The sequence below is a fragment of the Cervus elaphus genome, chromosome 12 (genome assembly GCF_910594005.1).
Source record: "Cervus elaphus chromosome 12, mCerEla1.1, whole genome shotgun sequence".
NCBI classification, from domain to species: domain Eukaryota; kingdom Metazoa; phylum Chordata; class Mammalia; order Artiodactyla; family Cervidae; genus Cervus; species Cervus elaphus.
This window is the reverse complement of record NC_057826.1, coordinates 73,761,614-74,035,120: the sequence shown is the minus strand read 5'-3', so window position 1 is coordinate 74,035,120 and position 273,507 is coordinate 73,761,614. Positions and strand designations below refer to the sequence as shown.

General features: G+C 42.0%; 11 protein-coding genes, 17 non-coding genes and 1 pseudogene across 34 annotated transcripts; 16 read left to right on the top strand and 13 right to left on the bottom strand.

The window, feature by feature from the left end:
* Nucleotides 1-14,130: 14,130 nt before the first annotated feature.
* Nucleotides 14,131-15,776, top strand: RNASE1 (ribonuclease A family member 1, pancreatic). Its single transcript, XM_043920707.1, has 2 exons — nucleotides 14,131-14,246; nucleotides 14,974-15,776. The coding sequence occupies exon 2, from the start codon at nucleotides 14,999-15,001 to the stop codon at nucleotides 15,449-15,451; it is 453 nt and encodes a 150-aa protein (XP_043776642.1). The 5' UTR covers nucleotides 14,131-14,246; nucleotides 14,974-14,998; the 3' UTR covers nucleotides 15,452-15,776.
* Nucleotides 15,777-27,047: 11,271 nt separating this feature from the next.
* RNASE6 (ribonuclease A family member k6) lies at nucleotides 27,048-33,180 on the bottom strand. 2 transcript variants are annotated; one of them, XM_043920887.1, is made up of 3 exons: nucleotides 33,088-33,180; nucleotides 28,413-28,528; nucleotides 27,048-27,833 (listed from the first exon to the last, which is right to left on the bottom strand). In XM_043920887.1, exon 3 carries the CDS (start codon nucleotides 27,826-27,828, stop codon nucleotides 27,364-27,366), a length of 465 nt encoding a protein of 154 aa, XP_043776822.1. In that variant the 5' UTR covers nucleotides 27,829-27,833; nucleotides 28,413-28,528; nucleotides 33,088-33,180; the 3' UTR covers nucleotides 27,048-27,363. The 2 variants fall into 2 exon arrangements, with proteins under 2 accessions (XP_043776822.1, XP_043776823.1); XM_043920888.1 differs by lacking the exon at nucleotides 33,088-33,180 and adding an exon at nucleotides 29,279-29,297.
* An 8,411-nt stretch (nucleotides 33,181-41,591) lies between these two features.
* EDDM3B (epididymal protein 3B) lies at nucleotides 41,592-42,063 on the bottom strand. Its single transcript, XM_043919048.1, has one exon. The coding sequence runs from the start codon at nucleotides 42,061-42,063 to the stop codon at nucleotides 41,623-41,625; it is 441 nt and encodes a 146-aa protein (XP_043774983.1). The 3' UTR covers nucleotides 41,592-41,622.
* A 6,457-nt stretch (nucleotides 42,064-48,520) lies between these two features.
* On the bottom strand, nucleotides 48,521-78,499 carry RNASE4 (ribonuclease A family member 4). Of its 2 annotated transcripts, none has more exons than XM_043920234.1 (2): nucleotides 78,375-78,499; nucleotides 48,521-49,749 (listed from the first exon to the last, which is right to left on the bottom strand). In XM_043920234.1, the coding sequence occupies exon 2, from the start codon at nucleotides 49,730-49,732 to the stop codon at nucleotides 49,289-49,291; it is 444 nt and encodes a 147-aa protein (XP_043776169.1). In that variant the 5' UTR covers nucleotides 49,733-49,749; nucleotides 78,375-78,499; the 3' UTR covers nucleotides 48,521-49,288. The 2 variants fall into 2 exon arrangements, with proteins under 2 accessions (XP_043776169.1, XP_043776168.1); XM_043920233.1 differs by having other exon boundaries at nucleotides 78,315-78,442.
* On the bottom strand, nucleotides 57,096-78,498 carry LOC122705035 (angiogenin-1-like). 2 transcript variants are annotated; one of them, XM_043920236.1, is made up of 2 exons: nucleotides 78,375-78,498; nucleotides 57,096-57,706 (listed from the first exon to the last, which is right to left on the bottom strand). In XM_043920236.1, exon 2 carries the CDS (start codon nucleotides 57,686-57,688, stop codon nucleotides 57,245-57,247), a length of 444 nt encoding a protein of 147 aa, XP_043776171.1. In that variant the 5' UTR covers nucleotides 57,689-57,706; nucleotides 78,375-78,498; the 3' UTR covers nucleotides 57,096-57,244. The 2 variants fall into 2 exon arrangements, with proteins under 2 accessions (XP_043776171.1, XP_043776170.1); XM_043920235.1 differs by having other exon boundaries at nucleotides 78,315-78,443.
* Nucleotides 62,246-71,353, bottom strand: LOC122705036 (angiogenin-2). The gene is made up of 3 exons (XM_043920237.1): nucleotides 71,233-71,353; nucleotides 69,188-69,366; nucleotides 62,246-62,855 (listed from the first exon to the last, which is right to left on the bottom strand). Exon 3 carries the CDS (start codon nucleotides 62,835-62,837, stop codon nucleotides 62,394-62,396), a length of 444 nt encoding a protein of 147 aa, XP_043776172.1. The 5' UTR covers nucleotides 62,838-62,855; nucleotides 69,188-69,366; nucleotides 71,233-71,353; the 3' UTR covers nucleotides 62,246-62,393.
* Nucleotides 78,500-78,868: 369 nt separating the features above from the next.
* Nucleotides 78,869-78,940, bottom strand: TRNAP-UGG. Its single transcript has one exon. It is a non-coding gene; the product is annotated as a tRNA-Pro (tRNA).
* A 1,113-nt stretch (nucleotides 78,941-80,053) lies between these two features.
* Nucleotides 80,054-80,143, bottom strand: TRNAY-GUA. The gene is given in 2 exon segments: nucleotides 80,054-80,089; nucleotides 80,107-80,143. It is a non-coding gene; the product is annotated as a tRNA-Tyr (tRNA).
* Nucleotides 80,144-81,333: 1,190 nt separating this feature from the next.
* TRNAT-UGU lies at nucleotides 81,334-81,406 on the bottom strand. The gene has a single exon. It is a non-coding gene; the product is annotated as a tRNA-Thr (tRNA).
* Nucleotides 81,407-97,366: 15,960 nt separating this feature from the next.
* On the top strand, nucleotides 97,367-97,448 carry TRNAL-UAG. Its single transcript has one exon. It is a non-coding gene; the product is annotated as a tRNA-Leu (tRNA).
* A 4,202-nt stretch (nucleotides 97,449-101,650) lies between these two features.
* Nucleotides 101,651-101,732, top strand: TRNAL-AAG. Its single transcript has one exon. It is a non-coding gene; the product is annotated as a tRNA-Leu (tRNA).
* A 3,160-nt stretch (nucleotides 101,733-104,892) lies between these two features.
* On the top strand, nucleotides 104,893-104,982 carry TRNAY-GUA. Its single transcript is given in 2 exon segments — nucleotides 104,893-104,929; nucleotides 104,947-104,982. It is a non-coding gene; the product is annotated as a tRNA-Tyr (tRNA).
* Nucleotides 104,983-105,561: 579 nt separating this feature from the next.
* TRNAY-GUA lies at nucleotides 105,562-105,651 on the top strand. The gene is given in 2 exon segments: nucleotides 105,562-105,598; nucleotides 105,616-105,651. It is a non-coding gene; the product is annotated as a tRNA-Tyr (tRNA).
* Nucleotides 105,652-108,322: 2,671 nt separating this feature from the next.
* On the top strand, nucleotides 108,323-108,413 carry TRNAY-GUA. Its single transcript is given in 2 exon segments — nucleotides 108,323-108,359; nucleotides 108,378-108,413. It is a non-coding gene; the product is annotated as a tRNA-Tyr (tRNA).
* Nucleotides 108,414-110,210: 1,797 nt separating this feature from the next.
* On the top strand, nucleotides 110,211-110,300 carry TRNAY-GUA. Its single transcript is given in 2 exon segments — nucleotides 110,211-110,247; nucleotides 110,265-110,300. It is a non-coding gene; the product is annotated as a tRNA-Tyr (tRNA).
* Nucleotides 110,301-120,555: 10,255 nt separating this feature from the next.
* Nucleotides 120,556-121,551, top strand: LOC122705686 (olfactory receptor 6S1). The gene has a single exon (XM_043921100.1). The coding sequence runs from the start codon at nucleotides 120,556-120,558 to the stop codon at nucleotides 121,549-121,551; it is 996 nt and encodes a 331-aa protein (XP_043777035.1).
* A 6,668-nt stretch (nucleotides 121,552-128,219) lies between these two features.
* Nucleotides 128,220-128,291, bottom strand: TRNAP-UGG. Its single transcript has one exon. It is a non-coding gene; the product is annotated as a tRNA-Pro (tRNA).
* A 1,547-nt stretch (nucleotides 128,292-129,838) lies between these two features.
* Nucleotides 129,839-129,911, top strand: TRNAT-UGU. The gene has a single exon. It is a non-coding gene; the product is annotated as a tRNA-Thr (tRNA).
* Nucleotides 129,912-133,650: 3,739 nt separating this feature from the next.
* Nucleotides 133,651-133,732, bottom strand: TRNAL-UAG. The gene has a single exon. It is a non-coding gene; the product is annotated as a tRNA-Leu (tRNA).
* A 6,175-nt stretch (nucleotides 133,733-139,907) lies between these two features.
* RNASE12 (ribonuclease A family member 12 (inactive)) lies at nucleotides 139,908-164,686 on the top strand. Of its 3 annotated transcripts, XM_043920979.1 has the most exons (6): nucleotides 139,908-139,973; nucleotides 141,025-141,168; nucleotides 142,575-142,846; nucleotides 159,889-160,032; nucleotides 163,169-163,347; nucleotides 164,029-164,686. In XM_043920979.1, the coding sequence occupies exons 4-6, from the start codon at nucleotides 159,962-159,964 to the stop codon at nucleotides 164,502-164,504; spliced, it is 726 nt and encodes a 241-aa protein (XP_043776914.1). In that variant the 5' UTR covers nucleotides 139,908-139,973; nucleotides 141,025-141,168; nucleotides 142,575-142,846; nucleotides 159,889-159,961; the 3' UTR covers nucleotides 164,505-164,686. The 3 variants fall into 3 exon arrangements, with proteins under 3 accessions (XP_043776914.1, XP_043776912.1, XP_043776913.1); XM_043920977.1 differs by lacking the exon at nucleotides 139,908-139,973 and having other exon boundaries at nucleotides 140,526-141,168; XM_043920978.1 differs by lacking the exons at nucleotides 139,908-139,973; nucleotides 142,575-142,846 and having other exon boundaries at nucleotides 140,526-141,168.
* TRNAT-UGU lies at nucleotides 140,166-140,238 on the top strand. The gene has a single exon. It is a non-coding gene; the product is annotated as a tRNA-Thr (tRNA).
* On the top strand, nucleotides 140,574-140,645 carry TRNAP-AGG. Its single transcript has one exon. It is a non-coding gene; the product is annotated as a tRNA-Pro (tRNA).
* TRNAL-AAG lies at nucleotides 142,305-142,386 on the bottom strand. Its single transcript has one exon. It is a non-coding gene; the product is annotated as a tRNA-Leu (tRNA).
* TRNAP-AGG lies at nucleotides 143,327-143,398 on the top strand. Its single transcript has one exon. It is a non-coding gene; the product is annotated as a tRNA-Pro (tRNA).
* TRNAL-AAG lies at nucleotides 151,439-151,520 on the bottom strand. Its single transcript has one exon. It is a non-coding gene; the product is annotated as a tRNA-Leu (tRNA).
* A 5,647-nt stretch (nucleotides 164,687-170,333) lies between the features above and the next one.
* RNASE11 (ribonuclease A family member 11 (inactive)) lies at nucleotides 170,334-170,958 on the top strand. Its single transcript, XM_043919042.1, has one exon. The coding sequence runs from the start codon at nucleotides 170,362-170,364 to the stop codon at nucleotides 170,956-170,958; it is 597 nt and encodes a 198-aa protein (XP_043774977.1). The 5' UTR covers nucleotides 170,334-170,361.
* Nucleotides 170,959-182,685: 11,727 nt separating this feature from the next.
* On the top strand, nucleotides 182,686-187,068 carry LOC122705685 (annotated as a pseudogene).
* A 4,421-nt stretch (nucleotides 187,069-191,489) lies between these two features.
* On the top strand, nucleotides 191,490-199,291 carry LOC122705321 (inactive ribonuclease-like protein 9). The gene is made up of 2 exons (XM_043920608.1): nucleotides 191,490-191,570; nucleotides 197,838-199,291. Exon 2 carries the CDS (start codon nucleotides 197,844-197,846, stop codon nucleotides 198,390-198,392), a length of 549 nt encoding a protein of 182 aa, XP_043776543.1. The 5' UTR covers nucleotides 191,490-191,570; nucleotides 197,838-197,843; the 3' UTR covers nucleotides 198,393-199,291.
* A 42,891-nt stretch (nucleotides 199,292-242,182) lies between these two features.
* RNASE10 (ribonuclease A family member 10 (inactive)) lies at nucleotides 242,183-244,685 on the bottom strand. 2 transcript variants are annotated; one of them, XM_043920195.1, is made up of 2 exons: nucleotides 244,587-244,685; nucleotides 242,183-242,981 (listed from the first exon to the last, which is right to left on the bottom strand). In XM_043920195.1, the coding sequence occupies exon 2, from the start codon at nucleotides 242,974-242,976 to the stop codon at nucleotides 242,335-242,337; it is 642 nt and encodes a 213-aa protein (XP_043776130.1). In that variant the 5' UTR covers nucleotides 242,977-242,981; nucleotides 244,587-244,685; the 3' UTR covers nucleotides 242,183-242,334. The 2 variants fall into 2 exon arrangements, with proteins under 2 accessions (XP_043776130.1, XP_043776129.1); XM_043920194.1 differs by having other exon boundaries at nucleotides 244,579-244,672.
* Nucleotides 244,686-273,507: the final 28,822 nt, after the last annotated feature.

Below are 273,507 nucleotides of genomic sequence, written 5' to 3'. Positions count from 1 at the left end.
ATGAAAGTGAAAGAGGAGAGTGAAAAAGTTGGCTTAAAGCTCAACATTCAGAAAACTAAGATCATGGCATCTGGTCCCATCACCTCATGGGAAATAGATGGGGAGACAGTGGAAACAGTGTCAGACTTTATTTTTGGGGGCTCCAAAATCACTGCAGATGGTGACTGCAGCCATAAAATTGAAAGACACTCCTTGGAAGGAAAGTTATGACCAACCTAGACATCATATTAAAAAGCAGAGACATTATTTTGCCAATGAAAGTCTGTCTAGTCAAAGCTATGGTTTTTCCAGTAGTCATGCATGGATGTGAGAGTTGGACTATAAAGAAAGCAGAGCACCAAAGAATCGATGCTTTTGAACTGTAGTGTTGGAAAAAACTCCTGAGAGTCCCTTGGACTGCAAGGAGATCCAACCAGACCATCCTAAAGGAAATCAGTCCTGAGTATTCATTGGAAGGACTGATGCTGAAGCTGAAACTCCAATACTTTGGCCACCTGACACAAAGAACCAGCTCATTGGAAAAGACCCTGATGCTGGGAGGGATTGGGGGCAGGAGGAGAAGGGGACGACAGAGGATGAGATGGCTGGATGGCACCACCGACTCGATGGGCATGAGTTTGAGTAAACTCCGGGAGTTTGTGATGGACAGGGAGGCCTGGCGTGCTGCAATTCATGGGGTCACAAAGAGTCGGACACGACTGAACGACTGAACTGACTGACTGACTGAACCTATGTATTCCTAAGAGGGTGGTCTGTTGGGCCATAGAGATAGTGGCTGGGAGAAGCTGTGGGCAAGAAAGCTCAAGAATTTCTGAAAATATTGCTAGTTTTTTTTTGGCCACACCTTGTGGCTTACAGAATCTTAGCTCCCAAATCAGGACTGAACCTGGGCCACCACAGTGAAAGTGCTGGGTCCTGCATCGCCAGAGAATTCCCAATAGTACTAATTTTATCTTATTAAAAATTTTTTTATTGGAGTGTAGATGATTTACAGTGTTGTGTTAGTTTCATGTGTACAACAAAATGAATCAGTTACACATATATATATATCCACTCCCTTTTAGATTCTTTTCCCATATAAGCCATTACAGAGTATTAGTAGAGTTCCCTATGCTAAATAGTAGGTCCTTGTGAGTGTGAAAGTTACTCAGTCATGTCCTACTCTTTGTGACCCCATGGCCTTTACAGTCCATGGAATTCTCCAGGCTAGAATACTGGAGTGGGTAGCCTTTCCCTTCTCCAGGGGATCTTCCCAACCCAGGGATTGAACTCAGGTCTTCTGCATTGCAGGCAGATTCTTTACCAGCAGAGCCACAAGGGAAGAACATACAGTTGGTCCTTGTTACCTGTTTTATATATAGTAGTGTGTACAAGTCAATACCAATCTTCCAACTTATTTCCTCCCCAACTTACTCTGTGGTAACCATATTAAAAAAAAAAAAAAAGTCTGTAACTCTGCTGTTGTTCAGTTGCCAAGTCCTGTCCAACTCTTCGTGACCCCATGGACTGTAGCATGCCAGGCTTCCCTGTCCCACACCATCTCCCAGAATTTGCCCAAGTTTATGCCCATTGCATCTGTTACTGTTTTATAAATAAATTCTTTGTACCTTTTTTAAAGATTCCACATCTAAGAGATATATCATATGATATTTGTTTTTCTTTATCTGACTTATTTCACTCGGTATGACAATCTCCAGGTCCATCCACCAATATTGCTAACTATAATTTAAGGATGCTGTTAGTCATTTACAACATTTCCAGAAGATTGTGCATGAAAAAAGGACAGCTTTCTTTATTTCTCTTTTTGCTATTATTTATTTATTTGTTTTTTTGTTGCCTTCAGTTTTTGAGTAAGAGGTAGCACCATGGAGAGTTCTTTTATAATTGTTCCCATAAAGCTTGCACCTCAATCACTTGATATGAAAGTTGGGATGCCCCAAGGAGAAGACTCTAAATCAAACAGCTTTTTTAGCAACTGTAAAGCTGTAGCTCTTGGGCAAAGTAAAAGTGGCTCAGTCGTGTCCGACTCTTTGCAACCCCATGGACCATAGCCTGCCAGGCTCCTCTGTCCATGGAATTCTCCAGGCCAGAATATTGGAGTGGGTAGTCATTCCCTTCTCCAAGGGATCTCTCTGCCCCAGGAATCAAAACTGGGGTCCCTTGCATTGCAGGCGGATTCTTTACCAGCTGAGCTACTAGGGAAGCCCCTTTGGCAAAGATACAATGCTATTAGATACAACTCATCCTGAAAATCTACATGAAATAACTAAAACATTTAAATCCCATGGAGTGTAGACGTTAGGTGGGTGTCTAAAGGTACCCAAAGGGCACTTGAGGCTTTGGTTCATGACCATGTCCAACTTTTACAATTTTTCCAGAATTCTGTTGTTGACTGGTAACAGTGACCCTGTTGGGACTCAGGGCAGGCCGGCACAGAATAGATCAAGGTGACATATTCATTATTTTGAATTAAAATAACAAAGAAACAGCCAGTGCCAAAAGGACACTCTGATCCACTTCTTTGTCTCCCAGAAAGCAGTAAATAAATGTCCCATGTGAAAGGTCTCCTCCCTGTCTAGGAGGCAGAGAAACATCTTTATTCCCAGAGATAAGGAAACCAGGGCTGAGAAGGCTGTAAAACTACCCTTGTTGTTTCTTTACTAACCAACTGCCCCAAGCCTAAACTCTGTTTAGATTCTTTACCAAGACTAAGTTTCTTAGCCCTGTCCATTCCTCACCAATTTATTGTGTTTTTTTTTAATCTCTAAAGTATAAAAGCTATCTGCCTTGGACACTTCTTAGGTCCTACTTCTTTTACTATTAATTAATGTTTATTTTTGGCTGAGCTGGGTCTTAATTGCTATGTACAGGCTTTCTCTAGTTGCAGAGAGGGTGGGGCGGCTACTCTCTAGTAGCAGTGCTAGGGTGTCTCATCGTGGTGGTTTCTCTTATTGCAGAGCACGGGCTCTAGGTGCACAGGGCTTCAGTAGTTATAGGTTGCTGTTTTTGCTAAGTTGCATCTGACTCTGCAACCCTATGGACTGCGGCATACCAGGCTCCTCTGTCCTTCACTATCTCCCAGAGTCTGCTCAAATTCATGTTCACTGAGTTGGTGATGCTATGTAATCATCTCATCCTCTGCTGCCCCCTTCTCCTTCTGCCTTCAGTCTCTCTCAGCATCAGGTAGGGCACAGGCTCAACTGTCAGGAAGCATGTGGGATCTTCCAGATGAGGAATTGAACTGGTGTTCCCTGCATTGCAAGGTGGATACTTATCAGCTCCTACTTCTTTGAGACCTCTGTATATACAAAGTAAATCTGTCCCCCTATTCCTGTTAATCTGCATTTAACCTACTTTTTAGAGCAGCCAAAAGAATTCGAGAGAGGTAGGAGGGGCATGTTCCCATCCCCGGCAGTTGGCACAGTCAGCACGATACTGCCCAGACCCCTCTTCCCCGGAGGCTGCTGCAGCTGAGAGATCCTGGGACATCTGACAGAAACTGGCAGAAAGTGGGATTTCATATCACAGCAACCTCCTGGATATCTGCCTGCAGGATTAAGTGGAAGGGAAGTTGTGAGAGTCCCTTTGCTCTCTTTCTAAATTTAAATGACCTGGAAAACATACTTTCAGAATTAGTTCCATGGACATAGTGACTCTGGCATTGAGCCATTTCTTCTCAGAGATGGTCACTGTTTGTCTTTGCCTTTTGTCATTGTCATAAGGAGGAAAAACCATGGGGCAGAACACTGGCATATCCCTATAGCCTGGTGTTCAAGCTGGCCTCACAGACTGGGAAGTTAATGATTCTCATCAGACTGGCATCTGTTTGGACAAACTTTGCTGTGGGTCTCCTATGTAAAGACAAGCTGAGATTTTTCTTTTCGTCTTTTTCTATATCCTGAGAGCTTGGCTTTGTAACCAACGAGAATATTCTCTGTGGTCTCCACCATCCAGAGAGTATTCTTACCAGGGTGCAACTTCGTGGGTCAACCCAATAGCCAGCTCTCAGGGGAATTTTTCAGGAGTCCAAGTCTATAAGGGGTTTCTGTCATCTTTATTTTTGTTGCTTTTTCAGTGTTCAAAACATGCCATTCCAGCAGCACCATTACCTGGTGTCACAGATTAGTGGGTCTGTCACTGGAGGCATTTCACATCCTCCTGGGAAACTAGAGACACCGTTTTCACTACACCAGGTGCTACCGCCTGTAGCACCAAAGGCTTTTACTTTCTTAGACTAACTCTAGGAGTGAACTTTCTGGGTCTTGTGAAGGCTGCATACTCTATTTTGAGATGAGGCATATGCTTTTGGTAAGCCATGGAAATGCATTGATTTGAGTTGCTAAGATGAATATCCTGCTCATCGAGGACCAGATGATGGATCTTTTGAATTGGCTATACTTAAGAGAAAAAAAATTGTTTTAGCAAACTCTCTTTCTAAAACCAAATTTAAAAAGTGGATAAAGTACAAGCAAAAAATGTATACAGGCATACCTTGAAGATATTATGGCTTTGTTTCCAGATTATTGCAATAACATGAACATTGGAATAAACTGAGTCACAATTTTTTTTTGCTTCCCAGTGCATATAGAAGTTATGTTTATACTGTTCTGTTGTCTATTAGGTTTGTGAAGCATTATTTCTAATAAAAAAAAAACTGTATACCTTAATAAAAATATGTCATTGCTAAAAGATGCTAACCATCATCTGAACCTTCAGCAAGTCATAATATTTTTGCTGGTGGAGGATCTTGCCTTGATAGCTGACCAGGATGGTGGCTGCTGAAGTTTTACGTGTATTTGGCAATTTATTAAAATAAGACAACAATGAAGTTTGCAGCATCAAATGACTCTTCCCTTCAAGAACAATTTCTCTAGCATGCAATGTTGTTTGATAGCACTTTACCCACAGTTGAACTTCTTTAAAAATTGGAGTCAGTCCTCTCAAACCACTGCTTTATCAACTATGTTGGGGTGTGTGTGTGTGTATGTTAGTCGTTCAGTTATGTCCGATTCTTTGTGACCCCATGGATTGTAGCCCACCAGGGTCCTTTGTCCATGGGATTCTCCAGGCAAGAATACGGAGTGGGTTGCCATTTCCTTCTCCAGGGAATTTTCCCAACCCAGGGATTAAACCTGGGTCTACTGGATTGCAGGCAGTTTCTTTACCATCTGAGCCACCAGGGAAACTATATTTGTATTATAGTCTAAATCCTTTGTTGTCATTTCAATAATCTTCACAATATCTTCCCCAGGAGTAGATTCCATTTTAAGAAACCACTTCTTTTGCTTACCCATCAGAAAGCAACTCCTTATTCGTTAAAATTTTCTTATGAAACTGCAGCACTGCAGTCACATCTTCAAGTTCTACTTCTAATTCTCTTTCTGACCTTGCATGGCCTTGGCCAGCAGTGGCTTGAAGCAAGATCTCAGATCCTCAACCAAAGATTGAAACCAGGCCTCAGCAGTGAGAGCACTGAATCCTAATCATTAGACCGCAAGGTGCCAGCAGATAGTGAGAAGTCCCCGGCTCATCTGCTTTATAGAAATGAATTTCAACAAAGAGATGGAAGATAGTGAAGCAGTGAAGTGAAGTGAAGTGTTTATTAAGAGGAAAAAAGATACATGTGAATAGATATACACCAGTGGGGTGGGATAGGGATGGGGTGGCTCAGAGAGACAGTCTCGCTCTTGTGGTGGTTTAAATAACTTACATGGAGCATTTCTTCCTGGTTTCCTCTGGCCAATCATCTTGCTTTGCCTGGCTCTGAGTCGCTCTGTTATAAATTCAGAGTTCTCTCCTGTTTGTGCAAATCTCTTAGCCAAGACGGATTTTAGCACAGAGGCCTGTGGGAAGGTTGACACCACCTATTATGCAGTAGTACGCCCTCTTTTTGGTCCCTGAGGAGACTTTCTGCACGTGTGCAGTTGGAAAATTCTCCTTTACCTCAAGAATAAGAAATATGCAATCTCTTTATCTCTCTCTTTTTTTTTTTCCCGTTTTGAACTTTTCCTTTTGTGCCAACAAATGTACGAATAGTCAAAGTTATGGTTTTTTCAATAGTCAGGTATGGATGTGAGAGTTGGACCGTAAAGAACGCTGAGTGTGGAAGACCTGATGCTTTTAAATTGTGGTGTTGGGAAATACTCTTGAGAGCCCCTTGGACTGCAAGAAGATCAAACCAGTCAATCCTAAAGGAAATCAGTCCTGAATATTCACTGGAAGGACTGATGCTGATGCTCCAATACTTTGGCCTCCTGATGCAAAGAGCCGACTCATTGGAAAAGACCCTGATGCTGGGAAAGATTGAAGGCAGGAGGAGAAGGGAACGACAGAGGAAGAGATGGTTGGATGGCATCACCGACTCAATGGACATGAGTTTGAGCAAACTCCTGGAGATGGTGAAGGACAGGGAAGCCTGGCGTACTGCAGTCCACGGGGTTGCAAAGCATTGGACACGACTGAGTAACTGAACAACAACAAATGGAATATACCCGATTAACAATGTTGTGATAGTTTCAGATGAACAGGGAAGGGATTCAGCCATCTATATATACATACATGTATCCAAGCTTCCCTTGTAGCTCAGTTGGTAAAAAATCTGCCTGCAATGCAGGAGACCTGGGTTCAATTCCTGGGTCGGGTAGATCCCCTGGAGAAGGAAATGGCAACCCACTCCAGTATTCTTGCCTGGAGAGTCCCATGGACAAAGGAGCCTGGCAGACTACAGTCCATGTGGTTGCAAAGAGTTGGACGTGACTTAGGGACTAAACCACCAACCATACATGTATCCATTCTCCCCTAATTCCCCCTCCCATTCAGGCTGCCACATAATGTTGGGCAAATTTCCATGTGCTATACAGTAGGTCCTTGTTGGTTATCCATTTTAAATATAGCAGTGTATACGTGACCACCCCAAACTCCCTAATTATCCCTTCCCTCCAGCAACCGTAAGTTCCTGGTCTCTTTATCTCTTACCTGGGCAGGACTCAGCTCCTCCTTTCTCCTACCATGATCTTTACCTTGGAATATCTGTCCACATAGGATAGACTTCAGTTAGTCAGAATGGTGCCCATCTATCTCAGTTCTTTTCCTATTTTTAGCACATCTGTAGTGACTCCCTCCACTAGGAGAGAGTCTTCATCCCCGGAAATATGTAGGTTAATGAGAGCATATAATGAAAGCATATCCTGCTTGATAACCTCCAATTTCAGTTTTAAGATATGATCCGTCAACAAGTAAAATTAGGTCAGGGTTATCAATAGGAGTCTAGAAATCTGAGATACAAAACATTCTCTGTCTGAGATAAGATAATCGTGAGGCTCCCCTTCTTTTGGTCAGAGAAGAAGAATGGCAGGATTCAGGGTGCTTCAGTGGTGAACAGTATGTGAGATGTGAGAGTAATGGATTCTAATACCTTAGCTGGACTTGCTGGCTGGATATTTATACAAGGCCTCCACGTGGCACCATCTTCCTCACAACGTGATGATTGGGTCCAAGTGTGGGTGTCCCACAACAGAGAGGGAAAGCCAGGCAGAAGCTGTCTCACCTGTTATGACCTGGCTTTTTACTTATTTATTTTTGAACTTTTTATTTTGTATTGGGGTCTAGCCGATTAACAATGCTGTGATATTTTCACATGAACAGTGTAGGGACTCAGCAGTACATATACATGGATCCATTCTCCCCCAGCCCCTACCATCCAGGCTGCCATATAACACTGAGCAGAGTTCCATGTGCTATACAGTAGGTCCTTGGTGGTTATCCATTCTAAATATAGCCATGTGTTCATGACCTGCCCAAACTCCCTATCTCTTCCCCTCAGCAACCATAAGTTTGTTCTCTAAGTCTGTATCTTTCTGTTCGTAAATAAATTCATTTGTATCATTTCTTTTTAGATTCAATACAATATTTTTCATTTGACTTATATCACTCATATGACACTTTCTCGGTCTATCCATGTTGCTGCAAATGGCATTATTTCATTATTTCTATTGACTAAGAAATATTCCTTTGTGTATACGTACCACATCTTCTTTATCCATTCTTCTGTTGATGGACATTTAGGTTGCTTCCATGCCTTGGTTATTGTAAACAGTGCTTCAATGAATATTGTGGTGTACATATCTTTTTGGATCATGTTTTTCTCTGGATATATGCCCTGGGGTGGGATTGCAGGGTCATGTAGTAGCTCTGGACTTCTCTGGTAGCTCAGATAGTAAAGAATCCACCTGCAATGTGGGAGGCCTGGATTTGATTCCTGGTTTGGGCAGATCCCCTGGAGGAGGGCATGGCAACCCATTCCAGTATTCTTGCCTGGAGGATCTCCGTGGACAGAGGAGCCTGGTGAGCTGCAGTCCACGGGGTCACAAAGAGTCAGATCCAACTGAGTGACTAAGCACAAGCACAAGCATGGCAGCTCTATTAATGGTTTTTGATGGTTTCCATAATTAAAGCTGAAGGGTGGGAATTCCCTGGCAGTCCGGTGGTTAGGACCTGGTATTTGCAATGCAGGGGCCCAGGTTCAATCCCTAGCCAAGGAACTGGGATACCACAAGTCACTCCGTATAGCCAAAGACCAAAACAAAACAAAAACAAACAAATAAAAAAAAAAACCAACCCAAATCCAAGGATTTGTCCAGCATGCCATACACAAACAGGCAAAATGAAATCTTACTTTGGGATGCCTAGGGGATAGACTATTGAAGAACCTTATTTGGGTCACTGAAAGCCTGTTCATATATCTGTAATTCTGAAATCTTTCAGAAGACCAACTCCCTGAAATTCTTCTTGCACTGGCAAAACACCACAAGAATGACTGTTTCCATGCAGCCATGCCCAACACCTTGGTGGAACTCCCCTGGCGAATACAAACCATCTTGCTGGGCACCTTTAGGGCAGGCCCTGTAACTTATTTCTGTACTTGACTGAGGTTGAATGAATGAATGAGCAAATTCTAAATTGGTTACTGTGAGCAACCAATGGAGATCTGCAGAGTTGATATGAAGGTTATTTTAAACTGAAGATATTTGAGACCCAGCAGATGCAGAAAGAAGCTTTTTCTGAGCTTTCCTTTTCTGAATAAAGGCAGAATCTTCTGACAGTAAAGCTGCTATACATCCCTTTACGGAGGTTTACACCCAGGAAGAAAACAGATCACTCACACTTGCTTTAGACAAACATTAAAACAAATTATTTTCCGTCCCATTTATTCCCATAAAAACTCATTTATCTTTCCTTTAAAAAATCCATTTATTTCCTGTAGAGTCCCTATTTGTTCCCCTCTCCCCCATTAAGCTGATGTAAAGTATAAACCTTTTCCCTAGCAGTTCAGGGAACCACTCTTATGTTCTTCCATATGCTTATGCATAAACTTTGTCATTTCTCTTTCTGTTAACCTTAAGTCATTTTTTCAGTTAATTCACAGAGTTCTTGACTGTACGTAAATGAGTATACGAAAGGTTTTCCTCCCAATACCCCTGAAGATGGTACGAGTACAATCTTAAGACTAAGAGACAAACAGTTATGTGAGTGAATTACGGAACATGAAACTAAAAGCTCACACTTCACCACATCTTCTTCGGCCCCACTTCCCCTTCCAAATTTAAACACATTAGAAAAGAAGGTTTACTTTGCCAAAGATTTCTTGGATTTCATATGGCAAAACAATTTAAAATTTTTCCCTTAAAGAATTCTGGTGGCCCAGGGGTTAAAAATTCGACTGCCAATGCAGAGGACATGGGTTCAATCCCTGAGCCAGGAAGAGGACATGTTCCTGTGAGCAACTAAGCCCGTAAGCCACAACTGCTGAAGACCATGTGCCTAAGGCCTGTGCTCCGTAACAAGAGAAGCCACCAAAATGAGGAACCCATGCATTGCAATGAAGAGTAGCCCCACTCACTGCAACTAGAGAAAGCCCTCACACAGCAGTGAAGACCCAGTGCAGTCAAAAATTGTTTATTTATTTATTTGTTTTCTTTATTTTTTATTTTTCCATTTATTTTTGTTGGTTGGAGGCTAATTACTTTAAAATCTCTTAAAAAAAAAATTCTGTTCTTTCCATCAAGTTTCCTCTCCTCTCTCTTCCTCCTACCTTTCCCTCACCAGGGATTTGAAACTTCCTGCTGTTTTCAGCTCTGGATTTTAGCAAAGCAAAAGCCAGGCAGTTATTGACTCCACCCCCTGTAGAAAGCAATTCTTGGATCACCTAGTTTTATTTAAACAAATTCCTTGTGGGAGGTTTTAACCCCACACTCTGTGAATAATAACAGGCTTTCTAAGCACTGCCTGCATCTTACTTGGCCTGTGTACTAAGTATCACAGTCTTGTCTGACTCTTTGTGACTCTATGGACTGTAGCCTGCCAAGCTCCTCTGTCCATGGGATTTCCCAGGCAAGAATACTGAGGTGGCTTGCCATTTCCTCCCCCAGGGATCTTCTTGATCCAGGGACTGAGCATGTGTCTCCTATTTCTCTTGCATTGGCAGGCAGGTTCTTTACCACTGAGCTATCAGGGAACACTGCTTCTTACCTTATTTTGTCTTAAAAACAAGTCTAAGAGAAACATGTTATTATCACCCCATTTTAGAGATGAGAAAACGTTCCCAGTGCTTAAGGTGCTAAACCAGGATTTGGACTTGTCACTGAGTCCAAGCTTGCTCTGTTCACCATATGATAGGACAATAAATCTGAGAGGCTAGGTGTTGAGACACAGAATACAACTTTGTCAGGGGAGTGTGTAATTTTCTTGGTTATGTCTCACTGCAGCAAAGGTTTGAAATGGCAGACCAGTGTTACAGCTCGGTTATAGCTTAGTTTTATTCAGCAAGCAAAGGATAGTACACCCTCGAGGTGTGAGGGCAGGCAGGCCCCAAAGGTGAGGCCCCAATGTCTTGGCTTCCTCCTTTCATTCATTTGTCTCCTCCCCGCTGAGCCTGCCATATGTAAATCGGGCTGGCCAAGAAGGGGGTGTGTTTGTTTCACCTGAAGTTCTCACTCCAGTCTGCAGGTTTTCTTTTGTTTCATTTTTGCGGGCTTTTCCCTTTCTTTATCTTTTAACCACCACCATTTTGGACTCCTTTTTCCTATTCTAACTACCTAACAACTTTATTTGGACAGTCAGCTGACCATGAGGATGGCAGACTAACATCTCAAAATAACCATTTTGTTGGGGCCTGGATGCCAGGTTCTTTTATGGATCAGAGATGGGGGTGAGGTGAGGAAACAAAGTTGAAAGTGAAAGTGTTAGTTGCTCAGTCAGGTCTGACTCTTTGTGACCCCATAGACTGTAGCCCACAAGGCTCCTCTGTCTGTGGAATTTTCCAGGCAAGAGTACTGGAGTGGGTTGCTATTCCCTTCTCCAGGGGATCTTCCCTACACAGGGATGGAACTTGGGTCTCCCACATTGCTGGAACATTCTTTACTGTCTGAGCCACCGGGGAAGCTAAAGTAGAAAGACCATTTATTTCTCGCAAATACCTTCTAGAATGGCAAGTCACAGATGGGGATATGTGAGTTTCACTTCCTTACAGACACTAGGGTTAAAGAACCCACCTAACAATGCAAGAGACATAAGAGACACAGGTTCAATCCCTGGGTTGGGAAGATCCCCTGGACAAAGGCATGGCAACCCACTCCAGTATTCTTGCCTGAAGAATCCCATGGACAGAAGAGCCTGGTGAGCTACAGTCCGTAGGTCACAAAGAATTTGACATGACTGAAGTGACTTAACACAGACACAGCCTTTTCGCAGGTGGTGTGAAATGGAATATCTCCTGCCGTATCAATAAGCAAGGATGCCACAGGTATGTGCAATTCCAGCCGCCCCCTCTCCCCCAAATGTGACTTTCTGAGCCACTCCGGGCAAGCAGCAGGCAAGTGGCACCACTGTCTACACAAGGAACTTAAGAATGTCACAGTCCTTCACAGGTGGGCAGGGCCAGGTTATCTTCCTGTGAGCTGAACAAAGGCACTTTAGCTTAAGGGTATGACTTCCCTGGTGGCTCAGAGAGTAAAGCATCTGCTTACAATGCAGGAGACCTGGGTTCAATCCCTAGGTTGGGAAGATCTCCTGGAGGAGGAAATGGCAACCCACTCCAGTATTCTTGCCTGGAAAATCCCTTGGACGGAGGAGTCTGCTAGACTACAGTCCATGAGGTCACAAAGAGCTGGAAACGACTGTGCGACTTCACTTTAGTTTAAGGGTGTGGGGGTGGGCAGGATTCCCTGAGGCAGGCCTTTATGTATGCTATAATAACAAAAGCAGCAAAAAAAAAAAACCAAGGATTAAAGTCACAGAAACAGATCCAGTGTAGAGTCAAAATTAACCCTTCCCAGTTACAGACCGACTCAGTGTAAACCTAGAACATAGAGATATTTTGATAATTCACGCTCCAGAGGGAGTAAAATTTCCTCCATAAAAAAGTAATAACTGTGTTTGTCTATATATATCTGAGTCACTTTGCTGTACACCTAAAACTAACACAATATTGTAAATCAACTGTAATTTAAAGTGAGTAAAAAGTGAAGTCGCTCAGTGGTGTCCAACTCTTTGCAACCCCATGGACTGTAGTCTACCAGACTCCTCCGTCCATGGGATTTTCCAGGCAAGAATACTGGAGTGGGTTGCCATTTCCTTCTCCAGGAGATCTTCCTGACCCAGTGATTGAACCCAGGTTTCCCTCATTGTAGGCAGACGCTTTACCATCTGAGCCATCAGGGAAGCCTATACTTTAAAAAGTAAATAAATAAAAACAAAATTGTCTCTCAGCAAATACAGGTCTCTTTCTGGGAGGAAATTCTACTGCTAAGAAATATGATGTTCTCTGTTTCTTCTCTAAAGGGGATTTTGCATTTTGGCTTATCTCAAATTCGTCTCCTCCACTCTAGCCTACAGGAGGAGAGATCACTGTAGATAAGAACAGCCACACACTCTCTTTCAACAGCCCAGGAGTGTAGAAGAGGCCAGAACTGGGTGAGGTCACACAGAGGCTTCCCTTTCCTCCTCAGTGTTCAGGTACTCTCATCTTCTCCAGACCTAGGGAGCCTTCCAGCTAGGGCAGCTGGATACCTCTCACCTCCTCAACACCCCCTTCCTCTTGCCACCCCTTCCTCTCGCCACCCCCTTCCCCCTGAAGATGCTGATGGGAGTCATGAAAGTCTGGCCAAAGTGGCTTCAGGATTCCCGGGGAGAGAGAAGACAGCCCATGCCTTCCCCTTCCCATGACTACTTGTTATGTGACTTTTGCTAACCTCCTTGTGCTTCCCAGGTGATGCTAGTAATAAAAGAAACCAAGTGCCAATGCAGGAGATATGAGACATGGGTTCAATCCCTGGGTTGGGAATATCCCCTGGAGAAGGGTATGGCAACTCATTCAATCCCATGGACAGAGGAGCCTGGCAGGCTATAGTCCATAGGGTCACAAAGTGAAAAGTGAAAGTGAAAGTCATTCAGTCACGTTCAACTCTTTGTGACCCTGGAATTCTCCAGGCCAGAATACTGGAGTGGGTAGCCTTTCACTTCTCCAGGGATCTTCCCAACCCAGGTCTCCTACATTGCGGGCGGATTCTTTACCAGCTGAGCTGCAAGGGAAGCCCAAGAATACTGGAGTGGGTAGCCTATCACTTCTCCAGAGGATCTTCCTGACTCAGGAATTGAACCAGGGTCTCTTGCATTGCAGGCAGATTCTTTACCAACTGAGCTATGAGGGTCGCAAAGAGTCAGATACAACTGAAGCGACTTAGCACACATGCATGGGCTATTTAGTGTGGAACATGGACTTGGTTGGAGTTTGAGCATCAGTGCTACAGTGGCTTTCTCTGCTTCTTTATAGAGAGAAAAGTTTTTTTTGGCAAAGGCTCACTATCCCCAGCAGTCCCCCAAAGAGGGTGTGCGTGCGTGCTCAGTTGTGTCTGGACTGTAGCCTGCCAGGCTTCTCTGTCGATGGGATTTCCTAGGCAAGATCTGGAGTGGATTGGTATTTCCTTCTCCAAAGGATCTTCCCACCCCAGGGACAGAACCGGGAGTCTGCTGAATAGGCAGGTGGATGGTTCACTACTGGGCCAGGTGCCCTGGGCAATTCCCCAACCCTTCCTCACATGACCTTGTTTTCCTGTGGACTGAGACCAAGATGCTCCTCCCACCTTCCTTGGAAGCCAAGCCCCCTTTTACCGGTATAAGGTCCACACCTCTGGAAGAGAATGATTGCAGAAACTACCTTCTTTCTCTCAGACATCAAACCAGAGACCCAGGTAAGCAGCCCAAGAAGTGGTCTCGGGAGCTGCTTCTGCTTGAGGGTTTGAGAGGGAGGATCCAGGGTGAGTGAGACTAGCCTGAGAATTGAGCCAGGCAGACATGGGCAGGGAGCAGAGCTGGGGTCAGGAATGGAGCATGCAGGCTGCAGAGAGCCCACGGGGCTGGAGAAGGAGAAGCCTCCAGGTTGGGGGAGGCTTGAATCTCTCATAGGAATACAATGGTGTCCTTTATGGTGTGGTGTCAGACACAGGACAGGGGCTGAGTTTCCCTTGTGCTGGAGGACAACAGGGCTCTGTCAGCCGTGATCCGGATGAATACTGATGGTTATTTTGGGGGTACAACTCGGCTTATTCAAAATCTGACTTATTTATTTAGTGGTTTATTCAAAAGGATCCCCTAATGAGCTGCATGAGTGCTGGGTACAAAAGTATTTTATTTTCCAAATATGTTTCATATCAAAAGACTTTCTGTATTCAAAGACAAGACTGCTAGGATTTTAGGTCACTTCTGGGGTCACCACCCAGAGGGGAGGACGACCCTTCTGTAGGGAGTGGGAGTCATATGTTTGTGGGAAGAGTATATGTGAGTGTCTCCTTACCTAGAAAAGCTCTTAGGAACAGGGACATCTTTCTGGTTGACTGTAAGCCAGGGAGGCTACAGGTGGGAGCTGGGGTTCCCTTTCTAAGGCGATGCTTTCCCTCCTCTCCCCCTTTTCTCATTCAGGTTCCTCCAGGGGAGTGAGGTCATCATGGCTCTGAAGTCTCTAGCCGTGTTGCCACTGCTGGTCCTGGTGCTGCTGCTGGTGTGGGCCCAGCCTTCCCTGGGCAAGGAATCTGCGGCCGCCAAGTTTGAGCGGCAGCACATGGACCCCAGCACGTCCTCTGCCAGCAGCTCCGACTACTGCAACCAGATGATGCAGAGCCGGAAGATGACCCAAGATCGATGCAAGCCGGTGAACACCTTTGTGCACGAGTCCCTGGCCGATGTCCAGGCCGTGTGCTTCCAGAAAAATGTCGCCTGCAAGAATGGGCAGTCCAACTGCTACCAGAGCAACTCCGCCATGCATATCACAGACTGCCGCGAGAGTGGCAACTCCAAGTACCCCAACTGTGTCTACAAGGCCACCCAGGCGGAGAAACACATCATTGTGGCTTGCGAGGGAAACCCTTACGTGCCAGTCCACTTCGATGCTTCAGTGTAGGTCTCCGCCTGAGGCCAGAGCAGCAAGATGCATCACTTCATCACAAAGGCATCTGCCTCTCCCCTTGTTTCCTTGCCCTGGGGGCAATAGCTGAAGTTAGTTAGGGCTCTTATCTCTGCACAACTTACCGGAAACACACACACAGGGTTCCCTGACAAGAGGGCAATAACTCAAGCTGGTTAAGTCTTCTGTCCAACCCACACTTGCTCCCCTGACCTGAGTCTTGCCCCTGGTGGTTTGGGGGGTGAGGAGAGGGTTGTGAGATGGGACCTGTGTTAACCAAATCACTGCTTCTTTCAATAAAACATACTTGCAACCACCTGAATTCCTGATGCTGTCCCCACCTGGGTATTGTTCGTGTGATTACTCTCTTGCCAGGGGTGAGAAGCGTGAATCCGGTTATCTGTGGTGAGAGGGGAATGGAATCCTTAAATGCCACCTCTTCTGACTTTTGGTTTTCACTGCCCTAAGATAATTCCTCTCCTTGTAGGTTCCTTGACACCCAGTATAAACACGTGGGCGATTTTAGCTAAAAAGGGTCTATAGCCTGGGACACTGTCATGCTGGGTGAGCTGACAGAGGGTGAAGCTCACATACAAATATCTCTGGCACAGAAGGAAAGATCATGAGACCCAGGGGGAGACGCTGTTTGAACTCAGGGGCAGAGGAAGACTATGAAATTATGACCTAAGATTCCCATTTTCCTTTTTTTGAGGGAGCTATTACTAAATCAGAAAGATGGTCCTCTCTTAGAAGCTAGAAAGGACCTCAGGGATCACCAAATGCGGGGAGGATTTCAAATAAGTAGATTTCAGCTTGTGGACCAAATCTAATTAGAAGTGCCTGCTAGAATGTGTACAAAAATGCCTAAACAGTGATATGATGGAGCAGTGGTCTCTACCAAAGGCTCCATGGAGGTGAGTGTACATGTGCCACCCATTGGCCATCCCTACCTAAAGAAAGCCCTGCCTTTTACAGGGGGAAACCTGAGTCTTAGAAAGGTTAAGTGACCTGCTCCTGGCGGCTGCTAGCTAGTGTCAGATTGAGACCAAATCCTGGCTGTCCTGGCCTCCCTGTCGTTGTTCTTTCTGCTACTGGAATCTCCTCAAGGTGAAATCCCCCAGTCTCCCTCCTTCACTGCGAGCTGTGGAGTCACGGCTTTCCCTGCCTGAGCTGCTGGGGGCTCTCACAGGTTCTAAGTGCACTTGGCTGCGAGCCTGCTCACTTCTCGACAACCCTTTATTATATCCATTGAAAAGACTAGACTCGGCTTCTGTCACCACTTAACCATTTCATATGACTTCCTGTTTATACTTGCATCTGGCTCTAGACAAGGTCATAGAACTAGAGAAAGATCCTACTGCCAACCAGCTTGACCAGTTCTGTCATCGTGTGTACTGTATTTATAAATGGTGGAATCGATTGTGTGTTTTTTGGTAAAGTGAATGCTTAACCCTGGGGTCTGTGGGGGATAGGGGTGGGTAGCTGATTCAGTGGCAGTAGGGATCTCACTCCTTACAGTGAGGATGGAGGAGGGAATAAAAGGGGAACTTTGTTTCCAGATCTGTTTTCTTTAGATGGAATTTTTCTTAAGTTCTTCTCACTATTGTTTCCAAACCAGCAGTTCCTCTTTTTCCCTCCTTCTAGAGCTAAGAGAATGGTTAGTGGAGGTTCAAACACTCACTTGGAGTTTTGCTGCCTCTATTCTGCACAGTCACCAGCTCTGACTACTGGTTCCCTGCAGGTTCTGGGCCAGGGGACCATGTGAGCCTCCATCTGGGGAATAAAGTGATAGGTGGTAACAGATGGTCTGGGTGCAGCCCTGGACAGCCAGGGAACCAGAAGGTGTGGGTGTGGATGGGGCGGGTAGTGCTCTGAACAGGACACCGAAATGGGAAAGATCAAGTCTTGTCCTAGAGACATCAGGCAGAGTCAAGGAGAAACAGCAGTTGTTGGGAGACAAATCAGAGATCTCTTTGCGGGGGACCTCCCTGGCAGTCATCGGTTAAGACTCCAGGCTTCCACTGCAGGAGCCTGAATTCTGTCCCTGGTCTAGGAACTAAGATCCCGCATGCCACGTGGTGCGGCCAAAAAAAAGGTTTCCCTTCTGTGGGGGAGTCTTGCTACCCCATAAATAAAGGAGTACTAACCTCTTCCAGAAGACTAACCCAGGCAGATTAATCTGAAAACTGAGGTGCTAACATGTGAAGGTGGGTATCTGCATCATGACAGAAATGACCATATCTAGTGATTCTTCTGAGAAGGATAGTGTTAAGTGTCAGAAGATTCTTCAGACCAAACAAGCTCCAGGAATTCTGCATTCTTGGTGGACAGGTAAAATGCCTCCCAGCACACTCCTTGCTCTTGCAGTCTTACCTGTACCGACAAAACCACAGTGTCTTCTGCCTCTTTCGACAGGCTGATTATCTCCTGCCTCTCTCTGCGGTAAATTTCCCTTCAATTCCAGCAGCCAGTAGTCTTCCAGCCTCAAACAGATCAGTCATCCACACCTTAAATGAGTCCTTCAATGAACAGAGTACAGGACCATCACGTCAGGTTCTTTCTTTCCAAGTGCTGTCTCGTCAGTATTTGCACTTTGAGCTTTCTCTCTAACTGGAAAATGAAAGGCGGCTGCCAATCTCCACTCTTGCCTCCTTAGCCTGATTCAGCCCTCACAGAGCACGTGGGAGCACTAAGGGGTGCTCATCTTCCTGTCTGTGATGAAAGGCGCTTCAGTACTGGTTTGGGGAATGGATCACGAATGTGAGACAGCCCTCCGTGTGCATGATTCATGATGCATGATGGAGGTCCTGGTAGAAGGTTCAGAATGAGAGTGAATTTCCTGGAGACTAGGCCATGACACTCCTGGAAGCCCTTCAAAACTGTCTCCCAGGAGCTACTTTCTAGGGGACAAATCGCAAGCACGTCTGCAAAGCATTCAGTAAATTCCCCATGCACTTTGGGTTTCTTTGTGGCTTGTAACAAGTGTAGGTAGGATAGTTTCATCTCACTTCCTCAATGCCTTTGAAATTTATTCAAGTCGTTGTGTGAATCAATGGTTCATTTCTTTTTATTGCTGTGGATGTTCCATAGCTTATTTATCCACTCACCTGTTGGACATTTGCACTGGTTCCATTCTGGGTGATTATGAAGATAGCTGCTTTGAACATCCAAGTACATATTTCTGTGTGAATTGGTGGAAGAATAAACACATAAATCAATGGAACAGCATAGACAGGCCAGAGACATACCCACACAATTACAGTCAAATGATTTTTTAAAATTTATTTTTGGCTGTGCTGCGTCTTTATGGCTGCGTGCAGGGGAGTGGAGGCTACTCTCTCTCTAGTTGCAATGTGAGGGCTTCTAGCTGCGGGGCTTCTCTTGTTGCAGACCACTGGCTGTAAGGTGCCCAGCCTTCAGTAGTTGCAGCACTCGGGCTCAGTACTTGCAGCTCATAGGCTATAAAGCAGGGGCTCAGTAGTTGTGGCGCACAGGCAGTAGCTGGTAAAGAAACATATTGAGGAAAGAACTGATTTTTTTAAAAATATCCCTCATTATATTAATTTTTGAAGGAATTGCAAGACTACGTGGAGACTGTAAAAACAGTAAGTACTGGGCACCATACTACTGAGTTTAGGTAAAATACCAGGCTGCCCACCAATCCCTAGAGCCCAAGAAAAGAAGATGGAATTCTGGAAAAGCAGAGCTCTATTTCTTGTGAGAAAAACAAAACAGATGTTTCTCCTACTCCTGAGTGACCTGATTTAGCTATAACCCTCCAGGTAGTCAACAGAACCCACGCAAGTGTGCCATCATTTCTGATCTTGTTTTCTCATCCTTTTTTCTCTCTAAGTCTCATCCATACATCCTGACACCACATTATAATTCCCTCTGTCTTTCTTCTAACCTCCTGTGCCTTCTTTATCACCTGTACTGTCTCAGCTTCAAGGCTCCCAGAGAACAGATCCATGTGGTGGGTCTAGAACTTAGAAGCTGCTGTCTGTGAAATCCCCCAAACCACTGGTAGACACCACAAAACAGTTGTCCTAAGACTAGGGAACAGGTTAACTTTATGCATTGTATCCTCACTTCAGAAAAGTTGTCAAATTGCTTTTAAAGACCTAAATATAAGGATGCCTTAACAGAAACAACTTAGTGACTGAACACCACCTCCACCATCACTTAGTTCCTTGGGATACTTATGAAACTTCTTTTAATAATCTCTTTTACAGGTTGAATTGTGTTCTCCCAAAATTTATGTCTAAAGCCCTACCTTGTTGGAAATGTGAGATGCATTTGAAGTGAAGCTCTTTAAAGAAGTGAATAAATTAAAATGAGCCCTTAGATAGGCCCTAATCCAGTGTGACTGGTGACCTTATAATAAGAGGAAATTTGAACACAGAGAGATACCAGGGGTGCCAGACTGCTGTGGCAAGTCACAGTGGTGGGATGGGGAGAGCAAGACAGGAGGATGAAAGCTGGCTAGAAAGGGGGCTATTTGAGGATTTTTTTTTAAGAGGGCTAAAAAAACTTTCCCTGAAGCTTGTAATCATCCAAAAGGAAGATAGAACTACTTTTATGATATACCAGGAATTTCATTAAACCTCTTATACGTATGCTTGTGTCTACATTAGGTCATTCAGGTCTTGAAGCCACTCCGAGAACTAGTAATAATCACTTTTTGTTAAACATTCCAGTTTTCTCGGTTGTTTTTTCCACTTAGCTTAAAGCTACTATCGACTGGGTCTTTTTCACATTTCTATACCTGGTGATTTTCAGGGTGCCAGACAGAGTGGAGTTTGGTAGATTCTATAAAGGAAAGTAAGTAGACATAATATCTTATCTTAGTGTCGACTTAAAAATTAGCCACAACCTGAAACCAGAGAGTATTTTACTTGGTGTGAATGTTTAGGAACCCCAGCCGGGGAGACAGCATCTCAGTAGCCCCGAGAGACTGTTTTGAGGAGGCGGGAGAGGGAGTCAGGCTATATACAAGTTTGCAACAAAGCAGACAGGCAGTGGGAACATCAAAGATTATTGGTAAGTAAGGAAAACCAGATATCAGGTTAAGGGTTTTAGTGGGAGGGCTTTCCAGGTGGCACTAGTGGTAAAGAACCTGCCTGCCAATGAAGTTAAGATGTAAGAGACCTGGGTTTGATCTCTGGGTCTGGAAGATCCCTGGAGAAGGAAATGGCAACCCACTCCAGTATTCTTGCCTGCAGAATCCCAGGGACAGAGGAGCCTAGTGGGCTGCAGTCCATAGGGTTGCACAGAGTTGAACATAACTTAGCAGCAGCAGCAACCTATGTATGGGAAGGTGCGAGATTCTGAGATTATTGAAGTCATTCCTTGCATATGCATCTCAATTATCTGGGGCCAACATCCTGCATTTTTATAGAAAAGCTCTGCTCTTCTTGAATTCCCTTAGGTCACACTGGAGGGCTGTGATCACTGATGACTATGACATCCTTAAGTTCCTCATGTAGGGAGTGGTGCTGCTTGTTGGCATGACTCATAAATTCACATTTAGGGGCCAGAATCTCAGATAGCTGTGGCACTTCTTGCCCACCACATGGCAGGAAATATTTCATTTCGTGTTAGTAAATGAGGCACTGATTATCTGCAAAGGTAAGTAACTTGTACAAGTAGTAAATGTTTGTGCTGAAATTGTTTTTTAACTTTTTATTTTGAAATAATTTCAGATGTACAGAATGGCTGCAAAAATGATACAAAGAATTCCTATACACCATTTGTCTATCTTCTCTAAGCAATAACATCTTTCCTATTTGCTTTATTATTGTTGTTTAGTTGCTAAGTTGTGTCCAACACTTTTGAGACCCCATAGACTGTAGCCCACCAGCCTCCTCTGTCCCTGGGATTTCCCAGGCAGGAATACTGGAGTGAGTTGCCTTTTCCTTCTCCAGGGGCTCTTCCCAACTCAGGGATCAAACTTGCATCTCCTGCATTGGCAGGCACTTTACCACTGGGCCACCAGGGAGCCTCATTTGCTGTATTAGTCATATATTTATGTACAGATATACAATTTTTTTGAGAATAAGTTATGGACATATTGCCTTTTTCCCTAAGTACACTATACATTTCCTAAAAACAAGAACGGTCTTTTTACAAGGGTTTAATATAAGTATACTTATCAAAAACAGGAAATTTGCATTAAAACTATACTATTATCTAACCTGCAGACTATATTCAACTTTCGTCAACTGCTATCTTTAACAAAAGAAAAAAAATTTTTTTGTTGTTTCAGGATACCATCCAGGCTCATACCATGCATTTAGTCATGTCTCTATAGTCTCTTTTAATATGTGCTGTGAAGGTGCTGTGCTTAGTCATGTCTGACTCTTTGTGATCCCCATGGACTGTAATCCACCAGGCTCCACTGTCCTTGGGGATTCTCCAGGCAAGAATACTGGAGTGGGTTGCCATGCCCTCCTCCAGGGTATTTTCCCAAGCCAGGGATCGAACCCAGGTCTCTCGTATTGAAGGCAGATTCTTTACCATCTGAACCACCAGGGAAGCCCTTTTTAATTATGTGTCTCCATTTATTCAGTCTTTCTTTGTCTTTCAGCATTGTGATGTTTTGATGGTTATGGGTTGGTTCATTTGTAAAATGTTTTTAAATTTGTAGTTGTGTAACTTTTTTTTGTGGGGGGGTGCCACATCACAAGGCATGTGGAATCTTCCTTCTCTGACCAGGGATCAAACCCACGGCATCTGCATTGGAAGCACGGAGTCTTAACCTCTGGACTACCAGGGAAGTCCTATACTTGTCTAACTTTTTCCACTCCTGATTGGAATTTGTTTATGCATTTTAGCATCTTTTATATATTTATTAGAAGCCCACCAGTGGGAATTCCCTGGCATTTCAGTGGCTGGGACTCTATGCTTCCACAGGAGGGAAGAGAGGTTTGATCCCTGGTTGGGGAACTAAGATCCTATGTGTGGCATGGCCAAAAAGCTAAAAAAAAAAGAGAGAAACCCATTAGTGTCAGGCATTGTACTAGGAATTGTCAGGCAACGTACTAGGAGTAAAGGATCTACAATTACAAATAGCACTGCTTTTTTTTTTCCCCTACACAGCGATGCTGTGCTTTCATACCAATCAGATTGGCAAAAATGCTGGACCATTATACTCTTATGTTTTGCCAGAGACAAATAATTGAGCTACGAAGACTCATACACCATAGTTTCTGGTGAGAGAGTGAAATTAAACAATCAATGGTTCAGTTAATACATGTGTGCAACAAGTTATCCCCAAACTTGGTGACATAAAACAATCATTTCTTATGCTCCCAGTGATCCAACAGTTCAGATAGGACATAGTGGGAGCAGCTTGTCTCTGTTCCAATGTCTGAGGCTGCAGATAGAAGACTCAGAGGTTGGGAGCTGGAATCATCTGAAGGTTTATTCACCCATATGTTGGATGGTTCATGTTGGCTGATACCTTAGCTGGACCTGCTGGCTGGATTATCTATACAAGGCCTCCACGTGGCACCATCTTCTTCATAGCATGATGACTGGATCCAAGTGTGGGTGTCCCACAACATAGAAAGTCAGGCAGAAGCTGTATCACCTGCTATGACCTGGCTTTGGAAGTCATACAGTATCATTCTCACCACATTCTGTTCATTAGAAGGGAGTTTCTAAGACTAAGCCACACTCAAGGAAAGAGAACGTAGACCTTTCTGATAGAGAAGAGTCAAAATTACACTATAAGAGGAGCATAGAGAATGAGATATATTGACATGGACATCTTTGAAAAATACAATCTACTCCAATCAGATTGTGAACAAAGAAGAACAAAGAACATCTTTCATGACCCAGTTATACAAGGATTAGGCTGCAATCCACTGCAATTGCTCTCTGACAGGGCACCCTCTGGGGAACTGAGGATGAAAAACAGGATGAAATGCTCTGTGCTCTGAATAAACAGGCCCCTGGATAGTTATCTCAGGAATAATGTCAATGACTCATGATTCTTGCCCCTTCTTATACATAAAAATCACTAAAATAATTAATTTGAGATTGTCTGTTCTTTGTGATTAACAGTAATCTTTTACCAAGATGTATGTTTGACTGTTTCCCTGGTGGCTCAGTGGTAAAGAATCCACCTGCAATCTTCCCTGTAGAAGGAAATGGCAACCCATTCCAGTATTCTTGCCTGGAAAATCCCATGGAAGAGAAGCCTGGTGGGCTACAGTCCACAGGGTCACGAGTCAAACATGACTTAGGGACCAAACCACCACCACCACCATGCTTGACTGCATGTATTCCTGAGCCAAAAAACTCATGTATAAACTGATTCTCCCCCTACCTCTTTGAAACAGTTCCTCAGAACTAACTGAGAGGCTGTCTCCCAGGCTCTAGTCCTCAGTAAGACCATGAATACAACTTAAACTTTCAATTCTTACACTAGGTGTCTTTCTTTCAGTTGAGAAGTTTGAAGAAAATACAGCAATATTTGGCAAAATTAAAAATATATATGACTTGGAAATTCCACATCTAGATATACCTCGGTAAAAACTTTTGCACACAAAGAAATGTACATACAAAGAAATGTGCAAAGATATCACTGCAACATTGCTTATTAGAGTAGAAATTTGGGAACATCCCAAAAATCCATCAACAGATGATTGATAAATAAATTATGGTTTATTAATACACAGGGAAAAACATCAGTAACAATAAAAGAACAATAAGATATATTTTAATACTGACGAGTCTTAAAAAAAAACTGCTGAATGAACAAAAACAACAACTTGCAGAATGATTTGTATTACATGATAATATTTATGTAAATTATTTTAAAATTGTACATGAAAACTATATTTTGTTTATGAATATATCATACATGAGGTATAAATATAAAAAATAGGACTGGAAACACCCTAAATTTATGATTTCATTTGAGAAGAGTTAAAAGGAATGGAAATGGAGAGAGGAATAAAATGGACTCCAATGTTTTTATATATATATATATTTTTAAATAGTAAGCAAATAAAAAGCAATATTTATTTGCGTGCTATATGTTAGTTTGTATTTATCTACACTGTTTAATTTTTGAAAAGTAATTAATCACATTAAAAATGAAAGGAGGCCATGAGAGAGGGCAGGGTATGATAAAATCTATCAAGAAGAGTGAGGAGCTCCAGAAGATTTCCTCTCCTCAAGAGCATATGCTCTCCCTTCCCATGAGGTTCTTGGGCCTTGCTTCTGCCACCCACACACAGGCTTCCTCTATGGACTTGCCTCATATGTAAACATCACCTTTTCTGTTTCTGTTAGCCTGTGTAGATAGTGTGCAAGGGATAGGATACCCACTCCAGTATTCTTGGGCTTCCCTGGGGGCTCAGTCAGTAAAGAATCTGCCTGTAACACAGGAGACCTGGGTTTGATCCTTGGGTTGGGAAGATCCCCTGGAGGAGCGCATGGCAACCCACTTCAGTACTCTTTTTTTCCCACTTCAGTACTCTTGCCTGGAGAATCCCCATGGACAGAGGAGCCTGGCAGGCTGTAGTCCACGGGGTCACAAAGAGTTGGATGTGACCAAGCACAGCACAGCACAGATAGTGTGGCATTTTCAAAACAACAACAAAAAAATCCCCAAAGCATTACAAATTAAAAACAGTATTTAATTTATAAGTGAAATGGTTTTCAATTGTATTCTTCTCCACTGTCCCCTCCCCGCAATGGAACTTGTTAAAATAGCTAAGTCAATAAGTAAAGCAGTAAGAGGGGCATAATGTTTTTATTGGCTCCACCTCCTGTAGTCAATATAAAAATTTAAAAGTACAATGTCATCTGACCTGATAGTCAAATTCTGTTTCCATACTCTGTGGGTAAGAGATATATATGAATTGTTTACTTAGCTCTTTTCCCCTGAGAACAGTGGCATCTCTAAGCCAGCATTAATGGTCCTGGAACCAGGCTTGGCCCTGGGATGCCATTAGAGACACAGACTCTAAAACCCCTCAGGGTTTCCTGTCTTTTGAGGCTCATATCTTTGTGGGGCTCCCATATATACATGTGTAACTAAAATTGTTTTTTCTGCTAATCTTTTTATTACAGAGGGATCTAGGCCAAGAACCTAGAAGGGTTTGTGGAAAGTTATTTTTTCTCCCTTACTCCTAAGGCTTAAATTCTTAATCCCAGTCCTTCAATTTCTAAATCAAATACCTATTCCAGGACACAGCTTCCACTCAAACGAGGGTGTGGGCAAGTCAGACTCACCAGTGACAGACTCAACGGGCCCTCCCAGAGGACCTGGTCCAGGGCCTCTCCGTCACAGTGTTACTGCCTCCGCCACCCACTCACCCTGTCCAGGGCATCCTATTCTGAAGGCTGTTAGAGCCTCCCTGGACTCGCTACCTTCTAGCTGCCAGGAGCAGCGCAGCACCAGCTGTGGCTACCAGGAACGCCTCCAGACACGGCTGCCTCCTGCTCCATGACAACCACGCCCTTCATGATGGGTGATTAGGAAATAAGACACACAAGTGGAAAACGAGGCACCGATGTCATTAGGGTGAACCACACGCACTTTCTCTTACCAAGTGCTGGAAGCTGAGGTACAAAGGGAAAGAAATCCTATGACACGCAATATCATAGCAGGAACTGAGGCAAAAGATTGGGCACCCACCGGAGAGAGCAATGTGTCAGGAGCCAGAGTCTAAAGGGTATCCACGAGTCTGACCCCTCAAAGGGACAGCTGAATGAAAGTCACAGCTCCCTTAGGCTGATTAAACCTGTTGTTGCAGTAAACAAAGATGTATATGATTTAAAAAAAAAAAAAATATATGTTCCAAAAACCCAATGAGTAGAACAAGAATGTTTTTAGTTTCCCGGTGCTTCCCCCCCAGCACCCCCCAACCCCCGTGATCGATGCTTTCTCTTTGTTCATTCTAATAGAGAATGGGAGACTTGACTCTAAGGTTACTGTGGATTATTATCACTATTTTTTTTTATTATTATTTTTGGTTGAGCTGGGTCTTTATTGTTGCTCACTGGCCTTTTCTAGCTGAGGTGAGTGGGGGCTACTCCTTGTTGCGGTGAGCAGGTTTCCCATTGCAGGGGCTTCTCTGGTTCAGTACTTCAGGCTCTAGGCACAGGGGCTTCAGCATTTGTGCATGGGGTGAGTGGCTCTTCAGAGTGCGAATCTTCCAATGAACCAGGGATTGAACCCATATCCTCTGTACCACCAGGGAAGGCCCCTTCAACTATTGATATTTAAAACATTATCTGATTAAATATAGAAACAAATAGTTAAGATCTAGGATGCCTCAGTTACCAGTGTTAGAACCTGTGTATGAAATGCCATTAGCACTCTGGATCAGTGCCACCTCCAACAAACACAATTATTTCAAGGGAAATATGTAAAGCTATGAGCAGAGTTTGAAGGGATGGAGAATTTTCTTGCTCTTTAATCCCAGAAACCTGGCGGAGGCCCCAGGTTGCTAAATAACCTCAAAGTTTGCCTAGGGCCAAAGTAGTTCTTAGAAAATTGGCAAATGCAGGCCTAGATAGCTCCAGGCTGGCAACGACATGAAAGGGATCTCAAACATACTTATACACACAATCATTATAATGGGACCAAAAATGGTTTTATTGCTCTGAACACAATACAGCAAACATTGGCCAAATTCCTAAGGTTAAAAATATGGAAGTCTGGACCCTCCATTACCCTTTTATCTACTACCTTCCTTCAAAACACAGAGCTCCAAAGCAGAAAAGAATCTGACTTTTTTTTGTTCCAACTCTGGTCTGGTGTCCTCATCACTCTAATTTTTCCAATACTCTCCTTTTTCCTTCTATGGGAACCAGGAAAATCAATAAAAGACAAGAAAATCAGAGGAGATCATAAGAGAATTTGTGCTAAGCGAGAAGCAAAGTGACCTTTAAACAATCTTATCTAAGTGTACAGGAACCAAATGATAAGGGGGGTCGGTCTTCTGAGGGGGGTCACAGGCGACAACGAAGAACTTGTATTGGGCGGCGTCATGGTAGCGGCAGTCAGGATACCTTCCCGCAATGAAATTGCACTGAGTCAGGTTGACAGGCTTTGGACTCTGGTGACAGTTGTGCTGGCCGTTCTTACAGATGATGTTGGGCAAGTCACAGACAGCAATCACATCCTGGAAGGAGCTGTGCAGAAAGGTGTTTTCAGGCTTACAGTGCCGCGTGTAGTTATTGACGCCACTCATTGCCTTGTTGCATGGGAGAAGCTCTGGCTGTATGTGCTGAATTTCAAACCAGTGAGCCTTGGTGAGATTTTTTGGCACCGCACCAAGAGGACGCACTGCCCACCACATTCCCAGCAGCAATAAGAGGACAGAAGAACGTCCCAGAAGAAGTGGCCTCATCTTTTCTGTGCAACGAGAGAGAAAATAGATCGTAGCAGTAGAAGCAACAAGAGAGAAATTATTGCTCGTAACCATTAAGATTTTTATTCTGCTTTTTAAGATTTCATAGCTTTTTTTTTTTAAACCATCTTCTTTCTCACTTGAGTCTCATAGTTTTGAAGAAACTAAAGCTCAGTGAGGAGGAATTTGAGGTAAGACAACCTTTCCTCTGGTTGGTAGATCTTGTTCTCTTTGACCTACACTCGTGTGTGTGATGCTGCCCATGTCAGAAACCTTGTCTCTTCCCAGGATCCCTGGTGGTCCAGTAGCTAAGACTCTGAGCTCCCAATGCAGGGGGCCCAGGTTCAATCCTTGGTCCGGAAACTAGATCCCACATGCCACAACTAAAGATCCTGCATGCCACAATGAAGATCAAAGATCCTGCATGCAGCAACTAAGACCCAACGCAACCAAATAAATAAATATTTTTACAAAGAAAAAGAAACCTTGTCTCTTCCTTCCTGAAACTTTTGCCCTCCTTCTAATTTGACCTGGATCTCCCAGTTATCTTCACTGCCCACTGTCTCCCCAGCTATGGGGCTTACCAGGTCTCCACGATGCGGCTCCAGCAGCACTAGTTAGTCCCAGGACCAGAAGCTTTTGTCTGTTGTTCTCATCCCAGGCATGCTAGGTCTGCCTGCTTGGGGAAGGGTTCTGAACCCTAAGAAAGAGAAACCTATAGCTTGGAAGATGAATTTCTTATGGACAGTATGGATGAAACACTTAGATTTTCAAACCTGCTATTTAAAATAGTATCAATTACACTGTAGACATAGGGAGAGTAAGCTTATTTTAGAAACAATGAGACTTAAAACACAGTTTTGAGGAACTGATCACTTCCTGATATGAAATGGTATTTCCTTCCTTACTTGAAGCTTCATTTTTTTTTTGCAAGTTTTATGATTTCAGTTCCTTAGGAGAAAATATACATGAAAATCTGATGTAATAACTGTCACATACTTGGTATATGAATTTCAACAATAGACTTGAATGAATTATTCATTTATGTGTATGTTTTTTAGGCCAGCTACTGGGCTACTCTGATTCATGAGCTCGTGATCAGTCAATTCAGTTCAGTCGCTCAGTCTTGTCTGACTCTTTGCGACCCCATGAATCGCAGTACGCCAGGTCTCCCTGTCCATCACCAACTCCCAGAGTTTACTCAAACTCATGTCCATCTAGTTGGTGATGCCATCCAGCCATCTCATCCTCTGTCGTCCCCTTCTCCTCCTGCCCCCAACCCCTCCGAGCATCAGGGTCTTTTCCAGTGAGTCAACTCTTCGTATGAGGTGGCCAAAGTATTGGAGTTTCAGCTTTGGCATCAGTCCTTCCAATGAACACCCAGGACTCATGATAGAGATAGGTAAATGGATTAATACATAATATATTAATAAATGTAAGTAGCACTTACAGCTGTGATCAAGGTAACTGTCTGGAGACAGTAGCTGCTGCTGCTGCTAAGTCGCTTCAGTCGTGTCCGGCTCTGTGCGACCCCATAGACGGCAGCCCACCAGGCTCCCCCATCCCTGGGATTCTCTAGGTGAGAACACTGGAGTGGGTTGCCATTTCCTTCTCCAATGCATGAAAGTGAAAAGTGAAAGTGAAGTCGCTCAGTTGTGTCTGACTCTTAGCGACCCCATGGACTGCAGCCTACCAGGCTCCTCTCTCCATGGGATTTTCCAGGCAAGAGTACTGCAGTGGGGTGCCATTGCCTTCTCCAGGAGACAGTAGAAAGGAGGTAATTTTGGAAGGCACAACACCTGCTCTGAGCTTTGAGGATTAATTAGAAGTTAGGTGAAGAAGATGGCAAGGGCATCCCAAAGAGGAAATTGTAAGAAGAGACCCATACATATGAAGCAGGGCACATTTAGGGTATTTGCCTGTTAAACCTTTTCCTATTTTTTCATTGGGGCTGCAATATCCTTATTCAGAACCTATTGTCTCATAGAGGACTCACATAAAATTTTCCTACATGGACTCTCTGCCTTTAGTCTCTTTTGCGTCCAATCCATTCTACACATTACTTCCAGATTAACATTTCTTGAGCATAAATGTAACAGTGAAACACTCTTGCCCAATACTTTTAATGGCTGCAATAATCTTGAGGGTAAAATTTAGTCTGTTTATAGCAAAGCTACAGGACACAAGGTTAATATACAAAAATTGGTTGCTTTTTTATATACCAGCAATGAAAAATTGGGATTTGAAATAAAGACACTATCATTTCCATTAACACCAAAGAAAAATGAAATACTTAGGTGTAAATCTAATAAAATATGTACAAGATTAATATGAGGAGAACTATAAAACTTTGATGAAATAAATCAAAAGAGGATATAAATAAATGGAGAGATGTTTCATGTTCATACTGAAAGAAACCAGAACATGTCATCCCAAAATATGGCTCTTTGACATCAAAATTATTTTGCATTGAAGGCAATTAAGAATCATGAAGCGCAAAATGAGCTTCTCCCTTTCTGTCCAAAGGCAGAAAATAAATTTTCCTTTTACTGGAGAGAGACTGTCATCATCCCAGTGAGGACACCAGTGGAATCAGCAAATAAATCTCGAAAACTATCTTTTTAGTTATTTCTTCACCATTTACTATCCAGAGATAGTATGGTGAAGGGGTATACTATGTCTGGTCTCTGGTATATTATCCAGAGACCAAACCCCTTTATCTTGTCAATTCTTTACAAAGGTATTGCTTCTTTGTCTAAAGGGTATAAAAGCTTCCTGCTGTGTCCACTTATTTGGATTTTCATCTTCTTGTGAATGCCCCCATGTGCATGTGAACATTTAATAACATTTGTATGCTTTTCTTCTATTGATCTTTGTCTGTTGAATTTTCAGACCCAGCCAAGGAACCTAAGAGTGCTAAGGAAAACTTTCTTCCCATACAATGACATTATGCACTTGTCAAAAATGTGTACAGCAAGAACAAATTCTAGTGTAAGTTGTGGACTTTGGTCAATAATAATGTACTTAAAAAAAAATAATTTTATTGGCTGCCTCTGGTCTTAGTTGCATCATGTGGGCTATTTGGTTGTGGCATATGGACTTTCTAGTTGTCACGTGTGGGCTCAGTAGTTGCTGCGCCCAGACTCCAGAGTGCACAGGCTCAGATGTAGGCTCAGTTGCTCTGGGGTGTGTGGGATCTCAGTTCCCAGACCAGGGATTGAACCTGTGTCCCCTGCATGGAAAGGTGGATTCTTAATCACTGGGTCATCAAGGAAGTCCCAGTATTACTGTATTAATACTGATTTATCAATTGTAACATAAGCACTACAGTAAAATAAAATGTTAATAATAGGAAAATTTTGAACTGTGTGGTTAGGAGAAGGGAAAAGGAAGAAGAAGCATATGGGAACTCTTTGTACTTTCTACTCAATTTTTCTGTGAATCTAAAATTTTGTCTTGGGGACTCCCCTGGTGGTCCAGTGGTGGTGAATCTGTTTTCCAATGCAGAGGACAAGGGTTGGATCTCTGGTCCGGGAACTAAGATCCCACATGCTGTGAGACAAATAAGCCTGAGCGCCAGACAACAGGAGAAGCCTGCCTAACACAACTAGGGAAGCTCACACACTGCGATGAATACCCAGTACAGCCTAGATAAATAAATAATATCTTTCAAAAATAAATATCTTTAAATAAATAAATATCTTTAAAAAATAAAATAAAATTGCTCTGAACCAACAAGCCCATTAATTTAAAAAAATGTTTTAAGATGTCTGTTTGCCTAGCACTCAAGTATCTTTTTCTATAGCCTATGTATTAGAATAGTCTCCCTTCTCCTTGAAGTTCCACAACTTGATTGTATTCCAAGTCTACTACAGAGAAAAACAATACCAAGTTATCCATGTCCCTAGATAGGGGTCCCCTAATCCTGACCTCACATCAGAATTGCCTATAAAAACTTTTATAATGCCAAGATCCTAGGCCTACTGAATCTGAATTTGGGGGACTGAGGTCTTTGCATATCTATGTTTCATTAACTCCACAGTGATTCTTAGTAAAGAACCATTTTTCTTGACTGACACTGATTTTCACCCAGTGGCCAAGTTTTTAAGACTGGGTATGCTTGACTCCTGAGGTAATGTTTCCACTTTGTCCTAATTCAGGCAGATGAATTCTTGTCTTGCTATAATAAGTAAGGTGCAAGACAGATGGGGGAAGACAAGAATGGGAGAATATACCTCTCTTAATTCTCTTAAATTATCCCAAATCTTTGAAGTGTAAGGGATACTTTTCCTTCTACACTTCTAAATTCTCGGCTGGGGTCCCTGTAACAAAAGACAGATCAATAAGATAAAAGCATACAAATTTATTTAGTATAAGGAACATAGGAACACTTGTAAAGAAATGGAGACCCTAAGAAGTGATTAAACCTGAGCATTTTTACGCTAGGTTTGACAAAAAGTGGGAAGACATGGACAGATGTGTAAGAACAAAGGTACAAGCTCAGTGTAGTAAGAGAGGAGAAACTTACAAGACCTATTCATCTAGATCAGAGATAAAGATGCTTTTTCCCCCTTAGACATAGAGAGGGCTCCTCTCATATGAAGATCTCATGATCTGCTTCAGAATGTCAGAAAATCCTTCCTGCACAATCTTCCATCTCTCAAATTCCTTCAGCTTGAAACATTCCATAAGCTAATGTGTGCACACTCAGTCATGTCTGACTCTTTGTGACCCTATGAACTGTAGTCCATCAGGCTCCTATGTCCATGGAATTTTCCAGGCAAGAGTATTACAGTGGGTGCCTTTTCCTCCTCCAGGGGATCTTCCTCACCTGGGAATAGAAACTGTGTCTCCTACGTCTCCTTCAGTGGCAGGCATATTCTTTACCACTGCACACCTGGGAAGCCCTCAATATGCCAGGGTGCCAAATTCAGTAGTAACATGTCCTGAAACCCATCAGATGCTCCCTGTGCAGGAAATGGGCCCTGGTCATTGGCTGGGCCCTTGTGCCAGCCCTAAAATTCTAAAGCAAGTTCAGGGCATCTGATAGGGTCTCTATTATCTATGTTTTCTCCATACCCATGCCTCACCGAGAAGGGATTAGGTCTATGGCCTGTTATTTTGTATATTCTATTCTCTAGACCTTTATTTGATTGCTGACTGCAAAAGTAACAGTCTCAAAGCCCTGTCCTGAAATAACAGATCAGTATCTTCAATCTAATAGTTACTTATTATAACAATTATCAGCCATATTCATACCTCTTAGAATGTTCCTTCTTTCATGGTTGCTGATGTATTTCTGTGTCAGGCATCCAGCCAGTGATGGGCAGAACAATGAGTCAGAGGCTGATGCTAGGTGATGAGTTCCAAGTTCCTTTGTGAGGTTTAGTTTTATTGTTTCTGTGGAATTGAATTCCTGACACTCGAGACAGCCTTCAACTCTTAACTCATTGGTCAATTTGAGCATGTGATACAGTTTTTTCTTTGGCCTATTGCTGTATCAGACTATTTCTTGTGACTTCCTTCATCCTCTTCACATCAGTCATAACAATCTCTATACATTTTCTAAACAAGATGCTTGCTTCTTGGAAGGAAAGCTATGGCAAACTTGATATATTAAAAAGCAGAAATATCACTTTGCCCACAAAGGGCCATATAGTCAAAGCTATGGTTTTTCCAATAGTCATAATACGGATGTGAAAGTTGGACCATAAAAAAGGCTGAGCACCAAAGAATGGATGCTTTTGAGTTGTGGTGCTGGAGAAGACTCTTGAGAGTCCCTTGGACACCAAGAAGATCAAACCAGTCAATTCTAAAGGAAATTAACCCTGAGTATTCATTGGAAGGACTGATGATGACGCTGCAGCTCCAATACTTTGGCCACCAGATACAAAGAGCTGACTCATTAGAAAAGACCCTATTGCTGGGAAAGATTGAGGGCAGGAGGAGAAGGGGACGACAGAGGATGAGATGGTTGGATGGCATCACCAACTCAATGGACATGAACTTGGGCAAACTTGGGAGATATTGAAGGACAGGGAAGCCTGACTGACACCCTGCAGTCCATGGTGTCTCAAAGAGTTGGACACAACTTAGCAACTGAATAACAACAATAACAGAAGGGAAAATTGTCCAAGACTTGGAAATGGACAAAAGAGATTACTGGGAGTCTTTTCATTTAGTACCAGAATTTGTCTAGCAGACTCACTGTGGATGAACAGACACTGTGAAGGTGTATACCTTTGATTTGCAGAATAGACATAAGCTTTTATAAAATGATAACAGTGCGTCATTCCTGTTCATGGTGATGCAAATGAATTTTATCCAGCAAAGAACATACATTTCTGTAAACTAAAGTCACATATGAACTGTTTTTTGGATGTTACTGACTTCCTTATTGTTGATGAGTTTAATAAATTGGGTTTATTTATGAACTTATTCAATGACATGAATTTATTATTTAGACTTTCTTGATAGCCACAATTCTAACTTTAAAAAAAAATTATTCACACTTCATAGATTTACAGGTGTTATTTCTTTTTCCTGGAACATCCTTTCCAACCTAGTCTGCTTGGTTGCTTACCCATCTTTCTAGACTGTGCTCATATATCCTCTCCTATGAACTTTCCTCTCTCCAGGCACAGAAATCTTCCAGCCCTAATTGTTCAGATCCTATAAGCACTCATTGGATTCTATTTTCATTGTTAAATTATATTATAATTATACCAAAGTATAATTGAAGTGTAAGTTCAGTTAGAAAACATCAGATTTGCTGTCTTGTTCTTCTGCTCTTTGCTCCAGGTCTTCAAAGCAGGGTGGCTTTTACTAACCACACATTTACTTAATAGCTTTCCCTCATTCCTTCTAATTGAGTTAGAATTTCTATGTGAAGCAAGTTGACTTCTAGCTTTGGATTTACAGCTACTCGTATGGTTATGTGGGGGGAAACAAGAATACCTGCCTCCCATTTCTCAAATGGAAATTTAGGATTTTTGATGAGTGTCATAAGATATTTTATTGCTAGGATTCTTCAATATTTGAGGGGAGGGTTTGAGGATTATAAAATACAAAAAGCTCATGAAAGCAAGATGGGATAGAAATTTTCTCAGAATGCAGAACAAAGAGTGAAGATGTCACAGCAAGGCATCTTTCCCTTTTCCCATCTCACACCTGCTCACCATCAGCAGTATGGATGTGAACTAGAGAGTTATGTTGGATCAGAAATAAACTTTGTATAAGAGTGTTTATGGAATTATTATAATTTTGATGTGTGTAATAGCTTGTGAAAATGTCTATCTTTGAACAAGACCACTGAATAATATCTTTGTCCTAGAAAATGCTGACTCTTAAAATATGGGCTATCCCATGTGACAGACAAAATCTGAAATTTTTCCAGTTAGAGTATCTCTAACATAAATTCCTTTGGGACCACTAACCCTGGTTTGTAAAATGAGTTTTGACTAGGTTAATAGAATTTTTTTATAGTTATGTGCATATGTGTGGTAATTATATCACAGCCACTAGACCAATGACTGTAAACTTCTCTGAGAATTTGATAAAAGCCATTGATTTGCTGTCCCCAAATGGAGACATACCAAGAAGCATTCATACAATTTCATACAAATTCGTACGTACAAATTCATACAAAATAATGGGCTGTTATTAGGAAGAGCCAATTTTTGCTCCATGTTGGATCTGCTTCTTCGATTTTAACCTTTGCTTTTTGCTGCTTTTGTTATTATAGTCATACTTAATGGTCTGCTCTTCTGCTTGACTATTCACAGAGAGACAATCTGACCCTGTCCACCTGTGACTGGCAGAAAAGAAGAAATTAACACTGAAACTGGCCATTCCCAGAAACATTTGAGAGACTTATGACCTTTTTACTTTACTTCCTTACCTTCTCCACACCTCTCTGTTCTATAAAAGAACCAGATATCCCCCCAACAAGATTATTATTTTGAGACATTAGTTGGCCATCTTCTTGTCCAGCTTGCTTTCTGAATAAAGTCATATTCCTTGCCTCAACACCTCATCTCTGATTCATTGGCCTATTGCACAGCAAGCAGACAGACCTTGGACTTGGGAACATGGTTCATGGACTTCTTGAAGTCCCCAGATTATAAGAAGCGGTTCTAGAGAACTTGACTGCATGGAAGCTGGGTTTTTCACCTTCTACCATAATTGTTTAGCACAGCATTTATCACACAGTAGGCATTCCATAAATGCTATTGAATAAATGAATACATGAATGAATGAATAAAATATGAGAAAAATTTTAACCAAACAAAGCAGCATATGCTAAATGCCACATGTATGATGTAAATGAGTTAAGAGGAAGGGATCATCATCGATTGGAGCCTAGCAGCTTCTCAGTGGCCATGGACTGAACTGGGACATAAACATAGGGCAGATTTTCACCAAGTGGGAAGAAGTGAGAGCAAAGTTTCAGTGACTGGAATGTGTATGGCATACTCCTGGAACTGTAAGTGGCTACATATGACTACTACTAAGAGAACAAGTAAAGTGAGTGATATCCTGTGGATATCATATCCTATGATATCCAGATGAGCCTAGAAATGTGGGCACAGGTCAGATTATGAAGACTGTGTGCTTGAAACTGAGTAAGACCTTGCAGAATCCTCCAGGTACAAAAGTCTTTCTGTTTCTTATTAGCAGAACTTCCCACTTTCCAAAGAGCAGATGCAGACAGTTACTAATTAAAGAAGTGGGGAAATGGAGAAATGAAGGAAAAGCAGTCAAGAAATCAGTCCCTGCATAGCAAGGGAAAGAGAATGCTTTAATAGAGAAAAGAAAGGAAGTTGGAGGGCTATAATAAACAAAGAGTCCGTGGCTTTTCATTGGCTGAATCCTTGCCAGGAAAGTCCTGACTAACCCTGCTAGGTCATAGGGTGTGAGAGCTCCCTCTTCTGGTCTTCCAGTTCAATTTAATTGAGATTGTGTGTGTGTGTCTGTGTGTGTGTGTGTGTCTGTGTGTGTATGTGTGTGTGTCTGCATTCTAAGTCGCTTTAGTCGTGTCCAACTCTGTGCAATCCCATGGACCAATGCCTGCCAGGTTCCTCGGTCCATGGGATTCTCCAGGCAAAATACTGGAGTGGGTTGCCATGCCCTCCTGTACTGTTTACTAATTTTTTACAACTATTAATAATTTCTTTTAAATTCATTTTCCTCCTATACTGTTTTGAACCATCATCATTTAACATTTTAATAAAAACAAATTTTAAAGAATTTTGAAAGTGAGGTATTTGTGAAAAACTTATTGTAGGAGAGCTGAAAAGCCAATCCTAAAATATGACTCTAGGAAACCAGGATACACCAGTACATTTTAAAGCAGTATTTATCAAGTAAGAAAAACAACTTGTGTTTCCCATATGTAAATTGATCATTGATGAAGATCTGTTACCCCCAGAAAACTGAATTTGCCTATTGGTGGATGTCAGGGGAGTGTAATCTCCTCGGTTCTGTCTTGTCACAACAAAAATTTGAAGCGGTTAAAGCCCTCAGTGTGTCACAGCTCTCAGACAGACCGTGTTATAGCTCTCAGCTCTCAGATAGACTGTGTTACAGCTCTCAGCCCTTGGACAGGCCGTGTTATAGCTCTCAGACAGATCAGGGTTACTGCTCTGTGTTACAGCTCAGTTTTACTTAGGAAATAAAAGGAAAATACATCCTCGAGACATGAGGGCATGCCGACCCAAAAGATATGAAGAGAGAGCCCTGGCCCTTTGGCTCCTCTTTTTATATGCTTTTTCCTCCTCCTGGGCCTGCCCTATGTAAATTGGGCTAGCCAAGATGCTGTTTGTTCTACCTGAGGTCCTCACTCCCGTCCTCGGACCTTCCTTTGTTCTATTTTCGCGGGCTTTTCCTTTCCTTGTCTTTTAGCCACCGCCATTCTGGACTCCTGTTTCCTATTCTAACCACCTAACATGGATGTCAAGCCAAAAGACACAACCAGGGCAAAGATCAGGAGCAGGAAAGATTTATTACTTGCAGCAAGGAGCCTGGAGGGCTACAGTCCTTAGGGTCGCAAAGAGTTGGATACGACTGAAGCAACTTAGCATGCACGCAAGTTAGGAGCACACCAAAGATTTTTCCCAAAGCAGTCTCCACAAACAGCAAAACTGGGGAAGTTTTAAGCTAAGGGTATTTGCATATCACGAAGAGACTTGAGCAGAGAATTCAGTGTAGAACTGGGGAAATGTTGACAGAATCCAAGCTTTAGTCGACTGAAGTCAGGAGGGTCAACAGCATCTTTCTGTCCTGCATCTGGAACTCAAAAGACTTTATCAGATTGTTATGTATGTCCTTTGAAGAGGAACTGAGACACTGTTTTATTGCTGAACAATTACTTCTTGATTGCTTTCCCTTTGTTCCTGCATCCCTTACTTCCCTTAAGATCTTGTGACCAAGTTGAGACCATGAAATGCCTATGGCTAAAATGGCTTCTCTTATATTAAGAAAGCCCTTCCTGGTTCTCTTTCTATGGGGACCCCCTACCCTATCTGCTTATAGAACTACTGTTTAATACTAATCTCTTGTGAGTTTGGTTGGTAAAGTTCTTTATCTCCCAGGCTTCTGCTCATTTCCAAGTACACTGAAAAAACTGCAAAGCTGAGGAGCTATCTGGGACATGATGATCAATCTAGATTCACTGGCCACTCACTGAGGCCCGAGTTCCAGGGCGGTGTTGCTGAGAGGAAAATTTGTTTCCTTTTCCCCTTGTAGCTTAACTGGTGCAATAATTATATTATATGAGATATTGACGGGAGAACAAACAAATGTTTAATAACATGTATAATACATAGCAGACACTCGGAGAGCTGAGTAACTCACCAAAATGGCTGATGCCATCACCTTAAACACCATCTTTAGGTAAAGACAAAAGGAGATGTTGAGGGTGAGGAGTCTATGGAAGATGACCAAGAAAAGCACTGTAAACAAGGATGAGATTGTTTTGCAGGTTTATTATTGCCTTCTCCATCAGTAAGTTTCTAGAGAATTAGTCACCCCCACCCACCTTCCTGGTACAGCAGGAAGACACTCTTACAAATGGAGATTTCCCTTTTACCTGTGATTGTCTCTTGTGTGTGTTCTAAGTTGCTTCAGTTGTGTCTGACTCTCTGCAACCCTATGGACCATAGTCCACCAGACTCCTCTGTCTATGGGATTCTCCAGGCTAGAATACTGGAGTAGGTTACCATGCCCTCCTCCAGGGGGCCTTCCTGACCCAGATATTGAACCCACGGCTCTTCTGTTTCCTGCATTGGCATGCGGGTCCTTTACCACTATTTCCACCTAGGAAGCCCAAATGTCTCCTACAAAAGAGTTACAAAAGTAACTTCTATTTGGTTTTCAGAATCTCTCTCATATCTGATGATTCTTTTTTTTTTTTTACTGAAGAAAGTTTTTATTTATTTTTTTATTTTTCCATTTATTTTTATTAGTTGGAGGCTAATTACTTTACAATATTGTAGTGGTTTTTGTCATACATTGACATGAATCAGCCATGGATTTACATGTATCCCCATCCTGATCCCCCCTCCCACCTCCCTCCCCACCCCATCCCTCTGGGTCTTCCCAGTGCACCAGCCCTGAGCACTTGTCTCATGCATCCAACCTGGGCTGGTGGTCTGTTTCACACTTGATAATATACATGTTTTGATGCTGTTGTCTTAAAACATCCCACCCTCGCCTTCTCCCACAGAGTCCAGAAGTCTGTTCTGTACATCTGTGTCTCTTTTTCTGTTTTGTATATAGGGTTATTACCATCTTTCTAAATTCCTTATATATGCATTAGTGTACTATATTGGTCTTTATCTTTCTGGCTTACTTCACTCTTTATAATGGGCTCCAGTTTCATCCATCTCATTAGAACTGATTCCAATGAATTCTTTTTAATGGCTGAGTAATATTCTTAAAAAATAACACGGCTAAAATGGTCCCTATGCCAAAGAGGTATATTTCAGGGTGGAAAATTCTGCTTCCTTACAGTGTGCAAACTAATTTAAAATATCAGCTAATTTAAAATTCTTATATTATTGTTGTTCTGTCACTCAGTCATGTCCAACTCCTTGTGACCCCATGGACTGCAGCACACTAGGCTTCCCTGTCCTTCACCATCTCCTGGAGCTTGCTCAAATTCATGTCCATTGAGTCAGTGATGCCATCCAACCATCTTGTCCTCTGTCATCCCCTTCTCCTCTTGCCTTCAATCTTTCTCAGCATCAGGGTCTTTCCTAATGAGATGGCTCTTCACATCAGGTGGCCAAAGTATTGGAGCTTCAGCTGCAGCATCAGTCCTTCTAATAAATATTCAGAGTTGATTTCCTTTAGCATTGACTGGTTTGACCTTCTTGCAGTCCAAGGGACTTTCAAGAGTTTTCTCCAGCACCACAGTTCAAAAGCATCAATTCTTCAGCATTCAGCCTTTTTGGTGGTTCAATTCTCACATCCATACGTGACTACTAGAAAAACTATAGCTTTAACTAGACAGACCTTTGCCAGCAAAGTAATGTCTCTGCTTTTTAATACGCTGTCTAGGTTTGTCAAGGTATAAAATGTTTATACCTTGGTCTTTTTTCTAGTTGTTTCAAGGTTTGAGTCATTTGTTGATGCTGGAGACTGAATAATAGTGTTTAGTATTTCTCCTTCACATACCTGCCCTGGGCATAATTATATGACATGAACATTTCTCTTATCCTGTGTCTCTATCCCCTATTTAGCAAACAGAACTATTGTGGACATTACTTACTTCTGTCTTCAACATTTCCTTCTCCCATATACTTCCTCTTTTCTTCAACAGAGTGTAAGTCTTAAGCCTCACTCTTGAACAGAGTTTCATTTTAAAGTCCTCTAACCTTACCTTATATTTCTGCCATGTGAACATGATTATTATCAGATAAACTCATTTATGTTCATATCTTCTACTTGATATTTTATTCATTAGGAAACATATAACCTTAACTCATCTAAAATGCAGTACCCTCCTTACAGATATTTGTAATGAAACCTAGAGAGAGCAGACAATTGCTGGGCACTTGTCATGTGTGTTTTCTCAAAGTTAAAATACCGAGTCAAAGGATGAGGAAGGAAGAAAATCATTGTTGACTGAGCACCTGCTATGTGTCAGGAACATGCTACATATTTTATACCTAATCAGCTTTGGCCACACCCACCAATCCGGGTGGAATTCAACATGTCTCCACCATCAATGCCTAGGTCACGTACTATCCCCTGCTTAGCACATAAGTAGTTATACTTTCATCACATTTCATACACATCTATTGTGTGCACACAGTAGACACACACATATAACATACTTTAAACCTATAAACACTACAAATCACATTTAAGCATAAGCTATATAACACACACGTAAAACACCTGTACTAATCACACAACACATACTCTGTACACATAAATACATTTCGTACACATTGGAATGATATAATTTATTTAGGGATGGGAAGATCATTCAGTTTGCAAAGGTATAAGGAGAATCAATATCAGGAAAATTCCTGGGATAGTAAAAAAGAGATGCCGTATGTGCAAAATCTTTAAAAAAAAAAAAAAAGAAGAAGAAAATCAGATAAATGAGAGCAGAAGGGTATTCCAGGCAGAGAAACAACACAGGCGGTTATGAGAGCAAGAAACCACATGAAAAATGCTAAGTAGTTGAAAAATGTTGGTACATAAATGTAAGGGCTCTTGCTGGATGCAGGGTCACCACTTGGGAGCACTGAACACTGAGAGCCGTGAGTGTGGGTGGACTTTCTAGGTGCCGATATCCTCTAGGAACCTCATGTCCTCTATGCCATCAACAAACCCATTCATGCTGCAATGGAATTCAATGTAGCTGTAGCTCTTGTAATCTTCGTAACTGCTTTTGCTGTTCTTCCGGATGCACTTGAGTATCTTGAAGGGATATGGGACCCATATATATATGTTTCTGTGGTGGTCTCTCCAGTTCCTCATGCATATATGTACAATTCTGTGCCATAAGGTATAGATGAAGATATGATAGTTCTTGTCTTTTGGAATGCCTCTTTCCCTCATCAGATCGTTGCATTTGTACTTGCTGAATGCCCAGTTTGTGCTCAGGTGGTGCTGTTTCACAAATTCCCTCCAGGAAAGGTTCTGGCTGTGTACAAGAAGCCCACATAGAGGAAACAGCAGAGCCCACAGAGAGCCTAGGACCTTTAGAGTGGATGCCATCTCAGTCACCAGGACCACCTGCGGAGGCACAGGGAAGAGAGAGGAAAGCATTGTCCCAGCACTGCCCTGAGAGCTGAGCTCCACCTTAAAATTCCTTTCTCTGCCACTGTAGGCACTTGGACCCAATTTTACCGTTTGGTTTCCAGGCTGGAAGATAAGTCTCATGAGATAATAAAGTTTATAAGAAATGAAAATACGCTATAGCCTGTCCGAGACAAGCCCAAAATTGTAAAAACTTAATGAAGTTTATTTCAACAGTTCCAAATACCTCTTGTCTGCCCTCTCTTCTACCTGAACTAAGGAACTTATTTCCCTTTAGCTAACTGTTTTGCATCCAGATCAATTCATAGAGGCGTGTATATCCTTAAGAAAACAGGATTTTATTTATTTATTTATTTTTTTTTTTTTTTTAAATTACATGGTTTATTTCCATTTAATATTAAGCCAAAGGTCACTACAAGCAATATGGTACAAAAATCAGACCCAAATGTAATGTTTTCTTCTACCACCCCTTCTCTCTTCTATAAGACTGCAGGTAGAACCACATTTGGAGAAAACGTCGAAAGTCTTTTTAAATGACTTGGTCCCTTCTCATCTGAAACTATCACAACATTGTTCATCAGCTATGTGGAGTGGAGTCGCTCAGCCGTGCCCGACTCTTGGCGACCCCATGGACTGTAGCCCACCAGGCTCCTCCATCCATGGGATTCTCCAGGCAATAGTACTGGAGTGGGCTGCCATTTCCTTCTCCAAGAAAACAGGATTTTAAGCTTTATGTTTGTGAATTGCAAAAGGTTGTCACCTTTAAAGGGTATGCAGAAGATGAATAGAGACTTGGGAGATATTTTCTCAGCAGGAGGCTTTGGTTCCCTGAAATCCTAGGCTGCAGCTACACTGACTCTGAAAGATGTTGCTTCCCAGGATCTTGTCTTCCTTATGACACTTCCCCAAAGCCTGTGAAACAGGCTATCACTTCTGACTACACATACCCCTTCTCAGAAGCTATTTCCCTAATTATTGTCATTATAAACAATCTTGATCTGTTGTTAAGAATGTCATCATAATGAGTTCCAATTTTGAAATATTGTTCTAATCAATCAGGTACCAAGATTGAAATTGCCCGCACAAGAGGTACTCTGTTCAAAATCAGGGCAGAGAGTTGCTTGAAAAAGTCTCCCTTTTAAACTAGCTCCCTGTTCTCGTTTACCATGAGGATTATACCTGGCCCTGTGTAACATCTATCCTAGTTCTCAACTCTGAGCATGATGCCCCAAAATGGGCCTAATAATCTGTCCCTCAGACTTGTGAGAGTCTCATGAGATATATGCGTTGAAAGCATTTGTGAGAATGTCAAGTGCTACATCAAACACAGCATAAGGGATAGGTGTCTTTTTTTTGTGATACCGTATCCCTGGCTCAAAAGGCCTTCAAGCTGCTTCAGTGTATAGTTGACCCTCTGTATCCACCTGTCCTGCACCCAGGGATTCAACAAACCACAACCATGAATTAAAAATATTCAAAAAAAGAAAAAAAATCCAGAAAGTTCTAATAAGTAACACTTGAATTTGCTTTGTGCTGCCAGCTAATTCCACAGCATTTATATTGTGTTTACAGCTATTTACATAAAATTTAAATTGTATTAGGTATTATAAGTAATGTAGAGATGATTAAGATATATAGATTAAATGCAAATGCTATGCCATTTTATATAAGAGACTTGATGCTTGGATTTTGGTATCCTGGGCATGGGGTCCTGGACCAATACTCCATAGATATTAAGGGACAATTATATTACGCTCAGGAGGAAGCGGGAGGAGTAGAAGAGTGGGGAGAGGCTCTAAGAACTGTATCAGTGAGATTCATACTGAATTGAATTCAGGTCGTTGGTACTTACAAGTTGGATCACTGATTGTTCTTAATCCCACCATCTTAATTTCCCCTTCCAGCATTCCTGGGCCTTTCCCTCTAAGCATCCTCAGCACCAGCACTTCTAACCATAACTCACCCTATTTAGATCCAATACTCCTGTCACTGGTCAAAGTGGGGATCAGTTTATGGATCTGAAGAGCAGAGAGTGTGTGTCTTTCCCCTTTCCTTAGAGCCAAGAAATCTCAAAAGTGAAGGAAAGCTGGAAGGAATAACAGTGGGAGGTACAGCACTCCGACTGCTTGGCAGTAGTTGTGGGGAGGTGGGTAAGACAGACTTACTATGAGAACCAGTTCCCGTGTCTTCTCATCTAGAACACTTGGGTTCACTCTGAGGATAGCCTGAAGCAAAGGAGTCAGACTTCAAAGACTGACTTGTGGGCATTAAGAAATTATAAGGCCCTGGATAACCCAAGAGGGGGGTTATCAGGAGACAACCAGAGATCTGGCTCCTAAACTGGTTTCCCAACAAAATTCTAGGAGAAATTCCCTGGACGGTTATGTTCCAGGGGAACTTAAGTGAGGAAAACTACACCTGAAATTGTAAACTTCTGGACTTTCATTGAGAATTGAAAAGTATCTAGTCAAAGGCACCTTTTGCAGACAAAATGAGATCCTCAAATGTGTTTTCTATTAACATATTTCTTCAAGGGCTGATCCTAGCTAAGTCTCTTTGGCTGAATTTCTCCCTGGGCCACCTTGTTATGAGAGCATCAGGAAGTGTAGCAGAATATACCCCCCCAAAGTATGTCTCTGAGGTGAGTAACATTTGCCTCCCCAAAATGTGTCTCTTTGGCAGGTGGGTTATTTTGAGCTGAAAACAATCAAGGTCCAAAGGTTCTGAAAGAACATTTGACCTTCTCCCTAACTACCTAAAAGAGTTATGGACAAAGAATATCACCTGCCATTCCAGGAAACAGAGAATGTTGAGACCATCAAGCCAGCAGTCATTGCAGTAGTTGAATTCAGGATGGAGATAAACAGGATACAGGCCTAGATAGTTAGGGTGTATATCAGGGAAAGATTTTGGTGAGTCTAGACACTTGCATCTTTCTGTACAAGGAAAAGTGCTAAATTTGTTAAATTTAAGTTGCTTGGTTTTTCTTTAATTAACAGTAATCTCCTGATGTTCCAACTATTTGTGGCTTTTTTGGGGAAAAGTTCCTATATATCCTGGTTCTTCCCTTACTTCTTCAAAACAGTCCCTCAGAGCTATCTGAGAGGCTGTCTCCCAAGCTTAAGTCCTCAGTAAGTCCACTGAATAAAACATAATTCTCAACTTTTAGGTTGTGAATTTTTTTTCAGTCAACAGAATGTATATAGAGGATTTATTTCAGGAAGAGAGCTATCACCATGGATAATTACAGTATAATATGAACTAGATGTGTAGACAGGGAGGTCTGTTAAAGTCTATTAAATTTTTTCTCTGTTCCCATGGTCTCTGCAAGGCTTAACAAATATTTGTTGACAAAATGTTTGCTAAATTCTGCTGAATTGCTCCCTTCCCTTTGTAGTCCCCAAATACTATCCCCAACTTTTGCCTTTAGCTAAAAATGTTACTTGAGGTAGCAGCTTGGTCCATTTGTCAAGTTTTACTCAGCTTTCCTGGGTATCTCCTATGCATGTGGGAAATATCCATGTTATTAAGCTTCTGTTTGTTTTTTGTTAAAAAAAAATTAATAAATAGAAATCTCATTTAAAAAGAGTCAGGAGACCAGAAGGGGAAATTTTCACACTCTACAAGGATAGCAGAGCCAATGGGAAGAAGAAAGATTGCCTCTCTGGCTCAGACTTTAAGAGACTGTTGCAATTCGGCCAATGAAAAGTCACATGCTCTTTGCTTACTGTAGCCCTCTCAACTTCCTTTTTCCCTGTATAAAAGAGTTTTCCTCTCCATTTTTGCCAAGGATTTGCATGTGGCTTACCATGGTTGCCCACCCAAAATTGCAATTCTTTGCTGATCCCAAGTAAACTCTTTTTTTTTTTTTTTTTGGCTGGAAAAAAGCTTGGCGGTCTGATTGTCTTAGTGCAACACTTGCCCTTGTTAATTTATTTTTTATTACAGAGGGAACACAGACAGAACCTAGAAGGGTAGAGGAAAAATTATTTTTCTTGTCCTAGAGTTAGAATATTTAGTTTATATCCAGAACTTATCTTCAAAACTTGTTAGTAGCAATGCCATCTTCTTTCTTCTCTCTTTTTGGCTGTGTGGGTTGACTTCAGTTCAGTTCAGTTCAGTTGTTCAGTCATGTCCGACTCTTTGCGACCCCATGGACTGTAGCACACCAGGCTTTCTTGTCCATCACCAACTCCTGGAGTTTACTCAAACTCATGTCCATTGAGTCAGTGATGTCATCCAACCATCTCATCCTCTGTCATCCTCTTTTCCTCCTGCCTTCAAACTTCCCCAGCATCAGGGCCTTTTCAAATGAGTCAGCCCTTCACATCAGGTGGCCAAAGTATTAGAGTTTCAGCTTCAGCATCAGTCATTCCAATGAATATTCAGGACTGATTTCCTCTAGGATGGACTGGTTGGATCTCCTTGCAGTCCAAGGGACTCTCAAGAGTCTTCTCCAACACCACAGTTCAAAAGCATCAATTCTTCAGTGCTCAGCTTTCTTTATAGTCCAACTCTCACATCCATACATGACTCTAGAAAAACCATAGCTTTGACTAGATGGATCTTTGTTCGCAAAGTAATGTCTCTGCTTTTAAATATGCTCTCTAGGTTGGTCATAGCTTTTCTTCCAAGGAGGGTTGACTTGCAGGATCCCAATTCCTCCACCAGGGATCTAACCCATACTCCCTGCAATGAAAGCTTGGAATCCCAACCACTGGACCACCAGGGAATCCCCTTGTTTCTTCTCTTCAAATGGGAAATAAGTCATCAGGGTTAGATGGGGACATGTTGGTATTTACAGAAACTCTGGGGCAATTTAAGCCCTAGCTCATTATTCCCATGAATAGTGGGGAATTGGGCACCAATAGACTGGATGGGGGTTGTCTCAGGGAACATTGTAAATCCAACTACTCTCCAGTTTTTTGGGTGAATGAAGAGGGGGAGTAAAAAGGCAAGAATTCTGGGCACCTGGGTATGGAGGACTTGAGAGATGATTCTAAGAAAAGATAAGATGGCCATCATGTTCCCATACATCTCGAGAGTTCCTAGCAAGTTAGTGGTATCCACTGCAGACCTAAATCAAGCAGTGGCTCCAGGAGTGTAGAAGCTGGAGGGAGACGCCACTAGGGCTCGTATGTGATGCTGCAAACTAGGAAAGACCCATGTTATGTCTGCTAATAGCTCTTTTTCTGGGAAAAATCCCAAATTAAATTCTAAGAAGTTAAATGAGAGGCAGTAGTTTCTCTTCCAGAGAAGGCAATGGCACCCCACTCCAGTACTCTTGCCTGGAAAATTCCATGGAAGGAGGAGACTGGTGGGCTGCAGTCCGAGGGGTTGCTAAGAGTCGGACGTGACTGAGTGACTTCACTTTCACTTTTCCCTTTCATGCACTGGAGAAGGAAATGGCAACCCACCCCAGTGTTCTTGCCTGGAGAATCCCAGGGACGGGGGAGCCTGATGGACTGCCATCTATGGGGTCGCACAGAGTCGGATACGACTGAAGCGACTTAGCAGCAGCAGCAGCAGTTTCTCTTCAGTTTGCAGGTGCTCCATTACTGTTAGCTCAAAATAAAGTGAAAGAAAGTGAAGTCGCTCAGCCGTGTCCAACTCTTTGTGACTCCGTGGACTGCAGCCCACCAGGCTCCTCCGTCCATGGAATTTTCCAGGCAAGAGTACTGGAGTGGGTTGCCATTGCCTTCTCCAGGGGATCTTCCCGACCCAGGGATTGAACCCAGGTCTCCCGCATTGTGGGCAGACGCTTTACCATCTGAGCCACCAGGGAAGCTCAAAATAATCCATATTCCAAAGTAGCACATCTTATGAAGGCCTCTTCTGAACCCCTATTTTTTTTAACAGGTGGGCAATATAGCAGCATATACATAAAATGTGCTAACAGGGTAAATCCTATGGGTTCTCACCACACACACACACACACACACACACACACACACACATACATGAAAGGGTAACCATGTGAAGTGGTAAATATGTTAGCTTGGTTATAATGATTATCTCAGGATACATATGTAAACCAAATCAAGTTGTACATCTGAAATATAAACAATATATGTCAGCTACAATTCAAATGCTTTCAGTTCAGTCCTTTCACACATACACACACACTCTCCTTCTTTAGTAGCTGGTGTCTTTATACATCTCTGTTCCCCAATTTGTTTCTAAATATTCAAAGGGAGAATGTGTGAGAATTATCTTAAGAGGAATCATTCTCTCTGAAACAACTGAAACAAAGCTTTCTGTGTCATGGTCACTGATCTGATGGGCTTTAGTCTTGACCAGAGTTTATGAGGATATTAAAGTATGTGCATGTTTATAAACTAGAGAAGAATTAAAAGAGGATAGGAGGAAAAAATAATCTCACACACAAGAACATAGTCTTCTCAAATACCTGGAATTGAAATTATGTTATTTTCTTTATTATAAGGAACATATGAAAAATCTTTCAGTCAGGAAGAGTGAAGGAGTCTTAATGATCTAGTACATTTTAATACTCTGACTTACTAGGGTGACTCAAAAGTTTGGGAAGGGGAAAAGAAATTTCCTTATATCATTTCTTGATCTTATTAGATCCAAATACAGCTAGTTTGCCACATAATACAGATAGAGCTCTCACGTTGCAAGTATATATTTCCAACTTTTTAATGCCTCTCCCAAGAGCTGATTTTTAGGAATAACAAAAGCCATGTATTAAAACTTTCAAAACTCCTTGTGCTGAAGTGGGAAAAGCACTGGATAAGTAGCCAGTTAAACTAGACTTTTGTCTCAGCTTTTCTACTAAATTTTGGTCTTAGCAAATTCCTTAACTTTGAGCTTTTGTTTACTGTAACACTAGGGGTAGCATTGGTATTAGAATGAGACAGCTTAGATGAAAGGACCTTGAAATTCTTGAAGTGCTATGTAATGACTAAATTCCAGATGATAAGATCAAAGATAGCAAAGCTGACCAATATTATAAAAGAAAGCGTATTATAGAAGAGCCCAGATTCATTATAAGTTTGTGTCTCATCTTTTTCTGTCATGCAATGTGTTTAACAGAATGGGTTATAAAGAAGAAAAAAAGAATCAGGGGAGCCAGCCTGGGACAGCTCAAATGCTTACTCATTACTGTTTAAGGAGTAAGTTAAGGGCCAGCTGCTGGGCCATAACCCCTGTTGAGTGGTATCTATTTGTCAAAGTGCACAGGCACTTCCGGGTTACCCTCACAGGCGATGACAACACGTCTGGTGCTGGCCTTGGCCCGGTATCTGCAGTTGGGAGCCCTGGAACTCCCTGTCTCCCTGCAGTCTGTGACCCTCACTACACCCTCATGGCAGTTCATCCGGCCGTTCTTGCACTGAATGTTGGCGGTGCTGCAGATACTGCGGATGTTCCAAAGATCTTCATGAATGAAAGTGTTGAAGCGCTTGCACTGATGTGAAGTCATCTTCCGTCTTTGCATCATCAGGTTGCAGTAGCCGTCACTGCCTGCTGTCTCATCAGGGTCCACGTGTTGCCGCAGGAATCGTTGGTACATGCGATCCTGGCCATAGGAGGGCTGTACCAGCCCCAGCCCCAGCAGGCTCAGCAGCAAGAACAGAAGAAAGACCTGGGTCCGCTGGAGAGCCATCACTGCCTTGGAGATGCCTAGAGAAGACCAAGGGGCAAGAAAAATCATCCCAGATTCAACAGGAAGTGAGCAACCCAAAGCAGCAAGGGCAATTTTTGGAGCATCAGATGGGCCCATTTTCTACACGTGCAGTCTAAGGGTTAGGACCAGCTGAGTTCCTAGTTTGATACGTATGTTACTACTGTCCTTTGTTTTCAAAGATGCTGCTTCATGATGGTGGATCACACTGTGTGTGATTATAACGCTGATGAGGGACTTGCATCTTATTCCACCTACAGCCTATCCTTAACAATAATGATCAGGATTAAACATAACTATCATTCATTTAAATGCCACCTTCTCAGTTCACAACCACATTTTGCCTGTGCACAGAAAGACCCAAAGCTCTAAGTCACATTGCTGTGTCTGCTGCTTCAGATACGCGATATGGAGTTAGGAGGAGAGGGAAGTGAAGGAGTTGTGGGAAGCAGGGTGGCAGGAAGAAGTGATGCTCGATTTACTCCTCACCCCAGGACCACTGGATTCAACTTATGAAGACACACTTAGCACTTGGGCAAGAGCTTCATCCCCACAATGTACTTTGTGTTGTCTGTCCCAAAACTAGCTGTGCACAATTCTGTCTCCTTTCTCTCATTCTGCTTCTTTGTGACCAGCAACATGGGTTAGCAACATGACTACCTACAGAGAAGATTTTACTTTTCAAACAAGAGCATAGATGGCATCAGTCACAATAACCAACTGATTTAGTAAGACATGGAAAAATATTATGAACAGAGTTTAATGTAGACATCAGTGGGTGCCTTTCAAGGTTCTACCCACAACAGAAAATTAAATGATCTCCAAATCCTCCCAACACATACTTTTTGGTTAGAGCTTGCCCCAAAGGCTTTCTCCACTGAACACGATGATCTCAGTAAGAATTTCTTTTGATACGGTGGTCCCAAGGACCTAGTTCTGCCACACTAACTGTATGACCTTGGGGAAATTAACCTCTCTCAGTATATTTCCTCAAAAGTAAAATAAGCATAAAGGTAATACCGACCTCTAGGAATGTTGTGAAGAGGAAATGATAAAATCTATGTCAAGTGCTTATCATAATTCCTAGCCTATGCTAAGTGTTCAGTAAGGGTCAGCAATGATTATTTTTAGCATTTCCATTTTATCTTGGTTTCTTTTGTTCTCTTCATTCTGCTAAAATAACAACTATACTGAATTGCACATATTATAGACACCCTCCCTCTTATACTGTAGAGAACCTATATTCCCAAGACATTAGAAGGCTGTTTTGCAGCTGAAATATCTCAGCTACTAGGATTTATGCTGTGTACCTACACAAATGTTTTCTCTCCAAACTGCATGGAATTTTCTTCCTTGCATGTCACCCTTTTTCAAAAGACTTGACAATTTTGAGTTCTTTTTCTCTTTTCTTTGCAAAGTCAGCAAAACATAGTGGAATAGGATTTCAATTTCACAAATGATTGACCTGAGATAAAATGACTTGCCTGTGACCAAACACTTCATTCTAAATAGCTTTTTGGTTGTGAGAGAACAGGAGATCAAGAGCAAAAAGTACTAGGAAGGGCTGGCTTCTCAGCAGCTAGCTCCATCAGCAAGTGGAGAAGCACCCTGTCTCATTGCCGCATGATTTCGGGGAAAAGTGTCATTTGTTCTAACACCAGGGCTGAGTATGCGATAATAATGCTCTAAGCAGATGTTTGGAGATGTGAGGTATTGAAATTTTTTTAAAATTTATTTAGCTGTACGCCTGAGTTCAGGGGCGGCGGCGGAGAGGAGCTACCCCACGTCCAAGGAGCGGCGGCTGCGCGGGCGCAAGAGGTCCCAGAGGAGCTACTCCACGTTCAAGGTCAGGAGGGGCAGCCATGAGGAGATGCCCCTCGTCCAAGGTAAGGAGCAGCAGCTGCGCTTTGCTGGAGCAGCCATGAAGAGATACCACACGTCCAAGGTAAGAGAAACCCAATAAGACGGTAGGTGTTGCGAGAGGGCATCAGAGGGCAGACACACTGAAACCATAATCACAGAAAACTAGCCAATCTGATCACAGGACCACGGTCTTGTCTAACTCAGTGAAACTAAGCAATGCCATGTGGGGCCATCCAAGACGGTCAGGTCATGGTGGAGAGGTCTGACAGAATGGGGTCCACTGGAGAAGGGAATGGAAAACCACTTCAGTATTTTTGCCTTGAGAACCCCATGAACAGTATGAGAAGGCAAAATGATAGGACACTGAAAGAGGAACTCCCCGGGTTGGTAGGTGCCCAATATGCTACTGGAGATCAGTGGAAAAATAACTCCAGAAAGAATGAAGGGAGGGAGCCAAAGCAAAAACAATACCCAGTTGTGGATGTGACTGGTGATAGAAGCAAGGTCTGATGCTGTAAAGAGCAATATTGCATAGGAACCTGGAATGTTAGGTCCATGAATCAAGACAAATTGGAAGTAGTCAAACAGGAGATGGCAAGAGTGAGCGTCGACATTCTAGGAATCAGCGAACTAAAATGGACTGGAATGGGTGAATTTAGCTCAGATGACCATTATATCTACTACTGTGGGCAGGAATCCCTTAGAAGAAGTACAGTATCCATCATGGTCAACAAAAGAGTCCAAAATGCAGTACTTGGATGCAATCTCAAAATGACAGAATGATCTCTGTTTGTTTCCAAGGCAAACCATTCAATATCATGGTAATCCAAACCTATGCCCCAACCAGTAACACTGAAGAAGCTGAAGTTGAACGGTTCTATGAAGACCTACAAGACCTTTTAGAACTAACACCCAAAAAAGATGTCCTTTTCATTATAGGGGACTGGAATGCAAAAGTAGGAAGTCAAGAAACACCTGGAGTAACAGGCAAATGTAGCCTTGGAGTACAGAATGAAGCAGGGCAAAGACTAATAGAGTTTTGCCAAGAGAACGCACTGGTCATAGCAAACACCCTCTTCCAACAACACAAGAGAAGACTCTACATATGGACATCACCAGATGGCCAACACCAAAATCAGATTGATTATATTCTTTGCAGCCAAAGATGGAGAAGCTTTAAGTGAAAGTGAAGTCGCTCAGTTGTGTCCAACTCTTGCGGCCCCATAAACTGTAGCCTACCAGGACCCTCTGTCCATGGGATTTTCCAGGCAAGAGTACTGGAGTCGGATACCATTTCCTTCTCCAGGGGATCTTCCCAACCCAGGGATCAAAACCGGGTCTCCTGCATTGTAGGCAGATGCTTTACTGTCTGAGCCACCAGGGAAGTCAGAGAAGCTCTATACAGTCAGCAAAAACAAGACCAGGAGCTGACTGTGGCTCAGATCATGAACTCCTTATTGCCAAATTCAGACTTAAACTGAAGAAAGTGGGGAAAACCACTAGACCATTCAGGTATGACCTAAATCAAATCCCTTATGACTATACAGTGGAAGTAAGAAATAGATTTAAGGGACTAGATCTGATAGACAGAGTGCCTGATGAACTATGGATGGAGGTTCATGACATTGTACAGGAGACAGGGATCAAGACCATTCCCATGGAAAAGAAATGCAAAAAGGCAAAATGGTTGTCTGAAGAGGTCTTACAAATAGTTGTGAAAAGAAGAGAAGTGAAAAGCAAAGGAGAAAAGGAAACATATTCCCGTTTGAATGCAGAGTTCCAAAGAATAGCAAGGAGAGATAAGACAGCCTTCCTCAGCGATCAATTGCAAAGAAATAGAGGAAAACAACAGAATGGGAAAGACTAGACATCTCTTCAAGAAAATTAGAGATACCAAGGGAACATTTCATGCCAAGATGGGCTCGATAAAGGACAGAAATGGTATGGACCCAACAGAAGCAGAAGATATTAAGAAGAGGTGGCAAGAATACACAGAAGAACTGTACAAAAAAGATCTTCATGACCCAGATAATCACGATGGTGTGATCACTCACCTAGAGCCATCCTGGAGTGTGAAGTCAAGTGGGCCTTAGAAAGCATCACTACGAACAAAGCCAGTGAAGGTGATGGAATTCCAGTTGAGCTATTTCAAATCCTAAAAGATGATGCTGTGAAAGTATTGCATGCAATATGCCAGCAAATTTGGAAAACTCAACAGTGGCCACAGGACTGGAAAAGGTCAGTTTTCATTCCAATCCCAAAGAAAGGCAATCCCAAAGAATGCTCAAACTACCGCACAATTGCACTCATCTCACACGCTAGTAAAGTAATGCTCAAAATTCTCCAAGCCAGGCTCCAGCAATATGTGAACCGTGAACTTCCAGATGTTCAAGCTGGTTTTAGAAAAGGCAGAGGAACCAGAGATCAAATTGCCAACATCCACTGGATCATCAAAAAAGCAAGAGAGTTCCAGAAAAACATCTATTTCTGCTTTATTGACTAAACCAAAGCCTTTGACTGTGTGGATCACAATAAATTGTGGAAAATTCTGAAAGAGATGGGCATACCAGATCACCTGACCTGCCTCTTGAGAAACCTATATGCAAGTCAGGAAGCAACAGTTAGAACTGGACATGGAACAACAGACTGTTTCCAAATAGGAAAAGGAGTACGTCAAGGCTGTATATTGTCACCCTGCTTATTTAACTTATATGCAGTGTACATCTTGAGAAACGCTGGGCTGGAGGAAGCACAAGGTGGAATCAAGATTGCCAGGAGAAATATCAGCAACCTCAGATATGCAGATGACATCACCCTTATGGCAGAAAGTGAAGAGGAACTAAAAAGCCTCTTGATGAAAGTGAAAGAGGAGAGTGAAAAGGTTGGTGTAAAGCTCAACATTCAAAAAGCAAAGATCATGGCATCTGGTCCCATCACTTCATGGGAAATAGTTGGGGAAACAGTAGCAGTGTCAGGCTTTATTTTTTTGGATTCCAAAATCACTGTAGATGGTGACCGCAGCCATGAAATTAAAAGACGCTCACTCCTTGGAAGGAAAGTTATGACCAACCTAGATAGCATATTAAAAAGCAGAAACATTACTTTACCAACAAAGGTCTGTCTAGTCAAAGCTATGGTTTTTCCAGTGGTCATGTATGGATGTGAGAGTTGGACTGTGAAAAAAGCTGAGCGCTGAAAAATTGATGCTTTTGAACTGTGGTGTTGGAGAAGACTCTTGAGAGTCCCTTGGACTGCAAGGAGACCCAAGCAGTCCATCCTAACGGAGATCAGTCCTGGGTGATCATTGGAAGGACTGATGCTGAAGCTGAAACTCCAGTACTTTGGCCACCTCATGCGAAGAGCTGACTCATTGGAAAAGACCCTGATGCTGGGAGGGATTGGGGCTGGAGGAGAAGGGGCCAACAGAGGATGAGATGTCTGGATGGCATCACCTACTTGATGGACATGAGTTTGAGTAAACTCCGGGAGTTTGTGATGGACAGGGAGGCCTGGCATGCTGCGATTCATGGGGTTGCAAAGAGTCGTCGGACATTACTGAGCGACTGAACTGAACTGAACTTAGTTGTGGTGCAGTTCCAGAGCCCACCTGCTCAGTTGTTGTGGTGTGTGGGCTTAAATGCTCTGGGCCACGTAGGATCTTAGTTACCTGATCAAGGACCGAATCCCCATCCCTTTCATTGCAAGGTGAATCTATTAACCACTGGACCACCAGGGAAGTCCCTGGAGATGTGAGTTTTCACAACTATGATGTGATCAATGTAGTAATGGTTCAAACCTTTGACCTTCCCCATTACCATAGGATTTCCTTCGAGGCTCAGTGGTAAAGAATTCGTCTATAATGCAGGAGATGCTGGTTCAGTCCCTGGATGGGGAATATCTCCTGGAGAAGGAAATGGCTATGCATTCCAGAATTCTTCCAGAATTCATAGGATTCCCCGGGAATCCTATGGACAGAGGAGCCTGTCCATGAGTAGTCCATTCGGTTGCAGAAAAGTCGAACACCACTTAGCGACTAAAGAACAACAATCAAGACCCTAAGTGGGCAAGAGTCTGTTTGGAAGCCCCCTTTACCTCAACAGATGGTACTGGTTGGAGAACCTGAGAAAGAGTTCTAGTAGTCTACTAAGCACTGGAAATTTCTTGCTTCCTAAGGGCTTTTTTTTTACTTTATAGTAGTAAGACAAATTTTCCAAAAGAGTTTTGGGAAATTCTTCTCCTTACTTTGGAGAGAAATGACAATGTTTTCAATTTTGAAATAGATGAAACTTTGACCTACTCTTCCATCCCCTCCTCCATAAATTGAATTCTTTCTGTGAGGCTGGACTCTGTGTGGTACAGGACACTGGCCTCTAACCCAGGTATTGAGGAACCAGGGTATTGAGGAACCAGGTATTGAAGAACCAAGTCCATTTCAGGGCATGTACGCAGCAGGGGAGGCCACCATGGGGAATACTGTGACCATGATAGTCATTCATAAGATGGCAAAAATAGTGATGCATAGTTGTAGTTTATTAACTACACTCTAAATAAGATATCCAGGTATCTGTTGATGAAATTAGGTAACACCAAACTCATAGATTAATTAGCATATTTTACAAAGACTGTTAACTTAATCTTGTATTTACTTGAAGTGAAGTGAAGTGAAGTGGCTCAGTTGTGTCCGACTCTTTGCAACCCATGGACCGTAGCCTACCAGGCTCCTCCGTCCATGAGATTTTCCAGGCAAGAGTACCAGAGTAGGTTGCCATTTCCTTCTTGAAACTATATCAAATTGAAGAATAAAGGATAAGCTTGGAATTTTTCTATGACCTCCCTAAGACCTCAGAGTTGCCAGGCATCAGTTGATAAAGGAAAACATTAAAGAGAAAATAATGTAGTAATCAATTTTTTAATCTTTTTATGAAATAACCATGAGAATATCCTGGGAGTGTTCCATTCAAAGCAATATCAAATTTCTTCCTGCTTAAGGGAAGAGGTGGCTACCCTGAATGGGTTTTGTTATTTATGCAGGATTTCAAGTGTGTGCGTGTGTGTGTGAGAGAGAGGGAAAGAAAATGTAATTAATCTATTGGTATTTAGTCCCAAGGGGCTTCCCAGGTGGTGCAGTGTAAAGAATCTGCTGCCAATGCAGGAGACACAAGAGATGTGGGTTCAATTCCTGGATTGGGAAGATCCCCTGGAGGAGGAAATGGCAACCCACTCCAGTATTCTTGCCTGGAAAATTCCATGGACAAAGGAACCTGGTGGGCTATAGTTCACGGGATCCCAAAGAGTGGGATATGACTGGATGACTAACACACACACACACATCCCTTCACAGAAAGGTAAAGTCCACACCCTGAATGCCTGAAAAGGAACTGAGTGATAAGGAAAGAGGCATTGTTCTACCATCCAACCCTCTCAGATGAACAGCAAAAATGCAGAAAGATCAATAGACCAAGAATCAGTGGGAAGACTTTGATTCTTACTGATTTGAGAGACTTTTTATTTATGAAGCATATTGTGAAGCAGAAAAGATCAGCAGCTCATTTTCTGGATTCTTATCAATGAATGTTGCCGCAGTCTAAGGGGAAAATGCAAAGAAAGATGAGCAGAGCCAGCTCTGGGCTACTATCTTGAAGGGATAAAGGACTCATCAAAGTGGACAGGCCAGCCATTTTCACAGCCGATAACAATGACTCTGGAGGATTTTGTGGCTCTGTACTTGCATGGAGGCCGGGAGGAACCTCCACTGTGCTTGCAGGTGGTGACTTGGAATGCAGACCTGCTTATTCTGAGATTGCCTCCATAAGGCTCTCCATTCCTGTCTTCACAGATGGCCTTGATGTCATTCTTGTTGCCATGAATAAAGGTGTTGGTGTCTTTGCAAGGTCTGGTCAGGCCTCGATTTTGCATGATGTTATTACAGTATTTGTCATCCCGGCCCTTTGGTTTGGCATCGTAGTGCTGGGTCAGGAAGTGTCTGTATCTGTAGTCATCTTGATCCAGGGCTAGTGGGGTCAGACCCAGACCCAGCATGAAGACCAAAAACAGGGGGCTCAGGACCACGACCATCTCTTCCAACAAAGGCTCCTGCCAAGGGCAAAAAGAGATGCAGTAGGGCACAGAACAGCATTGCCAAACTAGGCTAGAAGGACAGGGATTTGTTTTATGGTGGGGTGCCATGAATCATGGAGAAGGAAATGGCAATCCACTCCAGTGCTCTTGCCTGGAAAATCCCATAGACGGAGGAGCCTGGTAGGCTGCAGTCCATGGGGTCGCTAGGAGTCGGACACGACTGAGCGACTTCACTTTCACTTTTCACTTTCATGCATTGGAGAAGGAAATGGCAACCGACTCCAGTGTTCTTGCCTGGAGAGTCCCAGGGACGGGGGAGCCTGGTGGGCTGCCGTCTAAGGGGTCGCACAGAGTCGGACACGACTAAAGCAACGTAGCAGTAGCCATGAATCAGGTACCCTCTGTCACTAGGTATATCTTTTTCTTTTCCTTTCCTCAGTAGTCTCATCTGTCTCATCAATCGATTTCTTTGGAAAGTCAATTTAAAAGTTTCCTGAACACAACTTCCAAATGCAAACACTCTTTCCTATCCCTGAAGATCACTGAAAATTTACATTTCTATCAGTGGTACCATTAAAAAATCCATTCACACTCTTTAATTCATTTATTAACTGGGTACCAAACACCATGCTAGGTCCTAGAACATAAAGACCATTAAGACATACCAAGTGTCTCCCTAATACAGGGTGCAGCACCCATAGGGGGATCAGCCACGGGGAAGGCATCAGAGCACCGATGTACAAAGAGGAAACAAAAAGATATACACTGAGAGCTATGAAGATGAGGGACTTTCAGGGAACCTTGAGCCCAGGGAAGGGCGACCAGAGAGGATTGTTGAAGATGGATTCCAGGGCAAGTCAATCCATCAGTTGACTGTGAGGAGGGCAGGGGGAGCAGTTTCACCAGGAGGTGCATGGAAGCAGAAGTAGCAGAACTAATTCCCCAAGAAGTAAGTGTTTCATGGCCAAATGTGGAATTATTACTATTTAGGAAGAAGAGGGACAAGTGTGGAAGAATCTGTGTCGTACTTGGGAGTGGGTCTGGGGTCAGCTCTTACAGAGAACTGGAGGAAGAGGAATTCAAGCTTACTCTTGACAGCTTCTTGCACTGGGAACAGTTTGGATTATTCTCAGAGAATATTTTCCAGTTTCCCTGAAGGCCTATGTGGACAGTTACACAACAGGCAAATGGTATTATCATGTGGTTAAACAAATAAACAACAAAACACTTCAGACCTTTTCATTAAATAAAAGGTTTTATAATTTGCTGTATTGATTTCTTAACATCTTCCTCAAAAGAAGAGAGAGCTGCCATCATCACTCAGGAGCACTCAACTAAAACTGTAAAGCTCACACACCCCAGGAATGGTGTGTCACAGTGCTCAGCACAGCCAGAGAGTAAATATTGTGCTTCTTGCTGGGATATGATTTTAACTCAATGACAGATAATTTAAAATAGAATTAGACCAACATGATTTATAACAAAATAGAAAACAAGCTTCTTATGAGCCACTAAGATTTTATTTCTTCTGGAAGTTGAGAATTGGAGCATTGCAAGATACTTATTGTTTGTAGCAGGTAGTTTCTGACTATATCATCAGTTCTTTGGAGGAAAATTGAAAGAATAGGGCCTTTTTAAAAAACCACCATGGTCCTACTTCACTTTTTACCAAATAAATGTGAATGTCCTCATGTCTAACAATAAAAAGAACTTTTCAACGTTAATTGGAAACTGATTTTTATAACTTGGTTTTTCAAATTGTTTTCCAATGAGTAACTCATCCAATTTATAATTGGCTATGATTTCTCATCAGTCATCACACATGCTGAGAAATTCTTAGACTGGGATAAAATCTTATCTTCAATTTACTTTTAAATGTACTATAATCTTTATGAATCCTAAACTTAAACATAAGTGGTATCAGTTCAGTTCAGTTCAGTCTCTCAGTCGTGTCTGACTCTTTGCGACCCCGTGAATCACAGCACACCAGGTAATGTCATGGATATTAAATTACTAATTTTTATATTGTGCTTTTCTTGTTGTAAGTCAATAAACATATTTTCATATTAAATATTTTTGTAGCCCTTAAAGAGGCCACGAGTTGTAGCACTAAACCTGTAGTGATGCTAAACAATCCTGGGAGTACAACTGTGAATCTAGAAAGACAAAAGGATTCGGGGTTCTGCTGCTTACATGGGAAGGCATGTCATAGAGTGAGCTTTCTAATCAGCATCTGACATTGATCTGCCTTGCCTGTTTTATTGCTGTTCAGTCGCTCAGTCGTCGCCAACTCTTTGCGACTCCATGGACTACAGCATGCCAGGCTTCCCCGTCCTTTACCATCTCCTGGAGCTTGCTCAAATTCATGTCCATTGAGTTGGTGATGCCATCCAACTATCTCGTCTTCTGTTATCTCCTTCTCCTCCTGCCTTCAATCTCCTTGTAGTCCAAGGGACTCTCAAGAGTCTTCTCCAACACCACAGTTCAAAAGCATCAATTCATCAGCGCTCAGCCTTCTTTATGGTCCCGAGCTCACATCCATACATGACTGCCGGAAAAACCATAGCTTTGACTATACAGACCTTTTCCAGCAATGTGATATCTTTTGCTTTTTAATCTGCTGTCTAGGTTTGTCATAGCTTTTCTTCTAAGGAGCAACTGTGTTTTAATTTTATGGCTGCAGTCACCATGCACAGTGATTTTGGAGCCCAAGTAATAAAGTCTGTCACTGTTTCCATTTTTTCCCCATCTATTTGCCATGAAGGGTGGGACCAGATGCCATGATCTTAGTTTTTTGAATGTTCAGTTTTAAGCCAGTTTTTTCACTCCTTTTTCACCTTCATCAAGAGATATTTTAGTTCCTCTTCGCTTTCTGCCATTAAAGTGGTATCATCTGCATATCTGAGGTTGTTGATATTTCTCCCAGCAATCTTGATTTTAGCTTGTGCTTCCTGCAGCCCAGCAAGTCACATGATGCACTCTGCATATAAGTTAAATAAGCAGAGTGTCAATATACAGCCTTGACATACTCCTTTCCCGATTTTGAACCAGTCCATTGTTCCACGTCTGTTTCTGACTGTTGCTTCTTGACCTGCATACAGGTTTCTCAGGAGGCAGGTAAGGTGGTCTGGTATTCCCATCTCTTTAAGAATTTTCCAGTTTGTTGAGATCCACACAGTCAAAGGCTTTAGTGTAGTCAATGAAGCAAAAGTAGATGTTTTTCTGGGATTTCCTTGCTTTTTCTATGATCCAATGGATGCTGACAATTTGATCTCTGGTTTCTCTGCCTTTTCTAAATCCAGCTTGTGCATCTGGAAGTCCTCAATTCATGTACTGTTGAAGGCTAGCTTGAAAGATTCTGATCATTACCTTGCTGGCATGTGAAATGAGCCCAATTGTACAGTAGTTTGAACATTCTCTGGAACTGCCCTTCTTTGAGATTGGAATGAAAACTGACATTTTCCTGTCCTGTGGCCACTGCTGAGTTTTCCAAATTTGCTGGCATAATGAGTGCAGTACTTTAACAATGTCATCTTTTAGGATTTGAAGTAGCTCAGCTGGAATTCCATCACATCCACTAGCTTTGTTCATAGTGATGCTTCCTAAGGCCCACTTGACTTCACATTCCAGGATGTTTGGCTCTAGGTGAGTGCTCACTCCATCGTGGTTATCTGGGTCATGAAGCCCTTTTTTGTATAGTTCTTCTGTATATTCTTGCCACCTCTTATTAATCTCTTCCGCTTCTGTTAGGTCCACACCATTTCTGTCCTTTATTGCGCCCGTCTTTGCATGAAATGCTCCCTTGGTATCTCTAATTTTCTTGAAGAGATCTCTAGTCTTTTCCATTCTATTGTTTTCCTCTACTCCTTTGCATTGTTCACTCAGAAAATGAACAATTTCTTATCTTTCCTTGCTATTCTTTGGAACTCTGCATTCAGATGGGCATCTCTTTCCTTTTCTCCTTTGCCTTTCGCTTCTCTTCTTTTCCCAGCAATTTGTAAGACCTCCTCAGACAACCATTTTGCCTTCTTGCATTTCTTTTTCTTTGGGATGGTTTTGGTCATTACTTCCTGTGAAATGTTATGAATCTCTGTCCATAGTTCTTCAGGCACTCTGTCTACCAGATCTAATCCTTTGAATCTATTTGTCACTTCCACTGTATAATCATAAGGGATTTAAGTTTCCTCTGTTCATAGTTCTTCAGACACTCTGTCTACCAGATGTAATCCTCTGTCTACCAGATGTAATCCTTTGAATCTATTTGTCACTTCTATTGCATAATCATAAGGGATTTGATTTAACCTTACATTGCACTTTTCAGTCTGCTGGATGTGTTTTCTCTATTTTTTTGAAAAAGTTTTCCAGCAATCGCTGAAAGATAAATTTAACATCCCAACCTTCACAGAAAGGAAAAGTTTGCCCCCTGTTACCTGAGATGGAAATGACTGATAAGGAAAAAGACATTGCTCTCCCATCCAACCCTCTCAGGGGGAAGCTGAATAGAGAAAATTGGGGGAAGATCAATAGACCAAGGATCAGTGAGAAGACTGATTCTTGCTGATTTCAGAGACTTTTTATTTATGAAGCATCTTGTAAAGCATAAAAGAAAAGATCAGCAGCTCATGTTCTGGATTCTTAGCAATGCATGTTGCCATAATGCAAGGGGGAAATGCAAGGAAGGAAGAGCAGAGCCAGCTCTGGACTACGGTCTTGGAGGGATAAAGTTCTCCTCAAGGTGGACAGGAAAGCCACCTCGACAGCGAATAACAATGATTCTGTTTGCTTTGAAGGCTCTGTACCGGCATGGAGGCCGGGTGGACCCTCCTTTATGCTTGCAGGTCGTGACCTGGAAGGGAGACCTGCTTCTTCTAAGACCGTCTCTGTAAGGTTCTCCATTCCTATCATCACAGATGGCCCTGATGTCATCACTGTTGCCATGAACAAAGGTGTTGGTGTCTTTGCAGGGTCTAGTCATGTTTCGTCTCTCCATCATGGTGTTACAGTATCTATCATTGCGGCCTGCTGGGCTAGGATCATAGTGCTTCCTTAAAAATCCCATGTACCCATCATTTTGAGCCAGGGTTTGTGGGGTCAGGCCCAGATCCAGCATGAAAACCAAAAACAGGGGGCTCAATACCATGACCATGTCTTCCAACAAAGGCTCCTGCAAAGGGCAAAAGGAGATTAAGTAGGGCACAGAACAGCATTGCCAAATTAGGCTAAAAGGGCAAGGACTTTTCTCTCTGACAAGGTATCATGAGTCAGGTATCCTTCATCACTACTTAGTGATGTTCTTTTCCTTTTCTCGAAAAGGAAAAGTTTCATCTGTTTTGTCTATTGATTCCTTTGAAAAATCAATTTAAAAGTCTCCTGAACACAACTCCAGCCTCAGCTGATCTTTCCTATCCCTGAGGATCACTGAAAATGTACCTTTCTATCAGTTGTAACATTACAAAATCCATTCACACTCTTTAATTCAGTTATTAGCTAATTTAATAACAAACTCTATACAAGTCCCTACTGGGTACCAGGCACCATGCTAGGTCCTGGAAGATAAAGGCCATTAAGACATACCAAGTGCCTCCGTGATACGGGATGTGGCACCCATGGGGAAGAGATGGGAGCACCAGGCTACTGAGATGAGACAGTAAGATAGATGCTGAAAGCTATGAAGAAGAGGGACTTCTATGGAACCTTGAATCCCAGGGAAGGGGCGACCAGAGGATTGTTGAAGACAGATCCCAGGCACTCAAGTCAATCCATCAGTTGACTGTGAGGACAGCAGTTACACCCTGAGGTGCTGAGGTGAAGGGAAGCAGACCTAATTCCCCAAGAAATAGGTGGTTCATGGCCAAAGGTGGAATTGTTATATAAACTACCATACAGTTGTGCTCATTTCACATTCTAGCAAGTTATGCTCAAAATCTTTCAAGCTAGGCTTCAGCAATATGTGATCCTAGAACTTCCAGATGTACAAGCTGGGTTTCAAAGAAGCAGATGAACCAGAGATCATAACACTCTAATGACAGAAAGTGAAGAGGAACTAAAGAGCTTCTTATTGAGCCTGAAAAAGCTAGCTTAAAACTCAATGTTAAAACGACTAGGATCATGGCATCTGGTCTCATCACTTTATGGCAAAGAGAAGGGTAAAACGTGGAAGTAAGTGACAGATTTTAATTTTCTTGAACTCCAAAATCACTGCAGATGGTGACTGCAGCCATGAACTTAAAAGACACTTGCTTCATCCTCTAGCTCTTACAGAGGGCTGGAGGAAGAGGAACTCAAGCTTATTCTTAGGAGCTTCTTTCACTGGGAACAAATAGGATGATCCTCAGAGGATATTTTTCAGTTTCCCTGAATACATACCTACACTGATACACAATAGGCAAATGGCATTACCATGTGGTAAAACAAGCAAACAAAACACCTTAGATCTTTTCATCAAATCAAAGGTGTTATAATTTTCTTATTGATTTTTAATATCTTCTTCAAAAGAAGAAAGCTTCTATCATCTCTCAAGAGCAGTCAACTCAAACTGTAAAACTCAAACATTTTAGGAATGGTGTGTCACAGACACTCAACACATCCAGAGAGCAAATACTATGTTTCTTCCTGGGACACAGTTTAACTCAATGACAGACATTTTAAAATAGAATTAAATAGGCATAGAATATAATAAAATAGATAACAAATATCTTAAAGTCACTAAGGTTTTATGTCTTCTGAAACTTGAGAACTGAAAGGTATTTGTTGTTTGTAGCAGGTAGTCTCTGCTATACCTTCAGTTCTTTGGGAAAAACTGTGACAAATTTTTGTAAACCACCATGGTTCTACTCCACATCTCACAAAATAGATGTGAATGCCCTCACATCCAACAATAAAAATACCTTTCCACAGTAAATTAGAAACTGATTTTTATAACTTTTGTTTTTCAAATTGTTTTCCTATGAGTAACTCATTCGTTTTATAATTGGCTATGATTTCTTGCCATGAAGAGATGGGACCAGATGCCATGATCTTAGTTTTCTGAATGCTGAGCTTTACACCAACATTTTTACTCTCCTCTATCACTTTCTTCATCAAGAGGCTTTTTAGTTCCTCTTCACTTTCTGCCATAAGGGTGGTATCATCTGCATATCTGCAGTTATTGATATTTCTCCCAGCAATCTTGATTCCAGCTTGTGCTTCTTCCAGCCCAGTGTTTCTCATGATGTACTCTGCATATAAGTTAAATAAGCAGGGTGACAATACATAGCCTTGGCGTACTCCTTTTCCATTTTGACACAAGTCTGTTGGTCCATGTCCAGTTCTAACTGTTGCTTCCTGACCTGCATATAGATTTCTCAAGAGGCAGGTCAGGTGGTCTGGTATTCCCATTTCTTGAAGAATTTTCCACAGTTTATTGTGAGCCACACAGTCAAAGGCTTTGACATAGTCAATAAAGCAGAAATAGATGTTTTTCTGGAACTCTCTTGCTTTTTTGATGATCCAGTGGATGTTGGCAATTTGATCTCTGGTTCCTCTGCCTTTTCTAAAACCAGCTTGAACGTCTGGAAGTTCACTGTTCACATATTGCTGAAGCCTGGCTTGTAGAATTTTGAGCATTACTTTACTAGCGTGTGAGATGAGTGCAATTGTGTGGTAGTTTGAGCATTCTTTGGGATTGGAATGAAAACTGACCTTTTCCAGTCCTGTGGTCACTGCTGAGCTTTCCAAATTTGCTGGCATATTGCATGCAGCACTTTCACAGCATCATCTTTTAGAATTTGAAATAGCTAAACTGGAATTCCATCACCTCCACTAGCTTTGTTCTTAGTGATGCTTTCTAAGGCCCACTTGACTTCACATTCCAGGATGTCTGGCTCTAGGTGAGTGATCACACCATCGTGATTATCTGGGTCATGAAGATCTTTTTTGTACAGTTCTTCTGTGTATTCTTTCCACCTCTTCTTAATATCTTCTGCTTCTGTTAGGTCCATACCAATGTTCCCTTGGTAACTCTAATTTTCTTGAAGAGATTTCTAGTCTTTCCCATTCTGTTGTTTTCCTCTATTTCTTTCCATTGATTGCTGAGGAAGGCTTTCTTATCTCTCCTTGCTATTCTTTGGAACTCTGCAACCAAATGGGAATATCTTTCCCTTTCTCCTTTGCTTTTCGCTTCTCTTCATTTCACAGCTATTTGTAAGGCCTCCTCAGACAACCATTTTGCCTTTTTGCATTTCTTTTCCATGGGAATGGTCTTGATCCCTGTCTCCTGTACAATGTCACGAACCTCCATCCATAGTTCATCAAGCACTCTATCAGATCTAGTCCCTTAAATCTATTTCTTACTTCCACTGTATAGTCATAAGGGATTTGATTTAGGTCATACCTGAATGGTCTAGTGGTTTTCCCTACTTTCTTCAATTTAGGTCTGAATATGGCAATTAGGAGTTCATGATCTGAGCCACAGTCAGATCCTGGTCTTGTTTTTGCTGACTGTATAGAGCTTCTCCATCTTTGGCTGCAAAGAATATAATCAGTCTGATTTCGGTATTGACCATCTGGTGATGTCCATGTGTAGAGTCTTCTCTTGTGTTGTTGGAAGAGGGTGTTTGCTATGACCAGTGCGTTCTCTTGGCAAAACTCTATTAGTCTTTGCCCTGCTTCATTCTGTACTCCAAGGCTACATTTGTCTGTTACTCCAGGTGTTTCTTGACTTCCTACTTTTGCATTCCAGTCCCCTATAATGAAAAGGACATCTTTTTGGGGTGTTAGTTCTAAAAGGTCTTGTAGGTCTTCATAGAACTGTTCAACTTCAGCTTCTTCAGCATTACTGGTTGCGGCATAGGTTTGGATTACCATGATATTGAATGGTTTGCCTTGGAAACAAACAGAGATCATTCTGTCATTTTGAGATTGCATCCAAGTACTGCATTTTGGACTCTTTTGTTGACCATAATGGCTACTCCATCTCTTCTAAGGGATTCCTGCCCACAGTAGTAGATATAATGGTCATCTGAGCTAAATTCACCCATTCCAGTCCATTTTAGTTCGCTGATTCCTAGAATGTCGATGTTCACTCTTGCCATCTCCTGTTTGACTACTTCCAATTTGTCTTGATTCATGGACCTAACATTCCAGGTTCCTATGCAATATTGCTCTTTACAGCATCGGACCTTGCTTCTGTCACCAGTCACATCCACAACTGGGTATTGTTTCTGCTTCGGCTCCATCCCTTCATTCTTTCTGGAGTTATTTCTCCACTGATCTCCAGTAGCATATTGGGCACCTACCGACCTGGGGAGTTCCTCTTTCAGTATCCTATCACTTTGCCTTTTCATACTGTTCATGGGGTTCTCAAGGCAAGAATACTGAAGTGGTTTTCCATTCCCTTCTCCAGTGGACCACATTCTGTCAGACCTCTCCACCATGACCCAACCGTCTTGGGTGGCCCCACATGGCATGGCTCAGTTTCATTGAGTTAGACAAGACCGTGGTCCGTGCGATCACTTCATGGCAAATAGATGGGGAAACAGTAGAGAAACAGTGTCAGACTTTATTTTTTTGGATTCCAAAATCACTGCAGATGGTGATTGCAGCCATGAAATTAAAAGACGTTTACTCCTTGGAAGGAAAGTTATGACCAAACTAGACAGCATATTAAAAAGCATAGACATTACTTTGCCAACAAAGGTCCGTCTAGTCAAGGCTATGGTTTTTCCAGTGGTCATGTGTGGATGTGAGAGTTGGACTATGAAGAAAGCTGAGCACTGAAAAATTGATGCTTTTGAACTGTGGTGTTGGAGAAGACTCTTGAGAGTCCCTTGGACTGCAAGGAGATCCAACCAGTCCATCCTGAAGGAGATAAGTCCTAGGTATTCATTGGAAGGACTGATGTTGAAGCTGAAACTCCAATACTTTGGCCACCTGCTGCAAAGAACTGACTCATATGAAAAGACCCTGATGCTGGGAGGGATTGGGGGCAGGAGGAGAAGGGGACGACAGAGGATGAAATGGCTGGATGGCATCACCGACTCGATGGGCATGAGTTTGAGTAAACTCCGGGAGTTGGTGATGGACAGGGAGGCCTGGTGAGCTGTGATTCATGGGGTCGCAGAGAGTCAGACACGACTGAGCAACTGAACTGAACTGAACTGATGATTTCTTGGCAATTATCACAGATGCTGAGAAATTTTTAAATGGGACAAAGATTTGACCTTCAATTTATTTTTAACTGTACTATAATCTTTATGAATTCTAAATTTAAAAACAAACAGTATAGAGTCATAGATATTAAATTATTTTTATATTGTGCTTTTCTTATGTGTAAATCAATAAACATATTTTCATGTTAAATATTTTCATAGCCCTTAAAGAGACCACCAATTGTAACACTAAGCCTGTAGTGATGCTAAACAGTCCTGGGAGCACAACTGTGACTCTAGAAAGACAAAAGGATTCAGGGTTCCGCTGGTTACATAGGGAGGCATGTGACAGGTTGAACGAAATGATCTCTCTTTCTAACCAGCATCTGGCATTGATCTACCTTATCTGTTTTATCTTATCTATAGACAAATTTGGTATACTACCAAAGAATTACCAAATTGTACCCTAAGATTCTTTGGTCATTCCTCAACACTGAAAGAAAGAAATAGTCACTGAAATGGTTTCCATTAGGCACGTAAGAGTATCATTTGTAATAGAATCAGCAAAAGTATTTTGGGGAGGTTAGCAAGAAAGTGGTAGATGACTAGGTGAGTCACGCCTAAAAGAATAACAAGCCGTCCTACAGGGCCACTGCTCCAGCATAGCCGCTGGGCTGCCACGCTCCCCACGCGCCAAGCTCTTTACATGGTGCTTTCAGTCTCCTGGGTGTGTTTTCTTTTTCTTTTTTTAAAATTTTTATTAGTTGGAGGCTAATTGCTTTACAATATTGTAGTGGTTTTTGCCATACATTGACATGAATCAGCCATGGATTTGTGTTTTCTTTTTCTACTTTTTTGGAAGACACTTTTCTTGAATTGTAATCAGTTAAGTCCCCTGCTCTGCAATGGACAAATATCGCCTTTTAACGTCAAAAGCAGTTGTAGAATGGCAGGCTGTCAAGGGTGGAAGTATCCTTAATGGTCACACTGTGAACAGAGGCCAGAATCCCAGAGTTCAAAAATCTAGCAGAACCTGAGCTGGTCGTACCCAAAAGAGTCATTAGGTGGCAGTGGTGGATAGGAATGTTGTCTCCCTCGCTTGGAGGAAATGGTGGGTCCTTCTAGGAGTCAGTATTGTACAGGGGATACTGCGGATCACAGAAGAGGGTGTGAGCTGGCAGGCCTGGCCACAGTCTCTGTCCAAACACTCTATGCCTTAGATATTAAGACCAAGGACACCTCACTAGATACGAGTGTCAAAGCAAAAGTCACAAAGCTCAGGATATCACAAATAAAGATTTAGTTGTTATCAGGTTTCATGCTTGCCATTCCCAAACCGTTATTCATGGGATCTTAAGCAAACAATTACCTATTTACTTATAAATGTTTCTTGCATCCCCACTCAGTCACTCAGTGGTTACCAACTCTCTGTGACCGTATGGACTGCAGCCCACCAGGATCTTCTGTCCGCAGCATTATTCCGGAAAGAATACTGGAGTAGGTTGCCATGCCCTCCTCCAGGATAAGTGTTTCCTACTAGCACATAATCTACAACAGGACAGAGAGCATATTATTCACCTTGAATCATACTACATGCCTCACAGCAGACCCACAATATATATATTTTTAATGACTGTTTTCATTTTCCTCTCCAAACCTAAATTTGCTTATCTATAAAATGAGAGTTGCTCACTGTAAAAGTTTGAAATTCCATGGTTCTCATTAAAGCATCAGGGAACCTTTCTAGTTTCATAGCAAATGTCCAGTGACCATGGAATTGTAAAGATAAGTTTATATGGATTTAGTTGGTGGCACAGCCACCAGCTGAAAGAAAGAGATGATAGGATGATGTGAGCCCAGTCTCACTGGTATGTATCATCCTTTAAGGATCAGGGTGTAAGCCCAGCCCTCTTCACCTCTAGTTAAGGCGTTGAGCCTACCTCAGGGCTTGGCACCCTAAAAAGGTATTTGTTTGTTGGGAGGTTGAAGGCCTTCATGTTCCAGTCTGGGGAGGTAAAGGAATATCTTTATTTCTGATCTACAAAATTTGCAAAATTCAGCCTGTAACAACTCAGCTGAAGTTTGCTTAGACTTATTGTAATTTTGACTCCCTGAGACATCCAGAAACCAAATCCCAGCAAACACACTATGGCCACCTCTATCTAACATCTGCTCCCCCACTTCACACATTGTTTTCAATTCTCACATGTTTGCAATTCTAAACTTCTGGAAATGAGAGGTAAAATGGAATTGGGAAAAAACAAGTAAGAGACAGAAGGTTTGTAGTACAGAAGTGAATCTGCCTAGGCAAATGGTGCAGAGCCTCACATTTGGTCAAGGCTAGTCAGACTCATTTACACAGATCCTTCTGGACCCAAGCACATATTTGGCAGTGGAATTTATTTCAAATGTTCTTTAGATTTTTATCCTGTGTCCCAAACTAATCCCTTGGTCTTTATAAAAATTAACATTCTTGTCCTCTCTGACAGGCAATATTTTGTATTCAAGGGAGCCATCAAACTTCATGTACCAGAGAATTACCCCAACCTTTGATGATGAGTAATTATGGTCAGTGCACCTTCTTTTGATCTTGGGGTGTGTTCCACTTCGCTTTCAAAGAGCACCCAAAACTTTCTTTCTTCCTTTTTTGCTATACCACACAGCTTGTGGGATCCTAGTTCCCTGACAAGGAATTGAACCCATGCCTTTGGCAGTGAAAGCATAGCATAGTCCTGCTTGGATTGCTAGGGAACTCCTCCAAAATTTTCTTGAAGAAGTTAGCCGGGAGGTTTACAAGTAAACAGAGATTGGACTTCCCTGGTGATGCAGTGGCCAAAGCTCTACACTCCCATGCATGGGGCCAGGGCTTGATCCCAGGTCAGGGAACTAGATCCCTCCCGCCACAACTAAGAGTGCCAGCACCACAACTAAAGATCCTGTATGCTGCAACAAGGATTGAAGATCCCTGTGCCACAATTAACACCTGGTGCAGGCAAATAAATAAATAGATATTTAAGAAAAGGAAAACTAAGAGCTAAAAATATACTTTCTGTTTCTTTTCTTGTTCAGTGTCATACAAAACCTATACTGGGGAGGTGGGGGTGAGGTGGGGCTCCAGATACCCTTCAGCAAACAGCTTTCCCCAGGCTTTGGGGATTTTACTACAATTTAGAAATCTGTTCTAACCCTCTACTTGCTCCCAGGGGCACTAATTTGCCTTTATCTACATAAAGGATATCCACCAAAGAAATCTGTTTTCATTTTAAACTTTGGAACCTAATTCATTTTCTTCTGAATTCATGAGCTTGGGCCCAGAGGTTTTAAAATAGGGGAAAATAGTTTCATTAAAATGGATGGATGGCTATAGCATATAAACAAAAAACAAACAGACAAATAAATAAAACAATGGATTACCCAGATGGAAGAATCTTACAAAAATCTGGAAGTTTCCCTCCAACTGCAGAGGGGTTCAGCTATTTGTTCCTGGAGATGGGTTCCAGCCAAGTGAATCTGGAGGTCCCTCCTGGTTCTGATCACACAGTGATCTGATGAACAGGGTGGAGAGACCAGGTCTGAAAATTCCCAACCGTGACAGAAACACACAAACCAAGGACATTGCTCTTGAACAAACAATGAGAGTCGTTCTCCTCTTCCCTGGGCATGATTTGGTCAACTATTAACTCACCTTTGGATTAGAGATTTGTTCTAGGAGGCAAAGTTTGATAAATGTGGCCTTTTGTCCCCAAGTTGGCTTTTTCTGACACCCCTGGTTCTTACCCCTGCCCGAGACAAGACTGAGGTTTCACTGTTCCCATGCAATGGTCTGAATCCCAAAGATGTTGTTTCTTGGGCCAGCTCCAAGAACTGCCTTGTAGAAGCCTGCAGAGAAGACGGGGTCTCCCAGGAGGATGCAGCTCCACTGTACTTTCTCTTTACCCACAGAATTTGGTCTCATGAACAGGTGCTAAGTAGGTTTTATAGAATCGGGAAAGCACTTCCAGAGAAGGTTATGTGACAGCTGTTAGCACCCTGCACCTGACCTCAACCTCCCAGCTATTAACGTTTAGAAATATCCTTATCATATTCCTGGGCTTCTCTTTCCTTTCATCTTTACCTGTCCACAAATGACTGTGAGTGTCCAATCTTCCGCTGTAAAACTGACTAACTCCACCATCAATGCAACACTGCCTTGCATCCGCTCACAAAATGGCTATGTTGCCTGCATAGAAAGTGGACTCAAGGGCACCGGGATCACTTTCAGATCCTATGGTTTCAAATACCAGGTAGCAGCAGGAGGCCAGCTGTTTCACAGACCCCCAGCAACCACCTTCACTGGTGTTGGATCTAGGACACTGTTGTCTTCTTAAAAATTACCAACCTTCTCTCGTCATTCACCCACCTCCACATTTTTAGTCTCCCTGTATTTTAGGTGTCAGCTGAAGTCAGGCTGCCTATCAGTAAAACAAATGCATTTGAAATCATCATAATAATTATAACAATCAGTGTTACCTTTCATTCTATGAAGGGCTCATATTTATTTACATGACTACATTTAATCCTCACCAGGACTGTTTGAGGTGGGTATTATGTAAGTCAGTTTTTTGTGTGTGTGTGAGGAAACTCCAAAATCAAACAAAACCTTGACTGAAGCAATCCTTTTTTATTTTCCTCCTGCTAATAACTTTCTTGACCCATCTAGTTTCTGCCTATAAAACTCTTCCGTTGCTGAACTTCTCAGAGCACCTCTCTTATTTACTAGATGAGATGCTGCCCCTTTCATGAATCATTTATCAAAACCAATTAGGTCTTCAAATTTACTCAGTTGAATTTTGGTTTTTAACAGAGCAAAGAAAAATAGTGGGATGTGGGGCTTCTCCTGGCATCTAACAATGTGCCCACTCACTTTTCTTTTCTGAGCAAACACACTGTTTGAGAGGAGTACCTATATATTTTTTTTTTAATAATTACTTTATTTTAATAGGAGAACAATTACTTTACAGTATGATGGTTTTTGCCATACCTCGACATGAATGAGCCATGGGTGTACATGTGTCCCCCTAGCCTGAACCCCCCTCCCACCTCCCTCCACACCCCATCCCTCTGGGTTGTCCCAGAGCACTGGCTTTGAGTGCCCTGCTTCATGCATCGAACTTGCACTGGTCATCTATTTTACACATGGTACTATACATGTTTCAATGCTATTCTCTCAAATCATCCCACCCTCGCCTTCTCCCACAGAGTCCACAGTCTGTTCTTTACATCTGTGTCTCTTTTGCTGCCCCGTATGTAGGATCATTGTTACAGTCTTTCTAAATTCCATATATATGTGTTAATATACAATATTCGTGTTTTTCTTTCTGACTTACTTCACTTTGTATAATAAGCTCTAGTTTCACACACTTCATTAGAACTGACTCAAATTTGTTCCTTTTTATAGCTGAGTAGTATTCCATTGTGTATATGTACCACAACTTCCTTATCCATTCATCTGCTGATGCACATCTAGGTTGCTTCCATGTTCTAGCTATTGTAAATAGTAAGAGCACCTATTTTAAATTACCCACACATCATTCTTTAAACACACACTGAAGAACTGAGTTTTAAAAAATTATCGACCATTACAAACCACAAAGCTGGGTTTTGCTTTGAGATTCAATCTGAAGATCTTTTATCAGAGAGTTCAGGTTTATAAATATAAATAATGTGATCTTAAAACAAAGTTATCAACCAGTCACTTGTTAGGGAGAAGGCTGTCAGGCGCCTGCGACAGCCTTAGTGCCTTAGCAACCCTGGACCAGGAAGCAGCAGCCGACTCCCACTGTCCAAGGGGATCAAGACAAATTAATCAACATGACCCCATCCTTCTCTGGTAAATCGCCTAAAAGCAACAGATCAGCCTCTGATTTTAGAGTCATGCAGTAGTGCTGCCGGGCAGCCTCCAGCCTCTGAACATAGCCAAGTCCTATCTCTTCCTCTTGGATGTTACCTGACAAACATTTGGAGATTACACAACCTATCCCTGGGCTTCCCAGGTGGTGCTAGTGGTAAAGAATCCATCTGCCAATGCAGGCAAGACATAAGGGGCCTGAGTTCAATCCCCAGGTTGGGAAGATCCCCTGGAGAAGGAAATGGCAATCCACTCCAGTATTCTGCCTGGAGAATCCCGTGGACAGAGGAGCCTAGCAGGCTGCAGGCTCCAGTCCATAGGGTCGCACAGAGTTGGATGCAACATAGTAGCAGCAGCAATCCATCCATAGAACTGACAATGCCAAAAGCAAGTTGGTGAATAATGAGTGATTACTTTTATTCTAATTGTTTTTCTTTTCACCTTGGCACAATGAGTTGATGAAAATAGAAAATAAGATTTTGAAATAAAAAGAAAATTTTAATATCTCATTAAAATGCATCTAAATGCTTACTCGATATGCCAGCAAATTTGGAAAACTCAGCAGTGGCCACAGGACTGGAAAAGGTCAGTTTTTATTCCAATCGAAAAGAAAGGCAATGCCAAAGAATGTTCAAACTACAGTGCAATTGCACTCATCTCACAGGCTAGCAAAGTAATGCTCAAAATTCTCCAAGCCAGGCTTCAACAGTACATGAACCATGAACTTCCAGATGTTCAAGCTGGATTTGGAAAAGGCAGAGGAACCAGAGATCAAACTGCCAACATACATTCATTGGATCATCAAAAAGCAAGAGAATTCCAGAAAAACATCTACTTCTGCTTTATTGACTATGCCAAAGCTTTTGACTGTGTGGATCACAATAAACTGTGGAAAATCCTGAAAGAGATTGGAATACCTGACCACCTGACCTGCCTCCTGAGAACTGTGTTTGCGGGTCAAGAAGCAACAGTTAGAACTGGACATGGAACAACAGACTGGTTCCAAACTAGGAAAAGACTATGTCAAGGCTGTATATTGTCACCCTGCTTATTTAACTTCTATGCAGAGTACATCATGTGAAATGCCAGGCTTGATGAAGCACAAGCTGGAATCAAGATTGCTGGGAGAAATATCAATAACCTCAGATATCCAGATGATACCACCCTAACAGAAGAAAGTGGAGAGGAACTAAGGAATCTCTTGATGAAAGTGAAAGAGGAGAGTGAAAAGTTGGCTGAAAACTCAACATTCAGAAAACTAAGATATGGTATCTAGTCCCACCACTTCATGGCAAATAGGTGGGGAAACAATGGAAACAGTGAGAGACTTTATTTTTTTGGGCTCCAAAATCACTGCAGATGGCAACTGCAGCCATGAAATTAAAAGATGCTTGCTCCTTGGAAGAAAAGCTATGACCAACCTAAACAGCATATTAAAAAGCAGAGACATTACTTTGCCGACAAAGGTCCATCTAGTCTAAGCTATGGTTTTTCCAGTAGTCATGTATGGATGTGAGAGTTGGACTATAAAGAAAGTTGAGCGCCAAAGAATTGATGCTTTTCAACTGTAGTGTTGGAGAAGATTCTTGAGGGTCCCTTGGACTGCAAAGACATCAAACCAGTCCATCCTAAAGGAAATCAGTCCTGAATATGCTTTGGAAGGACTGATGCTGAAGCTGAAACTCTAATGCTTTGGCTACCTGATGGGAAGAGCTGACTTATTGGAAAAGAACCTGAATCTGGGAAAGATTGAAAACAGGAGGAGAAGGGGATGACAGAGGATGAGATGGTTGGATGGCATCACCGACATGATGGACATGAGTTTGAGTAAGCTCCAGGAGTTGGTGATGGATAGGGAAGCCTGGTGTGCTGCAGTCCATGGGGTCACAAAGAGTCCGACACAGCTGAGCAACTGAACTGAAATGCTTACTCAAAATACCTACAATGAGAAGCTACAGTTAACTGTCCATATCCATAGGTTCCCCATCCTCAGATTCAACCAACTATGGACAGAAAATATTTGAAAAAAAATTCCAGAAAGTTCTAAAAAGAAAAATTTTAAGTTCACTGTGTCCCAGCAACTGTTTACATAGTATTTACATTGTATTAAGTATTATGAGTAATCTAGAGATCATTTAAAGTATAGGGAGGATACGTGCAGATTATATATTAGCACAAATACTATGTCATTTTATATAAGGGGCTTGAGCATCGGGTTTAGGACCCTTGGCAAGTCCTGGAACTAATTCCTGTTGAATACCGAAGGACTTCCCATAATCTGTGATTAAAGAATGCTATATCTTTTTGTCAATAACTTCAATAGATGGGAAGCACCATGGTGGCTCAGACGGCAAAGCGTCTGCCTGCAATGCAGGAGACCCAGTTCAATCCCTGTGTTGGCAAGATTCCCCTGGAGAAGGAAATGGCAATCCACTCCAGTACTCTTGCCTGGAAAATCCCATGGATGGGGGAGCCTGGTAGGCTACAGTCCATGGGGTCGCATGGAGTCGGACACGACTAAGTGACTTCACTTACCTTACCTTCAATAGATGGGAAGCAATTGCATTGCCAATTGAAAAAAATGCTCATATATTTAAAAAGTGTTCTGACAGCTTGAACTTAAAGCCATCCCCTATATTTTGAAATGTTTTTCACTCTCTCCTTCAAGCCAACAGTTTCCCTGCACAAGGACACAGGAAGCATGGGTTCTTCTATGGACTTGGTACTAGTATATCTTTCCTTTTATACAGAGTACATATGTTTAGTTCTGTCCTCAAGGGTAATTATAAAAGTAGGTGATGGAGGGAAGAGATTAGTCTACAAATTCCTTCATAACAAAAAATTTTAGGTCTGTAAGTGTGAAACTTATTTAGTAACGGAAGTCAATGGTTAAAGGAGGATGAAACCGACATGGAAATAAGGATCACTCTTCTACCTCCAGGAAGTAGAAAACACTATTGACTGAGGGAGAAGGGGGACAAAGTTCTACTGGCCTACCTATATTTTCAAATAAAAACAAACATTAACCATCCAGTTTTCAGCAGACTCTGGCTTCTGTGCCCATTTGCTCTTTCCCAACTGGAGAAGGAAATGGCAACCCACTCCAGTGTTCTTGCCTGGAGAATCCCAGGGACAGAGAGTCTGGTGGGCTGCCGTCTATGGGGTCGCACAGAGTCGGACACAATGGCAGCGACTTAGCAGCAGCAGCGGCTCTTTGCCAGGTATTTCAGTGTGTTCTGAGAATAGCTGTTTACAGAGATTGTTTGCTCAAATACAGATTCAATAAAAACTAAAGAGGGGTTTCACCAGCCTGCTGTGGTCCACTTTCTCAGTCATCTAATTTATGAATCATGCTGGCAAATGCTTCTAACAGTAACTGGGTAAACCTCTTAGCTTTGACTGCTTATACACTCACATCTGCTCTTTAAACAATAGCCAGAGTCATTCCTCTTTTTCTAGAATGATTTTCCCAAGCCAAACTAATTTGACTCAAAAGAGGATGTTGAGGGTGGGGAGTCAGCTATGGAAGGTTACCAGGAAAAGCAAAATAAACAATCGAGGGTGGTTATGCAAACTTGTCTTTGCCTTCTCCAGTTGGCAAGTTTGTAGAGATTTGGTCATCATCTTCTGGGTACAGCAAGGGAGACATCCTTACAAATGGAGGTTTCCCTTATAAATGTAAATGCTTCTTGTTACAAAAAGTTAACTCCTTCCAGGTTTTCAGGATTTTCTCCTTGTCTGCTGTTTTTTAGAAAACAACCAAGTTAAAATAATATGCCAAAGAGACATTTTGGGGTGGCAAATTCTGCTCCCCTATAGCTCACTTGAGATTTCCCCAGGCCCCCAAACACTGTTGAAAATCGCTTTTACTGTCCTTCCTAAATAAGCCTGTGTCGTTATCATTTGATGTGCTGTCACAGAGTAAGAAAGTTGAGGATCCCAAGGTTCCACTAAGAAAGCTTAGAGAGGAGGTTGTTGGTGAAGTATCTCAAAGAATTTCACAACTCAGGCTGAAGGTGGGTTAAGGGGGAGAAGACAGAGGAGAAAAGGAAAACATGAGTTCCCAAATGTCAGTTATGGTTGCAAAAACTTGACAAGTTATGGTTCATAAATCTGGCGATCATCCTGTTTTCCTGAGGAAGTGTAGCCTTCCTCGGATTTCCCTTCCGTTCACCAATTCTGCGGTCACGCTTAGAGCCTATGTTCTAGACAACAGGCATTTCATGCTGGCAGCTCTACTCAGCTGCAGAAAAAAAGCAGCGGAGTAGGAATGTGGGCTAGAGGAGGGCATGGCAACCCAACTCTAGTATTCTTGGCTGGAGAATCCCCATGGTCAGAGGAGCGGGGTGGGTCACAGTCCATGGGGTCGCAGAGTGGGACACGATGGAGAGACTGTGCACAAGAATGTGGGATCCCTAACTGGAGAAGAACGGAACTTTTACCTTGCTTTCCACTCCTCAGCCCCTCCAGTCTAGTCCCGCAAACGCCTCCCCGCAGAACTCCATACTGTCTCTGCTGAAAAGGGACTGCCTCGCCCAAACTCCCAGATAAAGCTACCAAAAAAAGGAGGAGTAGAGGGGGAGATGAAGGAGCGGGAGTGTGAACCTACCTCGGCCTCGGAACAAGTCTGCAGAAATGAGCAAGACGGTGGAAAAGAAGATTTTCTCACCCGCTTCTTCCTTGTAACGACGACGTCGAGTCGGGAGAAGTGCAAAGATGCAGAGAGGTGGAGAAGGGTCGGGGTGCGAGGCTTTTTGTAGTTGGGACGGCGCCCCACTTCTCCTAGGAGGCGCTTCCCGTCAGGACCCGCCTCCAAAGCAGGCGTCAGAGCAACCCCCGTTCTAGGCGGAACAGGAGGGTTTCTGCCTGGGCTGAGACTGAGCTTGGAGGTCCGAGCCTTACTGGCCAAGAGGACGTGGCCTGAGGGGGCCGGCAGACTGCAGGACCCTTACTCCAGGGAATAAGGCTGCCTCTCCCAGGCGTCTGCTGGCGAGAGTCCAGTAAGCCAGGCAGTTTGGCCCGCACACATAACCAGCTCCAGCTACCTTAAGTTCGATCAGTGTACATCTTTTGTAAAACAGTTCGGAACGCCGGGAAATTTGCACAGAACAGAGCTTTTTTCAGCTATTAGCAAAGGTGGGGTAGAAAGAAGAAAAAGGAATTGGGCTCGTCCGGGATTTGAACCCGGGACCTCTCGCACCCAAAGCGAGAATCATACCCCTAGACCAACGAGCCACGGCAAAAGTGGCACGCAGAGACTGTCTCTGAATCTTACTTCTCCGTCAGCAACTGGCCGTGTGGTTACTCTGAACTTTTATTTTCTGTATAGACGTTTACCTTTGATTTTGATTAGCTGTTCTTTATGAAGTATCACGTCTGACTCTGACCTCACTTATTCTCCATCCGCGTCCTGGACCCCTCCAGACGCCAGATGGGGTGAGGAGAGGCAGCTTTTCAAGACGTCAGTCCCCGTGTCTGAGCTCCAATAAGTCCCTCCCTGAGGAGTCTCTTTGAGTTCCAGACAGGAGGGAACCTGCAGAGAACCGAGTTGCAGCCTGAGGGCCCGAGCTGGGGTCGATTGCAAGACTCTAGGGTCTTAAACACCAGGACAGATGCCCAGGATGTGTATCTGTCCGGCTGCTACTACTTCGCGAGAGTGTAAAATCCTAGGGGCAGGAATGACGGGCATCAAAATACGGGTAGCCAGTATTCTGATCTATTGTAGGTGAACCAGTCTGGGGCGTGTTCGTAAAGATCAGACCCCCGAAGTTTCCTTGAATGAGAATCAAATGTTCCATTTCCCCACCTTTAAGTTGTTTCCACAGTTTGAAATTCTCTTTCCCAGTCACATCCCAATTTACCTCAAAGCCTATTCCTCCTTCCTGCTCCAGTTCAGAAAAAAATTTTTTGGTTGTTGTTGTTGGAACTATTGAAATCTGTTAACAGTTGAATAAATTAAAAGTCTCTCCCCACTGAATGGACATGTGCGTGTAGAGTGAATGAAGGTCTCATGGGGTTGTCCCGCAAATTAGAGCTCTAAGGACCGCAGAATAGAATATATATTCAGTACCAACAAGTGGTGTTGGATCTTCAACTTTTGAACCTCAGGCGGCAACCTAAATTCAGTTATACCATCAAACTCAGAACTTCTTCAGATGGTTGGAAGAGTTAGTGCTCACTCCTCCTTTTCTGAAAACTGTACCGAACAGGACCGTTTTCAAGATAACAAAACCATCTTTGGAACGGGGTAAGGTCTGGAGGAAAGTAGCCCAGAACACTGAAAACGACGTGAGAAATTGGAGAGCAAGGGCTCACGAAGCGGTTGCAACCCCCAAAACACTCATCTCTTCCTTCGAGCCGGAATCGAACCAGCGACCTAAGGATGTCCACTCTCGAAAGTACTACAGTCCTCCGCTCTACCAGCTGAGCTATCGAAGGAAGCACGAGTAGTAACTACTTAGAATTTTGTATTAAGAACATTGATAAACAGAAGTTCCGGCACAATAGCCCACTAGTTGCCAGTGTGTGGGTACCAAGTAGCCGAGCAGCTTAGGAGAAAGTCCCTCATCCACGCTTCTACGGACAACCCCTCTAGAGCTGAATTCTCCTGCTTCAGAGAGGGGCTTTCAAGCGGGCCTAACCTGTGAGCTCTTCACTCGCATACCTAGAACCTGTGGATCTCGAGGCCGCCCCCAGCCGTGGCGATCTGCTGGCCTGTTGTCTTCACTTAGCGCGCTGCCCCGGGCCTCCTGGCCTGATGATGTGTGTCTAAAGTGGGAGCAGACACCCGGGCATTGGAAAACTAAGGGCTGAGGTGGTGTAACATACAATTCTGATCGCGCAGCTGCGAGTCAGGGAGAAGGGCGGGCCTCAGAGCTCCGGCCTGGGCCTCCCTTTTCCTCACTTCCCATGCTCGCCTCCATAATCCAGGAGCGTTTGCACAATCGAGCTGCTTCTCCCTTCCGCTTACGCGTCCACAAACTAGCGGAGGGAGAGGCTGTGACGTATAGTACATGGCTAAGCCCAATGTTACTATGAGAATTGACTATTGGAGAAACTATTTTAAGGTTTTCAAAGAGGTAGCCACCGATTCTTTGAGTCAATAATAAATTTAGTGACACGAGTCTAGATCCTAACTTTCCCGCTTTGATATTGAAGTGTTCGAAAACCCACTGAAACGTGGAACCTTGTCGGACAGCCTATATTCTCCCAAACGCCTAATCGGGACAGCGGACGCTGGGGAGAGGACTTGGTTCTGGCCTCCAGGTCTGCTCAGAGCGGGTGTGCGGGTTCGATCCCATCTTTTTTCCTCACCGCCCTTGTGTCCCGCCTCGGCACGGGCCGCCCCCACGGCTCTTGCTGTGGTCCCGCAAAGCCAGGGCGTCCTCGGAACCCGGCAGCACTTGCCGCAGTTTGTAACCGACTCTGCCACAATCAGGGTGGCAAAGCAGCCTTTGCTCCCTACGATTGGAACCTAAAAGTAAGTGTTCTGCTTGACTGTTTATTTGGTACATCTGGAAACCGGCGGGAAGTTATAGTTAGCGGAATTTCGGCTGGAGTTCAAATTATGCGAGAGAGGTGGGTAGCTGATGAAGTAGATTTTAAAAAGAGTGAAGGGATTGCCCAGTAGGCCCCAGCGAGATTTGAACTCGCGACCCCTGGTTTACAAGACCAGTGCTCTAACCCCTGAGCTATAGGGCCCTGCGGATGACCACTGTTCCTTGTTCTCTAAAACAGCTTTTATGCTGAACCTTTATTACGGTGCTTGTATATACTAGGCAAAAAAAACCTGGACGTCGTTTCAATCTGTTGTTTAGTCGCTCAGTCATGTCCGATTCTTTGCAACCCCATGGACTGCAGCAGGCCAGGCATTCCTGTCCTTCATCATCTCTCTGAGTTCACCCAAACTCATGTCCATTGAGTTGGTGATACCATCCAACCATCTCTCCCCTTCTCCTCCTGCCCTCAATCTTTCCCAGCATCAGGGTCTTTTCCAGTGAATCAGCTCTTTGGATCTGGTGGCCAAAGTAATGGCGCTTCAACTTCAGCATCAGTCCTTCCAATGAATATTCAGGGTTGATTTCCTTTAGAATTGACTGGTTTGATCTCCTTAGAGTCCAAGGGATTTTCAAGAGTGTTCTCCACCACAATTCAAAAGCATCAATTCTTCAGTGCTCAGCCTTCTTTATGGTCCAACTCTCACATCCTTGCATGAATACTGGAAATACTGGAAAAACGATAGGTTTGCCTATCTGTTCCTTTGCCAGCAAAGTGATGTCTCTGCTTTTTAATACACTGTCTAGGTTTGTCAGAACTTTTCTTCCAAGGATCAGAAGTCTTTTAATTTCATGGCTGCAGTCACCGTCCATGGTGATTTTGGAGCCCAAGAAAATAGTCTCTTACTGTTTCCATTGTCTCCCCACCTATTTGTCATGAAGTGATGGGACCAGATGCCATGATCTTAGTTTTCAGAATGTTGAGTTTTAAGCCAGCTTTTTCACTCTCCTTTTTCACCTTCATCAAGTGGCTCTTTACTTCCTCTTCACTTTCTGCTATTAAGGTGGTGTCATCTGCATATCTGAGGCTGTTGATATTTCTCCTGGAAATCTTGATTCCAGCTTGTGCTTCAGCCAGTCCAGCATTTCGTGTGATGCATAGAGTTAAATGAGCAGGGTGACAATATACATACTCTTGACATACTCTTTTCCCAATTTGGAACCAGTCCCTTGTTCCATGTATGGTTCTAACTATTGCTTCTTGACCTGCACGCAGGTTTCTCAGGAGGCAGGTAAGGTGGTCTGGTATTCCCGTCTCTTTTAAGAATTTTCCACAGTTTGTTGTGATCCACACAGTCAAAGGCTTTAGCGTAGTCAAAGAAGCAGAAATAGATATTTTTTCTGGAATTCTTTTGTTTTTTCTATGATCCAACGAATGTTGGCAATTTGATCTCTGGTTCCTCTGCCTTTTCTAAATCCAGCTGGTACATCTGGAAGTTCTCAGTTCACATACTGTTGAAGCCTAGCTTGAAGGATTTTGAGCATTACCTTACTAGCATGTAAAATGAGTGCAATTGTGCAGTAGTTTGAACATTCTTTGGTGTTGTCCTTCTTTGGTACTGGAATGTAAACTGACCTTTTCTTGTCCTGTGGCCACTGCTGACTTTTCCAAATTTGCTGGCATTGAATGCAGCACTTTAACAGCATCATATTCTAGGATCTGAAATAGCTCAGCTGAAATTCCATCCCCTCTGCTAGCTTTGTTTGTAGTGATGCTTCCTAAAGGCCCAGTTAACTTCCCACTCCGGGATGTCTGGCTCTAGGTGAGTGATCACACCATCGTGGTTATCTTGGTCATGAAGATCTTTTTTGTATAGTTCTTCTGTGTATTCTTGCCACTTCTTAATCTCTTCTTGCTTCTGTTAGGTCCATACCATTTCTGTCCTTTACTGTGCCCATTTTTGCATGAAATGTTTCCTTGGTATCTCTAATTTTCTTGATTTCTAGTCTTTCCCATTCTATTGTTTTCCTCTACTCCTTTGCATTGTTCACCTAGGAAGACTTTCTTATCTCTCCTTGCTATTCTTTGCAAATTTGCATTCAGATGATATATCTTTCCTTTTCTCCTTTGCCTTTCACTTCTCTTCTTTTCTTGGCTTTATGTAAGGCCTCCTCAGACAGCCATTTTGTCTTTTTGCTTTTCTTTTTCTTGGGGATAATTTTGATCACCACCTCCTGTACAATGTTACAAACCTCTGTCCATAGTTCTTCAGAAACTGTGTCTATAAAATCTAATCCCTTGAATCTATTTGTCACTTCCACTGTATAATCATAAGAGATTTGATTTAGGTCACTATTGGAACTCTGTAGTCTCTTGCTGGGAACAGTGCAATATGGGGTCAGTGACAGGAACTACCACTAGTTTCAGTTCAGTTCAGTTCAGTCACTCAGTCATGTCCGACTCTTTGCGACCCCATGAATCGCAGCACGCCAGGCCTCCCTGTCCATCACAAACTCCTGGAGTCTACTCAAACTCATGCCCATCGAGTCGGTGGTGCCATCCAGCCATCTCATCCTCTGTCGTCCCCTTCTCCCTCTGCCCCCAATCCCTCCCAGCATCAGGGTCTTTTCCAATGAGTCAACTCTTCGCATGAGGTGGCCAAAGTATTGAAGTTTCAGCTTCAGCATCAGTCCTTCCAATGAACACCCAGGACTTATCTCCTTTAGGATGGACTGGTTGGACCTCCTTGCAGTCCAAGGGACTCTCAAGAGTCTTCTCCAACACCACAGTTCAAAAGCATCAATTCTTCGGCGCTCAGCTTTCTTTATGGTCCAACTCTCACATCCATACATGACCACTGGAAAAACCATAGCCCTGACCGGACGGACCTTTGTTGGCAAAGTAATGTCTTTGCTTTTTAATATGCTATCTAGGTTGGTCATAACTTTCCTTCCAAGGAGTAAGCATCTTTTAATTTCATGGCTGCAGTCACCATCTGCAGTGATTTTGGAGCCCAAAAATATAAGAATGCAGAAATTTGCCCAATCCAACATAGTCTAATGTAGTGAAAGTTTTCCACCCTCCACCCTCTGCAGATTATGAAAATGAAGAAGGGAAATTCTACAGAGAGGTAATTGTCGACCACAGATCTCTCAGGCTAAATTTCAACATCCACATTTGGTTTTCTGTTTGACTTAGGACATGAACCAAGGGGCAACCGCCTGCCCCAAGTTCGTAAGATTAGCGATTTCTCCACAGCTCAAGTCTTAGTGCCAGAACAGGCATTCGTTAATTTGTTCATCCCTTTATTGGATAAACACTGAACTCCAATTCTGTGCTAGGCGGAATGAGACATCTAGATATGGTCTTTACTTTGAAGTCAGTGGCATAGTCTTGTGGTATAAAGGAATGTGAGTTTTCATGAAAGAGGACAATGAGAAGTAGCTGTGCTGGGTGTGAGGGAGTGGTAACAGTGCTAAGGTTCACAGACCTGCGGAGTGAGCCATCAGAGGCAGGCCTTCAGGAGGGGATGGAACTTGAACGGCACTTTGAAGGCAAGTTAAGACTTACACAAGTTTGGGGACAGAGGGATCCGTGGTAGAGAAAAAAATTATGAGCAAGGTTGGAGAGAAAGACCTTGGCATTTAAAGTGCCAAGGCAGAACATTGGCTGGGGCCGATGCCAGCCCTTGTGGAAGTGAGGTATTGTAAAACAAGTTAGCAGAAGACTTAGAAAATTCTGGAATGAAGTTATACCCCTTTAAAAATTGAACAGGGAAATTCACAAGGCATGAATATGAAGATTGGATTGAAAGGGAGAGAAACCAAAGTCAAGGGGACACCCAAGACTGGCCATGGTACAGACTCTCAAACATAAAATGTAGGAGAATAGTAGTTATGGGATTGGAAAGGAAGGAATGAATGAGAGCGACACAGGCAAGGGAGAGTCTGCTGAAGTGAAGAAGAAGAAATAAGAGACAATAAAGAGGAAAGAAGGAAGATTCTCAAATATCATACTTTGAAGAAGCAAAAAGATACTGAAAAAAGGAAATCTAAAGGAGAGATGGGTATCTGGAGAAGGCAGAGGGGTAAAGAAATGTTAGAATTTAGGTAGGCTGGATTTGAAGTGTAGATGGAAGATATAGGAATTTATGACAGCTTGTGTCTAGAGTTCTGTAGATTGATAAGTCAAGGTTAGATCAAATTACAGAGGTCATTCATTGAGTCAGAGCTTGTAAGAATTGTGTGCTCTTGAAGGAAGAGAGTACAAAGAGAAAACAACAGACACCTGAAAATAAGCTTTCTGAATAACCCCGTTGCAGGCCTTTGTCATATGAGTGTGTCCAACATTTTAAAAACATTTTCCTTACTTTTTTGTAATTTCAATATTATAAGTAAAATTGTCCTAGAAAACCTGCTTTCCCACCTGGCAGCTGAGGGTGAGGATGTGACCTACCTCCACCAATCAGATGCATCCAGAGAAGATTTCAGTTTAGAGGTGTAAGTAATCCTCTTAACTCCTCTAATCCAGGAGTTAATAATTCCACAGAGAAATCCCATATTTGTCCAATGATGAAGGTGTCAGGTTCTTGGCTTTGGGATTTCTTAAGTCTATAGATTATTGCCTTTCTTCCATTCTGGAAAATTCTCATCTATTATCTTTTTAAGGTTTTTTTTCCTCTACTTTTCTTTCTCCATTCATGAAACAAATTAAATATATATTAGACCTTCACACCCTGTCCTTCATCTGTTAACCTCTCTTTCATATTTACTCTCTTTTTGTCTCCATGTTGCTTTCTGGGTTACATGTTCTTACTCATAATCAACTACTGCTGTATTTAAGTGAAAAGTGAAAGTGAAGTCGCTGAGCGGTGTCCGACTCTTTGCGACCCAGCGGACTGTAGCCCACCAGGCTCCTCCGTCCATGGGGTTCTCCAGGCAAGAATACTGGAGTGGATTATTTTCAATTTTAGACGTTTTGCTTCTTTTTCAAAACTACTAAGCCAAATTCTATAATTTCATATTATTTGCAGATATCTGCCACTTTTAAAAAATCTCTTTAAACATAGCAATTATATTATTTTAATATCTATGATAATCTGTATTATGCTATCTGTTGCTTTAGTTGATTCTTACTCATGTCGAATTGTTTCCTGTGTAACTGTTCATCTTTGAATGTATACTGCTCAATATCTTTGCAAAATTATAAGCAGTGAATTTTTGAGGTCAAGATGAAAGTTTCTTCCTGGAACAAAAAAAATTACGTGGCTTTTGTTTCTCATATGTACCTGAACCATTATCAGCCCAAAAGGACTCTAAAAAAAGTTCATGGTTAGACATTCCTTGGGCCTCCAAGATGATGTAAAGCCAAACTGCAAATCAGAGAAAAAGCATACCTGTGGTCCTAGCTTCCCAGTAAAAGTTGAAAGCTCTTTTTATTTTCCCTTTCTAAGCTCAGCTGATTTTTGCTGAGCTCCACAACAATTAGTGTAAGTAAAACGTTAACTTCTTATTCATTCTTATCTTGTGACTATAGCTCTTTGGGGTCCCAACTTAATATTTGGAAGAGTATCTTAGTAGAATTTCCACTTTTGGTGGGTGCTGAACCTTGACGTCTGCCCTTCCTTTTTCTCCTACCCAAAGATGCTGCCAAAACTATAACCCAATTTTGCAGTTATTAGCAAATGTCTTAAGAGCTACGAAGATGAATGCTTTCCTTACCTCTCAGATTTCATCTTTTCCTTAGATTCTGGCCGATTAGTTTCCTGTTATCATATTAGTACTTTGATGCTTTTACAAAGATTTGGTAAAATCTTATCCAATCTTTTTATCATTTTTCCTCAAGAGGTTGGTCCAATTTAATTAGCCCACAATTACTAGAAAGGAGACTAGAGTGGTAGGAGCTATAACATCAGTCATATTCTACCACATGGACTGAGAAGGAGAGAATGCGTCACTCTACAAAAGGCCTAAGGGAGAGAGAGCGCAAAAAAGAGAGCAGTGATAGTGAAAAAGGAAGCCTGTGTACCTTCCAAGTCCCTCGTTATGACTCACTCCAGAGGCCTCACTGTATTCCCTCTTAGAATCTATGAGACTTCCCTGAATTTTTACAGCAATTTTCCTTTCTATTTTAGGAAAAATTATTTTCAACTTAAAATACTCCTAAATAACACTGAAGGCATTAATACATGTCTCTACAGTATAGCTTTTATCTTCTAATATTTGGATCAACATTTATCAAATGGCAGTTATATGTTGGCCACATATACAGATCTCTGTTCTAGTCAACTTGGTCCACTTATAATTCCCCAAATATAACTCACACCTTTTCCAGTTGTGATCATTTGTTTATTATTTCTTCAACTAGAATGATTTTCCATTTCTCCGTATCTGTCAAACACTACTTATCCTGGAAAGATTATCTCAATGTTCTAATTCACAATGCCTTTGCTTTTTTACCAAGTAGATATCATCTCATTTCGCCTCTAAAACCTATGAACCTTATTCATCTTTGCTATTCCTTCTTCTTCACTCTCTCTCTCAGGATTTTCAACAAGACACATGTAATGGAGGTGTTCCCTAGCACCCAGAAGTAAGCATCTAGACTGCCATTACCCATTCAACTACATTCAATCAGTTATGAAATTATCAGACTGAGTAATTCCGCCCTTCTTGAATTTCTTCATCTTATATGAAATATTGTTGAAAGAATGCACCCTTTTATTTTTTTAATCTTCCAGAATTACTTCTAAATTCTATTTTCCTATCTATGTGTGTGTCCACCTTTTGGAAATGCTACAAAAGATACAAAGAAAGAACTGAATGAGATAGAAAAGAAAAAGGGAAGGAGATTCTACTACACTTAGTTATAGACCGCTTTATCTTGTTTTTAGAATTCAGTGTGTTAGTATACCATCAGCAGTTTTAGTACACTGTTTTAGAACTGAAAGTTTTAGAACTTTCAGATGTGCAAGCTGGATTTAGAAAAGGCAAAGGAACCAGAAATCAAATTGCTAACATAAGCTGTATCACAGAAAAAGCAAGGTAATTCCAAAAAAAATGTACTTCTGCTTCATTGACTACTCTAAAGCCTTTGACTGTGTAGATCACAACAAAATGTGGAATATTCTTAATGAGATGGGAATACCAGGCCACCTGACCTGCCTTCTGAGAAGTCTGTATGCAGGTCAAGATGCAACTGTTAGAACTGGACATGGAACAACAGACTGGTTCCAAACTGGGAAAGGACTATGTCAAGGCTGTATATTGTCATCCTGTTTATTTAACTTATATGCAGAGTACATCAGGCGAAATGCTGGGCTGGATGAATCACAAGCTGGAATCAAGATTGCTGGGAGAAATATCAACAACTTCAGATATGCAGATGACACCACCCTAATGGCAGAAAGCAAAGAGGAAGTAAAGAGCCTCTTGATGAATGTGAAAAAGGAGAGTGAAAAAGCTGGCTTAAAACTCAACATTCAAAAAATGAAGGTCATAGCATCTGATCCTATTACTTCATGGCAGATAGATGGGGAAAATGTGGAAACAGTGTCAGATTTCATTTTCTTGGTCTCCAAAATCAATGTGGATGGTGACTGCAGCCATGAAATTAAAAGACATTTGCTCAGAAGAAAAGCTATGACAAACCTAGACAGTGTGTTAAAAAGCAGAGACATACTTTGCCAACAAAGGTCTGTGTAGTGAAATCTATGTTTTTTCCAGTAGTCATGTATGGGTGTGAGAGTTGGACCACTAAGAAGGCTGAATGCCGAAGAATTGATGCTTTCAAACTGGTGCTTGAGAAGACTCTTGAGGGTCCTTTGGACTGCAAGGAAATCAAACCAGTCAATCCTAAAGAAATCAACCGTGAATATTCATTGGAAGGGCTGGTGCTGAAGCTGAAGCTCCAATATTTTGACCACTCATTGGAAAAGACCCTGATGCTGGGAAAGATTGAAAGCAGGAGGAGAAGGGGGAAACAGAGGATAAGATGGTTGAATGGCAACATTGACTTACTGGATATGACTTTGAGCAAACTCAGGGAGATAGTGAAGGAGAGGGAAGCCTGGCGTGCTGCAGTTCATGCGGTCGCAAAGAGTCGGACAAGACTTAGCGACTGAACAACAACAAACAGTTTTATGCACTGTATTCTCAGCTCCTTGAGGGGAAGGTTGCATGGGTTTCCAAAATACCTAACAAAGTGACCAGCACACAGTGGTATTAACAAATACTTGAAATGGAGAGCAAACTACTACCCAGTTATGTTCAGAGAGTAAAAGATATTATTTCCCCCAGAAATCTGGTGCCCAATAGATTCTTTTAGTTTCCTCTTCCTGAAATTACTGGTAAAACAAGCACTGAAAATCTCTAAGGGACTTCCAGCTCTCATCTAATATAAATTCCAGGATACTAGTCTGAATTCAGCAGCCAGTTCTCGTTTTACATGGTCACTAAATGGTGTACCTAACACTAACAGAGATGAATGCTCCACCCACCCAACACACACAGAGTATCCTTACAGAAAAGAGGAGAAGTTACCTAAAAATAAACGCATGGTTACCTATTGAGACTGAGAATATATAAGATAATGTTTATAACAAAAGACTGGGTGAAATCTGTTTAATATGGCATATGCATTTAGCCCTGCTGGGGCAGATTTCCTTTGAAAAATGTCTGACCTCCTTTCTCAGGCTAATTCATAATTTCAGACCCTCAAGCAGACACACTTTCCAGTGAGAGAAGCCCCACCTAAGAAACTTATTTGCCTAACAGGGCAACCTTTGTTTCCTACACATTTGTTCAGCAGAAAGTATGTCTTCCTGAGGGTCTGGCATCACACATTAGGTCTGTGAAGGAAAGTCAGACATTTCTCAAAGGAAATTTGCCCTAGTAGGGTTGAATACATGCATTAGGAAAAGAAGGAACACTTTCAATCTCCTTTTATGGAGCCAGTATCATGCAGATACCAATAACAGACAAAGACACTACAAGAAAGGAAAATTATAGTCCACTACCAATGCAAAATGCTAGCAAATTGAATTTAGCAGTATATTAAAAGGATCATCACAATGACCAGGTCGGATTTATCTCTGGGATGCAGAGATGATTCAACATGTGCAAATCAATCAATGTGATAAACTATTTTAACAGAAAAAGAAGAAAGCCACATGACCACCTCTGTGCTATGCTTAGTCTCTCAGTCGTATCCGACTCTTGTGACCCCATACACTGTAGCCTGCCAGGTTCCTCTGTCCTTGGGATTCTCCAGGCAAGAATACTGGAGTGGGTTGCCATTTCCTCCTCCAGTCCAACTCTTTAGGCCACTGTAGACTGTAGCCCTCCAGGCTGCTCTGTTCATGGAATTTTCTAGGCAAAAATATTGGAGTGGGTTGCCATTACCTTCTCCATGACCATCTCTAGATGCAAAAAAAGCATTTGCCAAAATTCAACATCCCTTCATGATTAAAAAATTACTCTCACTAAAATAGGTATAGAAGGGACTTATCTTGACACAACAAAGGTCATATATGAAAATCCCACAGTTAACACCATAATTAATGGGGGAAACCTGAAATCTTTCCCTCAGAGATCTGATATGAGGCAAGGATGCCCACTCTCACCACTTCTATTCAACATAGTACAGGAAGTCCTAGTCAGAGCAATTAGACAAGAAAAAGAAAGAAAAAGCATCCAAATTGGAAAGAAGTAAAATCATCTCTGTTTAGAGATGATATAGTCATATATGCAAAAAATCCTAACTACTGAGCAACAACCAAAAAAACCTGTTAGAACTAATAAGTGAGCTCAGTATAGTTTCAGGATAAAAGTCAACATGCAAAAATCAGTTGCATTTCTATATACAATAACTATGCAAATAGGAAATTAAGAAAACAATCCCATTCACAACAGCAATAACAACAAAATACTTAAGAATAAACTAAAGAGGTGAGAGCTTGAACTTTCTGACCTGTATCAAACTCAAGGACATCACTAGTCAATTTCAAAACAATATCAGATAGCAATATCTACAAGCAGATAGGTGCAAGCTTGTAGTTTCAAAGTGCCCCCCACCCATTTCACAACTATGTTATCATTTCAAACCCCAATCAATCCTTATGAAATAAGCACCCTTACTTCTTCTAATTCTTGATAAACAACTTATGTAACCTCACAGTTTTTTGCCTTTGTAAGCTTTCCTCGTTTTGTAATCCAATGGAACACAATTCAAGTGCTTCCTTGAATTTGTGCTTACTGGACTGCTGTCTTAACAAATCCTCAAAAAAGCATTTTTTTTTTTGTCTCAACCAGGTCTCTGTTCCTGGACTTCTTGGTTAACAAGGAAAGAAACAAAGAAAAGATAAAGAGGAATCTTATTGTAGGATGGTACAAATGTTTTAAACCTTGATTATAGTGATGGTTGTACAACTTGATAAATTTACTAAAATAATCATTGAATTGTACACTTACAAGGATGAATTTAAGTATATAAATCATATCTCAATAAAGTTGTTTTTAAAAAGTATTGATGGGAATAATAGAAAGCAAATAGCAATCAGGAGACTTAATCTCCTCTATTTCAGAAATTACATTTAACATAAGTGGAACAAATACTGTTGCTAAAAGCAAAAATTGCTAAATTGAGTAAAATCAGACCTAACTCTATGCTGTTTATAGAAAACACATTTTAAATGTAAAGACATGTGTTAACAGAAATAATCAATAAACAACAGAAATAGAAAAGAGTTTGATCTGTGCCAAACCAAAGGCTATAACCCAGGAGACCCAGATTCAATAAGCTCTCGAACTGTGTTGTAGTGGCCTACAAAATGAGAAAAGCTTACATAGGCAAAAACTGCAAAGTTATGTAAGTTGTTTGTCAAGATTTAGGATCGGATCTGGCAAGAAATAAAGGTGTTTGTTAAACAAGGATTGCTGCTAGCAGATGCCATTTTGAGAACAGCTGGCGGTGTCTTTGAGTTCCATACAGTTAAAACAAACAAACAAAAAATTTCAAATTCTTAGATTCAGGAACATGTCTGAAACCATATCCACAATGGCAACCCAGCTCCATTTTGAATGCCTAAACCACAGTTACTCCATTTTGACTTAAAAATGTATTCTTTTCTTTCATGGTTAAAGCAGATGTACAGCCCATGTTTGACAGGTCATAAGACAGGCTGTTCTAGTTAGCATAAAGTTCAAGCCAAATTGTGTATAAGCCAGAATAATGTGGCTCTACCTCAATATATGAAAAATTTTCCCATCATACAGATATTCAAAGTAAAAAGTGGAAAAGACATACTATGAAAACTAAAAAAAAAAAAAAAAAAGCTGATGTAGCTACCTCAATATCAGATAACAGATTCTTTAAGATGAGAAATACTATATGAGATATTGAGGAATATCTTATTATTAAAGGGTCAATTCTATACAAAGCACAATATTCCTTTTGATACCTTTTGGTACATCCATACAATGGACTATTATTTAGCACTAAGACATATAGGCATGAGCTATCAAGCCATGAAAAGACATGGCAGAAATGTTATGAACTGAATGCCTATGTTTCCCCAAAATTCATATGTTGAAACACTAACCTCCAATGTAATGGTATTTGGAGATGGGTCTTTTGGGGGTACATAGGGTTAGATGACATCATGAAGATAGGGCCCTCATGCTGGGATTAGTGCCCTTCCTAGAAGAGATGCCAAAAAGCTAACTTTCTCTTTTTCTCTCTGTACCATGTGAAGACAAAATGCTTGACTGCAAGCCAGGAAGATAGCTTGCATCAGAATCCAACCATCCTAGCACTCTAGACTTCTAGCCTCCATAACTGTGAGTAAATAAAATTCTGTTGTTCAAGTCACCCAATCTATGGTATTTTGTATGGCAGCCTGAGCTAAGACAAAACTCAAATGCATTTTACTAAGTGAAAGAAGCCCATTTGAAAGGCTACATATTATATGATTCCAACTACATGATGTTCTGAGAAAAAGGCAAACTATGGACACAACAAAATGATCATTGATTGCTACGGGTTGTGGGGAGAGAGGGATGAATAGTCAGAGCACAGAAGACTTTTAGGGCAGTGAAACTGTTCTATTTGATATGGCAGATATATGCCATACGTTTGTCAGAAGCCATAGAATTTATAACACATAGAATTTATAAACATAGAATTTTTAAGCTCTCCCACAATAGTCTTGAATTTCTATGTATCTAATAACATATCTTCAGAGGTAAGAAACAAAAGTTGACAGAACTGAGAGAAGAAACAGAAATAGAAAAACACACAATCATGACTGGATATTTGAACAAATCTCTCTCAGTACGTGTTAAACAACTAGACAAAATATTCAGTGAGATCATTGAAGATTTTATGAACACAGTAACCAATATCTGGTATTGAGAGGTAATTGGATAGATTCCTAAAAAAGAAATTTTGAATAAAGTTTACTATGCATATGTCAGCTACAAATTGCCATCTGCCCTCTGCCTCTACAAGGATTAAGTCACTAGCTGCTGCAGGCACTGACCTTCAACACATCCTGAAAGGAGCTCAGGGTGGAGATCAGGAATGAGGCACTCTGTGCTCTGGGAAAAACTGGTAAAACAGGGCTTCATTCGGGTAGTTATTTTCAGGAGAAGACTTTATGAGCTCAAATTCTTGTATCTTCTCACATGTAGAAAAGCACTAAAATCATTAACAGAAACATTTCCTCCTTGTGATTAGCAGCAGGCCTCTGCCAAAATGCGTGCTTGACTGAACATATCCCCCTTCACTCAAGTCATATAGAATACTGACTTCCCCTATCCCCTGGAGAAGGGAATGGCAATCCACTCCTGTATTCTTGCCTGGAGAATCCCATGGACAGAGGAGACTGGCGGGTTACAGTCCATGGGATCACGAAGAGTCAGACACAACTGAACGACACTACACACTTACACTTCCCTACCTCTTCAGAGCAGATAGTTCCTCAGAGCTATCTGAGACACTATCTCCTGAGCTATAGTCTCCCTAGATAAAACTTAACGCACAACTCCCACGTTGTACATTTTTTCAGTCCACACAAACTCCAATCACTCAGCTGACAGAATGGAGGACTGTAGGATACATGTCCCGGTAGACATTCTTTTGTCTCTATGATTCAAAGGAGAACACAGGTATTTTGCACACTACTGAGAAGGGTGTGCACACCACCTTGTTGAAGCCTGAAAAACTGACATAATAAAAACCACATTTGGGCTTAGAAGATCAAGGTAGTTGAGATTCCCTGTTCTTGGACCAAAATCTTACAGGTGCATTGTTCATGGACTTCACACTTTCTAGATTTCAAATCGCTGAGGTTCTTCCACAGATGAGAAAGACCCCTGGTATTGAGTTTCCAGGATGATCTCATTTGATTAATTTGAACATGTGAAGAGCTGTCCATGTGGCCCAAGAGAGGGTAATGGTGCCAGCATTTCTCCTAGTTTCGCCTGCATACTCACCTGTCATGCCCAGCAAAACAAATACACTTGACCAGAGACCTCAGAAGATAGCACAATTTGATTTCATTTTTGTGTAGTTCATCTGAGATCTCCGGTGTTTCTAATCCTGGGCATCCTTGGGTTACAGTCTATTCATGCCTTAAGGGTCATAAAGTGGTTGATACTGTTCTTTAGTATTGGAAGGATCTTTTCCTTGTCCTTAACAGTTGTCTTTACTATTTTGCCAGGGTTTTCTGCTTTTCCCTCTCATTTATATCTAAGGCTTCTCATTTTTTCCCCTACTGCCACCACACTGAGCACCATCTCTTCCCTGCACACTGTTTTCAAGACATCAGGAGATCTTTGACTCCTTTAGTTCACCTTCCTCATTTCTGTTGGAATTCCAAAATTCTACAAAACTGATCTCTGCTGCAATCAATGGTTCTCAAAGCATGGTTCCTGGATCAGTAGCATTTGCATCACCTAAAAACCTGTTAGAAATATAAATTCTTAGGCCCTTGGTCTTCTAAATCAGAAATTCCAAGAGCTGAGTCCAACAATTTGTCTTTTTAATAAGCCCTCAGGTGACTGTGATGCCTGCTGACATTTGAGAGTCAATGCTCTATCGCTGGAGAGATGCCCCTCTCCAGTGATGCCTCTCTCCACAGCAGCAGGGAGCTCTGGCCCCAGTATGCCTACCTCTTTAACCCTTGAAAATGCATTGTGGTTCATTGACAGAGATCCCACAGAGGATCTGAGTTAGCAGTCTTCCTCCAATCCCTGCTCCCTTCACTTCTATGTTAAAACTTACGGGATTTCAAGAAGAGATCTCTGTCTCTAGCCCAAATTTCCCCTTCGGATAAAGACACCAGCCATATTGGATTAGGGCCCACACTAATAACCTCATTTTAACTTGGTTATTCTGTTAAGTATCTTATTTCCAAATAAGGTCACATATTGAGGCACTGGGGATTAGGACTTCTATATAACCTTTTGGAGGGACAAAATTCCACCTACAACAAAGACCACAGGATTTTACAGGAGGCTCTGGGAAAATCCCCTTTATATGTCCAGGGAACCCCCAACACCACCATGGGATTAATTTTCTCTTCTCTTGGGGGAAATTAAGAGATAGTGACAATTGTCTATTCTTAAGGAAGTAAGCCAGGTCTGGGTGCTTCTTCCCTAACATAGACTGTATATTTGCAAGAGGGAGGGAGGCACAAGACATGAACATATACAACCTCCCCATTTAAAGCTCTTTGTGGAAATCTGCTCCCCAAATAGCTTTAATGTTATTAAATGAAGGGTGTGATCCGATGTCATCGAGGAGCCACAATTGCTACTTTCTTAGAAGGCAGAAAATTGGCCCAAACATCCCCCAATCCCACCACCCAGCCTTTTGCTGTCACCTGTTCCCCCACCCCCCCACCACCTCCAACAAGTCTAGGCAGTAGTTGTGAAATGATTCTGCTACAGCCACACACTAGCGAAAGAGATAGCAGCATCTGGTCATTCTGTAATTTCCAATTCGTTGTAAGTAAAAGAAGCAAGAATTCCTTTCCGCCTGGGGAACACAGAGACTCAAGTGTGTGGATGCTAAACAAATGCTCAAACGTTCGGAAAACTGATGTGTGTGGCTACTCATCTCTGTGTCAAGAGGAGTGACAGTGTAATGCTAATTTTCTCTCTTTCCGGCTCCGTTCCCCGGCACCTCTCCATAGGCCTGTAGGCTTGGGGTTCTCGGTAGGATGAGGTGCGGGAGACGCGGAGTTCTCAGGAGTACCAGCCTGGGCTCAGAATCCTCCCTCAGTCCCTGGAGAAGGGCTTCTCTGGCTTCTCCTTCTGCAGTCGCCAGTGGTAATAACCGCTGCATGGCTACAGCTGCGCAGGGGAGACAGGACCTCTCTGGGAGACGCAGAAATATATGTTCCAAAGAAAGGGACTAAAGGCTCCCTGGAAGCAGGAACCGATCCAACCTAAAAGAAAGCCTTCTCTTGCAACAGGCTGAATTGCGAAGATTCTGCTTGGGCTGACCCTAGGCAGCGGGCATTGATTGGCGTCGACTTTTTGGGCTCTCCGCCACTAAGCGCAAAAGGGAACTGGGAGACAAGGGTTTTTTTTTGTCTCGTTTTTGTTTTGTTTGTTTATTTTAATCCTTTAACGCACGCCTTATGCATGCCTCCTGGAGACTCAAGACTGCTCTCCCGGCTTCAGAATCGAAAAGTATCGAACTCAAAATTTAGCAAAAAATTGAAGTCCAGGCACCCGGAGCTGACAGGGAAAGACAGCTTTGCTCATTCTTACTCCACCACCACCAGTATCCCCAAGCAATATGGATACTGATCACTTTTTGTCCAATCAACAAATAGTTTTCGAGCGCTTACTGGATGCAAAGCAGAACCTGATGCGACTCACCTTCGGGAAGTTGTTTCATTCCACACGCTAAGAGCTGCGCTTCCGGAGCGATACTTGGCTTTGAAGTTACTTCCCCTTTAGTTCCTGGAGTGAAAAAAACTATTTGGGTTGGGTGGATACAGGTTCGAGTTCTAGTAGAGCAGAGAAGAACTTTCTTAGTGTCCTCTGGTGATATCTAGAATCAAGGTTTGGGGTCACAGAGGAGAGGACAATGCTGAAAAAAAAGGCAGAAAGGTATAACTAGCAAGTGTAGGGGGATGCTTGGTGTGGGTGCGGTAGCGTGGCCGAGCGGTCTAAGGCGCTGGATTTAGGCTCCAGTCTCTCTGGAGGCGTGGGTTCGAATCCCACCGCTGCCAAGGTTTTGTTTCTTGATCGTGGATGATCACGACCCACGTCCTCGCTACAGGACCGGATGAAGACTTGTCAAAAGGATAGCATTTAAGCTGGGGCTTTTTGAAGTTGAGAGAAGAGAGGTGCAGAGCCTTGAAAGTGCACGTGCCCCACAGCGGGCTGCCCCAGCAGAGGAGAGCAGGGAGTGAAGACAGATGGTCTCATCATTTGCTGCTAAGCCAGCAAACTTCAGGCAGTTGCAGAATGTCCCTGTGCAGTTTCTGCTGCTGACTGCCTCTGGGATCTCTACTGTTTCCTACTGGTGATCTCTGTTTATCTGCTGCTCTCCTCACTTAAACAACACCCGCTCTCTCCCTCACTCTTTCTCTTTCCTTTCCCTCCAGGCAAGGGTGGTAAAGTCAGGCCAGTAAAGCAGATGGGTTAAACTGGAAGAGAATCATCGAGGGAGGCAACTGCTCCTCAGTTTACCAACTGTGCCACCAGGGACGCCCCATCAGCTCAGGGGAGTGATTTAATTCCTAGGCTTGAGTCAGCCAAAGAAGAGTACTCCGACTCTACCTAGCACCTAGTGTCCTAGTGAATTGAAGTCGCTCAGTCGTGTCCGACTCTTTGTGACCCCCATGGACTGTAGCCTACCATGCTCCTCCGTCCATGGGGTTTTCCAGGCAAGAGTACCGGAGTGGGTTGCCATTTCCTTCTCCAGAGGATCTTCCATAGTGTCCTAGGATGAGTTCGAAGTCAGAATTTGAGCTCTTTAAGGAACACTCTCACTTTCTGACCCTAGAGAGCAGTGCCTTTCCTGCCCAATGTGCACCACCTTTGGTTCCCAAAGGGTGCATTGGGCACGGTTTGGCACCAACTGCACTCAGATTTAAATCCAGGTATCTCCCCTTCCTTAAGCCTTTGAGGAGTCATTGGTTCATTTTAGTAGGTGGTGATGGTCCTGACTGGCCTGTCGAGGCAAACAATAAATTTGTCCATGTGTCTTGTTACTCTAGTCAGCTTCTGAAAGTGAAGTGAAAGTGTTAGGTGCTCAGTCCTGTCTATTTGAGACCCCATGGACTGGAACCCGCCACGCTCCTCTGTCCGTGGAATTCTCCAGGCAAGTGAAAATTCTTTGCTGTGGGGGCCTGTTATATGCATTGCAGAACGTGAAAATGTCTCCAGACATTGCCAAATGTCCCCTAAGAGGCAATATCTGCACTAAAGACTCAGGCTGCAACTACACTGTTATCTCTCAGTGTTTGGCTTGTTGTGTCAATTTCCTACAACATCTTTTGAAAGGTAGAGGTTCTTAATTTTATGAAGTACAGTTAATCATTTTGCTTGACTTTTCTTTTATGGATCGTGCTTGTAATGTTACATCTAAGAAATCTTCTTCCAACACAAGTTGACAAAGATTTTATTTTAAATATTTTATAATTTTGGCTTTTGATATATTTCAGTCAATTTTTTATTCAGTGTGAAGTAAGGATCAAAAAACTTTTTTAAAGATCATTTGTTGAAAAGACTACTTTTCTCTACTGAATTGTCTTTGAAATTTTGTCAACAATTAATTGATAATATATGTGTAATTCTACCTCTGTACTCCTGTTCCATTGATCTATTTTTTTTTGTATCTTAATGCCAATACTACAGTCTTGATTATAGCAGCTTTATAGTCTTGATATCAGACAGAGTGAGTCCTTTAACTTTTCAGAGTACTCTCCTTTTCAGAGTTGTTTGGGACATACTATGTCTTTGAATTTCCATATGAATTTTCCATATGAATCAGTCAGCTGGTTGTTTTCCGGGGGGGGAAAAAATAAAAAGGCCTGTTGTTATTTTGATTTGGATTGCATTGAACCTATAAATTAATTTAGAGATAATTGATATCTTAACAGTATTGCCTTCTCATTCATTAACATGAAATGTTTCTCCTTGAATTTAGATTTTCTTTCATTTCCCTCAGTCTTTGTGTGTGTGTGTGTGTACAAGTTTTGGACATATTTTAATGCTAAGTATTTCATTTAATAATTCTATGGTAACTTGGATTCTTTTTAAAAGAATCCAAAATCAATTTCTGATTGTTCATTGCTGGTATATACTATGTGTATATATATTATACATTATATATATATTTACATATATGTATGTATGTATATATATGTGTGTGTGTGTCCAACTCTTTGTGACCGCATGGACTGCAGCTTGCCAGGCTTCCCTGCCCTTCACCACCTCCTGGAGTTTGCTCAAACTCACAGTAATATATACAATTAATTTTAATATTAATCTTATATTCTACAATTTTTCTAGATTCACTTATTAGTTATAGCTTTCTGAAGATTCCATAGAATTTTTAAATAGGCTTTCAAGTTTGATTTGCTTTATACTTCTCCAATTGAGTTTTATTCCAGATTGGTTTCACAACAAAGCTTATTTTAAACCCAGTGCATTTCCCCACTGCTAACAACTCCATCCTCCATCAACGCACAGATCAATGAACTGAAGCTACTGCTCAGCTGTGAATGTGATATCAGCTACAGACTTTTAAGGAATCTAGAGAGAAGTCCTGGAGCCAGGTCAGTGACTCAGTCAACTCCCAAAACAATTTGCAGTCCCGAATTCGCAGTTGTGTGGTTTCAGAAGTGTCTCTGGCCCTGCCACTCTGCTCAGACTGACAGGAAATCCACACAACAACAGGGATCGGTGAGAGCCTGGAACTTCTGCATTATCCCCAGTGGCCTGTTGCCCACCTGCTAGAACAGCCACGAGGACAGTTGTGTCTGGGCCAAAGCCACTCAACTGGGGGCATGTTCAAGTGTTATGCAGAAGAGGCTAACACTAATCTATAAAGAAAAAATAGCTGCTCACATTGACCTTGGCTCACTATGCACCAAGCACTGTGCCAAGCACTCAGTACTTCATCTTTGTAACAACCCTGTAAGGTAGGTTGTAGCATTATTTATCCTCATATCAAATGCAAATTGTGTGAGCATCTGTTCTCTCTTTATGAGAACAGAGAGAAGACATCTCTGGGTGTCTTAGAAACAGAGTGTAAAACCATGTAAGAAGCTTCTTCTCTGAAAAAATAATTCAGCAGAGCCACATGTGTGCATTCTTTGATGTCTTGGGTGAGGGAAGAGACTCAAGAGTGAAGTCATATACTTGCCTAAGTTTCAAAGCTATTAAGTGGCAAACAGTTCCTACAATGGCTACAACCCAAGTTCCAGTTCTGAGAGAAAGGGACAAAACGACCCTTGAGTGGCCTAAACTCTATATAGTTTATCCTCTGGAAAATGACTCTGGAGAAGGCGATCTGTCAGTGAGGACAGGATATTCTGTGATAGAAACAACTGCCTGATGAGAAAGAGGGTAACTGCAGGGATCAGAAGCCCCAGTCTGGCCACTATGGAGCTTCAAGATTTCTATCACCAAAACGTTTTTCTCGGCGAAATGAACATGTTTTGTCGCTGGGCTAGGATTTCCCCGCACAAGTTCCCTAGCAGATTCTGAGGGTGGATTTGCAACGCAGAGATGTCAACAGTGGCAACCTGGGAGACACTTCAGCTCCTAAAGTCACCAAATGCAAATCGTGTAAGCATCTGCTCTCTCCTTATGAGAACAGAGAGAAGTGTCTTAGGAACAGAGTGTAAAACCATATAAGAAGCTTCTTCTCTAAAGAAATAATTCAGCAGAGCCACATGTGTGCATTCCTTGATGTCTCAGCTGGTGAAATAGGGGGAGTTATAGAATTCTGTTGGCATCTTTGGGTTGTTGGTTAGGTTCCAAATAGGCGCTGGAGCATTTGCAAATGCTCTAAAAATGCCATTGGATGTCATGTTCCTTTAAAGATAAGATTTTCGTAGCTTTAATTAGCAACAGCCTTCGTTTATCTTTGTAAGAGATTTATGGCAGACTGAGAAAGCCACAAGGAATAAAACATAGTAACACTGCTGAAGACCCACAGCCTAGTGTGTGGTACAGATTTAATTCATTCATTACCCATTTATTCATTCACTAAATTCTTCCGCTTTAAGCCCTGGGTGAAAGATGAAAAATTCAGAGCCAAAGAGGAGAGTAAATTTTTGCGGTAAGTGTCCGTTGTGCCCTGAACCCCTTGCTCTTGACGTTTGAAGTTAGGACTTCAAGAACGTATTGTGTAAAGCAGAATTGAGATGTAAAGAAAGTATTATCTGAAAGAGCAGTAAATATACGTCTAGCATCTGGTAGCGTGGCCGAGCGGTCTAAGGCGCTGGATTAAGGCTCCAGTCTCTTCGGGGGCGTGGGTTCGAATCCCACCGCTGCCAGGGAAAGTTTTTGCCAGGTGCAGAAGACTCAGATCTAAAATGAGACAAATATTGCACCTACTAGGTTAGAGGTGAGAGATTGAGCCTGTGGGAGCGAGGTTCAGTTAAAACTAGTCAAACGCTTTCTCTGGCGAGGAAGTTTTGCTAATTAGTAACGTTTTGATTGGTCTTCAAAGATGGGGAATTTCACGAAGGGGATAGGGGTCATCAGAAACAAGTTTTAAGACCTTAAAACGGAAGCTTTAAGTGCAAACGCACTCCGGAAAACGAATTTGTCACATTCGACAAGGGACTGATAAAAGGGTAGGGGAAAGGGGGAGCGGTGTCCTTTTTTTTTCCCCCTCTACATTTTTACAGAGGGAAATTCACAGAGGCTTCGCGGGCAGTGTAAAATCGAAATTCAAGCGGCAACTCCTTTGGCAAAAGTGCAGGGACTAGCCCTTGGGTCCACACTGTCGTCAGAGTACAGCGGAACTTTAGAGTCAGTTCCTCACGTCCTCAGTTCTCCATTCGTCTGTTTGCTCTGGGACGCATCTGCCTCCCCACGCCCAAGCCCCATTTCTGGTCTCCTGATGAAGACTGCATCTTTCTCTACCAGGAAGTGAGAAGGACAGGGAGGGTCTGAGGGAGACTGTCTGGAGTGTGACTCAACAAAAAGGCAATGTGCACGGGGAGGATGGTGGTGTTTAAATTCTTGTAGACTTGAATCAAAGATCTTGGACAACTAACTTGGAAAATCAGCTCACTGCCCCTACCGCTTGCTTTCAAAAAGTCTGAGAATGTTTTAACCCATAATCTGAACTCCTATTAGACATTTTCACCTCTTAAACTGTGAGTACAGGTAACTTTGGATCTTTGCCCACATTTCAGGGTTCCAGGAGAGTGTATGGATGGAATTTGATGTCCACTGAAATCCAGGTTGAATTAAAGTATTACACCTTTCTCAGTGTCTTTGTAGAGGCCCATTTTGCAGGAGAGAGCATCCTTAGGCAAAGGAGAGAGCACCTTCAGGAGGTGGTGAAGGAGCAGAGATGGCCCATATCCTTAAAAGAAACATCAAGAAAAGTTTCCAGTTCCTGGCTGAATTCTCAGTCTAAGGGTCTGCGTATGATTGTTCCTCTTTTGCTTAGAAAACTCACTTAACAAAATCGCAATCTTTGTTCAACATAAACATTGCACCCCTGCACTCACCGAGCTGAACTAGAATGAAGAGAAACCCAGTAATGCTCAAACGGTCTCAATTTAAATTCATGACAATGATCTCAAGTGCATCTGCGTAATAATCTTACTATTTTTGTCAATCACTTCACTGTACCATTCTTAAAGGCGAATCTTTCATCCTTTCTATAGTGTCTTTAAAATAGCAATACCTCAGCATCCATTCTCACTCTTGGCTTTCTATTTCACTAAGGAAAGAGAACCATTCACAGGAGAATGTCTGCATGCACGATACTACAAGGTACCCATCTACAGGCATCTGAGGACTTTTATTCCTCCTGTTACTGTGAATGACCTAGCCAAGATAGCCAAGATCATCCCCTCTAACTGCACACTAGAAGCCATCCTTTATTGCTTACCCAAGAACATTCTTTCTAGTAACAGTATACATGTAAATGGATAGACATGGACAAAATCAATTCATGAATTTTTCAATTAATACTTTTTTCTGTTTGGAGGCGGTTTTATGTAAAAGAAAACTGAGCACAATGTAAAGAAAGTTCTCATATATATGCTCTCCCTGCTCCTCTTCCAACATTTCCCCTTCTAATGACAAATTGCATTGGTATAATACATTTTGTTACATTTGGTGAACCAATTATACCATTTTTTTAATAATTAAATTCAGGCATCATCCTAGCAAAATTTCTTTGTTTGCCATTAAAGATTTCTTCAAACCTGGAGAGTAAAAGAAACTTGCAATACAGGTCCCAAGAGATTCTGAGCATGCATAATTATAAACACACCCAGGATAACTATCCTGAACTTTCGAAACTCGTCCTTTATTTTCCCACTGGCTTGTCTCAGCCTGCATTTTAGACAAATATCTGTAGCCCTATACGCTGATCTCATTGCACCCAGAAAGTGTTAGTTTCATCTGAAAGAGCAATGAGTGCTGAAACTTGGAGAATTAGAAACAAATATACTGCAAATTCTGACATAGAGATATAGAAATAGAGAAAGACAGGGGGGAAAAAAAAAAACAGAAAGAGACAAAAAGCAAGAGATAGAGACATAGAAACAAAGAAGAAAACAGTGGGGAAAAAAAGTTACAGAGAAAAATCAGACCAAGAGGGCTAGACACCCTGAGAGACAGAAAGAAAATGAGAAACAGACACAGCTATACAGGAAGGGGGAAAGTTTAAGAGAAAAGCACTAACTTAGGGATCAAAAAGGGATCAGAAATACACCTGGTAGTAGGAAGGTGGTGGGGAAAATAAAAAGGGCTGAAGCAAGGGAACTGAAGGGTGCAGGGAGTGGAAGATAGATTCTGGAGAAACAGCTACTGACAAAGATTTCGGGTCTGTGGGCAGAAAAGATCCAAGATCCTAACTGGCCTCCGCGAACAGGGCAGAAGAGTACCGATGGGCGCCGTCGTCCCCGCGGAACCGAACGTCACTTTCTCCATCACTTCCCAGGAAGCCTCACTGAGCGCAAAAAGTCAGACTAGGTCTAGGTGAGCACCGCAGTCCCGGTCTGGAGTGAGTGTTGAGGCGAGGTGAGTACAGAACCTGGGGCGGGAGTTGAGTGGGATGGGGAGAGGCGGTTAGAGGCGGCGATTCTCCTCAAAAGGTCTTCACTGACCCTGCAGGATGCTTTCTGCTGCTCTCCATTCCTCCGCAAGCCCGCCATCAGACAACCCACGCTTCCCTTCGGCTGACGCCCCGTTTACCCTCACCTCTTACAGGGTTTCTGACCTAGGATGGCCGGTATCCCACCAGTCCGTGTAGAAAGGAGCAGGGGAGAGAAAAGACTGTCCAGGCCCAGACATTCTGAAAATAGCCACCCCAGGATGCTTGACAACCACGGAGCTGGCATGTACATCTCTCTTTGCCAAGAAGGCTTCCAACCAACCAGACGCTTGATGTACCCGGGGTCATCCAGTGTGTTGGCCTCTGTCCTTTCTGTAAAAAGGAAGGACCCAGGGTGAGCCAATGTGCACCCTTCGATAGCTCAGCTGGTAGAGCGGAGGACTGTAGGTCTACTACATGTGGACATCCTTAGGTCGCTGGTTCGACTCCGGCTCGAAGGAAGTGCCTCATTTGCTTTTGCCCCATCATAAATGCCACCACCGCCTGGCACCTGGTGCCTCTGCCCTGCAAATTGGCCCTTGCCCGTGCGCTACAAAATCATCTTCATTCTCACTGGACAAAGCCAACAAAGCCCTTCCGGAGTCACTTGTCCCTTTCCCAAATCCAAGGACACATGCCCTTCATCCGAAAGCAACCTGAGTGGACTGCGGCAACCCCTTCAACATCCCAAGCCCTTTAAGCTTTTATTCATGCACCTCTTCCTGGGGAAGACAAGTACCCCCTCTTGCACTACCATTTTGTTCAACATGGACAGATTCCTGACAAACATGTGTCCACACAGGAGCTGCCCACTGCAAGCCCTGGAGCCCAACAAGCACACAGGCCATCTCATAGTTCACAGAAAACCAAGGCATTCTTCTTGAAAATCCTCCCACTGAGTTTCCTAGTGGGTGGGATGGAAGGAGGCGCTTAGAGGTGGTGCTCCTTTGAGGAGCAGTGAGGCTCCTGTTCCTTGGCCCCTCTCATTTTTGCAAAAATAAAGGACCCAGTGCTTGTCAGTGGAATGTATGGATATACATCCTTTGATAGCTCAGCTGGTAGAGCGGAGGACTGTAGACTTGATAAATGTGGACATCCTTAGGTTGCTGGTTTGATTCCGGCTCAAAGGAAGTGCCTTTGTTACTTTTGCCCCATCATGAGGGCTACTAGTGAAATGTGTCCACTGACATATGCCCTCCAGCCCCAAACACTCCTTTTCTCCTGCCTTAGGAGGCTGCCCCAACAAGGCACCCTGTTGACCCCCCAAGCCCTTTTAATTTTTATTCACCCACCTCTCCCCAGGGACAGCAGCACCTGCTCTGCTACTACACTTACTCAACATGGATAGACCCAGCCACACAGTACCTGCCCACCACAAGCCCTGGAGCCGGACAAGCACTGGGCCATGAAATGGGTCATGGACAATGAAGGCATTCTTCTTGAAAATCCTCCCATTCAATTTCTCTTTCCTACTCGGCCTAGTCCTAGGGTGGTCCCTTGCTTCTCTCTTCTGTCTAGCCCAACTGCAGTCTCTGTGTGTCCTTGTCCATTTCTCCAACTTTCTCTCTGACTCTCTCTTTCTCTTTCTCCCTCATTCTCACATTTGCTCTCTCTTTCTGTGTTTCTTTCGCATAATCCATAAATATATAGACATAGGGAGACAGAAAACCTCCATCACTATTCATTTTCTATACTGTGGGACAGAACTGCCATGCTGGGATGTACCAAGCCACTGCCAACTCTACACCTGCATTGAGAGCCACTGGCATTGGCAGTGGCAACAGACACCTAGGCTCTCAGGACAGGGGGAGAAGGCTTGGAGTCATGATGAAAACTTCAGAGGCCTGATTCAGGTCTCCTGTCAGAGAACTAGGCTGAGGCCATGGGAAAACGTCAAATTCCTTGAAACTTCACAGCTGTTCTGGTTGTTATAGGAAGCTTTGAGTTCCTTCTAAAAGACTAATGATTGCTCCGACTCTGTACAATGGAGGGAAAAACACGTGCACTGATTCCCCTGCTGCTTCTGATGGAAGACATAGCAATAGAACTGGAGATAAAGACAGAGAGAGACCAAGGGGGAGTGACTACAAGGGGAGGGGGAGATGGAGAGGAGCAGAGTTTGTGAGCAAAAAGAAAGATTTATAGTTGAGTGAGCACTGAGAGTAGGAAAAGTAGGGGTGGAGGGGAGGGCAGATAATGGTGGCTGAAGGCAGGGAGCAGAAGGGGCCAGGGAGTGGGGTTTGATGGCTGGATGTGTGATCTGGAGGGGTACACCCACTGTCCTTCTTACACAGGCCACTGCCCTGTGCTTTCTGACCAGCTGGCTTAATTAAGGGCCGGGCCCTTAGGCTACATGGGCTGGGCCGTCCCACTGACCTCCATCCATCCCCAACTGAGCCAGGCTGAAGAGGTGGTGGTGGTTGGGGGAGGGTTGTCAAGGCTTGTGGGTGCAGAGAGGAAAGCCAAGGTGTGGCCTTTCCTCTTTTCCCTCTTGTGGGAGGGAAACTTCTGAAGGTGGGAGATGTGTTGGGAAAGCATGGGAAAGAGGACTATCTGTACAACGGTGATGGATTTGTAACTCTCTGCAGTCCTGGGGTCTAGCTGCTGGCCTCCCCTGACTCTTAAGCCCACAAATTCCTGTTCAGTTCAGGTTCTGCCTCTGCATTCAGACTGCATTTCCCCACACAGTTTCCTCTCCAGGTGAGCTGCCCCAGGTCTTCCCATGCCCCACTGCTGGCTAAAAGGGGCTGAGCCCGGGGCTGTGGCGTCTCCAGGGTCCATGGGGTGGTCCCACTGCTTTCCCACAGGAGACCTTCAGGAGAAAGGTTTTATTGCTCTGTGACCACACAGAGTCTCCAGCCTCGAATGTCACCTTCTGCAGAGACCAGCAGACAGGGACCGAAGAGATTTTCTAAGGCTTTCATTGGATGTGCCCACAGACACCCCTACCTCCTCCCCCTCCCCCTCTCCATGGGAATTGGAGGTTCCCAGGTTTGGGGGAACTAACTCTGATGTTTTGGGGATGTATCAGGGGCAGGGGAGTCCCCATAGTTGGGAGATGGACTCTGATGACTTGGATACTCTAGGGTGAGCCCTAGCACAGTCAAATCCTCCTGTCTGGAGCCTCACAGTGAGCAGTAGGGGACCTCCGTGGACATGGCCTCATCCTCACAGGAGCAGACCTGTGGGTCTTTTGATCAGGGGTGGTGACACAGGCATTGGAGGGCAGGTGACTTGGGTGTGGCCTGCTGCACCTCTGTGCTACCTGTGCTGGGTGGGTGACCACGCACTGTTGGGGTGGCGAGCCCACACCAGATAGGATCTGAAAGGTTTTTCAAAGACTCCAAGTGAAGGCAAGAGGTCCAAGTCGACAGCAGGGTGCTCTGGCTCCTCCCTTCCTCTTCTGTGCCTATCCAGGAAGCCCGCAGAATCTTGAGCTACTTCAGGGAGCAGTCGCCTCTGCCAAAGGAATCCGGGTCTGTGGGCAAAGGAGGGGAACCAAGGCCCCAAATTGGGCTAGCCCAATCAACATCCTTTCTGCATCATTTCCCAGGAAGCCTCACTGCACGGAAAAGTAAGACTAGATCTAGGTGGGCACCAAGGCCCCTCTCTGGAGTGAGTAACAGGTAGAGATACAGAACCAGGAATGGGGATTGGGGATGAAATAGATGCAATGGGGGAAGGAGCTTAGAGGCCCATGCTTCTCCTTAAGAAGCAGTGAGGCTCCATTTTCTTGTCCACCTTCATTTCTGCAAAAAGAGAAGACCCAGTACTTGTCAATGGAAGAACATATCTGTGCACCCTTCGATAGCTCAGCTGGTAGAGCGGAGGACTGTAGTATCACATGAATGTAGACATCCTTAGGTCGCTGGTTCGATTCCGGCTCGAAGGAAGTGCTTGGGTTTATTTATTTATTTTTTAATCCATCACGAAGACCGCTTGCGCCCTCTACCGCTGCCCTGTATATTGACCCTGGCCCTTTCATCAGTAGATCATCCCCATTTTCACAGGACAAAGCCCTTCTGAAGCCAATTACCCCTCCTTCCTGAAATCCATGGACAAATGCCCCTCATCTAACAACACCCCCTTGCTCCTGCCTTCGCAGGCTACCCTAGTTGGCCACCCTCGCAACCTCCCAAGCCCTTTAAACCGTTATTCATGCATCTCTCCCCAGAGAAAACTGCACTCGCTCTGCCGCTGCCACTTATTCAACATGGACAGATCCGTGACAGATAAATGGCCACAGAGGAGCTTCCCACCACAAGCCCTGGAGCCCGACAAGCACCCCTGCCATCACATGGGTCAGGGACAACCAAGGCATTCTGGAAAATCCTCCCATTCAATTTCCCTTCCCTACTCTGCCTAGTCCTAGAATGGTCCATAACTTTTCTCTTCTGTCTAGCCCAACTACTGTCTCTGTGTTTCTCTGTCCATCTCTCTCTTTCTAACTTTCTCTTTCTCTCTCTAGCTCTCTCTCTTCCTCATTCTCCAGAGAGAGAGAGAGAGGGAGAGAGAGAGAGAGAGAGAGAGAGAGGGAGAGAAGGTTACCAGGTTTGGGGGAACTAGCTTTGATATTTGGGGGATATAACAGAATGAGGGTGTGCCTATGGTTGGGAGGCAGACTCTGGTGACTTGGACACTCCAGAGTGAGCCCCACCATGACCCCACTCCTCCTGTCCGGGACCTCACAACGAGCAGTAGGAGACCTTCGAGGACATGGACCTCGTCCTTGCAGGTGAAAACCTGCGGGTGTCTGGATCAGGAGTGGCCACGCTGGCACTGGAGGCCACACGTGGGTGTGGCTTGTCATATTTCCGTGAGACATGAGCTGGGTGGGCGACCAAGCATTGTTGGGGTGGCAGGCCCGCACCAGACGGGACCTTAAACATTTGTCAAAGACGCGGAGCAAAGGCAAGAGGTCCAAGCCTGACGGCGGGGTGCTCTGGTCCTCCCTCCATCTCCCGTGCCTGTCCAGGAAGTCCACAGAATTTGGAGCTACATCAGGGAGCAGCCATCTCTGGCCAAAGGAATCCAGGTCTGTGAGCCGAGGAGGGGAGCCAAGTCCCCAGACTGGCCGCAGCATGACCAGGCTTCTGGCTACCTAAGGTGTGGTCTCTCCGCCTAGCCCGACATCCTTTCCCCATCACTTCCCAGGAAGCCTCACCGTGAGGAAAAGTGAGGCCAGCTCGTGGTAGCAACAGGGTCAGGTCGAGGTTAAGTGGAGGGGTGATGACTCTCCAGCGCCAGAGGGCAGGTCTGGGTTTGGGTAAGGGCTGGGGGCGACGCTCAGACACTCCTCGAGGGCCCCTCAGAGGATCTTACCCAGGTAGGATCCTCTGCTTTCCTCCGCAAGCCGGCTCCCACCTCACCCACACATCCATTTGGGTTTCAGTAACGCCCCCTTCTCCTCACCCTCTTTCCAGTCTTCTGGTCACAGAGGGCTGCTGTCCTGTTCTCTCTGAGGAAAGAGCCCAAGGGAGAGAAAATTAGTCAGCAAGTAGCGGCCCGGGCTCAGATTCTGAAAATCGCCTTTCCGGGATGCCTGACCACCACGGATCCCCGGCGTGTGCAGGCTCTTTGCCAAAGGACTTACAGCCAACCCAGAGTATGTTGTACCCAGAACCTATTAAAGCCTTTTGGCTTTTGACATTTCTGCAAAAAGGAAGGACCCAGCCGATCACATATGCACCCTTCGATAGCTCAGCTGGTAGAGCGGAGGACTGTAGATGCGAAGCATATAGACATCCTTAGGTCGCTGGTTCGATTCCGGCTCGAAGGAAGTGCAGCTGGTGGTTTTGCTCCGTCGTGAAGGCCGCCGCCACCCCCGGGTGCCCAGCTGCGCAAATTTACCCTTGCGAAGAAGGTTAGCTTCTGAACTCTCACAGAATAAGGGCAGGAAAGCCCTTCTAGAGCCACCCTCACGGCGACCTGTAGACTGTCGCCAAGGAACACATTTGCTTCTTCTGAAGTCCACGGCTTTCAGCGCAGAACAACAGCCCCTGGTCCCCCAACCATCGCTCCCACTTAAGCGGACAGTAGCCCAACCCTCAAGCCTTTTACACTGTTATTTCCCTACAACTCTTGCTTTTGCATCTTCTGCCTAGCACAGCGCTCTCTGATACCCACATTTCTGAATTCGTTTTCTACAATAGTTTTTTAGGGCGGATGGATTCTTTAGGATTTTCTACATATAAAAATCATAAAATCTCCTAGCAGAGACAGTTTTACTTCTTCCTTTCCAATTTGGATGCATTATATTATATAGTATGGTATATACTATATATCATTTTGTTTTGTTTCATTTTGTTTTATTCCATCCCATTCTATTTGCCTGAATTCCTTAGCTAGAACTTCCTGTACAGTGTTGAATAGAAGTGGTGAAAGTGGTTGTCCACTCTTGTTCCTGAATTTAGGAAGAAAGTTTTCAATGTTTCACCATTAAGACTGATATTAGCTGCAGATTTTTCGTAGGTGTCCTTTATCATATTGAAGACGTTCCCTTGTATTCCTGGTTTGCTGAGTATTCTCATCAAGAAAGGATATCAAGTTTGTCTAATGTTTTTTCTTTATCAGTTGGGATGATCATGTGTTTTCCCCCTCTATTTTGTTAACATGGCATATTATATTCATTTTCTTATGTTGAACCACTCTTACATTCTTGGGGTATATCCCAATTGGTTTTAGTGTATAATCTTTTTACTATGCTGCTGGATTAGGTTTACCGGTATTTGGTTGAGGATTTTTGTATTTGCATTCATGTGGTACAGTGGTGTATCATTTTCTTATTTTTTTTTCTTCTAAATTTGATATGAGGCTAGTACTGGCCTCATAGAATAAGTTTGGAAGCATTCCCTCCTCTGCCTTTTGGCAGAGTTTGAGAAGGATTGGAGTTAATTTTTCTTTAAATGTTTGGTAGAATTCACCAATAAAGCCAAATGATCCTGAATTTTTCTTTAATAGGTTTTCAATTACTGATTTAATTTCTTTATTCACTATAGAATCTGTTCAGATTTTCCATTTTTCAAAGAAACTTTTGAGTGAGTTTTGATAGTTAGTGTATTTCTAGAAATTTTTCCATTTCATCTATGTTATCTAATTTGTTGGCATACAGGTGTTAATAGTATTCTCACAATATTTTTTATTTCTGTAAGGTCAGTTAGTAACATCTCCACTTTAATTCCTGATTTCAGTAATCTGATTTTTTTTTCTTTTGTTTTTTCCATTGTCAGTCAAGCTACAGATTTGTCAGTTTTTTTTTCATCTTTTCAAAAACCAACTTTTGGTTTTGTTGATTTTGTTTTTTAAAATTATTTTTCATTATCACCGCTCTAGTCTTTATTATTCCTTCCATCTGCTTGCTTGCTTTGTGTTTAGTTTGCTCTTCTTTTTTCCTAAAACTTTTCTTAAACTTTTCAACCTTAAGATTGAAGGTTAGGTTGTTGAGTTTTTTTTTTTTTTTTAAATGAATGCATTTATAGCTCTAAATTTCCTTCTGAACATTGCTTTTGCTGCATGCTTTAAATTTTGGTATGTTGTGACTTTGTTTTCACTAATCTCTAAGTATTTTCTACTTTCTCTTGTGTTAGCTAATTTGACACATTTGTTGCTCAAAACTGTGTGATTTAAGTTTTTTCTGCTATTGATTTGCAGTTTCATTGCATGGTGATCAGAAAAGACACTTGTATAATTTTATTGTGACTAGTTTTGTGGCCCAAAATCTATCTTGGAGAATGTTCATCTGTATTTCTGAGGGAGGTGTATTCTGTTGTCATTGGGTGGATGTTCTATGTGTGGTCTGTTAGATCTGCACTGTTAGGTTAGCTTACCTGTTGAAGTCTTCTATTTCCTTATTTATCTTTTGTCTAGTTGTTTTCTCCATTATTTACACTGGGGTGTTGAAGTCTCCAACTATCATTATAGGACCGTCCAAATCTCTTTTTCATTTCAAAAATTAAAGGTAGGTTTTCTTATTAATAAGTTTTGCAAGTTCTTAATATAGCTGGATACTAGTTTGCCTTTATTAGATATGTGATTTTAATATATATAATTTCCCCAACCTATAACTTGTTTATGTGTTGTCTTAACAGTAATTTTTTTGAGAAAGAAAACTTGTAATTTTGATGAAGTTCAATTTATCAATTTTTCTTTTATGGATTGTGCTGTTGATTTAGTTTCTATTAAATCTGCCTAAATCAAAGTCACAGAGGTTATATCTTATTTTGTACTTTTAGAAATTAAAATTATTTTAGTTTTACATTTAAGTCTATGAATCTTTTTTTACTTAGTTTTTATATATGGTCTAAGATGTAGATTAAAGTCCATTTTATCATGTGAATATCCAACTGTTCTTTCAATATTTGTTGAAAAGACTACACTTTTTCTGCTGAATTTCCTTTTCTCATTGAAAATCAAGTGGCCATAAATATGTAGGTCTATTTCTGCACCCTTCTGTTTCATAGATATTTGTCTGCCTTTATGTCACTTAATATTTCTCTCATATATTTTGTTTCTTAGTTCCGTGTTCTTTAAGATAGTCTTCAGCCAATCCTGAAGTACCTGCTTGTCCTATTTTATCCTGTGGTTTTCACACTGTGGTTATTATACTCAAGGCCAGATTATACATGGGTATGAGTTAACATATATGAATTAAGGACTACGGAATAACCTCCTATTCATATTTTAGATTTGTATTATATTTCTTGTTCTTTTCATTCAATTCTATGTGCTATTTTTTCTCCTGTAATTTCCTCTTATATAAAATTTGATAATGGAACTCAATCTTGTTTTCCTATATTATTTACTTACCCTTTTAAAATATGAAAAGGGAAAAGAAGAAGGGAGAGAAAAGCAATCTTTATTTATTTTAAGAAATTTTATCATAATGAAAAAGACAATCTTCTGTTTTCAACATTTTGTTTTAATCCTATCTCCCCATTCTGAACTGTGATTCCGTGTGAGTAGCTGTGCTTCTATATTGCCTCCACTACTTTTGGATCAGAAAGCAAGTTGTTTCTGGGAAGCTTGAATTCCTCCTGGAGTTGATAGTTCATTATAGTTTTACATTTCCTGGCTTTGAGTAGGCCACATGGTATCTGACATTCCCCAGTGGTTGGTTGGCTAATTTTGTGGAAATTGAGTTGCCATCTTTAGGGAAATATTTCTGACATTCATTAATTTTTAACTACAGACAGTTTGTATTTCTAAAAACTTTGAATTTTCTTCACATATATAGCTGATTGTAGCTACATATTTCTGATGCTTTTTCATTATGAAAAATTTCAAACATTCTGAAAATAAAGAAAATGGTATAATGAATAATGGTGTAACAAACTCATAGTTCCATGAATTACCAAATCATGGCCATGCTAATTTTATCTATACCTCCACTCATTTTATTTTGAAGCAAATCCCAAGTATCATATCATTTTGCTGTAAATTATTTTCTATACAGTTACCACAACAGGAATTTTACTGATGAGGAAAACTAAAGTCAAAGTGATATTAAAAGATGATTAAAATAGAAGCATAATTCGAGAATATTGAAATCCATCATTCAACCGAGTTGTCAAGCTAGCAGTCTCCTCAGTTTAAATATTTTCCTTCTGTTCTCCATATAATGACAGGGAAAGTTTTCCAGGATATCCTAAAAGCGAGTAATAAGGTACAGAACAGAGTAAGAAAGTCACAGGTAAAGAATTAAGCATTGTGACATTTGCCTACATACACACAAAACAACCCTGGAAAGTTGTGCAATAAAATAATGAAAATGGTTAAATAGGGAAGGGATATGGGATGGATGGGCGGGGGGAGAAGGATTAGAACTTTAAAAATCTATACACTGTTGTATTTTTAAGTCATTTGAGTATGTTTTATATTTTTAAAATAAATATGATCTTTTCTTCTAAAATGTACTATTTCATGCAAAAACTAGGCTATTCCTATGATCAAGTCATTTTGAAAGTATTATAACAATACCAAGATCATTGTTAATTTGACAGATGGCTATATAGTTTAAAAAAAAATTGTCTGACTTTGTAGTTAGAGTCTTAAGTTTTATAGTTCAATTAAATGTTACAAACATATATGGCTTAAGTGTGCTTTACTAGCGCTCAGACTTCATGCGTCTCTCTTCGCTTCAACTTGTCCTCCTTGCAGCTCAACAAACAAGAGCCTCAGGTTCTACTTTAGTTTTGTTCAACTTACCTCAACCAGGTCTACCTGTCTGTGATCTCACTATTTCCTCATAATCTAAAGTGATGAAACTTCTCATGCCTCATTCATGTTTCCAGTTAGGTATTATCTTTTCTCTAAAAAAGAATATGTCCAGAAGAATGGAATTCAGTCAAACTGAGCCTCAGGGGGACTTCTGTACAATCAATCCTCCATATTCATGGGTTCTGCATCTGGGAACTCAACCAACCAGGGATTTTAAATAATCAGGGAAAAACAAATTTGCTATACCAACAAATATTTACATAGCATTTACATTGTATTGTGTGTGTGTGTGTTAGCCACTCAGTCATGTCTGACTTCTTGCGATCCCATGGACTATAGCCTGATAGGCTCCTCCATCCATGGAATTCTCCAGGCAAGAATACTGGAGTGGGTTGCCATTTCCTACTGCATTACATTGTGTTAGGTATTATAAGTAATCTAGAAATGATTTAAAGTATAGCTTACCCTTGAACAACATGGGTCTGAACTGAACGAGTCCACTTACTTGTGGATTTTTCCAATAAATATAGTACCTACATTTTCATTTTACATATCCTTAAATTAACTAGCTAGGAGGGAAAGTTTCATTTCTCTTAAAGATCACAATATGTGAAATCAAAAGAAATCAGAAGGATTTGAGTACTGATTCTGACCAAATTGTTTCAGGTTTTTGCTCTTGGGTAAGTCATTTATGAATTCCTCTGTTTTTGAGGCAGAAATAGCAGTATGTGGGTTTTCAACTACATGGGAATTGGCATTCCTAAACCTCCCTCCCACTGCATTTTTCAAGAGTCAACTTTATATGGAAGATATGTGTAGGTTATATTAAAATACTGTTCCATTCTAATCAAGGGGCTTGAGCACTCATAGTTTTTTTTAATATCCCCAGGGGGTTCTGGAACTGATCTGATGCAGATAACAAGAGACAACTCTACTTTTCTTCCTCTCAGCTTAAGACTCATCTCACAATACCAGCTTCTCCTCAAGTCTAGGGGTCAGAATAGTTTAATTCACTTATTTATTGAGCACCTAATGTGTTCTGGGCACTGTGTTTGGTGTTTGTTATTATACTAGAATATAATTCCTGTCCTACAAGTTCAGAATCTGGCATGAGACACAAATGAGAAAGTAGAGTTCCAATTAGGTATTGAGACTTAGTTTAGCAGAACCAGCCATGGATCAGGTTGGAGAGTGGGCAGGAGGTGGGGTTAAGGTTAGTGGGCAGGGGAATCTTCTCAGAAAAGAAGCTGATATGTGTCAGGGTAAACTGAGTTTTAGAACATGAATAGGAGTTAGTCAAGTCTTTATTCAAGGACATAAAGTGGACACAGATAGAAAAATGTGAAGAGTGGTTCAGAATTCTGAATAGTGTTTTAGGTGTGTGTGTTATTTATTACTAGAAGATAAGGTCCAAGGCTGGGAGAAGCAGTAAAAGCTAGGGATGATGCAGGGAAGCTTCTCTTATCTTATCCCACCCTTGAGGCTACTATTGCTTCCCAACCCAAAAGCCAGGGGAGGGATTCTCAATATCAGTGTAAATCCTCAGGGAGAAAACACAATGCTTTTGTAATTGGGATATAAATATGTCCCATGAGTGCTGTGCAGGAGAAAGACAGATGTTGGCTATGGTCCTCCACAGCTGGTCAGACTCCATTCTTTCTCTCATTTCCCCCGCATTGCCCAGTACTTTCGCAGCTGCTGGTTTGGGGTGAGTGACAGATGAAAGCAGAAGCATTCCCACTCAACCCTTGTTAAGGATCAGCCTCCTTTTCATCAAGCATGAAGTCTGGGAAACTTCTGTTGAATTGCAAATCTCTCTTGTGTCTTTGAGGAATTATTTTCTCTCTTTCTTATGGCTTTATTTCCTCACCAACTGGATCTCTTTTTCTTTAGCAGGCACTGCTGCTAGTTGGGCTCCTAGTGTTTGGTTCAGTAAATCCTCATTTGGGGCATCACCACTGGAAACTCAAGTTTTTTTTTTATTGGAGGATAATTGCTTTATAGTGTTATGGTGGTCTCTGCTGTACATTGACATGAATTAGTCATAATTATATACAATATGTGTAATATATTATATATATATATATATATATATATATATCCCCTCCCTCCATCACCCATTCCACCCTTCTAGGTTGTCACAGAGTTCCACGCTGGGCTCCATGTGTTATATAACAGCTTCCCACTAATTATCTATTTTACACATGATCATGTATATATGTCATTGCTACTTTCTCCATTTGTCCTAACCTCTCCTTCCCGCTGGAGAAGGGAATGGCAATCCACTCCAGTACTCCTGCCTGGAAAACCCCATACCAGATTCCTCTGGTAGGTTACAGTCCATGGGGTCGCAAACAGTCGGACACACCTGAGCAACTTCACTTTTCTTTTCTTTTCTCCTTCCCGTGCTGAAACTCAAGTTATGCATGAAGGATCCTACTTGTCAGTAGATGGACTGGTTAGAAACCAGCCACTTCTTCAGTCTTCTCCTTCCCTGCACTCAGGCTCATGCCAGGAGCCAGGGAGGACTGGGTCTCAAACAGAAAAACTGACAGTTTGTACATAAAACTCACCAGCAAAAAAGGTGACTATCTGGATTTAAATGGAACATTTTTCAACCATTAGAGACAAAAGGAGCTATAGGTAAGTGCATGAAGTCTTTTCATAGGTAGATGAGTGGTTTAAACCCTCTATATCCACCCCTTGCCTTTCAGCCCCATGTTATTCTTTTAGTGACATACCTTGGAGCCCTATGAAATCATTGTATTTCACTTGAAGTGTACCTATTCAAACCTAAGGCAGTGATCAGATTGCAGAAGAAACTCTTCATACAGGGAGGAGAGGGTGGACCCTGATTGTTGACCTGGCCACGGCCACAAGAAAGGACAATGTGATGCAGCCTCCTTAGGATCAGAAAGTCCCTTTATTTACAAGGCAGAAGAAAAGCTTTGAAGAATTATACCCAGGAGGAAAGCACAAAAGAAGAAGCAGATTATCCACCTGCAGCCTCTTTTCCCAAGTGCTCTGCCCATTCTCAGGAACTCCAAGTGTGCCAGGCTATTGTCAGCCTCACAGCAGAAGTCATGGGAAGGACTCCAGGATGGAGCAGGACATTTCAGTCATAAAAAAGGGAAAGAAAATTCTTGCAGGGTGATCCTCAGCCTCATAGAGATATCAAAGACTTTCAAGGGCAGGTGGGAAGAATCCCTTCTATATTTTGATTTGGGACTCATCCTCTTCTCACTTAAGGGATAATTAGTTTCAGTATTTTCAGACAGCCAGAAAGAATCCTCTTTGAGGGGACCAGTCCTATTTCATTTCACTCCATTACTTATTTTCTGTGCTTCAACTGCAACGTACTATGCTCACATACTGCTCTTTTCCATTAAAAACTTCCTGTCTCTCCTATCAAATCTATACATATTTTTAGTATTTATTTTAGGTATCACCTTCCTCTAGAATAGTTTCTGTCTAAGTCTCAGCTTGGATTCCTTCAAGTCCCCTGGGCTTACCTGTGACACTTCATGTGTGACACATTTTAACTTTTCTGTCATTCTCATTAGGCAGTGAGCTGCATGAGGGTAGTGATAATGTTGCCTTTACCTCCGAATCAACAAACATAGCACCTGAGACATCATCAGCCTAGAACAAAAGCTGAATGGTTTTACTGCTAATAAGGTAATTTCTATAGAAGCTACAGGGAGATGAGAATGTTGAATGAAATCTCTAGGGGAAAAGACCACAGAATTGCTTTATCCTAAACAAAAGGTGCAAAAGTTTTCCTACTTGGGTGGGAGCCACAGGTAAGAGATTGTAAGTAGAGAGGTGGCAGTAATGGTAAAGAACCCGCCTGCCAATGCAGGAGACGTAAGAAATACGAGTTTGATCCCTGGGTCAGAAAGATACTCTGGAGAAGGAAATGGCAATCTACTCCAGTTCGTGGACAGAGGAGCCTGGCAGGCTTTAGTCCATGGGGTCACAAAGAGTCGTGTCCATGGGGTTACAAAGAATCATACTCGACTGAAGCAACTTAACACAAACTTTATTGCAAAAGTAGACTGCTGGGTGTGCTAGAGAATTGTAGGGCTGACAGAGAACCAAGGACTTAAGGTCATTTCTCATGCTTTGCATGGCTAATGGTGATCAGTTTTCTCCTAGCAACTGAAGCTTTAAAAACAAATTTCAGAATATCATTGATTTGTTCTTATAATTGGTGTTAGTCTTCAGAATTGGAATGACGAGAATCAGTTGGTAAGGACTTAATTTCTGAATTTATTAGAAATTACCAGGAATTCATAATTTTGTCTCTGGCAAGTCATCTAATAGGGCCCAAGTTTGAAGAGACTTAGCTTGGTGTTATGGACTGAAAAAGCTTGAGAAACTCATCCTAACATTCCCCAGAATATTTGGCTTGAAGTTGGCACTAAATTAAAATATGTGGATAACTGACTGATTGAATCAGTGTGGTTTATCCCTATTCTCCCTTTCAAATATAACTTGCTTTAGATAGGCAAGCACTTTGTGACTAACTGAGTTCTGTTAGACTGTTGGGTTGCAGGAGAAAGTCTCCATGAAAAGGTAATATTGTGAATAAATGTACTAATGGACTAGATTACTATGACTCAGTCTACAGCTGAGCAGATGAAAGACAGTCAAGGCTGGATTAACTGACTGTTTTCCAAGGGAAGTGGCAAGACAAACCTAGACTCTGGTGCCCTAAACTTAGAGTCCAGAGCTTTCTCTATCACATCATTTGCCAGCTAACTGCTGGCAACTCTTTGCACTATGAATTCATTTGCTCCTTACAGCATTTTACAATTGAGTTGCACAGAGAGGTTAAGTAACTTTTCCAAGGCTACTCAGCTAGTAAGTATAGAGGCTGGGATTCAAAGCCAGGCAGTCTGGCTCAAGTTCTGATTCTGGTTGAATAGGAATCACATTCTTCACAAAATCATTTTTCTTAATTTTTGTCCAGCTCAATGGATATTGTTATAATAATGAGATATCACTATTTGGGATCTTAGAATAGTAGATGTGAAGATGGAGCCTCGTGTCATCTTCACATCTTAGTTTTAGCTACCATTGATAGGAAATCTTTCTCAGCTCTAAAAATCAATTAGATGAGGACCTCAGATCCTTCAAATCTTTTAAAAAATTTTTTATTGGAGTATAGTTGATTTACAATGTTATGTTCATTTCAGGTGTACAACAAAGTGAATCAGTTATACATATACATATATCCACTCCTTTTAGATTCTTTCTCCATTTAGGCCATTACAGAGTATTGAGTAGAGTTCCCTGTACTGTATAGTAGGTCCTTACTAGTTATCTATTTTATATATATTGTATGTATATGTCAATCCGAACCTCCCAATTTATCCCTCCCCCTACTCCTTCATAACCATCAGGTGTTGTTTTTTTTTACATCTGTAACTCTATTTCTGTTTTATAGATGAATTCATTCATCATACCCCTGTTTTTTAGGTTGCACATCTAAGTCATATCAGACAATATTTGTCTTTTCCTGTCTGTTTACTTCACCAGTATGACGATCTCTAGGTCCACACACGTTGCTGCAAATGGCATTATTTCCTTCTTCTTTGTGACTAAGCAATATTCCATTGTATGTATGGGCCAGATCTTCTTTATCCATTTGTCTGTTGATGGACTTTCAGGTTCTTCAAGTATTAACAGGATCTGTGACTAGAGAAAGTGGAGCTCTGTGTGCCATAGCATGATAAAATAAACTTTAGGACTGTCTGGAGAAGACCTATCCTCACCAGGACTGTGTTCATGCTGTTGCACAGATGGGAAAGATAATGGCTCCTGATGGAAACCAGAGCAGTGGTGTGACTGAGTTCATCCTGGCGGGTTTCCCAAATCTCAACAGCACAAAAGCAGAACTGTTTTCTGTCTTCCTTCTTATTTATCTGCTGAGTCTAACAGGTAATGTGTTGATCGTCGGAGTGGTAGGAGCTGATACTCGCCTGCAGACTCCCATGTACTTCTTTCTAGGTAACTTGTCCTGCCTAGAGATTCTGCTCACTTCTGTCATTATTCCCAAGATGCTGAGCAATTTCCTCTCAAGGCAACACACTATTTCCTTTGCTGCATGTATTACCCAGTTCTATCTCTACTTCTTTCTTGGGGCCTCTGAGTTCCTACTGTTGGCTGTCATGTCAGTGGATCGCTACCTGGCCATCTGTCATCCTCTGCGCTACCCCTTGCTCATGAATGGGGCTGTGTGCTTCCGAGTGGCCTTGGCCTGCTGGGTCGGGGGGCTCCTTGGAGTACTTGGCCCCACAGTGGCTGTGGCCTTGCTTCCTTTCTGTGGACAGGATGCTGTGGTGCAGCACTTCTTCTGTGACAGCGGCCCGCTGCTCCGCCTGGCATGCACCAACACCAAGGAGTTGGAGGAAACTGACTTTGTCTTAGCTTCTCTTGTCATCATATCCTCACTGATGATTACTGCCGTGTCCTATGGTCACATAGTTCTGGCTGTCCTGCGCATCCCCTCAGCTTCAGGCCGGCAGAAGGCTTTCTCCACCTGTACCTCCCACTTGATGGTGGTGACCCTCTTCTATGGAAGTGCCGTTTTTCTCTATGTGCGGCCATCGCAGAGTGACTCTGTGGATACTAACTGGGCAGTGACAGTGATAACAATATTTGTGACACCGCTGCTGAACCCATTCATCTATGCCTTACGTAATGAGCGAGTCAAACAAGCTTTGAAGGACATGTTTAAGAAGGCAAGAGCAGGATATTGGTGGCATCTTTCACTTGCTAAGAGTTTCAACAAGAAAATAGTGACGTAGAAGTGAAGGGATGTCATCACTTAAGGGATGTCCTAAGTCCAAGTCTTCTTTGTTATCTTCTCATTGTCTCATCATCATGGATATCACCACATGTCCAAATTTTGGAACCACTAAAGAACTACAAGGCATCAAATTCATCCTTCTTCTCTTTCAGGCAAAATTCCTTGATTCTATCTCATATAAATTCACATTATTATTGATTTAACATAATCAATACCATCATAAGAACCTCCAACCTGTGCAATCCTAACCTATGGGTCCATAGTCACCTGTGCCGGGGTCCAGCCTCGGCAGGATCCAGGGGGTACCCTCAGGATGAATGGCGTCAGCGAGAGAGAGAGAAGACACATGAGACCAGCCTTGATAGGGCCAAGTCTCAGGATGAACGGCGAGAGAGAGAGAGAGAGAGAGAGAGAGAGAGAGAGAGAGAAGAGAGAGAGTGACCAGATGAGGGTGCAGCAGAGCCTGTCAGAGTCTGGCAGGGTCTGGCAATGCTTTATTTTTTACCATAGCTTTTATACTCCAAGTTAGTACATCTCTAAGGGGAAGATAGTTTAACATTACATCAGTTTGTTCTTCACGAAACCAGGGTGTTTTCTGCATACTTCTTTGTTTATGAGGGTTTTGTACATTATCTTCTGGCCTTGGGGCCTATTAACATTTTATGCAAGTCAGGTGAATGTAAACCTATTTTCTGTTTCTATGGTGACCTTAACTGAAAGGTAGCAGTCTCATAGGGCAACAGTACAGAATAGAAGTATAACCTTGTTAACACAAAAATTAATCCTTCTGCAGAAGTTGTCAGTTGCGTTTATCTAAGATGTTTACCCCACATTGACTCTGCGGCTTCAGTGAGGCAGCTTCTGCCTAGCACTCCTGGCTCACAATTAACCATCTCATTGTTACCACACTAGGACTAAGCTCTTATTTTTCTAGATCTTTAACTATATTAACAATGGTTTCTATAACACAACCTTAGCACATTAAGAGCAAAAACACAGCAAGCAAAACACAGCAAGCAAACATCAACCCAATAACCACCTTTAGAATAATTTTTCTTATGTTTTCTAATAGGGCTTCCTCACCCCTCAAAGGGCTCTATGTCTATTATGGCCTTTATATGATCAGGTTCTTTATGTTATTTTATGATTAGGGTATTATAAGCAATCATGCATATTAGTACCAAGGGCATAAACGCATTTGCCAAACAAACTAAAATACCAGCAAAGGAGTTTAAATTAAAACACTCCTTTCACCCTGGATAATCTCATAAAATATCACCACCTGGGAAATTTATTGATTAAAGTTCTAAATTGATTCTTCTTTGGGAAGAGATTGGGGAAGGCCTTCTGCCTGTGTCACAGAAATTAGGGAGTAGTCTATTGAAGCAGGCATCAGAAAGACAGATATCATCTTTAAAGGTGAGCGCCGGGGGTGCAGCTTTTCGGAATCCCTGAAAACCTGATCTGCCTTGCCTGTCAGGTTTTCTTCTCATGACCTTGTCATGGGTGGGATCTCGTGTGCCAGCTCCCGGCACACCTGGGTATCTAAGAATGAGCTTCAGAAATTGTATAAGCACTATTATTATGTAAATGTATATATCTGAGCCTATATGCAATTATCTGGGAAGAGGACATATAGCTTTAATTCAATTCCTAAAGAGTTCCATGTATGACTGTCACCAAAAGTTAAAAACTAATTCTCATTAGTCTTTAAATTATTTATGAAAATCAAGAATTTTAAGACAAATGTCCTATAATCATAAAAATAAATAGATTAACTGTATATTTTTGTGCATACATTCTGAAAAAAATTGCATTCACTGTTAGGTGGAAAAGAGGTAAAACAAACTTAATAAGGGACTTATTTTCTTCTCCATGACAGTTTCAGATGCCTTTGGAAAAGCAGATCAAAAAGAAAGCTTATGAATAGCAGCATTTAATGTGGTTATCTAATTTACACTGTATTATAAAGGTGGATTAAAGATATATTCACTCGTTCTGTCAGTGGATTATGTTGCTTTCATTTGTCCATCTTTTTATTACATTTGAATATCCTCATTCATCTTTTATTTTTAGTAAAATGGGGATGGAATGAGGACCTTCAACATAAAAAAATTAAGAATATCAACTATTGTTATACCTACCAAGAATCAGATTTTGTGTTACATTTTATCTACCTCATTGTATATTTGAAAGGAAATGAGGGTTCTTATTTGTGGTGACCTTGGAATCTTGGACAAATGTTTGTGTATGTATATATGTATGTATGTATTCAATCATTCAACAAAGGTTTTTAAGCATCTTTGTTGGATACTGTGATATATGTGTAATATATGTTATTATATATACTATGTCCTTATTATATATAATAAGATGAATAAGCAATGGTTCCTAATCTCAAGCGACTTTGATCTTAAAGTGAAAGACTAAGAGACAAATAATAATTCAAAGATAGGGGATGATAAGGGGGTTTACAAAATAACATTGGAGGTCATATGAAAATTGATTTATCCTGTTAAACATTTTCTTGTTAGAGAAGTTTTCAGAAGCTATCATTCACTACATGGGAATTAACTCCATGTTGGAGTGCATTTGTATACAGAGACACAACGCTTAGAAAAAATAAATATCAAAGTATGGACAGCACATCAACCTCAAAATAATGTTGCAAAATTGGCAAACTGAGCATTAATATGCAAAGTAGTGAAAGTGAAGTCGCTCAGTCATGTCTGTCTCTTTTCGACCCCACGGGTTGTAGCCTACCAGGCCCCTCCTTCCATGGGATTTTCCAGGCAAGAGTACTGGAGTGGGTTGCCATTTCCTTCTCCAGGAATATCCAAAGAAATAGCCATAATGTTTCAATGGTCACTGGAAATAGTGATGCTTTTATCTGGTTCTATTAGTAATACAGAAAAACACACACTAACTATTTCTCCCCTGAAAGATTCCTGACTGAGAACTAGAGGAGTGGAAGGAATAAGAATAAGCAGTAATTTGAGAGAGAAAAATAATTCTTCTGGAATGATATAGAAGTGTCACCCAGAGGGCAGAAGAGGTATTGCCTTAAAAGCTACCTAATTTCGTGGAGCATAAAAACCTGAAGTCAATCCCAGAGATCACAAAATAAGAGGAAGCTAAAAATAAGAATGTGTTCCAAACACATAGAACAGAGGCTGGTATTTAGGAGGTGCCCAAGAAAGTTGATTCTGTACTGTGTCTGTCTAAGCTGGAACTACATTATCTGGAATTTTCTTTTCTATATGAATCTAAATTTCTATATGGATGTGGTGAAATTTGTAGTGAGATTTAGAAGGTGAAAATGTCACACACAGCAGCCACTGTGTTCCGAAGATTGGCATAGAATGCCAGGCTTTGTTGCAGCTTGTACTTATTGATGCAACAGAGATGCTGTTCTACTAGTCTGCTTTTCACTCATTGGTATGGGCTTATGTTGGACCCACAACTCCCCTGGCACAAATGGATCTCCTTCTCCTTCTCTTGGGCCAAGTGCATGGGTAGTTCCATGATGAAGGGAGCCAGCTTCTCCTGCAGATTTCCCACATCAACAAGGTTGGAAACAGTGAGAGAGAGATGTAGGTCCCAATTTGCCCTTTTTATTTCATTTTGTCTTTATGGATTTCATTGTGTCAGTTTGAATCATTTTCCCCTCACTTCAATGCCCACTTGTCCTTACCTGTTCACCCCCAGGGTTACAGATTCAGGCCCAACACTAGTCTTAGAAGCAAGAGCTTAACATAAACTTTTTCATCAATCCCCAGAATTATAATAAATCTCTTATTCATCACTACTTATACTAGTGATGCTTCCACTTTGATTGAATCCTAAATGATACAATTTCTTTTGCAATAATAAACTGCAGCATTTCTCCTGTTTCCCATTATTTTTCAAACTTCTTGAAGACAGAGACTGGGTCATATCTGAGTTTGTTTCCATGCCATCCAGAAGAGGACCTGGTAATTTGGAACATAGTAAATTCTCATTACTTTTTTTTTCTTGTAGGGAAAAATTACATAAGGAATGAAAAAGTGTTAAGTAAGTGTGCTCAATAGTGATTTGCTGGGGTCACTTTCATATAATTCAAAGGGGATTGTGTTGACAATAGCTTATTAAAGGCCCATATTGGCATAGGAGTACGATAGTTATAGGTACCATAGGAGGTGAGGAAGACAGTTAAGCAGCTCTAAGTTTGTACAGGCCCTGAGTCTATGGCTGAGCTCCCGAGTGGGCCTTGGGGCAGTTGAGTTCAGTAGCTATACATACATAGTCAAGTCCTTCCTTAAAGATGCTCATTCCAGGAAAACCATGATTTTGTGAAGTTTTGCATATGGATATTTCCCTTGGGTTCCCCATCTTAAAAAAAAAAAAATGCATTGCAGCTATAGGAAGTATTTCAAGATCTGACAATACAGAAAGGATTTTAGCAGTAAAGACTTTGACAAGTTTTCCAGACGTTCTCTGTGACTCCTAACATTCCCTTAGCAGTGAGGATGACATAGTGGGTCTCAACCCCAACAAGCAACAAAATTACTTGTTGGAAGTGTCATCAGTAAAATAAACTCTGAACTCAGACTCTTAGCTGTAGAAGCTGGTGCTGCTCCTCTCAAGCAGAGCCCAGAAGATAAGGTCCCAATTTCCACCACCATAGAAAAAACTACCCACTGAATCTTTAGCCAGGTGCTCTGTTTCTGGTTCCCAATGGACATTATTTTCTCAAAGGTCAAAAGATCTTATCTGAGATAAGAAATCCCCACATCTCTCCCACATTAAGATCATTTTAAACTATTTCTGCTTTTCAGAACTAATTTTCCTTCTTCTCCCCCCTCAAGACACTTGGGTATTCTTTAATTTGCTCCTCTGAGCCTTTTTTTCAAGTGCTGACGAGTTCCTTGTCTTGATTGTAGCCAGTATTTCTGCTTCTTACCATGATAATGGAAGGAGGATGGAAGGAGGATAATGGGAGTAAAGTGGCACAGATGCCACTTTCATCTGTGCTACTGATAAAAACCCTTAAGAGTCAGAACATACCAAGATCAAGGAGTGCACTTTTGGCAACCCAACATTCCTTTGCCCAGGTTTCAGGGCAGGGCAGCAAAAGACCCACTGATTGTCTTTGAGTAGACAATTAAATAATTGTGAAGCTATCCCAAGACCTCTAAGCTAAATGTGTGAACTGTCTAGGTCCTCCCCTTCACACTCAAGATTCTAAGAAGAAAGATTTACTTATGTGTCTACACCTTCCCCTCATTCTTCATTACATGCAGCACTGTCATCTCCCCCAAACTTTTTGCTTTAAATGCTGGTAAAGATTGTCAGTGGGCCCTAAGAAAATAAATAAGCCATCAGAGCAAGTGACTGTCATGAGCCTTCCTTCTCTAGTTCCTTCACTCATTGGTATTTTCTTTTCACATTTTTAAACACGAATGATCACCAGAGCCAGTCCTTAAATTCTTCTTCTCTATATAATTGCTCTTTCCTGTTGGTTCTTACCCATATCACTGTTAACTGCTCTATGTTTTTTTATTCATAAAACTCCTTTCTTTGGCTTGGATCTTTCTCTTGAATCTCAGGATTTTTATATTTTATATTTATATTTTAATATAAACATAATTTGTATTAATATTTTATTAATTAATATTAATTATAACATTAATAATCAGTATTTTAATATTAATGTAATTTTATATTTTATATTTATATTTTAATCTCAGAATTTTATATCCAAATTCTCACTGTGCATCTCCACCAGTAGTCATTCAGCAAACACGTTAAAGCCCAGGCTGGATACATCACCTTTCTCAGGGGAGGGTCAATCTGTCAGGACATCCTGGCAGATTCTGCTTTCTCCCCTCCCTCCAATCACCAATCACAAAACTCTTTATTCTTGCCTGGACACAAAACCTTTCTAAGAGAGGAAACTTGCAAATATGATCAAGTTAGACAGAAATCCTGTCAAAGATCCCCCTTGTGTAAGCAGTTTAGGAAGATAGGCAAGTTCGAAGGCCTATCATACCAGTGGTTTCTAAGTCTTGGCGACTTCCACAAATCGGGATCAACCACACTCTAAGGTCACAAGTAGACACCTCACATTATAACCTGCTGGTCTTCCAAGTGAGCAATCAAAGTGCATTGAAGAGTCTGGTGGACTCTTGCCAGAAATGGCAAGACAATTGTCACCAGGTTATACTGCGTTTTGGAAAATAACGCCTTAAAATAATTCAATTGCACTCCATTTGGACGGCATGGATGTCTGAACCCTTTGAGCCCAAAGGTTCCCGGAGCCCCTATTTATTGGGAAGACCGCGTACAGCACTTGGGACTCTGGGGAAGACAGACTAGGACCTCAGGAAAAGAGTTCTGTCAGGCGTTGCAGCCCCAGCACACCTCCGGGTACCACTCTATTCCGTGTGAATGCCGAATGAGAAGCGCACTAGTTTTCGTTCCCGCTCCAAGTGCCGACAGAAGCTCTGCCTGAGCAAGATATTCCTGACAAAATATCTGCATAGCGGGACGAGGTGCCTCTGTCTACAACGAAGTCCTTGAATCAGGTCAAGGTTGAAAGGGACTTCACCTAAGTGGATCTAGGCTTGGTGGTGTTGGCTTCATTTAGCTTTAAAGATGGGGAAAAGAAAAAAACAAAATATCCTGGGGCTCGTCCGGGATTTGAACCCGGGACCTCTCGCACCCAAAGCGAGAATCATACCACTAGACCAACGAGCCAACCTCCGTAACCCGCTTTCTTATTTAAGAATATTCATTTATTCTGTTCCCTGCATCACACAGTATGAAGACCATTTTTGATTTCTCTCCTAAGCCCAGCGATTTCCTCCAGATTTCAGGAGCATCAACGTGCGGATTCAGGGAAACCTGAGCCACAGCGTTCCAGAGGCAGAAATGTTCAGTAAGGGACACAGGCTGAGCTGCTAGTCCACCTGTGGACCCTCTTGCGAGGGTCTGAGTTCTTACAGAGTTAGAACAAACATCCCTGCCGGTGGCCTGGAGTTAGAGGAGAGGTAAAGACAAAAAACCACATTGATTTCATTGAAAGCCTTCCCGCCCAGGGTCTAAAGCTGAGGAACTCGATACCACGCCCCTGCGGAGGTCAAATCCTATAACCACTGCCCCAGCCTGCCCACTATGTCACACCCTGTATCATGCTCTTGCTGTTTTCTTTCAGCTTATTTTAATGAACTTTGTACTATAGATCTAGATTTAAGGCACTCTTCAAGGGCGCGCGGAAGGTGGCAAACGTCGGGAAGAGCCGACCATTTCCAATACCCTCTCCTTTCGAAGCCTACCCTCGCCCGCTTCTCCAGCACCCAGAAGGTGGTGGGTGGAATGGGAAACGAGAGCGTTGCCCTTACTCCGCAGTCTCTTCTGCTTGGGGAACGAAGCTCTTGGGCTCTAGCTTGTCTGCCTTGGTCACACGGATCACCGCGCACCGAGCATAATCCTGGCTCAGGGCACAAACCTGATAAACAACGAACGCGGGACTCAGTATCCGCGCCAGATTGCTGGGCGGGCTAACAAACGAGAGAAAAGAAGGGGACCGCCCCCTTCCTAACCCTTCTCTGCAACGCCACTTTCTGTTGATTCTAGACTTCGGGTTAGGTATTTAGAAGAGCTCTGAGACCGAGAGAGAAGCAACTGCCGCTCAGACTCCGAGCTGTTGGCAGAGAGTGTTAAAGGACCGAGGGAAAGGTTACTACTCTCCTAGTCTATTTCTTCTTCAGGAAACCTGGAGGAATCTCAGACCCAGGTTGACTAAGACCGAACCTGGTTCCACTGAAAGATCGTGTGGTGGGGACGGCCTGGACCCCTGAATGTCTTCACCTCGGGCACGCTCTGGGCTTCGAGAAGTCCGCCTTTCTCAAAACAAGAACAAACCCTAATAAAGCCTACGAGAGCTGTAGCAGTCACTTTTACAAGGATCCAAGCAGATAGGAGACAAGGACGTGATGCCGACTCTCGCACGCGCACCCACCCCACTTTATCTCAGGGTTGCGCTGGTGGCCCTGCGGTTGCCCAAGTTCGGTGACTTGTCAGGCCCGAGCCTGAGGAGCACGCACTGTGGGCTCTTCCAGGGACTTACATTTCCGTTTGGGCCTAGTCAAGGACATATTTCTTCTTCGTATATAAAGAAGCGCTTCTTTCAAAAGAAATTCCTTTTAATTTTAAAATATCTGTTAAATTTTATGTAAATATATCGTTTAGCTGCAGGTATCAAAACTTAGGGGAAGTGGACGGGGAGGTATGTGTCGCGCTTTGGCTCCATAGCTCAGGGGTTAGAGCACTGGTCTTGTAAACCAGGGGTCGCGAGTTCAAATCTCGCTGGGGCCTGGAGAGAGTACTTTCGCTAATGAGAGTGGTGCTTCCTGCGCTTTTCTTTGTTACACTGACCCTTGAAAGAAAAAAGCAGTGTGTGAAGGTTCAGGGGAAATTATCTGCTGAAGATTTGAGAGGAAAGATTATAGGATGGGCGGAGTCCACACAACTGCGTTTAAGGTCAAGAATAAATCAACCTCGGCCAACAGATTACCGTGGTCCTCCGGCTGCCGCTGGCGCGTGGATTTGCGCATTTTCCCACTTGTTACCTGCCTGACTCCCCAGTGTTTCTTTTGCTTCTGGAGCGAGAACTGTTTTGCCGATTACTCTGGGACAGCCCAGTCTAGAAGCTATGCAGATACACCCCAATCCGGGCGGTTTCTGCTCTTTTACTTCCTCGGACTCAGCCTCTGTGTCCTTCTGCCCCAGGCTACTCCAGGATTCAGTTTACCCTAGATTCAACTCTCTGGAGATTTCTTGACCTCCGCTTTAAGCCCGAACTTCAAATACAAAGAAGCTAGGCCACTCACTGGCTCAGTACTGTATGGCTCGGTTACTATATGCTCAGTAATCGACACTTTGTCGTGTCAGATGCACCCTTTGGTAGCTCAGCTGGTAGAGCGGAGGACTGCAGCAGTAATTAAGCTTCCGTTATCCTTGGATCGCTGGTTCGATTCCGCCAAGAGAAAAATGTTTGCCCTTTCGTTGCAGTCTCCTATTCCACTAGATTTTATCTCCTAAATCAATAACTGTGGAATATTTAATTCGATTTTCAGGCAACAAAAGAACAACTTTTTGCCGACCATAAAACTTAATGTTATGTGTCTTCTCGGTGATCATGCATTAAAGGTGATTCGGTTTACTGAGGAGATATGAAATAACGGTTGGAGAAGGAAATGGAAATCCACTCCAGTATTCTTGCCTGGAGAATCCCGGGGACAGAGGAGCCTGGTGGGCTGCTGTCCATGGGGTCGCACAGAGTCGGGCACGACTGAAACTACTTAGCATGCACGCATGCATTGGAGAAGGAAATGGCAACCCACTCCAGTATTCTTGCCTGGAGAATCCCAGAGACAGAGGAGCCTGGTGGGCTGCTGTACATGGGGTCGCATAGACTCGGACACGAGTGAAGCGAGTTAGCAGCAGCAGCATGAAATAACGGTACCCCTTTTAGATTTGAATGGCTTCTCCTAATCTTGAAGACCAGCTAGTCTTAACTGAATATTGGGTAATATCCCTCAACCCCTTCCCCCAGCCCTACAATTTTCCCTTACCATGAATAATTTATGCTAAGCAATTCAGAATTTAAAGAGAAATACAGTAGAAATATCTGTCCTTCAAAAGAGTGTGAAGAAACAATGTCGAGAATAAGCAATGCAAAAAGCAAAATATGCATGTGGGAATGTTCTCTCAATAATAAGAAAGAAATACTAATACAAACTAGGGGATTTTGTTTCACCACCAAATTACACAGTGTTTACTGTTTAGTACTGGCCAGGATACAGTGACAAAGACTTTCTCCTAAAATTGTCACTACTTTCTGGAGTAGTACAATTGGGCCTTATAAATCAGGAATCTTAAAAAAACACAGTGTTTAAAAAAAAAAAAACACATACAACAGACATGGTGTTTCATCAAGTATTCTTTTCCTACTCTTAGAAATTTATCATTCATTTTTGGAACAAAGGAAATACAGCAAAAGATGTTTATCTGTGGGTAAACTGTGTTCTGTATACTTTAAGGTTTTTTTTTCCAAAATATGCTACATATATAAATGACATTTTTTAAAAACCAAAGGTTTTACCTTACAAATGATGTTTAAAAATACACTGTGCTGCAGTGGAAGACATTTGGACAGTTTCTTACAAAACTAAATATACTCTTTCCATACAACCCAGGAATCACATTCCTAGGTACTTACTCAAATGATTTGAAAACTGATGTTCACACAAAAACCTGCCCATGAATGTTTATAGCAGCTTTATATATGTATAATTTTCAAAACTGGGAAACAGTAAAGATGTCCTTCAATAGGTAAATAAATAAAACTGTGGTACATCCACACAATCCAATATTATTCAGTACCAGGAAGAAATGAGACACCAAACCATGAAATGGTATGGAAGAACTTTAAATGTGTATAAGTGGAAGAAGCCAATCTGAAAAGGCTACATACTGTATAATTCCAAATATTCAACTGGAGAAGGAAATGGCAACCCACCCCAGTATTCATGCCTGGAGAATCCCATGGATGGAGGAGCCTGGCGGGCTACAGTCCATGGGGGTCACAAATAGTCTGACACGACTTAGCGACTAAACAACAACAATGACAAATATTCAACATTCTGGAAAATGCAAAACTATGGAGATGATAAAAGGGTCAGTGGTTGTCAGAGGTTACAGGGGAGGGAGGAATGCACTGGGGAAGCACTGAGGATTTTTAGGCCTGTGAAATTATTCTCTATGATACTTTAATGATGGTGGATATATTATCATTGTACATTTTATCAAAACCCATAGAATGTGCAACACCAAGAGTAAACTGTAAACTGAAGATTTTAGAGGATTTTTTTTCCCTCTTCACAAAGCACAAAAATATGATCATTTTGTGTGTGTGTTTGTGTGTGTGTGAAGAACATAGGCGTCTTAAGATTTTTTTTAGTGAGAGGTGGATAAAAAGGAAAGGAACTGATCTGGAGGAGTCATCACAGTGAAACAGGAGATGACCTGTGAGGACACAGAAGATAATTTTGATTGAGGAGAGGGAATGACATAAAAAGGAAGGCAGAATCAATGTGTCACAAAAAATCCCAAGACCTTGGTTCCTATGCAGAGTCCTCGTTCTCTGCTCTGTACCTTTCATGCCTCAAGGCACTGCAGGGAAATACTGTACCTCTTCGAGAGAGCTGTACAGCCTGTGGGATAACAGGGGCTGAAAGGGCTGAGAAGGGCAATGGGACAACCATTCTGATAGGGCACTGCTAAATAGACCCTGAGTGTATCCCTTCCTCTTCCCCACACTGAGTTAGGTTCTAAACAGGCATTGCAATTGGGTGATTCAGAGACCAGGACAGTCTCCAAGGTAAGTGAATTCACTTAGAAGGGGCAAAGCAGTGGCTAAGCCAACATTCACAGAACACTCCACTGGGCTTGACACCCAGAGTCATCCAAAAATCAGCTTTTAAGAGTTTTGGAATAAAAAGCCCACCTGCAAAGTCAAATTCAAAAGAACCATGTACCTGCCCTGCCCCAACCCTAAGGCAATAATGCCTGAGTGAGAGCTGGAAGCCTGGAAGGAAATGGCTTTCTGCATGGGTGCATTCATTCATCATCTTCAGTTACAAGGGTAATGTGATTAAAACCAAATCAAGTCTGTGCAGGTTATTTCCTGAGCACCGAGCTGCAGCTCCTAAACCAGTGTTGGCTCCCAAACCAGGGCTGATGGGGGCTATGGGGCACTATCTAGGAAGTCTTTCCTACCAGATGGTGCCTAAGCCAGGTCATGAGAAAGATTCAATGTGAGCGTGGATTTTATAAGAGGAGGACAGAAAGAATTCCCTGTTGTGAGAATACAAAAGCTTAGATACAAGCAAAGATGAGCAGGAGATGTTAAGAAGAAACCGTGCTAACCTGATTTGAAATAAGTATTTCAGAGCAGGATTGAAAGGTTTTCTGGAAATTCTTGCCAGAGGTTTTCATGGATTTAGCTTGAGTTATACTAATTCTGATTTACAGCTATACTAAAACACACCGTTGGCAGTGGTGGGATTCGAACCCACGCCCCCGAAGAGACTGGAGCCTAAATCCAGCGCCTTAGACCGCTCGGCCACACTACCACATGTTGTGAGGAAATCTCATCCCAGAGCTGTTTACTACAGTACACGTGCTCATAATTTTGAATTTCCTTGAGATAGTGGAATTTCCCTCAGTGTTTTCATTTATCCCTAAGGACTCGAGCAAACTCGGAGAGAGGAGAAATCATTGTATTCTCACAGGCCTGAGAAGTGAACTAGAAAGTGGTCAATGATTATTAGCGCGAATTTCCTTGAAAGACCTTTTCTTTGACCGAGGCAATTCCACGCAGAAAGGAGGTGGGAAATCTCACTGGCGACTTATTGCAAGTGATTTCAGAAGACTAAGAAACTCTCCTCTGTTGGGTCGTTGGTCTATGGCTGTGAAAGTCACAGCGAGAATGAGGTCGGAGATCAGATCAAGCAAGAGGTTCGCTTCCGTTGACAGATCTGGCGAGCCTGTCGCCGATGGACAGGAAAATCCTTGGTCGCATTCCCTGCAGGTTCAGTCAGAGAGAGATTGGTCTACTTTTCCTGAAAGTAGCACTCTGGGGTAGACCCACGCACACGCGCACTGCTGCCTCTGAACAATTTACCTTACAGAGGGACCAGGGTGACTCCCAGAGGGAGGTTACATCCAAGAACTTTCCCACACCGGGGAGGGGTGTGTCCGGGTTTCCATGGGGGTTCCGGAGCCACTAAGCTTCAGATCGTTTCTTTCGAACGGCGTAGAGGGGAAGGAAAAGTTTCAGAAGTGCTCCCAGCCAGGGATCTTCAGCACCCAAGTGGAATCGCGTACCTGTCAACGATCTGCGCTCCGCGGTAAGCCCTGGATTACAAGTCACCTTATTCATTCCTGTTTCTGATTGGCCATTTCTGGGTCTCTGGATGCAGAAACTCTCCTAGAGTCTAATTAAAGTTTCCTAACTTCCTCTTACTCCCCGCCTCCATCACTCCAAAAAACCACACCCTGCTCTTGCCTGCCCTTGCCCAAGAGCTCTCCGAGGTCCTTTCCCGGTGGCCTGAGGGGTCGGGGTCAGGGTCAGGCGTGCTTCAGTTCAGTTCAGTCGTTCAGCGGTGTCCGACTCTTTGCGACCCCGTGAATCACAGCACGACAGGCCTCCCTGTCCATCACCAACCCCCGGAATTTACTCAAACTCATGCCCATCGACAGAGGCAAAATTGTTCTTCTCTGTATTTTCTTGGGACGAAGGTCTTGCTGGTTCCCATCTTCGATGCCAGCAAGCGGGGTGAGGTGGGGAGCGAGGAACGCAAAAGAACTTCTAAAAAGGCTGATTGGAAATAGGGCTCAGGGAGCCCCGGATGAACGTAGAACCAAGACCGGAAAGCAGGAGATGGGAAAAGCTGGGGCCACTTTAGGAAGAGTTCAAGGCCAGAGGCGGGCTGTCCTCCCACTCCCCATCAGCTCCCTACTGCCGCCAATCCGGGTGCCCTCTGGGTCAAGTCCCCTCCACCCCCCACCTCATCTCATCCCTCTCCCACACCGGGTTAGACGCTTCCTGATCGCTCTTTTTCGCTCTCTAGTTCCCTCTCTCTGCTCCCAGTTGACAGGCAATCTGAGCTCCCAGGGTGGAACTGGGTGTCAACTCGTGGGTTCCCACCGAGTCCTCTTTCTCTCCATAAGGTACTGGAGTCACGAGCGTGGCCGTCTCTCGGAGATGGTGAGAAGCAAAGGCCAGCGAATCTAGCGCAATCGGCAAAGGTGTGGCTTCTATGCCCCACATCACTGGAGATGGAGGAGCTCAAGTACCTGTCTCCAGCCCCTTTTGGCTGAAGTGGACAACTTTCAAGAAACTTCAGTTTGTGTTTCCACGCTTTTTGAGGACCCTCAGCAAAAAGTGTATGTGACCTTATTGCCTTGAGTAGTACACGCGTCTTTGCAACAGGGCACAAGCAGTGGGAAGACTAATGCTCATCTCAATTTGGAGAGAACCTAGAAATCCTGTGCAATAAACTTTGTGCGTAAGACAAGGAAGCATCAGTTTGAAAGACAGAAAAGGCCTGGGGTTCTTTACTACCTGAAAGGATGTAGGGATGGATGGGAGGAAGAGAGAACAAGTATTGGACATATTTATCGAACTATTTTGTCTAGTAGTGAACCAGGTGAGAAACTCAGGGTCTATGGATTGGTCCTGGGAAATCTCATATTGAGGCTTTTGATTAGATTAAGTGAGATCATATTTAGGTCTCAGTGCTAATTTGGTAAACACACACATTTAAATAAACCACAGCTTCTGTAAATGTTTTTACTTCTTTTTAAAAATATGGATTCCAAAAAAAGTACAGAGATTCTCATAAGATGGAAGTGACCTGAACCCTTGATTATTTATTTGTTTTTTAGTTCTAGGTCAGGGCAGTGAAAGGGACTAGTTAACAAGAAAGAACTTAATCATTATAGCAGAGGTCCCTTTGATTCTATGGGACTGCAGGTTCGGGCTCCACAAATTGACAAGCTTCAAAGCATTTTCTTAGCAGGACAAAGTACCACAGTCTCACATGCCATTCTGACTTTCCTTTACTAACCAGTGTGCACGGCCTCCCCTATTCAGTCACCTGTTATCGCTGGAGCACTCATTGTTTGCCTTAAACTCACTGGATTCTTCTATGAGAGAAGTATTTTGATCTGTTCCTCATAGAATTGGATCATCTGTTAGACTGACAGAGATCTGAAGTCAGAAGTCTTAGCTTTCCTAGTGGAATGCCAGCCTTGCCAAATACTTGATTGACCAGTATCTGAAGCCCTTTGGAAAGATGCCTGATAGAGATAAGTGTGATGTTTGTCTGGCACATAACTATTCCTTCAGTTTTCAGTGTTGGAAGTATTTTAGTATTTTAGGCTAGTATTAACTAGTATTTTAGGCGCTAACATTCTGCAACATTACAGGAGAATTTAACCTTGGATTTCCTGCTATCCATACCTTGTCAATAGCCTAAATGATGAAAATTTATACACAAATGGAAGATTTACTTTAAGGCCTTGATGCTCAAGGTATAGTCTAAGAACCAGCAGCATCAGCATCTCCTGGTAACTTATTAGGAATCTCAGGCCCATGAATTGGAATCCTAATAAGTTCCCCCAAAGTTAGAGAATTGTTACAAGTACTTTATTTTCCAATCTATGCTTCAACTGTTGTCCTCTCTATTTAGGGCATTTTCAAGTTCCCACCAGACTTGCACTACATTGCAATGTAAGTCTCTCACCCTAGCTCCAGTATAAAGCCATCTGATTACTGGCTTGGCTCCCATCTGCATGTGCTCTAAAAATCTCACTAAAAGTTCTTTATGACCTTATGGACAGTAGCCCACCAAGCTCCTCTGTCCATAGAATTCTCCAAGCAAGAATACTGGAGTGGGTAGCCATTCTCTTCTCCAGGAGATCAAACCCTGGTCTCCCGCACTGCAGGCAGATCCTTTACCATCTGAACCACCAGGAAAGCCCACAAAAATCTTACTAATAATTAAATACTGGTAAATAATATGTTCCTTTTGATGGATGTATCAGATAGTCTTTTCAGGATTTATTGAGTCCCTAGTTAAATATTTAGTAGCTTTTTCATGGTCTCATGTGTTTAGTACATTGACCATCAGAGTAATACAAAATACTGTGATGTATTTACACTTACAACTTTTCTGAAATAAAAGAACTTCTAAAGAAAAAGGAGAGAAGGGAAAGGAAATCTTTCCCCTTATTTTCAATAGGAAGAATTAAGCCTCTTATTTTAAATTTGTATTTGTCTTTATAATGTTTACTGAAGTTGATGGAAGAGGTGGGACAAAAGGGAACAATCTCACCAGGTTGATTGCCTCTGCAAGCTTCAGGTGAAAAGAAATGTAACCCTGAACATGGTCAGCCTAAGGGAAAGAAGAAATTTATGAGGCATTCCTTTTTCTTTGTTTCTATTCATCCTGCTGGTAGCAATAACCTCCTTCTCCTCCACCCCCCACCCCCAACTCAGTCACTACAAAATATTGTAATAGTCTGGCTACTTTGGGTTTTGGAAAGATCCCCTGGAGGAAGGCATGGCAACCCATTCCAGTGAGAATCCCATGGACAGAGGAGCTGGGTGGGATACAGTCCACTGGGTTGCAAAGTGTCGAACACAACTGAAGAGACTTGGCAGGCATGCTTTGGGTTTAAGAAGATAAAATCTGATGTACACTTGATTTTCTTCTTTGATTTCTCTACTACCTTGCCCAGCTTCTGACTCCAGTTCCAGAGTATCCAAGTACTCAGAGGGCAGCTTCTCGATGAACACACAAGAGTAATTATAATGGATTTAGGCACTTAGGATTAGGTAATGGAGAACACAGACCAAGAAGCACTGTGAAACTGAGGAATAGAATCTTCTTTTGGTTGTTCAAGGTACATTACAACCCACCCCACATCCACCAAATAAATCTGTGCAGAAAATAAATAAGGTTATTATCCCTGCTTGTAGCAAGCTTGCAGTTGAGTGTAAGAAGATACTTTCTGTAAAACATACAATATAAATCTAGAAGAATGAATACCCACATACACACCACCATTAGGTGGTAACACGAGTAGTAACTGATACACCAGAGTGAGTGTAGCCTCAATTTCCCAAGGGTCAGAGATCTAGGGAAACTAAAGAAAATAAATTTAAGAAAGCATAAGTTGAGGTTAGTACAACTTTTTTTATTTTGCTAAAATTTTGCAAAGCCTTGTTCCTTGATATTCTAGATAAATAATCTATGTACCTTAGAAACCAGTCTGTCTATCCATAGATGTACTTGGATGCTGCTAAGATGAATAATTGATTGGATGCTCTTAATTGTGCCTACTTTTCTATATAAATTCTTGACATTTTAAGGTACTTTAGGATCAGTGAACCTGAAAATGCAGGGTCTTCAACCAAGGAGATCAAGGAGGTCTCTTTTGTGGGAGGAAAAAAAAGCTCCTTGAATGGCACACGATGCATTTTCATGCAAATAGATAAAATAATCTTATTTGACCTCATTTTTCTGCTTGGGCACTTAGAAATTTAATTTTGTTTACAGCCTAGACAATCTGTTCTGGAAAATTATTTGGTTCCTTAGACTATTAAAAATCTGTGAGGTAGTGCTCCTGACAAAAATATATAGGTTGAATCCAGTGGGAGTATTGAATCCACTCCAGTATTCTTGCCAGGAGAACCCCATGGACAGAGGAGCTTGGCAGGCTACAGTACATGGGATTGAAGAGTTGGACACGGCTGGAGCGACTTAGCATGCAAAATGTGAGACTTATAAGAGAGCTGTTATGAAAAAAGAAAGGCTGAAAGGAGGGGAATTTTCAAATGGAAAGAGACTAAAGGAACATTAAAACTAAAAGCAGCCAGAAACATTGTTTAAATCTAGTTTTAAAAAACAAATTGGAGGGAGCCAGTTGGGGAAATTTGAAAATATGGACTATCAAATTACAGAGTTATTATAAATGTTGTTAATTAGGTCTGATATGGTACTGAAGTTATGCTTTTATTCTTAGTTCTTATTTTTAGGAGATGTCTGTTAAGTATTTAGGTATGGAATTTAAAGGGCACAGTAACTTTCACATTTCTTGCAGACTTAATGATCTTGGGCAAATGACATTAAAAATTAGTGAGTACACGAGCAGGCCTATGGTCAGAGAATCTAAACCTTACTAAATAAAAGTGGTTTGCTTCTAGGGCTTGCATGAGTCAGTCCTCCACCCCCACCCCCACCCCCCCACCCCCCCACCCCCCCACCCCCGCCACAATGTTCTAGTCTATGGCTATATTTGCATTAAAAAATAAGTACAAGATTTTTTTTGTAGTTAAATAAATTTTTAGTTCCTGTTTACTAGCTTATAAAAACAGGATCTCTAAAAAGTGAAAACAAAATCCCTTATAAAAAATTGTATTATTCATACCAAGGATACATGCAAACCCATATGTCTTTAAGGAAAGATTAAAATTTTCCTCTCTAGCACCTCTTTTTCCTGCTTGCTCCTAACCGTGGACCTTTGAGAGGCAATAATTCCAACATACAAGCAAGAGTTAGGGGCTCTGGGATTCAGAAAAGACAAAAAACCGCGTGGTAAACCTCTTCCCACCTTCTCTGTGGATTTCACCACCATATAAGGAAAGGGAGTGCACCATAACCTCCCTGTCTGTCGGATACCCTCTATATGCGCCTTTTTATTCTCAGGTGGGTCTCTCGAGTGCCCAGGTATCTGGAGTTCTGGCATATGCATCCTTTCTGGGCAGCAGAGGCACAGAAGGCAATGTCTCAGCCGACTATAAAGGTAAGGGACTAGAAGACAGTCTAGTAGTGACTCTGCTCAAAGCAGAGTCTTTTGGAGTGGTTGACAGGACACAAAAAGATTTCAATTTTGCAGCATATCTTAGTTTTTGCTTGGATCAAAATGCCATTTAACACAGTAATCTTACTGAAAACAACTATAACAGGGAAGATAGAGAGGGAGCATACACGCGAGGGCTCCATAGCTCAGGGGTTAGAGCACTGGTCTTGTAAACCAGGGGTCGCGAGTTCAAATCTCGCTGGGGCCTGATGGTCGTTTTTTTGCCCGCCTCCTAAGCATTAAAGCAGTGGCTACAGGACGAGGGAACCAGTGCGGCTGTTCTGACAGATCTCCCCTGTCTTCGGCAGCGCGTCAGAAGACTTTCAGGCCAAGTGGACGTAGCTCCCCCGCTGCTGTCCTGGTCTGGACCCACGACCACAGCTGATAAATCCTCCGCTGCGTCAGGCACGCGCTCGCTGGGGAAACAGACACGCATTTCTGCCGGTAGAAGGCACTCAAACTCGTGTTTCTTAGAAACGCCTAGTGACGTGGCCTAGTGACGTGCGTGAGCCTTGAGGCGGAATTAAAGGGCTATGTTAGTGTGGCTCGTTGGTCTAGGGGTATGATTCTCGCTTAGGGTGCGAGAGGTCCCGGGTTCAAATCCCGGACGAGCCCACCTTTGTTTGCTTCTAGTAATTTATTTAAAATATATGTGCTATCGCATTTTGTTCTCTCTACTCTGCTTTGAAAAGTTGCGGCAGAGGACACTTAGGGATGAGAAATGGTAAAGTTACGGAGAACTACGAGTTGTTTTTGAATTCTGTCTGATGATGCGATTCCCCACTCTCCTGGCTGGCAGGCTGACGTGGCAGCTCCGAGAGCCTGTTTCTAGACCTCGCAGTGCATCTGCTGTGAAAATGGAAATGGTCACACGTTCCCTTTCCAGGCCTAGCGCCAGGGATCCCGTTCAGTAAATAAAATAGTGTATGGGAAACTGAAGAAGGAAAGGAGCAGGTTGCCCTGACTGGACTGACTCCATTTTTCAAAAGAACAGGAACTCCACCTTACACTCTTGGCGGACTTTGGACTGCATACCTGAGGAGCCATAGAGATGAAATACCAACAGCCAAGCAGGCCTCCCTGGCGGATAAAAACCAGACCAGGCAGACCCCGTACCTAGACCTCCCAGAGCCAGAAGGTACGCAATGTCCACTATGTAATCTTCTTTTTTTTTTCCTTAAGAGTTTTATTTTTTTCCATTTGTTTTTATTAGTTGGAGGCTAATTACTTTACATTATTGTAGTGGTTTTTGCCATACATTGACATGAATCAGCCATGGATTTACATGTGTTCCCCATCCCGATCCCCCCTCCCGCCTCCCTCCCCACCCCATCCCTCTGGGTCTTCCCAGTGCACCAGCCATGAGCACTTGTCTCATGCATCCAACCTGGGCTGGTGATCTGTACCACTATGTAATCTTAACAATATTTTTTGATGTAGACTGAACTCTATGTCCAGATAGCTTTAGAATGTAAATTTATGGCTGTAACCTGATTGTATCTCTTACTAACATTGTCCAGAGTGGACTTGAGAGAATTTGGAGATGTGGGCTTGGGCACGTACACTTTGTATAAAAGGTTGTCAGCAAGTCGGTAGGGGTCCTTGGCTAAGGAGGAAGCTCTGCCTGGGACCCGCCCCATCCAGGCTGTCCTTCTGAGTGAGTTTGTTTCCCAGAGCCTTTGACTGTAACAAAACTGCTTGGCAACTTCAAATAGTGCTAAACACAAACTGCTTTTCCCGCCCCTGAAGGAACGCGGGTCTGAAATGTACTAACATAATCACCATTTTAAGCGTGTGTGATACATTATCCTTTAAAAGAGTTTTTATGCAGTATCACATACTGTGATGTCTTCTTTTTTTTTTCTCTTTCTCCTACTCCACACTCCTGTTAAAAAACAAGCAAACAAACAAAACCCAAAAAACAACACTCACGTAGAGTAAGGTCATCTCTATCGGAGGAATTAGAATGATCGTTCTTCAGACGCTCAGTCGTGTCCGACTGTTTGCGACCCCATGGACAGTAGCACGCCGGGTTTCTCTGTCCTTCACCGCCTCCCGGAGCTTGCATTCCGTTTAGTCGGTCATGCCATTCAACCATCTCGTCCTGCCTTGAATTTTGCCCAGCAACAGGGTCTTTTCCAAAGCACAAAACTGGGCACGTCCAGATTGTCTATCAAGCACTGAACATCAGTAGGGAGGAAAGTCAAGAAACTGTTAAAGTGGCAGGATCAGCGGAGTCAAGGATGTTTGATCTTCATGGTTTCAAAAGTCACCTGGCAGCGGTGGGATTCGAACCCACGCCCCCGAAGAGACTGGAGCCTTAATCCAGCGCCTTAGACCGCTCGGCCACGCTACCTACAGAAGGCACTTCGGATCATACTATATATGATCCTCTCTCCTCCCAGTCCCTCCACACCCAGTGATTCATATATTTATCATTTGGGGAGGCTCTTCGTATCTACCCCGCTCCCCCGCCCCCCCCCCCCCCCCCCCCCCACCCCCGGCTTTCTTCCTGATCTGATTTGCTTTCTTTCTTCTTTGAAGCCAGAGTGCTTGAGATTTATGGGAAGACACTTATTGCACAAGAGCGCCTCGAGAGGCCGGACAACCTTTGTTAGCTCTAACGGGTACCGAGCGCCTGCCTGGGCCGGGCAGTCTGGTCGCCCGGGAGAGTCGGCCCTCCCGGGTCTTGGGGATGCTTTCCGTGGAAGGCGCCACACGACGAGAGCTTTCGGTCCTTAAGATGCTGAGTCTGGGGTCCTGCGGCGAGAAAGCGCCTGGATCTTCCTAGAGGAGACGCAGAAGCTCGCCAGGCGGTGAGTTCCATAGCTTAAAAGGGAGAGCCAGAAAAGTCCCAGCCTAACCGAGCCCAGGAACCAGTCAGTAATGTGCCGAAGCCTGAAGAAGCCTCCCACTTGGGCCCCAGTCTCCCGCCCGCAGCGGACCGAAGACAGATGCTTTCAGCAACGCGGGTCCACTCCCCTCCCCAGTATCACAGGATCACCCCTCGGCCTGTGACTGCCCCTAATGCAATTGCCTACCTTCGTTCCCGCAGCGTCTTTGGCTCACTCAGAAGCGAAAACATGCGGCGCAATAATTTTTTGTTGATCCTGAATTTTTTTCTTAAAAACGGTCTGTGGAATAGCAATCCGTAATGTGGACGAGAGTGCACCGATTTATTCTTCCACTAGGTGTCACCCACGTCCATAGTTAGCAAAAGAAGATTTTTACAACCAACTGTAGACGTGGCTAAAAGTTTCTTTACTAAAGTTTGAAAGAAGAAAGGTAAAGTGTGTGGCTCGTTGGTCTAGGGGTATGATTCTCGCTTAGGGTGCGAGAGGTCCCGGGTTCAAATCCCGGACGAGCCCCGTTTCTTTTTTTCCCCTTTCCTAGTCAGCTGTCTTTCCCTTGTCTGCCTCCCATAAAGCCTCTGATTTGTTGATGTTAAACACCATCACGTTAAACAAGCACCCTATGTAGCTAATATTACAGTAAGGAGCACCATTTTATACTCCACTATTGCAGATTTAAACATATCTTTAGACAAATACTCCTTGTTGTGTTCTTAAATCACGAGGATAAATGCCAGATGTTATTAAGCATATTTCACATAAAATTTCTTCTACAAAATTATTATTTCTAACGTCAAATATCATTTCTCTTTTGTAGTCTTGTTATTAAACAGGAAGTGTTCCTTCAGAACTTAGGGAGGTGGAAATTTTCCTAGGCGCTAAGCCTGTGGCCCACACTGGGTACTGGGGCCGCCACAGCTCAACAAGTGTGACCACGCGTCTTGTCCCAGAAAGCCTGGACTCCCTCCCTCATTCAAACCTAACATTCCAGGGCCCTTGGGTGTGTTAGTAGGCGTGGGGAGTTTCTGGTAGAGTAGCACCCTGGGAAGGAACTTCTTGACAGGGGTGCTCATACATGCCTGCAAATTAGCCTCAACCTATAAATCTGTTTCATCCTTCACTGGGGGTCCAACCCCAAACCAATTAAACCAAAGTCTTTGAGGATGGTCATTTCATAACAGATCTTCAAATGTAATTAAGGTTGGCCTGGGAGTTACAGATGCTACCTAGTTGCTCTACAGGCCACAGCTAAAGACCACGCTCAGTATCCTAGCAACTAGGCATCCTGCATCCATTCCACCTGCCTCAGAATCACCCTTTTCCAGCTGGTACTTCCTCTTCACTCCTTAAGTTTAGTTCTGAGTACAATCTTTTCTCTGGGATATGGGGTGGGAGGGGTGGTAACTCTCATCCTCTACACAAAGGCTAGACTCTCAGTTCATGACCTTCATCCTACTCGCTCCCCATCTGCTGGATATGCAGTGTTCACATCCCCTTATTTCAGTCAGATGCACTCTGACTCACCTGATGAACAAGACCTAGAAACCATAAGTAATTTTTACTTCACTCTTAATTATTTTCCTGAGTATTTAACTTCTAGTACCTCTTAAGACATTTGGAAGAACAGTAAAACAAATGATCTTGGAATCATTGTTTAGTGCTTTCTCTTGTGACCTATATTCAATCCTGTAACAATTAATATTGTCTGTACCTTTAGAATATTTCCAGAGTCTAAACATTTTTCACCACCTCCACCACCTCTGTACCCCAAGACACCACCACCTCGTCCCTGCGCTATTGCAATAGCCCATCAGCAGGCCTCTCTGGTTGGCCCTTGTGTATACTCTCAATGCAGTATAGATGTAAACAAGAAGGACCCTATGGGGCCTTCCCAGAACATGCCTTCTCTCATATTCTCTGCCTTAACTCTTCTCTGGAGTACCTAGATAACAGTATTTGATGCATAGTATTTTCAGAGTTGTTTTACAGTTATGAACCATCCCCGCCCCAACCAAATGGAAGATGTTAACTACTCGATGACCATGAGCACATAGACCCCAGCCTCCTGGAGCCTAAGGACTGATACTGTTAACCCCTATGACAATGCCTGTTGCCTCACCATCAGCCAATCAGAGAAATGTGCAAGAGCTGATCACATACCCTATGACTCTTTCCCTCACCTGGCTTTTAAAAATGCTTTGTTTAGGAACTTCCCTCATGGTCCAGTAGTTAAGATTCTATGCTTCCACTCAGGGGTCACGGTTCAGTCCCTGGTCAGGGAACTAAGATCCCATATACCGCACTGTGTGGTCAAAACCCAAAATGCTTTCCTGAAACCCTTCTGGAGCTTAGACAATTTAGAGTCTGAGCCACTTCGTCTCCTTCCATGGCCCTGCAATAAACTTTTCTCTTGCTCCAAACTCCCATATTTCAGTTTGTTTCACCTCACAGTGAGTCAGGCACACGAACTTGTGTTAACAGAGAGAACGATCCTATTAAAACCTTTGTTGTTGTTTTTCAGTTGCTATGTCATGTCGACTCTTTGTGACCCCCATGGACTGCAGCAAGCCAGGCTCCTCTGTCCTCCACTATCTCCTGGAGTTTGCTCAAATTCATATCCATTGAGTTGGTGACGCTATTTAGCCATCTCATCCCAGTAGCATATTGGACACATTCCAACCTGGGGGGGGGGGGGCGGCTCATCTTCTGGTGTCATATCTTTTTGCCTTCTCAAACTGTTCATGTAGATCTCCAGGCAAGAATACTGGAGTGGGTTGCCATTTCCTCCTCCAGTGGACCATGATTTGTCGAAACTCTTCACTATGGCCCGTCCATCTTGGGTGGTCCTGCAGAGCATGGTTCATAGCTTTATTAAGTTATGCAAGCCCCCTCACCATGACACAGCTGCAATCCATGAAGGGGATTAAAACCTTGGAGAGAGCAGATTATTGCTCTGCTTAAAATCCTTTGATGCATCTTTGTTTCATTTCACATTTTATCAAAACTCCTTGCCATGACTTCAAAAATCTCTACACGACTCTGCCATTTCTCAGACTCCTCTCACTTTTTTGACCTCATCTCCCACTGTCTCTCCCATTGTCAGCTGTGTTCCAACCACATTAGCCTATAGTGGTTCTCAGAAATACCCACCCCAGTGCCTTTGCAAATGCTCTTCTCTCTGCTTTGAATCTTATCTCCTTCATATCTGCATGGCTCAATCCTGCTTTTAAGATCTCTGCTCAGATGTTATCAGAGCGACCTCTGTATGAAATAGCACCCACCCCCTTTGCTCTCTGCTCCTCTGTCTCTACTGTAACTACATTCTTTGCACGGACCAGCACCTAACTTTTGCTGGTGCTCCTGCTGTTGTTTAATTCTCCTTCTTCAACCACTAGAATGGAAGCTCCGTGAGGACAGGGCATTGTATTTGTTGTTTTCACTGCCAAAGTCTCCTATTCCAGAGGCTGAAACAGTTCTTAGCACCTAATAGATACTCAAGAAATATTTGTTTAATAAAGTGTGTGAATTGTTTTATTTTATTTATTTTTAACCACAGAGCAAGGTCCTAACTGCCAGATCACCATGGAATTCCCTGTGTGGATTATTTTAAATCAAAAAGGAATCCCTGGGGACTTCCCTGGCAGTCCCTGGTTAAGACCTTGCGGCCCCAGTGCAAGGGAAGGTGGTCCAATCCCTGGTCAGGTAGCAAAATTCCCACATGCCTCGGGCCAAAAAAAAAAAGAACCCAAAACATAAAACAGAAGCAATATTATAACAAATTCAACAAAAACTTTAAAAGTGGCCCACATTAAAGAATATTTTAAAAAAGAAAAAGGAATCCCTGATTCTGGATGCCGAAGGGAATAAGGAGCATGGAGGTTTTGGGAGCTTGAACAGAGGGCTCTTGCAGTGTCGGGTATCCTATGCATGTGCCATCTTCTAAGAAAGCCTGAGAGTGGGCTTTCTGAAATATATTCTTTGGCAGCTCTCCTCGGTCACGGTATGGACCTGCAAATGCTTTCCAGAAGCGTTGAAAGGTTCTCCCAACTGGACATAAGGAAAGGCACAAAGGAGGCCCTCACAGCTGTAAACTGTGCCTCAGTGCCACCGACTTCTGTAGCAAGCTCTCCCCGGGCAGAGCTGCTGAAGTACAGAGCTGCTTGGGCAAATTCTGAACCACATGGTGTTTTGAGGTCACACTGTAGGGTTGCATTTAGCAGGGCCATTCTGTTAGAGTCTGTAAAATAATGGACTTAATAAGAACAAAAGTCCATAAAAGGGAGGTTGCAGAGGATGAGAAAAACGAAAGAAAAGAAGCTGTATAATCCAATGGGACTTTATCAACTTCACTTGACCAGGTTTCATGATAAGCGATCTGTGACTGTGAGTCAAGGAAACAGTGCTCACATGTAGGGAGAATGCTGGGAGGAGTATTTAAAACAAGAAGTGAAAACCTGTTGATGCTCTCAAGATAGGTATTAATAGGCAAAGTGACTGTTCTCAGGGGCTATGACCACCAGTTGAAATCTGCCCCCTTGTGGACAGACCAAATATTACCATGAGTTTTTCCATTAGGGTCTTGGAGATGATTGATTTAATCTCCTTGCAGTCTAAAATCCTACTGCAGTGCAAAAACCTATGGGGACTCTCAAGAGTCTTCTCTAGCACCACAATTTGAAAGCATCAATTCTAAAGCATCATTTCTTCAGGTGCTCGGGCTTCTTTATGGTCCAACTCTCACATCCGTACATGATTCCTGGAAAAACCATAGCTTTGACTATACCGACATTTGTTGGTGAAGTGATATCTCTGCTTTTTAATATGTTGTCTAGGTTTGTCACAGCTTTCCTTCCAAGGAGCAAGTGTCTTTTAATTTCACGGCTGTAGTCACCATCCGCAGTGATTTTGGAGCTCAAGAAAAGAAAATCTGTCACTGCTTCTACTTTTTCCGCATCTATGTCCTATGAAGTGATGGGACCAGATGCCATGATCTTAGTTTTTTGAATGTTGAATTTTAAGCTAGCTTTTTCACTCTCCTCTTTCACCTTTATCAAGAGACATTTTAGTTCCTCTGTTTTCTGCCATTAGAGGGATATTATCTACATATCTGAGGTTGTTGATATTTCTCCCTGCAATCTTGATCCCAGCTTATGATTCATGCAGCCTGGCATTTTGCATGATGTACTCTGCATCTAAGTTAAATAAGCAGAGTGACAGTATACAGTCTTGTCATACTTCTTTCCAAATTTTGAACCAGTCCATTATTCCATGTCCAGTTCTAACTGCTGCTTCTTGACCTGCACATGGGTTTCTCAGGTGGCACGTAAGGTGGTCTGGTATTCCCATTTCTTTAAGAATTTTCCACAGTTTGTTGTGATCCACACAAACCAATCAATTCTAAAAGAAGTCAACCCTGAATATTCACTGGAAGGAGTGACGCTGAAGCTGAAGCACTAACACTCTGGCCACCTGATGCAGAGAGCCGATTCATTGGAAGAGACCCTGATGTTGGAAAAATTGCGGGCAGGAGAAGGGGGCAACAGAGGATGAGAAGTCTGGATGGCATCACCGACTCAATGGACATGAGTTTGAGCAAACTCTGGGAGATAATGAAGGACAGGGAAGCTTGGAGCACTGCTGTCCACAGAGTTGCAAAGAGTCGGACATGACTCAGCGACTAAACAGCAGTAGCTTTCAGATTAAAAATTAATTTTCAAGGACCTCATTACTTTTTGCTGAATCTTCCGTGTGCATTATATGGAGGTGTATCTTACAGGGGAAAAAGTTATATTACTGTCCAGGGAGATGGTGTTGGTGGGGTTAAGCTGAACTACTTATTAAAGTACATGGCATCCCATGGATATACAGGGAAAGCAGAAAATAGAGCTATCACCCATTAGCAAAACTCTTGAGTTGTTTCTTTAACTAAAGATGAAGGTTCAGAGTGACAATCAAAGATTTAAAATCTTCAAGTAGAGGTGAATCAACATTTTTCTTTTCTTTTATTGATCTTTCTGATCTTATGTCCATATGGGGCTACAGGGTCCCACCAAAAAGTATCAAAATGGACTGTTAAATTTTGCCAAGGATAGCCTTTTGATACTATTTTTAAGGGTGAAATCTGGTTCTTTTAGGACATGCACTCTTGGATTTTTCCGTTCAGTCTGTATTTAAAGAGTATTTATTGAGCAAACATTTGCTGAACATTTGCATTATTCCAGGCTCTGTGCTTGGAACAGAGGTTACTTCAGGGAACCAGACAGATGTGGTTTCTACCCTCATGAAACAATCAAATAATTTTTCAAAAACTGAGAATTACAGTTAATTTAATATATTAGTGATAAAGACCATAAAGGAAAAGTACGAGTGTGATGCAAGCAAAACAGAGACTGTTCATTTCGGCTGGGGCTTCTGGGCAGGCTGGCCTAAGGAAAGGAGAATGGGGAGAGGCGAATGGAATAAGGAACATATGCAGGAACTAGATGTTAAAATCTTGAGTTGAGAGGAACCCTGATGAGTTCAGGGATCTAAAAAGGGGAGTTTAAGGAGGGTTAGGGAGACAGGGAGAGTGGTTTGGGGTGAGGCGCCTTTGCGTGGCCTGGTAGGCAGAGGTAAGGACTATGGTCATTATTTTAAGACTTAAGAAAAGTCACTGATACAGTTTAGGTCGGGGGGCGGGGGGTGGTGGAGAGCACAGGCACAGAACTAAATTTGTGTTTTCAAAAGATTACTGCGGTATAGTAGGGCTGACAAAAAGCCATGGAGAACCCCTGTGTCAGCTTTCTAATAAGCAAGCCCAGAGCCCCACGTCAGGGAGGTTTACGGATGAATGTGTTTTATCAACTCTAAAGTTGTTCATTGTTTTTCTCTCGTGCATTCTGCCAACTCTGCCAGCTCCCAGCCACTTCAGAGGAGGTCAGTGAGGCCCGTGGAATTAAGCTCAGGGTCACAGAACTATTGAGTGGCAAAGCCAGTGTAAAGAGAGGAACACAGCTTTCATGACTCCCAGGCCACTGCTCATTTTGCCCTAGCTGTAGGCCTCCGAAAAGGGAGGGTGTTTTTCTTTTTCTTTTTGTTGGTGGTTGGCTTTATTTTTGGTTTTGTTTATTTATGTATAATGTGGAGAAGGAAACGGCAACCCACTCCAGTACTCTTGCCTGGAAAATCCCATGGACAGAGGAGCCTGGTAGGCTACAGTCCATGGGGTCGAAAAGAGTCAGACACGACTGAGTGACTTCACTTTCACTTTTTAAAAAAATTGCATCTGGGTTCTTTTAGGCCTTAATAATGATTGGGGTCAGGAAATCATCATTTGAAGGAATCTTATCTGATTTTCAGGGAAACTGAAATTGACTTCCCAGAGGACAGCAGAGATGGGAGTGGTAGGAAAGGTATGAATGTGCTTGGAGGTGCTGTAGAGGATTAATGCTCCTTCCTCAATGTGGACTCAAAGGAAACTGTTCAGGGCTCAGCCTGGGGACACACATGAGGAGTCAGGTACATTATGGTCAAAACTTTCTCAGAAGTGGGAAACAGAAAGGCTTACCAAGTAGCAATTAGATTCAGTTAGGGCAATCTCCCCTCAACCTGACCTCCCCTGGCCTACCACTTGGTGGCTGTCATTTCGAGAATGCAAGTAAAATTACCAAAAAAAAAAATTGGTTTGCCCCCAAGGGAGTACAGTCCCTCCCACTGCCTGTGTGCATAGCCTGGGGCTGTAGCTGCAAGGCTGAGAGGTTGATAGCCTCTGACTCAGAACATGTCCTGCCCAAATCAGCAGCAGCTTGTTTTTGGACATAGGCAAGCTCCAGTCTAACTCACCTGGATGGAGACGGGTGAAGTAGTGGGAGGGCAGCTGGAAGAGGGCCCAAAGGCTTGTGAAGGTATTGAATGAACGCCTTCCTGTATTCCTGCTGGCTTGAATCCTGCCAGTAACAGCTTATCTAGGAAACAGCTTTGTGGTTGCCGAAGGTAGTCAATCAACCCTTCCAGAATAGGGGTGGCTTCATGCTTTTTTTTTTTTTTTTTTGGCAATAGTGTTTTTGACTTAGGGAGATATATTTATGCCAGAATGCCAATTCCCTAAGCCATTTCACAGGCTATTCCATCTCACTTCTGAATCAGCGTTCTGCTCCCCACTTTTGGGACTGTTGCCCGGGATCTAGCCCCCTATTTCTGCACAGCTCACCCTGACTCCTCAGGTGGCACTCCTGGTAAAGATCCTGCCTGCCAATGCAGGAAACTGTAAGCGATGCAGGTTTGATCCCTGGATTGGGAAGATCCCCTCCAGAAAGGCAAGGCAACCCACTCCAGTATTATTGCCTGGAGGAGACTCCAGACAGGAAAGAGGAGGCGCGCATGGAGTCGAACACTGAGCACACACGCACATGTAGCACCCTGACTCCAGCCAGGGAGGCAGAAAACACGTGGCTACTCCCCCAGTGTGGAGCGAAATAGAAGTGGTGGCCAGAGAATCCTCATCTTAAGAGAATAGCTTTCAGGGCCATTTAAATGTAGTTCAGAGCCTTTATTTGCAAAAGTGAGTGTTTGAACACTTGGCAGTGGTGGGATTCGAACCTACACCCCCGAAGAGACTGGAGCCTTAATCCAGAGCCTTAGACCGCTCGGCCACACTACCCTCTGAAGGGTTAATAGGACTGTGGAGGATGACTTGAGGAATATACTTTGTACGGTCCACTCTCCTCTGCTTCCCTCCATACCCTGTGGTTCATACACTTATTGTTCAGAGGAGGCTGTTGGTATCTCTTCCACCACCCCACCCCCCTCTTTTCTTCTTCATTTATTTTGCTTGCTTTCTTCTTTGAAGTCACAGTGCTTGAGATTTATGGAAAGAGTCTTTTTTTTTTTTTCTTTTTTAGCATGCTTGTCCTGCTTTCCCCCCCCCCCCCCCATTTATTTATATTAGTTGGAGACTAATTACTTTACATTATTGTAGTGGTTTTTGACATACATTGACATGAATCAGCCATGGATTTACATGTGTTTCCCATCCTGAACCCCCCTCCCAGCTCCCTCCCCATCCCTTCCCTCTGGGTCATCCTAGTGCACCAGCCCTGAGCACTTGTCTCATGCATCCAACCTGGACTGGCGATCTGTTTCACAATTGATAATATTCATGTTTCAATGCTATTCTCTCAGCTCATCCCACCCTCACCTTCTCCCACAGAGTTCAAAAGTCTGTTCTATAGATCTGTGTCTCTTTTTCTGTCTTGCATATAGGGTTATTGTTACCATCTTTCTTAATTCCATATATATGTGTTAGTATACTGTATTGGTGTTTTTCTTTCTGGCTTACTTCACTCTGTATGATGGGCTCCAGTTTCATCCACCTCATTAGAACTGACTTGAATGTATTCTTTTTAATGGCTGAGTAATATTCCATTGTGTATATGTACCACAGCTTTCTTATTCATTTAACTGCCAATGGACACCTAGGTTGCTTCCATGTCCTGGCTATTATAAACAGTGCTGCGATGAACATTGGGGTACACATGTCTCTTTCAGTTCTGGTTTCCTCAGTGTGTATGCCCAGAAGTGGGATTGCTGGGTCATATGGCAGTTCTATTTCCACTTTTTTAAGGAATCTCCACACTGTTTTCCATAGCGGCTGTACTAGTTTGCATTCCCACCAACAGTGTAAGAGGGTTCCCTTTTCTCCACACCCTCTCCAGCATTTATTGCTTGTAGACTTTTGGATAGCAGCCATTCTGACTGGCATGAAATGGTACCTTATTGTGGTTTTGATTTGCATTTCTCTAATAAGGAGTGATGTGGAAAGAGTCTTATTGCACAAGAACGTCTGGAGAGGCCGGACAACCTTTGTTGACCTTATAGCCAAATTCTTCCTTTATTCTTTTCTACCACCTCTATTTTAGAGATGAAGGAACTGTGACTCTGAGAAGTGATACAGAAGAAGAAAAAGATCTGAAATCTTTCATCCATTCCATAACGTTTTTTGACCTCCTGTGGGTACCAGGCAGTGTGCTAGAGCAAGCAAGTACATTGTTCGGGCTCTCCAGAAGCACACTGCATTGTGTGCCAAATACATTCTCTGCCACACCACATAGTAGTCACTACTGCTAAGTTGTGTACAGGAAGCTGGGAGGAAAGCTTTGTCTGGCACTCAAGGATAAGATGAAAGTGGTTAATTCATAAAATTCCTGGAGGAGCTGATAAAGTCCCATGCCCTTTGCTTGGCAGTCAAGAGATATTGCTTGATAGGTGGGCTTATGTCAAATGCCTGAGAGTTTGTGGGAACCAGCAGAAATTGCAAGCTCCACTTCCAAGGTTAGAAAGAAGCTTGAGCTATCTATCATCTGACTGTTGTCCCCATCAGAGTAGTAGGTGAAAATGGTTTGGGAGGGCTGCTTGGTGAAAATGAACAGTGAAGAAAGAAAACAGATCCCAACTCAGAAGTACTTCCCACCTTCTGTCTTAAGAGTAGTGCTAAAAGGTGGACATCTGGGTGATGAAGAAATAGGGAGAGAGAGCTAGAGAATGGTGGAGGGTGGGGGTGAGGAGTACTTTCTGCTTTAAGCAAGCTTCCTAAATTCAAGGTATTCACAACTCTTTCTCTGTCAGTCACCCCCACTTCCAAGGCACACACACACGTTCTTACTACTCCCTTCCTCCCTACCTGACCCTGGACTCTCCCTCCCTGGTAGAACTCAGATCTCCCCAGTTTATCTCTAGGATCCCTATGAACTGTCTTGAACACGAGTAGTTAAGGCCTCTAACTGAGAAATACAGATGAATCCTTTTTCCTCCAATGGTCTGTTCTGACATAGGTCCTCCCAGGATCCAGGGAAGAAGCATTCTGAGGAGCAGGCTGAGTCGTGTGATGTGAGACAAGTGCATACCCTGTGCCTTGTGGAAGCTCTGAATGAGGAAAAGTGACCTAGACATCATGGTTTCCTATTAGGGTGTTGAGTAATCCACATCATAATGGAAAACTCAGCTTAACTGTGGGGTGGGTGCCACTCTACAAATTATGATACTGTTTACCAACTCGAGGCTCATCTAGTGTGGTGATCCTTAAATATCAGGGAGCATTATAATCACCAGTGATGGGCTACTAATTACACATGCAGAATCCAGGGCCTCATCTCCAGAGATTTTGATTCTATGGGTCTAGGGTAAAGCCCAGGTTTCTGTATTTTTCATCAGTAGCCAAGGGACTCTGATGGGTTTCACTTAGAAACCACCACCTGCACCTCTTTTTTTTTTTTTAATCTGTGGGAGCCAGGAAGTGGTAGATTAAGGAGTGGTTGAGGACTGACTGTGAGGTCATCCCCTTCCACAATATGCTCCCCACCTTCCTTCCATTCCCATTCTTTGGCATGGGCAATTTGTGTTTCCTCAGTTTTATGGTAAAGTACTCAGAAGATACATCTTCAAGGGGGCCCCTTGCCTCTTCTTATGGAGTAATGAGCACCCCTCAGGCCGAGCTCCTTTGAAACTCTGTGGTCACTGCTGTGAATAGGCATGGAGGCCCAGCACTTGAGGAAGAGGACATATAAAGTATGGGATGATGAGGGGAGTAAGCATACCCCATATCAGAGTGGCCAAGAAAAAGGACAATTTGAAAAGGACACCTGGTGAAGGGCCTGCTGACGGATGGCAGGACTAGCAGATGTACGAATCAGGGTTAAGGTATTTTTTTCTCTTTTGTAATTAAAAATGTTCAGGAAGTCTGTTAAACTCCATATCCTTGTGTTTTGTGTGTATTAGTGAATATAGGGCAGGTCTGTGTCCAGGCTTTGGGAGAAGGGTGAAACAGGCCAGAAACAGCTGCAGCCCCATGGAGAAGCACTTTGAGAAGCCAGGGATGAACCAAGAAGAAAACCAGAGCATCTGTTTTGCACAGGAGATTAAAGCGCTCCCCAGAGATCTTGAACAGTTGCAGAAGGGAGCTAGAATTCTAATAGTGATGAAGCATGGAGCTTGGATTATTGCTATACAAGGGAGGGCAATCTCCCAAATCTAAAATATTGGGTCTATTTAGGTTACATTCCCTTTGGCTTATTATTTCCTTTGTTACCACTCAGATGCCTGGCTCCTAGCTTGCCATCTGTGTCTCCTCATCCCATGTACTTTTTCCCCAAGTGATCTTTCACAGAACCCTGTTGCTTTGACTGCTAATAGTAGTGTCCCTCAAATAAAGCTCCAAGCTCAAATCAATTTGAAAAATCTTGAATTAAATGAAACTAGTCAAGCTTCTCTAAAGCTGAGCTTCTCAGAACCTCACGCTCTGTGAATCTCGTGAATGCAAAGGAAGGGATATAATGAAGTGTTTCCTCTAACTTTAGATCGTGAAACTTTTTTCTTGAAGTTCACTCATTAACATTTTACAGAAGGACATTTGCCTGAAGGCAAGGTGGCCCTCCAGTGTTTTTTGTTTGGTGTTTTGCTCACATTAGGTGGCATGTGGGATATTAGTTTCCCAGCTAGGAATTAAACCCGTGCTCCCTGCATTGTGAGCATGGAGTCTTAACCACTGAACCATCAGGGAAGTCCTTCCAGTGTTTCTCCTCTCCTTCTCTTGTAGTAATAGGGAGCCAGAATTTTAGCTGGGCACATGCCCACCCAGAATAAACCCTAAGTTTCCCAGTGTCCCTTGCAGTTGGGTCTGACCAAGCTATTGCTGATGAGATATAACTGGAAATAGTGTGCCAGACTTTGGGATGTGTCCTCAGAAGGCAGTGCAAGCCCCTTCCCTGCCTTTCTTCTCCCTGCTGGCTGGCTGGACTGCAGACTGGAAAGTTGTGACAGGGCAGCCTTCGGGACCATGACGCAGAACCCACACAATGAGAGAGAAGAACCACCATTTTGGAACACCTCACCAATTGTAGGCTAACTACCTAAGGCTTTCTCCTGGTGGCTCAGACGGTAAAGAGTCTGCCTGAAATGTGGGAGACCCAGGTTCGATCCCTGGGTCAGGAAATTACAACCCAGTCCAGTATCTTGCCTGGAAAATCCTATAGAGCTGGGCCAACTACAGTCCATGGGTCACAAAGAGTCAGACACGACTGAATGACTTCACTTTATTTACACAAGAAATAAACATTCATTTTGTTTAGACTACTATTACTTTGAGCTTTCTGTCATTAGCAGCCATTTGGGAAGTGTGTAAAGGTGATCTTTTTAGACTCTTTTTTTCCCTCAAAACAAGTTGTGTATTAGGACTTACACAAAGTCTAGGGATTTGCACATAAGCTAACAAAATTAATAAAGGATATTCCAAAAAGGATACTTGGAATAGGAAAGGGCCTTGGCTGATTAATAGTATTTAGAATCAATAAATATATTCTAACAAATATACTAATTATAGTAAGTTGTTCAAAAGTTTTCTTCTAAAGCTTACATCTCTCTCTATATATATCAGTTCAGTTCAGTTCAGTTCAGTCGCTCAGTCGTGTCCTACTCTTTGCATTCTGGACTGCAGCATGTCAGGCTTCCCTGTCCATCAACAACTCCCAAAGCTTGCTCAAACTCATGTCCATCGAGACAGTGATGCCATCCAGCCAGCTCATCCTCTGTCGTCCCCTTCTCCACCTGCCTTCAATCTTTCCCAGCATCAGGGTCATTTCCAGTGAGTCAGTTCTTTTCATCAGATGGTCAAAGTATTGGAGTTTCAGCTTCAGTCCTTCCAACGAATATTCAGGACTGATACTTATATATCTTTGATCTCTTTCCCCTATCAGTAGGTCCAAGGGCTATATACAAATGTGTATGTATTAATAAACTGTTTTTCTTTCAATAAACTTCATTTGTCAAAGACAAATACAGTACTGTAAACAGTCTCCAAGGGCATTGGCCCCAAGGCCCCACTCTGTACAGACAATTCCTCAGAATCCACAGGAATTCTGAGCTTCCAGAGTCCAGAATGGTTCAGAACATACACACAGCGGCTTAAGCTCGTCCAGTCAGTAAGGTGAGCAAAAAGTGTCCGCCAGTCCTCATGCCTCCTTCATCCGGCACTCCGTTCTTAGCACTCCTGAGACAAGCTTCCCGGGTTCTTTATTGGAGGGCGTTTAAGCACCAGCCCTTGGTGCTACTCCACAACACGCTGTTTTAACAGTTGTGAGTCAAATCCAGGGGAGGGGCCAAGGAGTTGGAAATGTTTTCCTTCCTGAGGGGAGCTTGTTCAGAGTACTCCTGACATGGAGCCTGCTTGTAAGTGGCAGCAAACAGATCATAACAACAATCAAAATAAAAATGTAAATTACATAATATATTAGAGGGTATAAATGAAATAGAAAAGAAAAAAGTAGAACATGTGAGTGTGGGTCAGGCATGTGTGGGCTAGAATTTCAGGTGGGTTGGTCTGCGTGGGCCTCACTGGCAGACTTGAAGGAAGGAGAGTGAGTGAGCACAGCGTCTGTGACGGACAGACATCGGGGATCCGGCAGAGGGGGTGGCCAGAGCAAACACCCCAGGCAGGAGACCCCCGACCTATACAGAAAACACAGCTAGAACAGATATGGATGGGGTGTGAATTTGTCACTAATGTGGCTCTTATCAGCTCCCACTGATTTTGTCATTCTTTTCATTTCCATTAGTTATTGTTCTTGTTTAGTTACTGAGTGGTGTCCAACTCTTTGGAATCCCATGAACTGCAGCATGCCAGGCTTCCCTGTCCTTCACCATCTCCCGGAGCTTGCTCAAATTTATGTCCATTGAGTCAGTGATGCTATTTAACCATCTCATCCTCTGCTGCTTTCTTCTCCTTTTCCTTCAATCCCTCCCAGCATCAGGGTCTTTTCCAATGAGTCAACTCTTCACATCAGGTGGCCAAAGTATTGATGCTTCAGCTTCAGCATCAGTTCTTCCAATGAATATCCAGGACTGATTTCCTTTAGGATTGACTGGTTGGATCTTTTTGCAGTCCAAAGGACTCTCAAGAGTCTTCTCCAGCGCTATAATTAGAAAGCATCAATTCTTCAGCACTCAGCCTTCTTAATGGTCCAACTCTCATGTCCATACATGACTACTGGGAAAACCATAGCTTTGACTATATAGACCTTTGTTGGCAAAGAGATGTCTTTGGTTTTTAATATGCTGTCTAGGTTTGTATTGGTTATTCTTCTTCTCTAAAGAAGAACTTTCCTTTATTACATGAAAGATATTTGGCTACCCCGAAATAATGTGCAGCTCTTATATTTTAATTATAAATTTTCATATTAAGGATTGATTCAGACTCAGAGGGGAATAGTGATCTTTGTCTTTTCACTGATATGTCCTTAGTGTCTAAAATAGTGTCTGGCACAGGTAGACAAATCACATGTGAATGATAAAATTTCCTTATAATAGGTGACAAAAATATATAAACAGTGACCATATAAACAGTGACTGAGGAAACTAAGTCTTAGCACAACCAAGAGTCAAGAATTCTGAGTGTGAACCCTGTACTCAAGGAGTTTTTTAAGGGAAGTTGATAAGAATGTTTGTCTCCTGGTTAGTGCTATTGGCTGATAGATGTTTCTAGATGCCCCTGGATCCCTGGGAGGAAAAAAGCCATAATAACAACCACATTGAATTTCTCCCCAGATTAGTAAGACAGAAGACTTAGAATTAACTTTAATTTGATATAGAAGCAATAAGGTGATGCAAATTTTCTTGCCTAAGTTTGTAGAATAAGATCTATACCTGTTAGGCAGCAAAATATTTGTTACTTACAATCCTGCACTGATTTTTTAAGTGAATCAATTATCAGGAAGGGCCTTTTTTTCCCCCGCTGATATCTTGCCAGGCATTTTTGAAGAACATTCAAGAACATATTTGTTTTCACAAAAATGAAATCATACTTTGTATTTCATCACATAACTTTTCACTTACTTCATCAGACTTAATGGAAAAGAATGTAAAAAGGAATGTGTACATGCGTATAACTGAATCACTTTGGTGTACAGCAGTAAATTACCCATGCGTGTGTGCTAAGTCGTTTCAGTCATGTCCACCTCTTTGTGACCCTATGGACTATAGCACTCCAGGCTCCTCTGTCTATGGCAAGAATACCAGAGTGGGTTTCCTTACCCTTCTCCCAGGGATGGAACCTGTGTCTCTGATGTCTGCAGCAGTGGTAGGCGGGTTCTTTACCACTAGCGCCACCTGGGAAACCTGATTAAAAAAATATGATTCATCAGACTTACCTCAAATTTTTATTTATTTGTTTATTTAAAAAAAACTTTTAATTTTGTATTGGGGTACAGCCAATTAACAGCTGTGATAGTTTTAGGTGAACAGTGAAGGGACTCAGCCATACATATACACGTATCCATTGGGAGGGGTCTTGATTTGGTTACAAGGTACTGATGGGAAGGTGGGGGCAGAGGGACAGGTGGAATCCAGGAGACACAGAAGAGCTGGCACCATGGAGAAGTGAGGCTCTCAAGTCAGAGATGGAGAGAGATGGGGGAGTTAAAAGGGAACTTTGATAGTTTTACAGCAGATGGAGATTTTAAAAACTAGTTTTGCATTATTGTTTGTGTGACAACTGAGGCCCTGCACCCAGGGAGGGTTCCCATACTCCCAGGGAAAGTCAAAGCAACCTCCAAACGTCTGTTCCATCACGTTTCCTCTGCAGGAGAGAGCAAGTGAGCCTAGGTCTGTCTGGAACGTTCTTGGATCCTGCGGGGGGAAAACATCCTGGGCATCTCTATATCCAAGAAAACTTCAGTGGTGTCTATAGTACTATTTGCTAAAAGTTGGTGCAATTGGATTTGCTTGGGGAGATTTGGCAGAATGGTGAGATCTTTAGTCTGCCTGTCAATTGCTGCTTCACAGATCATCCCACATGGTGGCCAAAAACAACAACACTCATTCAATCCTAAATCTGGAGGTTGAACTTCACTAGGCAGTTCTTGCTTGAGGTTCTGTATGTGGTTTCATGCACAGGGAACTGAAACGGGTGGAGCAGTCTGGGCATCTCTCTCGCTGTATGGCCTCCCCCCGTGTGGTCTCAACAGTCAGACTTCTTTCTGCAGGACACCCAGAGTCAACATCCTCGGAGAACCACGGCCCAGTGGAAGCTTGTGACCTCGGCTGAGAGGTCACGTGATGCTACATGATGGGAGCAGGCACAGAAGCCCACCCTTATTCTCAGGAAAGGACAGAGACTCTACATCTTGGTAAGGGAGTGGTAAGGTTCTGGAAGAGACTGTGGGATAGAAATATACTGTGGTCATTTTGGGGAGAAATCCAATCTGCTACATGGCTTTAAGGTGAGCGAGGCATTGGGCAACTGCAGAAGTCTTGCAAGGGTAGCCAACCACATCTGTGGGACATGAATAAGCTCCACAGTTTCCTGAGGGAGGTGAAGCAGCTGGAGGTCTTTGCTCATTTCTCTCCCTCCATGCGTTCTCTCCACTGGTGGCCTCTACACAGCCAAACTTCATACATGGCAGCTGAAGGCATCCAGAGTAAGTGCTTGCTTCCTCTACTGTCCCTTTGAGGCCACTGCCTTGTCACAGACAATGTGGGACGTGGGTCAGTTTCTAGCTGTCCTGGAGTAGAGCTCATTAATTTGACAGGATGAGTCATGAGAGGAATTACTTACGTTGTTTTACATCCTGGCTCTGATATTAGTTTCCAGCAACTATCTGCCTCCTGCAGTCTTCTGAGATAGACCTGAGACTTAGCAAAGGGAGAGTGGTGGGAACTTTAGGTTGAGCGCGATCATCTGATAATCCCTTCCCTTCTTTCTCCCCTCTTCCTCCTCCCTGCCCCCCTCTTCCTTCCTGCCTCCTTCTTCTCCTCTTCCCCTTCCATCTCCATCCTTCCTTCTTTCCCTCTTTTCTTCTTCCCTCCCTTCCCTCTTCAGAACTAAGTTGATCATATTCTGTTTACAGCCTCTCTGGTTTTATTCAATTTTATTATTTTTCCTTTTTATCCCTTATCCTTGCTTCTATTTCTCTCATTCTCATGGGCATCTGTCTTAGAGGATGTAATCCACATTCTTCCATCCTATTTAGATATTGTATATCCTTGGAAAATATATTATTTTGGAGCATGCATGTTTTCAATTTAAATCAACTGGCAGTGATTTTTTTTTCACCCAGCACCATGTTTTGGAGTTCTATACATGTTGCTATTTGTAAAACTAGTGCATTATTTGAAGCTGTTATATACTATTTTATTTTATGTATCTAAAACATCTCTACCTGTCCATTTCTGTCATGCGGGACATTTAAGTTACCTTTAGCTCTTTTCTGCCACTTATCATACTGTGATGAACATCCCTGCACATATTCCATCTGGAAGAACTCTGTTGGAGTCTATGCTCGTGATAAGATTACACGGTCTCAGATTATACCCATTCATAATTTCACCAAATACTTCCAGATTACTTTCCAATATCACTACACCAATTTTTCAAGCCTACTAACATTTTTTCCAGCACTTGATGTTAGATATTCTAGTTGTTGATAATCTGGTGGTTAAAAACCACTTATATCTTGGTTATGTTAATTTCCATTTATTAGATTACCAACACAGTTAAGCATTGACTTCCTCTTCTGAAATCGACTTTTCATAACTCTTGACAATCTTTTCTCCTCTGGAGTGTTTGTGTCTTTTTATTGTTGATATAAAGGAAATCAGTCCTGAATATACATTGGAAGGACTGATGGTGAAGCTGAAACTCCAATACTTTGGCCACCTGATGCGAAGAACTGACTTCTTGGAAAAGACCCTGATGCTGGGAAAGATTGAAGGCAGGAGGAGGAGGGGATGACCGAGGATGAGATGGTTGGATGGCATCACCGACTTGATGGACATGAGTTTGAGCAAGCTCCAGGAGTTGGGAATGGACAGGGAAGCCTGGTGTGCTGCAGTCCATGGGGTTGCAAAGAGTTGGACATGACTGAGCGACTGAACTGAACCACTGAAAGAAGGAATTCCTTATGTCTAGGTGTTAATCTTTGGTTAGTTTTAGGCATTACAAATGTTTTCTCCATTTGGCTGCCAGCACTATAAAACATTTAAACCAAGCCTCAACTCTATTGCGAAAGGGTAATACTCTGAAATAAGAGATAGGCCTAGTTGCATTAGTTGAGGATAAATTTTGTAACAAGAGTTGATTCCTTGCCTGTGAACTTAGTATCACATCTATATTTTAGCAACTTGGAAATCCTGGCAGGAAACAGTGAACATGTGACAATAAATAGATAGAGTTCTTTTTATACAACAGAAATGTTTTTGTAAGATGTGCAAATCAAAATTTGTTAATTGAAAATTTCACAAACAATTAATTATGCACTTATATCTTTGTGGCATTTTTGCAGCACATACCAAAACAGGACAGTTTGAATTGTGAAAGGACAGCCAGAGTGAAAATTTTGGGAAAGTAAATAAAAACCTCCTGCATGTTCATCTTCATGGTCTGGAATTATGCTTTTATTTTTATTGCATAGAAAGAGACACATTCTTTGAAGACTTTTCCAGGACTGTCTCCTAGACAAATTTTAACCCCCAAATAGCTTTCGACATGACATTTAGAAAGACATATACAGATACATACAAAGGAGACTATGTAGCTGTCTTTCCAAGAGAGAAATCATTTCAGAGCAAGAAAGAGCAAAATTAAGTCCATTTTCCCATTCCTATATCAAAGACTGTAAGATTTTGGCAACAAAAATAATTCTATTGTCTCGATACCTGAGCCACTATTTTACTTAAGCCCTTATCTACTAATTTTCCATGTAGGTGTCCAATGTATACTATAATTCAGTGGTTCTCAAATTTTGCTGCATATTAGAGTCACTGGGAAACGCTTAATATACTCAACACTCAGGTTTTACCCAACACTAACTGAGGCAGAATGCCGCAAGGTGGCATTTAAAAATGCCTCAGAGATTCATAAGTTCAGCAGAGTTCAGAAATCATTACCATGCTCTCTGAGAGCCTAGGGCTTTATCAAGACTCATGTTAATGTCCGGGAATTGTTTCTGCCCTGTCCTGGACACCACATGGGAATGAAATTTGCTGAAACTGGAATTCAAGGCTTAAGGATTGAGATGGTGAGATTTTTATTATTTTTGCCATATCGTATCTCTGCCTGAAACTTTCTGCAACTTACTTCTTCATTAATGAAGTGGAGATAACAACTACTTCACAAGTTTGTAGTAAGGACTGATGAAAATTTGGAAAATAACTAGACTGAGGATTTTAATAAGTGTTTTGAAAAGTCACTGCTTGTTTAATGAGGACACAAACAGGACCTGCCTTCCCCAACTGTCCCTCTGAAAGTAACTTCTCTTCCTGAAGGCAGCCAAGCACACTCCCCTCCTACAGGCGCCTCCCTTTCTGCTCCTTCCACTTGGACCTGCCCACACTCAGCTGGCTCCCTACCAGTTATTGTCTGGGAACAGTGAGACACAAAGGACTTTCTGAGTTCCATGATCACAAGGATATGTTGTCTATGAGAGCTACAGCAAAAACCAAAGGTGAGAGGGTCTAGCACAAAACCAAGTAAGATCGACAGAAGGAGAGGTTGGGGAGGAATTGGGAGGAAAGGATCAGTAGACAGTGCTAAAAAAGCACATGGAATTGGGTAGGATCAAGGCTAAGACAATTATGGGAGAGAAAGTTGTTTAGTAATAGGAATAAAACAATCAGATATGGGGTACTTTTAATAGCTTCGGTATGTTTTGCTTTGTATTAAGCACTCTGATGGATTCAGGAGAAACAGGTGATGAGATACCAACTATTAAGAAGCTATGGAGACCACCACCACCACCACCAAAACCCAGGAATAATTAGAGAACTGATCAATGCCAGCCTGAGAGCTGAAATGATCAGAAAGGGCTTTCCTGGGGAGCTGTACCTCTAGCTGAACATTGCAGGGTTAGCATGGTTTTTATTAACAGAGAGAAGGCTATTAAAATATCAAAGGCTAGGGGAGAAAGTCCCTGGGTCGGGAAGATCCCTGGAGTAGAAAATGGCAACCTATTCCAGTATTCTTGTTTGGAAAATTCCATGGACAGAGAAGCCTGGTGGGCTACAGTCCATGGGGTCGAAAAGAGTTGAACGTGACTGAGCAGGCATGCACAGGGGGGAAAGTCAGTGGATGGGGCTGGTGGAATCTGATCACTCTCCAGTGTTTGCTGTCTTCTCTTCCTCTATAGGAATTAAGCCAAAACATGTGAAGGATCTCATACCTCTGATGATACTAATGGTGATAATCTTCTTGCTGCTTCTCTTCTGGGAAAATGAGCTGGATGAGGATGCAGTGGCAGCAAGTTTAGAGCAGTTGCATGTGGATTACCCTCAGAGTGACATTCTGATAAGGTACTGCAACCACATGATCATACAAAGAGTCATCAAGGAACCCAACAACACCTGCAAAAAAGAGCATTTCTTCATCCATGAGAGGCCTCGAAATATCAACAGTGTTTGCAATTCTCCCAGGAGGGTGCCTTGCCAAAACCACGACCCCGGTCTCTGCTTCCTGAGTGAAATCGAGTTCAAAATGACAGTCTGTAAGCTCATTGAAGGCACCAGATATCCTGCCTGCAACTACCGCGTTTTCACCACAGAGGGGTTTATTGTTGTCACTTGTGATGACATGGGGCCGTCTAAAATCCAGAGATACCCTGAATAATCTGAGACCAGCATCAGAGTCTGCCGTCCTCTCATCTCCTCTGTCAGAGGCACTGGTGCTGGTTTTCCTGCACACTGTGGACATGGGGCCATGCCTAGAGTGAAATGCATTTATCCTTCCATTATTGCTGAGCTGGAATCTTTTTATTCTGATTCAATTAAAAAAAAATCTACTGAATTAAACCATAAACTCTATATGTGTTTTAATTCCTTCTCCTTTTTCTGTGGGTCATTTGATGAGAACAAAGAGTGAATCTTACGCAGGCCTGAAATTAGGTAAGGGAAGTAAGGTACTCATTTGACACCCAAAATTTGAGGAACACCAAAATCCCCAGAGTCATAGAGTCAAATAAAATTTTAAGGATCAATATAAAAATTTCTGATGAGCAAAATATCTGAATTTTAAATTAAGACCCATTCTGACAGGGTTGGATTTAGGATGAGATGGGGTGCATGAGTTATAACAGTGTAGGGTCATATCCTGTTACTTAAAATTTTGATATTTGTTCAGCAGGGTTTATCTTGCATTAAATTTATTTCTTTGTTTCTTTGTTTTTATTGGAGTATAGCTGATTTACAATGTTGTGGTCCTTTCTGCGGTATAGAAAAGTGACTCAGTTATACATATATTCTTTCCTATTAAGGTTTATCCTAGGATATTGAATATCATTCCCTGTACCATAGGAGAGTCCCTTGGACTGCAAGGAGATCAAACCAGTCAATCCTAAAGGAAATTAGTCTTGAATATTCATTGGAAGTCTGATGCTGAAGCTGAAGCTCCGATACTTTGGCCACCTGATGCGAAGAACTGACTCCTTGGAAAAGACCCTGATTCTGGGAAAGACTGAAGGCAGGAGGAGAAGGGGATGACAGAGGATGAGATGGTTGGATGGCATCACTGACTCGATGGACATGAGTTTGAGCAAGCTCCGGGAGTTGGGAATGGACAGGGAAGCCTGGTGTGCTGCAGTCCATGGGGTCGCAGAGACCCGGACATGACTGAGCAACTGAGCTGATACTGTTGGACCTTTTTGTTATACATTCTAAGGGCCTGGTGCACTGGGAAGACCCAGAGGAATCGGGTGGAGAGGGAGGTGGGAGGGGGGATCGGAATGGGGAATACATGTAAATCCATGGTGGATTCATGTCAATATATGACAATATTGTACACTACAGTATTGTAAAGTAATTAGCCTCCAACTAATAAAAATAAATGGAAAAAAATATATATATATAATAGCTTGTAGCTGCTAACCTCAAACTCCCAATCCATCCCTTCCTTGTCCCCTCCCTCTGGCAACCACTAATTTGTTCTCTATGTCTGTGAGTCTGTTTCTGATTCATGTGTGAGTGCTCAATCGCTTCAGTTGTTTCGGGCTCTTTGTGACCCTAAGGACTGTAACTCACCAGGCTCCTCTGACCATGGGATTCTCCAGGTAAGAAAAGGGAGTGGGTTGCCATGCCCTCCTCCAGGGGATCTTCCCGACCCAGGGATCAAACCCTTGTCCCTTACATCTCCTGCATTGGCAGATGGGTTCCTTACCACTGTCGCCACCTGTGAAGCTCGTTTCTGTCTCATAGATAGGTTCTTTTGTGTCATATGCATTAAATTTATTTTTAAATGTTGCAATAAAATACTGTTTATCTTGATTATTGGGCTTTTAACAGTTTGTACCTGCAAAGTGAGTACTTCATTCATCTCACACTCATCCTAGACTTTATCCTAAATGTAGAGGGAGTAGGGGGGTCATCTCTTGTGTGTGTGTGTGTGTGTATTTTTTTTTATTTTTATTTTTTTATTCAGAACTGATTTCCTTTATTTATTTTTTTTTCAGTGGGTTTTGTCATACATTGATATGAATCAGCCATAGATTTACACGTATTCCCCATCCCGATCCCCCCTCCCACCTCCCTCTCCATCTCTTAAGGTCTTCTTTAAGGATGACGTGTATAACTCAAGCTGTACCTGCCCTTACTCAACAGCTGCCTCTGTGCCTTGAAAGAAAAGGAAAAGGAGATCAGAAGAAGCCTAACTGGTGAGAAACCATTTCCCTTAGAGTCTAGAAAGAAATGGATAAAGATTTCCCAGGGAGGGATCAAGACTCTTGGGGTTCCGTCTGTTTCCTCTTTGTGTCCCCAGAAGGAACAGAGATTACTTTGACTCAGACAAATCATTCTTTCCCCTTTTAGTTCTTACAACTGGACTGTTTGTTTAGCTTCTCCTCATTTGCTATGGACAGAGGGTCTTTAAAATGAGAGGACAAAAGAAGAGAAGGAAGGGAAATAGAGACGCCTAATTCTGGGGATTTGATTAAGTTCTGTTCCTCTATATCAGTTTCCTCATCTGTAAACTGAAGAGATCGAAATAGATAATCTTTAAGCTTCTTTCCAGGTATATTCGGAGAAGGCAATGGCACCCCACTCCAGTACTCTTGTCTGGAAAATCCCATGGACCGAGGAGCTTGGTAGTCTGCAGTTCTTGGGGTTGCGAAGAGTCGGACACGACTGAGTGACTTCACTTTCACTTTTCACTTTCATGCATTGGAGAAGGAAATGGCAACCCACTCCAGTGTTCTTGCCTGGAGAATCCCAGGGACGGGGGAGCCTGGTGGATTGCCATCTATGGGGTCACGTAGAGTCGGACACGACTCAAGTGACTTAGCAGCAGCAGCAGCTGCCAGGTCTATTACTCCACAGTTGTATTTCTTAGGGAATCTAGAATCTTTTTGGAGTTGTCAGAGATAGGGAGTAGTAAGAAAAAAAAGGGTAATAGGCAAGTAAGGGCCGGGTTATGGGGTCACTAAATCTGAGCTATGACAGTTTAATCCTGTGAGAGCCAGATTACTCATACACTGAGCTAAAGCAGACACAGGCAATGCATAAGCTTTAGAGGGCCTGGTCTGTTCTTATCTTTTCAGTTGAGAGACTTCAAACTATTCAATTATTTATTTGTACTTAATTCAAGGTCAGATCAACCTATGCTAGTTGGTAACTCTGTCATTGTTAAACATCAAGTTCTAACAGACTGGCGACACGTTTGGAGGAAAGGGTGTAACAATCATTTGTAAAGAACACTTGGCAACCTTGTAAGTAGAGGCTTACATCTCTGGGGTAGCTCTTTTGCAGCTGAGTTTCATTACTCATTTCTCTGCGAGTAATGAATCCCATGGCCCTTGTCTTTATGAAAGTGTGGGTGTCACCAGGGAAGCAGAGCCCCCAGTGTCAGAACAGATGCTGAGAGGGCATAGCTGGCCCCTACCGTGTGACAGGTTGGGTCCTGGTAGCAGAATCATTTCCTGGGAAAATGTAGCTGAAATGGGGTTTTGCTTTTTGCTTTTTTGAAATGCTTTAGGCCTATGTTTCTATGTTCTGACTTCTGATTCCTTTTTCTCTCTCTCGCTAGGCTTAATTGTCCTTTCTTTCCTTCTCAGTACTTTTCCTTCCCTTTCTCCCCTAACCTCCTTCTTTGTATTTGAAAACAAAATCTTGCAGATAATGCATTCCCATTAAAGTAAGTAACTATCCTTGGCGTATTTTCATTTTCCAAGGATCAAATCCCAATTCAAATGAATTGTGACATTTTAGACATTTGTAGTTTGAAAGGAGTCAGGGGCATATTTTTTAAAATGGGTACCAGCAACCCCAATCAAACCCAAGTGGCTGTGAATTCTTCCCATGTAAAATGTTTTAGAAAAACTGGGTGTTTCTGTTCTGCGCTTCTTGTTTATTTTTATCCTGTTGTCTCCTGTTTTCCTATTAGCACCTCACTATTGATGTGAGCTAAAACTCCAGTACTTTGACCATCTCATGCTAAGAGTTGACTCATTGGAAAAAGCCCTGATGCTGGGAGGGATTGGGGGCAGGAGGAGAAGGGGACAACAGAGGATGAGATGGTTGGATGGCATCACCAACTCAACGGACATGGGTTTGAGTAAACTCCGGGAGTTGGTGATGGACAGGGAGGCCTGGCGTGCTGCGATTCATGGGGTCGCAAAGAGTCGGACACGACTGAGCAACTGAACTGAACTGAACTGAACTGATTGATGTGATGGTAGAGGATATTTAGGAAGCAGTTCAAATCCTTCTTCTCTCCTCCCTTCAACCTGTGCCAAGTCTGTGCTCAAGGCACACACATGAAAACATCCACTGAATTCTTAATAATCTATCAATAATCAATCAACCCAATTACTAAGGCTCATGTATTTTTGGTACTGGGTGTTTGCTCTAATTTCACACACAGGACAGAATAGGGTGTACTCACAGGAGAGTGGGTCATACTGATTTGACTGGAACAGGTGTGTATACCAAAATAATGGGTGATCATCCTTGAGAGGCAGGTTGGGATTAAAATAGAATTTTGACCAAGTGGACTCGGAAGATTAGATTACCTTGTAGAGACAATGAGAAGTATCTCAATGTTCCTGAAATAGTGTCACTGCAAGTGTGTTTTTAGAAAAGTAGCGTATTGAAGGAATTGGAGGGGCAAGAACTAGTGATTAGGAGATAATACAGTAGATACAAGTATAAGGGAAGGAGGCTTTTAGAGGTGGGAGAGAAAAAAAGAGGGAAAAAAAGGGGGTGGTCCTTATAGAGCAAGAGAAAGAATTATTACCCCAAATAACCATTCCTTCTGGGATTCTCACTGTGAATTTTCCAGCACTGACCTCAAGTAAAGGACTTTCTACAGCAGTCAAACCATGTTATGTTGTTGGCAAACATTGTGAGAAACTAGGACATATATAGTTCATTCTCCCTGTAGAGAATGAAAAGAAGCAGAGGCTATTTTCCAGGCTCAAGAAATTTCTAGACTCCAGGAATTGGTGATGGATAGGGAGGCCTGGCATGCTGCAATTCATGGGGTCGCAAAGAGTCGGACACAACTGAGCGACTGAACTGAGCTGAACTGAATAAAAAGGAGAAAAACTGTACCAACTAACTTCAAAAAAAAATGTATAAAATCAAACACAATATTATCTATGCTGTAGGGTTTCAAAAACAACAACAAAAATTACTCTGGGTTGAAGTAGAAATAAACAAAGAAGATTTCACAAGAGAAGAAGCAATGGTACTGCCCAAGGGCACTGGGATTCTGACAGCCAAGTGGGCACTGCATTCAGTTCTCCGAGCATCACTGGTTCCACTTTGTCTCCTCCTTCTATCTCAGACAATTCTGCCTTCTCCTTCTTGCACCCCCTTCCGTTGTTAGACCTAGTAAGAGAAACTCCCAGGAAAGGAATACAGTTTCACTTCCTGCCTTGCAACAAGCTGGAATCTTTCTCCACAGGATCAACTTGCCAAAAGAACTGGTAAAGACAGAAATTCCATGACTGAGAATCAGTGGGAAAAGAAATGAGAGATGGGTAAATATCATGGTGGTTTGTTCATGTGCCTGCCATGCACCAGGTACTGTGTGAGGCTGGGGGATCCACAGCAATAGTGAGGAAAATGTTAAGTGAGATTATTGGGACCCACTGCAGAGATTACAGACTTTACCAGTGAGATTATAGATGGGGTGAAAAGAAAAAGAAATGACTACTTGGTTCTGGGTACTTTAAACGTATTATCTTATATAATTCTCATATTTTCTTTTTTTTCACAAGAGGAAACTGAAGTTAGTTACATGAGGTGGAATAAATTGCTTATTAGTGGATAAACAGGGGTTTGAAGTTGGATCTTCAGACTACACAGCTGATTGTCTTTTTCCTTTCTCATCCTTTCATTAGTAGATGTAGGTGTCTTAGCTTACATGTAGGAGTCAACCCTGGAAATGTCATAAGGAAAAGAGAGCTACTCGTTTAATATTTTCTTCATTTTTATCTTTTAGTTTTTATTGCAGAAGAGTTTGTCCTAGATCTGAGATGGAGATCTTCTTTCTGCTGCTACTTGGCCTGGGGGTGATTTTTGCAGGAGTTTCAGAAAGTGTAATGGAGATCATTAAAGAAGAATTTTTAGAGAAAGAGGTGCAATATGACATGGCAAAAAGTGACCAGGAAAAACAGACCATTGAGGTATTAATAAATTTGACTGTGCTATATAGAAACACCAGCCTCAGCATGTCCAAAGATGTGTCTTCCTCATTATTGACCTTCAGAAGATTACATTATAGCTTGCCCCCCAAACGCAACCCAGATAATAACAAACATTATTGCAATGACATGACAGTCTGGAGAAAAGTTTCAGAAGCTAATGGGTCATTCAAGTTGAGCAATAACTTCATCCATGGCTCCGTGGAAGTGGTCGACGGGGTCCCCAAAGCCCCCAGCTGCAAGTGTGGACAGACTTCATGCATAAGCTGCTCTGAGACTCCAGAACTAAGGACCACTACATGCCAGTTCATTGTGGGCAAACAATCTCCCAGTTGCCAACACCATGGTGTTACTTCATTAAAGAAAATTTTGGTAGTGCTGACAAGTCATTCTCTGATGAGCTGGTTAGTTAGTATCTCTAACTTGTAAATCCTACAGAACTTTTTATTATTGGTTATTGCTTTCTATTATCCACATCTATCCTTTCAGCACTATAGGAAACTCTTAATTATTTATAGCAACTGGAGAAATGGAACAAATCCACAATTGTAGATAATTCAGTTGAAGTGTATAACTGATGCTGGACTGTAGATGCATTCTCTCTTTTTCTCTCCCACATACGTATATGCATGTACAAACTTTCTCTGAACCAAACTGAATTCCATCCTTGCTCAGCTATAAAGCCAAGAAGCAGAGTTTACCCAACTTGACAAAATTAAGGAGAGAAAGCTCCAAACCAGTACAGAGTATTGAAAGGCAACTGTACTGCCACTGAGATGATTCAGAGAAATAGTGAATGACAGGGGGATATTATTATCATTGCTTCTCTTCAAAGAAAATGTATGTTGATGCATGCACACAAGTGTGAGTGCCCACCTATGTAGCCATGGGATCTGCCTGTTCTCTAAAAGATGCCAAAAGAAAAGATTCTTTGGTTTAGCTGTTGCATTCAGTCAAAAGCTCCAGCCCTATCCAATCTCCATTCCTCCATCTTTTTCCCTGTCTATTTCACAAGTTGCTACAGAGGGAAAAAATAAAGCTTCTACTGTAATTTTTACTCAAGCATAGTCTTGATTTCCAGGGGCCCTGGGAGAGGAATGGCAAGCCATGGGGGGATAAAGGAGGTAGAAGGATGGGAAATAGCAAGTCTATGCCAAGTCTATTTGCAAATCTTTATGGTTCAACACTCTACATAAAATTGGACAGTTATCTTGTTCATAAATGTGTGTGTATGCATTCTTGATTCCTCATCATACATCCTCACTCTATCCTGAGACCCTTTTTAATGTCCTAATTTTATTTTAAGGCAAGGAATAGTGACTTTATTCAGAAAGCCGGCAGACTGGGAAGGCGGCAGACTGGTATACCCAAAAAAGCATCTTCAATGTCCTAATTTTAATAAATGCATGTAAATGGAATGTTGTACCTCACTCTCTCTATAAATTTTCCTAATGTTTTTCCTATCTGGTGCAGAATTCTCATCATACTGAAACTGCAAAACTCTGACAATCAACCAATATGCAACATTAGGACAGATGTTTTTATAACTTTTAGCTGAATTTTCTTTGTCAGTATGATAGCTGCTTAAATAAACAATCACTATGGTCTTGGCCAAATATTGATAGTTATGTTCTCAGCAATTATTTTTCACTTGGCAGCTGGAGAAGAAACTTATAGAAGTGCCTGGAGTTTGAGATCCTCCTCTCTGTGGGAGGAGACTGCAAGGCCCTGGAAGGGAGCCAAATCACTGGGTTCCATTCTAGGGCTAGTTCCCTGTAACCAGGCTGGAGCTACTACCCACTCACCAAACGTGAGATGGGCTCTGTCTGTAGTGGAGCAGCCTAGTAGATTTCCCCTAGGCTCAAACTTGGTTCAAATTTGAGTAACTTCTTTCCTACTATAGAGTTCAGCTCTGGGAGGTGGGCATATTAGCCCCAGAGACAATAACTATACTAGCTCTGAGAGAGTTTTTTGGTAATATGTAAGAAAAAGTAAAGCGTCTCTTGTGGCTCAGCGGTAAAGAATCTGCCTGCCAACGCAGGAGACATCAGTTCGATCCCTGGGTTGGGACGGTCCCCTAGAGAAGGAAATGGCAAACTGCTCCAGTATTCTTGTCTGGAGAATCCCATGGACAGAGGAGCCTGGTAGGCTACAGTTCATGAGGTCAGAAAGAGTAGGACATGACTTAGCGACCAAACAACAACAAGAAAAAGTAAATTCAGCCTAGTTCAGAATCTATTACAGATTTCTTCCTTTACCAGGAACTAAGAACAATGACCCGGCAGAACAGATACCACTTTCCAGGTCAGGAGCATTTTCTAAAGGCTCTTAATTAAGACCAAACCTTTCCAGTTCAGTCTTTGGTGCTTTGATCTCCCAGAATCTACCTAATCATCAAACTATGAAGTCTGAAAGATGTCAAATGTGAAGATTCCATAGACTGTCAGACCTTCCGAGTGCTAGCACTCCTCACCCTCAAAGTCACTCACCCCTTCAAGATAATAGCATCTGAAGATCCCTGATGGTGACAACAGGCAGAGGATTTCAGATTCTACAACATCAAGTTTTCATCATGTTCCTTTTCTGCTTCCAAACCACAAGGGCCCCTGCTCCACTCCCACCCCCGACCCCCTACCCTTGTCTTTGGAAAAATTATCTTTCACAAAACCAGTCCCTGGTACCAAAAAGGTTGAGACTGCTGATGTAGATGATGATTTGTTCAAGAAATAGCCACAGAGAAAGGGGAGCAAAAGCCCATGTGCCCAAACAATTGTGTGGGGCAGAGTTATTTTGCCAACCTGAATTGTTCAACTTGGGTCTGATATATGAGAGAGAAATAAATGTCTTTTTAAAAATCCACTGTACTTTGAGATTCCATTCCATCCTCTTAGCTTTACCTTAACACATTTTAAAACTTAAGGAACTGAGATTAAATACAAATCCCTGGGCCTCAATCCAGAACAATTGAGTTCTGTATGTTAGAGATAAGACTGGAGTTGCTCCGATGACTTTGAGCGTGGGGCCTCACGGGCGAGTTTGCGTAGGCCGTGGGGCTTGTCTTGCATAAGGTCAGAGAGCCGGGCCAGCTAAGCTGGCAGAGCCCTGGGCATGTGAGAGCCGCAGGCTATGCTGCTGGCGTGTGCTCTCCTTGTCTCCCCAGCTCAGGCTGTTCCAAGAAGCCTGTGTTCTTCGTGATAGGACTGTGGGCTGGGCTCTTTGTCCTGCCACATTCACTGTCCCTTCTGAGAGCTCTGCTGGGCACGGGAGGCAGAGTCTGTCAGTGGAGGTATTGGGGGAGCAAAGTTGGGAAGATGGGCTCCAAAACACACCTCCACAAAGAGTAATGTCTCTTACTTCTACCTTTCATCTTCTGTCCCCTCCTCACCTACCTTTCATGTTTTCTTCTGTTGATCAGATTGTGACCTCAACTTTCCTTCTCCCTTTTATAGCCTGTGTGTCTTCTGCTTATCTGGCTTCCAGGCTTTGCACCACTTAACTCTATGTTTTCTTCTTTGTGTGTCTTGTATTCAAAGTCACTGTTCAGATAGAGAGTGGCGAGTTGGACAGATTTCTAGAGCCAGGCCAATATTCAATCTGGCCTGGCTTCAACCCCAGTGGAGCAACTGTTCATCCAAGGCTCATGGAACACATAGCCCTGAGTTGCCCAGGTGGAAAAGGACGAGAACAGCGCGGATTGCCGCACTCCCTCTGGGAACACATCCAGCCCTTTGAGAGGAGTGCCTCTGAATCGCTCCCAGGCCTGCTTTGGAGCAAGCCTCTCTCGTCTTCCTTTAGAAAATTCTGAAATTGTTCAGCTGTCTTTATAAAAATCATATTCATTGTTAACATTTTTATGAGTTGCTTCCTTTGGGGCCTATTTACCAGGCACTATGATAACAGCTGACTCATTTGAAAAGACCCTGATGCTGCGAAAGAGTGAGGGCAGGAGGAGAACGGGGACGACAGAGGATGAGATGGTTGGATGGCATCACCGGCTCAATGGACATGAGTTTGGGTAAACTCCAGGAGTTGGTGATGGACAGGGAGGCCTGGCGAGCTGCAGTCCATGAGGTCGCAAAGAGTCGGACACGACTGAGCGACTGAACTGAACTGAACTGAACTGATGATAATAGCTGGGCTTCCCACGTGGCTCAGTGGTGAAGAATCTACCTGTCAATGCAGGAAACACAGGAGATGCAGTTTCAATCCCTGCGTGAGGAAGATCTCCTAGAGGAGGAAAGAGCAACCCACTCCAGTATTCTTGCCTGGGAAATCCCATGGACAGAGAAGTCTGACAGGCTATAGTTCATGGGGTTTGCAGAGTCAGACACAACTGAGCACACACACATGATAATGGCTATGAACATCACTTAATGTGTGGCAAATTACATTGATGTAAATTTAATCACAGTTCAAAAACACATTCATCATATTTTTTTTTTATTTTCTAGTTTTAGTCTTCATGTCAGGCAGTCACCTGTAAATTAATTATAAAAGTGAAGGTATGTTCATGTAGGCCTAGAGTGGCTGAGTAGACCTTTGGACCCAGTGGGGAGAAATGTGATGACATTATGTGAGATGGCCTGTCATGGAAGCACAGTAATAATAGAATGGCTAATGAGTAAAGTGTATTTACAGGCAAGCAATTGAGAAACATTCATATGTAAGGCATTATACCAGCTACTGTGGGAAAAAGGCATAATGAAAGAAATGTGTACCTGTACTGGATATAGGCTAATAAGATCGTACCTTAAGAGAGGAACATATCTCTGTTGCTTGAAGTGATCAATGCAGGCACTTGTAAGAGAAGACTTAAAATCTTGAACTTGTTGGACAATCCATTAAAACAGCTAAAAAATGAATAAAGAGAAAATAGTACTAGGAGTGGGAAGAAACATACGAAAAGAGTGGGTGGAAATATAGTTGTAGATAGATGAATGCTAGAATAAATAACTTGAATGATTTTTTTTTCCTCATAAGATTGTAGAAGGCCGAATGGCTCTAATCTATAACAGGTCCTAATCTATAAAACTGGTGAATGGGGCTTCCCTGATGGCTCAGTGGTAAAGAATCCACCTGCCAATGCAGGAGACAAGGGTTTGATCCCTGATCTGGGATGATCGCACATGCCAGGGAACGACTAAGCCCGAGGGCCACCACTAGTAAGCCCGTGCTGCACAGCCTGAGAACCACAACTGCTGAGCCCTCAGGCCGTAACTACTGAAGCCCGTGTGCCCTAGAGCCTGTGCTCAGCAGCAAAAGAAGCCACTGCAGTGAGAAGCCTGAGCACTGCAGCTAGAGAGTAGTCCCCACTAGCTGCCCACACAGCAACAAAGACCTAGTACAACCAATAAATAAGTAAATAAAAATTATTAAAAAATAGAACTTGTCTCTGAAGTGTTGGGCACTAACCCCATTCATGAGGGCTCCATCCTCATGTCCTAATCACTTGCCTAAAGCCCCATCTCCCAATGCCACTATATTAGGAATTAGGATTTCAACACATGAATGGGGAGTTACAAAAAGATTTAAGTTATTTAGATCTCTTTTTTCTGTATCCCGTTCAGTGAGGTTTTGTCATACAGTCAAATTTGAAATGTGGTCAGATTCACGCTATAAAAATTCATGTGCAGGTTTTTATGTGAACGTAACTTTTCAGGTCAGTTGGGTAAATACCCAGAAGCATGAATGCTAGGTTGTATGGTGGATCTCTGTTTAGCTTTGGAAGAAACTGTCAAACCATCTTCCATCAGTCAGTTCAGTTCAGTTGCTCAATCGTGTCCGACTGTTTGCAACACCGTGAATCGCAGCACGCCAGGCCTCCCTGTCCATCACCAACTCCCGGAGTTTACTCAAACTCATGATCATCAAGTCGGTGATGCCATCCAGTCATCTCATCCTCTGTCGTCCCCTTCTCCTCCTGCCTTCCATCCCTCCCAGCATCAGGGTCTTTTCCAATGAGTCAAATCTTCGCATGAGGTGGCCAAAGTACTGGAGTTTCAGCTTCAGCATCAGTCCTTCCAATGAACACCCAGGACTGATCTTCTTTAGGATGGACTGGTTGGATCTCCTTGCAGTCCAAGGGACTCTCAAGAGTCTTCTCCAACACCACAGTTCAAAAGCATCAATTTTTTGGCACTCAGCTTTCTTCACAGTCCAAATCTCACATCCATACATGACCACTGGAAAAACCATAGCCTTGACTAGATGCTCCTTTGTTGGCAAAGTAATGTCTGTGCTTTTTAATATGCTATCTAGGTTGGTCATAACTTTCCTTCCAAGGAGTAAGTGTCTTTTAATTTCATGGCTGCAATCACCACCTGCAGTGATTTTGGAGCCCCCCCCCAAATAAAGTCTGACACTGTTTCCACTGTCTCCCCATCTATTTCCCATGAAACGATGGGACCGGATGCCATGATCTTAGTTTTCTAAATGTTGAGCTTTAAGGCAACTTTTTCACTCTCCTCTTTCACTTTCATCAAGAGGCTTTTTAGTTCCTCTTCACTTTCTGCCATAAGGGTGGTGTCATTTGCATATCTGAGGTTATTGATATTTCTCCCAGCAATCTTGATTCCAGCTTGTGCTTCTTCCAGCCCAACGTTTCTCATGATGTACTCTGCATATAAGTTAAATAAGCAGGGTGACAATATACAGCCTTGACGTACTCCTTTTCCTATCTGGAACCAGTCTGTTGTTCCATGTCTTGTTCTAACTCTTGCTTCCTGACCTGCATATAGGTTTCTCAAGAGGCAGGTCAGGTGGTCTGGTATTCCCATCTCTTTCAGAATTTTCCAGTTTATTGTGATCCACACAGTCAAAGGCTTTGGCATAGTCAATAAAGCAGAAATAGATGTTTTTCTGGAACTCTCTGGCTTTTTCGATGATCCAGCGGATGTTGGCAATTTGACCTCTGGTTCTTCTGCCTTTTCTAAAACCAGCTTGAACATCTGGAAGTTCACAGTTCACGTACTGCTGAAGCCTGGCTTGGAGAATTTTGAGCATTACTTTACTAGCGTGTGCTACTGCTGCTGCTGCTGCTAAGTCGCTTCAGTCGTGTCCGACCCTGTGCGACACCATAGACGGCAGCCCACCAGGCTCTGCAGTCCCTGATTCTCCAGACAAGAACACTGGAGTGGGTTGCCATTTCCTTCTTCAATGCATGAAAGTGAAAAGTGAAAGTGAAGTCGCTCAGTCATGTCTGACTCTTCGAGACCCCATGGACTGCAGCCTACCAGGCTCCTCTGCCCATGGGATTTTCCAGGCAAGAGTACTGGAGTGGGTTGCCATTGTGTGAGATGAGTGCAATTGTGCGGTAGCTTGAGCATTCTTTGGGATTGCCTTTCTTTGGGATTGGAATGAAAACTGACCTTTTCCAGTCCTGTGGCCACTGCTGAGTTTTCCAAATTTGCTGGCATATTGAGTGCAGCGCTTTCACAGCATCATCTTTTAGGATTTGAAATAGCTCAACTGGAATTCCATCACCCCCACTAGCTTTGTTCATACTAGCTTTGTTCGTAGTGATGCTTTCATTATTTTGCATTCCTACTAGAAATGTCCCAATTGCTCCACATCTTCACTTGTATCCCTTGAAGTTTGACATCTCTTCTCATTATTCACATAGTGTTCAATAGTCAGAAAATGAAGTAGTGAATGCATACACTGGATGTAATACACTCTGTTTTAATCTTTTTTTTTTCAGTTTGTTTCCATAATCAAACAGTAATATTCATTGAAGGGCCAGGACCTCGCGAAGCCTCTCTTTTTCTTTCTTCCCAAGGAAAAAGGATTAGGTAGTCACCCCTTTGAGAGTAAAGGATTTCCATTCCCTACTTTACTTTTTTTAACATATCTATGAGACTTCTGAATTATGTGCCATGTTGACACCCAATTGACATCTACACATAATTTATATAACTTTCATAGTCATTCCAAATATATAGTTGTCTGATAGGCATATGCTAATTCCTTTTATGATATATTTATATCTAAAGCTTATTTTTATTGAGTTTAAATTATAAAACAATGCATGCTCACTGTAAAAATTTCAAAGCAGGAGAAAGTAAATGTCTGGTTTCACTCTCACATCCACTCTGGTGTCTAATTTTAAAGTAGTCATTCTGGTTACTGCTCATGTCATTGAGCTTTTAAACATTTTGAAAATAGCTCCTGGAGATAATCAAGTCAATATGTTTATTGTGTATAATCGTAGGCCTTTTCTTCCACATATGCATAGATTGGTGCACTCCCAGATAGATATTTTTTAAGCATAAATTGAATCATATTATACATTTTTAATTCTGAGACTTGTTTTTCCCATGAAAATATGTCCTGATGCTCTTTCTACATCAATGGAAAGATCTATTCATTCACTGTTTTAAACTTATCATTTAAAAAATAATTTTAAGTCATAGGAAGCTGAATGATTGTACACAATCCCAGGTCCCTTTCTTCCCAGCTTCCCTCAGTGGTAGCATGCTATGTAACTACAGTGCATTATCAAATAACAATACTGTTAACTAAACCATAGGCCTCATTCAGATGTCATCAGTTTTTACATGCAATCAGTGTGAGTTTTAAGCCAGCTTTTTCACTCTCCTCCTTCACTCTTATCAAGAGGTTCTTTAGTTCCTCTCCGCTTTCTGCTGCTAGAGTGGTATCATCTGCCTGTTTGAGATTGTTAACATTTCTGCAGTCTTGATTCCAGCTTGTAAATCACCCAGTCCGGCATTTCGCATGATATATTCTGCATATAAGTTAAATAAAAGGGTGATGATATACAGCCTTGTCATACTCCTTTTTCAATTTTGAGCCAGTCAGTTGTTCCATATAAGGTTCCACGTAAGGGTCTAAACTAAGATCATGGCATCTGGTCCCATTACTCCATGGCAAACAGAAGGGGGAAAAGCGGAAGCAGTGACAGATTTTCTCTTCCTGGGCTCTAAAATCACTGCAGATGGTGACTGCAACCACAAAACTAGAAGATGCTTGTTTCTTGGAAGAAAGGCTATGACAAACCTAGACAGTGTATTAAAAAGCAAAAACATCACTTTGCTGACAATCGTCCATATAGTCAAAGCTAGGATTTTTCCAGTAGTCATGTACAGATGTGAAAGTTGGATCATAAAGAAGGCTCAGTCCGAAAGAACTGATGCTTTCAAACTGTGGTGCTAAAGAAGACTCTTGAGAGTTCCTTGGACTGCAAGGATATCAAACCAGTCAATCCTAGAGGAAATCAACCCTGAATACTCATTGGAAGGACTGATGCTGAAGTTGAAGCTCCAGTACTTTGGCCACCTGATACAAAGAGCTGACTCATTGGAAAAGACCCTGATGCTGAGAAAGACTGAAGGCAAGAGAAGAGGGCAGCAGAAGATGAGATGGATGGATGGCTTCACTGATTCAACGGACATGAACTTGGCAAACTCTGGGAGATGGTGAAGTACAGGGAAACCTGGCGTGCTGTAGTTCATGAGGTCACAAAGAGTCAGACACGACTGAGCCCTGAAAGACAGACGTGTGAGTGTGGGTGTAGTTATATGTAATTTTATCTTGTGTATAGATTCATGTAATCACTATGATAGTCAAAATACAGAACTGTTCCCTTACCACCAAGGAACTCTTCCACCCTTGGTAACTACTGATTTGTTCTCCATATCTATGATTCTTTAATTTTGAGGTAAAGGAATGCATATAGTGTGTAGCCTTTCTGTTTATGTTTTTATTTTTTTTTAATTTTTTTTTTTATTAGTTGGAGGCTAATTACTTCACAACATTTCAGTGTAAATCTATGGCTGATTCATATCAATGTATGACAAAACCCTCTGTTTATGATTTTAAATTAAATATTTTATTTTGGGATTATTATAGATTTACATGCAGATGTAATAAATAATCAAGAGTAATCTATGTATTGTTTACCTGCTTCTCCAATGACAATATTATGTAAAACTGTAGTACTATATCAAAATTGGGATATTGACATTAACACAGTCAAGATACAGAACATTTCTGCCACTGCAAATGTCCCTCATGATCTCCTTTTATAAGCACATTACACCTCCCCTCACCCTGGCAGCACACACGCACACATTCACACGTATTTTTTCCAACTTTGTTGGGATATAATTAACATAAAATGTTGTGGGACTTTAAGGTACATTTAAGGTCCCTGAATATCTTTTCATGGCTTGTTAACTTATTTCTTTTTAGTACAGAATGATATTCCATTTTTCTGGATGTACTACAGTCTATTTATCCATTCATCTATTGAAGAACATCTTGATTGCTTCCAAGTTTTGGCAATTGTGAATGAAGCTGCTATAAATATCTGTGTGCATGTTTTTAAGTAGATATCCATTTTCATCTCTGTTGGGCAAATACCACTGAGTACAACTGCTGGATCATATAATAAGTATGTTTAGTTTTGTAGGAAATGTGAAATGTCTTCTAAAATCATTGCCATTTTCCATTCCTACTGGCTGCTCCTTTTCTTCTAAGGGATTCTTGCCCATAGTAGTAGATATAATGGTTATCTGAATTAAATCCACCCATTCCCATCCATTTTAACTCACTCATTCCTAGAATGTTGATGTTCATCCTTGCCACCTGTACGTCTTCTTTGGAAAAATGTCTATTTAGGCCTTCTGCCCCTTTTTTAATTAGGTTGTTTTTTTTTCTATTGAGTTATATGAGTTCCTTATACATTTTGGATATTAATGCCTTACCAGAAATATCATTTACAAATACGTTCTCCCATTTAATAGATTGTCTTTTCATTTTGTTGACAGTTTCCTTCACAGTTCAAAAACTTTAAAGTTCAGCCCCATTTGTTAACTTTTGCAATACTTTTTTGGATCAGTCTCTTCAGACAAGAGAAACAATAGCAATGACAAACCTAGACAGTGTCTTGCAGAGACATCACTTCATCAACAAAGGTCCATATAGTCAAAGCTCTGGTTTTTCCAGAAGTCGTGTATAGATGTGAGAGTTGGACCATAAAGAAGGCTGAGTGCCAAAGAACTGATGCTTTTTTCCCTTCGTAGAAAGCAGAAAAATAATTTATTACAAAAAATGGCAGAAATACGGAATTTATCCTGAAATTCATTCATACTTTGGTATAATAAACTTTGCTATAAGTTTGTGGGACAGATTTTCCCTTAAACATGTTCTCCTACTGACTGCCCCACTGGAGACTTATTATCATGTAACAGTTTTTAAGCATTTTGCTGATTCTCCTGTTGTGAGCAGGCAGGAGCCATCTTTAAATCCACAGAATTCCAAGAAGAGAGTAGTGTTATTTCTCAGAAGAACAGCACTTTCGATCTCAGAAGAGTATACATAAATATTTTACAGAGGCAGCATAGTTTAGATTAAACAGGCACATCGTTCATCAAAGTGTAAAAAGGGCGACAGGAAAAAATTACTGCATTGTAGATTATGATATTCAAATATGGGTGAAAATTTAAGGCAGCTGATGGCCACAGTGGGCGAGTCAAGGGATGTGGTCTGGGTATGGAGGTGTTTTTTCATCTAGATGAGTTCTCTCTATGATCTCAGTGACTCAGTACTGGTGAGCAAGCCAGTTCCCCAAGGCCAATGATACTTGAGGTACCAGAATGTTTCATTTTCAACTGTGGTCCAAAGAGAGGGTTGAGTTGGGCCTGAATTGCAATCAGCCAAAAGAGATAGCAGCAAACGGAACAGGTCACCAACATAGCGATAACAGCTCCCCAGTTGGGATCCTTAGGGATGAACCAGAGCATCTGGAAAGCTGATGATACCCCATAACACACTCATCATGGAAAGAGACACGGTGAGGTCAGTATATGCCGTGGTCACTGTGGAAGGTGCCAGCCCTGCCAAGTCACCTCACTTTAATCCCATCCTGAACTGATGCTTTTGAACTGTTGTGCTAGGGAAGGCTCTTGAAGAGTCCCTTGGGCTGCAAGGAGAACAAGCCAGTAAATTCTACAGGAAATCAACCTTGAATATTTATTGGGAGGACTGATGCTGAAGCTGAAGCACCAATATTTTGGACACCTGATGTGAAGAGCCGACTCATTGGAAAAGACCCTGATGCTGAGAAACATTGAAGGCAAAAGGAGAAGGGGGCAGCAGAAGATGAGATGGTTAGATAGCATCGCTGACTCAGTGGACATGAGTTTGAGCAGCGGGGAGCAGCACTGGAGCAGGAGATTGAGCAGGAGCCCCATGTGTGTTGGAGGGCATGCCGGGTAGGTCCTGGCAGGCTGGTCAGAATACTAGGCAGTTATCAGTTTGGTGTCTCTGCACTGGGACTGAAAACAAGAACATCTTTGTTCTGACTCTTTTTTTAAAAACATTTTTTACTTAATTATTTAGCTGCACTGGATCTTAGTTGCTGCACGCAGGACCTTCGATCTTCATAGCAGCATTCAGAATCTTTGAACATTCAGAATCTTTGAACGTTGCAAGCTCAGAGTCTTAGCTATTGGATCACCAGGGAAGACTCTTTGTTCTCACTCTTCAATAGTGGAAACTCAGTTTCTTAGCAGAGGACCAAGTCCCACTGGTTTTCAAACCAGCTAACGGGGTTCATCTTCTCAGTGTCAGGCCCCAGTGCTAGGGTGTCTACTATATGGCTCATTCTGTCCCTCCTCTGAGAGGATCTTCAAGTTTGAGATATCTCCTTCCTAGTCTGTGTCACTTACAGGTCTTGACGAGATTTGGTGTTGAAAGCTCAGCTTCTGTCTGCACCAGTGCCAAATCAAATCTCAGAGACAGTTTTGGTTGCCCTTTGGATAGCTTTATTACTTTGCCAGGCAAAGGGGAACAAAGCTCCTGGCTTGAGAAACTATGTGTCCGCCCCCAGGAAGAGGTGATGAAGAGTTTTATAACAACAGTCCTCAAGGATGGGGTTGCTGACAAGATTAGGGTGTGTGCAGGTCTCAGGTGGTTGGGTCTTTTAACCTTGATGAGTTTCTCAAGTCTTCAGATGTTTTCTTGGCTGCTTTTACCTTGATAACAATTTCTTGCAGATAATTTTTAGCAGAAAGAGAAACTGTGATAGTGTCAAGCAATATTGACATAAAAAATAACTAAATTTTCTGTTTTAGGACAAATTCAGGTGATGTGATTTTCCTAATTATGTATAAAAGAAAGAAGACACATAAATAAGAACCGAGGTAAATGCTGCCACTGTTGAGCTGAATTTTTGATGCAGATATATTGAGTTTAGAGAAGAAATTTGTACTTTCCTTGTATTTAAGTTTGGAAAGTAATTTCATATTATACATATTTAAGAATTGTTTTCTAAGCTAATGTTGGTTTTCAAAATTCAATTTGGGTGGTTTCTGCCATTAGAAACTATTGTTATGCAATATGTTTCAGTAAGATTTTCTGTGTACTCATGTATAGGGGTATGTAATTCAGTCTATGTGTGTGTAAGGAAGTCTTTCATTCTTTATCTTTAATTTCTTTATTCTTGTACACCTGTTTTGTGTAACAAAGACATTCCTTACTAATTCCAAAATTATGAAAAATACCATAGTATAATTGTATCAGTATCTTTAGTGTTGTTTTCTAAATATTACTTTGATCTCTAGTCCACTATATATTGAGGAGTGAGTTTTTGTGTGTACGTGTGTTTGTGGTATATGGAATGAACACTGGAAACTGTGTTACTTTTTCTTGATATACAACATTTGTCTCACCGGATGTATTTTCCTTTTCTCAAGAAAATATGAGATCCTCTTTCCTAACATATTTGATACTTTCATATTCCTGCTATTCCTAATCTGTCAAGGAGCAAATTATAAAATCAAAACAAACCAGTGGAAAAAAAAAAAAAAACAGTGGCAATATCTTGGTCTGTACCTTATAAACTCACTTTGACATGATACAGGAAAAAAATCTTTAAAATATTTTTCAGAATCATACAGTGAGCAACTAGGCAAGGCATGAGTAAGTATAGATTTGCAGGAAAATGCAATCAATTGAGAGATTTTTTTCATCTAAAACCTGGTTTTGATTCCATTTTGCTAAATAAGATGTTGAAATTGCTCTACATTTGTGCTCTGAAGGTTGATTTTCAGTTGCTGAAGGCTTCTTATTTTGTGTCTGTCCATTCTGTGTACCTCTGTAAGCTCAGATACTCAAGTCTTCACAGTGACCCTAAGGGGAAGACATGTGCCGAATTATGAGCCATGAGAATGACATTTCCTTCTAGGTTTTCTCAAACTAATCCCGTTTTCACTTTAGTTATAGATATGAAAGTCTGAAGCATAAATATTACCTCCTTATGTTTGTGAAAAGCAAATTTAAAGCTGCCAAAGGTGCGATTTTTCTTCCTGAACTGAATGGAGAGATACTCTGGGATTTACTCACAAAAGTATGTCTAATTATAAGGATTGAGTGTTTGGACTGTCTTTGCTCAACCACTTAAACTAAGGAACTGATGTTTCCTGATGCTGATAAAGGATGGGAGTTTACTAATATAAAAATGTGGCATTCTGAGAAATTGGCACTTGATATTGGATAACACACCCAAACCAGCTCTTAAAGATATATGTCTTCAATGACACTTCCTCAGAATTATTTATTTTAACTTTGAGAATTTGACAACTTTCAAGACCACAATTAAAAATTAACCCTTCAGAAATAGCAGTTGAATAAGGTTTTGTTTAGGGCTCCCTCTCCCTCACCATAAAATCTTTATTTTCATTATTTGGGACCAGGTTGCAGATTTTGATTTTTCCTTGACTTTTTCAAACAAACATTTGCTGCTTTTGTATTTGTATCCATTCCTTTGTGGAGAAGGCAATGGCAACCCACTCCAGTACTCTTGCCTGGAAAATCCCATGGACGAAGGAGCCTGGTAGGCTGCAGTCCATGGGGTCGCTAGGAGTCGGATGCGATTTAGCAACTTCACTTTCACTTTTCACTTTCATGCATTGGAGAAGGAAATGGCAACCCACTCCAGTGTTCTTGCCTGGAGAATCCCAGGGACGGGGGAGCCTGGTGGGCTGCCGTCTAAGGGGTCACACAGAGTCGGACACGACTGAAGCGACTTAGCAGCAGCAGCAGCAAAGTGGAGTGAATAGATATGGAGACACACACAGGGGAAAGGAAGGTCATGACTGTGCAATCTATGATGATGAGATTTATATCTTCATAAGGGCACACAGGATGGGAAGAATTTAGGAGTAGAAAACCTGAGAAGAAACCATGAAGTCTAACTTAAAAAAAAAAAAAAGATGGGAAAAACACTCACAAGGTCAGTAATGCACCTTAGTGGAAGAGCTCTTCTGAGCAAGAAGAGGATGCAGAGGAGACCACAACATGGACCCACAATTCCAGGCAATGAGGTGATGGTAATGGTATTTACACCAATCCACACAGCATTTGGTGCTCATGTGACATGATGGGTCTTGTTTGATCCCTTGTGAAGGGCACTGATGGTCAGAAATGAGCAAGAGGAAGAAGTCATAAGATCAAGAATGGTCCTCAGAAGAGCAGGATGTTGGTGAGGGGAAGTGGGGATCAAGTCCACCTCTTTTCAGCACAAGCTCTTAACTCCAGGAAGAGAACAGATGCATTGACTTCAGAAGGAGGGAGCTCATGGGCCTCCTCTCTGCCTCTCACCCCACTGCCCTCTCCACCGCTTGTCCTTTACCCTTCCCTCCTGGCCTTCATCTTTCTCTTGCTCTCTTCCTCAGTTCTTCCTTGTTACCTTCTCTCTCTCTCTCTCCTCACCTTTTTTCCCCCTCTCTCCCTTTCTCCTTTACTCTCCTTCTTCCTTCACCTTTCCTTCTCTTACCTACAGTCTTCTAGACTGATGTCCTCTAAGGTCACTTTTATTTTACAGGTATTAAAATAGATTTTGAGTTGTCAATTTTAAAACAGTCCAAAGTCTTAGAGCTCAGAACAGCAAGAGGTAGTAAAAATGGGTCCTGCGCAGTGACAGAAGGCACAGCCTCACAGTGGACATAACTCCTTCTCTCTTGTGTTCCCTTCAGGGAAACATGGGGACTCTGATCAACATGCAGCCCCTGTTTCTGCTCTTCCTGCTACTGAAGCCACTACAGTTCATGAGGACATTATGATGACTCTTTATCAGACTAACAACAAGAAAGATTAGAAAACTTTAGATGACTTATATGCTACAGGGCTTATGAGACCACTTGCCAAAGAAATGTTCAAATCCCATGTCATTATTGATTCTGAAAGACCATTAACTGATCTAGCCCACTATAATGATGAAATGAGATGAAATGTGTTCACAATAGACTTTATTGTGTTAAAGAGCATTTCTTCCTCCAAGCATCATATGAGGACATCCAACAGATCTGTCACAACACATTTGTGCAATGTAGCAGTGGGATTAGGAAATGTCACAGGAGCTGGAATGTAAATAGCCAGAGTGCATTGTGTTTTAACAAGTGGGATCATGATGTCATTTTGTGAATACACAGGGAGGGATGGGTCTTTATCACTTGTCAATGGAGAAATTATATTGGAGAAATTATTCCTGATTCTGTAATTGATATTATTAAAATGTAAAGTGTCATCCACCGAGATAGTATCCTCTCCCTACAGTTCTAGAAGTATATTCTCTAAGATGTTAAAGCAAGAATATAGAATCCTATCCTTACTGATCCTTACAAGTCAAACTTGAGAATGGAAATTTTGATCCCATTTACTTTCATCATTCACTGCCTGCCTTTTTTCTCCTTAGACCAGGCAAAGTGAGCTGGATTAAAAGATAGTGCTCTGAGATGTGGTTTTAAACAGGTCACAGAGTTTAGCACATTTTGAATGTGATTTGAGGATGAATACCTGCAGGGAAAGGATAAACAGCACCAAGAGGAATTGGAAATGATTGCTGAGGTATGCTCCAAAGTTGTATTCATGTGAATTGTGGTTCAATGGAAATAATAAAGTGCATTGACACAGTGAAGTTCTCTGGTATGCTTATGTGGAGTTTCTGGGTTTGGACTGATCTTTCTCTGTGACACAGTTTGAAACAAGAAGAATTGGGAGACACCTGAGAAACTGTGAAATTCTTCCTCCTAGTGCTACATTTGTAGAATTTCCACTTGTTCTCTTCTTTCTATACAACACAATACTCACGGAAACAGGATAGGATAGATTCTAACAAGAGCCATGTCAACATAAATACCTAAATATTCAGAATAGCAAACTCCCCAAAGTACTCTTACTGTCTAGTGCTACTTTCGTGGATTCCCACATTTTTGTTTTAGCTTAGACATCACTGTTCACAAAACTATACACAATTCCTCACTTTCTGGCATAGTCACATTTATTCACTATTTCTTCTCCTCAGTTTCCTGTCACTGTGGCTTCATCTGAGAATATTCCACTTCCAAAAGAGGCTGGAGATCCAGTGTGAGAAAAGAAATCAATCTGTCCTGTTTCAGTTATAACTTCTCTCTCTTTGTAAAACTCTTTATTATCTTTTTATCATTATTCTCTATAACTTACTGAAAATGGGACACGGCATAGTGAGGAGAGATGGAGTGCCTGTCTCTCTTGCATGTTTCATTACAATCCAATCTGCATGTATCTTCCATTCCCTATCCTTATCTTCAGACTCAGAGCTAATGTCCTCATCTATCAGTAAGGAAACAGAGCCTAGGGCCCAAGGCTACCAGACCCCATTCAGTGACTAAGTAAAGGACACCAGAAAATCAAGTCTCTTGATACAACTTTTCACATGGAAACTCAAGACTTCTGATTGTAATGTCTAGTGAATGAGGACCCCACCACCCTTTTGAGAATCACCGTGACATCCTCTAGAAGTCAACCTTCTAGACATCAGCTGAAGAAGTTCTCCACATAGTCTAGCTTAGGTATGTGCTGTGGACTATCTCATCTAGGCCATATTCACCTCAAAATCTTGGGGTTCTGCAACATACAACATACAAAAAATATATTTTTGAGAATATGGTATAGTAACTAGTTATAGTAGTAACTAGGCAAGAAACCATCAAAATACATCTCTTTTTCTCAAGATGAAAGATCAGATCTTTACACATTCTATAATTAGAGCCATGGAAGTAGAACAATGATTATTTACACAGATTGTTCCTTTTATCTATTATAACAGATTATTCTTATTGCATAAGAAATCAGATCTTGGCCCTGACCTACTAGATTTTCTAAGATAGGTATAAACAGTAATTTACAACTTTATGCATATTAAGATTACAATAGATTATTGTCCTCTGCCCATTAGCAGTCTCTCCTTAATAGAACCACACTAATAAAGTGAACATTATCCCTTCCTTAATTCCCATGAAAATTTATTTTTTATGTTAAGAGCCCCTTGAGATAATGCACATTAATTTTACTTAACTGTGGTAAAATTATTCCTGCTTTTGTGCTTGTTTATGTCCCTTGGCATAATGGCTTCAGGTTTCATCCTCTTTGTAGCATAGGTAAGCATTTCCTTCCTTTTGAAGGCTAAGGTCATGGCATCCGGTCCCATCATGTCATGACAAATAGTTGGGGAAACAGTGGCTGACTTTATTTTTCTGGGCTCCAAAATCACTGCAGATGGTGATTGCAGCCATGAAATTAAAAGACACTTACTCCTTGGAAGGAAAGTTATGACCAACCTAGATAGCATATTAAAAAGCACAGACATTACTTTGTCGACAAAGGTCCATCTGGTCAAGGCTATGGTTTTTCCAGTGGTCATGTATGGATGTCAGAGTTGGACTATAAAGAAAACTGAGTGCTGAAGAATTGATGCTTTTGAACTGTGGTGTTGGAGAAGACTCTTGAGAGTCCCTTGGACTGCAAGGAGATCCAACCAGTCCATCCTCAACGAGATTAGTCCTGGGTGTTCATTGGAAGGACTGATGTTGAAGCTGAAACTCCAATGCTTTGGCCAACTGATGCGAAGAGCTGACTCATTGGAAAAGACCCTGATGCTGGGAGGGATTGGTGGCAGGAGGAGAAGGGGACGACAGAGGATGAAATGGTTGGATGGCATCACCAACTCAATGGACATGGGTTTGGGTAAACTCCAGGAGTTGGTGATGGACAGGGAGGCCTGGCGTGCTGTGGTTCATGGGGTCAGAAAGAGTCGGACATGACTGAGCGACTGAACTGAACTGAATATTTGATTAAATGTATGTGTCACATGTTGTTTACTCATCCTTCCACTGATGAACACTTCAACCATTTGTTTATTGTGAATAGTGCTGCATTGAACATGCATGTACAAATATCTGTTCACGGTCTTGCTTTCAATTCTTCTGGGTATATACTAAGAAGTGAAATTTTAAATTAAATTTCTTTCATGTTAGAACCACTAACAGAACCACTGACTATAACTGCCCACCCTGGCCCAGCATCGTAGTAACCACTTGCAGAAGTTATCTTAAACTAGAGGGTCTAGTAAGGAATGCAAAACCAACAAGCTACCACCAACCAGAAGAATTCAGGAAAAATCAAAAGGAGAGACGAGACTCCTGTCCATAAGGCCCAGCAACCTCCCAGAATCCTTGCTGGACTCCATCTTGACTGACACATGTTCCACCAGGAAGGATCCAAACGTAAGCCCAATTACCATAAAGCCCAACACTGCAGTCCCATGGCAGAACATTTCTCCTGGGTTTCCTTACCCTACTACTCTCCATCCAGGCCCCTCTTCCCAATAAAGTCTCTTGCTTTGACAGCACATCTGTCTCCCTGGACACATTTCTACTTTGTGTCTGTCCATTCGGTGCACCTCTGTAAGCTCAGATACTCAGGTCATCACAGTGACCCTAAGGGGAAGACATGATTTGAACTGAGCAACAACTGTGTTTCAGGGGAACCATTGACCCTCTGGGACCTCCAAGTGGCACTGATGATAAGGAATCCACCTGCCAATGCAGGAGACCTAAGAGACACAGGTTCAATCCCTGGGTTGGCATAATGCCCTGGAGTAAGAAATGGCAACCAATTTCAGTATTTGTGCCTGGAAAATTCCATGGATAGAGGAGCCTGGCGGGCTACAGTCCATGCGGCTGCAAATAGTCGGACATGACTGAGCACACACACACACACACACACTTTGACCCTCTAATGACCCGTAAGGATCACATTGTTCTCCAGGTTTTCTCATTCTGACCCCATTCTCAGTTCGGTTATGGGTATGAAGGCCTGAAACATAAATATTGCCTCCTTATGTTTGTAAAAGCATAAATTTAAATATGCCTAACGTGAGACTTTTTTCCCCTGAATTTAATGGAAAGATACTTTGGGATTTATTCACAAAGGGTAAGTCTAATTCTAAGGACTGAGTGTTTAGACTCTCTCTTTATTCAACCATTCAAGCTAAGGAACTGACATTTCCTGATGCTGATAAAGGGTAGGAGTTCGCTGGTATAAAAATGTGGCATTTTGAGAAACTGGCACTTAATATTGGATAATATGCCCAAATCAGCTCTTAAAGGCACATTTCTTCAATGACACTTCCTCAGATTTATTTATTTTAACTTTGAGAAACTGACAAATTTCAAGATCACAATAAGAAATAAACTGCTCAGAAACAGCAGTTGAATAAGGTTATGTTTGGGGCTCCGCCTCCCTCACCATGTAATCTTTATTTCAAACATTATTTGGGACCACATTGTAGATATCTTCTGTGTTTTATTTCCCCCCGCCTTTTCAAATGGGCATTTGCTGCTTTTGTATTTGGTGTCCATTCCTTTGTTTGTATTGCAGGGGAGCAGCCTTTTGTCAGCAATTGTCAGGGTTTTAACTGTGTGGTTTTGCCTTTTCTTCTGAGAAAAAAGCATGGACCAAAAATGAGACCAATCAGAAAGGTTATTTTCTGTGTTGGATGAAAGTTAGAGAGGATGGCACATCTTTCCGTGACCCTACATAGTCTTATAAAGATGGTTAATGATTTACCCTGCCATTCTGTGGAGAGGCCCTGCCTCCACATGAACTTAGCATAGAAAGCAGAGTGGAGTGAGAGAGAAAACAATAGTCTAGTGGAGGACTGGATTTCTTCATCCTGCTGTGTGTCCTGGACGTCTGTCTCTGTGAGTCAATACAGGTCCTCTTGAGTTTGAGTTAATTTTTTTGCACTCCTGCCCCTGGTCTGGTTAAAACCAGACATTCCCTTTGCTGTATTATGAATATTATGAATAATATTATGAATATTATGCATCTGTAAAATTTCATTGATTAATATATTTGTATATTCTGGAAAATAATCCATCCTAAGAATCTATAAATTCAATGAATATAGAACACTGATTATCTCAAATACTAGCTTTTACAGTTACAATTGTAGTGGTGTTTTTGTTGTGTCCATGAATACATCCATGGCAACTTAAACTTTCCTTAAATTCTTGGACATTTATGTTTTCGAAGTTGAAATTTTTGTTCCTATGCAGTAAAACTTGCTGTCCATATTGCCATCTAAAATATGGTACATAGAATTCAAGCTATTGAAATTGGGGGAAAAGTATCAGATTAAAAAAAAAATTTTTATTACACTTGCCAAAGTTTTCACTATAACCAGAAATATAGGATTGTTCCCCTTATCACACTCTCACCAGCAATGAATTTGGAAACTGTAATAATTATTAGCAGTTTGAAAGATACAAATTTCACTTTTATTCTGTGGTTGGGGCTATAAAATGATTTTATGATTATTGTCCATTGATGCATCATATTAAGCTGTATTTACAAATCCTGCTTTTCTTCTTTAAAGAGATTTACGCTGAAAACATTTAATGACCCCTCAGAGATATATATATATTCATGTACCTAAGGAGTCTTTGACTAGTCTCAATTTTTTTAAAATTGTAAATAGAGTTCTGACCTGGGAGTCAGGACCCACACTTTAGGAGAAAATGCTTTAGACAGACAGCCTCTCTCAGGCCCCTCCTAGCCTATAATCTAAGCTGCCTTAACACTCCCAAACAAGTTTCAAAGTAAAGAGGAATAACCTTGTGAATTTGTTTAAAGCGCAAATTTCTGGGTCCATTCATAGACACAACAAAACACTTTTTCACTCGCCTCATTCACCCTCATCAAAGAAGCTCTTTAGTTCCCCTACGCTTTCTGCCATGAGAGTGGTATCATCTGCATATCTGAGATTGTTGATAGTTCCCCCAGTAATCTTGATTCCAGCTTGGGTTTCTCTAGCTCATCATTTCGCATGATGTACTCTGCATAGAAGTTAAATAAACAGGGTGATAATATACACCCTGGAGATACTCCTTTCCCAATTTTGAACCAGTCCATTCATTGTTCTATGTCTGGTTCTAACTGTTGCTTCTGACCTGCATACAGGTTTCTCAGGAGGCAGGTAAGGTAGTCTGGTATTCCCATCTCTTTAAGAATTTTCCACAGTTTGTTGTGATTTCACAGTCAAAGGCCTTAGTGTAGTCAAAGAAGCAAATGTAGATGTTTTTCTGGAATTCCCTTGCTTTCTCTATGATCCAATGAATGTTGGCAATTTGATCTCTGGTTCCTCTGCCTCTTCTAAACCCAGCTTGTACGTAAGATAAGTTCTTGGTTCATGAACTCTGAAGCCTAGCTTGAAGGATTTTGAGCATTACCTTGCTAGCATGAGAAATGAGCACAATTTGAACATTTTTCAATGGTAAAATTGAAAATTTTTAAATTTAAAAATTAAATTTACTATTTAAAAATTTTTTAAAAAGATAGTTTGAACACTGTTTGACATTTCCCCTCATTTGTTTGGAGTGAAAACTAACTTTTTCCAGGCCTGTGAATCATTCAGAAAAAGAATTATCAAATACGTAAGTGAAAGTGTTAGTTGCTCAGTCTTGTCTGACTCTTTGTGACCCCATGGACTGTAGACTGCCAGGTTCCTGTTTCCAAGGAATTCTCCAGGCAAAGATTTTGAAGTGGGCAGCCATTCCCTTCTCCAGGGATTTTCCCAACCCAGGGATAGAGTTGGGTCTCCTGTTTTGCAGGCAGTTTCTTTACCATCTGAGCCACAAGGGAAGCCCTGTTAAATATTTAAGGTAACTTTTTAAAATTAATTTATTTTTTAATTGAAAGATAATTGCTTTATAGAATCTTGTTGCTTTCTGCCAAATATCAACATGAATCAGCCATAGGTATACTTTTGTCCCCTCCTTCTTGAACCTCCCTTTCATCTCCCTCCCCATTCCACCTGTCTAGGTTTTACACAGCATAAGGTAAAATTTTAACTTAGAGGTGAGTGAATGAACTTTATTCTCCAAATAATCAGTACTGAAATTACATATAAACCATGTGAAAAAAAAATCACCACCTCTTATACTTCAATATAAATTCCAGATGGATGAAAGGCTTAAACTTTCTGAAAATCCATAAAGACATAAGATAGCGTGTGAGTGAAAACACATATACTTGGGGGTGAATGAAGATTTTAAGAAGCCTGAAACCACAACATGAACTCATAAACAAAGGATGAAGAGCTTAGAGGACATACAAAATGAAGTGCTGTCCTGGCCCTGGTGCTACAGGAGCCTCAACTCCACTGGCCATGGTCACCCTGTCCTGCTCTCTCCAGCCCAAGATGCCACAGAGACTCCAGGGTCCCCTTTCTGGGAATGTGTACAGAGGTCCCTGGTTTGTCCCAATGGGATCACAATGCTGAAGAGACACCTTGAGGAGGCTGATGAGAAAGTGAAAGCAGGGGTGTGAGGAATGGCTTCTGAACGTGCTCACACACAGAGTGCCCTCTCTCACATCGACACTTAGGATCAGTTGTTTGTTTCTTGGCCTAATCTCCGATTTCCCATCTTCAGATTTCCTCTTCTCTCCACTTTGTGATGTGTGTCCCCAGATCGACCTGATTGTAGCGCCCCTTGTCTGCTCACATGTCTACAAACTGGATCCACCCTGGAGTCAAATATTGATATCCATCTCCACCTTGGTCATGGTCTCTGGGTTATTTTCAGTATTAGAAAATAACTTGAGTTTGCCCCATTGGAAGACTTCTCTTCTACCAAGAGCACAGTGGAGTAAACAAACAAAAAAACATAAAACTGTCCTGCAGCAGCACAGCCAGGCTTTGTGGGAAATGGATCTGTTTTTTTACAGCTCTCCAGTGACTCAGAGACAAGTTTTGTACTGGCCACTTTGGTGGTCTGTGTGTTTCTGGTAGTCTCTTCTAGAGTTACAAAGTCAACCTAGGGAAGGAGGTACATTCTAGCCTCAGGTGGGGAAGCGAGACTGAAGGAAGTCATACAATAGCACTGAGGAGCAGAGATGTGAAAATCAGACTGACTTGCGAAAAAGGCTTGAACCAAGATTCTGCCAGACCTAAAGTAAAATTTGAAGCAATGTCCCTTCACAAAGAGATACTGTTTACTATCAAAACAAAAACAAAACTGTAAGAATAGCTTTATCATAAGCTTGTTTGGATGACGATGTTTGTTAGTGCTGAACTCAGGGCTTGGCGTATACTTGCCTACGATCTTAGGCATTGTTATTTATGATTTTTATTTTTACTTTAAGGCAACCTCAAGAATGTACTTAATTCAGCCGTTCAACTTTGGTCTTCTCTATTACTATTTCAAGCTCTGGCACTCTTATGGGAGGTCAATATTCCCAGTATCAGGATATCTCTAGCCCTGTCCTGATCATATCCACTCTCTGAAGCTTTGACCATACAAAGAATAAAGGAGGCAAAAGACCATGGGCAAAGATAGGCCAAGAAGACTGCTCTCTAGTGTACCTAAGGTACTTGCCTTCACCTGGGAAGAAAGCCTCCTTGGAGAATTGTTGCTTAACAGTCAGATCTGGACAGGGATAAAAAGTGATCAATAGACCCAAGAATCCTCTATAAATGATGACACTTTCCACTAAATAGTAGACTGTGCCCTGATGTTTAGCACTTGGGCCTATTTTCTGGACCACAGGTCACTACTGCTCAGGCTCCCTTGTTGTTGATGTTGTTATTGTTGTTTAGTCACCCAGTCATTTTTGACTCTTTGTGGCCCTGTGGACTGCAGTAAGTCAGGCCTCCCTGCCGTTTACCATCTCCTGGAGTTTGCCCAAGTTCATGTTCATTGTGTTAGTGATGCTGTCCACCCGTCTCATTCTCTGACACCCTCTTCTCCTGCTCTCACTCTTTCCTAGCATCAGGGACTTTTCCGATGAGTCATCTGTTTGCATCAGATGACCAAAATCTGGAGCTTCAGCTTTAACATCAGTCCTTCCAGTGAATATTCAGGGTAGATCTCCCTTAAGATTGACTGCTTTGATCTTGCTGTCCAAGGAACTTGCAGGAGTCTTTGCCAGCACCACAGTTTGAAGGCATCAACTCTTTGGCATTTTGCCTTCTTTACAGTCCAACTCTCACAACCATACGTGACTACTGGGAAGACCATAGCCTTGACTATATGGACCTTTGTCAGCAGAGTAATGTCTTTGCTTTTGTCTCTAGATTTGTCATCACTTTCCTGCCAAGAAGCAATTGTCTTCTGATTTTATGGCTGCAGTCACTGTCCACAGTGATTTTGGAGTCCAAGAAGAGGAAATGTATCAACTTCCACATTCCCCCTTCTATTTGGTGTAATAGAAGGGGAAATCTTCTAATGGGGCCATCTGCCATGATCTTGGTCTTTTGTTTTAATATTTAGTCTTAAGCTGGCTCTTTCACTCTCCTTCACCGTTATCAAGAGGCTCTTTAGTTCCTCTTCACTTTCTGCCATTAGAGTGATATCATCTGCATATCTGAGGTTGTTGATATTTCTCCCGCCTATCTTGATTTCAGCTTGTAACTCATTCAACCCGGCATTTCTCATGATGTGCTCAGTATATAGGTTAAACAAACAGTAACAGAAGACAGCCCTGTCTTACTCCTTTCTCGATCTTGAACCCATCAATTGTGCCATACAGGGTTCTAACTGTTGCTTCTTGACCCCCATATAGGTTTCTCAGGAGACAGGTAAGATGGTTCCCTTAAGGAATGTTTTTCTTAAAGTCCCTTAACATGATTAGCATGAAGCGTTATAAAGATGTGCCTCAGAAGTAGGTGCTATATTAAATATTTCCATTTCTTTTTAAGTAGTAGAATTCTTGAAAAAATATAAGGAACTACCCAGTTTCCCATATTTGTGTGGTAAAGACACTTGTCCATGTATATGACAAGTATTGGGGAAATACTAGTGCAGCCTCCAGTGGGGTGAATAGACATGGAGACACACACATATGAAAGGAAAGTTGTGACTGTGAAGTCTCTGATGATGAGGGTACCGTGATGGCACATAGGCACACAGGATGGGAAGAATTTAGACATAGGAAAACCTGAGAAGGAATCATGAAGTCTTCCTTAAAGAAAAGATTTAAAAAAGGCTCACAAGGTCAATAACATACCTTAGTGGAAGAGTTCTTCTGAGTGGGGAGAGGAGGCAGAGGAGACTGTAACATGGACCCACAATTCCAGGCAATGAGGTGATGGTAACAGTATTTACACCAATCCACACACATTTGGTGCTCATTTGACATGATGGGTCTTGATTGATCCCTTGTGCAAGTGTATTAATGTTCAGAAATGAGCAAGAGGAGAAAGTCAGAAGATGAAGAATGAAGTGAAGTGAAATCACTCAGTAGTGTCCAACTCTTGTGACCCTGTGGACTGTAGTCCATCAGGCTCCTCCATCCATGGGATTCTCTAGGCAAGAATACTGGAGTGGGTTGCCATTTCCTTCTCCAGGGAATCTTCCCAATCCAGGAATCAAACCCGAGTATCCTGCATTGCAGGCAGATTCTTTACTGACTGAACTATGAGGGAAGCCCAAGATGAAGAATGGTCCTCAGAAAAGCAAGATGTTGGTGAGGGGGAAAAGGGAATCATGTACAGCTCTTTAGAGCAAGTTCTTAACTCCAGGAAGAGAACAGATGCATTTACTTCAGAAGGAGGGAGCACATGAGCCTCTTCTCTGCCTCCTGCCCCACTGCCCTCTCGACCTCTTGTCCTCACTTACCCTTCCCTCCTGCCCTTCATCTGTCTCTTGCTCTCTTCCTCAGTTCTTCTGTTTCCTTCTCTCTCTCTCTCTTCACTGTTGTCTCTCCCTGCCTTTCTCCTTTTCTCTCCATTTTCCTTCACCTTTCCCTCTCCTACCCACAGTCTTCTAGACTGAGTGTAGCTCCCCTAAGGTCACCTTGGAGTAAATATTTTACAGGTATTGAAATAGATCCTGAGTTGTCAATTTTTAAATGGTCCAAAGTCTTAGATCTCAGAACAGCAAAAGGTGGTAGAAATGGGCCTCCAGGGTAACAGAAGGTACAGCCTCACAGTGGACATAACTCCTTCTCTCTTGTGTTCCCTTCAGGGAAACATGGGGGCTCTGATCAACATGCAGCCCCTGTTTCTGCTCTTCCTGCTGCTGAAGCCACTGCAGTTTGTGAGGATATATGATCCATCTTTATCAGATGAACGACGAGAAGAATTAGAAGACTATATAGATGACTTATATGCTACAGGGCCTACCAAACCACCTACCAAGGAAGCGTTCAAAACCCATGTCATTATTAATTCTGAAATGCCATTAACTGATCAAGGCTACTGCAATCAAGAAATGAAGATGAAACGTGTTCACAATAGGCTTCATTGTGTTAAAGAGCATTTCTTCCTCCAAGCATCATATAATGACATTCAAGAGCTCTGTCATAACATTTTTGTGCAATGCACAAATGGGGTTAGGAAATGTCACAGGAGCCAGCAAATAATATCTGGAGTGCATTGTGCTTTAAAAAGTGGGACCATGATGCCATTTTGTGAATACACATCATCTTACAGACAGGGATGGGTCCTTATCACTTGTCAATGGGATGATATTGTTGGAGAAATTATCCCTGTGTCTGTAATTGATATTTTGGCCATATAAAGAGTCATCCACCAGGAAAATCTCTTTCCCTCCACCCCTCTAGAAGTATATTCTCTAAGATGTTACAGCAAGAAGATAGAATCCTACCCTTACTGATCCTTACAAGTCAAACTTGAGAATGGAAATTTTTATCCCATTCACTTTCATCATTAGCTGCTTGCCCTTTTTCTCCTTACACTAGGCAAAGGAAAGGTGGGCTGGATTAAGAGATAGTGCTCTGAGACGGATTCAAACAGGTCACAGAATTTAGCACACTTTGAATTTTTCATGTGGGTGAGTGCCTGCAGGGAAAGGCTGACCAGCACCAAGAGGAATATGAAATGTTTGCTGATAAGTGAAAGTGAAAGCCCCTCAGTCATGTCCGACTCTTTGTGACCCCATGGACTATACAGTCTGTGGAATTCTCCAGACCAGAATAGTGGAGTGGGTAGCCTTTCCCTTCTCCATGGGATCTTTCCAACCCAGGGATTGATCCCAGGTCTCTCACATTACAGGCAGATTCTTTACCAGCTGAGCCGCAACGGAAGCTCCAAAGTTGTATTCATGTGAATTTCTGGTTCAGTAGAAATAATAAAGTGCATCGATGTAGCTAGGTGTCTCTGGAATGCTTATGTGGGGTTTTTGGGTTTGCCTGACCTTCCTCTGTGACACAACTTGAAACAAAAAGAATTGAAGGGACTTTCATGGTGGTCCAGTGGCTAAGATTCTAGGCTCCCAATACAGGGACCCTGCTTTCCAGTTCTGGTGTTGGAAATAGATCCCGCATGCTGAATCCAAGAGTTTACATGCTGCAAATGTAAACATGCCGCAAGCTCCAACTAAAAATTTGGATGCCACAAAGAAGATCAAGGCCTCGAATGCTACAACAAAAACCTGGCACATTAAGTAAATAAATATTTGTTTTAAAGAAGAGTTGGGAACCCCCTGTAACATTGTGAAATTCACATTCCTAGTTGGTATATTTGTAGAATTTTCACTTGTTCTCTTCTTTCCATGCAACACAGTACTCATGGGGACAGGAAAATATAGATATAACAAGAATCATCTCAGCATAAATACCTAATATTCAGAATAGCAAACTTCCCAAAGTACTTTTCAGCTGTCCAATGCTGCTTGTGTGAATTCCCATATCTTGACTTCTTTTCTTTTCACTGTTTATTAGATTATAGTTGATTTACTATATAAATGTCAGTTACTTTCAGGTGTATGGAAAAGTAAATCTGTTAGGCTTATACATAATATCCACTCCTTTTAAGATTCTTTTTGCTTATAGGTCATTATAGAGTATTGAGTAGAGTTCCCTGTGTTACACAGTAGGTCCTTATTAGTTATCCACTTTTTATAGCAATGTGTACATGCCAATCCCAATCTTCTAATTTGTCCCTCTCACATCTTTGTTTTAGCTTAGCCATCACTATTTATACAAATACAAACTTTCTGGCATAGTCACATTCATTCACCATTTCTTTTTCTCACCTTGCTGTAGCTGTGGCTTCATCTGAGAAAATTCCACTTCCGAAAGTGGCTGGAGATCCAGTATGGGAAAAGAAATTTGTCCAGTTTTGGTAACAACTTCTCCCTCCCTTTGTAAAATTCCTTGATATCCTTTGATCATTATTCCCTATAACTTACTGAAAAGGGAATAAAACGGAGTGGGGAGAGATGGGAGGGAGAGTGCCTATCATTCTTACACATTTCATTGCAATCCAGTCTGCACATGTCCTCCATCCCCATTTCCAGAGGGACATGCATGGGACATCCCCATCTCCATGTCCCATTCCCTATCCTTGTCTTTAGACTCAGAGCTAGGTCCTCATTTATCAACAAGGGCCTAGGGTTCAGTGCTGCCAGACCCCAATTCTGTGACTAAGAAAATCAAGCCTCTAGACAGCACTTTCATGTGGAAACTCATAACTTTTGATTGTAATTTCTGAGTGAATGAAGATTCCATAAAACATTTGAGGTCACCATGACACCTTCCAAAACCACCTTTCTAGACATCAGTTGAAGAAATTCTCCACATAGGCAAGCTTGGGTATGTGCCCTGGACCATCTCATTTGCATCATGTTCATCTCAAGTACCTTGGGGTTCTATAACATACAATAAATATATTTATTTTTTATGTAATCATCATAATGTATTTCTTTTTCTCCAGGTAAATTATCAGATCATTACACATTCTGTAATTAAAGCCATGGAAATAGAACAATGATTATTTACACAGGTTGTTCCTCTTACCGAATATTGCATAAAAATCTAGATCTTGACTCCTACCCACTAGATTCCCTAAGATAATACAGTTCGTGAAGATATTTGATGAATGTTTATCAGATGAATACATTTACTTTCTGCTGTGTCTTTGTACTAAACTTTTGAATAAAAGAGGAATGAATGTGGATTGCTACATTACATATTCACATTCTTTATTAATAATATTCCAGCTTTATGCATCTTAAGATTGCAAAAGATTATTGTCCTGTGCCCTTAGCACAGTCTCCTCTCAATAAAACAAAACTACTAAGGTGAACATTATCCTGTTACAATTTATTCTTTTTGTTAGTGTCCCTTGAGATGACGCATATTAATTTTACTTGAATGTGGTGAAATTATTTATCCTTTTGTGATGGTTTATTTTCCTTAGCATAATGACTTCAGCTTTCATCCACATTGTAGCATATGTTTGAATTTCCTTCCTTTTGAGGGCTAAATAATATTTGATTAAATGTACATAACACATGTTGTTTATTCTTCCATTTACTGATGAACATGTCCACCATTTGCCTATTGTAAATAGTGCTGCTTTGAACAGAGATGTGCAAATGTCTGTTCCAGTTCTTGGTTTCAACTCTTGTGGGTATATACCAAAAAGTGAAAATTTTAGATTTTTAGCTGTTTGAAATGTGAGAGTCAAACAACACTATGTTCAATATACTGATAATTTATAACAGAATGAGAAACTGTAATGATGCCAATCAAAATATACACACACAGAAAGAAACTGAACTTTCTGTTTTAGTAACACAAATTCAGATAATTTGACTTTTTAAATTATGTAAAATAGTTTGAACATGAAAGTCACTCAGTCGTGTCCAATTCTTTGTGACCCCATGGACTATACAGTCCATGGATTTCTCCAGGCCAGAATAGTGGAGTGGATAGCCTTTCCCTTCTCCAGGGGATCTTCCCAACCCAGGAATCATACTCAGGTCTCCCACATTGCAGGTAGATTCTTTACCAGCTGAGCCACAAGGGAAACCCAAAATAGGTTGAATGTGCGTGTGTGAAGGTCGCTCAGTTGTGTCTGACTCTCTGAGACTCCCTGGACTGTATAGTCCATGGAATTTTCCAGGCCAGAATACTGGAGTGGGTAGCCTTTCCCTTCTCCAGGAGATCTTCCCAACCCAGGTATAGAACCCAGCTCCCCTGCATTGCAGGTGGATTCTTTACCAGTTGAGCCACCAGGCAAGCCAAATAGTTTGAAGGAACCTAAAATAACAACCAAGGTAAATTTTGCTGCCACCCGTGAGAGTTGAAATTTTGATGCAGATATGTTGAATTTAGAAAAAAAAAATTCACACTTTTCTTGCATCTGAGTTTGAGAAGCACTTTCACACTGCACATATTTTAAAATTAAATGCAATTTACTTTAAACCAGATGTAACTAGGTTTGTAAAAAAAATTTTTTTGCTGTCTTTTGCCATAGGAATTATTATTATTATGTGATTTGTTTCAGGTAAAGTTTTCTGTGCACTTGTGTATATGGGTATGTAATTCAGTGTCTGTGTGTAAGCAGGTCTTTCAATCATTTTCTTAATGCCTGTGCACCTCTTTTGCATAATAAAGACATTCTTGGTGGTTTCCTGGTAGTCTAGTGGCTAGGATTCCATGCTTTCACTGCCATGTCCTGGGTTTAATCCCCAGTTGGAAAACTGAGATCCTGTCTGATGGGCAGCACGGCTAAAAGAAAAGAAATGAAAAACATACCTTACTCAATCCTAAGTAAGAAAAAAATATGTTACTGTACTTGTATCAATATCCTTAATGTTTTCTAAAATTACTTTGATCTCAAGTCCAACATACACTGGGGAGAGAGAGAGAGTGTGTGTGTATGGGCTACATGGAACGAACACTGGAACCTATGTTGCTGTTTTTACTGATATGCAGCCAATTGTCTCACTAGATTTATCTTTCTCTTCCCAAGAAAATCTATGGGATAATCTCTCCCACCATATTCCATACTTCTATTTTTCTACTAATCCTAATCTGTGAGAAGGACAAGATAATGAAATCAGTCAAACCAGTGGCCATGCCTTGTATATCTTAGTCATTTCCTTCTAAACTCACACTGAAGGACATTTCAGGTGCTCCAGGCTGGTGGCTCGGACAGTAAAGAGTCTGCCTGCAATGCAGGAGACTCAGGTTGGGTCCCTGGGTCCAGAAGATCCCCTGGAGAAGGAAAGGGCAACCCACTCCAAAATTCTTGCCTGGAAAATCCCGTGGATGGAGGAGCCGGGTAGGCCACTATCCATAGGGTCACAAAGACTTGGAGACGACTCAGTGACTTCACTTTCATTTTCAGTGGTTAAAACTCAGCACTTCCACTCCAGGGGGCACTGGTTCAATCCCTGATCAGGGATCTAAGATCCCGCCTGTGCCTGGCATGTCCAAAACTAAATGAATAAATACTTACATTGTCATCTGATCTGTAAAAATCCTTTAAACTAAATAAATTCACATTGCTGTTACATGAAAATATAGTAAATATCAATGCAGCAAATCTATAAACATTTTTGCAAAATCATACAAAAAAGGCTAAACAGGGTATGAACAAATATAAATTTGCAGAAAGCTACAACCGAGAGAGAGTTCTGTGATCTGAGACCTAGCTTTGACTCCATTATTGCAACATAAGATGTTAAAATTACTCTACATTTGTGCTCTGAAGGTTGATTTTCAATTACTGAGAAACTCTTACTTAGTGTCTCTCTACTCTCTGCACTTCCGAAAGCTCCAGATCCTCGAGCCATCACAGTGACCCTAAGGGGAAGAAATGTCTTGAATTCACCAAAAGGAGTGCATTTCAGTGAACCCATTGATCCTCTAATGGCCCATAAGGATCACATTGTTCTCCAGGTTTTCTCATACTGATCCCATTCTCAGTTTGTTTATAGGTCTGAAGGTCTGAAGCATAATTATTGCCTCTGCTGCTGCTGCTGCTAAGTCGCTTCAGTCGTGTCTGACTCTGTGACCCCTTAGATGGCAGCCCACGAGGCTCCCCCGTCCCTGGAATTCTCCAGGCAAGAACACTGGAGTGGGTTGCCATTTCCTTCTCCAATGAGTGAAAATGAAAAGTGAAAGTGAAGTCGCTCAGTCATGTCTGACTCCTAGTGACCCCATGGACTGCAGCCTACAAGGCTCCTCTGTCCATGGGATTTTCCAGGCAAGAGTACTGGAGTGGGGTGCCATTGCCTTCTCCAATTATTGCTTCTATATGATAGTAAAAAGTATAAACTTTTTTTTTTTCATTTATTTTTATTAGTTGGAGGCTAATTACTTTACAATATTGTAGTGGTTTTTGTCATACATTGACATGAATCAGCCATGGATTTACATGTATTCCCCATCCCGATCCCCCCTCCCACCTCCCTCTCTACCCGATCCCTCTGGGTCTTCCAGTGTACCAGGCCCGAGCACTTGTCTCATGAACCCAACCTGGGCTGGTGATCTGTTTCACTATAGATAATATACATGTTTCGATGCTATTCTCTCGAAACATCCCATCCTCGCCTTCTCCCACAGAGTCCAAAAGTCTGTTCTGTACATCTGTGTCTCTTTTTCTTTTTTGCATATAGGGTTATCGTTACCATCTTTCTAAATCCCATATATATGTATTAGTATACTGTAATGGTCTTTATCTTTCTGGCTTACTTCACTCTGTATGATGGGCTCCAGCTTCATCCATCTCATTAGGACTGATTCAAATGAATTCTTTTTAATGGCTGAGTAATATTCCATGGTGTATATGTACCACAGCTTCCTTATCCATTCGTCTGCTGATGGGCATCTAGGTTGCTTCCATGTCCTGGCTATTATAAACAGTGCTGCGATGAACATTGGGGTGCACGTGTCTCTTTCAGATCTGGTTTCCTCAGTGTGTATGCCCAGAAGTGGGATTGCTGGGTCATATGGCAGTTCTATTTCCAGTTTTTTAAGAAATCTCCACACTGTTCTCCATAGGGGCTGTACTAGTTTGCATTCCCACCAACAGTGTAAGAGGGTTCCCTTTTCTCCATACCCTCTCCAGCATTTATTGCTTGTAGACTTTTGGATAGCAGCCATCCTGACTGGCATGTGATGGTACCTCATTGTGGTTTTGATTTGCATTTCTCTGATAATGAGTGATGTTGAGCATCTTTTCATGTGTTTGTTAGCCATCTGTATGTCTTCTTTGGAGAAATGTCTGTTTAGTTCTTTGGCCCATTTTTTGATTGGGTCATTTATTTTTCTGGAATTGAGCTGCAGGAGTTGCTTGTGTATTTTTGAGATTAATCCTTTGTCTGTTGCTTCGTTTGCTATTTTCTCCCATTCTGAGGGTTGTCTTTTCACCTTGCTTATAGTTTCCTTTGTTGTGCAAAAGCTTTTAAGTTTCATTAGGTCCTATTTGTTTATTTTTGCTTTTATTTCCAATATTCTGGGAAGTGGGTCATAGAGGATCCTGCTGTGATTTATGTCGGGGAGTGTTTTGCCTATGTTCTCCTCTAGGAGTTTTATAGTTTCTGGTCTTACATTTAGATCTTTATTCCATTTTGAGTTTATTTTTGTGTATGGTGTTAGAAAGTGTTCTGGTTTCATTCTTTTACAAGTGGTTGGCCAGTTTTCCCAGCACCACTTGTTAAATAGATTGTCTTTTTTCCATTGTATATCCTTGCCTCCTTTGTTGAAGATAAGGTGAAAAAGTATAAACTTAAAGTTGCTTAAGGTGAGATTTTCCTTCCAGAATTTAATAGAGAAATACTCTGGGGTTTACTCATAAAGGTAAGTCTAATTGTAAGGACTGAGTGTTTAGACTCTCTCTTGTGTTTAACTATCTAAACTGAGGAACTGACATTACCTGATGCTGAGAAAGGGTAGGAGTTTGCTGATACGAGAATGTGGCATTCTGAGAAATTGGCACTTAATATTGAATAACATGTCCAAACCAGCTCTTAAAGATACATTTCTTCAATGATGCTTCCTCAGAATTATTTTAATTTTGAGAAATTGACAGCTTTCAAGATCACTATAAGAAATTAACCCTTCAGAAAGAGCAGTTGAATAAGGTTATGTTTAGGGCTTCCCCTCCCTCACCATGTAATCTTTATTTCAAACATTATTTGGGACCACGTTGCAGATATCTTCTGTGTTTTGATTTTTTCCCCAGCTTTTTCAAATGGACATTTGCTACTTTTGTATCTGGTGTCCATTCCTTTGTTTGTGTTGTAGGGGAACAGCCTTTCTGTCAGCCATTGCAGTGCTACTTGGGTTTTAACTTGTGGTTTTGCCTTTTCTTCTCAGAGAAGGATCTGAGCTTCAGGTGGACCAGTCAGGGGAGTTCACGTTCAAGGATTTATGCACGTGACAGAAATGAGGCCAATCAAAAAAGATATTTGTTATGTTGGATAAATGTCTCTGCTCGTCTGTGGAGAGTCCCTGCCTGTGCGTGTAGCTAGCATAGAAAGCAGAGTGGAATGAGAGAAAAAACAAAGAGGGAAGGATTGGATTTCTTCATCCTGCTGTGTGTCTCAGACATCTGTTTCTGTGAGTCAGTACAGGTCTTCCTGGCACTCCTGTCACTAGTTTCTTTGGCACTCCTGTCACTAGTTTTTTTTTTTTTTTTCCTCTCTTAATATATATATTTTATTGACGCATAGTTGACTTAAAATGTTTCAGGTACACAGCAAGATGATTCAGTTATACATATACACATATATTATTTTTAAAATTATTTTCTGCTGTAAGTTATTACAAGATATTGACTATAGTTTCCTGTGCTAGGCAGTAAACCTTGTTGGTCATCGCATATCTATTTTTTTAATTAGAAATCTGGCCTTCTGTTCGTACTAAGTCAAACAAGTGGAATCAAAATGTCATAAAATCTTTAGTTGGGCAAAAATTTATAAGTTTTCTAAAGTATATATTGTACATATTATTTATATATGTGTATACAAAAGCTTTTCTACTACTCTTCATAAAGGCTTGAGAAAGAACATTTTAAAAAAAGTTATGATTTGAGAGAATAGCATTGAAACACGTATATTATCATATGTGAAATAGATTGCCAGTCCAGGTTGGATGCATGAGACAGGGTGCTCAGGGCTGGTGCCCTGGGATGACCCTGAGGGATGGGATGGGGAGGGAGGAGGGAGAGGATTCAGGATGGGGGACACATGTACACCCATGGCTGATTCATGTCAATGTATGGCAAAAATCACTACAATATTGTAAAGTAATTAGCCTCCAATTAAAATTAATTAATTAATTTAAAAAAAGAGTTGAAGAAATTAGAAAACATCAACTAAATGAAATGGGAGCACTGAATATGAAATAGAAAAAGTGATAAACTAGATAAAAGATCATCATATAGTCCAGTTGTTTTTAAACATGACTGCTCATTAGACAGTTATCTGGAGCTCTGGAGAAAAAAAAAAGTAACACCTGGGTATTTGTATTTTTCAAAAAACTTCAAGATAATTCTGATATGCATCTGGATTTTAAAAAGTGATTACAGGGCTGGTGCACTGGGAAGACCCAGAGGGATGGGATGGAGAGGGAGGCGGGAGGGGGGATCGGGATGGGGAACACATGTAAATCCATGGCTGATTCATGTCAATGTATGGCAAAAACCACTACAATATTGTAAAGTAATTAGCTTTCAACTAATAAAAATAAATGGAAAAAAAAAAAAGAAACATTTTTCCCCTGTGGTGACTAAGCACTACAAAGGATCCATGTATCGGATTTGGACGTGGAAGAACTCAGGGCAGAGGTAGTGGCAACATCATTGACTGCGGAGTTAGAGGACCTGGGTCGAATTCTGCCTTACACGTGTTGCTGTGGGCAAGTCAGTCAGGCCTATGGCACCTCAATGATCCTCACTATGAAACAGGACAAAGAATTCAGGCCCTCACTGAGCTGCTGTGTAGCTCCAACCAAGTAATGAATATGGAACAGCTTTGTAAACTGAAGCCACCTTACAAATATTTAACCAGAAATATCCTGCACTGTATACATACCTAAGTTGCTGCTACATCTTATCTATAACACAGAATGCTAAGAAAAACCTTAGGCTGGGAAAAAATTCAAATACGTTAATTATCTTAACATAAATAAACCTATCATATTGTTCAATATGGAAAAAAATAAAAATAAAAAAATAAAAAGTGATTACAGGTTTTTCTGTTAAATCGTAGTTTTGGTGATATAGAGTTCTATTATTTTTCTGTTGATCAATTATGATACAATGGTATTGAGTAGTAGTTACATAATCACAATAGGAAAAGATATTTATCAGTTTTCACAATCTATATCCAGACAAAAATAAAAAGTAATAACAGTTGCAAGCCATGATGGGAACATGATTAACCTAACAATATAAAATAATTACATACAATCTGGGGGGTCAAACAGAGTGATATGGTAAGTGGAAGTGCGCACATGCACATGTTTTCATCTTCCCAGCTGGTCTATGTCTTTTGGTTGGTGCATTTAATCCATCTACATTTAGGGTAATTATTGATATGTATGATCCTATTACAGTTTTCTTAATTGTTTTGGGTTTATTTTGCGTAGGTTTTTTCCTTCTCTGTGTATCCTGCCTAGAGAAGTTCCTTTAGCATTTGTTGTAAAGCTGGTTTGGTGGTGCTGAATTCTCTTAACTTTTGCTTATCTGGAAAGCTTTTGATTTCTCCAGCAAATCTGAGCAAGAGTCTTGCTCAGTATTCTTGGTTGCAGGTTCTTCCCTTTCATCACTTTAAATATATCCTGCCATTCCCTTCCGGCTTGTAGAGTTTCTGTTGAGAAATCAGCTAATGGGAGTTTCCTTGTATGCTGTTTGTTGTTTTTCCCTTGTTGCTCTTAATATTTTATCTTTGTTTTTCATTTTCGTCAGTTTGATTGCTATGCATCTCAGTGTGTTCCTCCTTGGGTTTATCCTGCCTGGGACTCTCTGTGCTTCCTGGACTTGGTTGACTAGTTCCTTTCCCATGTTAGGGAAGTTTTTAGCTATTATCTCTTCAAATATTTTCTCAGGTCTTTTCTCTTGTCTCCTCCTGGGACCCCTATAATGTGAACGTTTGGTGTGTTTAATGTTGTCCCAGAGTTCTCAGGCTATCTCATTTCTTTTCATTCTTTTTTTCTATATTCTGTTCTGTGGCGGTGATTTCCACCATTCTGTTCTCCAGGACATTTATCTGTTCTTCTGCCTCAGCTATTCTGCTATTGATTCCTTCTAGTGTATTATTCATTTCTATTTGCTTGTTCTTTAGTTCTTGCAAGTCTTTGATAAACATTTCTTGCATCTTCTCCATTGTTTACCCAACTGTGCCCCAGTTATATCTGGGACATAACTTTCTCCTTTTCATCATGGTTAATTTTCTGTAATGTGGTTTTCATTTTAGTTGCTGTGGGACTGTGCTTTTTGCTTCTTCTGTCTGCCGTCTGATGGAGGAGGTCAAGCAGCCAGTATAAGCTTCCTGATGGGAGGGACTGGTGATGGGAAAAACTGGGTCTTGCTCTGGTGGGCAGGGCCTTGCTCAGTAAAGCTTTAATCTAATTATCTGCTCACGGTGGGGTATCACCCCCTCCCTGGTAGTTGTTTGGCCTGAGGCTCTATGGCAGGGTTAACGGCGACCTCCAAGAGGGCTTACACCAAGGGGGACCTTCCTGGCCTGTTGCTGCCACTGCCCCTGTCCCTGTGTTGAGCCCCTGCCAGCCCACTCCTCCCCAGGAGGCCCTCCAACACTAGCAGGTGGTTTTGGTTCTACCCCCCTGTGGACTTACTGCTCCTTTCCTCTGGGTCTTGGTGCTCATAAGATTTTTTTTGTGCCCTCCAAGACTGGCATCTCTGTTTCCCCCAGTTCTGTGGAAGTCATGCAGTCAAATCCTGCTGACCTTGAAGGCCAGATTCCCTGGGGATCCCCAGTCTCTTTGTCAGATCCCCAGTTTCTTTGTCGGATCCCCAAACTGGGAAGCCTGACATGGGGCTCAGAACCTTCACAACAGTGGGAGAACTTTGGTATTATTGTTCCCCAGTTTGTGGGTCACTCACCTGGCTGGTATGGGATTTGATTTTATCATATTGCACCCCTCCTACCATCTAGCTGCAGCTCCTTCTTTGTCTTTGGACCTGGGGTATCTTATTTTGGTGTTCCAGCATCTTCCTGTCAATGATTGTCTAATAGCTAGTTGCAATTTTGGTCCTCTCGCAGGAGATGAGCACATGTCCTATTCTGCCGTCTTGAACAGCCGTACTCCTGTCACTTGTAACCAGACATTCCCATTGCTATCTTATGAATATTCTGCATCTGTAAAATTTTATTGATTAATATATTTGTATATTTTGGTAAGTAACCCATTCTAAGAATATATGATTCTATGAATATTGAACACTGATTATCTCAAATATTAGCTCTTATAGTTATGATTGTAGTGGCATTTTTTTCATGTCCATGAACATATCCAAGGTAATTTAAACTTTCCTTAAATTCATTGACATTTATGTTTTCAAAGTTGAACTTTTTGTTCCTATGCAATAAAACTTGCTGTCCACATTGCTATCTAAATTATGGTACTTAGAATTCTAGCTATTAAAATGGAGGGGAAGTATCAGATTTAAAAAAATTTTTATTATACTTGCCAAGGTTTTCACTGTCACCAGAATATAGGATTTTCCCCCTTATCACCCTCTCACCAGCAATGAGGTTGAAAGTATAATAATTACCAGTTTGAAAGATGCAAATTTAGTGTTTCTCTTCTGTGGTTGGGGCTATATAATTATTATAATGATGAGTGTCTATTAACGTCTCATATTAAATTCTATTTACAAATCCTGTTTTTCTTCTTAAAGTAATTTACATTGAAAACACCGCTGAATATTCCCTCAGAGATATATATTCATGTACTTAAGGAAACTTTGACCCATCTCAATTTTTTAAAATATTTTGGATAAAGAGTCCTGATCTGGGACTCAGTACCCACACTTTAGGAGGAGACGCTCTAGATAGACAGCCTCTCTCAGGCCCTTCCCAGTCTGTAAACCTAAGCTTCCTTAAAACTCCCAAGCAAGTTTAAAAGCAAAGAAGAAAAGTTAGACCTAACCAGCTGTTTGTACACCGACGTTCAAAGCAGCCTAATTCACAACAGCCAAAAGGGGAAAGGAATTCATCTCAATCTCTACCCAGAAACATTTACTGAAAAAGCCTCACACTTTTGCCACTCTAGGAGGATGTTTTCTTCATAATAAGCACACTTTTATGTAGAGTAAGAAATCGATTCTCAAACTCTAGTGGGTTGAGTATCACCTCGTGAATTTGTTTCAAGTGCAAATTTCTGGGTCCATTCACAGAGATCCTGACCAATCAGGTAGGATGAAAAACCATCAAGTATGAATTACACAGGAAGTAAAGTGATTTTGCAGTGTGAGGTTACCAGAAGAAACTTAAGAAGCATTGCATGAGTGTACTTCACACTATCTGGTCTGTGCTCTCTGTCTCTATGTTTGTCTTTGTCCTTGTCTGTCTGTCTGTTTCTCTGACCATTGACAGCTAATCTCTATTCCTACCTTCAGCCCTAATCTGCCACTAATTTACTTTCTGCTGTGTCCCTGTACTAAGTTTTTGGATAAAAAGAGGAATAAAGGTGGATTGCTTCGTTACATATTAACATTCTTTATTAATGATAATAAGTAAAAGCTTATAGTTGGCATACGAATAGTAAACATAGGATCAAAATACAATATATTCAGAAAAAAAGAATTATTAAACACATAGGTAACTTCTAAGCTAGAGATGAGACAATAAACATTATTCCCTGAAGAACTGGTGCTGAGATTACATAGAAACCATGTGAAAAAAAAACCCCACCTCCCATTATACTTCAAAATAAATTCCAGATGGATGAAAGTTTTAAATTTTTAAAAATCCATAAAGAAATAAGATAGAGTAAGTGAAAATGCATATACTTGGGGGTGAATGAAGATTTTAAGAAGCCTGAAACCACAGCATGAATTCATAAACAAAGGATGAAGAGCTTAGAGGACATACAAAATGAAGTGCTGTCCTGGCCCTGGTGCTACAGGAGCCTCAACTCCACTGGCCATGGTCACCCTGTCCTGCTCTCTCCAGCCCAAGATGCCACAGAGACTCCAGGGTCCCCTGGATGTGCACAGAGGTCCCTGGTTTGTCCCAATGGGATCACTCTGCTGAAGAGCCATCTTAAGGAGGCTGATGAGAGAGTGAAAGTGGGGGTGTGAGGAATGGCTTCTGAACATGCTCACACACAGAGTACCCTCTCTCACATCAACACTTAGGATCAGTTGTTTCTTTCTTGGCCCATTCTCTGATTGCCTATCTTCAGATTTCCTCTTCTCTCCGCTTTGTGATGTGTGCCCTCAAATCGACCTGATTGTAGCGCCCCTTGTCTGCTCACATGTCTACAAACTGGATCCACCCTGGAATCAAATATTAACATCCATCTCCACCTTGGTCAGGGTTTCTGGGTTGTCGATATTAGAAAATCACTCAGGTTGTCCCAGTGAAGATCTTCTCTTCTAGCAAGAGAACAGTGGAGTTAAAAACAAAACAAAACAAAACAAAACCAGAAAACTGTCCTGCAGCAGCACAGCCAGGCTTTGTGGAAAGTGGATCTGTTTTTTTAACAGCTCTCTGCTGCTAACTTGCTTCAGTCGTGTCCGACTCTGTGTGACCCCATAGATGGCTCTCTAGTGGCTCAGAAATTATTTTAGTACTTGTCACTTTGGTGGTCTGTCTGTTTCTGGTAGTCTCTTATAGGATTACAAAGACAGCCTAGGGAAGGAGGTACACTCTAGCGTCAGGTAAGGAAACTAGATTGAAGGGAGCCATAGAATAGCACTGAAGAACAGAAATGTGGAAATCAGGCTGACTTGTCACAAGGGCTTGAACTAAGATTCTGCCAGACCTACATGTACACATTGCTATATTTAAAATGGATAACCAATAAAGACCTATTGTATGGAACATGGAACTCTGTTCAATGTTATGTTCCAGTCTGGATGGGAGGGGTGTTTGGGGGAGAACGGTAGTGGTGTTGCTTTAGTCGCTAAGTCATTTCCAACTCTTGCAACCCCATGGACTGGGGCCTGCCAGCCTCCTCTGCCTATGCAATACGCAAGAATACTGGAGTGGGTTGCCATTTCTTTCTCCAGGGAATCTTCCCGACCCAGGAATCGAACCTGAGTCTCCTGCTTTGCAGGCAAATTCTTTACCGACTGAGCTATGAGGGAAGCCCTATGTATATATATATGGCTAAGTTCATTTGCTTTTTACCTGAAACTATCACTACATTGTTAATTGTCTATACCCCAATACAAAATGTTTCGGTGTTAAAAAAAATAAAAATTAAAAAGCAAAACAAAAAAACAAACAAAAGTTTCTGCCAGACCTAAAGTAAGATTTCAGACAACATCTCTTCACAAAGAGATCCTAAATACAGTCAAAACAAAAACTATATTACAAAGAATATCTTTATCATAAGCTTGCTTGGATGATGATGACCAGGAGGAGGAGGATGTAGAGTGCTTTATTTAGTGCTTGGCACATAATTGCCCATGATCTTAGCCATTATTATTTATGATTTTTATTTTTACTTAACGGCAACCTCAAAAATATACTTATCTCAGCTGTTCAACCTTGCTTTTCTGTTTTCCTATTCCAAGCTCTGACACTCTTAGGGGAGGTGAATATTCTCAGTATCAGGATCTCTCCAGCCCAGTCCTTAACACGGCCACTCTCTGAAGCATTGACTATACAAGTGAAACCATCTACCTCAGACTGGGACTTGAGCTCATGCGCTGCGACTCAAACCCAGACAAAACCCATGGTACCTGGTTTCGGGGCCTAATGAAGTTCAGATTCTTGATGTCTCATCCCAGAAAGAATTCAGTGAGAGACAAAGTGATAGGTAAGAAATGGATTTATGAAGATTCAGAGAGAAGCATACTCCACAGACAGAGTGTGGGCCATCACAGAGGGTGAGTAAGGCTGTGAAATGTGGCATGATTAATTTTTATAGGTTGGGTAATTTCATATGCTAATGAGTAGGAGGATTATTCCAACTATTTTGGGGAAGGGGTGGAGATTTCCTAGATTCTAGCCACCGGCCCACTCCTTGGTCTTTTGACTGTGCTTTGGAACTGTCCTGGCACCTCTGGGTGTGTTATTTAACTTGCTGATTGAAGATCAAGGTCTAGTCTTGCCTGCCATCTTGGTCCCATTTGATTCTAATTGTTTTATATTGTGTCCTTGGGCTATATCATTCTTTCAAAAGTTGTGCTCTGCCCCTTTCCCTCCTGTTACACAAGGACTCAATGAGTCAAGGAGGCCATGGGCAAAGAAAGGTCAAGAAGCTTGCTCCCTAGGACCATCAAAAAAGCATGAGAGTTCCAGAAAAACATCTATTTCTGCTTTATTTACTATGCCAAAGCCTTTGACTGTATGGATCACAATGAACTGGAAAATTCTGAAAGAGATGGGAATACCAGACCACCTGACCTGCCTCTTGGGAAACCTATATGCAGGTCAGGAAGCAACAGTCAGAACTGGACATGGAACCACAGACTGGTTCCAAATAGGAAAAGGAGTACATCAAGTCTGTATATTGTCACCCTGCTTATTTAACTTATATGCAGAGTACATCATGAGAAACGCTGGGCTGGATGAAGCACAAGCTGGAATCAAGATTGCCGAGAGAAATATCAATAACATCAGATATGCAGATGACACCACCCTTATGGCAGAAAGTGAAGAGGAACTAAAAAGCCTCTTGATGAAAGTGAAAGAGGAGAGTGAAAAAGTTGCCTTAAAGTTCAACATTCAGAAAACTAAGATCATGGCATCTGGTCCTATCACTTCATGGGAAATAGATGGGGAGACAGTGTAAACAGTGTCAGACTTTATTTTTTGGGGGCTCCAAAATCACTGCAGATGGTGATTGCAGCCATGAAATAAAAAGACACTTACTCCTTGGAAGGAAAGTTATGACCAACCTAGACAGCATATTAAAAAGCAGAGACATACTTTGCCAACAAAGGAGTGTCTAGTCAAGGCTATGGTTTTTCCAGTAGTCATGTATGGATGTGAGAGTTGGACTGTGAAGAAAGCTGAGCGTCGAAAAATTGATGCTTTTGAACTGTGGTGTTGGAGAAGACTCTTGAGAGTCCCTTGGACTGCAAAGAGATCCAACCAGTCCATCCTGAAGGAGATCAGTCCTGGGTGTTCATTGGAAGGACTGATGCTGAAGCTGAAACTCCAGTACTTTGGCCACCTCATGTGAAGAGTTGACTCATTGGAAAAGACCCTGATGCTGGGAGGGAAGGGGGCAGGAGGAGAAGAGAACGACAGAGGATGAGATGGCTGGATGGCATCACCGACTCGATGGACATGAGTTTGAGTAAACTCTGGGAGTTGGTGATGGACAGGGAGGCCTGGCGTGCTGCGATTCATGGGGTTGCAAAGAGTCGGATACGACTGAGTGACTGAACTGAACTGAGTGTACCTAAGGTACTTGCCTTTCCCTGGAAAGAAAGCCTTTTAGGAGAATTAATGCTTAATAATCAGATTTGAAATCGAAATAAAAAATGATCAATAGACCCAGGAGTCCTCTGTGAATGATGACACTTTCCACTATAGTAAACTGTGCCCTGATGTCTAGCACTTGGGTCTGTTTTCTGGGCCACAGGTCACTACAGCTCAGGCTCCCTTAAAGAATGCTTGTCTTAAAATCCTTAACATAATTAGCATGAAGCATTATAATGACATGTCTCAGAAGTAGGTGCCAAAATAATATTTCCATTTCATTTTGAAGCAGTCGAATTCCTGAAAAATATAAGGCATCTACCCAGTTTCCCATATTTGTGTGACAAATACACTTCCTCATGTATATGACAAGTATTGGGGAAATATTAGTGCTCCTACAGTGGGATGAATAGACATGAAGACACACACATATGGAAGGAAAGTTGTGACTGTGAAGTCTCTGATGATGAGGGTACCATGATGGCACACAGGCACACAGGATGGGAAGAATTTAGAGATAGGAAAACCTGAGAAGGAAATATGAAGTCTACTTTAAAGAAAAGATTGGAAAAAGACTCTCAAGGTCAGTAATGCACCTTAGTGGAAGAGTTCTTCTCAGTGGGGAGAGGAGGCAGAGGAGACTGTAACACAGACACACAATTCCAGGCAATGAGGTGATGGTAACGGTATTAACACCAATCCACACACATGTGGTGCTCACATTACGTGATGGATCTTGCTTGATCCCTTGTGAAGGGCATTGGTGTTTAGAAATGAGCAAGAGGAGAAAGTCAGAAGATGAAGAATGGTCCTCAGAAAAGCAGGATGTTGGTGAGGGGAAGAGGGGATCATGTGCAGCTCTTTTCAGGGCAAGCTCTTAACCCCAGGAAGAGAACAGATGCATTTACTTCAGAAAGAGAGAGCACATGAGCCTCCTTTCTGCCTCTCGCCCCACTGCCCTCTTGACCTCTTGTCTGCATTTACCCTTCTCTCCTGGCCTTCATCTCTCTCTTACTCTCTTCCTCAATTCTTCCTTGTTACCTTCTCTCTGTGTTTCTCTTCACCGTGGTCTCTCTCCACCGTTTTCTCCTTTTCTCTCCTTCTTCTTTCACTTTTCCCTCTTACCCAGTCTTCCAGACTAAGTATAGGTCCTCTAAGGTCACTTTGGAGTAAATATTTTCCTGGTATTGAAATAGAACTGAGATGTCAGTTTTAAAACTGCCCAAAGTCTTAGAGCTCAGACAGCAGTAGGTGGTAGAATGGGCCTGCACAGTAACAGAAGGTACAGCCTCACAGCGGACATAACTCCTTCTCTCTTGTGTTCCCTTCAGGGAAATATGGGGACTCTGATCAACATGCAGCCCATGTTTCTGCTCTTCCTGCTCCTGAAGCCACTTCAATTCGAGCTGATAACCAATGGTTCTTTAACAGATAAAGAATTTGAAGAGCATTTAGATGGTACAGGTCCTACCAGAGCACCTACCAAGGAATTATTCAAAGCCCATGTCATCATTGATTCTAAAAGACCATTACATGATCCAACATACTGCAGCGATGAAGTGAAGATAAAAAATGCTCACTGTAGGCTTTATTGTGTTAAGGACATGGGTAATAAGCTGGCGGGGTTAAAGGGAGAGCAGGGGGAGAATGAGAGCTGAGGGTCGAGGAGAAAGGCATGTAGGACCTATACCCTGGAAGGCGGGAGGGAGAGGAAAGCCCGATGTGATAGTAAGTCTCAGAAGGTGTGTGGAGAACAGACTGTTAAAGGGGCATGTCTAGAGGGTTTATTTGCTTTGGGTACGAGGGCTGCAATAGCAGCCATGGCCTGTATGCAGGGAGGCCACCCCTTGGTCACCATGTCCAGCTGTTTTAATAGATAGGCTATGGGAGCCCAGGTGTCTCCGGCCTGCTCACATAGAAGCCCCAGGGCTTGTCCTTGGTTGGAATGTGCAAAGAGAAAGAATGGTCTGGTGTGATCTGGCAGGTGAAGAGTTGGCACTCGGAGGAGGCTCTGGGTGAACTGGCAAAGAGGATTGGCCAGCAAGGTGGGATTAAAGAGGGGCTCATCCAGACATCCTTTAGTTGCCTCATAGAGGGGCTTTGCAATGAGGGAGAAGTTAGGGATCCAGATATGGAAAAAATTTAGGAGGCCAAGGATAGACAGGAGTTCCCTTTTCATTTTTGGAAGTGGACAGTTAATTAAGGCCTGGATTCTATCTGGGGGAATAGTTCTTTGTTGATGGGATATGGAGAGCCCCAGGTAGGTGACGTTTGTCTGGGTTATTTGGGCCTTAGATTGGGATACCTGATAACCCCAGGATCCCAGGGCTGCAAGGAGTTTGGCAGTATGTTGGAGGCAGAATTTTCGGGTTGGGCTACAAAGGAGGAGGTCATCTACGTATTGGAGGAGATGACTCAGGGCTAGGTCGAGTGTCTATAGGTCCTTTTGTAAAGCCTGCCCAAAAAAGTGGGGACTGTCTCTGAACCCCTGGAGGAGAACTGTCCATGTTAATTGTTGGGTAACGTGAGTCTCAGGGTCTTGCCAGGTGAAGGCGGAAAAGGGTTGGGAGAGGGGGTGGAGGGGGACGGTGAAAAAGGCGTCTTTGAGATCTAATACTGTGAAGTGGGTTGCAGTTGGGGGTGTGGTAGACAGAAGGGTGTAAGGGTTAGGGACTACTGGGAGTGTCGGCATGATGGCCTCATTGATTATTTGCAGACCCTGGACCAGTCTCCAAGAGTTTGGTCCCTTCCTTACTGCCAGAATAGGGGTGTTGTGTGGTGAATTGGTAGGAATTAAGATAGAGGCTTAAAGAAGACGGTCTATGATAGGCTTAAGTCCCTTGTGGGCCTCTGGGGTGAGAGAGTACTGTTGTTGGGTGATTATAGTCGAGGGGTCTTTTAGGGTAATGTAGACTGGGGGATGATGTTTGGCTATGGATGGGTGATCAGTGTCCCAGACTTGGGGGTCTAAGGCGGGTAGATCCGAGGGAAGGTCAGGGGTGAGGGATAGGGACTGTCCAGGTGCCATCTACATGCAGAATATAGAGACTGTATGGGGGGGTATGGTAATAAAGACCCCCAATTTGGATAACAAATCTCTCCCTAGGAGTGCCATTGGGCACTGAGTGTATAATGAGGAATGAGTGTATAAAGGTCGATTTTCCAAATTGACAGAGTAATGGAGGACTGATTTTTGGCCTTAGGGGAACTCCAGAGACCCCCTTGATTGTGAGTTCTGAGTCTTGAGTTGGGCCAGAGTAGGAAGTTAAGAGAGAGAAAGTGACTCCAGTGTCTACTAGAAAAGAGGTATTTTTTCCAGCCACTACCCCGCCTACCCTAAGTTCTGAGCTCGTGTTCGCGACACGGGCCGGGGGACTGGAACCCGGCCCCCGTCATTGGAACAACTCTCAAAGGGTTGGGCTGGGGTTCTGGGGAGAAGTGGGGATCTCCCCAGAGGTGCCAGGGCATCCATGTGGACATTCCACTCTCCAGGTCTGGGAGGTGAGGACTTCCCCAGGGGTGTCAGGGCGTCCCTGGGGACAGTCCATCTTCCAGTGTCCCCATTGGCCACAGATTGGGCATGCTTTTGTGGGGGGCCACGGGTTTGGGCATGCCTTTGCCCAGTGTCCTGACAGGTTGCATCGGAAGCGGGGTCCAGGGGGGTTCTTAAGCCCCATTCTGGGATGACTTGGGCCAGGCTGATCTCTTCCCTTAATTGCTGCCGCCAAAAAGGCACATTTAGCTTTTTTCTCACGTTCTTTTTTTCTCTTAGCCTCCTCCTCTCTATTATTGAACACCTTGAAGGCTACTTCTAGAAGGTCTCTTATGGGGGGTGGAGGTCTCAGGCCCTTTTCTCTTTGTCGAAGTTTGCGTCTGATGTCAGGGGTGGACTGGCTGATGAACTGAACGTGACTGTAGAGCAACCCAGCAGGGGTAGTGATATCTAGGATGGTATACTTTTAGACTGCCTCTGTGAGGCGTGCCAAGAATAAGGCTGGATTTTTGTCTGCCCCTTGGGTGATTTCTCTGACTTTATCATAACTGACATGGATATGAGTATTTTTCTGCATTCCTTCTAGAATGCAGGTAATCATATGATTGAGTCTCCTGATACCTGGGTCACCAGGCTGGTAAGTCCAGTGGGGATCAACCGAGGCATCGCCTCATGAGCAACTGGGTTGTCCCGGTCTTGGTTATGTAAATGATCAGCTGGGCTTTTGCCGCTTGCCAGATATGGTCTTTTTCACCTGGGGTGAGAGTGGCATTTAGGATATAATATACATCACTCCATGTGAGGTTATAGGCCTGGGAGAGTCTCAGGAATTCTTTTCTGTATCTGGTAGGATTTTCAGAAAATGATCCTAAATTTTTCTTCTATCTGGCTCATATCTGACAATGAAAATGGCACATGGACTCAGGTGGGGCCCTCTGGTCCTGCCACCTCTCTCAGGGGAAACGTGTCGGGTACGTGACTGTGTGGCAGGGGGGGAAGGAAGGGGGGAGGGGGAGTTGGGGAGATGGGGTAGTGGGGCCGAGGGGGAGTCAGGAGAGGTTTTGGTGCCAGGAGAGGTGTCCTGGAGTCAGGAGATGTGAGTTGGATGAAGGGGAAGGAGAGGGTTGGTGGGGTGGTGGGTAGGGAGGGGGCTTGTCCTCAGGGTCGAACTCCGGGGGTGCAGAAGGTCGCAGTCTGCGGTTAGTTGAGGAAGAAGAGCCCTTTTGCTTGGGAGGCAAGGTACATAGAAGGACCTTGTGGGTGGAGCAGGCCTGGCATAGGGAGGGCCTGCTTCGAAGGGCCCCAAAGGCTTGGGCATATGGGATCTCCGACCACTTGCCATTCCGTTTAAGGAAGTCGGTGAGACTTTGAAGAATGTTAAAGTCAAATGTGCCTGCTTCAGGCCAGCAGTCTTGATTGTCTAATTGGTGTTGAGGCCAAATCTGCGTACAGAGTTGTTTTAAGCGGTTATCTTTGAGTTCAGTGAGTGAGAGTGGTTTGAGATTTTTGAGAACACAGGTCAGAGGGGAATCTTTTGGGACAGATTGGGACAGACCTCATAACTGAAAGGCAAGCAGAGGCCCATATTGGGAGCTCGCATTGTCACCTGTAGTCGCAATAGGAGTTGTGAGAAGAGAGCTCTGTGTCGAGGTGGAGCATCCCCCACCGTTGCCTACAGAGTGGCCCTGGGCCAGGGGTCCCCAGGACCCAGAGAGGACTGAGTTTTAGGGCACCTCTAGAACACCGTCTGGATCTTACCTTAATCTAGGGGCCGGCTTGAGTGGAGTGTTGCATGTAGAGTGGTCGAATGGCAAGAGGTCCCTATTCCAGAGGTCGTCAGTAAGAGAGAGAGGGAAAAGGGGGTACAGCTGAGGCCTGGGGGTACGCAAAGCACCAATAAAGCCTCAGCACAAGGCTTGCACTGCTCACGAAGGCACTAGGCGTCCCCGAGGGGAACTTAAAAGCCCTGGCAGAAAAGTCAGCTCGGTGGATGTTTGGATGTTCGTGCTCCCAGATTCCAGGAAAAGGGAAAACAATGAGAGGGAATGAGAGTGAGAGAGTGGGATGAGTGCCTCGCCCCCTCCTGCGTTTCGGCACCAAGAATGTAAGGCATAGTTCGGGCCAAGGCAGAAAAGGAAAGACGACCTCAACAGAAGTAGGTTACCTTTATTCAGGCAAGGAGGGGCAACAGTCGGCCTAACCACCAGGCTGAGCGCCAAGAGGGATCAGGGAGGCTTCATATTTATAGGGAGGTTTGTGGAAATGATAAGGGAAACGTTAATCCGGCGGGATATTTTGAGTATTCTTTAGTTGATATGACATTTGTAGTTGGGCAGGAGGTGATAAGTCTTCTGGGCGGTGTAGGGGGTGGACGGTTTCCGGACAGGGGGTGATAAGTCCCAGATAGATGCAACCGGCCTGGAGCATCAGGGCAGGACCTAAAGTTCTGTTTTGTTTTCTTTGAAGTTAGATGATTCAGCAAGGGCCTTTGAGACTGTTGTTTTCTTTTCTAGGCCCCAAAGACTCCTTCAGTCACTGTTCCTTTCTCCTGGCACACCCAAGATTTTGTTTGTGCCCTCCAAAAGTCTGTTTCCCCAGTCCTGCATAAGTTCTGTAATCAAATCCCACTGCCCTCCAAAGTCAAATTCCCTGGGGGTTCTCAGACCCTTTGCCAGATCCACAGGTTGGGAAATCTGTTGTGGGTCCTGGAACTATGTTAACAGTTCAAAAATTTATTTGGTATAATTGTTCTGCAGTTTTGTGGGTTGTCTGCTCGGTGGCTCTAAGGTGGGGTTAATGGTGACCTCCTGCAAGAGGGCTTATGTCACGCTCAGGACGGCTGCAGCCGGAGCTCTTGCCCCTGCGGCAGGCCACTGCTGACTTGTTCCTCTGCAGGAGACGCTCAAACACTCCAAGGCAGGTCTGGCTCAGTCTCTGCGGAGCCCCCTAGTGCACACAAGGTTTTGTTTGAGTCCCCTGAGCATCTCTAGTGGGTATGGGTTTTGATTCTAAACGTGATTTTGCCCCTCCTAGCATCTTGCTGGGGTCTCTCCTTTGCCCTTGGATGTGGGGTATCTTTTTTTGGTGGAATCCAACATTCTCCTGTTGATGGTTGTTCAGCAGCAAGTTTTAATTTTGGAGTTCTCACAGGAGAAGATGAGCGCACATCCTTCTACTCCACCATTTTGAAGGGATTCTTTATCTACTTCTGACAAGTGTGATCATCTATTTCAATATGTGTTTTGATTTCTGTTCCTAGAATAAAGCAGGTAGATATCCACACACTTGAGATATACACCTGCAATGCAGGGGACACAGGTTCGATCCCTATAGGTTGGGAACATCCCCTTTCTCTTGAGCTCCAAATCAATCCTCCAGTGCCTCCATTCTGATGGTTCTTTTGAACTTTTTGACTAAGTCTTTATCTGACTCTTCCCAGGGATTTTCTATGTGGAAACTTCTAAAAGAGATGGGACTACCAGACCACCTGACCTGCCTCCTGAGAAACCTGTATGCAGGTCAAGAAGCAACAGTTAGAAGTGGACATGGAACAACAGACTGGTTTCCAAATTGGGAAATGAGTATGTCAAGGCTGTATATTGTCACCTTGTTTATTTAATTTATATGCAGAGTACCTCATGAGAAATGCCAGCCTGGATGAAGCACAAGCTGGAATCAAGATTGCTGGAAGAAATGTCAATAACCTCAGATGTGCAGATGACACCTCTCTTGTGGCAGAAAGCAAAGAACTCAAGAGCCTCTTGATGAAAGTGAAAGAGAAGAGTGAAAAAGTTGGCTTAAAACTCAACATTTAGAAAACTAAGATCATGGCATTCGGCCCTATCACTTCATGGCAAATAGATGGGGAAACAATGGAAACAGTGAGAGACTTTATTTTTGGGGGCTCCAAAAATCACTGCAGATGGTGAATGCAGTCTTGAAATTAAAAGATTTTTGCTTCTTGGAAGAAAAGCTATGACCAACCTAGACAGAATATTAAAAAGCAGAGACATTACTTTGCCAACAAAGGTCTGTCTGGTCAAAGCTATGGTTTTTCCAGTAGTCATGTATGGATGTGAGAACTGGACTATAAAGAAAGCTGAGTGCTACTGATGCTTTTGAACTGCGGTGTTGGAGAAGACTCTTGAGAGTCCCTTAGACTGCAAGAAGATCCAACCAGTTCATCCTAAAGGAAATCAGTCCTGAATATTCATTGGAAGGACTGATGCTGAAGCTGAAACTCCAATACTTTGGCCACCTCATGCGAAGAACTGACTCATTGGAAAAGACCCTGATGCTGGGAAAGATTGAACGCAGAAAGAGAAGGGGACGAGAAAGGATGAGATGGTTGGATTGCATCACCAACTCATTAGACATGAATTTGAGCAAGCTTCAGGAGTTTTTGATGGACAGGGAAGCCTGGCATGCTGTAGTCCATGGGTCACAGAGTTGGACACAACTGAGCAACTGAACTGACTGACCAAACCAATTAAATTCTCATTGTTAAAACCAAAATAAACTTAATAGGTGATCTGGAAAAACTGCTTTGAGGGCAGCGAAACACATCAACCCTTCCAGCTTCTGTTCCTCAATAACCTGATACCATCAGCATGTCCTAGGGCGCTGCCCCCAAGCTTTCTGTTTTTACTGAGGACCAGGAAAGTAGAATAATGACTCCAGTTCTTACTGGGAGATCTTGTGAAACCCCTGGGTCACAACTGGCACATGATCAAAGGACAGAGTTGACAGGTTAAAAAAAAAAACAGTATAGAACACTCTGTGTGTATTTCATGCACACATTGACCTTATTTTCACTCATTAGTCAAAACACTTAGAGGTCAACTTGAGGTAGGAGATAGATGGGCCCCAGGCTAGGCAGTTACAACTGACCTCCTGTTTGCATTTTGGGGGGCAAGAAAAAGACTGGCCATTCATATCAATGTATGACAAACCCACTGGAAAAAAAAAATAATAATAAAAAAAAAAGAAAAAAAGAAAAAGACTGGCTTCAGACCAGACACTTACAACTAGTCTCCTATTGGCATTTCCTGAAACAGAGATAGGGTGGGCTCTGGTTAGATATGTACAACTAGTCTCCTGTTTGCTCTCTGAAATGCAGGTAACGACTGAAACAGGGTAAAAAGCCAGGCTCTGTCTCTGAAGGTAAGAACACCTTGAGGTAACCGTTGTGGCAGGAACAGGGAGCGACTAAACCTTGTTTGAGTAAAGGATCAGAAGTTCACATATTTCTTACCCTCCAGGCAAGGGAGACATTTCACACAAGCAGAAAGACTCCTTGGGGGTCAAAAGGGGACACCACCACATACTGTGTGATGCCCGTACATGACCCCATAGGCCTCTGGGCTGGAACCCATCTTGAACAAAAGTTCTGTGTGGATGTCAGGAGGGCCCTAGGGTAGATCAGGTGTGGAAAAAGAAACTAGATAATCGGCGGGGGGTGGTGTGGTGTGTCACACCCTTTCTCTCCGGATGTTCATCTCTGCCTTGCTTCTGTCTTAACTAAACAAACTGTCTCTGTATGCTCTCCCACTCGCTGTTGCGCTATCTCTAATAATAAACTCTGTACCTGCATTTACAGTTTTTGCTTCCATAAGAAAAGTATTTTTCACTGGGGGCAAAAATCCAGTGAAAAATAGCTTCTGCCTCTAACCCGTGCTAGTCTGCTGGCAAGGATTACTGGTTTTTATCCAGGCTACTCAGGTTCAACTCCTGAGCAGGAAATTAAGATCTCGCTTCACACCACTGCTTACTGCTGCCTCTCCAAAATCAAACTGTTCTCCTTAAGTAGGAATGGGTACTGATAAAGATCATGAAGCAGCATATCTACGCTTCAGGATACTTACTTCAATATACTTCCAGCCTGTAAGTACAAAATAAGGTTACACTTACACTGAAAACAAATTTTAAAGATTTCAGATGCTCACGTTCCCCAAATAGGAATATTGTTGTTGTTGTTTGTCACTCAGTCATGTCCACCTCTTTGTGACCCCATGGACTGCAGCACGCCGGGCTTCCCTGTCCTTCACCATCTCCCAGAGCTTCCTCAAACTTATGTCCATTCATTGAGTTGGTGATGCCATCCAACCATCTCGTCCTTTGTTGTCCCCTTCTCCTCCTGCCTTCAATCTTTCCCAGAATCAGGGTCTTTTCCAATGAGTCAGTTCTTCGCATCAGCTGGCCAAAGTACTGGAGCTTCACCTACAGCATCAGTCCTTCCAGTGAATATTCAGGACTGATTTCCTTTAAGATTGAATATTTGATCTCCTTGCAGTCCAAGGGACTCTCAAGAGTCTTCTCCAACACCACAGTTCAAAAGCATCAGTTCTTCAGTGCTGAGCCTTCTTTATGGTCCATCCATATGCGACTACTGGAAAAACAGAGATTTAGTATTCCTTTGGAAGCTATGGGAGAAGCTATGGGGCTTCCCTCATAACTCAGTCAGTAAAGAATATGCCTGCAATGCAGGAGACCTGGGTTTGATTCCTGGGTCAGGAAGATCCCCTAGAGGAGGGGAGGCATGGCAACTCCATGTATTCTTGCCTGGAGAATCCCATGGACAGAGGAGCCTGGTGGGCCACAGTCCATAGTGTCGCAGAGTCGGACACAACTAAAGCACTGAGCAAAAACACAATATTTGTTTAATGGGTAACTTCTGAAGCCCCTGATGGTGCTGACTTCATATATTCTCAGAATTCTTTCAGTTCCTTCTCTCTGCGCTCTCTGGAGGGGTCACGTGTGCTGACTGTTGTGTCTGGGGATGTCACAGGCCCGTCTTCACACCTGTGATGCTGCTTCCAACATTACCCCAGCTTCAGGGGTAATGCTTCCTCTCTACCTACAGGTCTGTCTTTCCCTTAACTGTCCAGAGCAGAACTATGACTAGATAGAAATATATTTAAAATTAAATTTTAAGAAAGTAGAAATGTTTAAAAACATAAACAATAATAAAATATTCAGATATTAATATCCTTGTGTAAACTCTCTTTTTGCTTTTGGGAATATTTTCAGAGGGTAGAGTCCTATAAGTAAACTTCGTGGGTTACATGAGTATTTGATTTGTTGTTGTCACTAAGATGTACATCTATGTTTTGTGCACTTTTCTTTGTGTTATACTTCGACTTTAATATGTTCAATTTTTTTTTCTTCTGGATCAAAGCGAAATTGCATTTAAAACTTAATGTGAAGCTTCTCTGGTGCCTCAGTGGTAAAGAATCTGCCTGCCAATGCTGGAGACCAGGGTTCAATCCCTGATCCAGGAAGAACCCATAAGCTGTGGAGCCCCTGGGCCACAACTGTTGAGCCTGCACTCTGAAGCCCGGGAGCTGCAGCTACTTAGCCCACATGATACAGTTACTGAAGCCTGTGCACCCTAGAGCCTGGGCACCACAACAAGAGAAGCCACCACCACGAGAAGCCCGCACACCACAGCTGGAGAGTAGCCCCCACTCACGGCAACTAGAGAAAGTCCATGCAGCAATGAAGACCCAGCGCAGCCCCAAACAAACAAACATATATATATATATATATATATACCAAAAAAAAAAAAAAGCTCATCATTGGCTGTGACTGCAATCACTGACTACGACATCCTTTGTTTACTTATATCATGGCAATATTTTATTTCTCATCCTTCAAGTTTATGCTGCAAATAAATTTTCCCTGGATAATTCTGGATATTTGGGTATTTTATTTACCAATTTTTTGTGATATATTTTCTCTTCCAGAGGTCTTAAAATTTATACACTGAATTATGACTGATAGCTTGCATCTCATTTGACATTTTAAATACATTTTCTTGCATTTTCTGCTTTGCTTTTGAATTGGGATTTTTAACCAGCTTATGTTTAAAACATTTAATTCATACAAGATTATGTTTAGGGTATGATGTAAGGTAGAAATCCAGCTCTACTAACTTTTGAAAGATAGTCCAATGTGTCTTCACTACTTTGAAATTCCTCTATTTAAGCTTCTGGCAAAATAGAATATGTGATTTTGATAGGGACAGAGTAAAGGGGTAAAATACATGATTAGATAGTTAATCCCACTAGGAGATTATAAGCAGAGAAAAAAATATGGGAGATCCCTGTAAGTTAATGATTACTCAAGAAAGCAGGTTTGCTTAACCATAAAACCAAGCAGATTTGCTTAGCAACAAAACCATGCAACAGAAGCATGAGACATGCCCCCAAACAATAAAACAATGGTGGAATAAGACCTACATTCTGCCCAGTGATGTCAACAAGTTAATGACCCCTAGGACAAACTCTCTGTACACAAAAATAATGGTTTATGGAAAGGTGACATTTGAAAGTGAAAGACCTTCATTATACTGAGACCTGAAATCGTCTTTCCATAGTGCCATGACCATACAGGGTCCAAACCTCTACCACTCAACAGGTAGGATGAGATAATGATGGAAGACTTGAAAAGTGAGGAAGAAGGTGGCCTACTCCCCCTCCTCACTTAACCTTTGATTTTAAAACTGTAGCCTTTAAGTTCTCAGGGCACAGCACCCTCTTGCCCACCTATTTGTAAGCCTCACAAGCATCCTATCCTAGTAACTCACCTCTTATCTATCATTTTGCTTCTCACTGAATTCTTTCTGAGTTGAGACATAGATAACTGGAGATCCTCAGAGCTCCCCAAGACACATTTCTGAGGTTTCAGCTTCACACCAGCCTTTTACTAAAATAACTGGAAGAGCTGCAAGGGAAAAAAAAAAAAAAAGATTTTAGATCTCTTTGAGGGCATCACAGAGTATAAAGTTAGTGATGAAATGTTGAGCCAAATTTTAGCAAAGTGCCTGTGCTGAGCCTGAGACTTGGGGTAACTTTACCCTCCTCAAGGCAATGCCAACTTCAAAAGTGCCATATGAGAAGGCAAGAAGAACTTCACTCAGAATCGCAGGCATGAGGGAAAAAAGTTAAAATTTGAGACCTCAGGATAAGGAGACACCTGTCAATAGCTAAGGTTTTTAGCTAAAATATTGAGATATCCTAGGAGTGAGAATGAACCGAGAGTAGACTTGTCCTCACAGAAACTAAATCCAAGCCTTGAAGCACCTAGAACACTGATGAATAAGTTTACCAAGGATTGCTAATGGTCTAAGCCCTCCTCCTTGCAAGAAGTGAAAAGAAAACTTCATAGAGGAAAATAATATCTTCCAGATCTCAAAGTTATCTTCACAGCTTTCATATGCCATATTCAACACACCACAAAAAAAAACTGTATCCAAGAAGAAAAGTCATGATCATGAAAACCAACAAAAGACAGAAAATAGATGATATCTATATAATCCAGTAAGCAGAGTCATTAGACAAGAATTTTAAAATTACAAATAAGTCCAAACACATAAAAATATGCCCATACACAAATGCAGTGTGATAGGCCCACTCCTTTTATGCGTGTCCTGAACAATCTGCTCTCCCTGAATGTGGCAGGACTTGTGAATATCATGGGATGATATTGCGGTTTACAAAGTAGTTGACTTTCCATATCGGGCCTGATTTGATTAGGTGTACTGGGATCTTCTTTTTTTTTTTTTTTTTCTTTTGAGACTGGGATCTTCTAAAAGAGATTTGAAGCTTGGGAGAGATTTGGTAGACGGGAATTACCATTGCTGGCTTTACAGTGGAAGGGGAACATGACAGGGAAGGGCAAGTGGCCTCTGGTCTCTAAGAATGACTCCTGGGCAACAACCAGCTAAAATATAGGGACCTCCGCCCTACAACCAAAAGGAAACAAATTCAGCTGACCACCTGGATGACTTTGGAACTAAATTCTTCCCCCAAGTCTCCAAATAAGAATGCAGCCAGCTGACTTCTGAAATGAGACACTGGTCAGAGAACTCAACTGAGCCAAATTCAGACCTGCAGAACTACGGACTCATGAGTAGGTGTTGTTTTAAGCCATCACATTTGTGGTAATTCATTAGACGGCAATAAAAAACGGATACAAGAAGGTTGAGAATTTTGGCAGGCAACAAAAATCAACATCAAAAATAAATGGAATACCAGAACTGAAAACTGCTGATGGTGCGGGAAAAAACCCTCAGTTCATAGGTTTAAAACCAGATAGACACTGTGGACCTTACAATGTAGGAGGGTTCCAATTCCTTCACATCCTCAACAGCGCTTGCCATTTTCATAGTTCTTTTGGTGATGGATAAACAAATTGTGGGATGTGCATACAATAGAATGTTAACAGTTATAAAAAAAGAAAGAATTACTGGTACACACTGCAACGCGGAAAAACTTGGAAAACATTATGCTAAGTGAAAGAAGCCAGATATGAACTGTCAACACTTTATAATTCCATTTGTGTGAAATATCCAGAATAGATAAATTCAGAGACAGAAAACAGATTGGTGTTTAACAGGAGATGAAGAGAGTAAAGAATCAGGAATACTTAATGGTTCAAGTTTTCTCTTGTGATGTGAAATATTTGGGATCCATAAAGGGATAGTGGTTACATAACAATGTGAATGTACTAAATATCACTGAATTGTACGTTTCTAAATGTTAACAGTGTGTTATGTGAACTTTATTTCAATTAAAAGAATCAGTTGCACTGGTAATTGCCAGAAAGGACCTTTAGAAAATAAAAAATAACATTACTGAGACAGTTAGTAAATTGTGAATAAAGTCTTTAGCTTAGACAATATTATTATAACATATTAATTTCCTGATTTTGATAATCATAGATGTTTAAGTGAAAGTCTGTCCTAGGAAATTCATAGAACCATTTAGTAACAATAGAGAGACATTATGTCTGAAACCTTCTTTCAGACCATTCCCCTCAAAATGATAGACAAACTGTAAAAACAAAAAGTGGTAAAATGTTAACAAGGGCTTCCCTCATAGCTCAGTCAGTAAAGAATCTCCTGCAATGCAGGAGACTCTGGTTTGATTCCCGGGTCTGGAAGAACCCTTGGAGAAGGGAATGGCTATTCACTTCAGTATTCTTGCCTGGAGAATGCCATGGGTAGAGGAGCCCGGCAGGCTACAGACCATGGGGTCCCAAGAGATGGACACGACTTCACTGCTAAACCAACAACAAAATGTTAACAGCTGGGGAAAGGAAGAGCTTTTGTTTTTGCTTTTGCTAATTTTCATGTTTTTTCTAAGTCTGATAAGAACTAGCAATTTTCAGAAGTGACAGAAGGGGTAATGTGAATTGTCATCAACACTTGAATCTCACTGGTAATATGGGAAATGTGAACTATTATGACAATGAGATGTAATTGCATTTGTATCATAATTTGGAATTCTTAGTATAGACAAACACCATGTAGGCAAAGGAAGATGCACAGAAAAGTTCATTAAGGCATTATTTATATAAAAAATATTTGGAAAATTAAATGCCCATTTATAAAGGAAAAATAAACATCCCAGTATACTTGCAGAATATAGCAGTAAAAATTAATGAACAAGATCTACATATCTTAGTGTTTATAATCTCAGTAACAATGTTGATTGTTAATTGCAAATAGCAAAATGATATGCATAACAAGATAATTTACATATATCTTGAAAACACAAAATATTACACTACATGCATATATATTGTTTACAGTACATGCATAGCTAATAAAAGAATAAAAATGTCTATGGGAAGAATAGTCACCAACATCCCTTTCCTAGTTACTTCTGGAAAATGGGGAAAAGAGAATGGAGGAGTAGTGTTAGATGTATTTGCATCCCTTTAATTCTTTTTTAAAAAATAATTTTTTTACCGAAAGAGGTGGGGGTTTCAGAGCTTGCCACTCAAAAGCCAATAAACAGGCCAGGTTGGTGGAAAGGAAAGTTGACTTTATTTCAGATGCCAGCAACTGGTGGCGAGTGGCAGGATGGGGGAGAGGGGTGGCAGGCATCTGTCCAGAGCCCTACTCTCTTCCTATAAACAGGGAGTGAGAGCTTTTGTGGACAGAGTTGGGGTGGGGGGCTACATGCAGAAATAGCACAATCATCTTCAGATCTGTCCTCAGTGGTCTGACCCGTACCATCTTGGTTTTTTTAGGTATAGTTAATCTTCAGTTCCAGCATCCATTTGTTCCCATTACTTTGCAGCCAGTTCTCGGAACTGTGGCAGCTCATGTCCTGGGTACAGTCTGCTCATCATGTAGTTAACTTCTCCATCTGGTGTTTTAGTATCTATAAGACAGCTCACAGGATATGGCTCAGAGTATTATCTATAGCCCTTGAGAAAGAACTAAAGGTCCTTGACTATGCTTAATGACTCCGTTATTATTTAGTCTCCTTTGACTGTTTTCCTTTGTTTCTGCAGCTCTCACTTCTCTGATTAAACTTATTTTTTGACTAAAGTTTTGCACAGACAAAAGGCAGGCAGAGGACATGGTGGGGAGGCCAGGACCTGCTCCATTTCAGTTTTAATAATCTGAACCAAATAAAGCTTAGCATTAACATTTTAAAAATGTTGACGGAGATGTGCAATTATTTTTTATTCTTTTCTATGTGGTTGACATTATTGTTAAAAAGAAATCAAAGAGATTATAGATTTCTTAAATGTGGAGATGGAAAATGGAGGAGAGAGGAGTGTTTAATTTTTTTAATGATATTAGAAAATAAGAAACATTCTAATGAGTCTGTTCATGAGATTAGTTTAGGAATAATAATTTATAGTACAAACAGGAAAAAACTAGTGAGTCACCAACAATTTGTACCTATATGTTAACTTCTTTCTGTACCAGATACTAATAGTTATATATTGTAACATCTAATGTTGAAATTTAACCACTGTACAGAGACACATCATTTTGATTTTTATCACTCAAATAATGCAGATTAATTGGTAAAGACTAAGAAAAGAGTACTATTCAAAAATTAATCCTATTCATTCACAGAAAATTATGATTCATTTATTGGTTCATATCTTTCCAGATTTTATTTCATAAATAAGTGCTGGAGCGCTCAAATTTATTACAAACGACTGAGCCGGGTAAAAGCCAAGCACCTACCACAGATCCTGATCACAAGACTAGTGTATTGGCGCCATCTGGTGGCAAATCTCACACATGTTATAGATGCTGGGGGTTTTGTTTTTTTTGGGGGGGGCGGGTTTTGTTATTTTTGAGAAATAAATACACATAGGAGGAAAAATAAGGCTCTACCATTTCCTTGTTAATATGTATACATACACATATCCTTTTAGCAACATTGAATTATCTTTATTTTAGGAAGAAATGTACTTGCCCAAGGCTACACGATTAGTTCTATTTGTTTGCGAAGGTCTTTTTTTTTTCACATACTGAATCTATATCTCTTTGTAGACTGCACCTACAAAACATGAAGTAAAAGAAAAAATTAAAGCAAAAGCAAGAGGGATAAAGTCTTAATAATTAATAATCATAGGCTAAGATCTCAAATTAGTGTATTTTGAGTTATTTGAGAACTGTTTTGTTGTTTGTTTGTTTGTTTTGTAAAACAAAACCAGAATGCTTTGAAAAAGTAACAACAGAAAAAGAAAAAACACTTGGAAAATAAATACGCTGATGTCAGGAGGAACAAAAGAATCAGTAATAGGGTCAAAAGGTAAGTCAAAGAAATTTCCAAGAAATTCATTCCAAAATAAGAGAAAAAAGAATAGATAAGAAAGTCCAAAAGATCCAATATCTGACACTTTGTTATTGTTCAGTCACTAAGCTGTGTCCAATGCTTTGTGACGCATGGACTGCAGCACATCAGGCTTCCCTGCCCTTCAGTATCTCTCAGAGTCTGCTCAACTCATGTCCATTGGGCCAATGATGCCATCCAACCATCTCATCCTCTGTTGCCCTCTTCTCCTCCTGCCCCCAATCTTTCCCAGCATCAGGGTCTTTTCTAATGAGTTGGCTCTTGGCATCAGGTAGCCAAAGTATCGGAGCTCCAGCTACATCATCAGCTTTTGCAGTCAATATTCAGGATTGATTTCCTTTAGGATAGACTGGTTTGATCTACTTGCAGTCCAAAGGACTCTCAAGAGTCTTCTCCAATACCAGTTTGAAAGCATCAGTTCTTCAGTGCTTAGCCTTCTTCATGATCCAACTCTCGTAGAGTTCCAAAAAAAAAAAGGAGAAAGAAAATTGAAAATTTAATGAAATTAGTTTCCCACATCTGAAGATTTGATTTTGCAAATTAAACCCTACCACCAGACTAAGAATTTCTTTGTATATCAGTTGGTAAAGAATCGGCCTGCAACGAAAGGAGACCTAGGTTCCATTCCTAGGTCGGGAAGATCCCCTGGAGAAGGAAATGGCAACCCTCTCCAGTATTCCTGCCTAGAGAGTCGGATACAACTTAGCAACTAAACCACGACCACCACCACCACCAGTTCAGTTCAGTTCAGTCACTCAGTCGTGTCTGACTCTTTGCGACGCCATGAACCGCAGAATGCCAGGCCTCCCTGTCCATCACCAACTCCTGGAGTCCACCCAAACCCATGTCCATCGAGTCGGTGATGCCATCCAGCCATCTCATCCTCTGTCGTCCCCTTCTCCTTCTGCCCTCAATCTTTCCCAGCATCAGGGTCTTTTCAAATGAGTCAGCTCTCTGCATCAGGTGGCCAAATCTAAGACAAACCTAGACAGCGTATTAAAAAGCAGAGACATCACTTTGCCAACAAAGGTCCATATAGCGAAAGCTATGCTTTTTCTAGTAGCCATGAATGGGTGTGAGAGTTGGACCATGGAAAAGGCTGAGCCCCGAAGAACTGTGGTGTTGGAGAAGACTCTTGAGAGTCCCTTGGACAGCAAGGAGATCAAACCAGTCAATCCTAAAGGAAATCAACCTTGAATATTCATTGGAAGGACGGATACTGAAGCTGAAGCTCCAATACTCTTGGCCGCCTGATGCCAAGAGCCGACTCATCAGAAAAGACCCTGATGCTGGGAAAGATTGAAGATAGGAGGAGAAGGGAGCAACAGAGAACGAGATGGTTGGATGGCATCACCGACTCAATGGCCATGAGTCTGAGCAAGCTCCAAGAGATAGTGAAGGACAGGGAAGCCTGGCGTGCTGCAGTCCATGGAGTTGCTAAGAGTCAGACAGGACTGCGCAACTGAACAACGACAAGACCAAAGAACAGTGATATGGCATCCGGACAAGAAGGGTGCAGAATTATGGGTGAAATACAGACCTACTGGGTCAGTGGTTCTAGGAAAGAAATCTCTAAAGGAAGGAAGTACTTAATAGAAAACTCAATTTGATTGAAAGGATGGATCAACCTGAGGTCTACAGTTTACAGAAACTGTGTAACAAATAAAAAAGACAAAAGTAAACTCCAGGAGTTACAAAATGTTTTTTAAAAGGATGCTGTTTCTGAATCTTCAGAAACATTATTTGCATAGTCAGTTCAGTTCAGTTCAGGCTATTTGGGTAGTCAAAATAATGTAAATACTTTGCATTGATTTTCAGTGTTAGAGTACATGAACCTAAGCTTTAATTTTGATTACAGAATGAAATCTTAGTAATGAATAATCATGACAGAGTAAGACTAAAGGACAAATCACTGAATTTGGGAGACAGCAGAAAAAGATAATGAAGGGAAAGATAAAGATGTTAAAATCCTTGTCTTGCAAAATTGGAACTTAAGATATACATCACATAGCTGAACCAGATACTAAGAGAGTTAGTGTATTATTAGGTTAGAAAGGTAAGCAACAGAGAAACTAAAATATAGCTATATTAGGAGGAAGAGGAGAAGGGAGTGAGGTGTATTTGGGCTAAACCTTAATCTGCTTAGCCACTTGATGAATTAATAAGTAGAGAAAGAAGACTTTTCTAGAGATACTGAGACAAGATCTGGAAATGGTGCCTCTTGGCCTCACTTGGACTTGGACTGGAGAGTTGGAAAGTCGTGGGGAGAGAGACTGTAGCTTTTAATTGTGGGCATGTACTATTTTGATAAATACAAATTGTGACCTGAGTGACAGAGTTTCTATTTGGCATGATAAAAAAAGGTTTAGAAATAGATGGTAGTGGTGATTGTACAACATTGTGAATGTAATTGACACCACTGATTGTATACTTTAGAAATGATTAAAATAGCATGTCTTATGTTTATATCTATTTTACTACAATGATAATAAGTGTGTTCTGAGGTAACATTCATCTTTTGCTGAGCCCACCTCCTATAATACCTCTGCTTAGGCAGTTGATTTGGTCCTAAAATTTCAGAAGATGGATTTAAGTGACCAGAACAGCAAAGATGAAAGAACTGTAGAACCAGGGCATTACACAAGTCATTAGGAGGATACTTTATTATCTCTGGATGTGCTGCTACCTGTTCAAATTTTATTCTCATTAAACAGGGCCTGCCAAGGGAGAAAGTTCCCATCTTACAATTGACTTTTTTTTTTTTTTTTAATTCTTGTTTTGAGACTTTAACTAAATCTTTTTCCATTTTAGGATTAACACTAAAAGAGTTGCTTCAAAAGTAGTTGAGATGACTAAGCTAGGCAAAACAGATTACAAGAGAGGAGCCAGTGAATGAGAAGATGCCTGACTATGGAAATAGTTTGTTGAGGCTGGTACAGATAAGCTCAAGGGTGGCAAACACTGATGATGGCCTTGTCCACTGAAGGGCAGGTGGCAAGACTGAAGGCGGGCGAATGATCCGTGGCCCTTGCACAGCCTGAGCTTGCTGGTGTGATTTTCCTCCAGGAGAAATTTCTGAACTGTGTTTCCTCTGTGTATCTTCCTAAATGAAGCCAGATTCAGCACCCTGAAGGCGTGATTGATGATACTACGCAGCCATTATGAATAATCCATTTAAACTAAAAGGGTTTTACATTTATGTTTACAGAGTAACAGGATCTGTATGCAAAAAGAAAGTTTATGAGCACTGGTATCAGGAAGTGGAGAGAATCTCTGGGAAGAGGAGACGCTGAGGCGTTAAGAATTGACTTAGGTGTGGCCTGTTTAAAAAAAGGTATACAAAGTTCAATGATAATGAGATGCCTTATTTTGCCTATTAACTCTCAGAGATTAAAATAAAATAATACCAAATTATGCAAAGGATATAGAGAGGTGGGTCCGTTCTGTACTCTGGTAATGGAAGTATAAGTTCAACTTATACTTCCAGAGTGGGGCAGAGTTAGAGTCAAGAGCCAGGCAAGGACATGATACAGAGATGTTATCTTATTTGACCGTAGGCAGAGTTGTTTCTAAGGTGTGTGACCCTGGCCAATTTTTTTTTTTTTTTTTTGAAGAATGATGACTAACGTGGCCCCTATCTATATAAACGATTTGACTTTTAAATATATTATAAAAGTCATAGGCCCAAGTGAAGTACAGTGACTTATCATTGAAGGTTTAGAATTATGGGTAGAGGACTACTACTTAGTCCTACTAAGAAACTGCTACTAACTGCTTGCTTATTTGCTGATTGTCCAGTCAGTGCACGTACAGACTTTTGTTACTGTCTGGGCACCGTCTCTTCCTGTTAGATCTAGGAGATATTTGTTCATGTTATTTATTGTCAGAGGCATTATTCCTGGATAATTTCATCATCTCCCACCACATGAAAAAGGTAGCACAATGCTACAACTCTTCAAAAGCTGTCTGATTGGAATCGTGCAGATCTTCCTCTTTCTGCAGTTTCCGCAATGCCACTTATTTCACACTGGCTGCATCATGACTCATGGCACCGATTGATTCACTGTGGTGCCTGTGAATACCAGCTCCAGGGACTCTATCAAAGGTTACTTTGTTACTCTACTGTGTTGATAATGACCACAAATGTAGGCAGTGTCTTACTTAGTCCAGTTTATACTGTTAAGACAAAATACCACAGACTGGGTATCTTATGAATGATAGAAATTTGTTTCTCACAGTTCTGGAGGCTGGAAGTCCAAGATCAGGGTGCCAACATGGTCAGGGCAGAGCTCGGGGGGATCTCTTTTGCAGAAGCATTAACCCCATTTATAAGGCTCCATGTCCTAATTCCCTCCCAAAGGTCCCACCTGCTCACACCATCACATGGGGCCTCAGGATTCCAACATGTGATTCTGGAGGGGATACATATTCAGACCATAGCACCAAGAGTAGACAGGAAAATGAGAATAAATTTCTGGCCATGTGAAATTTGCCATCTGGAGTTTTATAGTGTAAACAAAAAACAACACATCTTCTAACCACATCTTCTCCTGAACAGCCTTTTTTTTTTTTTTTTTTTTGAGAACTGACTTAAGAATTTCTAAAGTTTTCTTTTTTTTTTTAATCGGAGCACAATTGACTTATAATAGTATATTAGTTTCAGGTGTACAATTCTCTTGAACTCTTTAGGCCATGATGACCACATTCCTGGAATGCCACCTCCTTCATAACTGACCACACCATACTCCTGCCTTCCACACATTGCCACCATCCAGGAGGACAGGCAAGGCAGAGCGAAAGAGCAATCCCATTCACACAAGGAATGACCATACTTCAGCTTGCACAGGTTAAGAGAACATGTCATCATCTGTTAATCAGAGGCAAGAGAGGGCATTGATCTGAAGTGCCCCACTGGCACTGCAGAGCAATGATCTCAAAAGTCTTTACAGGCGATAGGAGCAGCCTGCCATGCCTCATATGGTGTGGAGCCTGCAAAGGGGTGGGGTCCACCCTGGGTGGAGCCGTGGGGAGCTCACAGTGTAGGGACACGTGTATGCAGCCCCTCATCCTCAACTGCTGTAGATAGAAGAAGCAGAGCAGTATGAACGTGGGTCCTGGGGAAGCCTCATATCTAGGCACTCAAGCCCAAGGGTGAATAGTGACCATTGGTAACCCAGAGTCCTAAATTCATTCTGTGTCCAGGATATATTTGAGTCATGAAAAATCAATTTGTCAGCACCATTCTGGTGACCCACTGTTGTGTGGTCCCACAAGAGAAATACCACACCAGCCAGAAGAAACTGTCTACTTACCAGGCACCCTCCTGGAAACAGGGCCTGGCTTGAGTCCATAGGTGAACTTCTATGGGGCAGCTGGTTGGCCACACACATGGGGTAAGGGAGCAGTGTCCCGAAGGGGAGAAGTAGGACTCGGGCCCACAGAAGTCCCAGCCCAAGCTCAGGATACCTGATTCAGATGGCACTGCTGGCCCCAGTCAGTCCCAGACACCAGAGGGGAACTTCCTAAGTAAAAAGCAGTTCAAAGTATAGGGGACCCTTCAGAGGCTAGGCTCCAGATCACGGTCCTGTCCACTCAGGTCTGAGGACTGCACTGGCCCCAAGTATGTAAATTAAATGGCCACCAAGGGATGGAATTCGAGGAGTTCAAGACGCCACATATTCACATACTAGCCAATGTGATCAGAACAGAAACTGGAGCTAATGGATTGCATATTGTATCACAGCACTGCTTCCAGAAGAATGTTGTTAAAATGCTTGTGCTTTCCACAAGCAGTGAGTCCAGCAACATCACCACCAAAAGCAGCTGCCAGTCATGGAGCTCTACTAAAGGCCATTTAAGCTCATAGCATTCTCATAACAACCCTGAAGTAGGTACTATCATGATCTCATTTTACAAATAAGGAACCTGAAGTTCTCAGAAGCAAGAGCTGAGCTGACTCTTTTCTTCCTTGCTATATGAATTAGTTAATAATCTGAGTAGATTACTTTATAATCTTACATAGATATGAATCTTTAGGGTAGCCCCCATGATAAGTGTATTAGATGAACAAAGTCAGGTGAAGGGCTTTGAAAAGTCTGTAACAACTTTTCTCAACTAGAAACACTAGTTCTAGAAGCTGCTGAAAACTGTGTGTGCTCGGTCGTGTCTGACTATTTGCAATCCCATGGACTATAGCCTGCCAGGATCCTCTGCCCATGGAATTTTCCAGGCAAGAATACTGGATTGGGTTGCCATTTCAGAAGGGAGGAATTTCATGATGAAAAAAATTTAGAAATGATGAATATGATCTCTGCCTATTAGAGAGTCATAAGTCATGTTAATATATAGGTTATGCCAACTGCATAAAAGAAACCTACTTAATTCTGTTTAACCCAAAACCTCCCAAACCATCTCTATAAGCAAGAATCCTCCATTCAAATTACAGATCAGCCATTTATGAGTTGGGTGACCTTCGTCCAGGTAAACTTGGACTCTCTGAGACTGTTGCTTATTACCTGCCAAGTGGAACTAATAAAATACCACCTCCTTACAAGAACTACATAAAACCAAGCATGGACAGTACCTAGCATACAGTGCCCATCATACAATGGTAGTTTCTTTCCTGCTTGTCTTAAAAGAATTCACACAGAGTCCTCAGGAACATGAATTAAGCCACTCAGGTCTTTTTATTTGCGTGTGCAACATTTGATAGAAGTCAGAAAACTTGCTTGTCTTACATGATTCTATGTTTCATACAATTTCTATAACTTCTGAGGAGGTACTGGATAATCAGTAAGCAGGTAACCATTGATCAATAAATGTATTGAAAATATAGAAGAAATTCATAACAGAGTTGTCTTCACAAAAATGCTTATGGTCTCACTAAATACTCAGATTAATTAAGGGCTAACTAAAGAGTATATATAGGTCCCAATCCCTTACCTGAAACTTATAGGGCCAATGCATTTTGAAACAGAATTTTTAGGATTTTAAAAAGCAACATTGTGTGGGGGTATAAGATATATTACTTATGCATCCCCAGAAGAGTTTATCTGAGGCAGTATTCATAATCAGACATTTTTATATTTCCTCAGTGAAATGTGTAATAGTCATTGTTGTTGTTTAGTCGGTAAGTTGTGTCCGAATTTTAGCGACCCCACGAACTGCAGCCCACCAGGCTCTTCTGTCCATGGGATTTCCCAGACAGGAATACTGGAGTGGATTGCCAGTTCCTTCACCAGGGGATTTTCCTGGTCCAGAGATCGAACCTGCCTCTCCTGTGTTGGCAGGTGGATTCTTTACCACTGAGCCACCAGGGAAGCCATAAAAATTATAGAGAATAAATAAAGATAATAATTATACTAACATAGTCAGTTCAGTCAGACTTACATCTCACTGAGTTTGGGAACCACTTTGAAAGAAAACTGTTCAGTTTTCAGAGCTTTGGGGATTTAGGAACATTGGGAAAAGCTTTGAGAGCCTGTTATATGGGCTAAGTAAGCATATACCCTGGAAGAGCAAAGTGGGAGATATGTTGAAGCCAGAAGACTTTGTGGAAGTTCTATGAATCAGGCATCATTTGAGCTATGTGTGTGAAAGTCGCTCAGTTGTGTCTGACTCTTTGTGACCCCATGGACTATACAGTCCATGGAATTCTCCAGGCCAGAATACTGGAATGGGTAGCCTTTCCCTTCTCCAGGGAATCTTCCTAACCCAGGGATTGAACCCAGGTCTTCCACATTGCAGGCAAATTCTTTACCAGCTGAGCCACAAGGGAATTAATTTTCTATTTCTGGTGAGTGAAGTTCCCACATCTTATCAACCCGTTACACCTACCAAGCTGTTTTCCTGCTTAAGCCACTAGGAGCCTGCAGAAGGCTTTGTAAATTGCTTTCCTGAAATAGGAAACTGAACTGAACTTCCTGAAATAGTTTCTATAGTCAGATAAAAACCTAACCACTGAGATTTGTCTGAAGTGAAGACCAAAAGAGGGTGATAGAGGTACTCATTGGAGTGTGGACACGCTTAAGGAGAGAAGCTGGTGGGAACCTATGAGAGGATGTAGTCTCATCTGTGAATGAAAACATATTGGCTTCCGTTTCTTGCCAATTCCAGTCTCCTAATAGTTCACCCCACACAATGGATCCTTTGTCTTATGGTCAAGACGTCAAACTTGGAATCTTTCCCATTCCATTCCCAATCTTCAGTGTTTTTGGTTTACCTACTGGATGACTGATTTTCTCTGTGCTCGCTTCGGCAGCATATATACTAAAATTGGAATGATTTTCTCCGATAGCCCCTCTTCTTTCCTCTCTCACATCCACTTCTCTTTTTTCTCCCTTGTCTTAAATCATCTTTTGTCTATTTCTCCTGAAAGACATCCTCCATCACGAAGGGTAGAAATCTGCCTTGCCCAGGGCCTTGCCTCTTGCCACTCCTCAACCCACCTCTGAAAGGTCAGGGCAGCCCACAGCTGTAGTCACACTTCCTGCCTAACAACACTGCTCATGAGAGGTCACTGCCAGGAGAGGTGAGTCAAAAGTATAAGGGAAATATTGAAATAGGGGAATCTGAGCAGAGACTAGAGGCAAAGCATTTAAGTGGTTGCTTGCCTGTAAGAACAGGAAGGATAAGGGAAATTAGGGACTAAATGATGAAAGAACAGGAAAAGAAAAGCCAGGCAGAGTAAGACAAACTTTTCCTTCCTCCAGTCTCCCATTTATGGATGTCCCTGACTCTTGAGTGTGTTACTGCCTAGAAGGCTAAAGCAGAAAAAACCCTAAGGAAAGGAAATCTCAAAATCAAGTCACATAGTGAATCCTTATTGCCATTTTTGAAGATCTCTTCTGTACCCCTGCCTGTCTAAACTATTTCTTGATAGATCTGAGTTCAGAGGAAATAGGCTGGGGCAACCACTTACACCCTCTATTTATTCAACTCCATAGCATTTCTTCTCTGAGTAGATCCAGTCCCTTTTCTGCTGAAAATATTCTTTCACCAACTTTCTTGTTTTTCAGAACAAAAAAAAAAAAAGAAAGAGGTACTGAGTGAGCATAAAATTCCCTCCAATCCCATTCATTCTACTTCTGTTGAGCATCTAATGTGAGCATTATTCTACTTATTGGACATAGTTTTAAAAAATAGTTCTCTATTCTCATCACTCTCCTGACCCACCCTCCCTCTAAACCCCTATGCCAAACTCTTTATAAGACCAGCATCTGCTTACCTGGCATGGCATAAGAGATCAGTGTTGGCTGAATGAATTTCTAAAAGGATTCATAGAAAGAATAGGGAGAGCCCCCAAAGAAGAGGAAAACAAGACTAGGAGAAAGTGGCTGGGGGTGAGGGAGAAACAAAGCGAGGGAAGAGAAGATGCAAAATGACAGGTAGCAAAAGATGGGAGGGGGAAGAGTTGAGAAGGGTCAGGAAAATGAATGCTGTCTTTGCCCCAGAACATGTTTGATCTCGGTCTGCACCAACAATAACACTGCACCAAGGTGGTACACCTACAATCAGGGGTCAGGAAAAGAAACTTGGTCCATATGGTTTTTCAAATACAGTCACAGGTAGAGTCATTTTAATTTGCATCTACGGCAGAGAAGTGCTTCTTGGGAAGCCCAGGAGGTTTATGTGAGTGCTCTAGAAGCTCATGGTGGCTAGCTGGGAAGGACATGGGTAAGGATGCATTAAACTCTTGTACTCCACATCTAAAGGCCTCCAGACCAGGGAACAGCCTAATGACCAAGATCATAAAAGAGACTGTCTTATCTTTTTCCAGGACAAGGGATAGACTCCAAGAGACAGAACCTACAAAGATCAGACATCATCACCATCTTGTGCCACCTCTAATCCTAGGAACAAAATACAAGTCGGTTGAACCCTAGGGAAAGAAGATTTATATTTTTGTATTTATCAGAATAGTCCAGCTTCTCTTGCCAAACCCTTCTTTGCAGAATACTTAAGGATGAGAACAGTAAGGAAAAGAAGTGAAAGGAAGACAAAAGTGAGAAGGTGAAGAAAAGTTACTTCATGATTCAGATGTTATCTGGACTTTCATGTCACTACAGGACATAAGAATGTACTTTTCAAGAATAAAAGTTACATAATTACAGTGAGGAATCACTTGGCCTGATTTGGATAACTTGCAGAATGTCAAATCAAAAGGACGGGGGCTTTTGTGGCATTTGCCTCCCTTGAGATCACAGGCAACAGCAGGACTCTTACAGACAGCTTTGACTGCATCTAGTTCCTCATGGATAAATATGTATTGGGGTATGCATGCGTGGTCTTTTGACTTCAACTTCGGTGCCATCAGGGCATTGCATTCCCTATCCAGCATGTCAGACCTAAGATAGTCTTTGTTGTTCTCTAAAAGAACCTCAGCTCTGAGCATCCTGTCTCCGCCAACTTCATCTTCACTGGTGATGGTGTCTTCTGGTTGCACCACTTCTTTGTTGCTAACCAGCAGGGTTTCCATGCTTCGGCTGTCCAGTCCTTCCTTAGTGGCCTCAACTTTGTCCTGTGAGTCACTGGACAGAAACTCATCCAGTAGCTGGTCACTTTCCTCCAGGACGGCTGCTGCCATCTGGAGTCCCACGCCCAGGCCCACCCCTAGGCCCAGCAGCAGCAACAACATCATGAAGAAGATCTGCACCAGAGTCAGCTTCATTTTGCCTGGTGGGAAGAAGGGAAACAGAGGACTGACTTTGAGATGAAACTTGGCTCCAGTAGAGATCCTAAACTCCCCAAAACCCCGAAAGCATAGTCTTTGGGGTCTTCTCCTCCCTCTTCTCCACATTATCCATCCCTCACCCAAGGCGGAGATCCTTTCTCACTCTTTTCCCATTCTCCTGCCCTCTCATTCATTCCCTGTTGCTGTGGAATAATGTGTGGATCATGCAGTACTGCCAGATGACCAGGGAAGCTGTTCTATAATTGGGTCACATATGGGGAATCAGGGGGGAAGGTTGGCATCAATTGACTTTTAAACAGAAATTAGTTCCAAGTCACCAAAAAGAATAGGTAAAAAGATGAATACAGTGTCACTTTTTCCTTGAGAGAAATTCTTTTAGAAACTTATTCTCAGTAAAGGACTAGAATTACCATAGGAGACCAACTCCCTAATTTTTTTTCCCAAATTAATTTTTGCTCATTCAAGTATTTATTATTCTCCCAGCTACCCACCTTCCCCCCAAAAGATCAAAAGGAATAGAAAAAGTACTATAGTTCATTTTCGCTCCTAAACTGAGGCTGATATGGAAGGGAGATTGGGGAGGGGAGACTGGAGGGAGGGAGCCAAATTTCCCCTTGCTAAAACTGCATCTTGTCAAGTCAAATCCTTTCTACTACTATAGATTTCTTAGCACTTGGGTATTTCCTGCTGATTAGTTTTTATAGTCTTTAAGGAGGATAGGGATTAAGAATGAAACCAAAGTAAACCAAACAAATGAGCATCAGAGTTCCCCTACTAATAAAGATCCTAAAGAGGCTGAGAGAAGGAGTATGTGCCTTTGTCCTGCTATGCCAGCCTCATGCCCCTATCAAAGAGAGACCTTCCCTACCAGAAAAAAATATTGCTATAAAGAACACTTTTGAGACAATTGATAATACAAGAATATTGTCAATGGAGTAGATAGGAGTGCTATGTCAGTGTTTGGTATGTGGAACTTCAAATTTATATTACAGTTGTCAAAGAAGATATCTTTGTTCTTAGAAAATGAATCCTAAAATATTGCACAGGGTCATGATACAAGCAACTTACTCTCCAAGATTCCAAATAAAGATCATATGGGGACTTCCCTGGGGTCCAGTGGTTAAGACTCCACGGTCTCACCGGATAGGGCCTGAGTTCAACCTTCGGTAGGGGGAACTAAGATCCCATAAGCCAGGTAGTGTGGCCAAAAAAAAAACGTGGATCATATGTATGTATGTGCATGTGTGTTTACAGAAAAAGAAAGAAGAAAAGTTTAATGAGGGAAAGAAAAATTTTAAATATTGTGACTAGAAAAGGGTATTTAGAAGTTCCTTGTATTATTGTTGCAACATTTCTATAAAGTTACAAATATTTTTAAAAAAAAATTTTTTTTAAACCATGCTGCACAGCTTATGGGATCTTAGTTCCCCAACCAGGGATCAAACCCAAGCCTTCCATAGCGAAAACATGAAGTCTTATTAACTGGACCACCAGGAAGTTCCCTCAAATTTTTTTAATTTTTAAAAAAGAGAATTTCTCATGTCTTCCCCTGGAATGCCCAATAACACTGTGACTTACCTACATACCTAGATAGCATCAGAGATGCTTGTGTCTTCTTGGTTTCCAATTTTTTCCCTCCCAGGTTTTCCTGTTCTCTGAAAAGTACCCTGGATGCTGGCCTGGAGAAAAACGGTTATCCTCTAGCGGCTTCTGTGCTCTTAAACCCAGACTTACTTCCTACACCCATTTCCACTCCCACTCCCCTTGCCTAGCACTGAATAAACACACAGCCAATTGTCCTTTCCGCTCCCATGAACACTTTGAAGTCAGGCTATTAGGAAGGCAGCTATGCTCACCACTATACCACCAACGCCAGGCTACTTGGATATTGAAACAGATCCAGACATCTAAGACAGGAAATGTCTCCAGTCTGGGAAACTGCAAATGGTTTTATCTACCCAATCAATTGTTCCACTTCTGAGTTATACCCACTATCCTGTGGTTTATAGCAACCTGACCTTGCCCTTAAATTTCAGTCATTTCCTTATATTTTCTACATGTATTTCCTTTCAACTTACCTTGTCATTTCTGAAATCTCAAAATCTTTGGACTGTATTTGGTTCCTCCCTCCAACATGGTTATTTTGCTTTTTGCATTTTAGAACTGTATCGTGACTCCATGAGAAGATTTGGCTATTTGAGTCAATGATGATTGTTTACATATCTTTATCTATGAAGCCTATCCCAGCCCTCCATTCTCCACTTCCTGTTTCCAACCCTCAGCCAATAAATTCATGTCAGGTTTTGGAAACCTGATGATTTAGTCCTAGATAAGAGAGTATCCATAGCAACTGTTAGCCCCTATAGCCTTGGTGAGTAAAGTCAGGAGGTTACAGTGTTGATTCTACTCATTTCTTTAGCTGAAAGTGACATCATGAGATAATATTTTTAGAGCATCCTGGAGCTCATTAAAGCAGTATGAAAATCCTCTCTAGACATAAACAGAGAACTTTAGGAGGATGATTTGCTGTGTCTTTCAGGCAGGAGTTCTCAAATGGTGGTCTTGGAACAGCTTCTGTGATCTGCAAAGTCTATCAGGCTGAATTCTACACTGCCGATGTTGATTCACAATAATAGTAATAACAGCATGCATGCTTAGTCACTCAGTCATGTCTGACTCTTTTCAACCCTTTGGACTGCAGCCTGCCAGGCTCCTCTGTCCATGGGATTTTTCAGGCAAGAATACTGGAGCGGGTTGCCATTTCCTTCTCTAAGGGATCTTCCTGACCCAGGGATCTAACCCAGGTCTCCTGTCACAATTGCAGGCGGATTCTTTACCCACTTAGCCATGGGGGAAGCCTAATAATAACAGCAACAAACTATTATGGAGCACTTACTTCATGCTGGGCACTTACTGCATTTCACCCTCACAATTTGCTCATGCTATCCGTCTTTGGTGTCTGTTCTGCCCTTTCATTCTGACATGAAGGTGAAGTAAAAGTGCTTCTGCTGAGCCCAATAGCTGTCTGGAGTCAGCAGAGATAAAACATCCAACTATATACACCATTTGTTTCTTTATGAGTGTTAAGTCATGTCAGACTCTTTGCGACCTAATGGACTGTAGCCTGCCAGGCTCCTGTATCCATAGGATTCTCCAGGCAAGAATACTGGAGTGGGTTGCCATGCTCTGCCCCAGGGGATCTTCTCCCTCCAGGGATTGAACCCACGTCTCCTGCGTTAGCAGGCAGATTCTTTACCACTGAGCTATTGGGAAAGCTCCCTGCTTCTTTATAATTGGTTACTATTAGGGATTTGAGGGAGAAGGAAATGGCAACCCACTCCAGTGTCCTTGCCTGGAGAATCCCAGGGACAGAGGAGCCTAGCGGGCTGCTGTCTGTGGGGTCGCACAGAGTCGGACACGACTGAAGCGACTTAGCAGCAGCAGCAGCAGCAGCAGCATTAGGGATTTGAAATTAACCCTTGATTCAACATGAAGAAAAGATCTATGTCTGTGGTCTAAGTATGACTGTTAGGCTGGACAGGTTTGTAAACTTTATTTAATTAATGTATTTATTTTGGGGGCTGTGCTGGGTCTTCCTTGCTGTGCTGGCTTTTCTCTAGTTGCAATGAGCAAGGGCTACTCTCTAGTTGCAGTGCATTAGCTTCTCATTGTAGTTAGTTTCTCTTCTTGCAGAGCAGAGGGCTCTAGGCCTGTGGGACTCAGTAGTTGCAGCTCATGGGCTCAGTAATTGCAGCTCCTAGGCTCTAGAGCAGAGGCTCAATAGTTGTGGAACACAAGCTTAGCTCCACAGAATGTGGGATCTTCCCAGACCAGGAATCAAACCTGTGTCTCCTATATTGGCAGGCAGATTCTTTATCACTGAGCCACAAGGGAAGCCCTGGACAGGTTTTTATTCTTATTTTTTCCTCTTCTAGGCTACAGTTTTCACATCTTCTGTAGCTCTTCATAAGGATGATATGAATATTATACAATGCACTGCATGTAAAAGGGTAAAAGTATTAGCCTTTGTGATTATCGTTACTAACTATGGTGGAGATAACGAAGATAATGGTGACCTCCTTCAAAAGGTCCCATGCATGCACTGCTGTACTCTGCCCCCGATGCTCCAGCAGGCCACCATCACCCCACGCCTCCACTGGAGACTCCTGGACACTCACGGGCAAGTCTGGGTCAGTCTCTTATGGGGTCACTGCTCCTTTCTCCTGGGTCCTGGTGCACACAAGGTTCTGTTTGTGCCCTCTGAGAATCTGATCACAGTCACAGAAAACTAACCAAACTGATCACATGGACCACAGCCTTGTCTAACTCAGTGAAGCTATGAGCCATGTCATGTAGGGCCACCCAAGAGGGACGGGTCATGGTGGAGAGGTCTGACAAAACATGGTCCACTGGAGAAGGGAATGGCAAACCACTTCAGTATTCTTGCCTTGAGAACCCCATGAATAGTAAGAAAAGGCAAAAAGATAGGACATTGAAAGATGAACTCCCCAGGTCAGTAGGTTCCCAATATGCTATGGGAGGTCAGTGAAGAAATAACTCCAGAAAGAATGAAGAGATGGAGCCAAAGCAAAAACAACACGCATTTGTGGATGTGACTGGTGATGTAAGTAAAGTCCAATGCTGTAAAGAGCAATATTGCATAGGAACCTGGAATGTTAGGTCCGTGAATCAAGGCAAATCGGAAGTGGTCAAACAGGAGATGGCAAGAGTGAACATCGACATTTTAGGAACCAGTGAACTAAAATGGACTGGGATGGGTGAGTTTAACTCATATGACCATTATATATACCACTGTGGGCAGGAATCCCATAGGAGAAATGGAGTAGCTCTCATAGTCAACGAAAGAGTCTGAAATGCACTACTTGGATGCAATCTCAAAAACAACAGAATGATCTCTGTTTGTTTCCAAGGCAAACAATTCAATATCACAGTAATCCCAGTCTATGCCCCGACCAGTAATGCTGAAGAAACTAAAGTTGAATGGTTCTATGAAGACCTACTAGACATAAGCATAGGACTAGGTATATAAAGCCATGAAACTGGAGAAGACTGAGTGTCAAGAGAAGGTTGGTGTTCTACTTTGTTGCTTTTTTTTTTGAGACAGGAAAAATAACAGCTTGCTTATTGAAAATAAAGACCAAGCAGAGAGGAAAAACTGATAACGCAGGAGAGAAAGGAAAGAATTGTTAGAGCAATGATTCTGAGTGCTCAGACTCTGAAGGCACATTGCGTGAGTTGATGAGTGTACATGTGTTATTTTATCTGTGAATTCCACTACAGGATAGTAAATGGGGCATACCACATGTTTTGCTATAAAAGATTAGATCTGGTGATATGGTTGAGAACCACTGGTTTAAAAGAATTAGTGGTGGTCAGGGTTCTTTCTACACTGTGGACAAGGGAATTTCCCCCTCATTTTTGCAAGTGTTACTTGCAAATTAAGCAAATTGTGAAGTTGCAAGTGTTACTCTTTAGTGACAGTTGGCTGCATATAAGAATGCAGGTCAGCCTTGGGCTGGAAGATTTCCAGTTGTGAGGAGTTTCTTAGGATGGGAGACAGAAACAAAAGAAGGGAAAGAATGCTAAACAATGTCTTACTAATAAGGAATCTAACTCTGCTTATGTGCCAAATAAGTATTAGGTTTTTTTCCCCAGAGTTTTTGTCACTCACATACCCTCCAGATACACAGAAGTCTTGGTTTGAGGGGGGTCATTTTTTTCAGAACTGGAAACATTATTTGAGATGACCTGATATCTAAACACGGACCTTCATTAAATCCCAGAGTGCTCAAATGGGTGCAGAACTTAGCATCCGTTTACCCTGACCCAGAGAACACAATGAGGTCTAGTCTACTAAGGGTATTTGGCAAATATAGTGAATACTTCCTCATTATGTTATGTAGTGTAGTTCTTACAGAAATGATTCTAAAGGTTATGCTCTGCTCAAGGGTGGCCAGCTGAGGGGACAAGTAGAGAGTGGAACCTAATCCATGGTCTGCTTGGCAAACTGTACAAACTGGAAGAGACTTAACATCCCTGAGAGGAAGTGACTTTTCTTCCAATTCATACAAATGTGGTGATTTAGGGTCTTTTCTGCCTGAGCCACCAGGGAAGCCCTTAGGTCTTCTAGAGAACTAAATAGATGGCTTTGCATTTTGCCTCAGAAGTGACCTCATATGACCCTTACAACTTCTTCACAAAGTAAGAAGCAGTAGAATTTCTTTCTTTTTTTCTTTCTTCCTTCCTTCCTCTCTCTCTCTCTTTCTTTCACCAAGGACTTCACTGATGGTCCAGTGGTTGAGATCCCTTGCTTCCACAAGGGGGCATGGGGTTGGATTTCTGGTTAGAGAACTAGGATCCCGCAAGCTGCCCTGTGAGGTGCAGCAATAATTAGAAAAACAAAAACTGAGGCCACATTGGTAGTGGGTGGCAGGGTGGAAGAACCGGAGTGGGACCCAGATCTAACGACTCCCACAGGTTGTTATTTCTCGTACACTATCCTCCTTGCCCCTGACAGTTTGTTCCAGCTGAAGTCATTTCCTCATGGATCTAGAGAACAATCAGTTACCACTGATGCCCAAAACTATCTTGCAAATGTAAGATGGATATTTTCAGCTATTGTTGAGAATTGTAACAGTTCACATTTGTGAAATGTGATACACAGACTGGCTCACAATCTGTAGAACCCAGCCCTTCTAACCTCTGCCAGATCATTCACTCTTATAATTCTTTTATCCCCCTCTAATCACCGCGATGCCCCTAATTCAGGCTTTTACCTCTTCAGGTCCTGACTAGGCCTTGGACCGTTTGGTATGTGACCCTCTGGGGATATTACTACACTATGTGACCCTATGGGGATATTATTGCACTATGTGACCTTATGGGGATATTACTGCACTATGTGACCCTATGGGGATATTATTGCACTATGTGACCCTATGGGGATATTATTGCACTATGTCTTGTTCTTTCTAAATGACTGACTTTGGCAGCTTCAGGACATTGGAGGAGTTTTGTTAATAATATATGATCCATGAATGAGCCCACAACCTGATACAACAGGAACTTTCAGAACCAACAAAGTCTAAATAATGAGCTCCCCCAAATCACATCCGACCTTTGACTCCTCTATCCAAGTTCTCTGTCTTCTCACAGCCTACACCATTGCTACACCTTTAGGAAAGATGCCAGCTCACTGACATTCTGGATTGATTGTATTCTCTATAAAAATTATGTTCATCTGTTTTTATCAATCAATGTAACACTCACTGACTTCTTTGAAACAGGTTTACAACTATCTTTTGAGACATTTTGCATAGCATTTTTTTGGGAAATGATTTATTAACTGATTTTGCATGCCAGAGAAGCAAACGAGTTTCCCTGTAAGTTACACTACAGTAAGTCCCCTACATACGATCCTTCATGTTGTGAGCTTTCAAAGATGGGAACATGTGTTTGTATGTGCAGTCATGTAAGTTAGCCCACTTGTCTGTGTACATTGCCTTGTGCGTAATCCTCTAGAAGTGGCTGTGCCTTTGTGTATTTACTGTACAGAGTAGAGTAGTACAGAATCTTTCAAGCCCAGCATGTCCGAAAGCAAATGTAAAAGCAGAGGTAATGTCGTTGGTACTGCTAAGAAGCACCAAGCAATGGTGGAACTTGCTCTCCAACACAAGGAGCTAACTGATGAAGACCTGATGGAACTGGAGGCCCAGGGAAAGGATGAAGAGAGACAAAAGGAAGAAGTGACTGAAGAACCAAAGAGTTTTACAACACAGGAAATGGCAAGGAGATTTTCTCTATTTGAGGAGGCACTATTGGTTTTGGGGGCACAGGACCAGAACATAGAACAATACATGAAGGTTGCAGCAGGCATAATGCAGCATAATGCAATCCAGGGCTACCATGTCGTCTGTGATGAGAAATAAAGGGCAACTGCCAGACATCACTGGATTGTTTTTCCAAGAGGGTGGATAGAATTGAAGGCTTCCTTCATGGCTCAATGGTAAAGAATCTGCCTGCAATGCAGGAAACACAGGCAGAGTTCAATCCTTGAGTCAGAAAGATCCCCTGGAGGAGGGCATGACAACCCACTCCAGGATTCTTGGTGGGAAAATCCCATGAACAGAGGAGATTGGCAGGCTACAGTCCGTAGAGTTGCAGAGAGTCGGACATGACTGATGAGCCTGACCATGAGCACGACGAGATAGAAGCGAATCCAGCAAGGAAGCAGAACCTGTGCCATCAGCGTCAGGCATGAGTGAAACTGCAGCTTGCCCTCTGTCTCCTCTGCTGATGACCCTTCAGCTCTACCATCCCACCCCTTCTCTCTCTCCTCCAGTCAGTAACTCTTCTTGCTTATTCATTGGAGCCAGCACCTGTATGCCAGCTCTTGTACTGTACTACTGTACTTTTAAACATACTGTACTGTAAGATTAAAAATGCTTTTTTCAATTTTTGTGTTTTTGTTTTATATATATTACTTGTATAAAAACTAATATATAAAACACAGCCCATGGGGTAGCAAAGAGTTGAACACGACTGAGTGACTTTCACTTCACATATCCATAGGTGCAGAAACCAGGAATACAGAAGGCCAATTGTACTGCACCATTCTATGCCTACAAGGGACTTGAGCTTCCCTGGATTTTTATATTTGTGGGGGTCCTGGAACAATCCCCTGTGGATACCAAGAGATAACTCTACAGGTTTTGAATTAACACCACTTAGACATCTTTCATACCAAACCAGTGAACTGAGTCAGGATTTCTAGAATTTTTTTTGGTCAAAAAGCAGATAGCTTCTGAGACCACTGATTCAAGAGCCAACAAAACAAGAATTAGCTGTATAAGACCAAATGAAATAATAAGGAACATTTGTGGTTACTTGTTAGGAATATTGTTTTAATGTTCTACATTAATGTTAATGTTTTAATGTTCTATTCTGAATATATTAATATAAATAAGGCTTTTTTCTTTCTTCTTAAACTCTCAGTAAGCCAAAGCAAACTATTGGACTCTGCTTTTTTTTAACTGAAATAAACATCTAAAGATGATATTTGATTCTCGCTGACCCACACACTTGAGCCATAAATTTACCAAATCTCCTTACTTTTCTTGGCAATATAACTATTTGCATAGATTCAGTAAGAATCTGCCCTCTTTTTTATCGAAGTATAAGAAAAAATTAGTTATGCAACCAAGACCTTGTCCAGATATCACTTTTGACAATGATGTTCATTTAATCTGTATGATGAAATCATATTTACAAAGTCTTCTCAGGGAAGTTCGTCTAGGACCTGGCTTATCAGGTCCCAGGTTTGCAGGAGGTAGGAAGACCACTTACTGGCCACGAACTTTAAGAAATCATAAGAACCTTGAGAAGAAAGGGATTTACCCAAATTTATATGTACTATGGGTAAAATCTGGTGGAAAGAGTTTCCTGGGATCGGGCTTGGTTTTTCTAAATTCAAGATAGCAAATAGTAGAGCCTTTTAAAGTCCAATCTGAAATTCTTTAAGAGAAATTCCAGAAAGAAAATACTTTTGTGGCCTTATCAATAAATACAGCTCTAGATTTATAAAGAAGACTTAAGGAACCTATATGATAAATTAACACTCTTGCTGCACCTGCACAAATAATCAGGCCAAACCAACAGTCTTGCCCTTTTGCTTTTTGTATTTTCCAGTGAACTGAGAGTTTCTTAGTCTATCTGTGTTCTGTTCTCGGTGCCTAGCCCAGTGTCTGACATAAAGAAGGTAATTAACATTATTTATTAGAAAAATCAATATCAGGGGACTTCCTTAAGTGGTCCAGTGGTTAAGACTCTACACTTCCACTGCAGGAGGCATGCATTGGATCCCTGGTCAGGAAGCTAAGATTTTACATACCACTTGGTGTGGTCAAAAAAAAAAAAAAGATCAGGTTATGAAATTGTATGTGCACCTGATTTCAACTGTGAAGCAGTCAGGAGCACTAGGGAGGCCAGGTGAGGAGCTGTCCACACTTGGTTCCCAAATCCCACCTTTAACTTGGGGAGAAGGTGAGTCCTAAAAATAAACTCACAGTTAGCATTAAAAATACTTTAGGAATAAATGAGCACATATTAAAAAAATAAAATGAAAGGAGAAATGAAACAAGACAGGCAAAACTCTGATTATCGTTGAAGTTGTGTGTGGTGGGCACTTGAAAACTAATAATACTTTTTATTATTTTTTTATTTTTTATTTTATTATAAATTTATTTATTTTTAAATAAATAACATTCAAATAAATTTATTTATTTATTTAAATATTTATATAAATTTATTTATTTATTTAAATAAAATTATAAATAAATTTATTTATTTTTATTTTTATTATATTATTATAAAGTTTTTTTTTTTTTTTAACCTTGAAGGGAAAGGAAAGGATAACAAGGAAATCTGAGGGCTTCGTGTGGGAGGAAGTAAGCTCAGGCAATTTTTCTGTTCTGTTTAGGGTTTTTTTCATGTAATAGTTCAAACTACTCCAAGTCACCTCTGCTTTGCCCTGCTGACAGCTGGGGGTGGGGGGTGAGGGAAGATATGCAAAATGTCAGAGGTTTCAGGGAAACATGAGCTCTGGAAGGAAGTGCTCAAGTGGCCTTGAGTCAGCCCTGAGTGTTGGCAAGATTCACTCCACATGGGCCTTTGGCTAAGCCATGTCAGATCTGAGATGGCCAGTGGCCAGATATTGCTCTGAGCAGAATAGGAATGGAATGCTCTAAGGTCTAAGAACAAGGCAGGGGAGGTGGGTAGATGTATGTGGGCTGAATCAGTGCCAGAGGCCAGGAGAGAGATGGAGAAAGGTAGGGAGCGCTGCGCCCTCTAATTGTCATTCCCTACCTCAGCAGAGGGAATCTGGATGCAGTGGAGCCCTAGGAGAAAGAAAGCAGGAAGAATGGAAGTTGTTCATTTGCATTAGACTACAAACATTCCTGGCGTTTAAAGTCAGTATCAACTTAGCTAACACAACATTGTAAATCAATTATACGCCAGTAAAAATGAATTTGAAAAATTTAAAAAATAAAAAAATAAAGTCAATATCAACTTAATGTGATTTCCTTTAACAAGGTATATTGCCACTGAGAGATGAAATAATAACCAGCATTTATGAAGTGCTGATTAAGTGCCAGGGAATTTTCTCAAGCACTTTATTTACAGTCTTTCATCTAATACTGTGAGGTACCTGATACTATATCCCCATTTTATAAATGTGAAAACAAAACATTAGGAACTTTCAGTGAAATACTCAAGATCATAGAGCTAGGAAATGACAAGGACAGCATTTGAACTTAGATCTGTCTGACTAAAAATTGATGTTCTTGGAAGTTTTAGGGTAGACAAAAGAAGCATGGAGATAGACCCTTAGGTCAGGGGGGCATTCTTATCAATTCCTGTGGTGTATTGTGGTACTAGACACTAAGAGTGAGAAAGAAAAAACTAGGAAAGAAATGTGTGGTATGTTTGTCTCTTGGAAGGAAGGTGACCATTTGTGAAATGTCTGGAAGATAATTGTAACACAGTCCTTTTACAATGGCCACAGAACACTGAAATGGCAAACTTCACAGAGAAAGGACCAATCTTCAAACAAATGTCACTGTGTGGTATTTCAGCTTGAGGCAGCCATCAAACAAATTTGAGTGGAACCACATTTACGTCAAATAGCAAAAAAGCCTCTGAAGTCAAAAGAAGATATACCAGTTAAACTGGTGGCTTCTTAGGACTTCTCTGGCCGTCCAGTGTTTAAGACTTTGCACTTCCTCTGTGGGCATCGCAGTTTCAATCCCTGGGTGGGGTACTAAGGTACTGCATGCCATGTTGTTGTTTGGTCACTAAGTCGTGTCTGACTCTTTGTGCCCTCAAGGACTGCAGCACGCCAGGCTTCCCTGTCCTTCACTAGCTTCCAGATGGTTTGCTCAGATTCATGCCCATTGAGTCAGTGATGTTATCTAACCATCTTATCCTCTGCCACCCCCTTCTCCTTTTGCCTTCAATCTTTCCCAGTATCAGGGTCTTTTCTAGTGAGTCAACTCTTCACATCAGATAGCCAAAGTATTGGAGCTTCAGCATCAGTCCTTCCCATGAGTATTCAGGACTGGGTTCCTTTAGGATTGACTGGTTTGATCTCCTTACAGTCCAGCAGATGCCATGTGGTACAGCCAAAACAACATCAACAACAACCACCACAAACTGGTGGTTTCTAATCTTTTAATCACCAAAGACCATGTTATTACTCCCAGACCTTCTGCATTCTGATAAGCTACACTTGTTAAGCTACAATGATTTCTCTTGCTTAGACTGAGGTGAGATAACAAAAGCATCCAGCAGAGCCAGATGGCCACACAGGCAGGGCTTCAGGTGGTGGAGGCAGCGAAGTGACCCAAGTAAGTTGGGTTCATCCTCAACTCACAGGTCCACGTTTGATTCTGTCTGTGCCTCTGGAAGTTTTCAGTCTCACAGGACTGATTCACACCGACCAATCCCAAAATAGAAAAATAAACAAGAGCTACATTGAGAAGTTTGTGTAGTGAAAAATGAGTCTGCCTCAATATTTTCTCCCTGACTTCAGTGGGAGAGCAAACCATGAACAGATGTTTGCTTGGTGAGCATGGGTGGGGAGAAGTGTTGAGGTTCGTTCAAGTCAGGATGAGGGTGAGGAAATATTTCTGACACAGAATTAATGACAGAGCCAGCGTCCCACCCTTGACCAGTGGTAGCTTACAAGGAAGCAGTTCCAAAAATTTAGAACTTCCCTTTCTAATCTCTAAACTTCTCAATCTCCTCCTTAAAATATATCAGTATGCTTGTTGGTTGGTGTTCTTTTATACTCCACCTATTTCAAGGCAGGATTAAAGGTAGCTTGCAAAACTATCTACAATAAATGCAACACAAATCAAATTTGGGTAAGAGAAAAAAGGCAAGATACACTTTGACTCATTATATTTTTAGTTGTGAGGATGCGAAAATCACTGTACTCCCCTAAGCCTGCATTTTGGTTCCCAAACTGGAATCTGTGGAGTGGGCCACCCTTACTCCACTGATTGGAAATTTCAGTAGTTTACTTTTACAAATGGTGGGGTCAAAGGAAGAAAAATATACAGACTAAAAATTGCAAGCTGTGTTTTACGCAGTGAACCCACTGAGGACTATAGCCCAGGAGACAGCCTCTCAGATAGTTCTGAGGAATTGTTCCCAAGAAGTAAGGGAGGAGCTGGGGTATATAGGGATTTTTGCTGAAAAACAAACAAACAAACAAAAAACTGTAGTAGCACATCCAAAGATTACTGCTAATTATAAAAACAGACATCTTGGATTAATGATTTTAGTTCTTTTCATGTATGGGAAGATAAAGCATCTAGGGCTCACTGAAATTACTCCTTAGATATGCATCTTAACTATCTAGGGCTGGTATCCTGTACTTTTCCATCTTGAATTCCTCTCAGGGGTATAGTCCAGGTGTGGTGTCAGGGTGGTTGCACTGACTTGGTGGTGGCAACACTTGCTTTTTACTGGAATGGCAGGCAATGTTCTTTGTCCACAGTGGCTACTCTTTACCAACCACAGATCTAACCTGATTTAATTTTCAGATGGAACCAAAATTTTCAAGTTTTAAGGAAAGTTTGCTGTTATACTCATGAATCACCACAATTTAATTTTCTCATTTATATCAATAAAAATGAAAAACTTGCCAAAAAGTTTTTCATAAGAATGAGATAACCAGGGTTGCTGTAATGGATTGATATCATTCAAATAGACTTAGTTTTAGTTAGCGCATGTCTTATTTAGAGTAAACTTGTGATCTTCATTAAGATTTCTGAAATGTCAAAGTTAGCTCACAGATCTCCATGTTTACCTTCTTATACTCAGGAACGGTTTTAAAAGGACAGCCAGCAACTATATCCAAAAACAAACAAACAAGTCTAAGTCAACAAAATAATCACAGATGCCCTTCAATTTGCAAATCAGATATTTTCTTGCACAAATTGTCCCAGGGGGAGCAACTCAGCTAAAATTTCAGGGTAAAGGAGCTTGCTTTCTCTTCATGAAACCGTGTCTGGTGCTCCGATCAAGTAATGATGCTCATCAGGGCAACTGTCAGTTCGAATAACACAGAAGCTCAAATAACATGAAGCTCCTCGTACACACTCTAAGGTCAGTAGATGGGTAAGCCAGTCCTATGGGCATGATGCTCCTAAATAACAGGTTGCAGACCAAGGACAGAACCACTCACTGAGGAGAAATTCTACCTTTTCTGTACTTGAGATCAGGGACCAAGCTCACTTGGGGGTGCAGAACGTAGCACAGAATTGGTGCATGGTAAAGCCTGGTGGAGCAGAGAGGAAGGAAGGAAGAGAGGCCAGAGCAAAGCTCTCTAGCCCACAGTCTGGAAGAGAGCTGTGTAGATGAGCTCAGGGGAGAGAAAGCATCCTGGACTCCTCGCAGAGATGCCCTTCGGACAGGCTTCCAGGTTCCCATGCTCTTGGGGATTCTTCTTCTTATCTCGCCTAGTACACAGCTTCTTTGGTTCAGCTGACCAGGTAAGTGATTGCAGTTCTGTCTTCAAAGATGAACTAAGAATGTCATCTGCCATATCAGTAAACAAAGAATGTTGGCATCATCAAGCCATCAGTCACTACAGCTGTCCCAGGTGGTGAGCCCTGAGGGAACACAAAACAGAGAAAAACAGGCTGCCATCAGCCACATCAGGCACTCCCAACGGTGTACCTGAGGGGATTCAGGATGGGAAAGAATGGGATACTGGCCCGAGACTGCTGAAATGCATATCAAAGGAATGATTTCAACGAGCCCAGACTCTTGTATCTTCCCATACATAGAAAAATGCTAAAATCATTAAATTGAGGTAGTCGCTCAGTCATGTCTGACTCTTTGTCATGTCTGTAGCCTGCCAGGGTCCTCTGTCCATGGAATTCTCCAGAAAAAAGTACTGGAGTGGGTAGCCATTCCCTTCTCCAGGGGAGCTTCCTGACTCAGTGATTGAAACCAGGGCTCCTGGATTGCAGGCAGATTCTTTACCATCTGAATCACCAGGGAAAGCTCAGCTTCCTTTAATTAACAGTAATCTTTGGATGCTCTGACACCTGGTTTATGATGCAAAAACTTTTATATATACTGGCTCCTCCCTTAACTCTTGGGAAGAGCTCCACGGAGCTTATCTGAGAGGCTATCTTCAGGGTTTAAGTCCTCAGAAAGTCCACTGAATAAAACATAATTCTCATTATGCATTTGTGTATGTTTTTTTTTTTCAGTCAACAGAGAAATAAGAAAAGGGAAAGCAAATTTAGAATCTGTAGCAAAACATATTGATAACTAAGATATATGCAGACCTTACTGAATTAATCTTGATCTTGTGCTTAGCCGTTGAGTCATGTACGACTCTTTGCGACCCCATGGACTGGAGCCCACCAGGCTCCTCTGTCTACGGAATTCTCCAGGCAAGAGTGGTACAGTGGGCTGCTGTGCCCTCCTCCAGGGGATCTTTCCAACCCAGGGATTGAACCCAGGTCTCCCGCATTGCAGGCAGATTCTCTACCTTCTGAGCCACCAGGGAAGCCAATGTTGATCTTAGGTGAGATAATGGTAATGTTACTATATGGGGGAATGTCATTTTTAGAGATGCATGCCAATGTATTAAAAAATGAATGGCCGTGATGTTTGAAACTATTTACTTTCAAATGGCTCAGGAAAAAAGGAAGCGTATATGAGGCTAATTGTTAAAACTGATGAATTAGTTGTAATAAATGGACTATTGCCTGCTACATCAGTAAACAAAGGATGTCACAGTCATCAGTGATTATAATTACAGCCAATGGTGAGCTAATGAGCCCTGAGGATACTCAGGATGTGGAAACACAGCCTAATGGCCCCTCATAGCTGAGATGCACATCTAAGGAATGATTTCAGTGCTCAGACTCTTGTATTTTCTCATATGTAGAAAAGCAGCAAATTCCTTAACTTGGCATATCTGGTTTTCTTTAATTAATAATAATCTTTTGATGTTTAGACTACCTGCCCTTGTTGTGAAACTGTTGTATATCTCAGCTCCCCCATTGGCCTCCTCAGAGCAGTTCTATCAAGGTTACTTGAGACGCTGCTTCCCAGGCTTGAAGTCCTAAAAGTTCCCACTAAAAAAACATAACTCTCCATTTTTAGGTTGTGAATATTTTTTTAGGCGACAGGTGGAAGTTATGCTAGTGTTCAAGGCTCTAGTCTTCTACTGTTCTTCAGGCTTTAAGATTTTCAAAGTAAACAGTTGGAGAGAAAATGGACTTTAAAATTTCCCAAAATAAACACCTCCAACTAATAAAAAATATAAAAAAAATAAAAAAATAAAAAATGAGTTACATGAAAAAAAAATAGCTAAGCTAAAAGGATATATTGTATGGTGCAGGAAATATAGCCAATATTTTATAATAACTTAAAAAAAAATCTTCTCACTGTTTTGTCAAAAAATAAAAAAATAAACAACTAAGATTTACTGTATAGCATGGGGAACTATATTCAATGGTTTTTAATAATCTATAATGGAAAAGTTTTTTAAGAAAGGGTATGTATACATACATATGTATAACTAAACCTCTTTGCCGCAACCTGAAACTAACACAATGTTGTAAATCAGGTATATTTTCAAAACTTTTCCAAAAAATGTTTTTAAATCCATAATAAGTACACCAAACTGGTAACAGTGCTTATCTTGGCTGAGGCAATATAGGGGTTCTTTTTTGTTCTTTTATATAATCTAGTTGTTCAACATTAACATATATTGTTTTTGTAAGCATATACAATTTTTATTTCAATTTTTAAATACATATATGCATATATTTTTTAAAGGCCACTGCAAGGACTCTTCCTTCAAGTGCCAAACACCACCCTGGCCCATAGCGCCAGCAAAACAAGCCCCCTACATAGCACATTTCTCCACAAGTGCTTTCATGCATCTCACTAACCCTATATCTCCCTTCCCCACAAACACTTTCCTCATGAACTATTGCCCACACAAGACACACTCCCTCTAAACTACTCTCCCAGAACAAATGGCTTCTTTTACCCCTGACTGCACCTTTGCTCAAGGCTGCTGCCCATAAATCACTCCTTCTCCAAAGTTCCTGTGTAACCCTTCCACCACCTATCCTTTCTAACTTACTGCTTCAGTCCCCTGGTGAATTTCTCCAGGTGCGCTGCTAAAGAGTTCTCAGTCACTGAGTTTCCTGTCTGCTGAAGTAGTGAATTGCTTCCACTTTGGCCTGAGATCAATCACAGCTCCCAACTCTTCCTTTTCTAGCCTCCCAGCTCCTCATCTCTTACCTTGCAGCTGATCAAGAAGAAACAGACATGCATAAAATTATTTTTATACATATTGATTGCAATTATTGCAATATAATTATGTATTGCAATATATATCTATATATAGTTATTGCAACATGAGTGTACAGGGTAACATTTAACCTTCCTTCCATATAACTTAAGTGTTGGAGAAGTGTACTTTTGTTATTCAGGCTTTTGAAACAAGTCCTAATGTTTCACACCATGTTGGAAAATTGTACCAGAGTTATTCAAACAAGTCCTATTGTTTCAAGCTACTTGATTTGAATAAAATTTTAGAGACTTTAAGATCAAAGAAATTCCTTTATGACTTTGCCAAATACTCATCTAGCCCCTACTTCCACACTTCAAGAATTTAATCACAAAAGAGAATATAATTTCCTTTTTGTGGAGTTCTTCACAAATTGAGTGGAGTCTGTTTTCCGGTCTAATTTTTTTTTTTTTTTTTTTGCCTCACCATGCACATGTGGAATCTTAGTTCCAATCCACACCCCCTACAATGGGAGTGTGAAATCTTAACCACTAAAGTTTTAACCACTGAACCGCCAGAGAAATTCCTTCCAGTCTAATCTTAACTTTCCAAAGTTGCGCAAAATAAATTTAACTCTTCTTTTATATCAACAATCTTTTGGAATGATAGAAGACAGTTCTTCACTACTCCATTTCATCTCCAATTTGCCACAAAGTAGAATTCCATTGGACCTTTTCTATTAGCCTAAACATGTGATGCGTTTCCACACATTACCCTCCTGTATCACTCTCTGTAGATTCAAAGATACGGAGACAAAAGTTGTGACTATTAGTCCTGGTTTTGTCATTCTTTTGCTGTGTGTGATGGTGGGAAACTCAAGTGACCTATCGTTAAGCCTCTTTTTTCATCTGAAGAATGAAAATGAGAATAATATTAATGCCAAAACTAAAAAGAAAAAAGAATGTAAAATCTTTTGTAGATTGTAAAAGCACTCCATACCTGTTACATGCTGTGGTTATTCACATTAAAGATTCAGTCACAGTAGGTGAATCTTCCCCACCCCCCACCTCATTACAGATTAAATTCTTCTTTCAGTTCAGTTCAGTTGCTCAGTGTCCGAATCTTTGTGACCCCAGGCACTGCAGCATGCCAGCTTCCCTGTCCTTCACCAACTCTCACAGTTTGCTCAAACTCATGTCCATCGAGTCGGTGATGCCATCCAATCATCTCATCCTCTGTCTCCCCTTCTCCTCTCGCCTTCAATCTTTCCCAGCATCAGGGTCTTTTCTAACGAGTCAGCTCCTCATGTGAGGTGGCCAAAGTACTGGAGCTTCAGCTTCAGCAGCAGTCCTTCCAATGAGTATTCAGGACTGATTTCCTTTAGGATTGACTGGTTTGATCTCCTTGCAGTCCAAGGGACTCTCAAGAGTCTTCCCCAACACCACAGTTCAAAAATATCAATTCTTCGGTACACAGATTTCTTTTAAGATTCAGCCCTCACATCCATGCATGACTACTGGAAAAACTGCAGCTTTGACTAGACAGACCTTTGTTGACAAAATGATGTCTTAGCTTTTTAATATGTTGTCTAGGTAGGTTTGTCATAGCTTTTCTTCCAAGGAGCAAGTGTCTTTTAATTTCATGGCTGCAGTCACCATCTGCAGTGATTTTGGAGCCCAAGAAAGTAAGGCCTGTCACTGTTTCCATTGTTTCCTTGTCTATTTGCCATGAAGTGATGGGACCAGATGCCATGATCTTTGTTTTTTGAGTGTTGAGTTTTAAGCCAGCTTTTTCACTCTCCTCTTTCACTTTCATCAAGAGGCTCTTTGGTTCCTCTTCACTTTCTGCCATAAGGGTGGTGTTATCTGCATATCTGAGGTTATTGAAATTTCTCCTGGCAATCTTGATTCCTTCTCTACTTGACTTTTTTGGCTTTTTAAATAAACTTTGGCCACACGTTTTCACATTCAGCATCAATGGGTTCTTAGGAAAGATTGTGGCAGTGATTGCTCCCATGGAATCAGTTTATTTATGATAACAATGGTCTAGTCTCATCCTTTTTAAGATGCTTCCACAAAATAACTGAACTTCCTTTAGTACTGGCCATTCCACTACATTCAGTGAACTTTATAATTGCTCCCTTACCAACAGATCCCAAAGCCCAGTCACATTATCTGAGAATGTCCCCAAATCTGGAGGGTTTGGGTCTCCAAGCTGAATTTTCACAATGAGATTCTGGGAAGGAAGGGTTTTGTTGTTGGTGGTTAGTCACTAAGTCATTATCTGACTCTTTTTGTGACCTCATGGACTGCAGCATGCCAGGCTCCTTCTGTCCATGGGATTTCCCAGGCAAGAGTACTGGAGTGGATGGCCATTTCCTTCTCCAGGGGATCTTCCTGACTCAGGGATCAAACCCACGTCTTCTACATTGGTAAATGGATTCTTTATCACTGAGCCACCAAGGAAGTCCAAGGAAGGGTGCAGTTCCCTAATATTTTTGAAGAGTATGTAACATTACCCTGCAGGGACCACCTTGCCAAGCTGTTTCTCTTCTGCCCTCTTGTGGATAGCTATCAAGTCAAAGTCAAAGCTATCAGTGTGGGCTTATTTCATTATCAAGAGTCCCTGTACTATAACCAAGTCGTAGCATACTGCATCAGCGATCTAGTAAAGGTCCCATTTAACTCCCGGTCAACAGTAGAAACCCTCTAGTCTCCTCCTTCATATTGTCTCTAGTTCAAGGTGTCTACCATTGGTACAAATTTAAAAAAAAAATTATTCCTCTTTCCTTGACCTCACATGTTTCTTTAGCCACTTCTCTCCTATGTAGCAAAATTTCTCAAATGAGTTGTTTGTACATGCTGTCTCTACTTCCTCATCTCTTATTGTTTCTGGTGTATAGTTCAATTAGGGTGTTGAAGTCGAATCTAGCCTCTGTACCCTGACACTGAAGGAAATCTCAGAGACAGAATTTGGGGTGAAATACAAAAGAATAGTTTTATTGTTTTGCTGGGCTTCTCTGGTGTCTCAGCGGTAAAGAATCCACCTGCATAGAGGAGACCAAGGTATGATCCCGGGTTGGGAAGGTCTCCTGGAAAAGGAAATGGCAACCCACTCCGGTATTCTTGCCTGCAAAATTCCATGGACAGAGGAGACTGGTGGGCTACAGTCCCTGGGGTCAGAAAAGAGTTGGACATGACTTAGTGACTAAATAACAACAACAAATAGTTTTATACCTAGCTTTTTGCAATACTGCCAAACTGTTTATCCAAAGTGGCTACACCATTTTATCCAAAGTACTACCTCCAGCAGCAATGTATGAGGGTTTTTGTCTATCTGCATCCTGCTAATACTTGTTAATGTCTCTTATCTACTATAGACATAATAGTGAGCATGAAATGGTATCTCACTGTAGCTTTAACTTGTCTTTCCTTCCTCTATTACTTTCCATCCCCTTACTTTGATTATTTTTCCTTAGCACTTACCATTACCTGAGATTTTTTTTTAATATTTGCATTTATTTGTAGTCTAACTCCTCAATTAAATATAAACTCTTAGAAGGCAAGAACACCATCTTGTTCTCTGTTTCCTTAAACCCTGAGATATTTGTTGAGGAAATGAATGGATAAACACACCCTCCTCACGTGTTTATTTTTCTCTCTGCATGACAGCCTACAAAGGTACACTCAGCGAGTACCTTGCCGAGACATTGAAAAGCTTCTAGCTTCCCCAAGGTTTCATGGGCAGACAACAGTTTATAAGTTGATAATTTGGGGATTAGCACACAAACGTGTGTGTATATGCATACGTACGTATGCACAAACACACACATATACCTCAGCATTTCTATATGTCTTAATACATCTGATTATCAAAGGGACACAGTTCAAAATAAATGTGGAAAAAATGGACAAACATCAATGCAATACAGCGTTGTCAAGTAAATATTGTGGTTATCTGAGTGGCCAACATGTTGAAAAACATCAATACAGGGTAATGACTGATAACAAGACCTGACGCAAGCATCACTTGAATAAATCAAACACACTACTTATCCAAAGGGTACAGAATAAATTCAGCTCAATTAGAGAGACGACAAAATCTTTCAGTTCAGACTTAAGTACAAACATCTTAGAAAACAAACTTATTGGGATTGACATATACACACTTAGAGCTCCCTCGGTGACTCAGTGGTAAAGAATCCACCTGCCAAGCAGGAGACATGGGTTTGATTCCTGGGTTGGGAAGATTCCCTGGAGAAGGAAATGGCAACCCTCTCCAGTATTCTTGCCTTGCCTAGGAAATCCCAGGGACAGAGGAACCTGGCAGGCTACCATCCATGGGGTGACAAAAGAGTCGGATACGCCTTAGTGACTAAACAACAACAATAAAAACACTGCTATATATAAAACAGATAACTAACTAATAAAGATCTAGTGTATCACACAGGGAACTCTGCTCAGGACTCTATAATAACCTATGTGGGAAAAGAATCTAAAACAGAGTGGATATACGTATACGTATATCTGATTCATTTTGCTGTACCGCTGAAACAACACAACACTGTAAATAGATTGTACTCTAATAAAAAGTTGTTTTTTTTTTTTTAAAAAAAGTACAAACATCTTAATTCCAATATCTTCACCAGAGGGTGTATTATTACTGAAAATGCTAAATAAGCGAGAGTCATATTAGGGCCTATGGAACTCTATGTACTCATAAGCAGTAAGGATATGCCCCAAACCCTTCAGGTAGAAGCACCTCATGTGTCTGGTTTATTCAATGTACAATCCTATTGCAGGGTTCAGTTTGGCTCTCTAAGGTACCTCTCTCAGACTCCTCAGGCTAGTACATTCTGGTCTGAGAACATTCCTGAACCCAGTATTGTATAACCATACCAGGGATCAGTTTTCTAGATCTTTGGGAGTCCTGCTAACAAGCCTTTAGATCAACCATGGAGCTATGCTAAAGTAATGAACTGGTAGGTAAGAAATATTTTAGATGCTGGACATCCATAAAGAATGGCAGAATGGCAGAAGATATTCAGAGTTACCCTTCACATATTTCCATGTTTGTTTTTTAAACACTGGTGATTCCCATCCATTTGGGAAGGATAGAGGCAATTTGGGGGAGCATGCATTCAAGGAAACCCAATGAATTTCTTCTGTCTCCCCAGATTCAAAATCTTGCAGGTCTATCAGTGGATGTCCAGAGTGAGAACCTTCCCACCTCCAAAACAAGCATATCAAAAACAACCACTGCACCAAACATCAAGTTTATTCCTTGATGGCTATTAAATTATTTCCATACTTTGTTTGATAGAGTGGGTGGGATACTAACAATGGTAGAAGCTCTACATTATTATTTAGAGGGAGCAGTGGAGATTAAAACTGTGAATTGGAATTAACCCGAGACAGTTTTTGAAGGGTTAAAAAGAACACTGGATAGACCTAGAACATGTCAGGCTACACATAAAGTTGTACTAAATTCCAACTAATCTCTTATTATGAAATTATAACTAAAGTTCAAGTAGAAATAGCTCAAAATAAAATAGGAAAAGGAAAGACTAAGACTAACATCAAACAGCTGGCTGACATTCATTTTAAAAAATGAATAAAAGAGAGAAGGGCAAGAGAACAAGAGAAAAAAGAGATTTGCAAGGGAGCTAAAGTAAACCTCCTGAATGAACATACTTAGGATGGAAGTGAAAATGAAAACCAGTGGGAGTGGAAGAGAAGGTCTCTCTGACCCCAAAACAGGAGAACAAAGACAGATTAATCCCAAACAATATCACATCTATTTTAGGCCCAAGATACAACTCTGAGAGAAAGATTGAAGACAGGAAATTTTCCATTTTTATTAAAATCCAAATTTACAATAACTGAAAAGCAAGGCAGATAGCCAGTGTTTATTCAAAAGGTGTCCCTTAGAAACAAAATGTGATTATGAAAAGCAGAGACCTATTTACAAGGAAAAGAGCAATGCAAATCTAATCCAGATCAAATTTAGATGCAAGGCACAGCAAGGAAGAAACAGTTTCATTCTCTTTCACTTCCTTGTTTTAAAGGGACAGCAGGTGGCATTATCTCTTCATATGTACTCCTAATACTAATCAACAAGCAGGCTGGCAAATAGCTAAAAACAAAATCCAAGCATATTCTTCCTTAGGTTCTAAAAAATTTGAGATGACAGACATGTGTTTTTGACAGCTTGACCTAATTCATGGAGTAAGCACACTAATTTACAAAAGGGCAAAGATCTCCAAGCTATATTAAGATAAAATAAAATAGTATTGATGCAGACCAATACAAATAACATGCTAGCTTCAGTGTATTATAATAATAGGAGAAAAAAATTGTATTTGTATTTCTTTGTATTTTTTATAAATGCTGAAAGAATATACAAGAAGCTGATAAAAGTGACTCCTAGTGGGATAGGGAAGGAAGGGCAGATGAAGGACAGAACTGAGATGAATATTTTCACTGTATACATTTTTTTTTTTTTTGCTTAGCTTTTTAGCTATGTGATTATATAACATACTCAAATTTTATTCTAAAAGAAAGAGAAAACTAATCTGAATTAAGTGTATATTTTCATTTCTAAATTTCTTACATTCTTGCCTTTATGTTTCATTTCATCACAACATTTTCTTTCAAACACTACAAAAGACCTCAACCAGATTAAAAATTAACTACTTCACACCACCCAGCTAATTTGAGGTGAAATTAATTCTACCATCAAAAAAGCCTCCCTAGTTCTACTTAGGCTTTAGTCCTTGAAAATATTTACTATAGTGTGATTTTCAACTAGCAGTCAGTTAAAAAGCCTTCAATGGCTGGCCATTTGCCTAGAAAATAAGATTGTTACTGCTCAGGCTGAAATCAGAGCCCTAAACAATTTAACCTCTCCCCACCTTATCTCCAACTGCTCCTTCTCATGATTTCTTCAATTTTACCATTCCAATTTGTTAAATGATTAGAAACGCCTGAATTTGACTGTGTATATCGCCTTCAGTTATATCTTCCTCATCTATCTCTCCTATAAAGCCTACCTCAAGTCCTACCAATCCGTTCCCCACTCCACATCCTCAGTAGCACATATGATCATTGGCACTTAGCATATGCTACTTTTCACATTATTATATTGCTCTTTCAAAAACAATTTTTCTAAACAATCATTACTAAGTCCAAGCTCACTCTGCTCGCCGCACAACAGGCCAATAAATCTGAGAAAAAAGGTTTTGAGGCAAGGAATCTGGCTTTTTTTGGAGAGCTGACTGACCGAGAAAATAACAGACTAATGTCTTAACCACTAATGCCGAAGAAGATGAAGTTGAACAATTCTATGAAGACCTACAACACCTCCAAAAACTAACACCAAAAAAGATGTCCTTTTCATGACAGGGTACTGGAATGCAAAAGTAGGAGGTGAAGAGATACTTGGAGTAATGGGCAAATTTGGCCTTGGAGTACAAAATGAAGCAGGGCAAAGGAGTTTTGCCAAGAGAATGCATTGGCCATAGCAAATACCATCTTCCAACAACACAAGAAATGATTCTACACATGATATAACCAGATGGTCAATACTGAAATCATATTGTTTATATTTTTTGCAGCTAAAAATGGAGACGCTCTATACAGTCAGCAAAAATAAAACCTGGAGCTGACTGTGACTCAGATCATCAACTCCTTATTGCAAAATTCAGGCTCAAATTGAAGAAAGTAGGGAAAACCACCAGACAATTCAGGTATGACCTAAATCAAATCCCTTACATTTAATATATTGGAAGTGACAAAGAGATTCAAGGGACTAGATCTGATACAAAAAGTGCCTGAAGAACTATGGATGGATATTCATAACATTGTACAGGAGGTGGTGACCGAATTCATTCCCAAGAAAAAGAAATGCAAGAAGGCCAAGTGGTTTTCTGGGGAAATCTTACAAATAGGCTGGGCTGGATGACTCACAAGCTGAGAAATGAAGAGAAGCAAAAGACAAAGCAGAAAGGGAAAGATAAACCCAACTGAATGCAGAGTTCCAGAGAATAGCAAGGAGAGACAAGAATGCCTTCCTAAGTGAACAGTGCAAAGAAATAAGGGAAAACAATAGAATGGGAAAGACTAGAGATACCAGGGGAACATTTCACACAAAGATGGGCACAATAAAGGACAAAACGGCAAGGACATAACAGAAGCAGAAGATATTAAGAAGAGGTGACAAGAATACACAGAAGAACTATACAAAAAAGCTCTTAATGACCCAGATAACCACAGTGGTGTGGTCACTCACCTAGAGCCAGACATCCTGGAGTGTGGAGTCAAGTAGGCCTGAGGAAGCATTGCTACAAACAAAGCTAATGGAGGTGATGGAATTCCAGCTGAGCTACTTCAAATCCTAAAAGATGATGCTGTTAAATTGCTGCACTCAATATGCCAGCAAATTTGGTAAACTCAGCTGTGGCCACAGAACTGGAAAAAGTCAGTTTTCATTCCAATCCCAAAGAAGGGCAATGCCAAAGAATGTTTAAGTTGCTGTACAATTAAACTCAATCACTATCAAGATTAAGCTCAAAATCCTTCAAGTTAGACTTCAAAAATACATGAACAGAGAACTTTCAGATGTACAAGCTGGATTTAGAAAAGGAAAAGGAACCAGATATCAAATTGCCAACATCCACTGGATCATGGAAAAAGCAAGAGAATTCCAAAAAAAATCTGCTTCATTGACTATGCTAAAGCCTTTGACTATGTGGATCACAACACGCTGTGAAATATTCTTGAAGAGATGTAAATACCAGACCACCTTACCTGCCTCCTGAGAAACCTGTATGCAGAACAACAAGCAACTGTTAGAACTGCACATAGAACAATGGACTGGTTTCAAATTGGGAAAGGAGTACATCAAGGCTGTATATTGTCACCCTGCTATTTAACTTATATGCAGAGTACAATGTGAAGTGCTGGGCTGGATGACTCACAAGCTGGAATCAAGGTTGTAGGGAGAAATATCAACAACCTCAGATGATATCACTTTAATGGCAGAAAGTGAAGAGGAACTAAAGAGCTTCTTGATAAGGGTGAAAAAGGAGAGTGAAAAAGCTGGCTTAAAATTCAATATTCAAAAAACAAAGATCATGGCATCTGGTCCCATCATTTTGTTAACAAAAATAATATAGTTACAACCTGAAAGTAGAGAGTTATTTTATTTGGTGGGAATGTTTAGAACTCCAAGCCTGGGAGACAACATCTCAGTAGCTCTGAGAAAACTGCTCCAAGGAGACAAGGGAAAAGTCGAGCTACATACAAGTTTGCAACAAATGGAGCAGGCAGTCTGAACATCAAAGATCAGGTATCAAGTTAAGAAATGTAGCATTTTATGCATGGGAAGATACAAGCCTCTGGGTTCACTGAATTCATTCCTTTCATATTCTCACCAGCTATCTGGGGCCAATCCTGTTTCTTGCATTCCACCAGCTCCTCAGCAATCACTGTGGGGGTGGGGCAGCATCCTCTGGATCTAAGTTTTGGAAGCCTTGATTCATATTTGGAGGCCAGAAGTCGCTGAAGGCTGTAACGTTTCTTGTTGATTAATATGGCAGGAGATATTTTCATTTCAACAACATCATAGCAAATAGATGGGGAAAAAGTGGAAACAGTGTCAGATTTAATTTTCTTGGGCTCCAAAATCACTGCAGATGGTGACTGCAGGCATGAAATTAAAAGACTCTTGCTTCTTGGAAGAAAAGCTATGACAAACCTAGACAATGTATTAAGAAGCAGGGACATCACTTTGCCGGCAAAGGTCTGTATAGTCAAAGACTACTGGTTTTTACAGTAGTCATGTATGGATATGAGTGAAAGTGAAAGTCACTCAGTCATGTCTGTCTCTTTGAGACCCCGTGGATATACAGTCCATGGAATTCTCCATGCCAGAATACTGAAGTAGAGTGTTCCCTTCTCCAAGGGATCTTCCTAACCCAGGGATCAAACCCAGGTCTCCTGCATCACAGGCAGATTCTTTACCAGTTGAGCCACTGAGGAAGCCCAAGAATACTGGGTTGGGTAGCCTATCCCTTCTCCAGTAGATCTTCCTGACCCAGGAATCAAACTGGGGTCTCCTGCATTTCAGGCAGAGTCTTTACCAGCTGAGTTATAGTTGGACCATAAAGAAGGTTGAGTGTCAAAGAATTGATGCTTTCAAACTGGTGCTGGAGAAGACTCTTGAGAGTCCCTTGGACAGCAAAGAGATCAAACCAGTTAATCCTAAAGGAAATCAACCATGAATATTCATTGGAAAGACTGATGCCAAAGCTGAAGCTCCAATACTTGGCCACCTGATGTGAAAAACCAGCTCACTGGAAAAGACCCTGATGCTGGGAAAGACTGAGGGCAAGAGGAGGAGGGTTGACAGAGGATGAGATGGTTGGATGGCATCAATGGACATGAGTTTGAATAAACTCAGGGAGATAGTGAAGGACAGGTAAGCCTGGTGTGCAGCAGTTCATGGGGTCGCAAAGAGTCAGACTTAAGGACTGACACTGCTTCCACTGTTTCCCCATCTATTTCCCATGAAGTGATGGAACCGGACACCATGATCTTAGTTTTCTGAGTGTTGATCATTTTGCCTTTTCATACTGTTCATGGGGTTCTCAAGGCAAGAATACTGAAGTGGTCTGCCATTCCCTTCTCCAGTGGACTGCATTCTGTCAGACCTCTTCACCATGACCCGTCCATCTTGGGAGGCCCCATATGGCATGGCTTAGTTTCTTGAGGTAGACAAGGCTGTGGTCCCTGTGATCAGATCAGCTAGTTTTCTGTGATTATGGTTCCAGTGTGTCTGCCCTCTGATGCCCTCTCACAACACCTACCGTCTTACTTGGGTTTCTCTTAACTTGGATACCTTTGTACTTAGATCTAAGTAATTAGGCTTTGGAATTAGGACATCAAATGCATAATCTTCCTTATTCATCTAGTATTTTATTATGAAATACATAACACCTTCTAAATCTAAAAGGATAGAGGGACTTCCCTGGTGGTCCAATGGTTAAGACTCCACACTTCCACTGCAGGAGGCATAGATTCTACCCCTGGTTAGGGAACGAAGATCCTGCAGGCTGCACAGTGGCCACACACACACACACACACACACACACACACACACACACACACACACACAGTCTAGATGTCCTTTAAAAACTCTGGAAATGCCCTTAAATATTCCAAGTCTCTCTGGGACATATTTTTCAGAAGGTACTCTTCTAGCTCCTGACCCACCGCACTGCAGATCTGGGGTATGAAAGCCCAGCGCCAAAAATGCAGCCCTCCTCTAACCTCCAAATGCCCATCTGCTATGTCTCCATGTCTTCTGTTCTAGTCACACCTGTTGTGAAAATGACCCATGAACATGCCTAGTGCTTTTCATTGCTCTGTACTTTGGCTCACCCTCATGTGAAATACTTTTCTTCCCTTTCAACCTTGAAGACTAAGCTCAAAGTTAAACCAATTCTCACAATCCAGTGTATAAAATCATTTTGTCCTTTAGGCTCCCATAACATGTGACTTGTACCTATTTTATACCACCTTATGTGGACAGGTAATAGCTTTGCAAATGTGTATTTCTACTGGCAGGAAGTGAAGAGGAACCAAAGAGCCTCTTGATCAGGGTGAAAGAGGAGAATGAAGAAGCTGGCTTCAAACTCAACATTAAAAAAACTAAGATCATGGCATCCAGTCCCCACACTTCATGGCAAATAGAAGGGGGAAAGGTGGAAGTAGTGACAGATTTTACTTTCTTGGGCTCCAAAATCACTGCAGACAGTGATTGCAGTCATGAAATTAAAAGACACTTGTTCGCTGGAAGGAAAGCTATGAAAAACCTAGACACTGTATTAAAAAGCAGAGACATCACTTTGCCAACAAAAGTTCATCTAGTCAAAGCTATGGTTTAGCAGCAGTCACGTAAGGATGTGAGAGTTGGATCATAAGGAAGACTGAGCACCAAAGAATTGATGCTTTCGAATTGTGTTGCTGAAGAAGACTCTTGAGAGTCCATTGGACAGCAAGATCAAACCAGTCAATCCCAAAGGAAACTGATCCTGAATATTCATTGGAAGGACTGATACTGAAGCTGCAGCTCCAATATTTTGGCCACCTGATGTGAAAAGCTGATTCAGTAGAAAAGACCCTGATGCTGGGAAAGATGGAAGGCAAAAGAAGGGGGCGGCAGAGAATGAGTTGGTTGGATGGCATCACTGCCTCAACGGACATGAGTTTGAGCAAACTCCAGGAGACAGTGAAGGACAGAGAAGCCTGGTGTGCTGCAGTCCATGGGGTTGCAGAGTCAGACACCACTTGGAGACTGAACAACAAAATTTCTGTAGGGCACTGTAAGGTCCTTGAGAGGAAAAGACCATTTTTACATTCTGAACTTAACATTCCCTTAGCTAACAGTGTTAAACAATATTCAATAACTTGACGAAAAGAAGAATGGATGAAAGGAAGAGTATAGTGCCCCGCCAGGATGCTTTTTGTGTTGGGTTCAGCTAAGTAGGTCAGTTACCAAACAAAGGATTATTTATAAGAGTTCTGGAAAGCTTTTCTGCCAGAATTTCTCTTCCACATTATACTAATTGAAATGTTACCACTATTGGAGGCTCACCCAGCTCTGCCCTCCATCAAAAGGCAAACAGGCCTGAGAGGGTGGGAGTAGTATGTTTTTCAAAAATGCCAGCCAGCTGAATGCAAGCTGATAAGCACAAAGAGTTCACTGAGTCCTGCCTGGGCTCATGTCACAGGGAGGTTCTGATCAAGCAGAGTGAAAAGAAAGGCTAATGCCCAGGAAGAAAGCAATAGGAGGAAAGGGGGTGCTCCAAGAGAAGAGGCCAGGGTATAAGTCAGCCTCGCAAGGGCTGGCAGCACTCTCATCAGCAGTGGCGTGGCAGGCGGCAGGGTATTTGCCATTGCACTGTGAGAATGGAGTGAAGGAGTGTATGGCTGCTGTGAATTATGGCAGATGTTTGGGTGAGGGAACTGAACGAAATCAATAGGAAATACAACTAGGGCTTAACAAGGAAGTGGCAACTATGGAACACAAGCTGAGATCAGTAAACTAATTCAGATATTCACGAGCAGACAGAAACTACCAGAAAGCAAAGG

Coding starts and splice junctions, on each gene's coding strand:
- LOC122705035 (XM_043920236.1), bottom strand. CDS start 57,688: ATGGTCGTGGTCCTGAGCCCCCTGTTTTTGGTCTTCATGCTGGGTCTG.
- EDDM3B (XM_043919048.1), bottom strand. CDS start 42,063: ATGGCATCCACTCTAAAGGTCCTAGGCTCTCTGTGGGCTCTGCTGTTT.
- RNASE12 (XM_043920979.1), top strand. CDS start 159,962: ATGCTACATGATGGGAGCAGGCACAGAAGCCCACCCTTATTCTCAGGA. Junction 160,033..163,168: donor GACAGAGACTCTACATCTTG/GTAAGGGAGTGG, acceptor CTCTTCCTGAAG/GCAGCCAAGCACACTCCCCT. Junction 163,348..164,028: donor AGCTACAGCAAAAACCAAAG/GTGAGAGGGTCT, acceptor CTTCCTCTATAG/GAATTAAGCCAAAACATGTG.
- LOC122705036 (XM_043920237.1), bottom strand. CDS start 62,837: ATGGTCATGGTATTGAGCCCCCTGTTTTTGGTTTTCATGCTGGATCTG.
- RNASE6 (XM_043920887.1), bottom strand. CDS start 27,828: ATGAGGCCACTTCTTCTGGGACGTTCTTCTGTCCTCTTATTGCTGCTG.
- RNASE1 (XM_043920707.1), top strand. CDS start 14,999: ATGGCTCTGAAGTCTCTAGCCGTGTTGCCACTGCTGGTCCTGGTGCTG.
- RNASE4 (XM_043920234.1), bottom strand. CDS start 49,732: ATGGCTCTCCAGCGGACCCAGGTCTTTCTTCTGTTCTTGCTGCTGAGC.
- RNASE11 (XM_043919042.1), top strand. CDS start 170,362: ATGGAGATCTTCTTTCTGCTGCTACTTGGCCTGGGGGTGATTTTTGCA.
- LOC122705686 (XM_043921100.1), top strand. CDS start 120,556: ATGGCTCCTGATGGAAACCAGAGCAGTGGTGTGACTGAGTTCATCCTG.
- LOC122705321 (XM_043920608.1), top strand. CDS start 197,844: ATGGGGGCTCTGATCAACATGCAGCCCCTGTTTCTGCTCTTCCTGCTG.